Genomic DNA, 285,758 nt, shown 5'->3' with positions numbered 1-285,758 from the left:
TGAGCAAAATTGGATGTAGATGCTGGAAACATTCTGACATGCCATGAATACAGCTGAATATTTGATATTAAATATGTTTTAAATGGAAAAATTGATGGCTGAATCTTAAATATCAGTGTCAATCAATCAATTTAAAGCATCACATCCATTTATGCCACTTTGAACTTGAAAAATCGGCTCACTGTGGGGGAGGGGGAAGGGGTTAAGCCAAATGTCCATTATATCAAATACGTCACTTATTACTAAGGGCCACAGTGGAACAGGGTTGTGACAGAACGAGTATCATTGGGCATCAGAAAAATGACAAACTGAAATACATCACATTCACTGCATGATGCAAATTAGACAATAATTGAGACTTATTACAAACACAATTAAACCAATACAACCAAACCTGTTAATTGAATCCAGGGGTCCACACGTACCTAATTCAGCTCTGTTATTCCATCTGGCTCAGGATATAGTGTTTATCTGAAGGCCAGAGATGTGTCTTAAGGTTTGTAGGAAATCTTGAAGGGGTTTTTTAAAATCATGCCTCGCCCGTCTCCCTCCCTCTATCAGGGGTGTCAGCCTTTTGACAAGCACATAAAATGCATTTCATGTGGGTCACAGGTGACCTCCATCCTCCCTCTCATGCAGTCACTTAGCTGCCTGTTTGCTTCCTGCACTAGGCAATGAGCACTAATGCTAATATTAATTATAAAAAAAGAAAAGATGAGAAACTTACCATTCAAGATGCTCTGCGAAAAGATAAAAGCCAATATCCACATGCCCTGCTCCGTTCAAGCCCCCCAAGCTATGCTTTCTCTTCTTCCTCCGACCACCGGTGCCTCCCTGGGTTTCTCTTCTGTGCGCTTGAGGTGAGGTTAAACATTTGCCACTGTCTTAGAGCAAGCCTTTTCCAAGTCTCTATACTTTTGAATATCTCCCTTCCTACTTTTTCCTCACACTGATTTATGTTCTCCTTCTTTTCTCAGCCCTCTCTGTGCGCTTGGAACGTAAATGCGCCTGTGTGATTGTCTTGGGGGAGAAGCTGTGCTCACACTCTCCTCCTCTTGCTCCGCGTCTTGCTGCGTCTCCCTGCTATTCAGAGAGGATGCTGAGGGGGTGAAGCCCAGGTGTGAATGATGCTGAGTCAGAGCCCGGATCCGGGGATATCAAAAAAAAGAAAAAGAAAAAAGGAATTGTCCCAAACAAAGTGTCTCAACTCGAATATGTAGAAAAATATATGTACATCAGAGGCTCCGATTTCCTAAATAAAAGCCTGACTGACGGATCATCCTTGGGGGAGCAAAATTAAATTCTTTAGAAAACTAAAATAACTACAGAAGCAAACGATAAGGAGGAGGCGACAGAGTAAGAATGGAAAAACAGGTTTTTCTTGTTCAGAAAGAAAGTCAGATCATCTTCATCGCCTCTGTGCGTCCAGCAAGAGGCGAGCAAGCGCATCTTCCCCGCTGCCGCTCTCTAATCGCACCACACTGGCTGTGCGAGCATTGCACAGAATATAACCCTCTCTCCCCCCCACCCCCCCTGCCCCTGCAGACGCTTTAATTCCTCATTGCCTTAAAGGAGCAGCAGAGGCGGCTCCCGGTCGCTCCTGAGGGCTCAACACAGGCTGCTACACTGGAGGTTGCAGAGAGTGGGAGAGCGCGCGGCAATTTGCATTAAGGAAATGAGCTGCACCTGACGCACCGCGGCACCTGAGATGGCATCTTTACGCACGGAGATGCGCCGGCACAAACGGAAAGCGCAGTCTGCCGCTTGCAGCTAGACTTCAGTGTGCAGCATTATGTGCCAGATCCTGCTTGAATTGAGCAAACGGGGTTTATACCTATCATGGGTATGGACAGAGGTGATTTCCCCCTGTGGTTATGCATCCTTCATTTTACGCATATTTTACATCCAATTAAATTGATCGGGGGAAAAGTGGAGCACTTTTAAATTGATTGAATTCGCTTTGTAATTGCATGAAAAGAAGAGAAATAAGGGGACAGGTGCAACATTTTGTCAGGGGCTGCAGAAAACAGAGGGTTAATAAAGTGCCCCCCCCCCCTCCCCGAAAAGCTCACAAACACAAAAACACACACACACACACACACACACACACATACACACACACACACACACACACACTCCATACCACCTCCCTCAACCTCATAATGCACCCACCACCAGCAGCACCAGCACCTCCACCCCTCCATTTTAATGCTTGCCTTGAAGTCAAGGGTGTAGCTGCATCAGGCTGTGGGAGCCTGTGGGCCTGTCCACAGAGCCGGGTTCCACTGAATGTGATATAACCAGCAGGCCAGTCTGCATCTCATTCTCGATCCCACATGACAGAATCTTCTGAAAGTGAAATCCTGTTTATTCACCCCAGGATACTCATTTTCTCTCCTTATATCAGGACCAAGGGGAAGGAGCTTCACCATCCTGACTGCGTGCAAAGGAAAATAAATATGAATTACTGAAATGATAATAAACAGGGGAGTGTGTGTGTGTGTGTGTTAGTGTGTGTGTGTGTGTATGTGTGTGTGGTCTGTCCTTGTTTTTTTCATGGTGATATAAATGCTTGTAGGGCAAATGTTGTCTGCCTGTCTCTTCTACAGTGGTCACTCCAGTGCAGTAGACAAACACTGCACTACATCTGCTGAAGTCTCTACCAGTACACACTGTTCTGGCGTCCTTTAAAATGGCATCACTGTCCTTTTTAATAACACTTTCTGTTTAAGGCATTCAGCAATGACCTTTTTGGAATTACTGATGTCCTCTTTTTGAGCTATTGTTACACCAAAATTATGTTTAATCATGTAATAATGAGTAAGAGGATCATTGGACTTTTCCATCTTAAGCCATAAGATAAACCCGAAACAAGTAGCAGTGAGGAGCAAACATGGCTGAATCAGGGCAGTGGGTCAGACATCCTGCCTGTCATTTAGACTGGATTAGGAGCATTGTGCTGGTGTTTCACTGCTGGATTCTTGGCGAGGACCAGCAAGAACATAGTTCATTAGCAGCGGGCAGACTGTGAGATATGATCATTTAAGAGGAGAAGGACGGAACGCCAGCTCGGCTGCAGATTCATCAGACCTTTGTTTGTTAAGATGCACAAGATACACGTTCTGCTTCTCAGCCCTGTTGCACATGCTGCACATTTACATTACAAAAGCTTCTGCTTCCACACAAGGAAGTGAAATGCTTTGCTCAAGGTCACCTCTGTATTTTAATTCACTTTAAGGACTGGAGTTCAAGGATGCACGTACATACAGTACCCACTAACTCCACAAACGTCAGTCTGTCTGTATGTGGAACGCATATCTCGACAACTGTTCATATGATCTGCTTCGCATTTGCCTTGAGTGTTGTTAATGGCCCCGGGAGGTGCACTGTCAAATTTGGTTTGTCTGTCTTTCGGTCTGTCTGTATGGGACATGCATATCTCGGACTCGAACTTTGCATGTGTAATATAAAAGTGCAATGGAGATTTTCGTGCGATTTGGACTTACGATGTGTTCAATATTCATAAAATGTAGATAGACAGGCAACCAGTGATCTGTAGCAGTCAGTGGGGGTGGGGCAGTGTGCCTTCAGCCTGTGGAACAAGCTGAACATGTCTTCTTCCACAACCTCAGCTACAAACCACAGCAGAGATCGGCGACTGGGTCAAAATCTCCACCAGATAATTTTGATAATTTCATTATTTCTATTTCACCACATCAGACTGACGCAGACATTCACGGCTGATCTCCATCGAGACAAAAACATATAGAGCTGATTCAGTTTAATGTTACTTTGAAATCTTTATTGTAGATAAACCAGGTAGGATGAACACAAACTTAATTCTGCACCTTAGATGAAAAAACATCTTCACACAGCATCCAGCAGGGAAACAATAAAAAGTGACGGTATATTGTAGAACTGTTTGAGGAGAACTCACTGATGATAAGGAACAATTCTGAATAGCTCCACTGCATCAACACAGGACAAGAGAACAGAACATTAAAAACAGGCAGGCTTAAAATGGCCATTGCACTACTGATGCTAAAGACATATTAAGGCCTACTGGGTTATAAAGTAGACCACATCATGTACTGTTCGCCTCTCATGAAGTAATATATATATATATATTGTCAGATGACATTAACAGCCTGCAGAGACAAACAAAACCCAGAGAGGAGAAAAAGAGATCTGAGACTGGAAAAGAGGATCCGAGGAATTAGAGGGTGCCTTTTGATATGTTTAGGGCAAATGAAGCATTGGTGTAGTTCAGCCCATAGGATTTTATGAGAAGCTGAAATTTAAAAACAGAAATGGAATAGATAGAGAAATGCAATATCAAAAGGGTATATTTGTTTGTGCGGGATGAAGAAACTAATACTGACACCGATGAAGCAATCAAGCCTGTTGTCACTTTAGCAGGAAAAGAGGAGAGATGACTCTTTCACCCCAATATGGGCCAGGGTAACGTTTACAGCGGGGGTGGGATACGCACTGTGTGTACACTATATACACACACACACGTACCATACATGGGAGTAGCCCAGTATAAGATCGCAACGTGTGTTTGACAGCAAACAAACACATGAGAAACATCAACACTGACCAAATGACCTTACAACGACTAAAGCGAGAGCAGGTGCACATAAGTTGTTCAAATGATATTAAAGGTGGAGGAAAATCAATATAATAAGTGTAAGAAGTACGCTGCCTTTTGGATGACTTATTCCTGATCCAATATTTGGTTAGGGAGGATTAATCTCCCTTTCACCTTAAAAACTAATTGAATAGTAATCGCCTCATACCCTGCATCCCAAAATACCCAACTCCTCGAGGGAAGCTTCACGTCTAATACATGTACGGGGATTCCAGAGACAACAACAGTTATAACAGCACGGCTCAATATCAGAGGGAGCTCCGCCGTAATTCTGGTGATGTACAAAGATCACATTCAGCAGAGCGTGGTGGCACATACAGATGGAGTATTTCCCCACACGGGCTTTTCCATCCTCATGGAAAACAGGTGCCGGTGCTCATCACTTTCCACCACACAGACAGCTGTGTAACGGAGCAGGCTTACTTGTTATATGAAAAACAATACCTTGATTTCCCCTCAGAAGACAAGAGCCGTGACCTTGTGGCCAAACGGGCTGACATACCCACAGAACAGATTCTATTCAGGCCTGAAGACGAGGCAAAACCATCAATATTAACCTCCCTATTGCGTAAATGTTTAAATTACATACTGAAGTTAGAGCTTAGGGAGGATATGGCAACAAATTATGCCAAGGTAAGCATTTTCACATTAGTCCATATTGATACTGATAAAAAAAATAATTTGCTCCTGGGAGAAGGTTTTGGTTTTAAACTCTTCAAACAGCGACACATTTCACAAATCTGAGGCAGATCGATTGCATTACACCTCCTCTCTGTGCCAACACAATGCATAAACAATATATCAATATATATTAAACCTTGAGCTATTGATTAAAATTATATTGCAATAATTATTGGTACTGTCTTCATCCCCAGCGTGAGGCAAAGCTGAAGCTAAATCAGATATTCATATGTGGATGAAAATAGTTACATTTAAACATACATGAACAAAGTGACAGCATGTCCGTGTTTTGAACACGAGCGGAGAGGATTTTTTGGTGGTGGGTTGGTGTTTGCACCGTGTGGGTAGGGGGAGCAAAAAGGGTGTAGTTCATTTAAGCCCCCCAGCATGATGCCTAAACAGTGGTAAGTAAATGTGACAATGAGGCCCAGGGGCGGCTGCTGCACCACAGTCTTGGCCTTGCTGTGTGGTCATGCATGCATGTCAGTGAGTGTGTGCTTGAGTGTGTTTGCATGTGCCACCATGTGTGTTTGTGTGTGTGTGTGTGTGTGTATGTGTGTAGATATAAGGAGGGAAGTGGAAGCACATATGAGACAACTCATGAACAGTGCTCAGCCAAGGTCGTGACTCCTCAGACTCTGATACTCACACTGGCATGGTATCTGTGTGCGGTGCTACTTGTTTTACTGCCAGCTCCATCATGGATGAGAGATATTAATGAAGGCAGAGTATCAGTTACACTAGAGGAACTTATATTATTTTGGATTTATTAACAAAGAAAGAGCCACAATGTCTTTTGTCTGCATTGTTGAATTATTCTTCGTAAAGGTTGCTGATGTCTGTAGGTGAAGTCCTTCAATATATACCATATTTATTAGGACAGACAGATAGATATATAGATAGATAGACAGATAGACAGATAGACAGATAGATAGATAGATAGATAGATAGATAGATAGATAGATAGATAGATAAATGCTTTTAAACACGTTAACATGTCCCCCTTGAGCCGTTTATATGATTAAAACAAATATTTTGAATGAAATAACCAGCAACACCATGACTGACTCAGTAACTTAATGCCAGTCTGAAAAATATAGACAACCAAGATTTGTGATCTCTCACACATAAGAAACCAAACCTATCAACCTGTGGGTGGAGCTCAGTATCTGGAAAAGGCTCCTCAAAGGCAGGTGAGCTGTGAGGGTGGAGAGATGCGGGACGGAGTCAGGGCCATATTGGTATATCTAAAGATAACAGTCACAAAATAAAGAAGGAAGGTGTTTTACAATCAAAAAATGTTGAGGTCACGAGGGACATATTTTTACGAGGGACATATTTTTATGACAAAGTACAAAGAAGATTTTTGGTGGGTGAAACTAACTGGGGTGGGACGTTAAAGAGAAATTCAAAAAGAATTCCTCAAAATCTAACATTTTTTTGAGTGTTATGTGCGACTTATTCACCAGTTGTGCAGTTTTGTACGACAGGGTACTACTGTCTGTATTTTCTGTCAATCCGACTCGAAGAGTGATCAAGGGGATTTCAGAAAGCTGCAGAAAGCCTCTGCTCCTGAAAAGGCCTCAACGCATGCATCCAAAGTCCCAGCCACAGATGTGGTGATCACATTGTTACCATGACAAAAACTCACAATGGCCAATGAGAAAACGGCCTATGCAAATATAATAATACTTTTCTTGGCATTAACATGGTAGAAATACCTCGCCATCTCCACGATATACACTCTATCATGGGCTGTCCAGGCTAATTAATTGAGATCAGATAGGTTACAATACTCAGTGCACTTCAGTGGTCATATTGATTCCATCCTAAGTTAAATCAAGTGCTCCTTGTGATTTATTAAAACATATTGCAGTACCACTGTGGTCAAGTCTGCATGTGATCCCTCTGATAACCATTGTCAAAAAATCTAAAATATTAATAACGATAGGAGGATGGAGCACGCTCTCCTTCACTTATGTCTCATCTTGCACCTCCTCCTCTGCAGGGCACTCACGCCACACATGTTCATATAAGTCCCCCCCCCCCCCCCACACCCCCCACTGTCCCTGTGGCCGACCCTGTCTCTGGCGTGTGTGCAGACGAGCTGGTTAATCCCTCGGGATGGGGCCGGTTGTTTTGACAACTCCTGTGAAGCCCAGTGTCTCTTACAACAAAACACAGACTGGCCTATCATCAGCAAAATGTCAGGCCTCGGCTCACTCCTTCATCACCCAGAGGAGGATCAGGTTGCCTTTACACTATGCGTCCCATTAACTCAGAATAGAAACATTCTCTGCACCGGTGTAATGATCCCCCTTTGTTTTCTAAGACAATGACACTGATAAGAGACAAGCTGCACTCGTGGCTCCTGATAGAAGTGTGTATAAGGTTACATGCTGCCAGGGCCAGAGTGAGGCAGCCCCTGCTCAAAGTTCAGAGCGGTGCACTTTTACCCTTGTATTAGTCCCCGTGGGATGAAAAGACACCTACAGGTCAATCAGCATGGGGACACATGCGCGCTCTTTAAATTAAAGACTGCTATAACTTGGGAGTGTGCCAACTGTGTCAAAGACTTCAGGGTTTAAGAGGATGTCAAAGGGACTAATGATAAAATAAGAAATGTGTGTCTGTGGAGGTCAATGGAAACGTAAAGGACAAAGGGTTAGTGGTTTGATTACCTTCGTTTGAAGACCACCCACATCAAACAGGCACTCATGGCACTATAAGCATGGCTCAATTATTTTAGAAATACATTTGTTTTATAGTATTTATAGTTATTAACTCATTTATAGAAACACATTCAAACATTTTTTCACAAAAAGTTAGATAATTAGACCAATACACCAATATTTGTAAATATAAAGCTACTGCCAGTAGCTGCTTGGCTTAGCGTAGTTTAGCTTAGCCTGAGTTAGCTTATAGAAAGAAAATTAACAGGCAGTTCTAAATAAACACATTTTTCTTTTTTGTCCATGTAAGTAGTAGTTATTGCACTGTCATATTATTATGAAAAGTTTGGTTTTAATTATTTAATTGATGCTATAAAAACGAGAGGATACCTCATGATTGACATGTAAGACTGACTCATGATTGGTCAAGCATGTGTATTGACGGGAAATTGCTCCTGCGATGCACTATTGCGCAGACTCTGGATGCACAAGATGGCGTCGTACGTAACCGGGATATTTTGGCTTTATTTCTGGATGGGGTGGGATGGAGATGCATCATCCATCTTTATATCCATCTGTGTTTATACGGTCTTGATGCTAAGCAAAGCTACACAGTTGTTTATAGTAGCATTACATGCATTACATAAGAGAGTGGTATCGATGCTCTCATCTTACCATCGGCAGAAAAGTGAACACGTATATTTTTTTCCAAAATATCAAACTGTACCTTTACTTTCTGTCTCTAACTCAGGGGTAACCAACTGGTCGATCACGATTGACTGGTCGATCTCGAAAGCCTTCAATGTCGATCCCCATAACAAAATCGGGACACATTGGGTTGTCCACACCAGAGCTGCTGGTATATCTACTTTATTTCCTCGGATAAAAGTTGGGTTATGTTCTCAACTAAATGGAGTAAAGCTAGAGTGTGAGGCCATTCATCTTCCTGTCTTGCGATAACAATCAAAGCCTTGTAACCATTTCAAAATAAAAGCACGCCAGCATTTCTGTTTACTGAACCCATTAATATGTGTAAAATGTATTTTGAAGTTTTTTTGCAGGAGTGGAAGATTGATGGCTTCATACAGTATATTACTAGTTTATATTTGTGTGCAAAGGACTACTTTTATACAAGGGAATAAAGTATAGTCACATCCATGGCCATTTTCAAGGCAAACCTTATTTTAAAACATGTGCTGGCAGCAGCAGCTCCACTGCAAAACATATTGAAGATACAAATTAAATATGAACCTCCTAAGTGTTTTTGGAAGATATGGGGGTGGTAGACCTCGGCTTACATTTTGAAATAAAAAGGCTCTTACTTGTTTTTGTAGTTTACATCCTAACTCAAATTACTGTCGGAATATATATGACAGGATTCCAGAGGGAGGACAGACCAACACACCCTGTATACTGTATTTTAACCTGTAAGACTTCTGCAGAGTGGACGACAGCACATGCACATGCACTACAGCAATCTTTTTCCCAACTCCCCCTCAATTCATGACACCAACACCCCAGCCAGCTACAGCAACCCCAGCCAGTTTCCCATTGGTTAGCCCCAAGGCACAGAGGAGCATATCTGTAGCCAACCTTGACGTGCTAAACTAGGACGCTGAAGGGGACAGAAATGGGAGGAGAGAGGAGAGGAGGCAGGGGAGCGGGTGAAAGGAGGAGATAGGGTGGAGAGGAAGAGGGGGGGGGGCATAATGAAAGGCTACTGGAGGAGTGGCAGAAATAAGGAGGTGAGGACGGAGAGCTGAGGGGGTGATGCAAAAGAGGGGAGCGAAGGAAGGGAGTGAAGGTGGAGAGAGTGAGAGAAGGCAGAGAAAGAGAAAAGGGTGGTGTTTTGGGTGATTTGTACTCCGGCTGCATATGCGCCTGGTCTCCATCTCCTCCATTCTCCGCTTGAAAACTGGAAAAATCAATACACCCACAGTCTAGTGTATCCCCACATGAACTGGATCATTAAAAATATATAATGAAACAACCCACCATCATTTTTCATCACTATTACCATCATCACGTATATCTGAGCGGGCACGGATATCAGTATATCACCAACATGGCTGTAACAATGTAATAACCCAATCAATAGCCTTCTAATTATTTCAGTGGCTCAGTTAATCGTCCAGTTAAAGCGGTCTCTCAGCCTTGACTCTCGGACTGGCACGCGGAGACAGGCTGCTTGTTATCAGACGCACACAGCAGATACTAAGCAGGGCTGTTGCAATAAGAATATCTGACTTCTCAGCTTCACAACTCAATCCAACTCAGGGTCGCAGTGTTGCCTAGTAACGATGGCACACTACTGACCTTATCTATGTGGTCATAAAAATGTATGAAGAAGCCCCCCCCTTCCTCACCGATCGCCCCCAGTCCTCCACCACCACCCTCACAGCCCTCATCTCCACCTCTCTGAGTAGCATCCACCCAGGGGGGCAGGCACCCTCACTGCTCTCCTACCCCTGCCAGGGAAGCACTGCAGTGGGTTTTATCTGCCCAGGAGCTCCCCTCTCTTGTATTATGGAAGGGGAGGGGGGCTCGGAAAAACGTGTACACACTTGAACCTTTTGCAGAAACACAATGCACATTTGTGCACTGGACGCGCACACACAGAGCAGAACAGATACGGCGCTGGTGGGCGGGTGGTGGGAGGCTGGACGGATGCAGATTGCATGCTATGAAACTGATAGATAGCTGTAAGAACAGAGGGACACAGTCAAGCGCAAAGGAGACTCAATACCACACCGCAAGGTGAGTCGGTGCACCAGCCTTCTTGAGAATATTACTTCTGAGTGGAATTTCTGCTCTACCTAGCTGAGTGTGAGAAAATCACAGAAATACAATAGACTTACCTCTGCAATGACGTTCACTAATATGTTATTTGTGAAAGCAGTTTGCTTGTGAGGAATGAGATGTATCTGATCTCTTCTCACCTCACGACTCCGAACAGCCAGGTTCAGCTTTTCTAATTGGCTATCACCTTGGAGACGCCCATCCCAATGAGGAAACAAACTCCAGGTGTTGCACCTGGTTTAAACTCTTGGAGTCGCCAGGGGACTGTGACACATCCTTTAGGCACACGCACGCACACACACACAAACACACACACACACACACACACACACAGAGACAGACAGACAGACAGACAGACAGACAGACAGACAGACAAACACACACACACACACACACACACACACACACACACACACACACACACACACACACACACACACACACACACACACACACACACACACACACACACACACACACACACACACACACACACACACACACACACACACACACACACACACACACACGTATACGTTGGTTCCTACTGTCTGCTGTACAGATAGCAGCCAGGCTAATATGCCGAGACTCTGAGAGAAAATTCTACGCAGACAGTTTCCCACTTAATTATTTAACTAAAGATTTGAAAAACAGAGTCAGGAAGTTCACTTTTGTTTGTAAACAAATTATTATCAAATTATCCAGCAAGATGTCATCGGTAATTGTTTTTCAAGAAAGTTGAACTGAGGGCAAATAAACATGGCTGTAATAAAAAAAAGAAAAAACAACCTTTCCATACACTGGAGGATATTTGACAAGCATCAGATCCTTAAAGACAGGCATCCAGTATAATAAAAATATAAACTCAGAGAAGCATCCCTTTGTCTCTTCTCATGGGATTAAACAACCATTCGCCCCTGGTCTCATGTGACTCCAAAGAAACTAAACAATGGTTGTTTTTAAACTTAGCCTCAGGAGACTCCAGTGACTCTAACAGCTGTCATTACAACAGCCAGGAGCACTAATGATCCAAAAGACATCCCTGGCTTTAAGAGTGACCACACAGAGGTTACATACATGGGTCTCTCCACCAGTCAGTCAGAACTGGTTTACAGGTAAAACATCCACAAGTATTTTCAACAAAGCCAAGTTACTCTCACTTTGATGCCAAAATATCGATCCCAGAGTTCTGTAGAGCGGTTTTAGCCATGAACTCTGGGAAAATGTCTGGACATTATTTAATAGACATTTTATCGCCTTTTACATATGAAGAACACAGTAGACGATGGTCCGGGTCAGACTCATTCACAAGAGGAAAATGTCTGAAACATCCAGGAATAGAGCACGCAGCAGGCCGGACATAACAATAATCACCCGGATCTCATTGTCATTTCAAGTTTGAAATCTTCGTCATGGCCTTCTTTGTGCATGGCTACTTAATACTGAGGGAGTTGTGGAAGTTGTATTCATTTAGTATTTTTTCAGTTTTGCGTGTTATAAGAGATGCCGACTCGCTCACTCTGAATTTTATGGAAAATGTCAGCAGCAACTGACTCGTACATTTGTGTTCTCACTTACAGTCCGACTGGAAATGGCAGGAAATTGTCCAGAGATCATTGCTTGTCTGAAAGCAGTTTGAGTCCTCATGCAAGTTGAGTCACTTGCATGAGGTAATGAATCCAGACAGATTCAGATTCATTTGACTTAAAAAAACTGCACAATTCTTAGGTGAGCAACTCATTATAAGAACCGCTTCGTTAAACTGATCCTGGTACAGTTGCTCCATCACGAAGTTGACAAACAGCATCTCAATAACGAGGAGATGGCATCCCGCCACCGCTCTCCTGCAACATCTGCTCTGCGGCGCCCAACACGCCAGGTGGGATCTCTGGTGTCTGAACAAACACAGAAGCCATATGTGTGTGTGTGTGTGTGTGTGTGTGTGTGTAAGTGTTACAGTGACTAGACAGACTTTTGAGGGCAGGAGTACTAGGTGCCTTGAGGCGAGAGCGGAGCGGGTGGCAGGGCTCCTGACTCCCACCGAGGCCTGTTCAGATGCTAGCCTCTGTGACTCATCTACGTGTCACTAATGCTTTCCCTGTGAATGAACAAACAGACACAGATACGCTGCAGTGAGCCAACGCTACCACCACGGGGGGAATAGAAAAAGTGTGAATGGCCTGTGAGACTAGCATGAGCCATCCCTTAGTCATACTCGCCGCCGTCGGTAATTGATCTGAAGGAAAAGCAAAATAAACAAGCTGCTTTTGGTGAGGCTGGAAATGCCCACTGTGCTACCGGTGAGCGAGCAGTGATGTACCCATGCACCTGTTGTCTGGCTTGTCCCCCCCCCCCCCCCCCATCCTATCCAGCCTCACCTCAGTTAGGCAGCTCTTCTGCAGCAGCAGCCCTGAACGTGTACACCTTGTTAGGAGGCTGACAGACCGGGCGAAGGGAGAGACAGGGAAGTAGCTTGTTATGGAGAGCAGGCAAACTACATGTCAGTTCCTGCTAAAGCTGAGAGAAAAGGGACAAGGAATCACCAAGATATCTAAAAAATGCAAAATCTCTATTAACTGAATTTATAAAGCAATAATCATTATATTAATTTAAATAAAACGGATCAAAGAGCTATCTGACGCCTCTCTGATAATAAAACAGTTTGGTATATGACTCGGTCGACCTGAGGACTTTGACCACATACCCTGAAATCTCCACTGTGCTGCTCATTCAGCTCCGTCATGTGCTGTAATTACACTGCATTTGATATCAAAGGGAAATGCTAACAGAGTCAGCAGATCTCAGATCAGCATTATAGGCGTCAGTGATCGGACTGTCCGTGAGACTGCCTGTCACAGTCCGGTGTGTGATTCAAGACTGCACAGCACGCTGTTTGTCAATCTACCTGGTGCTTGACTGGGCTATATTTCCTTTTTTAAAGTAATACAGCTTTTATTAAATGTAAGGCTGTATTTAAATATCATTTTATTATTATTATTTTAATTATTTATCTGGGATGTATTGAGAATCGTTCTTTGAAAAATACTTTTCATGTTCTCAGGTTCTTAAATCGTAATTAAAATGTATTCTTGGCCGGCTCAGCACTGCATCCCAAAATTGAACAGAGTAACAGTGTGACTGAGTTGGGTTTGTGAGAAAGTCCTTGATCATCTGAGAGTCACATGACTGACTGAGGCAGAGTGCTGGGAGCTTCCCACAGGCCTTCTATCTTTCAAAAGGAAATGGCCCAGACGGTGTGATGAACTCCATTCGTTACTTTCTTTCAAAAAACAAAAGACACGTATCAATGATTTTGATTTGATGTGTGAATAGTTCATGTCTTTTATATCCTCTCTTGTATACTCCGCTGGCCCTGCGAGCTCAATGCTCCGTGAAACACACGTGGATAGACAAAAACGCAAGCAACTGAAGAAAACATCTTAAAAGACACATCCAGGTTCTCTGCTGCTGTCAGTCCAGGGCTGGTTCCTGTTCCTGCCCGTGTGTGGCTGACTGGCAATAGCTTCCGGATTCCTTCTCTATAATCTCCCTTTTTAACGCCACTATACCCCCTTCTGTACGTAGGCACTGGTTAATTCATCCAGACCTGCCAGATCGTCACATGAAACTTCTGTCAGTGGTTCACTTTGGGGGTCAAGTGCAAAATTTGGTGCAACTTGGCCAGTGGGTGGCGCTTTTCTAAAAAGTGGAAAAACACTGAAAAGACGACATTTTCACATTGTATGGAATACTTCTCCAGTCAGCTTTGACCTTTGACCTAGAGGTCCAGTTGCCCGACTCATGACAGGACGTCGGTCATGAGTTGCTCAGAGGGCTTAGACACCTTTGACCTCTGTGAGCAGATCTAGATTGAAAATTAAGTTTTAGCTTGGAATCATAATGAACCAAAACTGCACTTAATACTAAATTATGAAATTGAAATAACTTGCAGAAATATTCTTCTTTCCACATACTTCTACATGCAGTTCTCATAATTGAAATTCCACAAATTTCTGCCAATATGATGTGACCATTGAAAGGACTGCTGACATAATCGATATTGAGATGCATCAGCAGCAGAGTTTATTGAGCATTAATGATGGATAGATTACTCAGTAATGGAAATCAAAATGAGTTGCAGCCTTATCAGCGAGTTTCTCACCTCGCCATTGGATGATACATTATCCAGAAATTATGAATACATGAAGTGGCATGTGTAAAACTTTCAAAATTATATATTAGCACAAGACAGGGTGTTATTTAATAGCATGCTGTTCATTATAAAAACATATGTTGAATCAGGTAATAGAAACGGATTATAGCAGCTTTATAAAAACGAACACTGTTGGGGTTAAATTCAACCAACCAGTTGAATGCACTGAGTGAAAGGAACAAATCCTAAATATGTGGAGTTTACGCCTGTGATGGGGTGGAGATGTGTGAGTTTTGTTAAGGTGAAGGAGGAGCGGCTGCATATGAGATCATGTGGAGTGCTCTCCTCCTTCCCTCTCATCAGCTGTAATGATCAGAGCCGTGAGGATTAGGCACCAATGTCCCAGTAAAGGAGCTTTGCACTGCCAAATGTGGGACCACTGGTTCTGCTAAGCCGCCTGAATAGCTCACACACAGATGATGCTACAGACTCCTCAGATTGGATTAAAGGCACAGCAGTGGTGCAGAGCGCCTTGCTGTGGCTTATGGAGGAACAGCAGGAAGGACTCTGACTCCGAAAGCCCATTATTAAAAATGTAACCGTCACAAATGCTGCAAAAGTAGAAGAGAGTCATGCAGAGGCGCCAGTCCTAATTCTCTAACAAATTATTTTGGTTCAACTTCAATCCATTGTTTTATTAAAAACTGAATATAACCACTGAATAAAAAAGCTTTGACTGACTTAACTTCTAAGAGTGTGTTTGACTTGCCTGATCATTAACAAAATAATCTTCTTGGGTTGATATATTTGACAATATTTATACCATGTATGCTGTTGTTTGTGTACTAAAGGTTTGGCAGTAATTCACCTTTTTTATGAAAACATCACAGGCCTCTATTTACTGGATTTACAATGATTGTATAGTTGCCAAAAATGAGGTAATGAGCCAGCAACAAAAAGTTGATAAACCCTATAGCCCAGGGGGATATAACACACATGATCTACTGCCGGATCCGCCGCATTTTATGCACAGCAACAGAAAAGTAAACAATGAATCCCTGGTTCTCTCCTGTTTTGATACTCTCAGGCCATGGAATTACCTCAACGTCCCATGCAGGGAAGGAGAAGAAACCGGAATTGTGCTTAAATGGGTCATTCACAAGACCCAGTGCATGACAAGCAATGCACCAGAAAGATTCATTTTTGTGGTCACAGTCTGTCTCCGCATCATTCAGGTTATTGTAGCTATAGTTGATTAACTTCAATTGGCGAGCTGGAGAAAAGGAGATGGGGGCGAACATGTGACACAGTGTAGCCGCGGACTAATGAGGAAGTCGAGGCGAGACAGTGGCCGGCTCTGTGTGCAACAGGCTGCATGGAGAAGGCCTGTGACATCGATCTTGCCCTAGTACTGGGATCGTCTTCCTCTTTCTCTGAACTGTCAAAGGAGCAAATTACACTGTCCCGGCTCAAACATGCAAAAAAAACAACATCTGGGTTTGTATCTTGATCAATTAGATGTACTGTCTGTTTTTTATTCATGTAAACAGATTAAATAAAAGAGATTTTATCCCGGCCGCTGGTGCTTGGGTGCAGAATGGAAAGACAGGCGTTTTCTGAGGTGATGCATGTGATCGCCGTATACGTCGATGCAGAATCGCATTATTTCCGAATGACTTCAACCTTATTCAACTTCCTGACCTTGATGTGGTGATCGAGTTCTTCATGTATGGTGAATGAATGGGGCCTTGAAAAATACTTTCATACTAAATTGTCCATGCTTTAACTTAGTGTGCTTTAAATACAATGGGAGGGAAAGTCTCCTATAGATATTCATTCTTTATATAACTCATAAACTGTTCATGTCCTTATGATATATTATGGAGCAGTGTAAAGCGCTATGAAATATCAATGTGGTTTTAATCTACACAGTAATTGATATAAATACTGTATAATGGATGTCACATTCAAACTTGTAACATAGCAGTCAGTACACTCCTGCCATCATTAAAAGTGAATCTGATTAATCCCAAATAAAGTTCAGCTGTTCTAGTAGGATTTTCCCGACATTTTCTTAGCTGCATCCTAAAGCAAGAGCCATGGTCCGCAGAGAGCTTCCAAAGCTTCAGAGGGATCTCATCTCATTGTTGAAAGGTATCGGTCAGGAGAAGGGTACAAAATCATTTCCAAGGCATTAGATATACCACGGAACACAGTGAAGACAGCCATCATTAAGTGGAGCAAATAGTGACGTTACCACAAGTTCTGGATGTCCTTCCATAACTGATGAAAAGACGAGAAGAAGCACTTCTGAGAGGCCTACAGCAACATTAAAGGAGTTGCAGGAATTTCTGCCAAGTATTGGCTGTGTACTTCATGTGACAACAATCTCCGGTATTCTACATATGTTTGGGCTGTGGGGTAGGGTGGCAAGACGGAAGCCTTTTCTCACGAAGAAAAACATCCAAGTCCGGCTAAATGTTGCAAAACATACATGTACTCCCAAGAGCATGTGGGAAAATGTGTAATGGTCTGATGAAACCAAGGTTGAACTTTTTGGCCATAATTCCAAAAGGTAAGTTTGGTGCAAAAACAACACTGCACATCACACCAGAGAACACCACACCCACAGTGGAGCATGGTGGTGGCAGCATCATACTTTTCATCTAGAACCGGGGCCTTAGTCAAGGTGGAGGGAACTATGAGCAGTTACAAATACAAATCAATTTTAAGACTATTATTCATAAAATATTTATAGTATACTATTGAGATTATAATGTATTTATATAATGCTACTTCAGTTATGATATCAATTGTAACAATATATACATTTATTTTTAGTCAAACACATATTTAGAATCCAATATTGCATGTGACTCATAAATATTGTCGACTCTATGTTTACCCTAACCACTTGACTTTACTGTGAAGGGGCTGACCGGACGTCAGTGGTGTTGCCAGTAGAGGAGGAGGGCATGGAGGCAGTCAGGTGTTTCCAGTGGATGTCAGAGTTCCCCAGTATGGAGCCAGTGTCTGAGTGTTTCATGTTTCTTACAGTTTCTCTTTCACCGTGAGGAGGAGGAGGAGGAGGAGGCGCTTCTCCCGTGGTCACCGCAGCACAGCCGCTTCCACGATGGTGAAGCTGAAAACTTGACGAAGGAAACTTTCTGAACTCGGAGCTGGAAGTCTTCTGTCCCCGAACTCCACACAAGAAGAGACACAGACACACTATGGCTGACCCCACATCAGCGTCGGTGTGGGCTTTAACTTTCAGCTTTTACTTCGGCGTGTGCACGTGTTATCTGTCCATACCGCTGAAGATTTACCCGGGGAGGATCGACGTCTCCCCGGCTGTGGATGTGACCGCTGCCCGGCGGGTGGCATTAATAGCCGCCGATGGGACCGGCCTGTCTCTGGCCTCTGATCCCACCGGAACTGTCAACTTTCTGGACATGGCTCAGAACTTGCAGGGGGACTCTGGAAGAGGTTACTACATCGAGATGTCCATTGGCACGCCCGGTCAGACGGTAATGAGAAGTCGTTGTGTTTTGTTTCTACTGATCAGACATTTTAGTATTTCATTGTTCAGAACTAAAGGCAGCACTATGTCTTCTGTCCTTTCCTCTTTAGTCAATTGACTGTGTGTGTGGGGGGGGGGGGGGGGGAGAGTGTGCGCGTGAGTGAACACCATGTGATCCACTGCTGGAGTGTGAGAGAGGACTGGCTGTGTTTGTTTCACCCCAGGGCCCTATCTACCTATCTGTTTATCATTTGAGATGTTTCTACATACTAACAAAACGTTTTAACATCTCCCCAACAGCAGAAGAACCACTTGGCTCCGTGGGAAGATTAGCCTGGCGTTCTCCTAACCATCAATATTCTTATTGAAATGAAAACCCCACTGTTTTACTCCCAGGCCTTAAGACTCCAGCTGTGGGCTGCAGCAGCCTGCTGGAGTCTACACGGCTTGGTGGTCTGTAGGTAGATTGACCGCCAGCTCACATGCACTCACATGACGCAGCCTGTGAAGACCACTGTTTCCTACCAGGCAGCTGACGGGGATTATGAGGCTCCCAGGGAGCAAAGAACAGACCTGGATTTGTACAAAACAACTCAAGCCCCTGGTGCAGGGGCACATTTCCTGCTCTTTTCCCCTTCGTGGGAGAGAAACATGCCTGTGTACTAATTTACTGGCATTATTTTATACTGTTCGTTACTAAAGGCGCCTCACGAGTTCATATTAATGATTAAGGAGGACTAAATGGTCCCGGATGAGTTGAAAGGGGGAATATCCCATCACCATTAAACATTCATGATGCTGTAGGGTGTTGTAGGTTTAAGCCTGTGCCACTGTGTTGGAAGTAGTGTGTGTTTCAAAATGACGCTTAAACCAAAGGTGAATTGTCCCTTCAGTGTCTCATTGACCTGGTGTTCCCGGGCCTCTCAGCTGAAACACATCAGACTCTCGGGGGGCACTGCTCTGCTTTCTCACGCTCTGGGTTCTCTTATCAGTGCTGCCCGACAGTCGTTCCCCTGTGTCCACCTCCGAGAGGAAGACTCTGCCAGCCAGATCCCAGTTCGACTTTACAGCCAGTCCGGGCAGCATCTGCTGCTCTCAGGGCACACTGCAGCCTGGGAAGTTCCCCAGAATACAATTATTCCAACTGATATTTTATTGCGGCTGGACCTTCCTCAGCACTCGGTCATCAGACTTTGGTTCATACTTAGCCATCAGCTGTGAGCAGGCAGATGAATGGAAAGAGATTACAACATTATCATCTGACTCTTTTCCTCACCCTCAGGAGATGAAGTCGTTACAACTCCCCATCAGTTTATTCTAAGGAACAGTTCTTGAATCAGCAGGCACACCTCCTGAACAATGTTGTGTTTGGCCCAGAGGGTCTGAGATCTCAGGGTTATCATCCTCCATGTTAGAGGACGGGACATCGACCAAACTAAATAGTCAAAGTACATCTCAGATATTATCTCTCAAAGATGGCTTCCGTCTTTTTTTTTTTTTAAGGTAATGCTCAAGTGTAGATATTTCCATTAATATTGGGTTTATTGGGTTATATTAGTTATTTGGCGCTATGCAAACAGGAGGAAGCTAAATGATTTACAGCTGAGTCTAAAGCACAATGCTTCTGTGTGTGTATTGATGGGACCTTGATACGGAGGCTCCATCACCTGATTGCAGCTCCTGGGACTCTGGCTTCATTTCTGGACAGCGGGAGGAGGTGGAGATGCATGGTCCTAACTTTTATATAGAATAATATTTCCATGTGTTAAAGGGATATGAGATGTAAATAGACACAGCATGTCATCAGACTCAACAATCCTTTAATAACTTGGGATAGTTATAATGAGGAGCAAATAATAGTACTTTCTAACATTGCTCTTCTAATATAATAGCTTTAACATTGTGTTAATGTTTGAAATGACACTTAGCTGTGTTCATCATTGGGGTGAAATGTTCCCCTCAGCCTTTCATGCCGAGAGAGCTCAGTCCACTTTGGTTCAGATTGGTTCATGCAGTGCCAAAATGTCGTGTAGCTCGATACTATTAAGTCATACTCCCTGTGTTATTCTATCTAAATGATTATGTGATTACAGGGCCGTGGTGTTAAATGAAGCTCTATTCAAATCAGCCACTAATTGCCACATCTGTTGGCGTGTGGCACAGCCAGGCTGAGGTGTCGGTCGGAGAGCCTCACATCTGCTAATTGGTACAAACAGGTAGCAGATGCACGTTTGCCGCCATGGAGCCGCTGCCAATTAGACAGTGAACGCTCAACTGCCGGCTGCCGCAGCAGCGGGGGGAGGCCGATTTGCCCGAGGCTCGGGGAGCCGAGCTGAAGGAGGATAGTGTGACTAGAACAGAAAGGCGGTGTGGGGATAAGAATTGCCCCCGCTCCCCCCCTCCACCATGAGGTTCCGGTGTTTTCCGATCTGCCGCCTGTTTGGCTGGTCCAGGTCTTGTGAGGCTGGATCGGTGCCATGTGCCAGAGGGGTTTGAGATGGCACAGTCACAGCAGATGGGACCAGGGCCAGTCCAACGAGGAGGAAGGGATAAGCCCATCTCCTCCAGGCAGGCCCACAGTGGCTTCCCGTACCCAACTGAACAGATCGATAACACATGGTTGACGAGCACGGAATTGCTTCATTGTGACTTCATGCACACCTAAAGCCTGAACGAGTTATGATAACTTTGGTTTCTGAGCATATAGTGCTGTGTAATGATGAGTGTACTTGTTCTGCTCGACAAACAAAGCTTGAGGGAGTGCATTTAAAAAAAAAAAAAATTAGAATCAGTTGTTTGCTTCCTTTTACACAGATTACAAAACCTACTTCCTGATGTTCAGGTTTCTCCAAAACAAAGGCGGCCTGAGAGAAATGACAACAGACGGATTGCTAACCCCCAACCCTCTGTTTGGATTCTGTGCAGCGCTTTGTGCATTTTCATAAACTCGTGTCTGGTGGGTTTGTGACTTCATCTTAGTGAGGAACGCCCGCTCGTGCGTGTCAGAGTGGCCACTGCTCAGCTGCGGAGGTGACAGGAATCTAACGGCCAATTAGTTCCTACTCGTCGACTCCATGCCTGGAAGACAAAATTATCTCAACTGTTGTTAGCCGGTCCCCACTGTGCACATGACACATACCAGAATGGCTGGATTGGTGGTACACATATGTCAGTAGCTGGAGGCCAACATGTTTGACTCATAGATCACACATTAGAGAGTTATTATATCAGAGGGGCAGAGTCATTTTTGCTGAACAACCAAACAGTTTGTTCCAGCTTTTAATCAGTTTAAATAAAATGTCTAAAAACAACTAGACCTATATTACTTACATTATCACATTTGTTATCCACTATATTTTCCTCCTCTAATTATTAGCACAGCAAAACCAGTCCATTTCCATTCTATTTTATGTTGTTCTTTTTAAGGCTTAAATTGTTTCATTATATCCCACTGCTAAGTTTTCTTTTCTCCCACACAGAGACTCAGGAGCTCAGTAGGTCAGGGCGGGGTTGTCACAGATAAGTGTAACGACTGATAAGCAAACTTCTCCTTTTGTTTTCCAGCTCAACATCCTGGTGGATACAGGAAGCAGTAACTTCGCCGTGGCTGCGGCTCCACACCCGTTCATTACTCACTACTTCAACACTGCACTGTGAGCGGCCGAGTCTCTTTTGTTTAATCACACACACAAACACTTGGAAATGTGACACCACTGCTGAGTTCCTCGACATTAGATCTTTCCCAGGGAGAAAAACAAATATTCATGAAAAAAATAATCATAAAAGCTTTGGGTTTCTCTAGAGGTGAATCTGCACAATCAGAGTGTTCCCCTGCATGAGATTTATTCATGTATCTTGAAAAGATCCCCTTAAGGCCTTTTGCAGCCATTCACACTTCCTCCTCTGTGTTTAGCTCCAGTACCTATGAGTCAGTCGGTCGGATGGTTGCCGTCAGGTACACCCAGGGTAACTGGGAAGGGGAACTGGGCATTGACCGGGTCTCCATCCCCAAAGGGCCAAACGGGACCATCATCATCAACATTGCCGCCATCCTGTCATCTGAGGGCTTCTTTCTTCCTGGGGTCAACTGGCAGGGCATCCTGGGGCTGGCCTATCCCATGCTGGCACGGGTGAGAGAGATCAATTGTTGAATTAGAAGAAAAAAGGTTTAAGTCCTCTCCTACAAATTTGCTGTTAAAGGCTTCTGCACACTAGAGGATAATTGGGCAGATTTAAGGCCCAATTTTCCACTTATGACAATCTCGGGGGGGGGGGGGCGTTCCCCAAATAACTGCCCAAATAATGGGCGGGCTGAGAGGGGTTTACAAATTATCTTAATGCTACTGATTCGGGCTGGAGCCTGCTTTATCTCTAATAATAAATATCACATAAATAATATATAAAAATATAACTGCAAAACAGAACACACAGCGTCTCTCCTCCTCAAAATTTGACTTTCCTCTGAAGTCACGTTCAATCACGTGAGTTTTCCACATAAAAAAACGGAAGAAGAAGAGTTTCTCAAGTCTTCTCTAGTGTGCACCAGACTTTAGTAAGAAGCACAAAGCAGACTCACACTCAGACCAAAACATGAGCTGCATATTAAATACAGAAGAACAGGCAGAACGGATGTCTATAGCTGACGGACAACATTTCACAAGCCAGTGTTTCTCATTCATTATCTACAGTCTGATCAGCCATGATTGAATTTGTTCCTTCCACAGCTTTCACAAGAACCATTTTTTTATTACACTTCTCATTATAGAATGAGAGACATCCAACATGATGTGTTAATCGTGCTTGGCTACTGAAGGCATGCACTATATTCCATAACATTTTTACCATCCACACAGACTCAGACCTCCTAGTTTAACCTGCAGTTGTGACATTCAAAGCAGTTCTTTCTATCACACTCTCACTGTCTATAGTCTGCGTTCCTCAGTCCCAGCAGATGGGACCAGTTCAATGAGGAGGAAGGGTAAAGCCCATCTCCTCCAGTCAGGCCAACAGTGGCCTCCCATAGCCAACTGAACACATGAACTGATGGAATAATAACAATATTAATATCTGAACATTATAAACAGTGTCTTTGTCTTAGTCCCCATCAGGGAAAGAAGACAAACTACCATGTGTATACATAACACATGATCATGGAATTTCTTAATAATGACTTTATACACACCGTTCTCAATGTCTGTGTTACTGTCCCTGGAATCTGGTCCCCGTTAGTGTGACCCTCGTGCACTTGCACCCTTGTCACCTCCATAGATGAATTCTGTGGGAAACACTGTCATCAATTTTGTCTGTCAACACTTTCTCCCTCCTTTTGCTCTGTGTATGAAATTATATTGAACATTGTGTTTATGGTGAGCAATTTGAAAAACTGTATATTTCTTACCGGCAGCATCCTTGTTTATGAGGCAGTTCTGTAGCCGCTGACATGTCACGTTCCCACGTTGCTTCTATATGCAGTGCTTTTTCTATCCCACCATTCACCTGCTGTCCGCACACCTGTCAGGGGGAAATTGGGCTCGAACCACCGACCTCCTGGTTAGTGGACAACCCTCTCCACGTCCTGAGCCTCAGCAGTGGCCAAGTGTTTAGTTAGTTGCAGCAATTGCACGAAAATTATAATGTACTACTAATAAATCAAAGCAAATAATATAGTCAAGTCTTATCACTTGGGCCTGGTCGCCTTTTTGTTCGTTGATGCACGGAACTGGACGGAGTTTATTTCTATCAAAGATTGAAGTGTAGGAAAAACACTTTTTTTTCATAGTATTAGGTTTTATTTCATTAAGAACTGCTGACTCACATTTCTTTTACTGCTCTGAATAATTGTCCCAACTAATCTAATCAGAGTGTAGTCACCGACATTTCATATGGCAACAGAAAGGTTTTCAGCTGTCGAGAGTTTGACGCCTTTGAGTCACGATTTCTTTTTTACATAACGTTTCCAGTTTAATTTATTTTTCTAGCTCTAATGTCTCGTACTGGTTTATATCCTCGCTTCCGCTACAATAATATTCTCTCAGTTAATCAATTTCCATTTTCAGGAGAAATAAGAGGAACAGTCTTTGTAGGTGTGAAATGCGACAGCGCTACAAAACCCAGACTCTTCTTCCCGGCATCCGCTTTCTTTAACATGATGATTTAGTGCAGTCGGGACAAGGATGACGTCAGTGTAAACTGGTACAATACGCTCTTTCATTCTTCGCTGACTGCGGCAACCTTTGGGATCAAATGCTAGTGATGGAGGGGCAGATACACTCACACTGACAACTTTGTGCGTCTGGTGTCCCCAGTGTTCAGGTTAAATTTGCCTCAGGGCTGTTTGTCATGCAGGACATGATGACACAACACTGACATAAAAAACCTGTGGAAAACCGAAGTGAATATCCTTTAGTCACTCTGACCCTGCCTGCCCTACATAAGTGCAAAAACGCAGTTGTGTAGTAATCAATTCACATTGAGCATTTCCATCCCTCATTTTCAAGATATTTTTATTGTAAAATTGGCCAAATAAACTTGTCTTACCACCACAAAGTGAGGTGATGCGAAAGATCTCACAAAACAGCTTTAAAAAATGAAAATAATCAGAGCCCAAGATCTAATGGTTTTAACACTTTCCTCTCTCGATCAGCCCGACTCATCCGTGGAGCCCTTCTTCAACTCTGTGGTGCAGCAGCTGGGCATCCCTGACATCTTCTCCCTCCAGATGTGCGGTGGTGGCCTGTCAGCCAGCAGCGCGGAGGACCCACCGGGCGGCAGTCTGGTGAGTGGTCAGGAGGGGCTGCCCCGGGTGGAGCTGCACGGAGTGACAGTATCAAATGAGCTCTGGTTGTACAGTGTGCTCAAAGGCAAAGTGGATCTTTGAGCTGAAGCGAGAATCACTTTTCACATTCCACATGGGGTGTGTGGAGTTATGTTACGTGCAGTATCAGTTATGTAAAGCACTTCTCTTCTCAGACTTGTAAACGGATGGATTAGACAGAGCAGATTGATGCATTTAAAAAACATTGAAGCTACTATCCTCCTGTCAGTGTGTTTTGTACATTGGAGTGTGGCTAATTAAGCTAAGATAGCATCCCGCTGGGAGCAGGTCTGTCACTGTGCTACAAACCGCCTCGGTGCCACACTCCCTGCGTCTCCATCACACTGACCTGCTGATACCGACAGATGGACGCAATGGCCAGGGTGTGTGTGTGTGTGTGTGTGTGTTTCTATATATTCAGCCAAGATGTGGATGTTAACCCTTTGCCAGAGTGAGCTCTTGTAGGATTATTCAATCGGTTGGTCACAGTTCACCCACAGAAGAGTGAAAGATTAATTTCCTTTCTTTCCTCAGATCCTGGGAGGAGCCGAGCCAACTCTGTACCGAGGGTCGGTGTGGTACACCCCCATCGTAGAGGAGTGGTACTACCAGGTGGAGGTGTTGAAGCTGGAGGTTGGTGATCAGAATCTGAACCTGGACTGCAGAGAGGTGAATTTCAAACCCTTGTTTCTTATCTCACACTCTTAAAAGGTATCCTCCACCATTCACAAATGGCTCTCCTACACCAAATCAGTGTGTATACACAGGTTTTTATATACACTGGTAAACTGCGATTTACACCTTCCCTGAGTCATTTGGCCTGGGAGTGTATTCCAACTCTATCCATTCCCATTGAAGACAAAGCCAGATGTTTGCAGGTTTTTGGACCAGTTGAAAATGGGCTTAAGTTTGATGCAGAAAAGCGACATATTCATATCTGATGAGCGGATTTTAAAAAGGTTAAAGCAAAGAGATGAAACGGATCGGCAGCACTGCGAGGGAATGTAATCCAGTCTGTCATTTCCTGAAAGAACCTCTCCTCTCTCGCCTCCCTTTTTGTGTGTCCAAGGTCTTCCATAGGAGCCTGTTGAGCTGAGAGAACCCTGACTGCACTTCACTCTCTCTCCCTCTCTTTCAGTATAACATGGATAAAGCTATAGTTGACAGCGGGACGACGCTGCTGCGACTTCCTGTCAACGTCTTCAATGCGGTGGTAGAGGCCGTCATACACAGCTCGCTGGTACGCCGCCGTCTCTCCACAGACAATGATGAAACATGTTGTCAGAGCAAAGAGATGCAGGGGAAGAGAGCGCACGCTCACTGCTTTCAAGGACAAACTCCTTTTGAGAGGAGTGTGTGTGCGCGTGTGTGTGTGTGCGCCTGTGTGTGTGCACGAGTGTGTGTGCGCTTTTGTTTTCAGTTTTTTCTCCTTCACTCATTTTTCACCTTTCGCAGCTGCACACAAACAGTCCTCAAGGTTAATTTGAACTTGGAAGCAACCTTTTCAATTAACGTATCAACATCCTTACAGTAAAAAAAAAAAATCTTCGTAAGAAAATAAAAGTGAAAGATGTTTTGGAGCTGTACTGACCTTCTGTCTCTTGTCCTATTCCATCCTGTCTCCCTCTGTCTCTGTTTGTTCATCGATTCTCTGTGGTGCAGATCCAGGATTTTTCTTCAGGGTTCTGGGAGGGCACCAAGCTTGCATGCTGGTTGAAGGGAGAGACCCCCTGGAGATTCTTCCCCAAGCTGTCCATCTATCTGAGAGCCACAAACACCAGCCAGACGTTCCGTATCACCATTCTGCCTCAGGTACCTGGATGAAACACACCCTTTCTCCAGAGCTTCTCTCTCAATTTTAGAGAAAAAAAACCACTCACCGGTCGTCGTTCCTCCCTGTTCATTTTCCAGCTTTACATTCAACCCGTCACCGATCTGGACGGCACACTGGACTGCTTCCGTTTCGGAGTGTCATCTTCAACTAACGGCCTTGTGATCGGCGCCACTGTCATGGAAGGCTTCTTCGTGGTGTTCGACCGAGCCCAGCGGAGACTGGGCTTTGCTCTCAGCAACTGTGCAGGTACGGGTTCATACATGACCATGACAGAGACTCCAACTATGTAACTTATATATCATATCAATAGTTTAAACAGTGTCATTTTACTTAAACAAATTTATGATATAATAATAATATCTTTGAAAAAATAGCCCCAAGGTGATTCACAAATACAAAACGCATAAAAAAAAAAAATATATATATATATATATATATATAGTAATAAAAATAGTCAACTGTCAAAAAAATAAACATGACAGAAGTTTAAGCCTTTCCATAAAAATGTTAAAAACTAGTTAAAATCAGAGAATGATAAAGTACATTTAAAGGCTTTGATTCAAAGGAAGTTACTGACTAAACTGTGTTTTCTCATAAGTGTTTATATTTCCCCGTATTTCTCAACATAATCAATGAGTTATTCTCTGTGAAATCACCAATTGAAAGAAATAATTGTCTCAATTTTAAGAAAAGTGTAACAAAATCCTGTATCCGCCCCTTGATCTGAATCTGTGTCAAAACGTAACGGGTTCCTCCCTGACCCAGACTGCGTCCTTCCACCGAGTCCAGTTTGAATCCGTCCAGTGGTTTTTATATAACCTTGGTAGAGGTAATAATCGAGTAGCAGGAATTAGACAATTACAAGTGGTTAAGATTCTCCCTCCTGTTTAAGACACAGAAACCCTCCCATTCATTTCGATGAACCGTTGGTCTCTTCAATGTTTTATCTGTCATTTGCTGATTCTACGTGAAAATGTCGCTGATTTTGCTTTTAAGACTTTTTAAGCACAAAGTCCATAAAGCGCTCGACATGAATAAAAAGTAATTGAAAAAGTTAGCAGTGTAAAGTGCTGTTAAATAATAACTAGAGTCCGATGGTTGAATACTGAATCACCATAATTTACACGGCGGTACTTAAGTTCTGTGTAAATACGAGCAGAGGCACGGCTCCTCGCTTTAAGAACAAAGATCCCTTTTGTTGTGTATTAAGCAGAATGGACTTGGAACAGATGTAGGCTGAAGGTTGAGGGTGCGGGCTGTGGTTGCCAGCTGTAATGAGCCGAACTGACTGGTAGGATCAAGACAGAGACAACTCTCAACCAGCTGCCCTTTTAATAAAACGAATAACCTCAAATTACGTAAGCGACGGCGCTCACCAGCTCCCAGTCTGAGACGAGGGTTGTTTCAGGAAGCTGATACCAGGAAACTTATCCTGATAGTCGCACAGATGATGTTATATAACTGGAATAAGCCCGTCTTTCTATTTTCTCTTGAATGCGTTTATAGATATATTTTCTGTCACTTTTGTAATAAAATTCATATATGAACATGTTTAAAGGAATTCATTTCAGCTTTTTATCGGAGCCAAATTATTATTTTTGCTTTTGTAAAGGTCCTTTAAGGTCACGTTTGATTTGTCGTCTTTATTTCCTGCAGTGATAATTATTTGATTTGTGATGCGAGTTTCCAAACACTCTTCACCTCCCGTGTGACTCAGCCTGTGTGACCCGAGGTCACCTGTCTGTCCTCTGTCTCTGCAGTGAGCGGCGGCGTGGCCCTGTCGGAGATCGCTGGGCCCTTCTCTGCAGCCGACGTGGCGGCCAACTGCTCCAGCGGCTCGCTGAAGGAACCCCTCCTCTGGGTCATCTCCTACGCCCTGATGGCGGTGTGCGCCTTGGTCCTCATCATCCTGCTGCTGCTGCTCGTGCTGCCCTGTCGGTGCAGGGACCGCTCCGGGGAGATCACGGACGAGTCGTCGCTGGTCCGCCACCGCATCAAGTGACTGAGAGGAAGCAGACGGGGGAGCAGGATGAACGGGCAGGGAGCCGGTGAGCAGGGCGTGTCCGCGGCGGCGGGGAAGGGGGTGAGGCTCGGCTCTGAACATCTGACCGACTCTGGACTGCACTCATCAGCTTGGCCCATAGAGGTAGACACAGACAGATCGACTGCCTCTTAAAGGGAAATCTCACCCTAAGAACACTTGTTGATGTCTTCATGGTAACAGTTTCCTGTTCTCTCTTATTCTCACTTCATGTCCCGTCCTACGTGGAGACTGTGACATGCAGCAAAGAAGAGGAACAGATTAAACGTTCATTGGGCCATGAAGCTATAATCATGGTGTGATTTGCTCTTTCACAAGACTTTTGCTTTCTCCAACTACAGTCACTGAAACTGGAGTGTAGTTCAAGACACTCAAACCAAATTCAGGCTTGGTCTCAGACGGAAGATAATCTGGGAGATTAAGGACTTGACTAACACAAACAGAGAGGTGAACAAAACGACAAAACACTTTATAGCCGTTTTCAGACATGACCTCTGGAGAGCCCTCGCTCGATTGGGTCCTGCCCCTTCACAAATGAAAACCAAAGCAGGAGCTTCTCCGCTCAGACGTGTTGAGAACATCCTCTCTGCAGCGCTCAGGTGAGGGGGGGGGGGGGGGGGGTGCAGCCTACAGAGGTGGGATATAGCATGTTCATTCTGCTGCCAAGATGGAATGTTGTTCAACACCGGACTCGACCCTTATCACCTAAAGCTCTGAACATCTTCATCGGCCTCTTCAATATCCTGAGATATATTTGTATTCTTTTTTTCTTGTTTTCATCCTTTGCCTGTTAGAAATGTCATCAACACGCCCACTCGCTTGCTGTCCCGCGGAGGATCTGCTGCTGTGTTCTCAAATCAAGTCATTCTGTATCCTCCCTATTTCTTACTCAGGGGCTGACAGGAGAAACTCTGGAGCCTCTCTGTCGGATTTGCGTTATGACATACAGCTCAGTGCACGTGGGAAAGCAGCTGAGGACATACAGCAGCATAAGAATATCTAAGGAGTTTATTCCTCATAGATAATAACAGGACTGTGGGTGGGCAGCACACGGTCAACAATCACTGGTGCCTTGGTGAATAAGTGAAATGTTACTCGTGTCATTTCCAGGCCAAACTGTGAAGCATTACTCATTCTAAAGCACTGACGACCCTTTAAATGAGTCTCTAGACCGACTCCCGTTTCCTTTTAGTTTGTTTAAAGATCTAACTGCTCTGATTAGATTCTTGTACCTTCGTGTATATTGGAGTACACCTGAGTCAAAGTAAAGTCTGTGTCTGCTGACGTTGTGGGGAAAAGCTGCTCAATCAATCACTGTTCATATGAATAAAAGTTTGAGGCCGTCACAGCATCGTGAAGCGTTTGAGACTTCGTTCTGCTGAGTTGCACCTTGTCTCTCTTAAGTTAATCGAAAGTGTAATATAAAGTCAAAGATCAATATTTCCGAATCTGTTATGCAATTTGTTGTATTAATGTAATTGTACTAATTCTGCCGACATGCAAGTTTATATTTAAATTTCTTTGAATGTGATTGTACTGTTATAATTATTATTCTAATAAGTCTTTACTTTGTAGACACTAGATGTTCGAGGATGCATATTTATACTTCACGTTTTTTTATACAAATCAAACAACACGAGAAGCCAAAAGATTTTTGTAACTAGAGACACCTCGTTGATCCTGTGGACGACAGTGAGCTGATGCAAAACAGAAAGTTATTAAATATCATTTTAACGTTGACACTAGAGACACTTTTGTATGTAGACGTGAGTGAAACATGGTGAGACCACACACTGCTGCACAGAGTGTCGACCAAAAGTTCAAACGGCTCAAATTGGAGGTACACTGGAATCTCTGAATGTTGAATTATTTATGAGTGGTGTTTTTTTTTGCTTCTGTGCCAAAATTGTTCTTGTGCTGTAAATAATAATTAAAGAAAACCTGACCAATCAAAATATGTTTGTCTTGTTAGTTTCTCAGGATCAGACCATCTTAGGAGATCATCAGTGTGAAGGAGCTGGACGTGGGTTTGTGAGTGACATCTGGTGTCGAGGCATGGTATCTCCATTCACTGGCTCAAACGGCAACATTCATGTCAATCATTTTTATAAAAGACTGAAAGACAACATATATATTTCACATAAATATACAAACATGGAGAGTATTACAATAATTGATCTAAAACTAAGTCTGCATCAACTCTCTGTGGACGCAGCAGAAAAATAAAGAAGGAAATAAGTTATGTTTGTGATGAATGGGCCGGATATAGAAAATGTGTCTGCACACAAACATCTCCGTTTGGTGCTCTCTGGTGCTGTCATCAGTCGTCTTGATGCTTCTGTAAACAGAAAGACAAACATTGTATTTCTTTACATTTGTGTCTGAACATTATCCTACACACACGTTTTTGTAAATGAAAAATATTTTATTAAAATATTTTTGACAAAGCTTAGTCATCATGCAAACAACTGCCCCATTTCAATTTCTTAAGGATTATTATTTTATATACTTTTGATGTTAAACTTTTTTTTGTTTTCACATTGTTTAATGGGAATTCCCTCTGCCATTAAAGCAAAGGAGGCCAAAAACCCAAATAAACATGTCAAAACATGGATTTGTCCTTTAACATCTGAATAAATAAGATTAACCACACACACAGGACTGTTAAACCTTGTGTCATCACCCTGCTGTGATTCAAACACGCTGTACATATTATTACATCCAGCCTCAGTCAAGCTGGACGTCTCAGCACCAGATGGAGAAACTGTCTCACCGCAGCTGCTCCTCTCGGCAGATTAAATCCATTGCTACCAATTATTTGTACATATACATCCATACAGACATTAGTTTACACAGCACAGGCCTGACCAGCCTAATCTGTGTGTAGCTTTAATGTCTGTGACCTGCTGCATTGTCCCAGTGTTTATCCCTCTTCAGAAATAAAAATGTCTCTTGTGAGTTTCTACCTTCATCTGACGATGGATCCAGTTCAGAAAATAGGTGACGTTGCCGTAAACCCCTGGTTTGTTCATCTCAGTGCAGTGCTCCCCCCAAATATTGTCCCCTAGGAGCCACCATAGCTCGTCTCTCAGGGCCACCAGAGGACCGCCACTGTCAGTCTGAAAACCAGTTCAGCACAATGTTTTCTGTAAGCGACATCATCTTGAAAGTTACACACAACACTCATCAACATTCACACATTCAATAACAAGGATTTTGCAATGACGTCAGTGTTACATGTGGTGGAATTGAAACATTAAAGGGTCAGTGTGTAGAATTTAGTGACATCTAGTGGTGAAGTTGCATGTTGCAGCTGAGTACCCGTCACAAACATGATAGAGAACGTGTGGTAGCCGTCAGTTTTCATAAAAACCCAAAAGGTGTTAAGTTTCTCCAGTTTGAGCTACTGGAAAAAAATATGGCAGACTCCGTAAAGAGAACCCATTCCTGATGTAAATATAACGTATTTAAATATAATGGGCCCATTCTAGGGCAAAGAAAACAACAATTCATACAATTGACATGTTTAAACACAAACAAAACCCTCACAAGGATTATTTTATATTGAATTAAAAAAAATAGATCCCTATTACCTTAATCTTACACACTGAACCTTTAATGTCATTTATTATCTTTTGTATTTTTTTAGTCCAGTTTTTACAACATTCTTAAGATATTGCTTCCATTTCTCTTTCCTCCAAATATACAAACCCCTTTCAGCTTTACTTTCATCCACATCTGTGTTTTAATTCTACATCCTGATCCAAACACAATCTTCACAGCACTTAGTTACCTTATAACCATTCTGGTACTTTTACTGCTCTCTGAGGTGGATGCTGCTCGCCTCAGAGCAAGTTACATAAGGGCCTGAGAATTGCTTTGAATTCTCTGTTATTTATTACACAAAATTTGTTTTTTGTCACTGATCCATATGTGCAGGAAAACCTGAAACAATGTTATCCTACTCTTTGTGAGCGCTGGTTTCTGAGCGTATATTGTTCTCTGGATCACTCGAGTCTGTATTTAAAGACTTTACAGTTCATATAGAAACCGTATCAACCCCGGAGGCAGCAGATCAGAGTCACAGTGCTGCAGCTGTCTGGCACTGCACCATTCAACTAACAAAGACTTCCTAACATGTGATCCTACGTGAGTGCTTATGATGTCTTTATTTATATATGTTGGTTTTGGTTTTAAAACGTAATTTTCTATCCTGCAAAAGAAAACAAAAGGTAATTATTTCTTTAATTACCCATAACCCACCATTCCAATGAAATCAGTTCAATGGTTTTTGCCTAATTCTGTTAATAGACCGTCGCTGAGGAGAGACTAACGGACACAGTTGATGAAGACTGAGAGAAACGATGGACTGAAGGTCGTCCAGCACCCAAAACAGTTGTTTGACCATATAAATGTTAAAATGTTATCTTAATATAATCTAATTCTTTTTAATAATATTTAATTTGGTCTAAGAATATTAACTGTATTGTCTGTGTAGCCTGTCAGATTCACCAAAGTGGATGCTAGTAGTGACCTGACAGGATTTCACTGGTGGTAGGCTAATAGAGGCTAAGATGTCGCTGGTCACTCAAATAAACATAAAAAACATTATGTCTTATATTAATCCAGATGTTAAGATACAGACTCTCCCTCAGCTCATGTTTGAATTCCAGCATCCCTGCAACCAGCGATGAGGACATAGATCATCAAGCGTTTGTCTTACGTGGCACATGTCCGCTCCTCCGTCCGTCTCTCTGGCACAAAACATGTCCGGTGATAGTCTGCCATTAAAGGCGCTGGAGCTGTTGCACTCTGCAGTGTCTATGAGGGAGACCTGAGCCTCCATCAGCTGTGGAGAGTCTGTCAGAGTCGGACAACAGACGTCAAATGTCACATGTTTATGTCAACTAACAAGACACTTTAATCGTTCTTTGTTCTTGGCAACTATCCGAAGGGACATGAAACAAAACGCAGTTGGCTGATCCTTCTAGACTTGTGCCTTCTACAAGCTAACGATCTATTGCACTAACATGGAAAAGTACTCGTAAACCAAGTATTGGGCAATGGCTTAAGGAAATGTCTCAGTGTTTGCCTATGGAAAAGAAAAATCACACACACACACACCCTTTCAATATATTTGGGGCCAAGTTATTAATTATTTTAGAAATAGGGATTTATCTCATGTGTTAGACAAATCTGGGGAAATATAATTATAACTTCTGCAATGGAATTATGTTGAATCTCTGGTGTATGTGAGATTAGTGGTGCGAGTTGTAAAGTCTGTTGTATAGAGCCCCCTGTGAGTGTGTGTGTGTGTGTGTGTGTGTGTGTCTTTTTTGTCCATTCTCTTGAGTGTGTGGTTTTAAGTATTATTTTAAATAGATTTAACTTAAGTTGCTCATTATGTGTGTATATAAGCATGCATAAACTTAAATAAAAAAATGGACTTTGTTAATATGTATTTATTTTATGTTATGTTCTGTGTACCTTTTTATTATGTTGAAGACTCAATAAACATATTGTTAAAAAAAACAACTATAAAAACGCTTAAGGCCAATTAATATCACAACCAAAACGATAGACTCTGCTGTCATCTAGTGGCAGCACTGAAAACACACCAGCAGGGAACACTGATGTTGGAGCTGTCTCACCTCCTGCTGCTGTGCGACTGAACCGTGTTGTCCAGGCGTCCTGAGGAGCAGAGACGTTCACACCAACATTCGGGAGACAGACAGGACGGATGTTACTGGAACCTACCGATGACAGAATAAGATGACTGAGGTTACAAGTCTGCAAAAAGGAGAAATTAATCTTTATTAAAATGTGTGACTGTGTCCTTACATTGTCAGTTGCCACTAATTATTACACATTATTACTGTTCACACCATTTAGATCAGTGAGTGTGAGCAAATAACAGAGACGACAACAGGAACTGCGATGATCATACAGTTAAATCAACTCCTCTAAAACACTTTACACAAAAACTGTGGCATGAATGTGGGATTTATAAATCATAATATACTTCAGTTATATATCACCTTTCAAAACACGTTAAAAATGGGGAAATGAAGATAAACACTTTGAATTAATTTGCAGAACAAACTGCATTATACAACATAAGAGCACAAATTAAATTACAAGAAGTCTCTACCACCTTCAGAAAAAAAGTTATTCAACAATATCTCTTTTGCCTATGTGCTTTTAACCCTAACCCTAACCCCCCTAAGTTAAGTGCCAGTATCATACATACTCTAAATGCTTGTGATAACATTTACATCTTAAACCTCTCTGTCAGAACAGCTGGCTCCACACCGGCCTTGCTTGATGATCCTGTTTTATCAGCATCTTAATTAACCATCCAGATGAGTGTCCGGGCTGATGAACCACGGAGCTTCTCCCTCTTTAAATTGGTCGAGCTGCAGAACAATTTCACCCTTGTGGTCGTTTATCTCTTTGCACAAACAGAAAATCAATGAAACGCTACAGGAAACAGGTTGAACTGGAGTTTGGAGACAGTTACTGCCTCCATTGTCTCAGACGAGAAGATAAATCTCCTCGTGTGGAGCTGAATCCTCTTGTTCGGTCTGAAAAGTCCAATAATCACATCATGTGGTAGTTTGAAGGTGAATGAGTGAAGTGGAAGTTCAAGTTACAACAAAGAGAAGCTAAACCTTATCTAATATAACAGCCCTGCAACACTCCCCAACTTCATACCCGTAATCTTATAACGGTTTCTTATTAAATTACAACTTTATCCTCGTAATATAACTTTTTCCGAATTAAATAGAAATTTTACTTTCTTATTATTATGATTTTTTTTAAGCGTTATTGTAACTTTATTGTCTTATTACAACTTTTTACTCATTAAATTACAATTCTTCAAGGAAAAAGCCCCAAAATAGAAATAATAATAATTAAATTGTTGTTACACTGTCCATTTGAAACTAGATTGCTAATGCAACATCATAGCCCCTACTTGAACAGATCTATTAGACTGTATGTAATACTATTGATGGTGCCACCTACTGGCAACAGGAACTAGCTTTGTTTTACAACTATCATTCAATTTTCATAAAATTCTACAATGTGATCTGCAATTGATAGCGTGGACCGTAAGGAGCAATTGGATTTACTGTAACGCAGCTTTCTTGGATCAGTTTTGGATACAGTGGTGTACCTTATGAAGTGATTTGACATCAATAAATGAATAGAGAAACGATTCAAAATGTCTATTGAGGAACAACACTTGTTATTGTTGTTTGGTCTCCATCAGATTCTTGTGTAAGTTCTGTAAACTTGAAATCTGTTTTGGGTTTGTTCATTTGAATGTGAATCACCTGAGAAGTCCAGAGCTTTGGTGAGCCTCATCAGAGCCACGTCCTTCCTGCGAGGGAGGCGGCTGTAGCCCTCATGAGCGATGACGCGCCTCACAGAGCGAGCAGGGTTGAACAGGTAGTCTAATGGAGCCACTACTCCAGCGTACACAGTCCAGTCTGCAGGACTGGAGCTCCTGAGTGTCAGAGAATCAAGAGAGAGAAGATTATGGCTGGATCCGATCACAACCACTGCTGTGAATGTGGGGATTTACCTGGACACACAGTGTGCTGCTGTCACTATCCAGTAGGGGGAGATGATGGCTCCTCCACAGCGGTGGGAGCCGGAGCCCTGCAGGCTGACCTGCCAGGGCCAGGACCCGATGGTGGCCTGCTGGCCCCCAGAGGCCCCGCTGGAGTTCACCCTGCTCCCACAGTCTGAGGACGAGACAGTTTTTTTAAAACTACTTTTTTAAAACTGGCAAAATCATTGCACAACTTCACATGTATTGACAAATATAATTATACTGAAGCCGACAATAGGAAAAACAGGAAACAACCCCAGGACACATGAAGGCGTTCCTGAAGGACAAGGGAAGTATCACAGAAGAAAAAACTAAATATCAATATTGAGAATAAGCTTCAGCAGTAGAAGTTATTAACACAAATGCAAACAAATTGCATACAAGTATAACCCATGTAATGTACTTATACATAAGAGATGGTCAAATAGAGATTATTGTCAATAATGGTAGAATATGTGAGAAGGCATATTGTAAAAGTGAACAGAAGAGAAATAAACAGGAAAATAAAAACATGGCAACATTTTGAAAAAATTGTATAAATAAATTCAAGGCTAAGAACATACCAGTGCAACGCAAGGTTACTACACTGTTGTTGGGACAGGAGTCGCTGCAGATGGCAAAGAAAAAAGAGAAATTAGTTTGGTCTTGATCTAATATTCGTCCTTTGATATCGATTTATCATCCGGTTGATATACCTGTGCTCAAGCTGTTGGAGTATGAACACCTCTGGGTGGAAATCAGGTTTCACTTTTAAGAATCCAACATTGGAATCAGCCCTCTGTTGTCCTGATTTCAAATATGTGCCCCTGTGAAAACACGTCACAGTTAACCACAACTTTAATGAAACACACCTGTCCCTCACAGAGTAGGTTTAGTGTGGACGACCAGTGAAACACTCCAGAGCGTCTCACCTGCTGTATCCAATGGTCCGACAGCTCGCTCCGCCCTGCAGGTCGCTCCAGCCGTGAGAGCAGACGGACCTCCAGGTTTTAGTCGGAGGCGAGTACATCTGCAGGAGGAAGCCGGAGCCGTGCAGCCTCACTGAGAACACAAACACTTACTTCACATCGTGTGACAGTCGGAGAAGAGGCAGGAGACACAAATGATGACTTCCGATTTATGTCATGTGGAGCTGAGCAATGTCGAGAGCAGCAGTGTGTTAAGGATTTCAAAGAAAAACAGGACAAAATAATGATTTCCTGAAAAAACTTAAAGTAAAAACATGCTCTCGGCTGTAAGAGATGTGTAAACAAGAAGGCGAGTGAACAGGTCCCCGGGTTTTATGATGTGTCTGTATCCTGCATTTTGGCTCAATCATCAATCATTCCTGCTTTATTTGTGTAACACCTTTCAAACAAGTAAGTTCAGTTCAACGTGTTTCAGAAATGACCAGATGAGCCAAATAAAAATCCTTATAATGGAATACTGTTAAATAGATTTGAAAAGCTATGTTGTAATAAAGATGATGAACTTTATTTATACAGCACTTGTCTGAACAATGTTTAAAAGTGCTTGACAGTTAAACCAAGGGACCACGAGCAGAGAAAACACAACAGTATCATAAAGAGGATTAGTCAGTGTAAATAAGAGCAAATGTCAATCACTTTCATAAAACGAGGGGATTTAAAAGAAGCTGGAGCATTTGTTTGTCAATGGGGAGAGAATTCAATACTTTAGTACCAAAGGCTCTGCCGCCCTGTGTTACAAGGGGAGAGCTGGGAGGACCGAAGGGTAAGAGCACTGGAAAAGTGTCTCAACTGGAACATTATAACAATAACAATAACGTAGGTGAGTCTGTTTACCACAGTTGGCTTCATCCTGACCAGCGGGACAGTCCCTCACTCCGTCACACCACTGAGCCTCCCACACACAACTCCCATCACCACAGTGTAACCCGTGCACACACGACGAGGAAACTGGGAGGGACAGAGGGAGAACGTGAGTGTGACTGTACGTGTGTGTGTGTGTGTGTGTGTGTGTGTGTGTGTGTTGCAGTAGATTGAAGAGCAAGGACACATCCTGTACTCACAGTAATAGGCCAGCAGGACTCCAGCGACCAGCAGAAGGAGCAGCAGAGAGATGGCCGCAGCCACAGTGAACTTCACACACCTCTGTTTCGCAGCTGAGAACACACAACACACACTAGGACTGGAAAGACATCTACAACCCTGTTTACCTTATATGTTAAATGTATATTGTTTCACCATAGACACTGTGTATCTGATTAATAATTTGTTAAAATGATCTGTTGTTTATATCGCTCACGTAAAAAAGTATTATAGTTGTGAGTTTTTGTTGAAATGTTCACAAATTACTGAATTATCACAACTTCACTGTAAATGAAATAAGAAAAACTTGAATCTGGTAAAGCTATGCTATGTACATGGTTATAATTAACCAACCGTGCAAAACCTCTCTGTTGTTTTTTTATTAAAACCACATCAACACTGTTTCTACTGTGTAATGAAAAAGAGGCTGCAGTACTTTTGTGGTTGGGAGTGGAGTGGCAGATCTCAGGCGGAGGATTCAGGGTTAGATGATGAACATACTGGGGTTTCACATCTGATCTGCTGGGTGGAGGAAGTTCCCACTCTACATCCTCATGGGTGACACACGGAGCCGAGTCTCGATACTGTCAGTGGAAATGATTATGACAATAAAGCTTTTCAAGCGCTGGCTGCTCCTTATCCCTTTGAATTAAGTCATATCAAGTTACTCTGGATAAAAGCACTGGAAAAAAAAATACTTCAATGATTTCACAAGACAAACGTGGAACAATTTGATCACTCAGATCTAGGGTTGCAAAGGGGCGGAACATTTTCATGGGATTATTCAGCTCGGGAATTTGGGGAATTTATAAAATATTATTAAAGACGATTCCAATTGTTGGGCCAATTCTATATATCTCTGGCATTGCATTAGTGTTTTTTTACAAGCTTTTTTCTCATCTTATTCTACAGAACAATTCCACGTGCACTATCTCATGTGCGGAGACATTTCACCACAGCCAATGTAGAAGGAAAGGCTGTGTGCATTTGCAAACACTGTGCAAAGACCCTTAGTTGAGAATGACACAAAGAGGCAGAAGCATATAGTCAAGTGCCCAAAGTTTCCTCAGGGCGCAAATCAGCCTATGACAAAACAAAATGTTTATATTTATGTCTGTATATGATGAGGTAAGTACAGTTAGTATAAATTACCCACAAAATGTCTAGGTTATTCCCGTTAATTCCTGTTAATTCCCATGGAAAGTTTCCAACTTTGAATATTCCCGGAATTTTGCAACCCTACTCATATCTAAAAATACTAGATTTTACAGCCTGTATTAACCTGTAATGAACAGGAGTGACTCTACTTACATGTTGCTATTTCAAAAAGTCATACATACCGGATTGGTCGTCATTTTCTGTTTAACCAACACTATCCTTTAATTCATTGATGAATGCAGAAGTAAAAACCGTCTTCCTCGGATCATTCAAGCATCAATCTTCCATGAAAATAATCAGATCATTCTCCGAGTGATTGAAACTATAAGATAAACTCCCAGCTTCACTCTCTGGACAGTTTCAACTATAATCTCTATGACCTCCTCCGTCCTGCTCCGTGCTCGCTCTCACACCGCTGTGGTCACGTAAAGAGCGTGCACGTTTGTGTCTCACGCTCACGCCCCTCACTTCATCATCTGCATGGGTCCGTCCGCCCCCCCCCCCGATCACACAACAAGAACAATGAGGCCTGTTACCGAGTCTAAACACCTCACAGGTGCTAGCCTCTCCACTGCCAGCACTTATCATAATGAGTGTGCAGTGGAAAAGCACTACAGCACACGGTGGATACACAGGCAAACCCACTCAGCTTCAGTACTTGAGTTAATGGATGACAGAAGATGAAGAGGGCACAGTGATATCTGTAAATAAATCTGTCATTAATTAGAGTTCAGGCTGTTTCTACGTTGTTATAGAAATGTATAATTTGTGTAAGATTTGTCAATATCTGTTAAATTGTCCCTTGACTTTTATAATAACTGAAATGTTAATTAATGAATTATTTGTTTGACAGGGACAATGCAGAGAACAGAGACACAAATGTGCAATCCCTGTCCCTGGGATACAATATATTGAGTTATCAAATGAGTAAAGTGATAATATAAAGTCTAATGTGTACAGCTGCATGATCAGTGACGGAAGGTTTGTTTTATTTCAGCTTGCGTTTAACCTCTTTATTGGTTTCAGATCACTTTCTTGTTGTATTGCTATGGGCAGGGAACTCCACATTTGTATTCCTTTTACAATTGGCGCTGTTGTCTCACAGCAAGAACAGCACCAGTTCAAATCCTGATTCCAACAGGGTGGAATTTGCAAGTAGGGTTTTCTCCAGCTTCCTCCTCCAATCCAAAGACATGCAGATTGGGGTTAGGTTGATTGATTGGAGACTTTAAATTGACCGTCGGTGTGAAAGTGAGATTGACAGGTTGTTTGTCTCTGTATGTTGGTCCTGTGATAACACTGGTGACCTGGCCAGGGAGGACCCCATCCCCCTTTCGCCCAATGTCAGCTGCGATTGGCTCCATGCAGAGCCCCCGAGACCCTCCATGGTTAAGCAGTATAGATAACGGATGGATGTTCCCATTACTGAAAAAGATTAGTGACAGAAAGTGGTTTTCTTGCACAGTGCAACCCTTCATATATCGCCCCCCCCCCCGCCCCGGTGGTGACTCTGCTGATGTTCAGAGAACAGCTGGATTGTGAGCACATTTAAAATAGAATTTAAAAAAAATCTGAAAACTTGATTGAAGCTGTTAGAACTGAGCAGTTAGTACCTTTGTACTCTAACTATGGCCCACATGGAGAAACATATTCATTTATCGAAAAAGTTAAAGAACCAAACTCTGTGCGAACAAACAGCTGAACCTAAACTGATCCCTGATCGATGAAGAAATTGAATGGTGTTTCAAGTGCAGTTTATTTTAAGGCACATCATACATACACATGGGATGATAAATCATTTCAGACATCGGTGAACAATATGAAAACAAACACATCCAACTGGGTAAAACAGAGAGCGAGAAAGTTTGCGCAAATCAGGACACTGCAGCTTTTTTTTGGTTTTATTGATAAAATCTCAGAATTCGAAACCTTTTCTGTTAAAGTGCGAAAGTTTGCGGAAGGTGAGGATTCGTAAAGAAAGCACAGAGTTAGTGTTTCTCTGGAACTTGTCTCAAGTTTGATAAGAATGAAAGAATCAGAGAAAAGCAGCATTTGTGACACTTTTGAAAACGACTTGATACCAGATTTTGGATCAAGCGACTGACTCAATGTATCGTGCAGCGGAGGAGAAATACCCCCCCCCTCCCCCTTCACTGGTCGAGGCAGGAGTGTGTACCTTCTCTCAGGTCTACACCCAGGCTTGCCATCCGGCGAACAGTCTGCTGAGGTTTTTGGGATCCATGGCCTGTTGGATGAGCAGGTTGACCTGCCCCCCGACAGTGAGCACCGTGCCCTCCTCCACACCCTTCAGCTTCTCCTGCAGCCGCAGCAGCACGCGCTCAGCCACCTTGTTGAAGCTCTGGCTGTCACTGCAAGAGAGAGAGGTGATGAGGTTCGGGGCCGACTGCAACAGCACAACCAGCATATGTGAAGATTAACTCAGATCAGCTTGACTTGACTCCCAGTAAAACGGTTTTCTTGTGTATTTATATTTTTCGATTGTCTGGGAGATCATCGCCAGTTGTGTCTATCTATAACGGCCCCTCCCTTCCAGGCTCTCTTATATATCTAATAACACATTATATAATAATTTCAGAAAATCTGTGTCTGTCTGTGGCTCACACGTCCAAAGAACTGTTCATCTTATGAGCTTCACTTAACACGTGTGTTGTAAAGGGCCCAAGGAAGGACAAACGATATGTTCAATAAAGTGGCGAGTGGTCATGGAGTAAGAGGACTGAGACGTGGCTTTTGTCTCGACAGTCATGGTGGCTACATCACCTTTAAAACTTAAACCTTAAGGGTGAACTCATAAACAGATAAACCAGAAAAACCAAATAAGACGATAAACTACATTGATTTTCCCACCACAATTTGATACGTGGGACATGACTTCAACCCAATTGTCCAGACACACAGACATAACCATCTGCAAGATCACCTGGCTTTACGGTGGTTGTCGATGTCGTCTCCGCCCATGGTGGAGGACAGCGTGGCGTTGAGCTCCTGCTGCTCGTCGTGCTGCAGGTAGAAGGCCTTCAGAGGGTTCATGGTCCAGTCGAACAGCGGGTCGTACAGCAGCACCTGTTTCACACGTCAACCAAAGCATGACCACGTGTGCTGAACGATGCAGAGGCTTAACAGGAAGTTCATGGAAGGAGAACAGGGCATTTAAGAACTGCAGAGAAGAGTTTGGGTGCGTGAGTGTGGGTCGTCCCACGTTCTCACCTGCACAATGGTCAGCAGAGCTTCTTGGGAGCTCCTCATCACATCTATCGTCTTCTCACAACATCTGAGCAGGGAAACAGGTGAAGATCAGCTCAGAAAGACAAAATAAGACCTTCTAAGTACTGCTTTGATGCCTTTAACGGATATTTACATTTACAAATCTTTGTGTCTTCTGATATATAGACATTACCTGCACTAACAAGTCAAAAACAATTAGTTAAAATATGTCGTCGATTTTTTAAATGAACTATTCAAACCAGGGTATCAAGCATCAGAGTTGTTGCAGTTCATTACAAATGTGTGGTGCAAAGAATCGAAAGGCAACGTTTCCCAGGTTCAGTGTTATTTCTACGAACCTGTAGCAGTAACCAAGTCTGTATTATGTGTATTATGTGTTCCACCTGTACATTGAATTAGTGAGCTTTTGGGGCAGCCCCTTCAAAATAAAAAAACTGATGCTGATCTCTTCGAGTAGTCAGCCCATTCTGGATAAAGAGTAAAGTCATACATGTCTCCTGTAATAAATCTTATGGCTGAATGGTAGACAGCATCTAGGGGCGCAGGAGTTGACGCTGGTATTTTTTTATTAAAACTTTCCTGCCACACAATCCCAGCCTCGTCCCTGTTCCCTGCTCACCTCCTGAAAACTCCCTCCACTCCAGTGATGCCCATCCCGTCCACGATGTCTCTGGTGAGTCTGAAGGGGACGGTCTCTGGTGTGGGGAGGATCTTCCCCTGCTCAAAGGCCACACCTGCCCATAACAAGCACGACATGAATGAATATACTCACAGAATGATGATAAGCTGTTTAAATCCAATATGAACTTTGATCTCCTGATGAGGCCTGTATTCATGTTGCTTGATCACAGACACATTCAGCCGCTGTTTACACAGCATCGACTTCGTCAAACCAAAGGGTTTTTTCTGTTTATAGAAATGAGAATAAATTCAACCTAAATCGATGTGAACCAGTTCAGCCGTCTGCTCGTCGATCAGGATGTTGTTGTTGTGTCTGTCGCCCAGACCCACGAAGTAGCCAACTGCAGGAGCAACAGAGAGAAGTCGGTCAAAACTGGAGATATCCACAATGGACCAGTGGAAAAGGGGTCTTAAGTCATAACTTACAGTAAATTTAAAACCATCACAAATTTTCCATTTGTCTGTACTCTGTTTGAGAACATGGCTTAAGAAACAGCCTGGTGCAAAATGAAGTTTACATTTCCGACTTACTGGAGAAAAAAATGCATATTCCAGTCAAATCATATCAGACTTCATTTGTATGGTGCTTTTTGTGCAACGTTTCAAAACAAGGTGCTTAACATATTGTTCTTATTGTCTGAATCAGCAGACCTGCCTCCACATTTCTACTGCTTCAACAAACATCCTTCCTCAGGCTGTGAAACCCAAGATTTAACTTCGACCCAATCATATCAGGATAGGACTGACACGCAGTGATATGCATTTGTGTGCAACATATTGCATTCATAGCACACGCACGGAGGTGAGCACAATTGTACCTATAGAAGAGGTCGCCACGCTGCGGGTGTAAGCCAGGCGTTTCTCCATCCAATCCGCTGGATCCAGGAATCGTTCCATGCAGAAATACCTGAAGACCGGCCTGAAGTTCTTGCACACCTCAGTGTAGGCCTGGAGCTTCTCATCGAAACCGAGTCTCTGAGCAGCCTGCGGTGCCACGACAGAAGATTCAAACGGCAGAGTACTTAGTTTTGCGTTCAACTATAAAAAAAAAAATCACTTCACACTTTGCAGATGTACAGACACCTGTGGTTTCATAGTAACTAATACAGTAAGTAACATTGGATTAAATATCACTGAGTCAGTACCGACATCCTCTCGCGGCAGGTTGAGTTGGTCCAGTCTCGGGGGCGGAAGCGTTTGTGGGCTCCTTTATTAGGATCCACCAGAAACTCGGCGATGGGAACTGTGCCTGAGCACCATTCTAACACACCGCTGCACTGCGAGAACGGCACCACCTGGGAATTCAGTACAAATGCAATTCAATTTAATATTAACATTGCAATATTTATATGCATTGGATTCGGATTTATTCTTCCCTTTGAATGTCAAATAAAGGTTTAAAGTGGAACCTTGTATCGCCGGATGTTCAGCTTCCTCTTGCGAGTGTCTGAGTTGCGCTGCAGCAGCATGGAGCACAGGCTGAAGACCTGCTGCATCACCGCATCCTGCCGCAGGTCGTCCTTGCCCTGGTGACAACGAGAGGGCAAGAGTCACTGGACAAGTTCATTACAGCACCAGGATCATGGAGAGGCTCAATTTGAACCTCAGCTGAATTCAGTATTTTACGAATGCTACAAGAGATTTTATTTGAATTGTTTTTATGCATAAAGGGTTTCTGCAGGTGTCAAAGAGTTAAGAGCATAATAAATGAAATACAATACGAAGGAATATCATACTCCCAGAATTACATTCATTTCCCCATAATTGAAGATAAGGTGATGTTGTCTGGTAGATAATAAAGTGATGCTTTACCACCTTTCTCACAAAGTACAGACAGAGTCAAGCGGAGTCCAACAGCATGTGAACAACTGTATCTGTAAAAAAAAGCATTGCCTTCGATATTCCTGGCCAAAGACATATCTTTGAGGTGTACCTAAAATTACAATGACTTGTATTGTCTCTTTCTTTTATATGTATTTATGTGTCATTTTGTCGCTTTATTTTGTGTTTATTGACAGTTTGTGTTTTTCACATTGTGAATACGTTGTAGAAAGAAAAGAAAAAAAAAGAAATAACTAAACATTTCACCATGACTCTCCAAAGTGCCTGAGATGTGAATAATTAGCCTTCAAGTATTCCCGCAAACATGAGCTCGCACACACACGCACAAACACACACTATCCTCTGAAGAATGTTTGTGAACCTGCAAACTGTGTATTTGTCCTGGTACAAAGACGGGATTAATCATTAGCAGCAGCCAAACTGAGATGAAAAGAACCACGGTTTGAAGTGAGCAGCTTTTCATCATAGCTGGTCAGAGTTTAATCTCACATAACAGCAGCTCAAGCTTCAGAGACCCATTGTGTATTAAGTACAGAACACACACGCACACACATACACACATACACACACACACACACAAATATATATTATATGACAGAAAAGAAAATGACTTTTCACATGCCTGTACAAAAACATGCTTCTAACACAAAAGACAGATGAGATCAAACATAAACCCACACAGAACCACGTGATTATATCTTACTGATAACACTGGAATCTGTTTAACTCTAACGCATAATGAATTCCCTCTTTCCCCAACGTTTACTATCACAACTAAATGTCTGAGCCTAATCTTACCCTAAACCTAATTGTAACACTTAAAACAAAATAATAACAAAACAAGCGCACACACGCACACACGCACACACGCACACACACACACAAACACACACACACCTTGACCAGTTGTCTCCTGCTCTTGCCATCAGAGCCGACACAGTCGATGATCTTGGGCAGGTTGACCCCCCCGGCCAGGTGATAGTGAGCTGTGAAGGACCTGATCGTCACCAGGTTGTCATAGCAGCCAGTTGGATCCACCTGTTCACACATTGAAACAACTCTTGTTATCATACAACACCACTTGTTGTCATCATTAGTGTTGAGCATTTCCGTGATCGTGGCTGCTCTCAAAAATACGGGACAGTTACAGAACGAGTGATCATTTATTGTGACACATATTATTTTTTTGGAAACAGAAAGAAGTGTGTATAGGCTTCATAAAAGCAATATCTAATTAAGAAAACCCAAGGGTGCAATCAAATCAATCCAATCCTCTACTCAAATAACATCGGGTCCTTTTCATTTGTGCCGAGGGAGACTACACCTTGATATCCTCTTCAAGAAAACAAACACTGTTTGGGATAATGAAGGATGATAGATAATAATCTTTCATAGTTGTTACCTTAATCTCCATTGTGGGGATGACAACCTCATCCAGGTCTTTGATTTGCATGATGGGCTGATCAGCAGGGATGGGAATCGCCTCTATAATTAACAATAACACCAAAATGGTTTCACATCTATTTTCACATCAGTGTATCCTTGTCCAAAATGTGATTATTGCTCATGATGGTTCAAACTGTGTGTAGCACGCCATGCTCCGTGTACCTACTCTTCTCATTCTTGTGCCTGCTGGCGTCCATGTAGGCCAGAGTGATGTAGGCGTCACACAGACGCTCGATCCCCCGGATCATCTCGCCTCTCTTTTTCCTGATGGTGTTGATAATCTTCAGGGCCACGTCTGAACGCTCCTGAACCAGAAAGACTTCACTTGTTAAAACAGAACTACTGGTGTTTAAAGAGATCCACAGAGAAGCTCAGTAGACTGGTGGCTGCAGGACGAGGTTGATCTGTCTATTTCAAAACTAATAACATTGGTATATCATGAAACTATTGCAGAATAAGATATATAAAACAGTATCTATCCATCTATCCAGCTATAGTGCTTCTCCTTTGAGGGAAATATCCTGTAATAAGAGACAATGTAAAATATTCTCCCATGAACATGCGTACGATTCAAGCTGTAAATGAAAGCGAGACTCATGGATGAAATCTCGGATAAGTATCTCTAAGTTGAATTTAATGAAAGTCTCACCACATCGAGAGGTGGCGTCTGCCTCGGAGCGCTCCTCGACTGCCAGGGGCTGGTGAAGAGCTCGTCTTTGTTGGCGTTCACGAGAGCGAAGATGATGAAGAGCGTGTGGTGAGGATGCTCAAGAGACGCTCGGCAGATCAGCTGCGAGGAGAGATAGGGAAGCGGGGAAGTATTTTCAAACACTGCACTTAAAGCTAGAAAACAGATTTACTGCTGTAATTATGTACAGCAACATGTTGCATTACATCAGTGAGGACATCATGGAAGCCCGTATCCTCCGTGAGGCTTGTTGGCGCCTTGGTTCTCATGCGTGCAGCCAGCTGATACATGAGAGGCAGAAACTTGTAGGAGGGGATCTGCTTCACCCCTTTCTGAAACACAAAACAATGGGAGCTCTGTGAGAAGACTAAAGTCGATGTCGTCTTAAATACAACCAAGTCACTTTCATTCCAAATTACTCTCAGAACCAGGTGTGTGTTGGTGTGCCTTAAACGATGCACTCAAAAGCCTGGAATGGACAAATATCATTTGTACTAACCTTCATCATGTCATTTACTGCACTAACGTCATCGTTCTCCAACCAGAGGGAAGCCAGGCGGAACACCCAGGTGTCATGCTCCTCCCCCTGCTTCAGACACTGAATGTAATTCTCCACCGCCTTACACAGGAAGCGCTGTCTGTCTACCTTGAGGTTGGACAGGGCCTTCACATCCAGCTCCAGCTCCCTCTGCACCTTTATAGTGTACCTGCAAAGTCAGGAGTGACCGGCAAAGAGGAACAGGATCCATATTTGTCCTCGATACATTTTAGAAAATGCTATTAAAAAGTGAAAACTAGAATTACGAGGTCACTGTGAGTCTCTGTGAGTCTAAGTGAACATTTGTGCCAAATTTGAAAGGATTTTTTCTAGGCTTTCTCAAGATGAAAATGTTCACAAGGGCAAAAAGATAAATTGAGATATCATGAGATATCTTGTTGGCAAGAATGGGACCAACCCACACGTTTTTGTACATATGGACAACCTGCAAAAAGAATACAACAGACATGAATGGCATGCAGACCTGTTGGAGGTCACTTTCCGCTCCTTCATCAGGTCCACTTCCTGTTTGGCCTTCTCCAGCAGCGCCTGCTTGTTCTCAAACTCAGAGGATGTCATGTATTTGTCGATGCTCTGGTACTGAGCGTCAGAGAAGCGGGCCAGAGACAAGAAGGCCTCAGTCCGCTGACTCTGCAGCCTGGAGTCCTGCACCCCCGACTCTCCCTCGATCACCATCACTGCCTGGGTGGGGGGGGACGCATAGTAGACACTTATTTTACTCACAGACAGACAGACTCTCACAACATTCATTTGAAGATACAAAAAAACAGGCAACTGATATATTAAGAATAATTTTGTAAAAAGTACATATTCATTTAACAGTTTTTTAAAATATTAACAAGACCAAAAGCATGGTTGTTTTCTTTTTGTCTATAACTATTCAAAATAAAGTTAATGTTTAAACATCAATGACATTTCCTTGTGGGTTTGAAAACGACATTGAATGAAAAATTGAATAGAATGATATATCTATATAATATATATGTATATATTACATCCAGATATATATTAGACCCAACTGTTGCTATCAACATTGGCCTCCCATCAGTCGGACTATAAAACAAAAAAAAACAGCACAAAAAACTAAAATATAAAATAAACAGATAAATTTAAGAATATAGGATTGTAACTAAAAAATGTATTGCAGCACAAACATGAGCACAGCACAAGAAACAACAGCACAAGGCAGTATGATTTAATTCAGGAAGTTGGGTGGCAACACACAGAAAGTATGATTAATTAAATTTTGTCCATATTATTCTGCACTGGCCTCCGGACATAAAGTGTAATACCTGCAGACTATATAGTTTATATTTTGTCTTTAGGCCTCCACCTAATTCTTCTGGATGTATATGAATATTTATGTGTGTGTGTGTGGGTGGGCAGATTCAGTCCGCCTAATGGATAATGAATCTTTCTTTTCTCAGGAAGCAATGTGCGTTACAGTATTTATATAATAATATATGTGTTTGTTTCAGAGTGTTAGAGAGTTTCATATGTTTAATGTAACATTTATTAGACTTTATGAGACCTTTTTAGATTTCTGAAATGAATCTGAGTTTTAGGCTTAGGGTAAGGGCTAGGGTAGCTGGTGTTTTGGGCTGGCATGAAACATTTTGAAATCTGTGCAGAATTTAAGATAATTTGTTGTATTTTAAACACCTTACAGGAGAATTCTGCACCTGGAGCCAACAATTTGAGCTTTATATTTGCAAAAAAAGCACTTTTGGTTGTTATTTTATTTACTGTTGTCAAATAAGATTATATTGAAGCCCCTGCCGCCATCTACTGCTGATCTGCTGGACGGATTCCAATTTTTTTTTAAGAACCATTCATTCACATGACCACATGTATAAACATCAAGCCACGCTTGACTCCCCTTTAACAATTCATTGAAATGTCATGTTTAATACGTCTGTTAGAGGCCTGTCATGAGCATAAACGTCCTCTTACCCTCTCCAGGTACTTCTCCAGTATGACTCCAGGACTTTCCAAACAGGTCTCAGCGAGCCAGTTACCACACAGCCTGAGACACTGAGTGTAAACTGGGGCCAGAGCAGGATTTAAATCCACCTGATAAACAGATCACAAAATAAAGAGTGGTTCAGTGGGGCATTCTGGGTAATATCTCTGTGAGAAGTGGATAGCATTATAGTGTTTAGGGATGTCCCAAATATTCATGTATTCTTAGACCTGCTTGATCTAACCTTTTCCTCCAGGTTGTGTATCATCTGTCTCAGCCGGCCAAGAGCCAGACCCTGTTCTCCCTTTGCCCAGAACACCTGGGCCTCCTCCAGTTGCCATGACAACACAGGTAATGCCGTCCAGGACCCTAGGCCATCATGTGGTTTCATCTGGAAGACTGCCCGCTCTGCCCTCTGGACAGGAATCATAACACTGTGAGTAGTTTGCGGGGAACCATTTTTACCATATTCACCTGGACAATAAAGGTAAACCTTAAATCTGATCACACACACACACGTACGTTCAAACACTCAAATGCTACCTGTGTATTCCCGGCCTTGCGAGCCAGCTGGCAGAGCTCCATGAGGTGGTCAGTGAGCACAGAGCTGAGGTACTCTGTGCTCTCAGGGTCTCCCGTCCTGGACATCAACGTGTGCTGGGCCACAGAGCGGACGGTCAAAACGGGCTCAACCAACGCAAAGTCGCTGTCAGCGAGGAGCTGGGAGTGCTGCCGCCATTGGCTGCAAACGTTCCTCAGAGCCACATCCGAGAAGGTTCTGATACACAGGAAATAAAAGATAAACTCTGAAAAGTTCTCATAAATCCCATAGTCTCTTCATTGTGTTACTGACTGTGCTGTTGTGGTCACCTCGAGAAGAGCTGCTTAACGCTCTCCAGCTCCCTGATGCTCTGCAGGTTCCTGAGAGCCGGGTACAGAGAAGACACAGCCTCCAGACTACCTCTGCACAACTCATCCACCTCTGCACCCCTGTGGAAACACACAGGCACATAGATGGTTGAGTGCTTTTACCAATGGAGAACTGAATCAGGACATTTTGAATGTCGAAATGTCCATCATACCTGGCCTGTTTCAGCGTTTCATCAAATAACGAGAACTCTTTGTCCCTCAGCGCTTGAAGGGAAGAAAACACAGATTCGTGGAAGCCAGGTGCTGATTCCTCACTCCTGATACAGGGACAGCAATAATTATTAGAAGAAGAAAACAACGTATCAAATGAGATTGCCTCCTACTTTCTGAGAGATATCAGTTGTGATTTTTGCAGCAGACTCTTCCCTCTCAGCTGTGTGGTTGTGCTCTGTCTTCTCACCTCTCAGACAGCTCACAGTCCCACTGCGTGTTCCTCCATGCGGCCTGGAACCGGAGCTCTCTTAGCTCAGCCCCCCACTCAACCCCTTCGCTCTCCAAACCCCTCATGTAAGTGGCGAGGATGCTGCTCAGACCAAAGTTCTGCAGGCCCTGACGGTTCAACATGGAGAGAATTTACACATATGTAATATATTTGTATGCATTTACACCTTATTCCTGCTTCTAGAGGATTTTGATATCTTAGCTGATTTAAAAAATGTGGGAGACCACACGTAATCGATTGTTAATCTGTAAATCTTGACAGCGCACACACTTGACGATCCAGTCCAGACAGAGGAGCACACACTTGGAATTTTAAAAAAAGATTTGGTGATTCCAGAGAGCTTGGAATGCAAAAAAAAAAATATGTCTATTTAAGAATTCCACACAGGCTGGCACTAAGATTATGTCTGTAAACCTGTCACACTACAGGATAATTTGGCCAGACAACCTGTCCTCCTATCTGAAACGCCTCTGCAATTATCAGGAGGGCTGAATTCATCCTGAAATCGAGCCAATTATCCTCTAGTGTGGGGGCAGCTTAATGTAAGATTACACAATTGAGCAAACAGGGCAAATCATCTCATTTCAAACAGGCTTCTGTTTATTCCACTGTCTATAAATGTCCCCATTCAGCTTTAATGATCTTACCTCCAGGATTCCCACTTGTCGTGTGGTCTCAGGCAGACAGGAGTGAAGGTCGTAGGAAGTCAGAGCCTTCCCCCACATAGCCTCATGCTCATAGGTTCGAATCCTAAAAAGAGTTCACATGTAACTGACTTTACTAAAGTTGCAGCTGTGATTATGAGCTTATCGCTTTTTGCTACCTGGTCAGTGGACTGGTATTGGTCTCCCCTCCGCAGCCGTACAGACTGTCAGGTTCTCCGATGCTTCCATACACCTCAATCAGAAGCTCCTACAAACATATTATATACAGGGTGAATGAGTCGAAATAATAATTTGTATTTTACATAAAAGAATACATTTGCGCTGAACTGCATACTATTTTATAGACATTTAAACATTTGCCTGTCTCAAGTTGGAAAATTACAGTTGTTAGAAAACTAAATGATTTATGCAAAACAATCTGACACGAACAAACCAACCTGCAGACTGATGTTGGTGTCCTCCATACTTTTCTCTGTCAGGCTAGATATGGTTAAGTTCTGACTGTGCTCTTCAAAACTGAGCTTATATGTCGCTCTGGACCTGGTTCTGCAGATTTGTTGAAAACACAGATCAACAAACAGATATTTTGTGAAACTCAAACTGCAAAAAAAATTATAAAGGATGAAGACTAAGCTTTTGAGCAGCTTAACAATTTTTTGTAACGGTTACTCAAATAAATCATTAAATTAGACTACTAAAATGTTATATATTCAATTGCTTATGACAAATACAGTAAATGGTGAATATTTAATATTTGATGCAAAATAGACCTTCTTATAGTCTGCTTAAGTTTTTATACTAATATAGAATTAGACAATCAAGATCTCATGAAGATAAATGGTTTAGTCCCTACAGACCTGCGGCTCTCTTCCATGCCGGCTTTGACCTTGTCTACGTAGATCTCCGTGTACAGCAGAGCGGTGAAGTGAGCTGCACACGACTGAGCAGCTTTGGCCACCTCCAGGTAGTTGAGCTCCAGCCAGAAGTTTGAGTTACACACGGTGCCGCAGGACTTACTGGAAGAACGACTCAAGGTTTATTTCATAGACACTATTAAAACTTGCACTATAATCTACAGCAGTAAAGACACAGGATTACATTTGATTTAAAACCCATTTGAGGCAAACCCAAAAGAAGACCATGAGAGAAAATGCCTTAAACATTACATTTTTATCTGAAATAAAACTTATTTAGAATGACGTCACCAACCTCTGAGACTCCAGTGGCCTCTGCTGGTGTCTCAAATAGTCAATGACCGCCAGCATGGTGCGCAGAGAGGTCTTATCATACAAACCCCGGCTGGCCGTGTCAGACTCTGTAGAAATGAATATTGAAATAATTTCATCAAATGAAAACATAAAAGTAAAGATAAAGTTCATCACAAATAGTTCATGATAGACGCTTATTGGATAGATACATAAAGAGATCATAATAAATAACAAAGAATAATAAAAGGAATAATTATTGAGAATTAAGCTAATACAAATGAAAAATAAATCTTAAAAATGCGGATAAACATTCATGTTATTGAGGCAAATTAAGACAATTCGTAATTTATAAGGCCGAGTTACTGTGAGTGGAGATAAAACACAACGGTATAAAATAGGACAGGAATTGTTTGAGGCCAGTGAGCATTCTGGGAAAACAGCCAGATCATTTACATTTTGCAAAGAAATTGTTATGAGTCATAACTGTGTGTAAATGTTTATATTTGCATTCATGAAGTGGCTGTAAAGGACTCAGTGACAAAATGAAAAATATTCTTCCTCTCCAGAATGAGTGCACGTCGGGATAAACTCCACCACAAAGTCAAACAACATGAAAAGGCAGCTGAAGGGGACACATTTATTATTGTTCATGTCAGTGATTGTCCCAATCTTACCAGAGTCAGAATTGAGAGGTGTGGCAGAGCGGCTGGCGGCCTGAGCACTTCTGGAGCAGAAACTAAAAAAGGCCTGGATGTGCAATGAGAGCAGGTTCCTCCATGAACCATCAGAGTCGTCCAGAAGGATGGAGTGGATGATGAGGGGCAGCAGCCTCTGACAGCAGTCCACTTTCACCTGAAGACGGACAGATAGGAAGAAGCTGTGGTTACATCTGGAGATCGGGATTAGAGGATGGATTAAAACCCAAGTGGTTGTGCTACAAGTTGTGATAAAATGTGACTAGGAATAAACAAAATACTCAATACTAAGCAGATATAGAAATGTGAACACAGCCAAAGATGTAGATATTTAAGCAGATAGATCCATATTCAAACTGATGATTCAAGGAATAATGTCCCGTAAATTCTGGGACAAAACCCCAAACAAATCCCATAATTCATTACTGTGGCTGCTGATATGAGATTTCCTTTAATAACTTCCATGTGCTTACCAGACACAGTGGCTTTGACAGGAGCAGAGCTTCACTCTTTACTCCTCCACTGTCCAGCAGGGCGGTGCACAGAGCCTTCAGCCAGGCCTTGTGGCTGCCAGCCTGAGGGATCCAACACTCCTGACTCTCCAGCTTCTCCCTGGACTCCAAACTCTCTGCAGCACTCACGGAAACCACCTGAAAACAATCTGTAGTAAGTGACTTAAGTCTTTCAAACTTCAACCTGTTTTGAGACAGGTACAGACTACAGATTGTTAATAATGATGGATAATGCGTATCCAGTTCCTTGTGCCATCTTGTGCCATCATCATGTCATCCACCTTTATACAGTCTATGATATATACACACACAAAGCTGACCCTAACCCACCTTGTTCTTGGTCTTTCGAAAAGGATTGAGGTAGGCCAACATGGGGTCTCTGTTGTGTTTGTGCTGCTCCCAGAAGTCAACTCCAGACTGAGTTGTGAGGATGTTCTTCACACACTGAGCTGCTGCCCGCTTCACCTCAATACTGACACACAATCACAGCACAGACAATCACAATAAATGTCAACACAAACCCCCCCACTGCAACAAACTTAAATTTTACTGCAGTTCAGTTGTTCACTGTACCGCTGCTGAGTGAGCGCGTCATTCATGCAATTGAGAATGATGTAGAGACGCTGAGACTCTGTGGAGGTGAAGAGGGACATGGCCTTTTCAAAGAGGGGGTCTCTGCCATGGAGCAGGGCGATAGTGGAGAAATCCACTGGACCCAGTTCTCCCAGACAACTGCCTGCTGCCTCTGTGGGAAAAAGGGTTGTGTTGTGTTTGAACTTGCAAACCTTAACAAAAACCGATCAAACTTTACAGACAAGGCCAGGACCACAGCAAATATATGCTGTAGAGTAGGGCTGTTGGTACCCATTTAAAATATTTATAAAATCTATACTGTTCAAATGTGCAATCTATTCTATAAATGTGTTAGCTTGATGTGTGCGCAGCTCGCAGAGAAAGTAGATGAGTCCTTGTATCACGCACTGCTTAATGCACAGTACATAGTAAGAACAAGCTTTGATTTAAAATGTAATCAAAAAATATAAATATAATTTTGAATATTAAAAATAATAAGGGTTTAAATTGAAATGGGATTATATGTGAAGATGGACAGCCCTACCGTAGAAGGTATTTGATCAAATACCTAGTATGTCAGCTCCACCCGATTGGTTGGCTGCAAGTTTACAGAGCTGCAGCAGACTTAGAACCAGCTTCACCAGCACGCTATCACTGGGGTCGGCTGCAGGAGGGATAAACACAGATTTAAGTTCAGTAGACATTTAACGTGACCTAATTTTTTTATGAATAGACCATTTTCCCCTCATCATCATACCGTGGCACTCCTTGAGCAGGTCTTTTATCTGTTCCTTCTTGTCATGCAGCTGTCTGGTCAGCTCCTTCAGTCCCTCCAGCCTGGTCCGGGGTAAGGAGTCACAGGACGTCACTGACAGGAAGTGGGTGATCTCCTGCAGAGAGGGAACATTGAGGAATTAGGTCAGGGATGAGAATCAAGACTGATAACCATGACATTTCCACTCGTCACAACACCCAGAGCAACATATGCATCCAAAAAACCTTACTTGTATAAATGATAATAACAGGTGGATATTTGTCAGGCCCCCTAACTGATGTCCCATAATTATTTGTTTTCCTCCGCATAAACACATTTGCAACATATGACATCAAAAACATGAGTTCCACCATTTTTAGCTAAAGTGTATGAGTGAATATTTTGAGTGGCTTGAGTTTAATTTTCTAAAAGGATTGAGATGTGTGTGTGCTGCTGTCACCTGTCGCAGTGTAAAGGTCCCAGTGCTGTATTTGAGTCTGTGCTGTACAGAGCGCAGTTCTTTGAATTCAGGCAGGTCGGGAAAAGGCTGCAACCTGCCGATGGCTCCTTTTAACTTCTGTTCATTCTGTATCACGAGGAACTGCAACAGACTAAGCACCTGAAGGGATGGATGAATAGACAGAAGTAGAATAAAAATCAAAATGCGTGTCTTTACATTCCTAAATAAGGAAGAAGTAATTTTTTACAGAAACAAAAATGATTATAATATCATTGGGATTTTTTTTAAACAAATGTACATTCAATAAATAAACTTGTAGTGTAGCGTTTCACTTTAGTGACCTTAATAGAAAATTTTGAATAATTTCCATACAGGGTGCATAATATACATGTTAATGCCCCACAATCTGCATTAAGTCTATATGCTTGAATGAAATACAGAAAAATAAACTAACCTGCTGTGAGATGGTGGGCCGGCTGATCACCTGAGCCGTGAGAGTCCCAACAATGACCTGTAAGTGGCAGTCTAGAGCGTCATCGCAGAACTTCAGGGCTGCCTGACACAAAGAAGTCAACAGGTCGCAGCACAGAGAGAGGCTTCGGGCAGAGACCTCATTACACTGAACTGGTCTGTGGATGAAAGGAACACAAATTGAGTCCGCCTCATGTGATATGTGTATATGTGAATATAATTTCACCTGTGTGCATTACCCAACCTGCTGTTGATCTGGTGTATAACTGTGTAGATTATGTCTCTGAGCACAAAGGCCCAGGCTCCTCCCAGACCGTCCTTCACCTCCTTGAGCAGCAGGTTGACGAACAGGTGATACATGAGGAGGATACGATGACGTTCATAGACGTTGGTCGTCTCTGCTGCTCTTTCGCACACGGCCAGCAGGATCCTTTGAATTGAAATCTACAAAACAGCAACAACATAAGATTAAGTAGCACTGATTTATAATAACAAAGTGAAAGAAACTTAAAAAAAGAGACACCTTACCGGGGTTTTTGACAGAATGGTTACCAGTGACTTGTGGCTGTCACTGTGGCACTTGCTCAGGTATTCCAGAGTCGCTTTGATGACATAGGAGCTGAAGTACGGTGGGTTTGGTACAGGGTCTAGTTCGCTGAGGGACCGTGAAACAGTTGTTTCATTTATCTTAAATAATGGTGTTTTCCTTCCAATTACAGAATGAATGAATCCATAAAATGACGTGGGATACAATTGAAATCATGGTAAATCTTAAATGTCATTACCCTATAAAGCATTGCAGCTCTCCTCTGTCTCCTTCAGTTCCACCTCCTTCATACAGAGTCATCAGCAACTCCACCACTATGTCCGCCAGGTTAGTGTGGATAAGGCTGTCGATTTGCTGCAGAACGATTCCCAAACATGACAAAGACGTGTGATATACAGTAAAGCAAAGCTGCCTTTCAGATACTGTATAGTAACTAATGTAGAAGACACAGCACATTAACTATGGGCTCAGAGTCAAGGAATATCTGCCTAATTTAACCCTGATACAGCCGCTGAGGCTCAGAGGATAATTCAGGTCTGGAACATTGGTCGGTAGCAATGTTAAACCTCACGAACTGCCCACAGAACCTTTAGGGGCAACCCGATAACTATGAAACGTGTTTGATAGTTTAAATTTAAATCGGGATGATCAAATCAGAACCAAAACAGCAAATGAGAGAGACAGAGAAACCAGAGCTGCTGACAGTCTAGTTTAACTGAATAATAGATAACCCGTTTTGACCAAGTGGCTCTGACCATTTTCCAATCCAGTCTCCACCTTTTGTTTATTAAGATCGGAGCAAGTTGTCACTCCATCCCATGGGGTCACATGAGACACATGAGGCTGTGCATCACTTCCTCTAGAGCAATAATCTTTATATTATCCTGTAGAAAATAATAGCTGTGAAGATTTTACGGATTTTTATGTGAGTAAGGTTGGTGTGCTGTTTTTTCACATCAAGTTCACAAAAATTTGAAACGCAGTAGGACAGGAATGATCTGATCCCACTTGTTCAGGCGACTTCCGCTGGTGTTGAATAGCTGTGTTTACCTGTTTGCCCAGACAGTTGTCATCTTTGAGCAGGTTGTACACTCTGTGGGCCGTCTCTCTCTGCTGTGCAACCTGCGAGTCCTGGCCAGACGTAACGAAGTACGGCAGGATGTTGACCATGATCTTGGGAAAGCAGTCGGCCAACAGCTCCTTCCAGTCCTTCTCCAGATACCGACCGATGGACCTCACCTGCTCAAAGTCATTGAGAAAGACCAGGTGGGGGACCAATACCTGGTAAGTAGAGCTACAAGAGGATATGAGACAACAGGGTGTTAAAACAAGGCGTTTGTGTTTCATTAACTCTTTGTTGGCAAGTCTTGATAACATAAATTGTATATAATGTAGTGTAGGGGAAAGTATAGACTTTAAAAACTGGGTAAATGTATAACAATGATCATGATATGACAACAAAAAAACACTACAACAGTCAGAAAAGTTGATTTCCTCACCTATAGAAATCTTTGATGGCGTCATGGTCAAGGAGTGCGTAGGGGAAAGAGCCGAGAGTGTATCGATCATCAGACTGTCTCTGAGCGAGCCACTCCGCCACCAAGTAATACAAGTGAGAAGTAACAAAGGTCTTCACACTCCTGTAGCCCAGTGCTCTGGATACACTGCACAACATCTGTCAAGGGAAGAAGAAACAGTTCACATCTCTTTCAGTAGACTATTGATTTAAAGGGGAAGGAGACACCTATTGACTCATTGTTAAACCTTTACCAAAGTTTTACTTGTCAAGTTGCTGGATAAGACACATGACAAAATCCTTGGACAGATGACATTTTCATCCTTTCACACTGACGTCAGAATTCAATATTTAAACTATTTTTAAGGGGAATTCCAATATTTTTCAACCTGCACCCTATGTTTCTAAATGTCAGGGTGTAAATGAAAGGCACTTGAAAAAAACTTTTGTCCATTTTGATCGATGAATCGTTTGCAGGCATATCGCACTCATGAGACTTTGGTTGTCTCAGGAAGACAGAGGTGGAAAGGTGAGAGGGACACTTGGAAAGAGGAGTTTTGATTTGACAGAGAAAACTATTATGGCAGAATATTTTCTGATGTGAATAACGTCAAACACGCATTTGACTTCGATGGTCGGTCCTATTTGTTTGAACCCAAGTATACAGATGAACAAGGAGAGAGTGAAAGAGGGAGGCACCATGCAGGGGAGAGACAACAAACTGCTCCATGGTTGGGAAGCTCTGGAAACGTTTTGGTTTTACAATTGGTGCTGTGACCATAAGTCCAAAAGACGAAGAATGCAAATCCTGTGAAGAGCGAGACCTGATGATGCCCGATATATGATATGTACAAAGATACCTTCTGACACTACACAACGTTGTGAGACCAGGATATCCTCCCTCTAATCAACAGAGCTGTGTCTTTCCATGTGTCCAAAAATTAACTTAAAGAGCCGGTTGAAGCCAGAATAACAATTTGATCCTTTTATTGGCTAAAAAAACTCAAATGTCATGCTTTGTCGCAGTTGCCCCATATAAAGCTGCTGCTACTGTGTCGCGGCTACCGCTCTAAGGCCCAGAAAAATACCAGATATCCCCTTAAAGCATTTGAAACCATATTATGAATGATGCACAATGCTCTGAAATTGTGACCTTTTTGATGAGCTGCTCCTCGATGTTGTTCTCCTTGTAGGACTGGAACAGGGCAAACAGACACTGTTTTTCACACACCGGACTACAGCATAGCACCCCAGACAAACTCTTCAACAGGGTGGCCTTGCGGTTGAACGCCTCATCCTTCTGGTCCTCTGAAGAGCTGCATCTCTGTGTATGATCGCACCATAAGAAAAAGTCAAACAGGGGCTGAAGAAGGAAGAAATTATAAACTTGTCATGATGAGCAAGAACAGTGTATGGACTCACTGGAAGACCCATTCCCTCCTGAGCCTTCAGGTAAATATTTTCAAAAGCATCCTGCTGGTGTTTGAGTGGCAGCATCTTCCTTTTATCAGGTTGCTCTGGTCTCATGTCCAGAAACAACCTGGATACAAAAGAGAATAATGTCATGACTATTTTTTATTTAATCAATTTAATAGTGTCTTATTTCCATCATGTTTTACTATCACACCTATTGAACAATCTGTCAATTCTATGACATGTATTCTGATAGAGTGGTGTTAATTCAGCTCCCAGTTAAAGCATACCTCTCCACTGACATGGCTACCAGCATGCGGACTTGGTGATGGGTATCTGCGAGGTGAGATGGGAGGATGATGGACACTGGACGCGCCTCCTCCTTTCCAATACTCAGGACTGCCCACTCACAAGAGGGGTCAGCCTGTCACAGGGGAGAGACGTCAGGAGGATATGAGTGAACAGAATGCAGATGAAGAAGAGGGGAAAGATTTGCCCATATGAATTTTTATTAAATTATCCCAGGGAAACATTTCCCTCACACATTTCCTCAGTTGACTGAACATATTTTCACCTCCAAAAAATGATGCTACTGCCACTAACCTCTGGACCAACATATCACTAAGCAAATAACAGTTTAATTCCCAGTCATACAAAACATTAATCTGATCTATAAAGGTTTGCCTGGCCTACGGCTTGATTTAGCTGGAGATGTAAAACATTCACATTTCACGGCTAGGCAGAAAAGCCTAAAACAACACTTAACGTAGTCTGTGGAAATGAAACACAACCTGTGAGAGCTTACCTCCAGTAAAGCAACCAGACACTGCACCAAAGCAGCTCGCACAGTTGCTATGCATTTCCCCGTTTGGCTCAGGAAACTAAAAAAACAAAGTGTCAAAAATCCAATCATAAAAAGCCAGGACAGACTTTCGTCATGGTAAATCTTCATGCAGAATCAGAGTCAGATCAAAATCATGTTTGGAAGGTTTGACACAGTTGGCATCGACTCAACATTTTATTTTGCTTCATTTCATGATTTCAGACCAACCCTGTTCAAAATCAAGGTGTTAAAATATACCACTAACCAGAATCCAGACAGCACTTGGAGCAGGGATCCCTGAACATGTATCATTTCCTGTGGCATGTGGTGGGTTCTCCCCAGGCTCCTGATGGATGGTAACAAACCAAGCAGCACAGCAGCACAGATCTCTGGGTCTTGACGGTACAGACCACACAAATCTCTGTAAACAAACAGTGACACTTATTCACAAAAACACAGAATAGTTTATGTTGCCTTGAGTACAATGTGTATTATCTAGAACTGCTCTTCCTCTAATAAAATATTTGCATATTTGTGCAGCAAATATATATTTTATATTTCTTACGCCAGCGGACGCAGCAGCACATCAAATTCGACTGGAGAGAGCGAGTCCTCAGCCGGAAGATTCTTGAGCAGAACAAGATACTGCAAGAGAGCCAGATGTTATTGTTCAGTAGCTCAGGAATCACTTTTGAAACTGTGCCACACAACCCGCTACCCCTGGTTATCCTCACCATGTGGAGGTGCAGAGGTTTGCTGAAGTCAATCTGTTCCAGCAGCTCCAGCAGCTTGCGCCGCACATCCTGGGGTTTGAAAAGCAGGCCGTGCACATGCTGCACAGAGCCGCATTCACACAGGAACTCCATGATGGCGAGGAGAGCCATATCCTGCTGGGCCAGATGCTCCTCTGCTAACAGGCATTTAGCTCCTGAGGGAGGACAGAACCACAATACATCATGTCCCTCTGATCCACTGATGGGAAGATCAGCAGAGAGTTTTGCTCTTAATGGCCCCATAGTCAGCTGAGTAGGCCGTTCCTCAATGTGGCCACATGGATCCCACACCAACTCTGAATGTGGACATACTTCACATGTTTCCTCAGAGTGTTGGGTGCTCCACCAAAGAGGTTAGGAGCTGGATAAACAGATCCAGATTTAGTTTTTAATTTTCTTTTACATATAGTGATTTTTTTTTCTTGTTCCAGAGAGACTCACTAGTAAAGAAAGTCAATTTTCTTTTTTAATACTGGATTCACTCCACTTCTGTCATCACTATGCCTGTACATGCTACTGAAATGATGTGGTGTTGTGTCTCTGCGTGTGGCAAATTACTTTTAACCACACACAAAAAAAACACCTTCAACTTAAGTAGCTGCTTTAACAGAACTGACACTTTTTGATTTGTGCAGTAATTTCTTAATTTAAATACATTTTACAAAAATATACCATAATCCCAAGAAACGCAATAATTTAAACAGAAAGAGATTCTTTCTCACCTGGCCCACAAGAAGCATCAGTGCTGTCTCCCTTCTGCCTGTGGGTCCCATTGATGCTGCTGTGAGACTCCTCACCGTCCTCAAACAAGTCAATATCGTCCCCATGTTGAGTCCTGGTCACCTCCCAGTCATCATCTACGTGGTTGTCTTCCTCCAAAACACTGACTCTCTTAGAAACACTATTTAGCTACGGGGACAGGGAAGTGAGGCTAATTCAGTGAACTGACAGTGACTGAATTTGAGATTCTTATCCTCAGGCCACAAACACCATGAATCTCTACATTTTTACTGTATCTGTTTCCCATACCAACAGTTTGCAGATCCCTGCTAATTCACTGAGTAGACTGGCCGGCAGCGTCAAAATGAACAGGCTGGAGGAGATGGGACTAACTTTATTCTGCAGAAGAAAGGAAAAAGTGTTTTATCTCTAGGAAACCAGAACGGATTTTGTCACAAAATGAATCTTATTTACTTTTAAATACATGGACTTAAAACTGGACTGTTGTTTACCGTGTTTTTTCTGCTGGCTGACTGTGTGCACAGCTTCATGACAGACCTTAGAGTGGTCATGGTCCCCTCCTCTGTCATCTTTACCATCACACTCGAAACAAACCCAGTGAAGTCCTGAGTCACAACCTACAGACCAAAACACCAACCATAATTGATATATTATTCAATATCATTGACAGTCAATAAAGATTGATGACATACGGCTCTCCTTAAGTGCAGCGAAGATTTTTAGTCCAATGGTGGCTAGGTGCAGTGCAGGTCATTGACTCCACCTAAACCAGATTAAATCAATTTGAGTCTGGAAGTTTACCTTTGCCTTCTTGAGGAGTTCTGAGTGGCAGACATCCTGTTCAGTCAGAACCCCAGTGGAGACGTAAGCTTCTAAAACACCGGTCAGCAGAATGACGCAGCGCACCAGACACTCTGGAGGTGTGGACTGAGACTGTGGAGAGCAGATCAAAATACATACCAGTCTGTCTGTGTGAAACGCAGCTACATACACACAAGTATTAACTTCCACTCACATCAGGAGAGTAGCAGTTGAGTAGTGTGTCGGCCACACAAAGCAGGGACTGCTCCAGCTTGTTCCTGAGACTGGGGACAGCAGTGAACTGGCCGTCAGCGGATGACGTCGTCAGGGACTCGTCGGTCACTTGGACCTCTGAGGGAAGCATGTTGAAGCTGAACTGCAGGTAAAGCCTCTCGATCTCTTCCAGGTTGTCTTTGGCAGCGAATGAGGATTGCTCTTGAACAAAGGCACTTAAAAAAGAAAACGCAATTATTTCTGATTTCAGAATTTCATTGTTTTCAGTAACGAGGGGAGTTGCTACACTGCAAAATAAATTGTGAAATACAAACGACATTCTCAGTATCAATAATGATATCTTACCTCTCAGCCCCTTTAGAACCCAGCAGAAAGTTAAGGCCAGCTCTGGTGTCTTTCAAGGTCAGGGAGATCAGGATGTCAGCTATTAGATTGTAGGGAAAGTCTCTGTTCACAAGATCAGAGAAAACATCAATTGTCTTACAGTCACGAAAGTAAATATTTGCAGCATAATTTCCCCTTTCTCTCTGTGGAGCATTAACTGTATTTAAAGATGGAAGATCAGATATACACAAACACTTCAGCGACAAACCTTGGATTTGTGACATTCACTTTCCATTAATGTATAAGTGACCATGCCCTAAAATCCATGAATCCAACCTACTGCATTTTAGTGAATGGGACATCGACCAAACAAAATAATTCACATCAAATCGATTTCTCTCAAAGATGGTTTCTGTCATTTTAGGTAGTTCTGATCCTAATCGTGTACTTTGAAGTGCTCATATGTCAAGTAAGTTTGGTTTCTATTCCACACTATCTAGTCTATTATAAAACGTGGGTGTAATGTCCTGATTGACGGCCAAGACTGAAAAGTGCATCCTCTGAAGACCAGCATTGTGTAATTTCAGCTCATAATTGTGCAGGAGTAGAAGATGTATAATGAATCTGGGTAGAGCCAGGACAAAACTATCTCCAATCATAGTCCTACATATCGGCAGTGTACATGGAAAACCAACTGACTGACAAACCTGCAAATGATGGGGTGAGGTCTGGAGCTTTCTTCCATCTCATCACTCTGGTCACTCATCAGCAGCCATGCAATGAGGTTCTCCTTAAGGTTTGGAGAACCAGATCCTTCGGTGATTCCTACATTGTCCCAGCCTGTCCTCAGTGTAAGAGCCTTAGGGACCGGACACCTCATTAGAGCCTGACACAGACATAAAGCAGCACTCCTGTAGATAAAGAAAAAGAAAATAGTGATGCTAAATTCATACACTAAGAGATAGGCATTTATCATGATGACACATTTAATCTTAAACTTACTGCGATAGTTTGCATGCTGATGCAGAGAAAAGCTTCCAGAACTCTCTGTCCATATTAATTAGTTGTCCGTGGACGATGGAGGCCAGCAGGTCCAGGCTACAGGCCTCCGTCTGAGGCGAGCTGACCCCCCGTAGTGCAAGGGCCCACACCCGACCCCACAGCCTTCCCAACTCTGCCCTGTGGACCTGGGCCCTCTCAGGATAGCGGGTCTGGCACCGGGCCACCTCCCTTAGACAGCGCAACACGTACAGCCCCCTCTCTCCTCTCCGCTGCTCTGCCAGGAGCTGGTACAACGCAGAGAGCAGAGGCACCAGCTCCTGCCGGGGCACCATGGACGGGTACTTGGAGGTGAGCACCGCGGTGATCTGTAGCCTAATGGAGGAAAATGAAAGAAAGATGGAAAATCGTAACGCGTACAGAGAAAAAAGGTTTATAAAAAACCAAGGGACTATCTATGAGCATTACTCAAATAATCAAATGGACTTTATTGCAACCGCCCAACTGAGGGTCACCCGTCAAACATGTCTGTAGTATACATTAAGGTTGAATAGTATAGTTTACCTTAAACATGTTCATATGCTAACTGTGATGTGCTTTTCATACCATGGTATGGCATCAAAGTCACTGTGCTGAGGCTGAAGATGTTCTCGGAGGACCTCCCAGCCAAGCTCAATACGGCGGCGCTTGCTGGCTCCTCCGTGGGTGGGACTGGCCATCTCGGTGGCTCTATGGGAGGCCTGGGTCACCTCCAAGATGTGGGTGTCATTGTTATCACTGAACAACTACAACATGCAGGGGGGAAAAGGAAGGTCAAACACTTCAGAGTTGTGATTCATTCATCCATCAGCTGAGGACTTGATCTGTGTTACCTGATGACAGATGTCAGCTGTGAGCTCGATGACATTGTTTTTCACTGCGATGTGTCTTGACCCTGTGATGTACTTCCCTCTGCTGCCGAGATGACTGATTTCACTGACCAAAGCATCATACAAATTGTAGAGCTGAGTCCGCCACTGAGTCCAGTCCTCAGCATGTGCACCTAATAAATGAAAGGGTGAACAATTGCTGTGTTGGTTGTTTAATTATAGAACACACAAGGCATCTATTGCGATTCTGTCCGTCCTTGGAGAGGGATCCCTCACATGTGGCTCTCTATAAGGTTTCTACGTATTTTTACCCTGTTAAAAGGGTTTTTAGTAGTTTTTCCTTACTCTTGCTGAGGGTTAAGGACAGAGGATGTCACACCCTGTTAAAGCCCTATGAGACGAATTGTAATTTGTGAATATGGGCTATACAAATACAATACAATACATTTTTCCAAAGCAAACCCCAAGTTCCTGGAGTGATTGCCCTACCTTCGTCCACTGGATTGTAATTAATCATGGTATTTTATTGTATTTTATCATTTATCAGTAATTAAAACTTGGTACATGGTAAGTGGACTGTATTTATATAGCACTTTTCCTCTCTTATCAACCATTCAAAGCGCTTTACAGTACAAGTCACATGACCCATTCAAAAACACATATTTGTGATCCAGTATCTTGCTCAAGGACACTTTAAAATGCTCCGAAACGAAATGTTGAAACTCCGTATCTGAAATCGAATGAAAAAGATTTTGCATGATTGAACCTAAGCTCTAAAGTCTTGCATAATAAACACATTGTATTAAAGAAAATAAGAACAATCACTCCACCTGTGTCCTGAGTCTTGGCTCCTTTGGGGTGATGAACACACATCTGCAGATTGAAGAACTCTAAGATCTCCTCTTTGAGAGCCGCACTGGGTCTCTTATCTGCCCAGATGTACAGTATGGATGGCAGAAGCTCCTCTCCCAGGTGACACACCCTCATCCTGCAGTTCATAGCCGAGTACCTCAAGAATATGTTGAGAGCCGAGATGAGGTGCTCCAAAACGGCCAAGTGTTTCTCCTGCCTAACGGGATCAACTGTGCATTAAGTTTCTATCCAATATACTTATAGCAATAACAAATTACGAATTGGGAGTAATAAATAAAATCAGTTTAAAAGGTTTCTAAAAAGGATGGTAAAGTTTTTCACCTGGCGTTAAGCAGTGCTTTGGAGAAGAAGCTGAACAGGGTCTGGTTACACCCATCAGTCTGCGTGCAGCAGCCCTGCACCACCATGTGGATGACTCTGTTCACTAAAACACGGTTTATGGATTTGGAAGAAGAGTTGAACAAACCACAGTACAACTCCAAAAGACCTACGGAGCACAAAAACACGCAGGGGACTGAGTAACAGCATGAACTACATGAGACAGTAATAAGACGTCAGGTGGTAATAACACAATGTAATGAGCTGGTTAGTAAATATCCATTCCTATTAATATGAGACATTTAACATGTATTCTGATCCTTTTCAACATACGACGAATCAGGATGAATAATCTGACCATAAAAAGAAATTAAGAGCATTTAGACAAAATGATCACTGACTGTGCCATTGCTGTGGGGGGATGTCACACCAGTACTTGCGGACAGAGAGGATGTCTTTCACGAGGAGGCTGCTATAATCTTCTCCATACGCAGAGCAGCTGTAAGAGCCCTGCACCACCTTCATCACATGTCTCAGGAGATCACTGCACTTTAGACGAGGCCCGCCTGGAGAGACAGAGACACAGTAACTGTAGCAGATACCTCATGTGGTTTTCTGATGCAGTGAAAAAAGATGGTATGATCCCTCGCTGTGACAAAACACGCTTAAATCTATAGTGTGAATGTGTGCAATTAACTGTAAACCTGAACTGGATCTCAAAAGACAGTGTTCTTACGTTTGTTTGCATAGCGAATGAAGTATTTGATCAGACTGCACATTTCTGCCATCTTCTTCTTCCGTGTGGCGAGTGATGTCGCTGTGACAGATTTGCTTGACTGCATGCTCTCGGTCTCCTTCTGGAAATAGCTCTGCAGAAATCTGACATGGAAAAATGAAGTGGGAGCAAAACCGAAAGGAAAGTGTTCATATTAAAAAAAAACATCTGACTTAATTGACCCAAACAAAATCATAACTATTGATGTAGTGTAATAATATATTGATGAAGAAACAAACCTGAAACTAAATTGGTAACATAGAAACAAACTAGCTCCATTAACTTAACATGTATATTATAAAAAAACATGACCACAGTTGCTAAATTAAGCAAAGATTTCCAAGAGGTTCGGGTTTATTCCAGAAGCCATCAGACTTATGAAAATGAACCTTGATGAATGGAATTGGTCTTTAACCAAATCCATCCTTTGGTGGGCGTTTTCTAATGTGACAAATCTGTATTATTTGTTGTTTGTTTTGTTTTGTATTTTCTAAATTTGTTTGTATCTTTATATTTGTCAGTTGTCTTTCAAGTTTACAAATTCGTTGTCTGTACACTTTTAGCTTTCACCGATCTTTAATTCCCCTTAGGGGAAGAATAAAGCAATTAAAATTGAATTGAACATAAAACCCAGGTGTGACTTGTGTTATACTGGATAATGTTATATGCATTTGTTATATGCAGATGTGCAAAGGGAAGTTACCTGAAAACAGCATCCCATGTGAGCTGCTTGGAGGATTTGGTTGCCGAGGAGCGATCCAACTCCTGCACGATCTCTGGAGATCGGAGGAGCCGCCTGAAGCGTTCGGCTTCTTTCTGGAAGCATGAAGGATATGTTGGGTTTTGTTTATACTGCGCATACTGATTAAACTTGGGCTGCAGCAATATATGACTAATTTGTCTATAAACATGTGTGATTACCTTTCTTTCTGTAACTTTATCATTCTCCAGCCCCTTGCAGCAGACCAGGAGATCATCAAGACCCAGACTCATGGTGCTGCCAAGTGGTTTAGGGCACAGTGTGCATCAGTGTAGGGGTTGACTCTTGTAACCAGTGCTGAGACAGGATGTTGACAAGACAGGATGATGTTGTTATTAGTCCACACACAGTGTTTACGTCGCAGAGTCGTCAGATCTCCTCTGAAAAGCACTTGGGACTAACTGTTTACATTGATCGGTCAGCCGGGCCTGGCACGCGACGCACTTTAGCAGCACAACATGACCACACTTACTTTGAACTTGATCTCGTGTTCAAACACTCGATCTGTTGCTGCGCTGACGTCTTCGCGGAGCTGTCACACACGCATGAGCAGACATTAGCTGTGGTGCTACGGCGCTGGATGGGCCTGCTGCTGCTCCTGCTGCTGAGCCTCCTCTCACAACTTCCCCATCCTGACCTGGCGCTAACCCAGTTTACACACACTCACGTACACGCGCCGACCAGGCAGGAAATTCCCGCCCCAAGAGTCGGGGTGAAGCGGCCACGTCATATCCAGGTCACGGTAGTAGGAAGCGAGTCCTTTCGCTTTAATGCTAACACCAAATCACACTTGCTGCCCTGCTAGCTGCTGTGCTACTACATCGACAGAGTGGCCATTAAAGTCGAATTGAAATTAAATAATGCTAAACAGGCATAAGGCAGCGTGTGGGATGAAGTGTAGTTCGGTGTTTCTGAAGGGACTACAGCCACCAGGAGTCCAAGCGGCACGTTACTCTAACACTTCCGGGGTATAAGTGATTGAGTTCCCCGCCTTTTGACTGAGCAGCAGTTCCTCTGGTCGTCCTCTGACACCGGCGGATTTACCTCAATTTGACGCCGGACAACGCGTCTCCGACATATTGTTTTACGAACATGTAGCTGGTTTATTCGCTTGTTCGCCGTCTTCATCCACCAACGAGCAGACATGTTGCTGCCGTCGGACGTCGCGCGGCTTGTTTTGGGTGAGTCAAATACAAAGCTGTGTGATGCATTTACGTGAAGTCTGCAGAATAGGAAAAGAAACGAAGAACTGACATACTCTCTCGTCTTTTCCCCAAAGTGTAAAGCCCTTTACTGCGAGATGATGTTGTAGATAAACACCTTGAATTCGCTTATTGTTGTTGTTTGACGTTTTTAGTGTTGTTCTGTTCCGATTCAAACTGTCTTTATAGTATAGGTCCTAGGTCACGGACTGAACGGTTTGGTTTTTTTTGTAGCTAACTGCCAGCTGTGTTGCTATTAGAGCCATTCTCCCCATAGTACTGTGTTCATTGTCTCGCAATTTCGGTTTAATCAGTAGGACCTGAACGCACCATCAGCCACCAACGACACTAAACTGGGAACAGGCCTCCCAAAGCTTATACACGTATTTAGGAAAACTTTTTATTCACTGTCTGAACTTTGTTTTATAAATGTCTTTCTCCAGGCTACCTCCAAGAAGAAGGGCTGTGTGCCACGAGCCAGGCTTTCATCCATGAGAGCTGCAATCTGAAGGAGTATGCTGAACACACTACACTAGATGGGACTATTCCTGCCTGTGTATTTGTAAGCATCTCTTTCTCTCTGATAAAGCCTATCACTGATTGTTAACGTAAATATGAAGGCACTGATTACATGTGCATGTGTGATCTGTTGTTTTGTTTTCTCACAGTCAATCTTTGGGAAAGGCCTCTCAACTATCTTAAATGAGTATGTGGCGGCCAAAACAAAGGGTGAGTTTACCAGCCATTATCATCGTTAGAGATGAAACACCGTGAACATTTTATATCACAATTAGAGTGACCTAAATTGTCCCTGTTATTATAAATTGTGTATTTAAAAAATATATTATTGTCAATATTTGCAACATTAACCTTGAAGTTTTAGTTTGCTCAAGTAGTTTTTTGTTTTGGTTTGAATACTTCCTGTAATGCAGGTTGAAATTAAATCATAAATAGCGAATTCAATTGTGCATGTAAATAACAACACAACCACTATGAACGAAGTGATCTGCACTAAAGAACAATCCAACTATTTGTAAACAAATCAGGTGTCGGATGTTGATGACATAACATAGTAACACAAAACAAGCAGAGTCGGAGCTAAAGTGAGAAGGTTGACACCTCGCTATCTTAAGTGCAGACGTCGACCCTAAAAGTCTAAGAGTCAGGTCAAATTGTGCGATTTGGCAACAGGGGATGCTTACAGTTGCTAGCTATATTCAGAGCACTAGCAGCTCATGCTGTTACACTATCAACCAAATCACCACGGAAATCCCAGAAAATGTAGATTGAATTGGTACAATCAACCGTCATAACTTGTACCACTGTATGCAGTGAAACCGGTAACTGTTTCATCACTAAATGCTATTTGTGAAATGTAACATTTATTACTAGATTATTACAAAATGTAACATTTATGGTTTCTTCTTGGGTTTCTTCTTTCAGAGTCTTGTCATGAGGTACCTGTGATGATGACCTCTTTGTGGAAAAAGTTGGATTTTACAGTCAACCAAATCAAGTAATTCCACTCATCAAGATTCAAAATCTCATCACTGCAACTCATTCCTAATGATAGTGGACTTTCAGCAGGATCTTCATCACTCATACTGCTTCATTGTCCTCTCTCTTTCTTTTAGGTCACTGCAGAATTCACCAGCTGTATCAGCAAGTCAGAGAAGTGAGTGTGCAATATTTTTATATATATTTTTTCTCAGGTTTAAGTTTGATTGCCACTGAGAACTCAAAGCCCTCCTTACCTATGTTTCTAGCAATTATGTTGGACAGGTAACGAACGATAGTGTAGAGCGGACTCCGTTAGGATTATGCATTTACACATGAAGCTGCACATTTTGGAATAGCCTGATTATCGTCTTTCTTTTGTCAGCATAGTGTTGTTTATTACAGTGTTGAATGTTGAAGCCACCAACAACAGCATGCAAAACTTACCGACACAAATAAATTCACAAAATGTAAAAAAAACACTGGTCAAAAAATGATCTAAAGGGATAGTTCTCTGAAAAAGGAAAAGCCATTAATTATCTAGTCATACCTATGCCAACGAAGGGGTGGGTGAAGTGTTTGAATCCACAAAACACTTTTGGAGTTTCAGGGTCTCAGGGTTAAACAGTGTTTCAGCCACACACAGTGTTCCAAAACAATTGAAGTAACCTATGATACATTTTTTAAATGTAATAAAACATCAGAAAATCAATATACACAACATTTTAACTATTTTCTTCTATTCATTGCAGCACGTTCACGTGTTGGATTAGCAAACATGGCAAGACAGCGGGTGCTGACCGTATCTTCAGCCGGTGCTGAAACAAGCTCCATCATCAGCCCGGCACACAGCATGTTCAGTCACTCAACCCCTGTGAGCTACTCTGCTCCGCACATCAGACAAGCTCTTGGCAGTGGCACACTCCAACAGAGCCATGATGGCAGCCGATTACTGAGTATATCAAGTCAGTATGATAAAACATGTTTTTTATATATTTCTATTGTACAATATGACTTTAAATTTAGTTTAAAGTGGTCATTTTTCAAGTGTTTTTATTTTTTACATTTGCCTCAGTCGTTCTTTGGGTAGGAATGTGAAAAATGGGCCATCTCTTTGATTTTGAATGATTATTAGCTCTTGTCCAAATGAATATATCTACAAATATTCACTTTTATTTTACATTCTTAGCGGTGGAGAGGATTTTATTGCTTAATCAATTGTCATTGAAGCACATGAAGCATTCAAGCAGCTCCTCATATTTTGTTTTTATAATACCTCAGAAAAAGCTTCCCTTTTAAGGGGGTTATTGAATAGAGTTAGCAAAGCTGTGCTTGTTTTGGCACTCGCCATAAAAAGTCCCCAAAGAATACCTTTGGAGTGATGTGTGACCACATGTGTTCATTACAGGGGATTCACCGGTTCATATCATTGTGTCAGAGAATCGGCTAAATCCAGGCCCAATGTCTCCTGGACGACGGAAATGGTAAGAATAATTATTGTTAACCCCCTCTTATTTAGAATTCAACATATTCTTCCCACTAACTCACTGTGGCTTTCAATACATGATTAAAGTACTTAAATAGACTGCCATGAGTCTGAATGTTTGCTAGGATAATGGATATTTCTTTTGAATGGCATTTTACTTTTACTCTTGTTTTTCCGGTGCCTCATGCAGCTTAAAATCTCTCCTTTGCCTTCAGGGACACACCCAGGAAGAGAGGTGGTGCTCAGAGTGGAACCAGTGGTCCTGGCCGATCTGCCACAGCTGTCAGTAGCGTCAGTGCTGAACCCCAGCCTGAAGAGGTTGTTAATGAAACTTTTCCTGTAGGTAGAACTGCATGCTTCATGTCTGATTTCCTCTCAGGTGCTATGTTTAAGGCCAACCTTAGCCTAAGCAGGTGTTTAGCATTAAATCGAATTCCTTTCTCGCCAAGAGCTGTCATGGCAAGAACCTGTTCATGGCAGAAACCTGTGTTCAGCGATAAAAACTAGAACATGCTCACTTTTTAAAAATTGTTATCAGGGATTTTCACTCACACAATATTCCTCATCTGTCTTGCGCAGCAAATCAAAGCTGAACTACCTCTATACTCTCACAGTTGTTGTAGGACACTCGGTTTCCACTTTTTTCTCAGCTTGGTGAATGACGTGATGCTGCAGACACTTAACTAATAAATATTTCACATGCATGCTCTCTCTTGAAAGTATCAATCAATTTACAGATTGAATAATCTTCATTTGTTTCTCTCCACAGCAACTTGTGATACAAAATGCACGTGACACGATACTCGGTGACAGATCATTACAAGAGAAGCTTGCTGAAAACATCAACAAAATCCTTGCCAAGTAAGTTCTGAGTTGGAACCCAGCATCGCCTCACTGCATCCGTATTAAGTCCATTTAAATTGATGGCTCATGATTTTATCAGTGACAGACTGTCGGCAGGGTAAGGAATAGTTTTCACTATTGTCTTCTCTGTTCTGTCTGTAACATCAGTGAACCAACTCCTCAAACATCCAAGGCCTCTTCAACCACAATGGAGACAGACCCGTCTATAGATGAAATCCTGGGATTACAGGTGCTGCAAAAACTATAAATACCAGTATCATAAAGCATAATCACTTTCTCTGTTCCTATTCCCCTGTGTTCCATCATATTATTTCTTGACACATATCCTCTGACACAGGGGGAAATCCACATGAGTGACGACGCCATCCATGACATTTTGGAGCAAACAGAGTCTGACCCAGCTTTTCAGGCCCTCTTTGATCTCTTCGATTACAGTAACTATGACCTTCTTTTTAGAATGAAATAGTTTGTTGTTCAGATTTCATGTTTCTCAATTATGTAAGAAAGCACAATGAAAAGTTTCAATCTTATATTTGCAGATAAATCCAAATTCCCTGATGGAGAACCAGGGGATGAAGATGTGAGCAGTAGTCCAGAAGAGAGTGATGCTGCTGGATCTTCATTGACGTTCAGACCCCTTCTGAGTGATGGTCCAGGTATTCTTTTGATTCAATAGTGCACTCTTATATGAAGACTACACAGATCTCATCACTTGGTCTTTAATCTCACACAGGTAGAGACAGGTTTTGACTTCAAACTTCATGTTCAGTTCAATTTAGATGTCAGAATTACTAGAACAACTAGAAAGGCACTCGGATAATGCATACCACAACCAAGGGCTAACGGCATATATGTTAATATTAACGTTAATCAAAACATATCCTTGGTAAAGGTAATAAATGCAGCGTAATGGTTCACCAGATCAATTATTCCATGAGGAGTTTCCAACTTAAACGTCTTTCCATTTGATATCAGGATACACTTAATGTAATTAAGAATGCAATGGGTTTCCTAAGTTTATATGAAGGTAGGTATGTCTGCATAACATTTTCTTTACTCATAGAAGAAGTATTTGTGTTAATTGCTGATCATGATTTTAATTTTTGTATTGTTTATTTTTCAGGCACTACACAGATAGATATTAACGTTTCTGATACAAACCCTGTGACCGTGAAGACGAGAGTCGGACAAGATCGTAGGACCAGGAAATCTGCTCCTTCCACCTTGTTAAAGAAAACGCTTCTTGCCCCCAGAGGTAAAGCCTCGAGAATTGAGGGCAGTTCAGCCAGATTGTTAGTGAGTCATGGGGAGCAACAAGGAGTCTCGCCTCCTGCAAGGAAGTCGAACAGAAAAGAAAGGGCCTCGCTCTTTAAAAACAGTGTTGCTGTTACACCGATGGATATTGATGAACCACTGAATACACCCCCTCCTCCTTCAGACAGCATGGCCTCTTCTGAGCCTGCCACAAAAGACAGCACCGTCACAACTGGTCTCTGTGAATCGGATCCCTCATCCAGAGTCTCAAATGCACTCGTTGCATCGTTGCGGATGTCAACCTCTAATGTGGAGGAAAAAGAGGAGCATAAGCAAGCACAGCATTCTACAGAGCAACCTACAGTCCCCTCTTTAGCTCTGGGTGATCCGCCTGATTATTTTTCTCCTGTGCAAGTTGAACTCACTCCTGTGTCGACTGTTGACCTGTCTGCTATCGCAGCTTCTAGCGATGGAGGAGACACTCATCTAGGCTGTACTTACTCTGTAACATTAGAATCTGCCTCTTCCACATCTGCGTCCTCAAATGCCACAGTTACAGCTGTGCCTGCCTTGGCATCAGCTTCGCCTGTTGCACCATTCAGAGCAACACCTGACTCCCCCATGTGTGCCTCAGCCTCTACAACTCTCACAGCTACCCCGACCTCATCCACACCTGCCTCACCCGCATCATTCTCCTTCTGCGCCCCAGTTGCATCAGCACCTGATCCTTCATCCACCAATGTCAACCCCCAAAGCAAGGCTGCCGCACATTCCAGTAATATAGTTTCTCTGAACATCATCATCAGTGATAGTCAGGATGAGGAGCTGGCCAAAGACGCTGCCTTGGATCAGGCAATTTCCAGCATTTCTGAGGATAAGATACCCACCATCTATCTTTCCTCTCCAGTCAAGTCCCTTGGATACGCTGGCGTCCCTGGCACTCCAAAGAATAACTTGGATGAGGTGGCACAAGCAGTTAGTAGTTTACAGGGCTTCGAGGCAACTGCTAGTCCTCTCACCGGTAAGGCTGTGGGATTGCTGGCATCTCCATTATCAAGGACATCGCAGGGCCATCAGAGCTACGTAATTCAGCTGCCCCTGGACACGACTAACCCTCCACTCCCAGGAGCCACTGCCAGCTACATCCTTGTGACTGAACCCCCGACTGCAGAGGCTCAGCCCAGACGGTTGCTACTCCCTGCTGGCGTCTCAAAGGGACAGCCATTGCTTACCAACCAGTTTAGGGCGACTCCTTCAACTCATCCTCAAGGCTACTCCACTGGTAAGAAATAATGGAGTACAAGAGTGTCTCATCTTAAAAGACAAACGTTAATCTTGGTCTCACCTTAATGAGATAAAAAAAGAGCCCCTCTTAGTAAGTAAACATACAAACAAAAGATCTTAACTGACATGTACAATTTAAAAATTAATAAGAATCCTTGTTACTACCTGTTTTTATTACAGAAGCAATGATTTTTTTTTTTTTTTTATAAATATACCCAAAAATTCACTTTGATTAGCAAAAATGCCCAGCTCTTTGCTGAATGCGAAAGAAATTGAGTTGCGTTTTAATAAGAAAATATTTTGCCAGTAGTAATACTAATGTATATTGACTCCAGATTATTTCCTACAGCTCATAAAATGTCCACAGGTTTAACAATGAAGCACAATCCCCCCCAGATCTGCGCCTCATTGTGTTGTGTCTCTGATTCTCTGTCTACAATTAGTGTTGTTAAAATATTCTTTGCTCTTTATGTGCAGGGTCAGCGCTCATCTTACCATCACCTGTTAAGCCCCTGATGCTTCCTATTACTGTTATGGGCCAGAACTCTCTGGGGAATGTCCAGATGGTGTCTAATCAGGTAACACAACTTTATGTTCCGTTTGTATGGTCTGAGTCTATAGGTATTTTGGGGTTTTACCATTTTGAACATAAAAGCTGTTTTTGCGCTGTGGCAGAGATCATATCTGTATCATGAGATCTAATGGGCAGTTTTCCATGAAAACTACTACAGATGCTACTCAAAAAATAACTGTTATTTATTGTTTTGCTTTGCTCTAACAGCATACCTAGATCAAACTTCAATAAACAATGTTTCCAAAAAAATGGCAGAATTTATGAAAAATTTGTTGAATGAAATCTATATTTCAGTAATATTCAGAATTAGTTATTACATTACATTACATGTCATTTAGCTGACGCTTTTATCCAAAGCGACTTACATTTTTAGAACACTCATCATTTTTTTTTATGAGTGGCCATCTAGGGGTTCAGTATCTTGCCAAGGACACTTAGGCATGCAGATGGGATAGAGTGGGATTCGAACCGGCGACCTTCTTGTTGCAGAACACCCGCTCTATCCCCTAGGCCACGCTCTCCCCTAGTTATGAACTTCTTAATAATATTTCTTCTTTAATTGTTATAAAACACTGAATATGTTAATGAGCCAATGATATTTATATGCTGAAAAACCAAATGCTCCATCAACAGTAAGACATATATATATTTGATAATTGTGTAACGTGACTAAAGCAAAGTGTCCTCTCAGGGGGTTTCCATTGGCTTTGGAGCTTATAATGTCATGAACAATAACATTTATCTCTGTTCTATTATCAGCTGGTTTCCATACCAAATCCAGTGTTGGTACAGCAGCCAGAAACCGTCAGCCAGAAACCTTCCACAGTGGCAGTCAAAAAATCCACAGTTGCTGGTAAGTTACACGCTAACTTGGAGCAGTAATCCCTGATTTAGATTCATGTACATTCTTATATCCTCAGTGTTGTTCTGCGTTATGTTTTCATGTCACTGCTTTGCTGCTTTGACCATATTTCTCTGAATTTCAGGCACTGCGGAAACAGTTGTTGGTGAAGTAATTCAACCTGCTTCAGCTGAAAATACAAGCCAGCAGGATGCATCAAAGAGTTCCAGTCATCGTAGAATTTTATTTTTTGACTCTTCTGCAGGAGTTCAACTTCCATCTCCTGAAACCACAAAAACCACTTCAGCTGCAGCCCCAAATACATCTACACCACGATTCGTCAAGCAACCTGGGAAAGTTAAAACACAACAAGCCCCTCAAATACGGCCTGCTATCTTAAGTGGCGACAAGCCCAAGAGGAGAATAGAGATTACCAGATGCTCATCAGATTCCCAGAATGTAGGAGGGTTAGTGAAGGAGGCAGAGAATTCCAGGCCTCAACAACAGCACCTTAAAGGTCCTGTTAAAAAGAACTCTCGCAAACAAGATCATAAGATCAACAACCCAGAGTCTCGCAGTGCAAGTGCCAGCAGGGTGGGTTCCTCACAGCCTGAGGCTTTGAAAAAGTTAGAATCAGGTAGAAGATCCAAATCTATTGAAAAGAAACACACTAATGATGATGGTGAAGCAAAAGCTCATAATTCGCAGAGGTCAAGGATGTCTTCTGACACTGCAACGAAATCAGGAAGTAGAAAGGATAAAGAGGAAAGCAGCAGGAAAGAACTTGCAGAAAAGGCTGCTGCCAAACCGCGAGAAGGTCGCACAGAAAAGAGGAATCCTTCTCAGGAAACGCCAAATGTGACAGCCAACAAGGAGAATGAAATTAAGGGGCGCGTGCAAGAGCAGCAACAGCCGTCGACATCTGCATCTTCAGCAGCAAGCGACCTCAACCCTCCAGCTGTCACTCAACCAGAATCTAATCCCCAGTCCAAGGCTTCTAAAGCCCAGTCAAAGTCCTGCTCTCTGGCTAAACAGGCAGCTGAGATGCTGCAGGACATCCAGGAACTAAACTCTCCTTCCACCCCAGCCAAGAGGCCTGGAACAAGTACCTCAGATATAAGCCTACCCAGTACCCCTGGGACCGGGTATAACCAGGACGAGTCCACCGACACACGCCACAGGACTCCTTCCAGACAGAAAAGGGGTAACGATGGAGAAGGGCCTCAGAAGCGTCTCTTGCCCCCCAACACCCCGGATGTCCCCACCTGCAGCCCCGCCAGTGAGGCTGGCAGTGAGAACAGCATTAACATGGCCGCTCACACACTCATGATTCTTTCTCGGGCTGCCATCGCTAGGACGGGCACTCCCCTGAAGGACAGTTTGCGTCAGGATGGAGTTGGAGAAAAGTCACCCACAAGCACAAAGAGCTCTAAAAAACGCAAACAGTCTTCTCCCACAGCCGGCACACCTGCCAAGAAAGAGTCCAAACGATCGCCGGGCATAAAGAATGACCGGGTAGGTATAGTGCTAGTACATCTTGGTTATATAATGATATATGTATATATATATACAACGTAGGAATTGTGGCTCATGTATTAAATGTCATTCATCTGAATAATTGATTGATTCTCTCAGCTCAATTTAAATGTCATGCTGATGTAGGTGTAATTATAAGCAGCCAGATTGTGCTCGCTCTATTTAATGACAATAGGCCCTGTCTGACTGGACAGGGCATACTGATTGAGGTTACGTTTAGTCTTTCAGCTTTGACCTGTGCCTGTCTAAAGGAGTTTGATCACACAGTACAGAGTAGAAACACTTTTAAAGACTACTTAGACAGGTTAGATGCATAGCAATCTAAATTACCTGAAGGTTTGAATGTGTCTGTTTAACCCCATCGCCCTAAACAGGATTAACAGATAAGGATTAAAGTAACGACATGGCCCTTACCCTGGTGCCACTAGCAGGCCAATCTTTATAATTTTTTCGACATACTCATCAATAACAAAGATGAACTAAATAGACTCCTTATTTTTATTAATTCATCCACATGGAGCTGGTTGCATGTTGTTTGGCTGTTGATAAGACACCTGTTTAATCAACACCCTCTGGGACAGTTGGGGTCCTTGCATATTTTGGGGTCAGGGGCTGAAAAGTTTGGGAACCCCTTTGATAAACAGCTAAACCGCCTCATCAGTGGTATTTAATTGTAGAGTTGCGATACATATTTGTATGAATGTAGTTCTGACTTTTGCTTTAAATCTGCAGGAGAAGAAGAAAGTCATTGATTGCTTTCCCCACGACTTGGATGTGGATAAGTTCCTGTCATCACTTCACTATGATGAGTGAAATCCGACACACCAACGAGGATGGGCTGCCCTTTTCACTACCTGCTTAGGTTACTACCCAGGAATAGAACGAGCCATCTGCTAAAATAGTGCCTCTGGTTCTTATTAGTAAGCTTGCCGGAGACCTTATAAGCTGCAATGCCGCCTGCTGCCAATGAGGAACTCTGATTCTGCTGGCTGGTTTTCAGTGCGGGCAATCGACATAACATCCGGTTAAATGCAGCAAGGCAACCACGGCACGGTGCTTTACTGTTTATCCTCATGGTCGCTTCATGTTTTAATCACCTTTTTTATTTACTACAACGAAACAATTACACAATTGTATCTGGGCAGTTTGCCATAAATGGTGCTGGTTGCTTAAAATAAGTGATTTAAAACGTTTCCTTGGTCAATATTTGACCCTAGCGGTATATATGTGAAACATTTTGGGGAATATGTCGCTTCCTTTTATTTGAATAACACTGAAGAAAAAGTGTTCATGATCAGAAATGTCTGACTAACTGAAGAATAATGTTATGAATGTATATATTTTTTTCTTGCATACACAAGTATTGTATTCCTTTTTTTGTTTGTTGGTAGAATCAGACGCATACTTTGTGAAAATGCTACTGTGCATCTTTGCACTTTCAGGCTTCTTTCAGTGTTGTAATAAAACTAAGATACGGCCTTGTGTGTTTTTCCTCAGTGTAAACTTGCTGGACCTGTTCAAAAGTACATCTTAAAATGAAAGCACTGAACCTCCAGAGTGCTTATGTAACATGTCATGTACTTGGCAAAAGTTTGTGAATGTTGTGAAGCCAATAGGTCACATGAGGAATGGAATAGCACCTGAGAATTGGGGATTAAATGGTCACATGTGGCTTAAATTGTTTGTTGCTCACTGTCTCCATATCACAGTCGTCAGCTTTATACTGTGAGGTAAAGTGTTTTTTTGTGGCTAATGTTTGTGAGATCTCCAAAGCATGCACTCTTGATATGTTGAAGTTGCTGACCCATGTCACATGATGGACATGAACGTGGACACTGGGGCTGAGCAACAATTCTAAAAATATTAGTAGGAGAAGTTCTTAAGTTCTCTAGGAGAACTTAATATAACTATTCTTTCAACACTTTTTTTTAATATTTTTTATGAATATGGGTCACGAGTTAAATCCCCTGAAAGGTAAAACCGAGGTAAAGCAAAGTAGTGTTGCAATTGTTTCTATAGGCAAATCTGGCAACATCTGATTGGCCCACAAACAGCAGATTACGGAAATACGTCTTTATTGAATTTTCAAAATAAAAGTATTGATAAGTTAATAGGCACATAGCGGTAAATATGCACTTTATAAAGTTTGCGTTTGTTTTAAGTTACTGTACATATGTGTATTTCTCCATGTAAAGCTAATAGCAAACCCTCTTTTTTTTACATTCCTTTATGACTGAACCGCTTTACAGTTGTACTTTGACACGTCCCACGTCTATTTCCGGGTGAGGAGGACAGGATAGAGGTACGGCTGTCATTTCATTTTTACAAACAACGCTCTCTCGCCTCTTTATCGTGTGTTTTTTCATATGTCTCTATCGGCATAGCGGTAAGAAACAGTTCCACACTGCTCTTTGGAAGAAAGCCGTCCCGTTACTGATTGTATCTCCCTCAATTTCACATGGGGGCCGCCGACGTGCCTAGCTTAGCAGTTAGCACGCTGGCTAGCCGGTTAGCATGTGGAGGATGATGTGTTCGCGTTTGGGATCATATCTCGTGACAGGCTCACCGTCACGACGGCTGTTGTTTCCGGTAACCGTGGACAATTCTGCCGTGAGATGCTGTGATACCACTCACCCATTCACCGTCCGGCTTTATAAGATATTTCCCCACGGAAACCAACCGTATAAATCAGTTAGCTGGTGTGTTGATAACGCTGTGTTGCTTCGAACAAGCAGTGAAGAGGACGCTGTTAATCCGCCCACAGTAACGCTGTTGTCACCCTGTCTCTGGTGTCCTAGACTGCCCTGACCTGCCACCACCTCGATCGACATGGCAGCCAATGGAGCGAGCTGTGAACAGCCGCAGAAACGTGCAGCACCTAAAAACAAACAGAATGGCAAGTCTGCAGGTCAGTGTCCAGCGAAACCTCAAATTACCATTCACCCCTGTGATGTCCCTGAAACGTTCAGGTTGTGTAATCCCTCTAAATGGCAACACATGGTTTGAGCAAGTCATAAAAACTCTGAGGCTGAGTCATTTTTACTGTTGCTTAATCTCAGTTTCCAAATGTGCGGCCGACTGAGCTCATAGAGACGGAGACAACTTGTTGAAGTTATTTGTATCATGAATTTAGCATTGCCACCTCAACAGAATGCAGTGATCGATGAGGTTGAAAGTACTTCAGTGTGTGGGCCTGATTGTGTTTCTGTTTGTGATCCAGACTCGTCAATAAGGAACAGGAGACAGAGAGATAAAGAGGAGCGTCTGTCTCTGGTGTTATGGAGGAGGCCTGTCACCTCGCTACATTACTTCCTCCTGGAGACCCTGGTGAAGCTAAAGGAGTGGACGCTTCAGTAAGAAGTAGAACCGGTTTCTCTAGAGAACCTCTGTCTGTGCACGAGTACTTACACATGTGACATGGACCTCTTGTCCTGTTAGTACACGATGACTGAAATGATTAGATATCAATATTTATAATGATAATCCTATGTCCCCGAGAAGCTGGAATCATACAGTTTATAGTTAGTCAAACTTTACACTGTAGAAAGATCAACTGCATTTACATTTATTTGGGAACTACGTATTCAAACCTACAAGGTCATTTGTGATTTTAACCCCTTCCATTAAAATTCAAGAGCGATAATAACACATAATATGGTTTCAATGTTGAGGTTTTGTGCTTGTTTCAAGGTTGACATGTTGTTTTCTTCTCTTTTTGTTCAGGCTCTGGCATCGACGAGGCACAGTGTTGTTTTTTCTGGTCTTATGTTCCCTTTTCTCCATTTTGTACTCCACTGAGGGAACTCACCAACAGGTAAGGCTTGAGTGATTTGTGTTTTTTTTCTTTTGTGTTGTTAATAATCAACAGCATTGCTTCATCACTAACCTGTTTAAAGGTTAATGATAAGACGCTATTAACCCACCTAAGACCGTCACCAGAAGAAAGTTAATGTGTGGAGATGATGAGGTCTGCCCTGTTGTCATGTAACCCTTGATCACACAGGCAGTTGGCTGAATGATCTGTTTACAAATTCCTCGGCGCAGTTATCTGTCACTGTTAACTTAAAAGGATGTCAAGTTTAATTTTAGAATGAAGACCTTCCCAGGGTTATCCCATTAATCGTAATAAGCTACACCAAATAATCAAAAGTATGGAAGACGATTGTCAAAGACACTTTACATCGGTTACCAAACAGAGAAGGAAAATAATGGAAAATTACTCGTAATATGACAATTTAGAAAATGTCCCTAAATCTTTCCCCTTGAAACCAGTTGTAAAAATAATCAAAGTTTATTCACCATTCCCTTCATTATATTTGGTTTATTTACCTCCTTTTCTTTCACTTTAGTATGTTCAGTACATGGAGAAGAGGTTTCTATGGTGTGCCTACTGGGTAGGCCTTGGGATCCTGTCCTCCGTTGGCCTTGGGACTGGCCTGCACACCTTCCTTCTCTATCTGGTAAGAAACCACTAACAGTTTGGAAGTGTGTACAAACAAAATGTCCTTAAATGGGATTAAACGTCTACTTGGAAACAGCATACTTCTAAAAAATGTTGGTGAATGGCATATGTGGCACAAAAAGTAGCAGGTATGGTTTAAAAAGCTATTAAAGTAATTCAGTTGCACATCAGCACACATAATAGTGAAGCCATACAAAACAGACAATAATACATTTTTTTCCTCTGTATCTTAAATGTACAGGTTGGTAAATTGGTAATTTATACCACAAACTATTTACTTCTTGCTACAAGTACAACTGAAAACTCTTTCTGCAAAAGTCATGTGTGTGTCTTGTCCTGTAGTTGCCAGATGATGGCGTCATACTCCATATTCATTGTCTTTGACTTCTTCAAACTCGCTACACTTTGCCACATCTGTCCAAGTGTCATTTCCCTTGACAGTCAGTCACAGAATGACTGTATGATCGAGTCATTGAAATACGTGTCATTTGTGCTAGCTGTGGTTAAAAAGGAGAATTTATCAAATTGAAAGCGATGCAGGAATCATGCACTTCAGCCTGATGATGTGGCTTCTCTTCTGTTGCACATAACGCACACAGATGTGGGAAGGCTGAGTCAGCTGTTTCCATTGTAATTGAATAATCGGAAAAGATGTTCCTGGGACCTTTTTTATATTTTTCAGAGCTGGTGTGTAATCTCTCCTTTTTATTCTTTTCTGCTTACCATATGTTTGCTTGCGTGGTTCCAAGTAGTTTTTGTTCTTCTTTGTACAGTGAGTCCAACAATGATGGAATAGAGGAAGTGGTTAATACTAACATTTATTGTGTGTACTTTTGTGCACTCCTGAGTGTCTACAGTATAATGAGTCTTTAGTTGTAAATATTTTTTTAATAAAATTAGCGAAGATGGAATAAAAGATTGCTTAAATATTTATGTTTGCTGTAGGCAGCCCGTGTCATGTTAACCTTTTGCAATGTGGGTTATACTCATGTTTTTGCCTTCGGAGGTGGCATAACACTATTAACTGAAAAAACAATCAACCAATCAGTCGGTAGCAAGTTTAAAGGCTTAAAGTTGTGGGCTGTACAGATTTATGCAAAACTTTGTGGATCATTGGACATGGACTAAAAAAGAGAACACATAAAGGTTTGGCTAGTATCTGGAAAGAGGAGGGCATGCAGGAATTGATCACTTTCTTTAACTAAGCAAGATATGGCATTTTCATCAATACCCCAGGGAAAAATAAATAGATCTTGATGGGGGAAAATCAGGCATGTTCAGGGGACTGATATCTATGAGGGTGTGCAATTTGATGTAGCTTCTTTGATTTTGGGCTAGTACCATTCTCATTTGTGACTCTGCACATCCCCATCCCCATTAGTTGAACCATGCAAAGCATTCCCTAAATTCCTGTGACCCTCTCAAATTTTTCCACAAAAAAGTCAATGCATCACTGACCACATGATGTAAGGCCCCCTGCTCATTAGGAGACTATGCTGTTCCCAGCTCACCAGATCTTAGTTCAGGTTGACCGTGCTGCAGCTCCTATGACTGCTGCCTACTCAATGTTGATGTCAGCCATGGAAAGGAAACTCCCAGATTTAATGTTGAAGGAAAAACCCGACATAGAAACAACAGAGATAGACTGTGAATCTACCTCAAGCCTGGAGAATTAATAGTTAGCCCCCACAGAGAGGGTGAGATCATTCTGCTCATGGGAAAGGGGATTCACGCACCACCAGTATTATCTTATGATTCATCTTGATGCTTTGGAGGTCACTGCTTTGCCTCTATGTGTTGATTTATAGTCTAAATATTGTGGTTAAAGGAAACATGGCAAGATATTGTGGCTTTTACTGATATATTTTTCCTTATGATCATATCATCAACAATTTAGAGCATATTTCAATACTACCACATAAATGACTATTCACTGGTTCAGTCCACCAGTTGTTCAGACTCTACTCGGTCTGTTCATCTGAACAACACCTGACCAGTCTCTCATAGATTTTGTTTGATGCCCAGTAGATGAACCTTAATAATGTCAAACTTTGTGTCCTTTTTAAATCAAAATTTCAACTTTAACCAACAAGAGGTCAGCAAATTTGAGGTGGGTGCCGTGATATTTGCTGAGGGGATGGACTTAAATGATCCTGCGGTCCTTCCTGTTGCGTCACCATCCCAATAATCTGAACACCTTTTTTAGATGAGTTAGCTTTTTGAAGATAACAAGTTATCATCTCTTAATTATAACTAACTATCTCATATTGTCAACTCACTATTTCTTTTAATCTCATGATTAAGATTTTCTTGGATCTCATACTTTTGCATTAATCTTTATTGCTTTCACTTAGCTTAAATGGTAAATTTGAAGGCTACGTTGTGAAATCCACTTGCTAAATGTTTACTGAGCTAAAGAGTTTATTCGGTATCATTCGTCTTCCTGTATGTGAAGATTTCTACTCCGGTTGGGTTGGCAAACAAAGATGTTGAAAGCAGGAGGCCAACGCATCACCTGTCAGATCAGTGTATCAGAATCTAGTTACAAACTGACTCACTACTTCTTAACACGGTCTTGTTGTGTCATGAATGAAAAAGCCTGTTTAGTGAAGTCCTGTTTAGTTAGAAAGAGACTTTGTTGTGTAAATATAGAAGCTGCCTGTGTGCTCACACTCAGAGCAGGGTCTAGAGTTTCAGGGGGGAGGCATTTAGCAGTCAGCGCACACTCATGGTGTGCTGTCCATCTACTGTCAGTGTTGTCTCTATTACCTTGAAGACACATAATGGAATAACTGTGTTGTAGTTACAGGTGGGCCAACTGTTGTTGGGGCCAGGTGGCTCAGCTTAACCAGACGCCTTCTCACTGATAAATGATGAAATGCCTACCTGTCACAGAGACTGTGACTCAGCTCCTGTTCGTGTGTGTCTGTACCTGTAGACAGACACAAAGGAGTTGTGTTCAATCATGCAACAGCAGCAGGGTGATTTTAACTGTTAGTATTTAAACAGTTTTTAAAGGTCCCGCTGTTGCTTAGTAAATTAAAGGTGTATCGACGCAACACTGATCATTACAATGATCCAAAATACTTCTTCCCCCGACTGTTGCAGTTCATCCTGCTGCTTAATTTCTCTTAACTTAAGTGTTTTCCACGTTTACAGCCACATGTCCAAGTGTCTCTTGACAAACAATAGACAAAATGGATGTCTTTACCTATTTGATGTCCCAATTATTCATTCTGTTCATGAAAGCATCCTTTTTTCTCTTTATTAGGGTCCTCACATAGCATCAGTAACCCTGGCTGCATATGAGTGTGGCTCCATAGACTTCCCAGAGCCTCCATACCCAGACCAGATTGTCTGTCCCCAAGGTGGCGTGATGGACAGCAGCATAACTCTCTTCTCAATCATGTCAAAGGTCCGCCTGGAGGCCTGCATGTGGGTAAGTATTAGGTTGAATTCAGAGACAATACAGCGAATCTGACTCAACATGTTAATATGAATCCAGCAAGCGAATGTGCCTGCAGGGCACAATAAATAATTGTTCAGCTTCAAGTCAGTCTATAAAATCCAAAAAGTTGGTGGCATGAATAATTACCTATGTCTGATGTGAAAAATATAATTTAAATGTATAATTTTGTTTGGATTCAGGGTGCAGGTACTGCCATCGGAGAGCTGCCTCCATATTTCATGGCCCGAGCGGCTCGTCAGTCGGGAGCTGATCCAGATGATGAAGACTACGAGGAGTTTGAGGAGATGCTGGAGCAGGCTCCAGGCTCTCAGGTCAGAGTTGAATATGTAAAATATCTGTATTTTAGCAGGTCATTAACTTAGGCACATGATTACTATGAATATTTTACAAAAAGATTTAGGAAGCATTACCTACCTCAGATCTGCCTCATTTGATTTGAAGTCATTTAAGATGCATCATTTTCACACCACGCATTTATTAAGAAAGTTGCCCCAGCTGACCCAACATTCCGTCTTCAATCAAAAACACCCCGTCCCTTTGTTTAGTGCCCAGATATTGCTCATCAACTTAATATGATCTTATCTAATTGGGTCTTATCTTCATAATGCACAACTGACCATTGAGCCACTGCCCACTGGTTGGTCCGAAAGTTCCATGTGACTTCAGTGAAGCCACTCCCACCTTACACTTCCAGTAAATTTGTCTGTTCGTGGGTGAGTCACCCTGAGCACTGTTCCCCCTTTAATCATTCCTCAGGCTACACCCGCTCTCCCTCCCTCCCTCACGTGTCTCTATTCACTGGCCTCTAATTTGAATGACAGACAGTTCTGTCAGTAACTGAGCTCACATGACTGGAGACTGCTGAGATCAGATGCTGAGTCAGCAGAAGAGAAACCAGCTAAGTTGTGAACAATGTCTTCATCACCTATTGTCCCTTCACTGGTTCTCAGCTGCGGAAGCCAACCTCCCAGCACATTTCTGTCATTTATCCCCAGAGGTCAGAGGTCAGAAGCATCAGAAGCACTTTCACTAAGCACTTCTTATAAACTCATGGGAATTACACAAAATATATATATTTTTAATCACTTCATGTCATGTGTTGGTCATTTGATCAACAATAAAAAAACCTTGATAAGCATTAGAAACATTAGAAAGGTGTGAGTGTAGGCAAAAAGAGCATTTACTTAATAATGTCTAGTTTTATTTGGTAACATTCTTACAATAATAATCAATAAAATATAACAATTAAAGTTACATGGGAAACATTCAGACAAACATGAACAAAATCAGGGAAAGAGAATTCTTAATAAAAATAAATATATGCATCAAAGATATTATAATTATATTATTTTTTAGATACAGAAAGAAGTTAATTATTAAAATTGTGGTGGGTTTGAAAATGCACATGTATTTTCATAATTTTGTCATTGCTTACAAAATCTTGGTTGAGATTTTCAAAGCATTTGTTTGTCTGCCTCTTATTCTCCCTCCTGCATCGACGGTGATCTCTCTCTTGTAACCACAGACGTTTCACCCCCACAGTGTTGGAGATCGGATCAAAAGATCCTCTGCACTTTTGTACAACACATGTTTTAGTTTCATCGTCATCAAACCCCCAAAAATCTTACAGTGCTAAAAAATAACAGGTATTTTACCGCAGTGCTCTCAGTAAAGTTCATGTTCTGTGTAATAACACTGCAGACAACACCACTGTTTATTTAAAGACCACGCATCTACGAGAAGCACAAGGTTATTTAAGCAAAAAGAAAATGGTGATTATGTGTTCAGAGATTTCCACGTGTATACAAATGTTGTAATGCAGTGGAGTGTAACAGTATTGAAAGTTGTTGTCAAGATTCAAAACGTAATTGTCCAAAATTGCTGGTATTAATAGAAAAGAATACAATGCATTAAAAGAGAAGATGCAATTCCTCGCCTGGAATAAAATTTCGGAAAAATATAAAATACTGTAGAGTAACAGCTCAACAAGTCCTTAAGTTCCTCCTTTGTTGCTATTGAGCTCCATACTGTGAAGTGTAAGCTACACAGCAGATACCTGGCCGTCTTTAATATAGGAAAGTAATCGCATCCAGTCATGTCCAGCTGCAATATTAATTGTGTTTAAATATGTCTGATTTGATTTTTTTTTTTTGTAATTTCAGGATTTTGTCACGAGAGCAAAACTGGGGGTCCAGCACATGGTGCAGAAAGTGGGATTCTTTGGGATCTTGGCTTGTGCCTCAGTAAGTCACAATAAAAAAACAAATTGACTTGACAATACACAGTTTCTTTTTAGTTACAAGGGATTTTAGATTAACACCTTTTGATAATCTCTGGCTGTGTAAAGATGATGAATCGCTAAGATTGACTGATGTGTGTGTTTCAGATCCCTAATCCTCTGTTCGACCTGGCTGGAATAACCTGCGGCCATTTTCTGGTTCCTTTCTGGACCTTCTTTGGAGCCACTCTAATCGGGAAAGCCATCATCAAGATGCATATACAGGTCAGCGGCTCAACAAGAAACTATAGAAACTCAACAAAATAGACAAAAACATTTTTTCATTTAAACCATGTGGGCACATACCTGCAGCATCTAGGCTTTGAATATTACTAATCCTTTCTTTCATGTCATTGCAATTCTTTGTCAACAATGTAATGGTGCATTTCAAAATGGCCCGGTCTCTCAGAAAAAGGCTATGCCGTGCTGCCTGACTCATTTTAAACAATCACCGCAACCTCAGAACGTGTGGGAGAGATGAAAACTAGTGCTTAGATCGTGACTCGTGGCTGTGAGAAGGTCCTAATTGTGTCCTCTGGTGAAGTCTGTTGCATTTGTTCCTCTGGGGATTCCTTCGTCGTCCTTGAGAAGCATCCAAACCATCTGAAGATGGCTCCAGATGAAACGAGGGACGCTTTTAAAAAGTCTTTAACAAGAGCTGGGATTTTTTTTCCTTTTTAAATGAAGTAGATCAAAAAGACTTTTCAGTCATGGAGGATATTGTTGAGTCTGCTCCACCGGTGACTAATGTAAGCCTTTACTGAATGATGCTGTCGGAGTCTGGGTGAGTCGTCGAGTGTCTTAACAAACTGAACCAATGCAACTCTTAGTGGTACCAGCTCATGATCTCACTCTAAGACCTTTCAGATAAAGCTGTGGCGCAGTGGGGGGTTATGGAGGATGTAGAGTGGACATGAGAACGCAGACTTCAGAAAAGGAAATGGAGCAGACAGCGAGACGCTGCAGGGGGGTGACTTTTTTCCCTTTCTTTGTACCTTGAGCCCCTTGGACATCACGTGTCATATCCTGTCTTATTTTGTCCAGGGGGTCATGTGTCATGCTTTAAAGCAGATCAGATTCAGGACCAGAGGACGAGAATATTGTGGTTTTGCGCCCCCCCCTGCTTCAGTTCTTTGCAAACCACACAAAGCCCCTCGCAGCCCAAAATGTAGCTCTTGTTCTGCCAGGTTTGATTTTTTTAATTAGTGTGTCTGCAGAAACTGGCCCATGTGGCCTCTCACAGCTGCGCCGCTAAAATTAAGAATCAAAATGTCTACATATGCATCTGTCCGTCATGTGTTTCTGAAAGACATGCTGGTGTTCTGTTAACTTTTTTAAACTTTTGTTCAGATATCTTTTTTCGTTATTTCAGGATGCAGATGCACATCAGAGTATTAGGGCAACTTCAAGGGGGAGAAAATGTCTGAGATTTTGAGAATGAAGTTGTAATTTGAAGTATCTGTGCTTAAGAAAGGCGTTGCAAAATTTAGGGAAAAAAATTGGCTTTTGTGATTACATTTGTTATATTAAAAGGCATTTCTTGCTCCTCAAGAAGCAGTCTAATTGGTTTTCAAGATTTTGGATCGAGAAGGAGTGAGGATTCTTTTCCTTGTTAAATTACAAAACTTTTGTCTAAATATTCTGTCTTTATTCTCAAGATCTCTATGATTTTTCCCTTTTTAAGTGGCCCTATTAGACAGTCTTGGTCCAGAAAGTAGTGGGTTATTAAAGCATCTCAATCTCTCTTTTTTTTTTTCTACAGAAACTATTTGTTATCATCACCTTCAGCAGGCACATAGTGGAGCAAATGGTGTCCCTGATTGGGTAAGTGTTTGTCTCATTGTCTCCCCCTGGTTTGTGGTTGACGGAGCATTTGTAAACATTTACAGATGCATTTTGGACGACTGATTGGATATCCTGTATGAAAAGATGCTTCATAGCAGGGGTGTGCGTGCAATGCGTTTTTGCATTGTCTGTCCACAAAAAGGTAGAGTAATGTAAACCATCTCTGCAGCTTTGGTGGTCAGACGTGTGAGGTCCCATCCGAACATGTCGATCTGACTCACTGAGAGAAATCCCCCAGCAAGGCGAAGCATCACAATCATTGGGAATTTATAAAAAAAAACAAAAAAACATTCAGTGGCTGATGAACGGGTGTCAGATGTAACTCACTTGCAGGAATTAGAAGTAACATACCTTCTGCTGAAGATTATATCAGGTAAAATTAGCTTTTCTAAAAAAACACGCACTAACTTATATTTGTTTATTCACACAGCCAACGATGACTTTTTCATGAATGTGATTCCTCTTCTACGTCATAGGAGCTGCTTAGGTTTCTGTTAATCTACAGACTGATGTATGTTAACTTCCATGTATGTGATGTCCAAGTGTTTAGATCTGAATCAGTTTCTCTCCTCGAGTCTTTCCCATGAAAATCAAATGCCTCTCTGTGACTCGCAATGATGAGTGCTGATGCTGCTTCATTGCTGATACAGGATGTTTTCATAGCAATTACTTTGGTTTGTGTGTGTGTGTTGTGTACTTGAAGTGGGAGAGATAACAAGAATGAGTCAGTCAAAAACAGTTCGATTTACTTGAAGTCCGCAATTACCCAGTCCCCTTTTTAGTGCTTGTTTAGTAAATTGTCTCTTTTTCGTTTTGCTATGTCTAGTCAAGTCTAGATAACATGTTTGTGACCTAACTGGGGACAGTTGAATTTTAAACAGTGCAAAAGCCTAGTGAGTGTACGTGTGTACAGTCTGCAATATATTTTTATTTTCATGGTAATAATAAGTTTGGAGTCATGTAGAGATTCTGTTTAAACTGTTTGTCCGGGCCAAATGGAAAAGCTGCAACACCAATGCCTCTCTGACATAAATTGATAAAATGGCAACCATTATGATTGTCCCCCTAACCCCAACCCCCTCCACCTGGTGAGACGATCCACGCTGCCTAATAAGGACATGAGCACCCCCTGATTGGCTGTCTTTCCACCCAGAAGGCAGCAATGGTGGTAAAGGTGATGACATCATGGCGACTCACTTCCCGATTGAAGGGGCTGACACAGGCGCCTATAGAGAGCAGAAGAGTATAAAAGGAGGATTGAGAAGCTGCTGGTTCATTCCTCCCTGCTCCTGCTCAACAGGAACAAGTAGAGGAGGTGGAGGATCAGCACAAGGCCCACATGTGTGTCCTGCAGCAGCTCTTACAGGGATGCTGGTGGCTCAGTGAGGGCTGTTGGTAGAGTTCAGGGAAACAAATGAGGCTCTTCTAGGGAATCATTATTCTGTGTGAGGCCTCAGTTTTGGACACGTAACGGTGCTTTTAAGGGTAAGTGACTTACTGTTCTTCCTCCCTCTTTTCCTGTGTGTGTTTCCTGTGTGGATGTTTGCGGGGATGCAACATCAGGTCTGTGCCTAAAGTAGGACCAGCTCTCCAGAAGCCCTTCAGCCAGTACCTGGAGGCCCAGAGGACCAAGCTGCACCATGATGGAGGAAGTGCACCAGCGGTAAGAGCCAAGTCCAATATATATATATATATATATATTGATGTTTATACATATGATTGTTAGTGTTTGGCTTTCTGTGCTCATAAAGAGTTTAAATTCAAAACTAGGAGTCTTTAAACTTAACAGAAACAATAATGTGACCTTTTTATTGTGATAATTATCAATATTCATTTATAATATTTTTTAGATAAGATTATCCTTTATTTGTTAATTCCTTTTTCCTTTTTCTATGTTAATATAATATAGCCATATCGCCCAGCCCTGATTTTTGCTATTTTCTGCAAGGCCATGCAGATCTTGAATAACAAGAGAGAGGAGCTTTTTGTTACTAGACTGACAGACTTTATTTGTGAGGCTGATACTGATAGACCTTTAAAAGTTTCTAAGTCATTTATTATCACTTATAATGCTTGTTTTCACTAGTTGGCAACTGTAATATTATACATAATTAATATAAATAGTATATAATAGTGCTTTTAACAATTCTCAGTGAAACTTGACAAAAGAGGACAAATAAAAGCATCTAACTGTTAATTCAGTTGTATAGTCCATATTGATGGCAGTTTCACTCATAGGGCTTAACAATCTGTAAAAGGTGTGATGCCCCTTTCCCTAAAAAAACTACCAAAAAAAACATTGTGGTAAATATAAAATAAATGTCATTATCACACATTCAAATGTAAAACTCTAGAATTTCAACAACAACTTCTAGTGTTAAAATTGTCTTTTTAACCAAAGATAAAAAAGCATTTCCAGTGTTAAAAGTCCTGGACGTATTTATTTCAATGACATTTTCTATTATCTACTGTTATAAAAGCCGGATGCCAACAAAATTCATCTTGTTAGAGTTTAGCAGGATTACTATATGCTCACTATCTGTACTACTCCATTGTGCTTTTAATAATGTTAATTTACTCCCTGATTTTCTGCAGGATGAGAACTGGTTGTCGTGGGTGTTTGAGAAAGTGGTGCTGGTCATGGTCTGCTACTTTGTCATCTCCATCGTCAACTCCATGGCCCAGAGCTACGCCAAGAGGCTGCAGACGCGGAGGAACTCGGAGGAGAAGACCAAGTGATGACGGGGACAAAGGCAGTTCAGACATCCCAGTGACTGTGTTTCTGCTGCTGAGAGCCCTGCGCTCAGACCCAGCCACTCACAACTTAACAACAAACCTCACCCTCATCCATTCTCAAAGAGGCTGAATGCTCGAGAGAGGAAAAAAGAAAGAAAGAATGAAATCCAGGCTCTGTTGGTTTTGGTGTGTTTGAGGATGTATGCTACTGTTAACTGTTTGTCCCTCCTTCAGGTTTTGTAGTTCTTCCCTTCATCTCACTGTCTATGTAGCGCGATCGGTCCCGCTGTTGATCTTAACATGTTACTTTAACATTAAATTAACCCTTTCATTGACCTCAGAAGTGAAGCAGCGGTTTGGTGGTGGCTGCTGTGTTCGGGCGGTGCCCATCAGATGCTATGCCTTATGCAAGACGGGGGGGGCTTGGTTTCCCTCGAACATAGTTCTTTACTTATAGACTTGATTGTTATTTAATTTTGTAACATGTATGTATGGATGTATCTTGATTCATTTGTACAGTGCTGCCAAGATAACTGCGATGGAGGGTCTCTTGTTTTTTTGTTTCAGGGTTTAATTTTCCTTATGTTTTTTTGTCCTGTTCGACAGTAAGAACAACTCTTGTCGTCTTTTGTTTCTGGAGGTGTCATTTTAAAATGGAGAAAAAAAAGCAATATCAAGATAAAAAAAAAACGATGGGTTCTGATGGTTTGCACACAGTGTAAATATCTTACTCTCTTTTGGACCGTATGCGCAGATGTCATTCTATTCCAACGGTCTGTGTGGACGTGAATCAACTTGAACCAAAAAGGTGATATCATTTGTAAAGTGACATTGTGCTCTCGGCTAACTAGTCCCATTTCTACTCTGTACATTTAGGTTGGATCAGATCATATATATAAAATCATGGAAGTCATGGCACTTGTTTCCAAGTCTGAGTCTGTCGTTCTTTGAGTCCTCCTGGTGGATGAGACCAACTTTGAATTGTTGAAGCGTTTAACAACTTGCTGTTAGGAAAGAGCTAATGCATAATTCTCTCTTAGACATGGCCATCTTAAAGGTAAGTGAAAAGCTAGGCCCTCATAACTTTCAATTTGAAAATGTTTAAGTAAATTGTGTATGAAGAATTGCATCATGTCCTAAATACTTTGAGTCTTTCTTTCCACCAACCGGCCTCCCACATCCTCCATATGTTGGTCATAAGGCCGGGCTGAAATATACTCTGGAGATTAATGTCCATCTCCATCGTGGGGGGAACATCCCCTTCCATACGCTCAGTAGAGAGATCCATCCCGTCAGCTAGCTTATCAGACTGGTGTTGGCTGTTGTATTACCGTGGCAACACTGGTTTGTAAGCTGGCTGAAGCTGTGGCCCTTCAACATTTCCTGGGGATGTTCTGCTCATGTCGACTGTTCCAGGTCCAGACTTCAGCGGCTCCATGTCGGGACTTAAAGACGTTCTAATGACCTTTTATGCTGATTGTTGCAGTTCTGGAAATAATGTTAAATTAATGAAGAATAAAAAAATAAAATAGAAGTATGTTAACTGTCGACTGTCATTTTTCCATGTGAAGTGCTGCTATCCCTAATAACTGCTGCTTTCAAGTGTTCAAACGACAATTAGCATGAGTTGATCTCCACACAAGGTCCAGTTAGTTGGATCACACCACATGACCTTCATCTGCAGATGTCACATAATATAGATGGTGAAAGATTTTCTTATCCAGTGATGTGAAGTAACTAAATACATATACTCGAGTAAGGGATTCTTATAAGGTACTTGAACTAAGTTTGAGCTTTATGCAACTTTATAGCCTAAATATATTATATTGCACATATCTCCATTTGTAATTTTAATACACCTTTTACAAATGTAATTTGCTCTATTATGGTGTAGTCAGTTGCTCTAGTTACTCTTGATTGAGACAGATTTATAAGATCAACCTTTTATATTATTATAAATGAAAGGCCCACCACCCCCTCACAGGCATTGTGAAGGAGTGTGGCTGAGGTTTGAGGCCCAAATATAGTTGCAGTCTTAATGCAAAGCAAATTAATGTGTGCATTAGGGGCTTGACGATAGAAAAATTATAGTAAAATAATAATGTGCATGACAGTTCATATTGACACTTATCACAATAAATGCCACATAATTATTCCATACGCATTTCATAAGAAGAACAAACATAAATGAGATTGAGTTGTAATAAAAGAGCAGTAATATCTTGGAATATCAAAAAATGTAGGCCCTGGTCATGATCCAGAAAACCATGTATTTTTTACAGGAATTTTGCAATGTGCCATTCATACCTCTATTGTCTATTTTGACTTGATTCATTCTTGAACTTAAAAACAGTAGTAGACAACACTAGAGTGTTATTTCAAACTAGAAATCGTATAAAGATATAACATAATTAAACAATATTTTTCCCTTGAAGAGGCAGTGAGTGAACTGTTGGTGTAAATGTCCTCAGTCCCTGCTGCCACTGCAGGTGTCAGACACAGTGAAGGAAGAAATCTGTTTAAATAAACTATTTGTTTTATTTACATGTTGGTGAAAAAAGCAGGAGTGTTCCTGATAACAGCAGAGTCTGGTCTTCATTCGGTCCAAATAGAAGGTGGAGCTCCTTCTCCCTGCTAACACAGTTGACTGTAGCTGGAGATGACCTGCTCCAGGGATGTAAAACTGTCCAGAAAATCCTCCTCTGAGATCCCAAATTTAACGTACTGATGGATATAGGCTCTGGAACAAGAGGGAAACAACATGGTTACCAGGTCAATCTTCTATCCTAACCAAAAGGTATTAACGTTAAAGAGAAATTGTGACACTGACTCTATATAAACATTTTATTATATTATTTAAAGAGCATTCATTTTAATAAGTCACACTGTTTTTGGAGTTATATTTATTCTTCTGAGCATAGAGGCTGACTCACCTGGAGGCGAACATGTTCCAGGCTTTTCTCACCATGTGATCCAGAGGTCTGAGCAGAGCCCGGCTGTTACTGACCACCGTGGCAGATTTCTCATATTTGTTAAAAGGCACCGGTGATTTCCACAAGTTTAAAGCTTCTCCTGCTGACAGCCAGGGGGTGTACAGACCAGGGTCCTCAAAGCCTCCTGCAGACCAATACACACTCATTCAATTATGAGGAGTATTAAAAGTGTCTGATCCTATCGTAAACCATTTTCTGTGTTATATGCATCACACCAGCCTGAACTAACCATATTTACAATTTTTCAAAAACATCTTTATCTCCTTCATGACTGTCTTGGAATGATCAATTGAGATCAATGAGGAACGTAATTATTATTCCACTTCATCCACTTTCCACGATAAAATAAATTAATTTGAATCGGCTCTCTGACCAGTCTCTGCACTGTAGACGTCTTTCCCCCTCAGGATGAGCAGGTTGGCCAGAGACGTGTTGGCTCCTGTGAGACTCCTGCTCCGCTCAGAGGCTGCGGGCGGACGCGCCTGCCAGTCGATACCTGACGCGGGACAAACGAGAAAGATCCTCAAATGGAGGGATTGACGGATCCAGTCCCATTCTAAGCCATAACTTTAAAAGCATTACTATTATCCCATTGTCAAAGCTTGCCTTCCTCCATCTTGCTGTTGGAGATCAGCATCTGTCGCAGGTGCTTGAGCAGCGCCGGCCAGCTGAACGTGCTGTAAGCGATGGAGGCACTGGGCATCTGGGGGATGGTGCACACACTGAGCAGCTTGTACTCCGGGTGGCAGGCCAGGGCACTCACCAGCTCACCTGAGAGACAGACACAGGGAGGAATAACAGACCGTGAGGATTGAGACCGGCCAATCAGTGGCAGAGGTATTTTAACCCAAGATGGTGAGAACACTGGAGCTCTAGTGTCTCTTGTTTTATTTATTACTATTAAATTAATAGCTTGTCTTGGGTACTTTGAAAGGTGCTCTATAAATTAAAGTTATTAGTATTATTACTAGAGTAATACGGGCTTTAACAAAATGTATTTATTGATTCTTTACATTCAAACAAAGAAAAACAGTGTCAGTGAGTGAAAGGCCTTTTCAGAAGTGAGCACTGTTTTTTTGTTTTTCTAATGATCTCACTCATCACTTTTCCACTTCACTTGAGTCATCTTGTGTTTTACTGTGTGAAGAAACCTAGGACAAGTTCCTCTGTGTAGTCAACAACCCACGCCTAATCCGCTCATATTACAGGAAATCCAGGCCCTGCGGGTAACCTTTTGAGCGCGGGTGTGTGTATATGTGTGTGTGTGTGAGTCAGTGTGTGTGTGAGTGTGTCTATCTCACCCAGAGGATTTCTGCTGTAGCCTCCATGAGAGTCAGCAGTGAGCGCCGGCTGCAGCACGCTGCCCAGCTGGTGAGCGATGAGCTTGTTGATGTCACTGAAGGAGATGTGTTTGATGTTGAGCAGCTGACTGCAGATCCGGTGCACCGTGTCGTTCTCGTGCACCAGGATGGCGTCTGACAGCTGGTAGAGGTGCGCCAGCGTCAGCATCGAGTTGTAGTTCTGGACAATTACCTGAGAGGACGGGTAACAAAACATTTATGAAGCAGATTCATGGCTGTGGAGTGCTGCTTTCACTTGACGCCAGCCTCCATACCTCTCCCGTCTCGTACGGCCAGGTCAGGTGATTGAGGATGAAGGACTTTGGGTAGATGTCCCGGAGACCCTGAGTGACGAAGGTGCCGACCCCGGACCCTGTCCCCCCCGCCACGCTCATCATGGCCATGAGGCCAGCCAGTCTGTCACAGCGCTCCACCTCCCGCCTCACCAGCTCCTCCACCACCTCTTTGTGACGAGGACCGTGGACACAATACCTGAGTGAGACGAGGGGCACCTTCTCAGCTTTTTTGTCTCCCTACGTCAGTTCATTTCCAAACATTGGATCATGTTTCCTGTGTGCTTGTTCATTTGTCATGATTTACAAGTTTAACATTGTCCCTCTAGCTCTACTATAAGTGGAGATATCTTGGAAAATGTGTTTTTCTGGCCATCATTTACCTTTGACCAATAAGCTCCAAAAAGTTATCGTCTGGGGATACCCTCCCTATAATATTCCCCCCAGTTTTCCCACACACAGAAAACAATACACTGCTTATATGCTATATTGACTCCTTTTAACACTTATTAGGTAAAATGAAAAAGTATTCCACAGTAGTGAGTCACACTTAACTCACAAGATACGGACAAAATCATTACAGCTCCATGACACATGTTCAAAAACTCAGGAAAAAGACCAGTGAGTGTCGTTTGAGCTGAGACGGTTTTGACGTGATGATTATGATTGATTTGCATATTTTATTCCACAGATGATTAGTTATTTTTACAAATTTGACAGTGACTTTTTACTAATAAATGTCTTTACCCATTAGCCCAGTTGTTTCCAGAGCCCTGCTTCTGGCTGAAGTGCGACGCGTCACCATAACTCCACCTGCCAGAATGCGCAGCCTCGTTCATACAGTGGTTTATCACTTTGGGCTCCATGTCTATCAGCACCGCCCTGGCCACAAGATCTGGTGAACACAAAGACAGTTGTGACACACTAGAATGTAAAAGATTTAATTGTTCAGTAGATTAAGTGACAGATACTAAGAAATGCACGTTCATAGTTCCGTAGAGCCCATGATGGTAACAGTCCAATGGATTAGTTTTGAGCAACGATAAATGACGTATCAGTTATCAAGAGTGTGTCCATTGATAATGAATTGACATATGTTTCAGCCCTATGTGAAATTAGGCTGTATTTAAAAGCAATGGGACACACAAATGAGTATAGAGCAGATCAGGGATACTTAGGGCTTCGATGCTATAAAAACAGGGTGAAAGGTCATGATAGACTTGGTTGGTCAATCACATGTAGAATAGAATAGAGTAGAATCTTTTTATTGTCATTGCACAGTGTACAACAACATTTAGCAGCAATCCTCAAGGTGCAATATATACATAACAAAAAAAGAATAATATATATAATTAGATTTAAAAAAAAAGGTGTATATATGAGGTAGAAAAAGAAGTGAAATGTAAATATAAAAACAGTACAGCAGATATTTAAGCAGCATAGTAACGTGTACATGTAGTGCAATGTAGTATATGTACAGAAGGTGCTTTGTGAAAGAGTAGTATATTCCCATAGCTAATAGATATCCATAGCACAGTTGCAAACCATAAATGGTATGTTAATATTCAGCTACTGAGTTTCTCTAGCATAGGTATAGATCATAATGACACGTTAATATCTTAAGGCGCCTTGAATCTTAAGTTCAAACCTTAAAGTATTATCTCCAGATGTGTTCAGTGTGTTTCTCTTTGTCTGAACTATCCTTGAACTGCCTATGGAATAATGAGAGGAGAGATGGTTTTCAGCGGGTCCTTAAATCTTAAGGTACGACACATTCCCAAATCGAGGCAGAAGGCCCGGTTGTGTGACGTCATTATATCTCTAGGTTTGTGGTAAACAACTCCCCTATATAACGCCTTACCTTGCAGAGTCAAGGCGGATTTTCACTATTCGGCTTGTGTGTTATCTCCAAGTTTTCTAGAAGCTCGTCCTGACCTATAATACTCTTGTGTAATAAACATTATACTTGTAAGTACTGGGTCCGCGTCTCCTCTCTTCGAACACAGACTTCAACAAGACACTACTGCGGGAAAGATACGATAAAAGTTTCAGGTCCCAAACAGTCAGTGTGTCAGTTATTTAGGAGTGTTCAGTTCTCTTGTAGCTGTGGGGTAGAAGCTGTTTTTCAGTCTGTATTGGTGGGACCTCCCACTATCCCTACTGGGCACACTCTGGCTCCACAGGAGCAAGATGGCAGCGTTCATATCCTGATATCTTTGGCTTCATTTGTGGATAGTGGGAGGATGCGTGATGCAAGCATGAGTTAATGAAGGTAAACACAGTACAACAGCAAAGTGCTGCAAACAAATGATTGCAGAAGTGAGAATAATAAAATCACACATGTTCATATATAATACTTGTATAGTTTTAACTTATACATTTGATATTTGTTTTGTGTGCTTTTATTAAACGTGGATTTATTTCCTCCACAGTGTAAACAGACTCCCACTCTACTCGAAACCAGACAATGTGGATAAAGAAGTGACTTCACCTCCTTGTGAGCTGCGGCGGAAGAAGCGCTCCGTGCTGGCGGTGCAGTACGTCTTCCTCTGTCCGCCCTGAGCGTCACTGCACACGGTGTCAAACAGCTCGTGAGCCACCTGGTTCCCGCACTGACCCAGCTGCACCGTCACCACCGACATCACGCCTCCGGTCGGTGAGCCTCTTCACGTGCAGTCTGTGGATCTGTCTCTACCTTTCCTCCATGACAGCTATCACGCCTGCACTCTGTTTGGAAAGGGGCTCGTGTTGCCGCGCCAGGGCAAGACGCACCGGAATTTCCGGGCCAAACTGTCAAAACTTTCAAAATAAACAACTATTGATCCGTCGTGAAGGGTTGCAACTTTTTTATTTCAAAAAGTATGTTTACATAAATAAAAGTGTTTTCGTCAAAGCGTATTGTTCATAGAAAAAGTTGAAGCCTTTTTGACAAATATTAAGTCCTGGGGGGGAAATATGGTCTTAAACTGTACACCATATAATATGAATTTCAGATAAATACCTTTTATTTATTTTTAATTTAAATATATCCACTTCGTTATTTATTTTGTATTACATCTTCTTTCCTCACTTGTGCTTGTCTGAATGTTTGTCTGATTGAATGGATCTTGAACCATGTTTTTTTATAGTCCAAGGCTTTAACATGTGCAATATTATAAATTTGTATTTATCTTTTTTTAAAGTTTCAACTTTTATACTGAACTTTAATGAGATCATCAATATTCAATTAAGAAAGAAAAGACTGTTATTTAGGTTTAAGCAGATGTAAAGGCATTTTCGTGTTATTATTAATATGCTGCGATTGTCATCCATTATATTTCTATCTCCTAAAACATATTCTACATTACATTTGACCTTTTCTCTATAAATTCACATATTTAATAATACATTTTATAAAAATTTGCACCATACCAAGATAGTGATACTTACATTAAAATACATATTTTAAAGCTATCAATTATTCCTGATATGTAATTATCAAACCCTTATGACAAAGAAATGTAGTTGATGGTATATATTTACAAGTGTGACAATAAACCCTATTATTATATATCATTTTAAATAAAAAGAAAACATAAAATTGAACTTGAATTAAGAGAGTAAAATGTAACCCTATTCTGCTTTGTTTATTCTGTAAAATAAAAGTTTTCGTATCTAGAAACATCAACGCTGATACCATGTCTGTGCAGATTTGATCCGCTGACCTCTGTACGAGGCCTCAGTGTTTGGTGTTAGCTTCTCAGAAGTGGTGTTTGGACCATCAACTGTTTATAAAGAGCTTTAACCTGTTGTCAAAATAAGAGCCTCTCGCAGTTGCCCGCCCCCTGTGCTGAGCGCCGCAGTGCGCATGCTCAGCGTAGTAGCCGGTCATGGCGGCGGTGTGTGTTCGTCCATGAGGTGGAGGGACGCCTGCTATTCCTGCGGTCTGTGACGGAGCCATCCGAGCGACACGCTGCCATGGCTGGAGTGTTTGACATTGACCTGGACCAGCCGGAGGAGAATGTCTCCGACGATGAGATCGAGGAGGTACTTGAGAGGAAGCTGTTGAAACGTAACTGCGGGAGATGTCGGAGTGTGGGTGCACGGCGGCTAGCGGCTAGCTGCTGTTAGCCCGGTAGCCTGGTAGCCTGTCAGCCACCGCAGGCCTGCTCTGCAGCCGGGGCTGCCAGGCCTCTGCTACACGGGTTAGCACGGGGAGCACAGCTCGTCTGACAGCGGCCGTCACGGAGCTGTCACTTGTTGGTTCTTTGTCTGTTCTCTTCTAATCTGTAGCTGGGGATCGAACACACGCCTTGTTGACGCTGTCACGTTTAAATAACCAGCCGCTGTCACGCTGGAGCTGTGCAAGCAAAGCCTTAAAGCAACCCTAAAGCAAAGCCTTACTTGGCCAAAGGTGCTGCGGTGATAAACGTTGCTCAGGGTGCAACAGTGTATTCAGAGTGTGAGCCCCGAGAGCTGCAGCCGGTTCGTCCGTGAGGCTGAAACAGCAGCAGCTCAACCACACACACCCCACTTCACTTTAAATGACTTTTAAATCATGTGTACACACCACGGCGGCGTGCACGTGTCAAACTCCTGGTGTCTTATTACAGCAAATCCCCTGCTGTTGGAGAGGACATGTAAACTGCACACACTCATATGATGTGGTCTCAGATTGTCACCGGCATATATTAGTGACATTTGCTTTATCTTGCAACATTTGTTATTGTTCATGTTGCACGGATTGAGCAACTATTACTATTGCATCAGAGCATTTCTTGGTTGTCACCATCATGATCAACGGACAGGGTGTTTGTGTGTTGTTGTGTGTTTGGAGATGTGAACAAATAAGTGCCGGATCATATGATCAAAAATGATATAAAACTAAAGGTGTTCATGTCGATATTTATTATCGACTGACATGATTGTCATGATAAATGTCACATTATTTCTTTCAAGCGTTAAGACAGATTTTTGAGTGAAGGTTGTGCTTTTTAAAGCTTCTTTATAGGCAGAGAACAAGTCTGAGGAAGATCAATCGTGTGTTAAATCACATTATTAGAATTATTACTTGATATATTGAACAATTGCTATTATTTTTTTTCTATTATTGAAGAATATAAAGTGGCAATTATTGATATTTTTCATCAGTTTCCATGCTCTACGCTTATTTCATGAACGATTACCAATCATAAAGTTTGGGTTCACGAAAATGACATAAAATACTGATCAGTGTCATACATTAAAGTTGGTTTACTTTGGAACTCTAGTTGTTTTCAAAACCCAAATATTTTCAGTTTAAACCTAAATCAAACCAAATTAATGCAACAAATCGTCAAACTGCAAAAGTCGGAACCAGATTGAGTGTATATTTTTTTGCAAAAAGTGATAAAAGATTATTTCAAATAGTTGTTGATAGGGTTGCAAAATTCCGGGAATATTCAAAGCTGGAAACTTTCCATGCGAATATACGGGAATTAACAGGAATTAACTGGAAATTTTGTGGGTAATTTGTACTAACTGTATTTACCTTGTCATATACAGACATAAATATAAACATTTTGTTTTGTCGTAGGCTGATTTGAGCCCTGAGGCAACTTTGGGCACTTGACTATATGCTTCTGTATCTTTGTGTCACTCTTAACATAGGTCTTTGCACAGTATTTGCAAAAAAATGCACACAGCCTTTACTCCTACATTGGCTGGGGTGAAATGTCTCCACACATGAGATAGTGCACGTGGAATTGTTCTGTAGAATAAGATGAGAAAAAGCTTGTAAAAAAACACTGCCAGAGATATAAATAGGTTGGCCAATTGGAATCGTCTTTAAAAATATTTTACAATTGATGGATAAATGAATAGAAATAGGCTAGATGAACAGATGGACAATCCACAATCAGCATGCTTATATATTTGCCCAAGTAATATCATCAAAACTTACCTGACTAGATGCTGGGAATTATCTGCACAAATTTTCTTTTCTAAATTCCTGAGCTGAATATTCCCATGGAAAGTTTCCGGAAAGTTTCCAGAAATTTTGCAACCCTAGTTGCTGATTCATTTTTTGTTTAACTGATTAATTGTTGCAGTTCTCTATACAAACTTATGAGATGTGCCCATGAAGTTGAAAGCACACACACACACTTTATGTGGACTTATGTTGTGTTTTTCCTTCCAGGCTTCAATCAACGATATCATGGATCAGTGCAGCGGCTTCGAGTTGTAAGTATTCAGTCCGTCTGTGCTTCTGTCCAATGCGTGATGTGGAAAAACCAAGTGTGAGCCCTGTGCATTGAACGTCTCCACAGCAACATGGACGACTGTGAGAAGATCGAGATCTCGGAGGACGTGGTCAACCAGGGGACGGAGAACATCCGGCCCGAGTGCTTCGAGCTGCTGCGGGTCCTGGGGAAAGGCGGTTATGGAAAGGTACTTATGGAAAGCTACTTGTGGTCCCCGAGAAGCAGCGAGGCCTGAGGAAGTCCACTGAACAAGCTCACACTCCTCTATGGCCATAAACACACACTTTATTGTGTATTTTGTGGTTCTGAGTTATTTAGACTTTTTTTTTTTTTTTCCCCTGCTTTTCATTTGATTATTCAAACCATGTGAATCTCTCTCCGTTCTTTTGCAGGTTTTCCAAGTCCGAAAAGTTGTTGGCGCTGCATTGGGCAAAATATTTGCCATGAAGGTTTTAAAAAAGGTACTTCATGTTTTATTTTTATTGCAACACAATTGGAGTAATGTTCAGCTGCTGTCACTTTTTTTATTCTGTGAACATAATTGCCTGCTTGTTGGCACAAATAAACATCATGAAGCTCCTTGTCTGCAAATATTGGCCGTCCTTGAAGCCAGTGGGTGGGGTAAGATTTCACTGCTAGTTGGTTGATTGCCATCTGCGCTGCTCTGCTGCAGCCTTGGCACTTGCAGCGCTCTGCTTCAGCCCGTTAGATCCCGCTTGACATTCACACCGCCCCTGCTTGATTTGTCTGAAACGACCCCACTGACATGAAAGAGACCTGCCAGATTTCAGCCAGTTATTTTCGAGCATTAAAACGTGACAGTGACAAGCACAGACGGAAGCCAGGCCCGTATTTATGAAGCATCTCGGATAGAAAGGCTTCTGTCCGGAAGTGCCCAAACTGGAAACATGCATTCAGTCTTGCATTAAGCTCCGGAGAAATCCACATTATCAAGTTTAACAGGAAATGGTTCCTGCGTTCTCCAGAGTTCAGGAGAGCTGCAGAACTTTTCTAACCCAAGTTCTCAGTGAGCAGATAAATAAGTAGAAATGCAGTATGTCCAAAGTTTGATTTAAAAAGAAAAATTATCTATAACCAGACTTGGTTTAACATTATGTCCAAGATAATTGTTTCATCTACAAAAAGTGTGATCACTGCAAACAATGGTTAAATGTTCTTGCCGTTTAAACACAAACAAAAAGATGCAGCTACATCAGAAATTTGACAGCTTTGGTTAACACCGTTTCACCGTATAGTTTGTATATGGAGATAAACTGTCTTAGTCTTATTGTGAGTGCAGTTAGGCAGTTAACTTCTGATACATGTAACGCTGCAATCTGTAATGTCATTTCACCCATTATTTCTACTTCAGCCGGTTTGTGCTGAGAACCGCTGAGTGTCATATATCAGCCGTGTCATGTTACTTCTTGCGCTATGAGGCTCATACACTCGTAATAAGTCCTCCTCTCAGACGCTCAATCGACACCGGCCCGGATAATAAGAAAAAGGGTCAAAGCATCGTAAGGTTAAAAGCTTTGCAGTGTTGGATGGCAATTAGTTTCTTTTATTATGAGACCACCAACTCTGCTCCCAGTAGAACTTTAACTCAAGTTTAACTCTCGTAACTGCAATATTCATTCTGTCTGTGTAATTCAATATTCACAATTACAAAATGTCTTGTAATGCTTTGGTGTTGCAATTCTTTTGCAGTGTTTAATAAGAAGGGACAGCTGCTTTTACAACACGACTAAAGAAATGTAGAATCTGCCTCAAATTCGATTATCTAAACTAGATTAGTTGCTCAGCTCAGCAGCTGCTTCCCAAATGTTGCACCGTAGAATACGTCCATCTCTTAGTGATGCAGGACGAGCAGCCTTTAAGACTGTGACACGCACATTGGAATTTTTCCCATAAGCTGTGTGTAGAACATTCCCACTTTCACTTACTGTATCTTTCTTTGGGCTGGGAACCCCAGGCTATGATTGTGCGCAACGCCAAGGACACAGCCCACACCAAGGCAGAGAGGAACATCCTGGAGGAGGTGAAGCATCCCTTCATTGTCGATCTCATCTACGCCTTCCAGACCGGAGGCAAGCTGTACCTCATCCTGGAGTACCTGAGTGGTCAGTATGAGCGACTACTAACATTCATACTGAATTCCGGAAACTGAGACTTTAATGTAGAATTGAAACTTGAATGTCGTTGACCTGGGCAGGAGGAGAACTCTTCATGCAGCTGGAGAGGGAGGGCATCTTCATGGAAGACACCGCCTGGTGAACTTTGTTTATTTTCCTATTGATAAATAACACATATTTGCTTTGTTACCAACATTTTCACCAGACTCACTGGTGAAAATGAGCCTCACCACGAACCTAATATTTAATAACAGCATTTAAATCTCTCTGTAGTTTTTACCTGGCAGAGATCTCCATGGCTCTGGGCCACCTGCACCAGAAGGGCATCATCTACAGAGACCTGAAGCCTGAGAACATCATGCTCAACAACCATGGTGTGTGCTCTATCTCTAGCGCAGTGCCCGTTCTAAACCTGTCTGTTTGGTAATTGGCGGTTGGCCTGGCCAGTGGTGATGCTGGTTTTAAATTTCTTCCTGAAACTGGAAAAAGTGCTGGACTGCTGCTGCACAAAGGGCTGTTCACACGTTAAGTTTGGTTAAAGCTCAGTCTGGACTCACCTCCCTGAACTTAGGGATTGGTTGTCGTTGCGTTTTGTCGTGATCAACAACGTCTCTATTATTTTTTTTCATATACAAAGAGAGATTTCTGGAATAATCCGATAGATAGAAAGATAGTCTTGATTTGCTGCCTTGTTTATACACCCTAATACAGCAGAAGTTTATGATTTTTAACCCTTCACATTTGAGTTTAATGTGCAGATGTATGTATCCACTGGAACTGTAATCAGCTGTGTCTGCTCGTGCTCCTTCCAGGCCACGTGAAGTTGACAGACTTCGGGCTTTGTAAAGAGTCCATTCACGACGGCACCGTCACGCACACTTTCTGTGGAACCATCGAGTACATGTGAGTCCGGCTCTTTCATCTCTCTCACGCACTTACTGGTACACCGGTTCTCCTCGCCATGTTAACCAGTGATCATGGCCTCTCAATCATTTGTTACAGGGCTCCAGAGATCCTGATGAGAAGCGGACACAACCGAGCAGTGGACTGGTGGAGTCTGGGCGCTCTGATGTACGACATGCTCACAGGCGCGGTCAGTTCAACAGTTCCAATACCATCGTGTTTCTACGTCACTCATTTATTTTTGCGCCGTGCTCTGGAACATGCGAGTAAACCAGTTGTCTTCTCTTCCCTCTGTAGCCACCGTTCACAGGTGAGAACCGGAAAAAGACCATCGACAAGATCCTGAAGTGCAAGCTCAGCCTCCCGCCCTACCTCACACAAGAAGCTCGAGATCTGCTGAAACGGGTACCTGCTGTTTGTTCAGCCGCTCACGATACTCCCGGTGTTTAACAGAATTAAATGTGGCGTTGTTGTGCCGGCGTTATGTTGACATGTTGTACCGCTGGTTGTGCAGTTGCTGAAGAGAAACGCCTCATCGCGGCTGGGAGCTGGAGCAGGAGACGCCACGGAGGTTCAGGTGAGAGCGCGCGGCGCAACAACGGCCTGCTCACAGTGACACGACACACAGGCTCCTGTGGCTGAGCACTAAAACATACCAGGCTGTGAATCATACAAATGAGTCCAAATGACAAATATGAATTAATTAGCCTTTTCCTGGAATTTGATGACACCGTTTTTAGGCTCATCCCTTCTTTCGACACATCAACTGGGAGGATCTGCTGGCTCGGAAAGTGGAGCCTCCTTTCAAACCCTTCCTGGTGAGTATCAGAGGAGCAGACCACAGAGATTTCTGAAAGGGAGGAAAGTCCCAAGACATTATACTAGGTCTTTGCTAAGAGTCTGGCAACACTAAACTGCTCTTACTCAATGTGAAGTTACCCTAGAAGGACTATTTCACATTTCATGGACTGTCACAGTTGCCCTATAAGATTACATTCTAGCCACTGACGCTGTGCAGGTGGAGGCAATCGATTGGACCGAGGTTTTCCACATGATGGCTTTTAACTTTGGTTAACTCTTCAGATTAAACCAACTCGACAACTTTCAATAATCGAACCACGGTCTTCTCTTGTTTCAGACCTTCTCCTTTTTACCTTGATAGCTGGCACATCTGCTCATGTTGCCCCCCCCTCCTCACCTGTCTTTGTCTCATCCTTCTCTTCGCAGCAATCGGCCGAAGATGTGAGTCAGTTCGACTCAAAGTTTACCAGCCAGACGCCTGTGGACAGCCCTGATGACTCCACCCTCAGTGAGAGCGCTAATCAAGCCTTCCTGGTAACTCCTTTGTCTCTTCACCACTAAACGCAATCGAAATCAAGATGAGCTTGTGCTGAAACGTTCCTGTATGAAAATCTCCCCCTAAAATGGGTCTTAGCACCAGCTGCACCTGTTTTTAACCTCCTGTCCCCTGTAGGGTTTCACGTATGTCGCTCCATCAGTCCTGGACAACATTAAAGAAAGGTTCTCATTTGAGCCCAAAACCCGCTCACCTCGACGGATCCTGGGCAGCCCAAGAACTCCGCTCAGGTATGTGGACCCACCGACTGCAGCAGGTGCACCAGAATTGTCTCTCTTGAGAGATTAAATTCTGGACCATGATGGATCTCAGTGGGTCTTGGTTCAGGTCCTGAGATCTGGCTTCACTTGAGCCGAATCCTTTATCGAATCCTGTTGTCTTTCTTATTTGTCGTCTTCTACATGAACAGCACCTCTTTCATTATTAGATATTTTCGTTCTTTTAAGTGGAAAACGTCATCTACACACCCGCTCGCTGTGAATTCTTCGTACGTTTTCCTGCTGTATTCTGAAGCGGGCTCACTCGGATATTTTCCAAACATTTTACTTGAAATGTCAAATTCCAGAAGTTCTCTGTATGTCAAATATGTTTCATAAGAAGTAATATATTCTAAGTTTCTTCCACAACTACAATCGCTGAGTTGTGTTTATCTGATGTACAATGCCTCTTATTTTATTGTACTCGATGGCTGAATCTGACCAAAGAAAAAGTCAAAAGACACCTGAAAACAAATCCTACATGTTTCTGAATTCTGAAACCTTGTAACCCACGTCCTCCTTTTTTACTTTCAGTCCAGTCAAATACGCAGGGGCGGACTGCTGGCTCCGGAGCCCGCTTCTCACTGGCGGAGGACCAAGCGTCCTCCAGTCTCCTCAGGACCAGGCCATGGAACTGTCCACCCCAGAGCAGATGGATGTCACAAACAACTCCGAGGCCTCGGCCCCTCTTCCCATCCGTAAGCCTACGGGGGTCAACCTGGGTCAGATGAAGCAGCAGGCGTACCCTGTCGCGCCCAAGCGGCCCGAACATCTACGTATGAACCTATGACCTACCACACCTCTTTAGGAGAGTTTATTTCCTGACTTCTTTTTTTTTCTTTTTTCTTTATTGATATTTTTTAAGAAACTAAGCAAAAAGAGGTGGATGCTAGAGACAATGAAAATCAAAAAATTGCACATCCGCACACTACATACACTGTCACAAGCTGGAGTTTGTGGGTCTGGGACTCGGGCGTGCTGCAGTCGAGAGCTACCAACAACACCACCATCTCACCACCTCTCCCCCGATGCCTCAGGTGTGACCTGAAACCCCCCCCTCCCCTACCATTACAAAGTAGACTTCCAAGACTTGAAATACATTGAGGAGCTACAGCCTTTGTGTGATCGTGCACTGGAAGGTGACACCGTATCACACAGTATGCAAGCGATTTAAAGCTAAAAGGCAGCCGGTCTACTGTAGGAGATGACGTCCAAAGTGCTCTGTGCTTTTTAAATGAATTCCAGTGAGAAACTGCTTCCATGGGGAGATTGTGACAGTATTTCTTCTTAGACTCAAATGCTTCCTGGCTCTGAATGAATAGAAACGAAGGAGGTTTGTGATTGAAAAAGAGAAATCATCATCGTGAGCAGTGGAGATGCAGAGGTTCTGGTACTGATTAACATAGGTTTGCATCTTGGGATGTTTTATGAAATGGCTGCATTAATCTGTGCTATGGTGAATCAGAGAACCCAAATTAAAGGAGAAAAAAAAAAAAAACACTTTTGACTTTTCACATTCTTTGAGCGCTGATGTTGAGGATGAATTGTGAAACTGCTTATTTGATGTGGGATCCATACGTCAATTATTCTCACCAGACGTGATTGAGCATGATGCAATGTTGGCGTGACTCACTCACCCATCACCACAGCAGACTGTGAAGAACTGATCTCGGTGCTGCTCTGTGACACACATGCACCGAGCCTCCCCCTGCACCCTCTCCATCTGGATGCTGGATAGAGTTCCTAATGGGAGAGTGTGGCACCAGTTGATCTGGTCACTGTCTGCAGTTGTGGGGGTTAATTCTCCCAAAAGTCGGGGGCAACATTTATAAAGCCTCTTGCATTAGCATTTACTTGTTTAGGAGGGACATTTTAGAATTCCTGAAAAGCAAGGAAAATTATAAAATGTAAAAAAAAAAAAAAAAGTGTATTGCCTTTTTGTAAGCAGATAATAATTTATATCAGATTTATTTAAAATCAATATAGCATATGAATGATGAAGACCTTTACATTCATTATAACAGCAGATTTAACTTTTCTTTAATGAGTAGTGGATTTTGATTCATTGTAATGAATGCGTGGTGACGAAGCTGAAACGAAAACACAGAATTTTCAGTGGCTGAAATAACAGAAATTCAAAATCCAATTTAGCATATGGAACTCCAGTCTTTAAATGTATATGGTGAAGAACATACAAACTATATACTGTCAAAAAGAATAAAAACAAACATATTGTCCTGTCAATTGCAGACAGGCTCTGAGGGTGAGCTGTTAACATATTACAGTGATGATCTGGCACAATGAGCATTTAAGGCCGAATGAACCTTTTCTATTTTATTTTAATTCAAAAACTGTTTGACCTTTAACCAGCTGTTCACAAAATAAATGTAGGAAATCAGGAACTATGCAAAATGAGTAAAAAAACAACCTCTTTTCACATCTATGTTGGCTTTAGAGGAAATACTGCAACAATCAGATCTGTGTACAATTTTATGAAAACATCACAGCCGAGCGTTTGCTTATGAGGCTGCTGGTCTGGGATCTGGATCTTTTGTGAGCAAGAAATTCATTGTACTTCACATTTTTTAAACAAATGAGAAAAAAAAAAAATCCTGAATATCATTACCAACTAGAAGTGCAATCTCGTCATGTTAAAGAAATAAATTATAATTAATTAAATGGGCTCTTCCTTGGATCATGACCCAGCCCTCCACAAAACTTCCAAGGAAATCAGTTCAGTAGTCTATGAATAATCGTGCTGGCAAACAAACAGTAAAGAAAACATAACCAGGCCCTGCTGATATGACCTACAGGTTTAAACGGGCAAATGCAGCAGTGTCCAATATTAACGATCTAAATTGGTCCTATAACCGAGCAGATTCAAGGGAAATTTGGAAAAATAAAAGATACAAAAATCATTTAATATTTCAGACATCTCAGGTCATTTAACCATCTGTGACACTGGTTTTATATTATGAATATATCAATGTGCAAATTAAACTCTTCATAATGAATGTGTGATCACACACACACACACACACACAGGAGTACGTAATAAGCGTGTGGAAAGCATTGGAGCTTTTTTGCGTAATTGAAAAACAACAGTATATGAACTCAACCACATAATATTCAAACCATATAGAACTAATGATCCCTGCCTTGATCTTCAACCACAGGCCTTCCAGCTTGTTGCTGCTGGAGGGCCTTTAAAGTCGAGACACTTTGATCAGCTACACAAGGCACAAAGTACTTCAGAGAAAAACAAAAAAACAATTAACATTTAAATACTCATTTTTTTTTAAATCAGATCTACATTAAACAACTGAAGTGATTCTTCTTCACTCAAGGTTAAACTTGCGTGGATTATCAGACGGGCAAATTTGACATTACAATGACAGATCAGATAGTTTGAGACATTAACCCACAGTATCTCAAAACCTTTAACATACATGTATTATTATATATAGCCGTGTATTAAAGTACTCCTGATACTATGGCCTAAATACCAACGTGAGGCTGCAGATTAGAGACTATGAGAGTCACTGCACTTTCACCTTATGCTGAAATAGCTTGACGGTGTGCGTAAAGGTCCCAGCAGAGAATCTCCCAGTGTAAAAGACTGTGTGGAGACTTTATGGGAATGGACAACACAGTGCATCGCTACATATTCCCTTTGTCATCCTTGAATACAGACTATACAACTAGTGTCCAGGAGGAGTGTGTTGAGTTTATTAAAATTAATTTCTAAATAACCAAGGGCTCAAATTGAAATAGCATACTTTTGCTGCTGTTTTTCTTAAGAGGTTTAAAATGTGCAAATCCAACCATCTGGTAATTCAAGCAAGTTAAAACAGAAAAAGGAAGGAAGTCTTTGACCCAGCTCTGGTTTGGTAAAGCTATATTCAAGTAGCAGATTGTGGTTTGACAGAAAAAAAATGTTTTAAACTTTCTAAAAAAGTTCTTGACCAGCCTGAATGTTTCCAGGACACTTTTAGAGTCGCAGTTAGCAGGAGTGACGACCAAAAGGGCTTTTAACCACCACGTCACAATGCTGCTTTCCTTCAGATTCGTGTGCTTCAAGCTGGCAGAGTTGAGACACGGTTTTCTGAACGTAGCAGCTAAAGCAGGACCGAGCTGAATGTGAGTCGGACGGGCGTGGATGGAATGACAGTATTTTCAGTGTTCTGCTGTAGTTGAAGCAGAGGATGCAGAGGTACAGTGCATCCAGAAGAGTCTGTGGTGTTGATGATAGAAGTGAGTAACGTCACTGGTTGATTCTGCACCTCCATGCGGCGGGGCTCTCCTCCTGCAGCCGTCTCATTTTCTTCCCTAACCACACCCACCAGGCCAAACCAATCACGACGCACACCACCGACTCCACGTAGTAGCCGTCCAGTGTCGTCACACAAGCACCGCCTTCCCTCACGCATAGCTGGAGAGGGGAAGAGGGAAAAGGAAGAAGACGAGTCAGTTTAGGGCTTTTTAGATTAGGACATACAGCGAGGTCCTGTTCAGGCCTGGTGTTAACATCCCTCCTGAGAGTTTCATCCTCTCCCCCTGTGCACTCACCCCTGCCTCCTCTGTGGAACCACAGCTCTGCCCGACGGCCCCCTGACACGCCTTCGAGGTCAGTGGGTCCACCATCCACAGAGCCACAGTGGACGGCCAGTTCCCTCCGAGGTTAGTGACTGTGTTCAGCAGGGTCATGTACGTCCCGCCGATGAGGGGGTCGCTCACTTTGGCGTGGAAGGCCATGCAGGCCACGTACATACTGTACAACGCCACCTGGGGTTAAAACAGGGGAAACTTTTGTTTTAGATGAGCATGGGGTTGAATGATTTATTGCTCCTTATAGCCCTGACGGCAACTAGAATTTCTAGCTGAAGTTGTATGACTGATGATAGGAAAAGTACAGGTCTTAACAAAAACATCAACATTGGTGGTGTGTACGATTTGGAAAAACTATACCCACAAACCTTCTCCAGTGACTATACTTCCCCCCCCTTCCACCCTGGCTTGGACTGCCACACACCCTCCTCCAACCACTGAACATTTGCACTACACTGATACTGTTGGAGTATATTCATATTTATATTTTTTTATATATTTATCTTGCTCATAGTTCTTATATCATACAATACCTGTTAATACTGTACTATTCCATTTAAATTTCTTAGTGCTCATAGTTCTTATATCTAACAATACCTGTTAATACTGTACTATTCCATATATATTTCTTACTGCTCATAGTTCTTATATCATACAATACCTGTTAATACTGTGCTATTCCATATATATTTCTTACTGCTCATAGTTCTTATATCATACAATACCTGTTAATACTGTACTACTTACTGCATATATCTATTTATTTACATTCCACTTTAAATACACACAATACTCTGCACTTTACTGCCTTTTTTTTGCACTTCTGGATAGATGCTAAACTGCATTTCGTTGTATTTGTACTTGTACTGTGCAATGACAATAAAGTTGAATCTAATCTAATCTAATATACTTGTTAGTTTTAACACTGCACCTGATGCCCTGCGTAGCTGAACAGCACGATGGTGTAGTAGTAAACAGGGAACCCTCCGTCCTGTTTCACACTGGACGTCCACCACACCAGCAGCGCATACTCAAGGCCTATGAGCAACCTGCAATCACAGCACTCTGTTAGCGTTTGGTTTATTGAATGTGTGTATGTTCTCAATCGCGCGTCAATACCTGAAAGGAAAGGCCTTGTAGAAGATGTCCAGCGGTCGGGGCCCTGCTGTGTATTTACTGATGACGACTGGTAGGAGAATCTGCAGAGGCACCATGGGCACCGCCAGCAGTGCCAGCTGCTCCTTGGGAACTCCTGCCTCCACCAGCTTGAGACCTGTCACCGCATCTGCTGCAGAGAAGCCGATCTGAGAGGAGGTAAACCAAATACTAAATCAAGAAACGGTCACATAGAGCAATCTGCCAAATGCTTACATTTTTAGATCATTTCAAAAATGGTAACGTACTTTAGCGGTGAGAAGCAGGGCACAAAATGTGAAGACTGTTGGCATCTTGATAATGGTGAAGAGCAACTTGTAGGTTTCCAAGACGCCCTTTGTCTCCTCCTGTGGGACTCTCCTCTTTCCTTTGCCGTGCGCAGTCTCCCTTTTAAAGACGGCCACTAGTGTTGTGGAAATCAGGAACACCACTCCCCAAAAAAACAAGAAGTCTGCAGTGGAGCAATAGAAAGCAGCAGAAATTACGTTATTTAACTGATCATGTTGGAAACTGTATCAAACATTATTATTCATCTTTTTAGCAGGTCAGGGATAGAAAATACCTGACAAGGTCACGATGCCTGTGTCCTTTGGCTCCGCTCTGAGGTACTTGTTGCAGAAATTAGCCGACTCCAGAGCCAGAAAGAGCACGTTCCCCAGGAAGTATCCGGCCGTCTGACCTACAGAGTTGCATGTAGATGCATAACCCACATTTTCCCTGGACAACATGGTCAGGGCCCAGCCATCCACAGCAATATCCTTAGAGACAAAAAGGCAGAACAACTGAAGGATGAAAAAAAAAAACTATCTACTAGGACTCGGCGATATGACTTATAATATCACGATTTCACAGTCTACCTCGATTACGATTAATTAATTATTTCACTTTTTTTGTTTAAATACATGTCTCATAAACCCTAGAGCAAATCAAACAAACTCAAAGTAAACTTCAAGTGCTGTATGTTTCCTAATGACTTCTTATAGTGTTTGTGGTTAACATGGCTAGTGAGGAGGGAGGATATGCTGCACGGGAAGAGGTATTCGGGCCCTGCAGCAAACGGATCATGGCAGAAACCCGGCAGTTTGTGAATGCACACATTGGGAAATGTATTAACCGGATTAACCGGCATGAGCAAGATTAAAGGTTCAGTGTGTAAGATTTAGCTGAAGGGAATCTATTGGCAGATATTGAATATAAAATAATCTGTGTGTGTTTCATCAAAATTTTAATAATTGCTGTTTACTTTACCCTAGAATGAGCCTTTTATGTTTAAATACTTACAATTTACAACAAGGGGTCCGTCCTGCTTATGGAAGCCGCCGTTTTTTACAGTAGCCCAGACTGGACAAACTAAACACCTTTGAGTTTTTATGAAACTGGAAGGGTTCTCTCTCAAGTTTGGATGGTGAGGGTGAGGTGAGGAGGTAATCAGCTGCAAATGCAACTTCACCAGTAGATGTCACTAAATACTACACACTTGAACCATTAAGTCAGTCAGAGGTATTCAATGTCGCTTTCTATGTATTTTCAGTTAACTGCCCAGCCCAACTATCTACAGTATTTATCTCCCTGCTTGTGTGTCTGTGTCAGTGTTTAGAATGGTCTACCTGTGTGGCTGCCAGGAAGGCAAGCATGAAGAACACTGCAGTGAGTATCACCACATTTGGTCCTCCCTCGCTCTGCAGCAGTGCTTCGACGGTTACAGACAGGTAGAGCATGAAGAGGCCCAGCAAGTACTGTGTGGGCACCAGCCATGACTTTCTGAAGAGCCAGAGGAAAGAGATAGGTGCAGGTCAATTATCAGGAAAAAGATGCTGTACAAACTAAAACTTTGACACAGCACATCTGTGTAGATTCTCGGTCATTTGGGTCATGGTATCTTCTGGGGTAGTGCATGTATACAAATGCATGCACATTTGTATACAAATGTGCATGCCTGGGGATAAACAGTAAACATGTGTCTTTCTTACCTTCTGCCAAACCTGCTGAAGTAAAGAGCATCCACCAGTGGAGCCCAGAGCAGTTTGAGACTAAACGGCCAGAAGACGAAGCTGAAAAAGGCCTGATCTTTGTAGCTGACATTTTTGCCCTGTAAGATCAGTGGGATGCTGCCGGCCAGTCCCAGGGGAATCCCTTGGAGCACGTAGAGAAACAGAAGAAGCGCCACGTTGCCCAACTCGCCACGGATCCCCGGCCGGGCTGCGTGCCTCCTGCCCTCTGAATCCGACCCCCTGATAAGACCCTCTGCCTCGTCCTCTTCTTCCGCCTCAGAGCCACTCATCTCTCCTCTGTTCAGCTCCCCAATGTTTACATTTGCGGGGGCAGAACCTGCCAGCTTCCTCTGCCGACCGTTCTTGTGTGCGATCACGTCTAAAGGCTCCATGTTGGAGCAGCGGACATCAACCCAGCTGTGTCCTCAGCAAGTCTAAAAAAAGATAGATGAGAGAGAATTAATGAAACACCTAAACAGATTGTTAATACTCCAAGTCTCAATTAGTTGGCAGACATTACAGCCATTATATTTTTAGGAAGCACATTCATAAAGAACACAATACATATTGTTAAAACAGTCTGGTTATACATTACAAACATGTACATAGAATTGCAGGATCATTTTGAACAAATAGGATTGTGCAAAACTATAATATCAATAATCAATAGACGTGTTTCTCCTGTTGACAACAAGATGGAGGTGATAGTATGAATGAATAAATGTACCGGTCATTTATCAACTGTAATCTTCAAACGACGAGCAGGGACCATATTTCACAATAATGGGCAAATATAAACATACCTTAATTACAAATGCACTCCATAGCAAAAGATCAAATGACATTCTATCACATGAGGGGAACTGTAAGTAGCAGACGAACAAAGGGTGAAAGATAAAATCCCACCAGCAGAGAGTGATACCTACCTGGAGGTGATGACAACATGTCGGAGCAACAAACACAACAACAAGGCAGCAGCTCAGCCGGAATCACTACTCACGTATTCTACGATCCTTCAGTCGCAGCATGTAAACACCGATGACAAACAACCGGGGAGATTTCTACCGTGACACTTCAGATCAGCCTGTGGCAGCTACACGGCGGACTGAGGAAGCGCGGCTGGTCCGACGCTCAAATGGGTCCGGCATCTACAGCTGACGTGTCAATACAGGAGGAAGATGTGTTCCGCTTGACATATGGCCAGTGGACCCTTCTTTGTGTGTGTGCGTGTGAGAGTGTGTGTGTGTGTGTGTTGCGCGCGTGTGTGTTTGCTGCTATTTTACAGAGACAAAGAGATTCACTTATGTTGTAGCACGGGGGGTTGACAGACGTCTGGACACATTTTAAGTAGATGTCCTCCTGCTGGACATCATGCAGCTTGGCCTGTGGGACATATGTAGAGGGCTGGGGGGGCTGAGGCTCCCAGACAGCTCTGGAGCTGCTGTCCCGCTCCCTCAGCCGTTTAGAGACATGGACAGAGGGACAGCATTGAGGTCCAGGTCAAACTAGCTCAATTCAAATCATTTTACACTGCTAAAGACACACCAGTGTATTCAGTCTGTTTCCTACTTCATGGATCATTGTACTTGAGGATAAACCGCTCCTATTGCTGACCACACACTATAACCTCTCAAGGAATATTTTTAATCAGCTTCCAAATATAGTAACATTATAAATACATTCGTCCTTTTTTTTACCGATTTTCTCAGTTATTCTGAAGTAAAAATACACACAAATTTATCCCAGCATAGTCAGAGACACCATGAACAGGAATCCACTCGAAGTCACGTATAACCTCTCAAGGATTATTATTAATCAGCTTCCAAATATGGTTACATTAGGAATACAGTGGTCCATTTTTACAGAGTTCCACTTCAATTTGCAGTAAAAATACATAATTTACATGAACATATACGTCATGAAGATAATAAAAAAAATCTAATGAGAGACTATAACTTAAATATAGTTGTCTTTTCGTTATTTTTCGGCGCTCCGACTATCTATACCGCTTTACCGTATGAGGCTGTAGAAGACACGCAACAAAAACCCGAGTGGCGGCTGGCTTCCCACATGACGGTTCACTTTACTGCGAGCGTCAGTAACCCTAACCCTGAGACCAAGACTTCATTATAGATCCGTGTCTGCTGAGTGAGGGGCTGCACACTGATCAGCAGGTGGTTGCTTGACTGACAGTAGAATAAAATCATAATCTAACCCTAACCCCTAACCCTGACCCTAGTTAATATTTAGTACATCTAAGAGGATGAAACACAATATTATAATTGTAATATCATAAACCCATTTACTTATGTTGCAGTTTTCTTATATTTTCTTTATTATGTTTTTTTCAGATTAGAGTAAAGCGTTACTAAGTAATGTGTTACTGGCATCACTGTTTATTACATAGACCTGTTGACTGACAAATCAGAGATGAAAACATAGCCTCCTTAGTAGAGGTATTAAAACCTCCACCCATTTATCAAGGAAATGTCACCAACGTTAATAATAATTAGAAACACAACAGGAAATTAAAAGTAGAATGAAATGTTTCGAGAATATCTAAATAGTTGTCGGGTAATTTTCTGTTGGTCGACTTATCAATTCATTTATTAAAAGCAAATTTACCTTGCTACTTAGTATATAGTGTTTTTATATTGTGTTTTATTTACATTGTATATATTGGTTTATTTTTGTCGTGAACTGATTGCTGGTTGTACATCAAATTGCCCATGAAATATATTAAAGATTTTCTTTTATGGACAACTTTAGTTAATCACAAGGTGCACAAACCAAGCAGGAGCAGCAGAGGTACCCAGCAGCCAGCAGGGGGCAGCCTCAGGACATCACAGCAGACTGTGATTCTTGTAAGGCGTCTGAAGACAAGGTTACTGGGTTATTCTCTAATAATAGGTTTTTAAAGTATGTTAAATCATCCAGTATCTAAAATCCAAAAACATAAAAGTCACTTTTAAGTAAGGCTGTCATATGTAGTAAAGTAGAACATATTTTCTCTGAAGTGTTTATCAAAAGCAGCATAAAATGACACGGATACGCAAACGATAATTTGTCCATCTTCTTAGTTTGCTTAGTTCCTCATGGTAATCATCAGGCGGTGTGGCCTAAAGGGTCAAGTGTTTGTTCTTCACCAAGAAGGACCTGGGTTCAAACCCCACTCTTTCCCATGAACTCTAAAAATTGGCAGGATTTTGCCTATTAGTTGCAATATATATTACACTATGTAAATGTAATTTAATTAAATCTAAAAACAGGGGGAAATTAAATTTAAAATAAAAAAAATGCGCACGCAATTCCTGCGCATTTGGCTTCTCCTCAGGAAGTGCGCAGTAGGCTTCTGCGCAGGATGTGCGCAGTTTGGTTCTGCAGGAAGTGCGCAATGGCCTTCTGTGCAGGATGTGCGCTATGGGCTTCAGCGCATGAAGTGCTAAAAAAAAATGCAATTAAATTAAATTAAATTAAATTAATTTTTTTAATTTAATTTAATTTAATTTAATTTAATTTAATTTAATTTAATTTAATTTAATTTAATTTAATTTAATTTAATTTAATGTCGCCTGTACCAGGAGCCGCCTCTCAGCCTGCAGGGATGTGGACTCCCTGACAGGAGCTGTTGGACTCACAGGGACACTGTCTCTCCTCATGTCCCCAGCAGAGGGAGCTTCATACTAACATCTAATCCTCACATGATGAGGCCTCAGCGATCAGACAAACCTCTGTGTATGGGATGGAAACCTAGGCTGATATCCTCAAACCAATACAAATAAACTGTAATATGTTCATTTATTTCCATGACACTCAAGCAGTTCATCTTCTATGGTGAGTGTTTGTCCATGGTTAAAATCAAACTATAAATCTAAAGACTGCTGGTGCATTAAAGTAACTAATATCTACAGCCGTCAGATAAATTAAGTAACAGTCTACCTCAACATTGACTTACACTTCTTGATGTACTTATTTCAGCACTCTAAACGGCCAGCCTGCACATACAGCATGTTATACCACAAGGAAAAAAAATGTGATCAATAAAGAGCAGTTTAAAGTTCACTTTACTCCATAGTTGATCAATACAGCTCGTATCTTCAGAGGAAATATCACAACAACAATTATATAATTTCCACAAAACCCCCATCTCAGTCAAAGCAGTGTGTGTAAGATACACAAGATCATTTAATCTGTGGGTTATTCACATGACAATTAAAACAGAGAAAGAGCATTTATGAGTCTTTTGTTTTTTATATTTTTATATTTCACATTTCCTTCACCGTTATTTAAAGTCTACCAAAATAACAGCATCTTTTTTTTATATCAAAGAAGTCACAAAAAGTCTAGTTTTGGAGCCTGGTGGTTAAACTGCATGAAGTCAATTGTGATCAATAGGTTGAAATGTTATTGATTTACATTTTTCTCTATTTGTCCCTGTTTGAGATCTGTGTCAAATTGAGGTGCACAAAATAATCCCCAAAAATCTAACTTTGAAATTAAGAGGGAAGGAATGGATCTAAATTTTCTTTAACCACCCCACCAATCTTGTCAAAAAACTGTGCTGCAGCCTCCTTGATCAATACCTCTTTTATTCCGGGTCATGACGCACCCATTACACCATATTTTACTTAGAGGTATAATGAATGACTGCATGCTCTGCCTTGTGGTTGCTGTGAGTGCATGTGAAGCTGCTTATCCTCACAGATGGCATGTGACAACACACGAGCACCGGTCTGATCGGCATGTGACGAGAGGAGCACAATGAAGCAGAGGGTCTTTGTGAGTGTCCCAACACAGAGGACAAATAATTCACCCAACATGTGACCTCATATCAGGATGGTGCTGGTATCTATAGTATATTGCTCTTGTGGGTTAGGGGTGCTAAAAAGCCATATTCACATCATTCCAGGAATATCAATCGGATTTTTAACTCGTTTTTGAGGATGGATTAATAATACGGCCCAGAGAGCAAACTGCTCGGGATAGTTTTGATCTATATATAGTGATTAAGGGGCGGCACGGTGGTGCAGTGGTTGGCACTGTTGACTCACAGCAAGAAGGTTCTGGGCTTGAACTCTACTTCGGCCAGGGCCTTTCTGTGTAGGGTAAACACGCTCTCCCACGACTTCCTCCTCAAGTGCGATGACAGTCAGGTTAGGTAAACTGAAGACTCAAACTTTTCCGTGGGAATGAATGTGAGTGTAAATGGGTATATACCAGACCTGTATCGACTTTTGACTCTTCTTTTCTAACTGATCAATTTTACAGTGTATAGATTATGTGTTTATCATCATTCCTTATTACCCAAGTAAACATCGTCAAACATCTGGTTTCCAAGTCAACTTTATTGTCATTCATCCACATACAAAGTATATCAGTTCGCACATTTGCGAACTGAATTGTAACTTTACAATTATTTTAAAATATGTCAATAAACCTGTTTGACACCAGGGATAATAATGAAACCAATGAGACCCATTATTTAAAATGTCTCTATTGTGGTAATATGATTAATAGAAAAAGAATTTGCATATATCCTTAAAAATCCAATATAAACCCATCTACCTGTCTTAGAGAGGGGCCTTGTGGATAAATGGCACATGTGCCTTGAATAAATTAACAGAAAGTCAAAAGGGGCCCACAGTTTATTTTTTTCCTATTTATAGTCACCAGGTTGATTAATCTAGTCGTGCTCATAAAACTAGCGCTTAAGCAAAGAAGCACTGTTGCAAGGTTATAATAATATTCTTGGTGCAGTGCAGTTAGGTTCCACCAGTTTTGATGGAGTGACATAGTTAGTGTCACCCTAATGAGCCAAAATGTCTGCTGTGTGAAAAGACCTATATCAGTTACACCTGTTTGGGTCTATGGGTCCAAATACCTGCAATGACATGTTCAAAAAGTTGAGACTACACCATTTAAACCCAAATAAAGAGGGTTTAATGACCATTAAAACCCATTTAACCATTGATGCTGAAGGTAACTTACTGTCTGCTGTAGCAAAAGCTGTCTGAACAAGACTTGTGAAGTTATGAGGACCTCAGTGTTTCTCACAGCTGGAACATACAGTACAGCAGACGTGTTACAGTACGGGACGCTCTTCACACATACTTTCTGCCTCTGCCTGAGGGTGTTTGACTCTGCTTGACACTCGTGCATCTGAGCGTGGACACTACGGTTAGGGGATATGTCAACGCATAAGTACTGGGGACTAGGGTGACTAAAAGATAGACCTGTTCCTATAATACTCCTCCTTGAATTGGAGCATATTTAGGTAAAAAGGCAGGACTAATTAAAAAGCTAAGCCAATGACTGACATGTTTAAATACAGGCATATCCTCATTTGAGGTTTTAGAGAATGTTGTATATTATAATCCTGGTCGATTAAGAATAGATTTGACTGATCACCTTGGTCACGCCCTAAACCACATGACAGAAATGTTGACCCCCAATATGAGCACTGCAGCTCACAGCCATAAAGTCTTCAGGTGGGCCCTTTCTTGAGATTAAATGGGACCTTGTGGATGTGTGTGTGTGTATTGTCCAGGTATTACTCATGTTTGGACGTAAATCTGTTTACTCAGTCACATTATCGACACTTGGTTTCTTTATGGGGGCAAAAATCAAGTCCCCATAATGTAAATAATGTAATTCTATGGTGTGGATATGTTGTAAAGTTAGTTAAGATTAGGTTTATTTGAAGGTTAGGTTATGGTTAAAGTTTGGTTAAGGACTCATGATACACGTGTATCGATTTTTGTGAAGATCGGTGAACGTGAACACGTTCCGGGGGACACCGTTGAGCCATTTTGCCACACCCATTGAAAATTCCTCCAGAATACGTAAGTTTTCACCACTTTCTAATTTTCTGAAAATGTTGGTAAGAATTTGAGTATGTTAAAGATCTACAAAGACCAATTAATTTGCTTGAAAAAAATAATAGAATCCTTACAATTGTCTGTCAGTGCTCGGGCCCTAATAATAATAATAACTCGTTTAGCTGTGGTAACCTTTGAGTCAAATGCTTTGACTCTGATGGGTTAGGGATTAGCATGGGTCCATAGGAGCCCCCCCCGGTGTGTCTGTGATAACACTTCACTGTGAAAACCTCTCACATGTAATAAAGCATCCAGGGGCAGGAACCACTCGTGTCTGATCAGTGACATCCTCCAGCCCTGTCTCAGCCCTAGTGAGGCCACTCACTCCCTCCACTTTCATTTTCTACACAGTTCACTCTGCGCTCCTCCCATGAAACACACACACGCACATTTATTTGGTGAGATCCCACAGTGAAGCTGATTCTCCAGCCCGAGGAGGAGGAAGAAGAGGAGCCCAGACTGTGACAGCCCGGCCTCTCAACAACACGCTCCAATCTGCCGCTGCAGCAGTAGTCGGCGAGCTGAGCCAGGAGCGAACCGGTAGCTGTCTCTCTCTCAGTGTGTTTGTCAGTGTGCGAGACCCAGGACACCGAGGCGAGGGGGAGAGCTCATTCCACAACACAGCACTCAGTCCTCCATGGCTCTGTGCAACGGAGACAGCAAGGTCAGTAGCGGCGGGGAGTGTCCGGTACCGGGCAGCCCGGGTTGACTAGGCGGTAGGACACCGGGGGTCCGGTGCACACACTCCCCCGGTTAGTCCCGGCCTGTGTGCACCACCGGGGGGGAAAGTTAAGGGGGGAATGTAACGTTTGCCAGCAGCGCTGAGGAGCACCCAGCACCTTGTCGTGCGCCTGTTGCAGCGGTACATGGACATGTTGCTCGTGGCTATGCTAACGTACCGGACAGGACATAGGTCCGGGCCGTACATATAAGCCGTGACACATGTGTCCTCGGGGAGCGGACACATTTCTCTTGTCCATCTAAGACCTTCTGCCTCCAAGCACCGCGTGGGCTTTAGCATGGCTACGCTAACTTAAGCTAACAGGCTAATGCTATCTCGTCCTGTTTATACTATGTGCGAGCTAGCATGCTACACGGGCGGTTCGTGTGCTAGCCAATACCCGGCTGGCCGCAATTTTGCAATGACAGTGCTTTCAGAAGCCTGTCATGCATTGCGAAAGCTGTTTAGCAGGCACGCTAATTTCGTTTTTGAGCTAACTTTAAGCTAACGTAAACGGAAATGTTTGCCTACGTCGCTTCTAAGCTAGTATTAGTAGGGGGTTACCGGTCTGACACCCCGAGCTGCCGCTGTGTTACCAGCTGACCCGGTAAAGTTTGCTCTGGGTTTTCTCCTGGTTGTTTTTCAAGAGTCACTGTGCTTGATGACGCGTTGTTTTAAGAGCCTTACGCCACTTTAGACTTTGCATCAGAGGTGCGCAATGAAAGTTGTTTTTAGACATGTCAATGGCGGAAGTGTGTCCCAGCTCCACGTGGGTTTCTGTTACTCGTCTTGGCAGTGCTCGTCTATATACGTAAAGTAAAAGCACTTGCTGTTAATGACCTTAGCCCTCGTAGCCTGTGTTAGGAATAGTTTGATTTACGCATAGGTTTATGAAATAACCTCCGTACACGCAGAGAGGGGAGAGAAACAGAAAACCGTGATAAGGCGCTTGACTAATTTGTGGGCTTCATGTGATGCTGCTGATGGGATGAATGACTGCACCCCTCCACACGAGTGACGGTCTGTATTGTAGCTCACATGTCCATAATTGTGTTAAGCCTAATTGAGTCCCATTTGCCATGGGGGGGGGGGGGGGGGTCAGAGGTGCAACAGTTCAGAGTAGATTGAGTGGGCTGTCTTGTGACTCCACCAAATTGTTAAAGAGATATTTGTGTGTCCCTGTCAGGGTCCTGTCACATGGTTAACACAAGTGTGCAAAAGAGACATTGGGCATTCACACATCTCAAGCAATGTAAACTTAACAGTTTGTGTGGTTTCTTTTCCTGATTGTGTGTCAACAGCTGGAGATCAGCAGCACAGAACAAAATGGGTCATGCGAGGGGGCGGTGGCGATCCTGGATGCCGGGGCCCAGTATGGCAAGGTGATCGACAGGCGGGTGCGAGAGCTGTGTGTACGCTCTGAGATCCTCCCTCTAGAGACCCCGGCCTTTGCTCTCAGAGAACAGGGATACAGGTGAGCATGTGAGACACAAGCACCAGAGATGTTTATCATTCCTTTTTAGCGTTGTTATTACTGTCCTGTCAATATTTATGTTTTGCTATACATTTTTTACACTATTCTTAACGATCTCTCCGACCTCCTCAGGGCAATTATTATTTCAGGAGGTCCAGCCTCTGTATATGCAGAAGATGCCCCCTGGTTTGACCCAGCCATATTCACCATTGGGAAGCCTGTCCTTGGGATTTGCTATGGGATGCAGGTATTCATGTATATTAATGCATCTACACATTTAGCAATGAAAAGCTGTTGAAGTGATTAGGGATACCATCAACCCCATTCAGACCTGGTATTAACATCTTTCATGAGTTATCCGATCACAAATGGTCACATGTAAGTGTTTAGATATATAGATCACATATTGAGCATGAAAATGAGATTCAGTCACAAGTGGTCTTTGCTTTGGTATTTGCTTTCACTCTGAGTAGCTGTACTGTATTATCACTCATCTCCAGGCTACTGTCCAGCTCTATTGAGTCAAAGAGGACTTCACCCCCTTCTACAAGGGCAGCTTGACATTCACTGTGGAAGAAGAGAGCGTTGCTTGCTCGGTTTTCCAAACTAGCCTGAAAATGATAACCAGTAGCTTTTCAAGCACATTTCTCTAAACTGCAGGCCATTGTGCAATGTTTGGAATCACACTAAAATGTGATCTGTGTCCTGTTCGTGTGTGTGTGTGTGTGTTACAGATGATGAATAAAGTGTTTGGTGGAACAGTACACAAAAAGAGTGTACGGGAAGATGGCGTGTTCAGTATTGGATTGGACAACACTTGTTCTCTCTTCAGGTAATTAAGTTTCTATTTCTATACTAATATTACAAATATGTCACAATGAGCAATAAGCTCATTGTTCACATGAAGCTAACCATTCGCACAGATCCTTTTCATTTTACAATTGGATACAGGGTTTTGGCTATGTTAATTTTTGCAGCAATGGCCAAATGTATATCTGTATTTGCTGATATAGTTCAGGCAGAGAACATGACTGGTACTTTGTAAGAGTTTATTAAATCGGTTAAGACATAATCGATGCAAGAATAGCAATAATCCTGTGCACAGAAAACAGCCTCCCAATACAAATGAGGTTGTGTGATGAAGCAAGTTTTTTTTTCTGGTTTTTCTCAGGACCACATTTACTACATAAGCTGCCGAAGCATTCCTGCAGTCACATATGGTTGTTAGACAAATACTGCGGAGTCTAAAATAGAAAGCTTTTTTCACTGTCTGCCTCTAACCCTTGACATGCACACCCTGAAAACAGTCACAGCACACATAACTATCATACAGCACATTCCTTTGTCTTATGTCTGTGTCTGTTTGTCTTTACAGAGGCCTTCAGAAGGAGGAACTGGTCCTGCTTACCCATGGAGACAGTGTGGATAAAGTGGCTGATGGCTTTAAAGTGGTGTCCCAATCTGGGAACATCATTGCTGGTGAGGAGCACACTTCATATTTATTTAGAATCAGATTGTGGTGCATAAAAACAGTCTGGTCTTTTTGTTTTGTTCTGTATAAATCCTGACACTGTGTGCGTGTATTTACATCTGACACAACCTTTGAGAATAATGTGCAATCTCTATTTTGAGTTTGTTGTGTCTTGTGCATAGTTGTTATTTTAAAAGACCCCAAATTTGACCGTGGCAGTGTTTACATTCCCGTCATCACGTCTCTGTTTTCCCCTATAGGGATCGCTAACGAACAGAAGAAGCTGTACGGGACCCAGTTTCACCCCGAGGTCGACTTGACAGAGCGAGGCACTGAGATGCTGCGCAACTTCCTCTTTGAGATTGCGGGATGCACAAGTACCTTCACTGTACAGAACCGCCAGCAGACGTGCATCAATGAAATCCAAGAAAAAGTTGGGAAATCTAAAGTGCTGGTGAGTTAAACTTCACCAGATTTAATGAGTGTGTGTGTGTCAAAAGTATTTTTAGGGCAGATTTACTTAAAAAGCAAGAAGCATGTTTTTACCTAAAATGGGAGATAAAGCCGAGTTGCTGAGGGTAAATTGTGCTGGCTGCTCAGAAAGTGGTGACAGCAGCAGTCATGTGAAGTTAAGTCGAACCAATTAAACTCTGAAATTAAACCCTGTTCTGTCTGAAAAGAGGTAGTCGACTCCCTGAGAGGCTTCAAACTGGGCTTCATCTCAGGGGAGTATGAGGGCGATAAATGAGTGTAGGAAACAGGCACAGGATTTATAATTCTAGAAATACATGCAGCCTCTTCAGTGGCATTTCAGGTACGAGGTTCCCAAAAGTTGTTAGCCAGCTAAGTAGAAGCATAGCCGTCTTGAGTCATCTTTTCCAACTGCCTATTATTTTACACCCTGGCAATAGATACTACTAACCATAAAATGAAGACAACATGACCGGGAAAAGCAGTCGTTAATGTGATCGTAAAATAGAATTGCTAGTTGTGCTGGGACAAGCTGGTGATGCAAATAGGAAAACCGCTGATAGACCAGACCAATCTAATTTCAGTTCAGCCTGTGCTGACTATGAAGACCACACTTTTGACAGCTGAATTATGACACTGCATTTTATATTTGACTGTTGGCAAGAGGTCCAGTGTTTACCTGGCGAATTTGTTCCCGGTCTAGCAAGATCACACATCCTCATTTAAAGATGTTGTTTCGGAACATATCCTCAGGTGCTTCTGAGTGGCGGAGTGGACTCCACAGTGTGCACAGCCCTCCTCAACAAAGCTCTGAACCCGGACCAGGTGATCGCGGTTCACATTGACAATGGCTTCATGAGGAAGAGGGAGAGTCAGAGTGTGGAGGAGGCCCTCACCAAGCTGGGTATCAAACTTAAAGGTAGGTGACTAAGTAGAGATGGTACAGTTAGAGCTGACGGGGCTAAATAAAGACTTCAAGATGGGACCTTGTTGACATAATGAAATGTGCTCTTGTGATTTTAACTGTTATCTAATTGGAATTTATCAAGAAGTGAAATCAGAAACCTATTGGAGTCAAATTATAGCTTCTTTTAGGCTATGTATTGCCATTGTTGGTAATTGATATTATTTTGCCATTTGATAGACTGAATAAATTATCAGCACATATGATTTGTATCAGCCTTAGATGTAACTGGATAATGAGCTGAGATGTGGGTTTTTGTGTCTCTCGTAACCCACGTGTTTCTTCTGCCTCTCCTTCTCTCCCTCTCTTCCCTGCACTCCTCAGTGGTGAACGCAGCTCACACCTTCTACAATGGAACGACAACCCTTCCCATCTCTGACGAGGACAGGACGCCACGGAAACGCATCAGCAAGACCCTGAACATGACCACCAACCCTGAGGAGAAGAGGAAAATTATTGGAGACACATTTGTCAAAGTGGGTTCAAGGTTTTGATCGATTATTTCTATGAAATGTACTAAATGTTTTTATTATTGCTTTATTTTAATCTTAACCTTTCTTCTTACTGTACATATCATCTTTAATCACATCATCTCTTCAGCTGCACATTTATATGATATGGTTTCTTTGTTTGTGATTCAATAGTTTACTGTTGTACCTGACCTAATGACTTGTCACAGGTGGCGAATGAAGTGATAGGAGAGATGAATCTGAAGCCAGAGGAGGTTTTCCTGGCCCAGGGTACCTTGAGGCCCGATCTTATCGAGAGCGCCTCTCCTCTCGCCAGTGGCAAGGCGGAGGTCATCAAAACGCACCACAACGACACCGAGCTCATCCGCAAACTCAGAGATGAGGTATTGCTCATAAGCTGTTTGCTTGTTCTGCTGCTATGTATGAGTATGAAAATAATGTGCCTTTCAGAGATGTTTACACTTATTCTTAAGGTCATAAATCTCATCACTTCCTCCCTCATAAACATTATCTAGAACAATTTTATCAAGATACCTCCAAATTACCTATCTGGAAGCTAATGAAATGACTGTGCAGCTCATATGGGAATTGAAAGCTTAAGATGTTGATGAAGATTTTTTGAATTATGCTGACTATTAACAGTAAATCCCTTTTTTTTTTTTACACTTGTATGGCAGAATGATGACAAATTTGTAAACATCACTTTCTTTTATTAAAAGTTAGTCTATAATCCTTTATTCTTCAAAGAGAACGCATTCTTAATTCATGGTTAAAGATTTAAATTCACTCAAGGCAGCTACAAAGTGACTGTTCTTTTTTGCTCAGTTCTTCTGCATAAACGCTATGCCACACAAACATATCCCTGACTCCCCCACGGTTGCAGTGCTGATTCCACTTGTTTTATGATCCTCCAGGGAAAAGTTATCGAACCGTTGAAAGATTTCCACAAAGATGAGGTCAGAGCGCTGGGGAGGGAGCTGGGCTTACCAGAAGAGATTGTCTCCAGACACCCTTTCCCTGGCAAGTACACAAACACACACTTCTATGATATTACAGCTTTGACAGAATTGTACAAAAGTGATTTTATCAACACAATACTGAGCAATGTTGCCTATCCATTGTCTCCTTTCTGTCTCTTTCTCAGATTCTTAGTTAATCTGACTCAAATCTGTCAATAACTCCTGCATTTTCAACAAACTGCTTCTCTCGGCTCCTGTCAGGTCCTGGTTTGTCCATCAGAGTGATTTGTGCAGAGGAACCATACGTCTGTAAGGATTTTGCTGAAACAAACAACATCCTCAAGATCATCACAGACTTCTCTGCCAGTATCAAAAAGGTACAGAACAACACTAACTCTTCAGGAAGTGTAATGAAGGGGTGGTGTACAGCTCACCTGGCAGAGCTGCTGCCCCATGAGGCCCCTCTGCAGCAACCCGAATTTGATTCCACCCTGTGGTCCTTTGCTGTGTGTCTTCCCCCATTCTCTCTGCCCCCCTTTCACCACTAGACTCCCTCTGTCCTATCTAATGAATATGTACTGACTATTTGGATGACCTATGTTTGTGGAGACTATTCTAACAGAATCCCACTTCATGCGATTGCAACTAATGGGAAGAGACAACTGATTTATCAATTTATTTTCCAGTGTTTGCAGTGACGCATGCACATTTTTATTTATTAACTGAATCACTGTTTACTGAAAACACCTCTGTGAGATGCTGACACTTTAAATATCCTGACATCAGACATTTGAGGTTGTTTGCAGATCCTGACAAATCAAAGACAGATACAGGACTGAGGAAAAGTCCAGCTCTGATAAATCACTGGTTCCTTGCAGTGATCCTGCAAATATGACTTTATTTCTGAGGTAGAAACTCAGGCAAGTTGTAATCTTTAGAAATCAAATACCAGGTGGCTGTTTGTATAAAATAAGTCATTACAGTGGAAGCTCTGCCCACACACCAAACAAGAAGACATTAGTTGCCTTCATATAATCAAAGACTTATAATGTGCAGCCTCTGCTGGTTGGTTTAACAGATTGCTTCATAAGCCTTAAATCATGGTAACGGTAGAAAAGACTTATAATAGTTGAGATGATTTGAGATTTTTCTCATTGGGTTTGGATTCTTTGTTTATCCCTAAGTCGAACTAAGGCCAAATGTGAAGAACAGAAATTAAACATTAGCTTTGGTAAGATCTTGAGTTTGCTACAGGTGGTCTGACACTATAACTGAGGTACAGGAAAGCTTTTCAGTTGAAGAATAATTTAATGTTTATGTTTATATTTTTACATTTTAATCAAGTATTTCTACTTTGACACTTGAAATCAAGGTTTTTGTGGATAATCTGACATAGTTGATGAACATCTGAAAGTCCTGTGTGCAGCAGTTTCAATGCTTCATGAGACATTTCATTTGAGAAATTGTATTTATCTGTGTTAATTAAAAGTATTGATGACTTGAAAGGACTGTGACCTGTTTGAGGTAGCTGCAGTCACCATCAGTGTCTTTGTTTCTCCTCTTCAGCCCCACACTCTGCTGCAGAGAGTCAAGTCGTGCATATCAGACGAGGAAGAGGAGAAGCTCATGCAGATCACCAGCCTTCATTCACTCAATGCCTTCCTGCTGCCCATCAAGACTGTCGGCGTCCAGGTAACCAGCATCATCACATCTCACCAGTCGCACTAAATGTATAGGTTGTCTGTTCTCTATCCCACTGAATCATGAATCTAAGTAAGTAACTGATGTGTAATATTTATCTTCATATAAAAGCCTTGTAATATGGCTTTTACCAACAAGTTTTACGATTCAAAGACTCTTTTTACTTCGTATTTAATCTAAAATTCCATCATACATTACACAAGTGACATTATTGCAAAGCTGGCTTTAAGGGCTTCACATTGTCTTCTCTACCAGGATGTGGACAATAGTTAGAGGAATACATTTATAGATTTGTTATTTTAAGGTAGAGCTAATACAGCATCAGCTTCAAAGCTCAAGTAAAAATACAATTTTAGAGGATTATGTATTTTATTTTTTTGAGATTTCTTGAGTAATTTTACACATGTGGAGAATTCAAACATCTTCAGAGTTACTAATGTTTAATTTAAGGCTGTGAAGACCTAACAGTGTCTCATGTGTTAAAACTAGAACTTCTTTGTTACCCATCAGACACACACAGAGGTGTCTCTTTGTCCATCCAAAGGGATCTGTTTGTTACTGTTGTGGCATAGATCAATTTTTTTCTCACTTTCTGGAAGTTTATATTGAGCTTCTGTGTTGTTTGGAGAGAACAGTGGTTACAACCACTTGCCTCCCCCAGTCATCACAGTCAGGGACTGTGTGTGTCTGTGTGGGTGTGTCCTGTCACTTCCTGTTTGAAGTTGCAGTTTTAAATTTAGCATAAACCTCAAATTGTGGGGCAGACATGAGACTGTCTGCAAACACAGGGAGGTTTCCCTGCCTAGGTGATTAGTGGAAATGAAAACAGACACATTTATTTATAGAAACTTAACTGCTATGCCTGCATTTGTACAGGGCTTGGGTTTTCTTATTTGTTGATTATTTGTAGTTCAATGAAAACTTAGGCTAAAAAAATATATTTTCTGTTTCAGGGGGATTGCCGATCCTACAGTTACGTGTGCGGTATCACAAGTAAAGAATCTCCACACTGGGAATCTCTTATGTTCCTTTCCAGACTCATCCCTCGCATGTGCCATAGCATCAATAGGTAATACACAAATCTTGCAGTGATACATTACGTTCAACAGTCAGCTCTGCCTTGGGTCAGCAGAACAGACAGACCCATTCATGCATGTATTCATGCTTTTCTCTTTCCAGAGTTGTGTATGTATTTGGGGCCCACGTGAAGGAGCCTCCAACAGACATTACTCCAACCTTCCTGACCACAGGCGTTCTGAGCACGCTCCGACAGGCTGACTTTGTAGCTCACTCTATTCTTAGAGAGTCTGGTAAGTGTGTTTATCCAAGAAACTTCTGAAATTTTAAGTCAGCCCTATGTATTGAATCAAAACAGACTATTTGGGATGATTTTTGTTGGATGAATATATGTAAGCTATACACACATGCATAACCCCACTAGTGCACTTATGTGCATAGTAACACCCATAAAGGGAATTTCACGTCTCCCGAGGCAAGGCAAATAGGAATTTTAAATGTTCCAGTGAAACGACCTCTGGTTTTACTTCTCTATTTTATTGTGCTGATGTGATTAAAATGGCTTCAAAGATAATTTTTTCCACTCTTCATATTACTAGTAATTTATTAATATATTTCCGACAGCCCTGTTTTTTTCCATTGCTGACACCCAGTCCAGGCATCATTAGTAAAATAGACAGAATCTATTTATGAAGATATGAACTCATCTTAAGGCATGAAGATATAAAGAACCAGCACCTGAGTCTGCATCCTTTCATGTTCTAGATAATTTAGACTCAAGTTATTGGCATTGTCAAATGGAAAAATGCTATGTGACAATTTATTTTTCCGAACACAGACGGTGAAGCTTCATTGGTCTTTTCAACTATTACAATTTGTCAAAGCAGCATTACGATCTTTCATTTCGGCTTTTTTTCTTTCAGGCTTCTCCGGTAAAATCAGCCAGATGCCAGTCATCCTAACCCCCCTGCACTTTGACCGTGACCCACTGCAAAAGCAGCCGTCCTGCCGGCGCTCTGTGGTGGTCCGCACTTTCATCACCAGCGACTTCATGACTGGCATCCCCGCTATGCCGGGCAACCAAATCCCAGAGGAGGTATACAATGATTTACTCTTAGTGTTTGCCCGATAGTTGGTGGCATCATCTTACCGCCATGGGTCCCAACTTGAGGGCCAAGAGCTTAACTCAACTCAAGAATTAAACAAAGGGGCGCTTGTAAGTGCTATCTGTTTTTATTTCCCCAGGTGGTGCTGAAGATGGTCAATGAGATCAAGAAGATCCCAGGCATCTCCAGAGTCATGTATGATCTGACTTCCAAACCACCGGGCACCACAGAGTGGGAGTAAAACACCAAGCGACGTCACACCGACAGGACACGCACTCACACACGATGCACAAAACACACTCAACAGATATCAGAGAGGGCTGGTGAACTCCCCCTTTTCTTCTGTCCTTCCTCCCTTCCAACCTTTTTCCCACCTCCCCACCCCTCACCCCTCTCCCCTTCCCCCTCCTCTCTTTAACATTCCCACGGAAGGCAGACTGTACTGTGACGGGTGCACGCGCAAAGGTGCTCCCGCTCTGCTCTCCCCACCACTCCTCCCTGGTCTTAATATTTTTTGGCGATAGGGATTGATTTATGTCGGTTATTGATAATGTATTTTTTTGGTACATGTTTTTCCTCTCTATGACAAAAAGATAAAATTGCTGCTTCCTTTTTGGAGGTAAAGCCATCAAAGGCGAGCGGCGAGAAGCTGTGAAAGTCCAGGACGTGGACTTTATGTTGTGCCTCAGGTTACGGGATGAGCTTGACATGAAATAAGCAAAACCATAGTGTGACGAAAAGAGAAAGTAAAACAGTGGAGGGAGGACTTGCAACTCTTCAGTAATTGTTTTCTGCCTTTTCTTTTTTGGTGGTATGTTTTCTGTTGTATTACCGTAGGTCAGAATGTTCTCCGCCTAAAGACTATCCTGTCTATTTGTTCGTTATCACTCTCTGCCTGTATACTGTGCTCTGAAGAAGGTCGTCTGAGCGGACATTAACCTGCACAGACGACCCCGAATGACCAATCAACAGTTTTTAAGCTTTTTGTTTTGCCAAAAGTAGAATATGCCGTGGTGATGTATAACATTGTGGGCTACTCGGGCGACGACGCTGTACCTGCTAGGGTCAGCCGTCAATAAGAAGAGCTTCAGTATGATGACTGGTGTGCAGCTGTGCAGGAGGCCAATATGATGGGTAATGTTTATTGTGCCTGTTCTATTGTTTTTGTTTTTTGCTTTGTTGGTTGTTTTCTTTGGTGTAACCCGACATGGACTATTGCCGTTTCCAGAAAGAGGATATAACACTGTTCCTCCTCATGCTGCAATATGTATGCTTTTTCTGAAGACTAAAAACGACAAATAACAAAATTATAATTACATTAGAGTTTATAAGCACATGTGTAAATTGCTTTTCATCATTATTTGGTTGCCCTTTGTTGTGCAGGGGCATATTTTTCACATCCCTTCCTTTTCTTTATTCACCCATAATTCCTCTGTGCTTGATCAGCACAACAGCATAAAACATCCGGTGGGAACTTAACCGAAGGTGTGTGTCACTGTGTCGTGTCAAAGGTCAGGTTAAGAGCTCAGTCTGTGGCCATCTCTAGCATTAGGGTTCACTGTGTCTCAGAATGGCATTATCATGTCATGTAATTTCTGTTCTGTACAGCATCTTAATCTCTATTATTGTCATTTAGACCTCAGTGAATTCAGTGCTCAGGTTTAACTGAGTTTTAAAAAGTGTACCCACCCCCCTGTTAGAGGCATTTCACTCACTGGTCCTCTCGCCTCCAGCTGTTTGTTCGTGCCTCTCCCTCTCTGTTATATCCTCATCCCTCCCATTTTAGTGGCAAAATACTCCTAATTCAAAAATAAATGGTTTTCCTCTAACTTGTCTTAACTGCTATTAGTATTTTCCCTCATTTCTGCCTTTTTTATGTGTTTCAGTTGCATACGTCTCCATAGAAAACAGCTTGATAATAACGGACATAGTATTTTGTAGTTGGATTTAACTGCAGTATTGATAAAATTAAGTTATGCAACTATATGTCTGTTTTTTTTGTTTTTATTTTCGTTCAACAATGCTCGTTCTCCTTAGTAATGTGCCTCAAACCAAGCCACTGCATGCAGTTTCAACTATGACGACATTTGTACAATGGAAAACTGAGCTTTAATAAAGATCTCCATGTTGAAACTTCTCACATCTGTCATGAACAGCGCATCTGTTGTAGACTTCTCTATAAATTTATTTCGCTTATCCACTTCATCACTGAAATATGTATCACTTACTAAATATTTAACTTGTGTCTGCGGAGAGTCACCTTTGGAAGCACTTATATTAGAGTGAGGATGAGCTGAGTATTTTACCAATACAATATAAAGTATACATCATTCTCGCGCAAATGTCCATAACCAAACAAAGACTACTCAACATCTTAACTAAATAATTGTTTAAATTAAGAAATGGGTAGTATATTATAATTAATTTAGTTTATAAACAGTTATAAGCTGTTATAATATACTGAAAACCAAAATTGGAGTATCACATTATTATGCTGTTCCTGTGTTTAAACGGCCATGAATAATTACTCTTGATCCATCCATGTCTGTCTATGGCATGTATCTGTCTTATAATGCAGCCTTTTGTAGTTTGTAATATAGTGTGATTACAGCCAGATCACTGATATTTACGGTTTTTTTAAACACCAGAGGCATCTGAAGGTTCATTTTCTCACCACACTGAAAACTCATCACTTCAGAAGTTATGTAAAACTTTTTTAAACCACCTCAGTAAAATAAAACGGTAGCACACACATACTTCCTCTTTTCCCCTTTAACAGCGTGCCTCATGTGTCTGCTTGAGCTGCCCTTTGAAATTAGCATAGTTTTAAATGACTGCATAATTGTATTCTCGCAGAACTCTTCAGCATCAGTCAGGGGACTCGATCACAAGGGCTCAATTACACCCACACACACACACACACACACACATATCCTCAGCAGCTATACATTATTTGCAACTCAATATCTCCATTATGCTGTTTAGAAATTTACTTTGAGTTTAATGTCATAAATACTTTCTATAGCACTTATCTAAACAAGGTATACTTTACAAAAACATTGAAACAGAACTAAAACAAAACAAGACCAAATAAAAATAAGAAGGATGAAATAGAACAATATTAAAAACATTTAATTAAAACGAGTATAAAGTTTTATAAAAAATAAGTTTTAAGCAATAACTGAAATGGATAAAGTCTTAGAATATCTACTTCTCTCAGGTAAGGAATGTCAGACCCTCCAGGTTCTGAAGCCAAAAACCTGTAATCTAAAACTTGGCTTTAGATTACATTTTGGAGCATATAGGGATCAAACTGTCCTGAGGAGCTTTAAAAGTTATTTTAAAAATATCCTTAATAATAGTGTTATACAGTTCATATAAATCGCTTTGTAAATTGATTTCATTAAGAGCTTATTTGTGTTTATTCACCCCTCGTTACCCAGCAGAGGTCCCTCTGGGGGCCCAGCTGTATGTGTGTGTGTGTGTGCGTGTGTGTATGTTTGTGTGTTCTTGTACAATCCACTTTGTGAGGACCACCTGCAGAGTGAGGACATTTTGGGAAAGTGAGGACTGAATGAACTGTTTTGTGATTAGGATCTGGTTAAAGGTTTAGCATTAGGTTAGGGTTAGAGTAAGGGGCTGGGTAATGCAGTATGCCAATGAGTGTCCTCACTAAGATAGAAGTACAGACCTGTGGGTCTCCCCTCTGACTGAGAGACAAGAGCAGACAAGTTCAATCATCCATCGACACGACGCAGACCCACACTCAGGGGACCAGACATGGTTTTGGAACAGTAGCCAGGCGTGATGTTGTGCAGAGACTCTACAAGTTACAACATGCAGCCGCCAATTAACTCCTGGCCTGTGGCGGTTTGTAGCCCTGTAGCCGACCTGAGTGGAGGCTAATGAACTGATTGGTATTTACAGGAGGACAGAGAGAAAGAATAGATAAGATAGGAAACTATGGGATGTATAATTTGAATGTATTTGATATTTTTGTTTTTTTTCACTGGTTCAGCGTCCAATTTGTGCTGAAGGAGTGGGACAAAACTGGTGGAACAATTTTTGAACTTTATCTTTAACACCATTAATAATATCTTTGCCCTTCGTTAAAATGAGCCAAATCCAACTGTTCTGTTTCAAATTAAGAAAAGTTGAAGTCCTCTCAGCTTCTCACTGTAATCCAGGGCCTTTCTCTTCGCTGTTGAATCGGATCTGATGTAACCTTTGAGGCACGTCTCCCCCGGGAGCAGAGGAGACACCTGTCACACTTTGCCCTGTGCCACAGTGAGAGAGCTCACTCCTTGCACTGCGTCGGACGGAGCATGGAAATCGCACGCTACCTGCTGGGATTTTGTGCCTTTTTCTGCATTCCCAGCTCTGACTCTGCAGAATCCTCATGCAAGCTGAAGGCCAAGTTCAACCTGAGCGGCTACAAGAACGTGGAGAAGAAGCAGGTGGTCGTCGGGGGGATGTTTCCTGTTCACAAGAGCATCGCCTCCACCGACGGCAACACTTCCAGGTTGCCCGTCTCCTCGGGGTGCGAGGGGTGAGTCGAGCTTTCTCCTTTACCTCCTTATTGTCCTATTAAAGCTTATTTTTGAAATATTTCTGCTCTTGATTATGTGTTCCATCCACACAACGTACTCCTGAGATCTCTGAGCATCATGATTTAACCACCGAAATCAAGACAGCACCTCTGGGACCAATTAGCTACAGTAGCCTTTATTATAAATATTATGTACAGAGTGTACGTATGCAACAACAAGCAGCATCAGAGTCTGGGAACTGTCCTTTTGTGGGTAGTTTAGGTAGAAACATCAGGACTAAAAAGATGTATGTGGATCCTCGATCAAGTGTTTTGTTTTTGCACCTACTGAATATGAGTATGGGTTTCTCTTGCTTACTAAACACATCGTTGGAGGTGTGAAAAGACATGATCTCTTTTGTTTTTTTTCATCCTCCAGGTTTAACTTTCGCACCTTCCGCTGGACCCAGACCATGTTGTTCGCCATCAATGAAATAAACAAGAGGGACGACCTGCTGCCCAGCACTGACTTGGGTTACGTCATCTACGACTCCTGCTTCACCATCTCCAAGGCCGTGGAGGGCACCCTCACCTACCTGACGGGCCAGGACGAGGCTGTGCCCAACTACCGCTGTGGGAACGGGCCGCCCCTGGCCGCTCTGGTGGGCGCCGGCGGCTCCGATCTGTCCATCGCCACAGCCAGGATACTGGGACTTTATCACTTCCCACAGGTAAGGCAGCTGTGAGAGACACAGAGGTCAAGACAAGGAGAAGTTAACAGGACGAGACAGGCTCATCCTCTCATCCCTATCTGTAGGTCAGCTATTGTTCTTCGTGCTCTGCCCTGGAGAGCAAGTTCCAGTTCCCCACCTTCCTGAGGACCATCCCCAATGACAAGCACCAGTCCACAGCTATGGCCCAGCTGGTGCTTCACTTCGGTTGGACCTGGGTGGGCACCATCGCTGCAGATGATGACTACGGCAAGTACGGTATCAAAGACTTCACGGAGCAGGTGGAGGAAGCTGGTGTCTGCATCTCCTTCTCTGAGGCGCTGCCTAAGGTAATCAATTTGTAACTCTTGGTCATTTTGATCAAATGAATCAATGTTGTTTCTGCAGTTTTCTCTTCTTGTCACTTCAGGTGAGCTCCCCGCAGGACATCCAGCGAATTGTTGACACCGTCGTTGAGTCCACGGCCAAAATCATCGTGGTCTTCTCATCAGACGTGGACCTGAGTCCTCTGATCCTGGAGCTGCTTCGCCACAATGTCACCAACCGCACCTGGATCGCCAGCGAGGCCTGGGTCACCTCCGCTCTCATCAACCAGCCTGGGGTCAGTGATCAGTCGTGTGATGACCAAGAGGGAATGATTCTGAGTAGAGGTTGGTTTGAACCGAGGCCGATAATGTGCATGTTGTTCTGCAGGTGAGCTCAGTTCTGGGTGGTACTCTGGGCTTTGGTTTGAAGAGGGCTGACATCCCTGATCTTCAGCGCCATCTACTGGACCTAGACCCCTACACTGACGCCCTCACAGAGGAATTCTGGGAGACGGTTAGTTTTTTTTCAAGCTTTTTAATTCAATTGAGGAGCTGGAATTGAAACTGCAAAAAAGAATGTGTTGTAACGTTACAAGTCACTCGGATCAGATCAGATCGTTGTTGTCTTGCAGCTGTTTAACTGCACACTGGACTATGGCAGAGCTATGACACAGGCCAAACAGAGGGCGCGAGAGGTTAACAGCACTCTGTCCAGGGCAGCGAGGGGGCCTCCTGTCGGGCTGTGCTCAGGGAGAGAGTCTCTGGCTCAGTTCAACAACACCTACTCTGATGTTTCCCAGTTACGAATCACCTACAGGTCAGTTCTCACCAGCAACACTTACTAACCGATGTCAGCAATGTCACCGGTTCATATTAATGCTACTGCAAATGTCTCAAATGTCACCTGTACGACTGATCTACCACCAGTCAATGGGCTGTGATTTAAGTTAATGTGAGGAGAGTTATATGAGACATATCATCTTTAACCACATTGTCCCAGATATTAATAACTGTTTTCATTGGAACTATTTTTTGATACAAAGTAGTTCCACAGTAATTAATCTGAAAAAAGTGGCTTGAATGACAGATACGTGAAACAGAACAAGTGTGTGAGAGTGTGTTGTTCTCTCTGCGACGTGGGAGAACAAAACCTGTAATTATCATCCGGGATCATTTTGCAAAATAAGTTGGTGATGATGATGATGATGATGATGATGATGAAGATGATGGTGATGATGAAGATGATGGCACCTCCCCTCAGTGTATACAAAGCTGTGTATGCTGTGGCCCACGCTCTGCACAACCTGGAGCACTGTGAAGATGGACTGGGACCGTTCAAAGGGAACACCTGTGCTAACATCACCAACTTTGAGCCATGGCAGGTACACGCGTGTGTGTGTTAAGTTATAGTTAGACACCTTGTGCAAACAACCTGTAATAAAATGAAATATTTAGCTAATATAGAACTAAACCTACTGTGAAATTATTTAATATATTGTTAAATTATTATTTGATTGTTGTTTAAAACATTGACAGCTCATATGTGGTCGACTGTTTTATTAGGGTTCTAACCCCAGTGAGAACCTTAGTGTTATTACTGCCACAGCTCAAATCATTGTTCGTTGGAATGAGCTACGGACATTCAAATTGTCACCTCTCCTGGGAAGGACAAATGTTTCCCGACATATATTATCGACCAGGAGCTGGTGCTACAAACAACATTCAAAAAAGTGAAAGACCTTTTGACTGAATTGTACTTGTGTTAGGAAGAGGCCATGCTCCTTTTCTGATTTGAAATGTGTAACACCAACAAGTTGTTCTGTCTCTGACGTCCTTAGCTGATGTACTACCTGAAGAACGTGCGTTTCAAGGTCCCGAACTCAGAAGAGGTGGTCTACTTTGAGGAGGGGGATGTGGAGGGCTTCTATGACATCATCAACTGGCAGGTCAATGGTCAAGGGGAGATATCGTACATCACTGTGGGACGTTACAATGGCTCAGCAGCTCCCGGGGACAGGATGACCATAACCAATGACTCCATTGTGTGGAATAATGAAGTGCTGGAGGTCAGGAGCATATTAAGACAGCAAATAATGACTAAGTCAACTCTCTGTTTAAATTTGAGTTGTTGTATATATGTATTTAGGCATAGTTGTGTCTATAAATGTGTGTGTGTGTTGCAGCCTCCTCGGTCAGTGTGCAGTGAGAACTGTCAGCCCGGCAGCAGGAAAGGGATCCGACAGGGAGAGCCAGTCTGCTGCTTTGACTGTATCCCCTGTGCCGACGGAGAGATCAGCAACACAACCGGTCTGTACACAACTTTCAAACGCAACCCTCCTCAAACGTCCAAACTTCCACTGAAAACGACATTTGAATGATTTTCTTTGAATTTGAATTATTATCAAATGTTAGTGGATCTGTCAGAGAAAAATACTGTTCTACTTCTGTTTGACTTCTGTTAAACCCAGATATTGCAAACTGGTATCTATCCAAAAGCTGTAATATAATAATAATAATTAATTTATTACAATGGACACCTTGCAATAAATTATATATACAAACGAATATATTAGATTATATAATTATTATATTATTATTATATTTACAAATCTGTTAAATACTCATTCTATCCAAAAATACAATAATGAATTAATTAATTACCACAGGTATAAAAGTCCAAACAATATGCCCAGAACATGCTGCAAAACCTTTTTTTGCAAAACCCATGAGGATTCTCTCGAGCAAAATCAGATGTTATTTTACTCTTATGCTGAAACGGTGCTAGATCAGCAGTGTCTTATTTATGCTGATGAATCCTCATGAGTCATGTTCCAGAGACACAAACATCTACCGGGACAGTTTCCTGGATAGTTTCAAGTCAACCATGATGCTGCCTGTAACTTCTGCTGACCCCACCGCCCTCTCATCTCCCTTTTCACTCTGACAGATGCTCGTGAGTGTATCCTGTGCAGCAGGGACGACTGGTCCAATGACGCTCACGATGCCTGCATTCCAAAGATCATCGAGTTCCTGGGCTTCTGGGAGCCGCTGGGCATCACTCTCATCGTCATCTCTGCCTTCGGGGCATTGGTTACCATCGCTGTTGGGGTGAGAATCATAGATGGAAAAACAAATAATGTCTCTATTGTCGAGAGTGAGGAGCTAAAATGTCCTCATGTTGTGTTTTGATGTGTTTATGTTCCTGCAGGTATTGTTTGCCGTGCACATCGGGACACCTCTGGTGCAGGCAAACGATGCACCGTTGAGTTTCTCGCTGCTTTTCTCGCTGGTGGTGACCTTCCTCTCCTCCATCGTCTTCCTCGGTGAGCCTCAGCACTGGAGCTGCATGACCAGCCAGGTGGCCCTGGCTCTGGGCTTTGCTCTCTGCCTTTCCTCCATCATGGGTGGGTGTACTTTACCTCATATATGTGCTTTGGTAAGTTTTTTACCATATGCCAGGCCTTACCTTATTGCACTGCTTCTCCTTACCATATTGCAGTACTTTTTTTTTAGATGTATATGCTTTTTAAATTTATATATATATTTTTAATGTAATTGGTGTGCACATGAGAATAAACTCTTGAATCTAGAATCAGGCAAACATATCTCCTCCCATCAAAATCTGTATCTGCAGGAAATAAAAAATGTTTGTGTCTAAACCTTGATCTTGGTTCTTCTGAGGTTTAACATTTTTCAAGGTATTACCTCAAATTCTACAATAACATTTGCAACATGCGTTGACTTCAGGTAAATCCGTGCTGTTGATGCTGAGGGCCCAGGCTCTGAAAGCAGCTCGCACCAGAGCCAGGGCCGCATCCAAAGCTGCAAAAGCAGCAGCTGAGGCCGCGGCCAACAGCGGCAGTCCTGACGTCATCGTGACCAATACGTATAACCACAACGATGCCAACTTCTGTGCCAACCCTGAAGACGACACTATCAGCTGTGCCCACCAGAGGGCGATAGCAGCCGGGGCAACATTAATCCAGGTACACAAACTCACAGGGAGACTTGGATCTTACTTGACATTTTACTCTGACCTTTTTAACGTTAGTGGTGTCGGATGAAATCATGTGATAATGTGACAGAGGTTTCCGTGCTCGTCCCCAGGCGATCGCCTGCGCGGTGTGGCTCAGCACGCTCCCTCCTCAACCGGTGAAAAACACCTCGGCCCAGAATATAAAGATCATCCTGGAGTGTGATGAAGGCTCTGTGGTCTTCATCTGCTGCGTCTTTGCCTATGACATCCTGCTGGCTCTGCTGGCCTTCATCTTCGCCTTCATAGCCCGAAAGCTGGAGGACAACTGCAGGTAGGAGACTCGGGGGGGGGGGGGTTCAGAGGCAGAGGCCAGGGGGGGCAATGGCCCCACCTGAACTCTGATCAGGCCCTTTTTACAATAAAAAAAAATCTTTTGAAACTCATTTTAAGCAGGAAAAAAAGTGCGTTAACAAGGAACCACTTACAACTATATTGAATGATGCGTCACTCACACTGTTTCCACTGACTCATGTTTTGGCTGATTGCAGATATAGAATGTAAACAGATGCTACAAACACACAAAAAGCACTGATATCACATGAGGGGACAAGTTGTCCCTTGACATTTGAAGTTTTAATCCCTCTCTTTTTGTTAAAAGTTCATTTTAAAACTTCAGAGGTACAATGCATGTTTTCTTTATCCGTCTCCCAGCGAGGCAAAGTGCGTGACCTTCGGCATGCTCGTCTTCTTCATCGTGTGGATCTCCTTCGTCCCGGCCTACCTCAGCACACGTGGCAAGTTCATGGTGGCTGTCCAGATTTTTGCCATCTTGGCCTCCAGCTTCGGCCTGCTCACCTGCATCTTCCTGCCCAAGTGCTACGTGCTCTTGGTCAAACCCGAACACAACACGGAGGAGATGATGAGGCCTCGCGTCAAACTACGCGACGGAACCTCGACCGGGACCTCGGCCTCGCTCGCCACAGTCGGCACTGAGATCCACTCTACCACTGCATCCACGTCCATCGATGATTAGTGGAGGAATCATTTTTTTTAAAAGGGTTGTGAAATTTAAGATTTAAGATAATGTAGATGGCAGCTGTGTTGCTGTGCCACTTAAATGATCAGTTCCTACTTTTAATATTCACATTTTATTTTGAAACTATTGTTTGTTTTTAATGAACAAACAATGCATAATATTTACAAAATACCTTTATTTATACTGACTGAATGTGTGTGTAGCCCAAGTCAAGTGTATCTTCACATGTGCTAGGTCGGGTTGATTTCAATGAGCAACATCCATGAGGGAAAAAAAACTGCTACCTCATCGATTACTGAACATCTCAAACGCACATCTCCAAAAACATATAATCGATTGTGTATGTGTAAAACCCAAAATATTTGTATTTAGTTTTGACTTGATTTAAAAGTTCAGAATCTGTCAAAGCTGTTGTTTAATTTGTGGTAGTGGAATTAAAATGAAATCAGCAATTACCTCGCATTTCTTTCTGCTCTACTTGTTGCAGATCAGTTTCAAACACATCTGACATGTTTTGCAACTACTTGTGTTTAGCTTCTATCATAATATTTGTATAAAGACTAGATGTCATCATGTCAGGGAGACACAAAGGAGCATAACTCGTGTTCTAATAATATAATAAATGTTATTTTCAGTCTCAACAATTTGTGTTGAAATGTCAAAAAACTGTAAATCAAGTCAATATATTGCAACAGTGAGTGTAACTGTTAATGTGGTAATTGTCTCCTCACACTTGAGCGGGTCGGCAGAGATGTGTCTCCTGTATAGATCCTACTGGGTCACTACATCAATGAAAATGACAGAATGAACGAACAATAAACATGTCGCTCTCTGTCTCAGTGCTCATGTAGGTGGAATCGGTCACTTGAAACTTTCACCTTTTATCTCGTGTGACAAAAGGAAAACAGAAAATGATTCATAAAAACTGCACTAATAAATACAAATATATTAAAGCCACCTGTCAAACCAGCTGCTTTTGGTCCAATCTTATCAGTTTTCCCCAGTAGGCATCTGTTTTTATTGAAAAAGATGAAATAAAAGACACAATAATGCTTCCTGTCCAGGTCCAGACGACAGTTACAATAGAACGAACCCTTCATATCTGAACACCAGCACAGATCCTCTTGCACGGGCTCCACCTTGTTGCACTGCCACGTTTCTACTAGAGCCCAGAATGGACAAACTAAACACTGGCTCTACAGTGGACCTTTTGCATTTCTATATCCAAAAATAATATAACATATATAAAAATATACCATAAATACCTGGTATAAATATTTATGAGCAACAGCATTGTATATTCGCAACAACAATGTTTTGATAGAAAAAAGAGTCATTAATCGCACTGAGCTTTGTTAACCTCTGTATTCAAAAAGAATTAAACTATATTTCATGCTTTTAGTTTCCTCTTGTTATTATTTCACTCACTTTACCACAGACCTATTTGTTCCAACCGAGTCCAAACTAGACATATAATACAAGAGCCCCGGCCTGATGACATCTACACAGAAATCATGACTTAAGATCACAGCAGAGCAGTTTTGATAGAAAAACCGAAACTTAATTTGACCGAACATCATGTATTGGTCCATAATGTCTAGGAGTCAAACTGCTGTCACTACACAAACACTGATCTGAGGCCCCTGTGGGTGGAAAGAATTTATCTGATGTGTGAGGGTGGGGGAAATCACAAACGCCACAGGCTGGGTTGATCCAGCAGAGGGAGCTAGAGGAAGCGGCTGTGACTATTACGCGTCACAGACATTAAAGAGCACTGATGCCTGAATAATGGAGATATCGGTACAGAGAAAATGTAACATTGTCAAAGAACGTTGACTAGAATGTTTTAAACATCTGCTGTTAAGGTCCCAGAATTACTCTGATAAATCCTTCTATTTTCACAGATATCAGTTTAGGATCTGGAAAATGATTTTTCATTCAGCTTTGAATTTTGGTAAAGTTGTGATAAGATAAATTAAGCTATGATCTGTGTGGTGAATCCCTCAGAGGGGAAAAGATGACAAGATGAGAGGAAGCTTATTAAACAGTAAACAGCTACTTTACTGAGCTCTAACTGAGAATGATGATATTCATGTGTGTGGGTGTGTTGTCTCATTAATCGCACTGAGCTTTGTTAACCTCTGTATTCAAAAAGAATTAAACTATATTTCATGCTTTTAGTTTCCTCTTGTTATTATTTCACTCACTTTACCACAGACCTATTTGTTCCAACCGAGTCCAAACTAGACATATAATACAAGAGCCCCGGCCTGATGACATCTACACAGAAATCATGACTTAAGATCACAGCGGTGGCAACAGGTAATGTCTCGTTTTTTAAATGTCCACCACCTGGATACCCTAACCCCAACCAAATCATTTGGTTGGGGTTAGGGTTAGGGTTGATGGCACACAGGCGTAGGAGATATTCTTGAATAACTTTTTTTCTGAAGATGTAGATAGTTATTTTTATACATTTTGGTAATATTTCATTATGTCTTTGCTTAATTGCTAACGTGTTCTTATGATCTACATTATTTGATGTCTATGATTTTATTGTAAAGCAGTTTGAGCTGCATTTTTTGTATAAATAAAATGTATTATTATTGTGTCTCTATGCTGAGACATATTTTCTGTTTTTGTTGAATGTGATATCTCAAGATCAGCTTGAGGGAATTCTTCAAATTTGGTAAAATTCACTTGTACTCAAAGATGACCTGATTACAATTTTTTGGTCAAAGGCTAAGATCACTGTGACCTCCTTCCCCATCCAGGCTTTCTCCAAGTCACTGACTGGTTTGATAAAGTTAGCAATGAAATTGTGCAATAGTTTTTCTTTTCATAATTCTGCCCAGATCTTTAAGACCATCGACTTGTATTTGAAGTCTCTCAGGAGACTTTTACGAGTTCTGATGTCTATGGAACTTTTCATGTACTGCTTGATTTGTTTGTGGCTCTTTTAAAGAACTTTAAGTTGTGTTTATGGTTTGAACCTTGTTGATGCCTCTAAGTTAGTTTTTTTTTAGTTTGGTCGCTGCCCCAGCGTTTCTTTGTGATTCATTTACCTGACTGAGCCTTTTAACGTTTAAGATTTGGACATGACTGTCTTCCTAACTGCCCATCTATTCACCCGTCTGGTAAGTCAAGTTTAAGACCCTTTATTGGATCTAAAGTGGGTCCTCAAATGAATATATAATTTTAAGCCATCCTGTGAAAGTCTGTCAAATAGCCGCAGTATCAAGGTCCCATCGCTACACATGCCAGACCAATCGCAAGTTGATCCCAGCTGTCATCATGAAGTATCACCCCATCTTTATACCATCAAATAACTATTGAAAACCAAACCTACTGGGACACTTTTTCAACATGTGGTTTGATTTTTAGTTTGATCCTTGTCCAATCCATTATCATTGAGGCTGGATTTATGACCTATACTGCAGCCAGCCTCAAGGGAGGGATCGGGACGCTTTAGTTTCACGCTGAGAGAGCAGTCTATGGTTATCAGAAATCATGGTAGAGAAGAAAGTTTTAGACAGAATGGGTGGATCTCTAAAGGTCCACTTCCAGTTACGAACAATCTCCTACAAAAGTTCACTCATGTTCTCCCCCCCACTGTGCTGCAGCAGTACATCAAGCCCCTGACTAACGTATGTTCTTTAGATTTACTGCAGCCACAAGGTCAAACTTTATCTCTGGAAAAGAATGCTTAACATTCTATATCAGGGTTTGGGGATCTCCAGCCTCCAGGCTGTAAATGGTCCACGAGACAATTCATCAATACTGAAAAAAAAGCACCTCAAACAATTTAAATCGATATGTTTTCTGTGAATTACGAAAATAAAGTGGACTCACATGTCCGTTAGGGTTGTCTCTTCATGGCTGTTAATTTCTCAGGTCATTGTTGTAAATTTGTGACAATGTCCATGCAATTATAAAAAAGACCAAGCTCTGCATCAGTACAGCTGAAAACAAGCAAATAAACTGAATGAGTTGCAAAGACACATTCACTGGGGGATAACGGATAAAGTAAACACCCTGTGGCCGAACTTGTGTGTCCAACAATAGAGCATAAATAAAGATGGTTACAACATGACTGCTCCCTTAAAGTTTAGCCAAAACATCTGGATTGCAACCTGGTGGCTGGCTGCAGTATAGTTCATTAACCCTGCCTCCTCCATGGGAGTGGATAAGAGATGGCACAAACTAAAAAGTTCAGTTTTTAGCAGCTATTTGATGCTATAATAATGGGCTAAGACAGCTAAAACGGACTCGTGATTGGTTGAGCTTGTGTATCGGCCGGACCTCGCTACTCCATCCTCCAATTGCTACGGTCTCCAAATTAATAAGATGGCGGTGCTCCTATGGATAATTGGGCTTCATCTCTGGATAGTGGGAGGAAGTGGTGACTTGTCGTACATCTTTATATACAGACTAAGACAAGCAGCTTTCACGAGACAATATTCTGACAGAGACAGTATTATACATAAGACCACAGATTCGGTTAAATATCTAAGTCCCTGAACAGGTGTTTGGACGCAGAGTTCCGTGAGAGACTTCAAAGCAGTGAACAACACACCTGTCTTTGTATATTTTGTTATAAAAAGCTTCAGACCTTTGCAAAGGGGTCAATACAGAGACAGAGTCCCCCGCAGTCTGTCAGAGACTGACAACGTCTGTCTCTCTGTGAAAAGTGTTTTATGGTCTGGTTCTCTGGTGGTAGGAAGATAAAAACCAGGTGTCCCAAGCATTGATAAGGTCTGCTGCTTTACCAATGATTTAACGATTGTTTGGCACTAACAAGGTGTTAATCAACTTTATGGCAGCAGCGTGCAGTCTCTCACACTTAAGTAAGCAGAAAGACAACAAGACACCATAGATTCCATTATAGCAGGACTGGTTCAATGGATTTTTGTGTAGCTGACCATTGAAAGCATAGTTTACCTGTTGCCTGACAGTGAAACAACCAATCACAGCTGCGTAGAGTTTTGTAAAATAAATGTATGTTTTTTGAAATAGTTTGATTTATTTAATATTGCACTGTTTGTTCCAGGCCACCATAACAAGTTTGTCTGTTTCAACAGTAGCAGACGTGCATGTGTCCCACTGTCCTTGAACGTAGCAGAGGCTGGAGCTTCATGCAGGCGGCACACAAACCTGCATCCTCTCAGTTGATGCCTGAGCTGCTCAGGACTTCACACAGCTCTGAGAGAACATCTGGAACTTCATTTCAGAGAAGTGGATCTATCATGACTGCCAGGATCCAGGGAACAGGGAGCCGGGACAAACCTGTGCCAAAGAGCCGAGCTGCAGGTAAAGATCATTTATTTACTGAGCTCAGAGGCTGATGTGTTCACTGATGTGTCAGGTGCATGAGGCAGATGTGTGTAGTTAGCTCAACTATTTTATCCTTACTCATGATCGAGTGAGACTTTACCAGCGGACTGCATGTCCCTGAGTGTGTTTTTAATGAACTGATAACCAGAGACAGAGCTTCAGCTGTATATGACACTAAAACAGAAGTCCATAAAACAGTTTTTATACCATTTGTAATATACACCAACAATAACGTTAAGGTCGTTCTCGTCATTTCAGCAGTGATGGGGGTCATCTTACGAACAGAAGATAACTTTATTATTCCCTAAAGACACTATTCAGAAAATAAAATCTACTCTGAAGTTTGTTTTTTACTTTTTACAAGTTAATGAGATGGATGATTTCACCTTTGTTTCCTTGCAAATGGACATTTGATAATATGAGGGACACGCTGTTAGCAGAAAGCTCAGTGATGCCGTCCACAGTAGAGTCTGACTCATTTCACAATAAAAACATTTGTCTCTGAGAGGTTCATGTCTGACCTGTTATAGACTCACTGACGGCTCAAAGTTTGGTTATTATAATGGTATTGAAATGATAAATCAGATGACTACATGTTTGTCTTTTAATACAAGCAATGTATCTGTGTAGTATGTTCAGTACTGGGTAAATAGGGATGTTGACCATATTTTATTTGATAAAGGGGTACAACAATATTTGAACAGTTTTCCTTCACTTAGAGTAGTATGTGTGATGTTTATATATATGCTATTTAGATCTATAAGAATAATTACCTCACCTGTTTTACAATTGAGGTCACATCTTTAGAATAATGCCCATTAAGGTAAGTAATGATGTAATATAATTTGTCTTTGTAAGCAGCTGCTTTTCTGACAGTAAAAGCTTTATGGTAAATATTTTCCACTGCTGGTAAGCATGTGGTCTTGTTCATTATGTTTTATTTAATCCTGCGGCGTGTCATATAATACAACTGAGGTTTTCTCTCCCAGAGATGAGGGTGAGGGTCAGGAGGGCTCTGCTGCTGGTGGGGGGCATGCTCAGTCTGTCCCTGCTGCTGGTAGTGCTGGGAGTCTACACGACCACCCGAACAGAGAGCCTGAACGTGACCGGCTACATCTCTGGGGTCATTGTAAGTTCTTCTGTACTGGATTTAATCAGTGAGGCGACACATTTGCATGGATAGAAAACTTTTAGTCTGCAGCTACTAGGAAATTAGCTGAATGTTTTGAAATATTTGATATCCATTGTGAAATGAAAGCTGCAGGCCTAACGTTCCGCGGTGCCAGCCAACGGGTTTGACTCCCTCACTTAAAAACAGTTGTAGGCAGACTGTTAAACTGATGATTGACAGTTTTGTGATTCACTCAGACTTCAGCATGAGCAGCGATTAGACAGGATCTCAGCTGTTTCAAACCAAAACAACATGTCTGGCCTTCTTAAATTGGTGGGTTGTAACAAAGTACATTTGACGTTGTTATTAAAATTAACTTGATTTTTTACATTTGACTTGAACATTTACTCAGATTCAGTGACCTCATGAGGCTAGGAAAGAAAGGCATGTAGACTGAAACTAGAAAAGAATCTGTTATTAGAAATCCACTGATCCAATCAGAGTGGGCAGGTAACGTTGGACGAATGAAATTGAAAAGTGACCAAAACCATATGAAGACGTTTCAGTTTCCAATCAAAAGGAACCATTCTGTATTTCTTGATTTTAAATAAAAATCACAGCGCTTATTATGTTTTATCTGCAGCTGACACTCGGCTCCTTCTTGGGACTTCTGGGGCTCTACCTTGAAGAAAACCGCAAGCAGCTGGTAAAACCTTTTTCTCTTCCTCTTTTTTACTCATCTGACACAAACACACTTACCCACACACACACACACACACACACACACGTTCCCCTCATGTTTTCTTTGTGCACACTCCCTGACCTGCTGAGAGAGTGCAATTTGGATGGTTGCAATGAGGAGGCGGTTATTCCCCTGTTTATTCCGTCGTCAAATCTCATTTCATTCTTCACCTTTTAAAACGTTCACATTATTTTCTCTGGGAGACAACAGTATTATCCTGAGTGTGAGATATACTGTAAAGTATTAAGGGTGATGCTGGACCCAGATGGAGAAGTCCCATTCATTTCCCCCATAGATAATCTTATGTGAGTCAGTTTTGGGACATGTCTATGGCTTGGAAGAAGCATGAATGCTAAGCAGTAAAAAATGCTTCGGAACCCTGTTCAAAAATATCCAGTTGTTTGTATGAAAGGTCAAAGGTCATTTTGTGTTTTGGCTCAGTATCTTTCCTGCTCCTCCGCCCAAAATCGAGTGCGATTGTCAAGTGCTACTTCCACATCTGGAACATTGCCGACGAAAACACACAGTAAATCATCCTGGTTGTCAGACAATAAAGGACACCAGCTGCAATTTGTCCAGATGCGGAATAATACATGTCTGGGTCAGACATTACTATCATCCAACTCATCCTGCTTTACTCTTCCACCTGTTTCTTCAGCGATTAATGGAAAAACCTTGATTTCAATCTGCAGTCCAGTCCTTCAACATTCTTTCCTTTCACTGAAACATCAACAACAACTCTGGTCAGACCCACGTTTCCCACTGTTATTTCATCTTTTGTAAAATTAGTTTAAAATTTTTTGCTGATCATTCTTATCCTGCTGATGGAACACAGATGTATATTTATTCTTTATGAAGCTGTCACTTTAAAGAGTGAAAACTACTAAAAGAGCTATGTTACTGTAGTAAGGCACAGGGCTGAACAGAAAATTGAATAATGTGGTTAGGACTGTTCCTGAAGAATCTGCAGTATCTGTCTTCCTGTAATTGTGTTATTTGAAAATGTCTCCCCACTCAATTGTCCCAAAGGTTGTTAGCTCTCTCCCAGTGTATCAGATGTCATGTCTGGGTCAAGTAATAATGGTTCTGATATTAACTGCTATACTGAATTAACTGAACATTTTTATGTATAGGGGCAATACAATATAATCCATAAGACATAAACTCAACAAAATCAAATGCTGAACAACCACCTACAGAAGCCTGTTGTTAACAGTAAACAACAAGATCTAGATCTAAAACAGAATCTTTTCTGGGTATGAATTATATTCTTGAAGGGACACTCAAGACAGTCTCACTCAACAGTTATGAATCTTTACTTAAACAGTCTGGGTATATGTCCAAACATTTTTATGGAGCTGGTTGGGGTTAGATTTTATGCTTTCATCGCTTTTTTTCATTATTCACATAATTTTGTGATAAGATCTGAAAGTGTGAGAGGAAACGAGAAACATATTCAAGGAAGAATAATGATTGATAGTGGAACTTCAGTCTCGCTATGAGCTGTTGGTGTGTTTCTGAAAGGTGGCAAATTGAGATTGTGAAGAATACAGAGCAGGGATGTAGAGTTACCGCCTGTTAAGGTGGTTGTCTCAGTTTGCTGCAGGAATAATTAGACCTTTCTGAGATATTTACTCTTTTAAATCTTACACATGTTGAAATAATGGATGGGGGAGTGGGAATAATACATGTTTATTTTCAACAGCTATACTTTTATTAAAATTGAATAATGTCTTGTTTTCATTTGTGCATGTTTGTTAGTGGGCAGGATTACTCCTTTGTTTAACATTTGGAGACTTTTCATTGATTTCTCTGAGAATTACATGTGAACCTGATGGAAACATTCAGACATTAATGGGGTTGGCTTTGTTGAGTGTGTGAAAAAATCCGGAACTATAGTGGATTTAAATGTAGTTTCAGAGGCGTGTCGACTTTTTTCATTTGCTGGTAACAAATAGAGATGGAAACTTGTAACTACCACCAATGTGTAGCTGAGATAATATAAAGTGGCTATAAAGTGTGTTTAAATCTAAAGGTACTGTTGGAGGCATACGCTCTACTGAGGGCCATTCTAGTTATTGTATTTGTTTGCCTGTTAAAAATACATGTACACAATAGTATTCACCTACATAAACGAAAGTACTTTCAATTTCACATGATCACAAAGACATTAATTCAAACTGAAAAAAGCCTGTGTCGGAGAGCTAAGGAGCTAAATGCTTTTACAAGGAGCTCAACATAAATAGGAAACCATTCATCGAAAACATCACTCGATGTTTAACATCTGCTACAGAGGGGAACTCAGCAGTGGGTCTTACTTACTTACAAACTGATTTGTTACTGCTTTTTTTCTGTGCTCTTCCTCCAGCTGACGGCTGCCATCATATTCCTCAGCTTTGGGATCATCGCTGCTTTTCTGTGCCTGGTGATTGACGGCGTTTGTACTGTCTTAAGCATGGTGAGCTACCTGCACTGGCAACTGGATCCTCGAGGGAGATGACTGTGCTGGGTGATGAAAGAAAACAGTAACAGGAGACCATGGAGGAATGTTAAACCACTAACATGGCTCTGTTGGCAGTATTGACCTTTTGTGCGAAGAAATCAAGTTTTTTTTTTGTTTTACCCTCTTTTCTTTTTAATAATAATACCTCTTGACATCTGCTGAGCTGGAGGACGGAGAATCCTCAGAGTGTAAATGTGATGCTGCCTCCTTAAAATAACATTCAACAGGCAATTGTTTCAAGATGGAAGTTGGTTGAAGTCTGAGGACATAAACAACCCCTTTCCCTCAGACGCCCTACAAAACCCATGAGCGTGCATCACACAATATCTGACTACAGCCTGATTACAGCCCTACTACAGACAGACTACTGACAGACACTGTTCACACTATAGTAAAAGTACATTTCTCTTGTCTTCAACTTATTCCAAACCAGATGGAGGATGACATAACCTTATTTCCATGCTAAATATTAATGAATAGTATATATTTTATGCGCATCTAATCATATGGTGATCTACTTACAAAACGAATACAGACGCCAAGATTGATTAGACAATAGCACAACATTTTTATAATGTTATAATTTCTCATCTGTTTTATATCCCTGTATAATAAATAGTTATGGATTTCACTAAACCGTGTAGGTCATGAATGTTAATCCATGAAAGGAATGAAAGTGAGTCCATCTCCTTGTTCTCCTCCTGCTTGAGTCTGATGTGTTAAGATATTAAGTGATAGTTTGAGTAAATGAAACCCAAACCAAGAAAAACCACCTGACGTTACTGTGAACTCAACCACAGAAACAGTTTCCTCTGCAGTGAACCTTATTTTAACAAATTCAAAGATCCATAGAGAACATTTTCTTCACAATGAACTGAGTACATTTGGGAAAACCTCCTTTAATTTATCAGAAACAGACTCTAAACTCAACGGTTGTTTACTTCAAATGCATTTTTATCTTTCTGTGCTCACTGTGGATTGTCTTGGCTGTTGATTTTTTATTTTTATTTCTTGTATCTTTTATTTCCTCCGATTGACTGAGGTTGTGTGGATGATATTTGTTTGCCAGGACATGCGTCCACTGAGCGCGGGGAGATGTCAGTACTACAGCAGCGGCAGCAGCTACCTCTATGAGAATTTCTACACCTCAGTGAGTAAAGATGTGCAGATATATCAGAAATTATACCCCATGTGAATCACAGACAGCAAACGGTCAGTCTGGGGGCAGTGTTCTGTGATTTATGTGCAGGAAACTACACTTTGAACTTGTGTTTTTTCTTCTTTGTCAGGTTTCATGTTGGAATCTGAAGGTGTCTTGCACCATGACAGTCAGAAGTGGGACCTGCTACTGCTGCGACCTGTACGACTGCGCCAAGTGAGACACTGCACCACTATCCTTTGACATTAGCGTAGCATAATGTAGCTAATGATAATCATCACAATCTAAACAAACTCAGGATTGTCAACTCGCAAGGTTTGTTCTCTACAGAAATTTATTAAATTCTCCAACTAGCTAAAAACCTTCCGTAATAAACAGAGCTGTTTTCCTGCTCTGCAGCGGAGGCTACCTCAGCAACTACTACGAGTTTGTTGGAGTCGATAGCTGCGAGGAAGTTTTCACTCTCTACATTTTGATCTGGATCCTCACTGGCCTGAACCTCGTGGCGCTCTTCACAGGGATCCTGGTCACAGCGGTGCTCGGCAGCATCAAGGATCTGGTGAGACACACACACACACACACACAATCACACACACACGCACACACACACAAACACACACACACACACACACACACACACACACACACACACACACACACAATCACACACAGAGATGTCTCCGGACGACATTAGGTGTGTGTGTAAACAGATTTAGGTCCCTACAACATGAGTAATATCTGGACCTTAAGCACTGACACCATGTCCAGATTAAATGGACATAATAAACTTGGTCTATCTTGACCCAGGTAAAAACAAAGTTAGTTAATCTTTATTTGACAGTACTTTATTTTAAAGATACATTTATGTTCTAATCCCTTACCCTGCCAGTTTTTCATTCATCTCCTATTACATTCAGTCGTAAATTATTTTCCTAAATTCCTTTATTTACGTTTCATGCAAAACATGACAAGATAAATGTGTTTATAGTGCGAGTTGCCAGCTGACAACTTTGACTCATTGAATGTTGACTTTGGATATAAATCTGTCGTTGGCCGGACAGCGCTTTACTCCCCTTCTACCTCTGGTCTGTTATCACTTTCCAAACTGGCCGGCATGCCATCCAGCGTTCTCCACCAACATCAATACAACACCATGGGAGGGAATAGATATGAAACACTGAAACATGTTCAGGAAACTAAAATACTCCACAGGATCGATCCTGTGATTATGTAGGAGATGTGTCACGGCCACCATCTGTACCATGTAGTGATTACTTTGGTAGAATGATTATGTAGATTTAATATGTTCTAACCCTGGATCAAAGCCACAATCAAGGATCTGCTTGATTTAACTGTTCTTTAAATAATAATGATTGGATTTAAAATAAACAGCAACAGTGTTTTTTTCCCTAATAGCAGAATAGTAATGTGTGCAGTCAGACTGATCTCATATCAGTTTTGTGGAGATATATCTGGCTATGTGGGACCAACAAAGGACAATATAAGAGAAGAGTTGTTCACATCAAATCAAATATACTTTATTGTTCCTTGGGAAATTTGTCTTGGTCCTTCACCTCCCTGTCTTGCAGTGCCCTGTGTTTGCTAAACTACAACCAGTTTCCAATCAAACTTCAAGGATATGATTTTAATCAGTCTCATATTCAAACCTCGTCCACATTGAGACAACATTGAACCATTTGATCTCCAGACCACAGGCTGCATTATGGGGGAGAGATGTGACGTGTGAGAGTTGAGTGGTGCATGCTGTGGAGAGACAGTAAAACAGAAACATCCAAAGCACAAACACTAAACTGGTAAACACTGATAGATTCCGATTTCTTTTTTTCAAGTCCACATCTGTCCAGATGCTGCTGCGTTGCAACTATGCTCTTGAGTCTCAGGGTAGACGTGTGCATGGATTATGTTCCCTGTCCCGTCTCGCTCCTTTATGTGTCTCTGAGACAATTTTGTAGATCGGTCATCTTCAGCCAGGTCTTTTTTTTTTATATCCCAATTGATAATAGATAAATATAGATTTTGATGGATCCAGCCGACCTTAGGCTCATTTGAGAGCTGGGACCATGGGTGAGACATTTGAAATGTATAGTATATTTCACTAAGACATCTTTTGAACATGGTTATGAAGAATAATGACATTTACTTTTATTCAGCCAATGGATATCATAGCACAGTTACAAACCATAAATGATGTGTTAATATCCAGCTAATGAATTTCTCTAGCATAGGTATAGATCATAATGACATATTAATATTTTAATGCTTTGAATCTTATGTTCAGACCTTTAAGTATTATCTCCAGATGTTTTCTGTATGTTTCTCCTTGTCTGAACTGTCCTTGAACCCCCAAGGAATAATAAGAGGAGAGATGGTTTTCAGCAGGTCCCTAAATCTTAAGGAACCTTCCCAAATTTAGGCAGAAGGCCCTTTTGGGTGACGTCATTTTATCTCTAGGTTTGTAGTAAACAACTCCCCTATAAAACGCCTTGCCTTTCAGAGTCAAGTCAGATTTTCACTTTTGTGATTTCTTCGGGCAAACCATGGTGCTCGTCTGACCTGTGAAACTTCTGTGTAATAAATTCTGTTATGCTGCAAGTTCTGGGTCCGCGTCTCCTCTCTTCAAACACCGACTTCGACAAGACACTGCTGCTTGAACGATACGATAGAGGTAACATGATCAACTGTCAGAGCTGATGTCAGGGACACAGGAGAAAAGAATCATTCAGAGAGTGGAGAGGGAGTTGGTGTAGCTCAACAATTTATTGGAACAAGGAGACAAAATGATTAAGGTCAAAAATAAAGTCAACAAATCCAGGAAAACACAGAAAGGAATGCAAAAAAAACCAAATAAAAGTTTATATTTATATTTATATATAATGTCAGAAAGTTAAGTTATTGGTTTTATCATTATTCAATGGTTTATTGTAAATGAGAAACGGCTGGAAAGGAACAAAGGCAGGAAAAAAAAAACACAACAGACACAAAAGAGTAAATTCAAGTAATTTCAAAACAAAACAGGAAATGATCTTATATAATCTGAGCAATAAATCACACACAAAGGCAAAGCATTACAATAAACTGAACTTTACATGATTGGGTTTAAAACAGTCTTTTAAAAAGTTTCTGGCTTTAAACTTATAATCAGATCATCTTACCCATCTGGATAATTATGTTTTAAATGGCTCACCGTTTTGGTTTTCATATTTGCACATTTATTTATTTATGAAATAAAACAATTAATATATAGTTGATGGTACTTAAAGGCCTGCTAAGTTATTTGTGTTTATGGCCCGTGTGTGTGTGTGTGTTTTTGTCTTTGCATCAGAGGAATAACACCACTCTGATCGAGTCTCCTGAAGGCACCGCGACTTCCCCAACAGCTCCTCGACTGATGAACACCAACACACTCACAGTTCCGCAGCTCTACCCAGTCAGTGAACACACACACACACACACACACAGACACACACACACACACACACAAACATCCACCAGATGCTGACAATCTTCTAAAGGGCTTCTTACGTAATGAACATCAATAAAAGTGAGTCGACAGTAGAATGCGAAGGTTCGTTCATGAGCAGTTTGTCGTAAACGGTGAGATGAGGGTGAAACCTTGTAAACAGAGCCCGACTCATTTTTATTTGTTTAGTCATCGGCAAAACAAAGTTTTCAGTAGAGACAACACATGTTGATCTGATAAAGATGAAGTTAACAGGTTTTACCAGCCAACGTGATGTAAGTCTGTTTTTCATTTAAGTGCCGGGTAATAATGAACACAAGGCTTATTCTAGGTTAACAGCATGTATCTGCAAAAATATCAGAATCATGTGATCAAAGAAATATGCAAGAAAACTTCAGTTGTCATGTCAGTGTTTAGTTGTGTTGCAAGTATTTGTTTGTGTTTAAGTTTTTGTTTGTGTTGCAAGTCCTTGGTTTTGTTGGGAGTATTTGGTCTTGTTGTGAGTGCCTGTGTTGAAAGTGTTTGGTTGTGTTGCAAGTATTTGTTTGTGTTGTGAGTGCCTGTGTTGAAAGTATTTATTTGTGTTGCGAGTACTTGGTTGTGTTGTGAGTATTTGTCTGTGGTGCAAGTATTTTCGGTTGTGTCGTAGGTTTTTTGGTTGTATTGCGAGCACAAGGATGTGTTGTGAAATTGATGATGGTATCTGTTTTGTCTATTTGCATGTGTTTATTTATGTTGTTGTCTACTGGCTCTCAGAACAATGTCACCAATTTACCAATCTTCTTTACTTTCTTCCGTCTTTCCTCATCCAGGAAGTCTCGATGTATTTCCCTCCTGCAGAAAAAGCTCCTGCGTCACAGAGTTTTCCTTCTTCATCATCGACATCTCACTCGGAGTCGAGTCCTCCTCCCTTCGCCCCTCTGACCAACCTGCTGCCGTTCAGAGCCCAAGGCGTCTCGGCCTGAACTCCACCAGCAGAAAACCACCGAAAAACATCTAGAAAGGGATAAACAGATGCTTCATTATTATCTTCACTAATTACTATATATATTTTTTTTATTTTAACAAAAAGAAAAATACCCTTTTGTGAATATTATGTATGAATACAATATGAAGATTTTTTTGTTGTAAGGATCCAAAAGCAGACATGAGAAATGTATGTAAAGTGCCACTGCCACTTTCAAATGTATGCACCGTTTATATCATATTTTACTGTATTTTACTTATGTTGTACAATGTTTATAAATGAATATTGTGCGGTAAAAATGTGATTTATAAATAGACAGCATGTGCACATCGGCAATTGGCTGTAACTCAAACTAAAAGAAGAATTATAATCTTACAGGGGCATATGTATGTACATATGTACTCGTTTATTATACTTCCTTTTGTTCTGAATGAATTTTTCACTTCACAAACGAATTGATCCTAATGTGTCAAGTTAAAGTGCATCTGCATCAACAGTAACTCACTGTTATGTCATGTTTATAGCAGCGTTTTTGAAAATCTGCAGCCACTAAACTGAAATGAGGAGAGGGTTAATTGAATCTGATCTAAGTGCCACATATGAACACTATTTTATACATTATAATGGGTTAATATTTCAATATTTTGATGAAATAAATGATTTGGCACAAGAAATTGATCTCAGTTTTTATGTCATCATTTATGTGGTGGATTAAAACCAGCGTAGGTGTAAGGTGGTAGGTGTCATCTACAAAAGAATTGGACAGAGCTCAGGAGGCAGAGTGGGTCGTCCACTAACCAGTGGTTCGATCCCAGTCTCCCCTGTATGTAAAAGTGCTGCAATACGACATCAACAAATCAGCACTCACATCCGTCACTACATTTTGCTACATTGCTGGATTAACACCTTTATAAATGAATGACACCTAATCTACACCAGAACAGCATCGCCTCATCACACCTCACATCATTACAGGATATTTTTAGTTTTGGATGGAACAAACAGATTCATAACTTTTTATTTGGTGTGTTTTCTCTTGAACAGTTAACATGGAAGCTTATTGGGCATTAAACACATGGCCTGAGGAGTGTGAGGTGGGTCTGGCATCAAGATGTTGGGAAGAGCTTGCTTTCTCTCTTCAACACACACTGCACACTTCCACTCAGAGATGGATCTTAGGGAAATAGTCAGGACATTTAGCCAGATCCATATAGATCTATACATCCAAACAACAAATAACTACAGTATGTCTATGAGGGACCAGAAAACATATGACAGTGATCAGAGCGCTTTGGAAAAATGATTGTAAGACAAAGAAACGTCAAAACAGCTGCTGGGATCTTGAGAAATCCAAACCTGCTGTAATGTTTTATGTTTTAAGTGATTTCATATGTCTGTGTGACTACGAAGAGGTCAAGGTAAAGCTAGAATGAAACTAATATAGACTGTACAAAGTTGGCCGACACTACAGCTCCACAAAAGTGAAGCCAAATCATCTTAGTCTCCCCCTGGTGGCTGGCTGCAGTATGGGTCATAAACCTTGCCTCCTTCATGTTAGTAGATGGGATATATGGACCAAACAAGTCAAGTAAGTAAATACATTTTTCTCAATGATTGTTTCCCGTCATTATGGTTAGTTCTTCAGCAGTTCTTTTTTCTAGTAAGTTTGGATTTAATTTGATGCTATGTTACAACCTTGAGGTTGTGTGGACCTCTCTCTCTCTCTCTCTCTCTGCTGTGATGATTGTGTGATGTGTTTCAGGTGTGTCTGTTCGAGTGGATGAGTGGGTGGATGCGTTTCACGTGTGTCTCTTTGATTGGATGAGTGGGTGGATGTATTTACAGGGAGCGGATTGGTTCCAGCCCAAGAATGGAGGTGGATCGTATTTCTAGGATAAGAGGACGGTTCCCAAAGCTCCTGCGGTTCTCTCTCCTCTTGCCACTGCCAGCAGGACCTCCCGCCGGACTCAACTTATGCAGCCTTCTGTAACTTGTTCTTTTGGTAACAGCCCGTTCTTGGTAGGGGTGGGTAACATTTCCGTTTGAACCATGTTTTCTCCTGTTTTGTTGGTGAGGAGTTAGGTCAGTATGATGTCTTTTGTTTCCTTTAATTTTGAGTAGGGAAGATTAGGTTGTTTCGCCTTAGGGTTGTTTTCTGTTTGTTATTTTGCTGTAAGCCCACCCTGAAGCAAATTTGTCAATAAATACGAACGGGCTAGTAATTGTTGTGGCTGGTTCTTTGGAGCGTGGCAAGGAGGGGGGGAACTATTGTACCATGTTGCGATTATATTTTCCCCTAGACAGGGTCGTAACATGCTATAAGAACTGTGGTGAGATGCCATGACTGCAGACAGCAAGAGTCTGACCCTTGATTGGTCCAGGGTGCGTCTCTGCGACAACTCGACACCATGTCTCCACAACACGATCAATACTGCATAAACTCTGGCTCCAAAATGTTTGTCTTTATACACAGTCTAACATGGTAACATGATTGTTTTCAGTATAGGTGTAATGTTTACCGTCTTGGATCGGGACGCAACTAGCTCCAAAGACAAAGTATATCTGAGGTTAAAGAGAGTGTCACTAATTCTGCAGTTGAAAACGTGACCAGGTGGTTGTTCTATGAAAGCTCAGGAGATCAGCATCGCTTTTTTGATACATTCCCTCTGGACCATAATTGTCAGCACCAAACTGCACCATCTGTGCAATAATTCAAATTCAAAGAAATAGTTCTGGACCACAAAACAGCACGTCTTGCAGCCGCTTCTAAGTTATGGTGAAAATAAATGTCACTCAAAGTTGATCTCTTTTACACACTCAGGCCGACTACTTGGTTCACTCAGAAACATGTTGAAATCATGCACATCGGTAATTAAGCCACCAGATGTGGGGTGCTGAAAGTGCAATATTTCAAAATGTGTGCATATAGCTAATGACAACTTGACATTTTAAACATCAACATCACCTCAGAGATGACATTTTGAATCAAAGCTGTGTTTTGTTATTCAATCGCACGGAAAGAAAGATAAGGAACCTGCTGTGCAGTTGGATCAAAACCCTAAAAAGGTTTGATTCCAGCACATACCACATATGAGTCACCAAATAAATTCATATTAGTAAAATTGACCTTGTTATTGGCTGTAATCTCTACATGTTAAGTACATGATGACCCCATAAAGGAAAGAAACAGAGCAGAGAACAACAACTGGGCCACGAGACGTCTTCATCTGGTAATAAAACCCAGTTTGGGGTTTGGGGGTGAAACCTGACAACAGACCACAGTGTTGAATACAGGCAGCACCAGTTGGCTGCACTCACCTCATCTCCACTGACGTCCAGTAAAAACATGAAAAAGACTAAGCTTGGGTCAGATTTTCCCATAGGTCTAAGATTAAGTGCAACCATGCTGTCAGTCATATGTTCAGGAAACACCGCTGTGTGGGATGAGCAGACTGCTGGGACTCTGCGGACAAAGGTTTGTGGTTTTTCTGCGAATGTGGGACGACATGAGAAGGCCCGGAAATTATTAAGTTACAGAGTAAAGCAAAGCCTCGGAGAAATTTGTAATTTCCAGGATGTATACATGTGCTTGAGCAGACTTGAAAGAGTATAACATCTGCATTCTGCTGGTTCAAGGACTGGACACACCTATTCAGTGGAAAAGACACCCCAGGTCCGTCCTTATCAACGTCTGTGAGATATCGTGTAACATTTGCATCATGTTGGGAGACAGAATGTTCCCTGAAGCAGGCCGGCTATGGGATACTAAAGGTTTTTCAATATGAAGGAGACGCCCTTAAGTTTACATAAAAATTGTTTTTTTTCTAAGCTAGAGAATCGTAGAAATTATGAATCATGGATTTGATTTGGTTCAAACGTTTTATCCAGTAAGATTCATCCAGTTAATAAGTGATAGAATTCGTAGTCAATATTGAAATCTAAAGAATCACTTAACATACCCTGAAAATCTTGTGTAATAGCCTGTTTACAAAAACAAAGAACATGACAACTCCACACATGGAGGCTGGCTGCAGGAGAGGTCATAAACCCTTCCTCCTCCATGTTGGCATATGGAACATGAACCAGACTAAACATTCAAATGGATTTTTCTCAAAGATGTTTTTTGTCATTTTTCTGGTAAATTTGGAATTAATTAGTTATTTGAAGTGAGGTGAAACATAATTGTTGACCGCTGACCCACTTTCATTTGCTCCATCCACCTATCAATACAACACAGACTCTGGCTTCAAGTGTGCAAGATGGTGGCCATTTTCTGGCATAGTTTCTAGATAGTGGGTTGGAAGTGAAGATGCCAAGAGCATTTCTGACCACAACTAACCAAAGCCATTAGTCATATTGTTTTCTCTGAGCACATTCTGTCAATAGTGTGTATGAAGAGTTTGTGAATTTAATAAAAGCCTGATCCCGGCCTATATGGGTACCAAACATACACTGCACTGTTGCTCCAGTATATCTGAATAAACTAAGATGAGCTGTGCTCATTCATTTATAAAAGCAAAAGGCCAGGGTAGATTACAGCTTTATTGTGGAGATTTTTTTAATATCTATTGACTAAGGTCCTAGGTAAAGGAGCGAGGCCACGAAGGGCTTTGAAGGGACGATATGTACGATTTAGCCATTCACGTAACAGCCAATAGTAGCATTAATCACAGATAACTTACAAATGCTTTATGTTTATTTCTATCCAGCTAGCCCTGCTGGACCATCTTGTCCCTTTCTGATGATGAGTCACCGTCCAGTCCAAAGAAGTAACGCTGCTATGAGCACATCTTTTCACCTCTTGTCTTGCAAACAGTGGCTAACGCTCTCTAAAGTGACCATTCCCACCAACTGCTCCGAACAAGAAACCACTATCAGCAGCAGAGTAATCGGACCTATCGCACCTTTAAAGTCTGTGCACGACTCCCCCCGGACCAGTAAGCAGCTGGCTGCAGTGTGATGGGTGCTCTGTATTAACCTTTAAATTACCATTTTTGAGTGGGAGTGTATTTTCCAGACAAAGCTTTGTATTCTCATAACATGTAGACATCTCGTCTTCTGTGGTATAAGTTGATCCTTGAAACACAAAAATCCTCCTGGCACTGAAAGCTTTAAGCTGGATTCCCTCCCTGATAGAAAGTGAAGGCAGCCTTTGGAACGGAGTGTTTCCACATGTCGACGCTGACAATGACAGATGGGAACAAAGCAGAGGTTGACAACACAAACCCGACCCTCTTATTAGTGGCATTTCACCGCTTTCGTCTTTGTTGCACACATTATTTTTAGATTAAATCCTATAGATGTTTACTAAGCATTCAGGAATAAAAGGGGTAAATTGACGTTCGGTAAAAATATGCTTGTTCGCTCTCATGAAGCACGATTAATGAAAATATTGATACCATATATTAAATATGAAGCCTCAGGCAGCAGCTAGTTAGCCTAACAAATTGACTTGAAATGATATAGACTGTATATAAGTATATTTAGCTTCAAAGAAATATATATAGTAATAGTCAAAAAGACAATATAGGAAGGCTCATGGCAATGAACTATAAAGATGGATGACGTGTCTCCACTTCCTCACACTATCCATAAATGAAAGAAAAAGGTCCTGGATCTGAACGGTAACATCTTGTGCATTTAGAGCCTGTTGTCTGTTGTCTGTTGTAGCGAACACGGGATGAAGCCCCTGTAACGAGATCCCACTGATGCATGTGCTCGACCAATCGCGAGTGAGTCTCAGCTGTCAATCGAGACATTTCATCTTGTTGTTGACAAAAATAACCAAATTTACCAGAAAAAACACTTTTTATAAACATTAGTGTGAGAAGAACTACCTTAATAGACATTTGCCCTCTTTGAGAAAAATGTGTTTTATTTTAGTTTGGTCCATGTCTCACCCACTAACATGTAGGAGGTGGGTTAATGAACTATACTGCAGCCAGCCACTAGGTGGCAATCAAGACACAAATCACCATTAGTCTTTAATGTATGTTCTTAGCTAGCATGGAAAGTAAGCTCGACGGGAGACGGCCAACCCAAGAAAAGTGGCCCCAGCTTTTGTTTCTTGTGCTACTGCCAGAGAAGAGCAGAACAGACTGGAATGGCATTCAGTGCAAACCTCCTCTTATGAAACCACGTTTCAATTCACAACATTCAGAGTGTTATATGGATCTGCATCAATCAGTAGACATGCACATCAGGCCCCTAAACATGTCGGATTTCTTTCATCAAGATCCAAGAATTATTCTCAGAAAAATCAATCGAAATGTTAAAAACCCACAATGAAAAAATAAATTAAAAAAACTCTAATCGGATCCACATTCTCACATTTTGAAAACCTGCTAAAAACCAAAGATCATTTCCTTGGTGAGCGTGATATAGAGGATAAATATAATTTTTGGGATTCAAATCAACCGATGCGATGATGCAACCAGCTTCACACATTTTCATAAAGCCTCTTACATATAAACACACAATCCAGGTCTCACCACAATGCTCATCAGTGGGGTTTTTTTTATTGCTAAGAGCACAAAAACTTGACAAACAGGAGAATTATGGGCAAAGTGTTTATTGTAACTTGTTTCAAACGGACACAGACAAGACCATGTATGAAAAATAAACATTTCATGTGTATAAAAAGAATAGACACTGTGCTGAAGCTGCACGGAAACATTCAGAAGAAATTATTTGGAGATGTGAAGCTAGTGTCTGCCTCCTGAAAGTACTGACTGGACACTGGACAAAGAGAAGCTCTGACATTAGAAAGAAAGATCCTAAGAAACCTCCACGCTGACTTTTAAACCTACACCCTGCTTCCACTGCCTCTCTAAGTTGATTATTAGATTGTTTTTCCACTTCATGTAAGTATTCGAAAAAAACAACCAAACGGAAACCTGAACCTCAAATCAGTTTTGTCTTGTATAAAACAGTTTTTTTCAATTTATATTAACAGGAGGAGATCAGAAACATCAGATATGTGGTTTGATTTGTTTTGCATCGGATCATTCAAAGCTTATTCAGTTTGACAACGTTTAAACCAAACCCTTGTGGCCACAATCCAACGAGTCAAGAAGAGCTGTGCTACTTTCAATTCAACAACAGCCAGACCACTGTGCGTGTTTCCACATGCATCTCACAATATTCACTGAATGTGGACCAACTTATTTAATGTTTACTCGATGTTAACACTCTGTCAACTTCACTGTAATGGTGTCAAAGAAGTCTTTTGTCTGGCTGTATGTTGTTAAATTGGATGATCAATAAAGTGACTTGTCTGCATTAAGATGCTCTGTCAATTGTAGTTATGCTGCAAATACCAGCTTTTAATGTTTACTTATAATTCAATTGGCTAATAAGGTCACCAGATAATATCAGATATTAATAAGAGCGAGTTTTTCTTTCACCTGCGACCAAACTAGTGGTTGAAGAGACGGCACGATGTCGTTTGACAGAGAGACAATGCAATGATGTGGGAAAACAAATGGAATAACTCGTGATTCAATGACAAAAAGAGAGGAATTAAGAACCAAAAACGTGTGTCACCTTAATTTGAAACTGAACACACAAGCATATCATCTGCAAGTGCTCTCATTACAAACTGCAGTGGACATGCAAGTTTATACAGTATATAACAATATCATTATGTCCTGACGAGTTCAAATCCAGATCCAACAGTTGTTGAAATTTGACCCAGGACATTTTTTTCTGCTCAACTAAAAAAGGTTCCAAATCACAGAAAGATCATCAAATGAAATGACTTAAAATCACTAATTTAACATTTGTATTGTGGCTCCGATTAAACAGACTCACATAATATTATTCACTACAGTGAGTGTGCTAACAATGACGAGTGCAGCAGCTACAACCACATCCAGTCAGTGACTGGACAAAAACAAAGAGCCTGAAAGAAGTGCTGCAGATAAAGAGCCAGGTAACGTACCAGTATAGCAACAATTAAATCAGTGTAATAAAAAGATTTAAAAAAGGTTTTCCTAAAAAAATATATTGTTAAATATACAAGACATGCATGTTCGAAATATATGACGGACCAAAGGCAAAACAACTTTTTTCCAAAAGCCTGAAAAAAAAAAATCATAGTTAACCATCAGCATGAAACTTCTGTTGTTAAAATGAATGCGAGGTTCTTTCTTTTTCAAAACTTCATTGTTCAAATGGGCAATTGATGGGGAAAATTAAAGGAGACAAACAAAATCCAAAACAGGAGTGAATCAAATTTAGATTTTTCTTCAGTTTTTGATAGCAACATAAATAAAATGTTGATTAATAAAAAAAAAATTCGACTGATAGAAAGAGTAAAAAGCTGCAACCTAAAACTTTCAGTGTTGGTTTAAGTACCATATAAATATCAATTTTAGAAGACAGATAAACCAAAGAGCTCAAAAATCCACATTCTCTTTCTGTCAGTGTCAAGAATAGTTTCTATTACTGTACTGTGCAGCGCTACTTTTGCAAAATATGATTGTTAGGATAAGAATTTATCTCGGATATAGTCATTTAAATGGAGTAGTAATGTGCATCTTATCATTATTTATGTTGAATGCATATCATTTTTCTGTTTTACAACACAGGACTTTTCTTGACTCTTTGGGTTTGGGCAGCAGTTATGGCAGTGGAGTGCTGTGACAGGTCAGGAAAACATTAAAAACAGGTTTTAAGCAACAGAGTGTTGCGTCTCATACTGATTTCCTAAAACCATAAAGTGCAACAGCTGGAGCTGCACTGAACTGATCGTCTGAGAGATAAGAAAAGGACATGGTGTGATCGGTGGGGCTGATTTAGGGATAACAGGGCTCATTTGTTCCTCCAGCATTTCGTTTCTTAGCCAGTACAGACATGTTGCAATGCTCTCGACGTCACAGCACGGATCTAAGGTACGACGTACCGATTAGACTCACAATCACAGCAAACACAACTCGAAACCACAGTCATGTGCTATCAGGAATCAAAACAGAACTCATGCAATCCGTTTGCCTAAAGTCACCAAAATAAAAGGATATGTTAGCAAAAAAAAACAACAACATACACATAAACCATATACATATATATATATATATATATATATATATCTTCATTTTTAAAACATTTGTATTCAAAATACATGTTTAATTTTTTCAAGTCAAACCTATGAAATTGTCTTTGGTCAAGAAAAATATTTTAAAAACTAAAAGCTATCAATGTTATTGTACAAGAATGAAACTAAAATGATCATGTAACTGATCAATTGGGGGAAAAGCTGATACCAAGTATCTAATGGTTTTTCATTTGGAGGACTCCAAATATTTAAAGTGCTTCTGCATTATTCCATCAGCATTTAATCTGAAAGAATCATCCATCAAAGTAAGGCAGATCGGTTTCATCTACTCAGAAAATGTACATATGTTAATATATATATAAACATACATATATGTATGTATATATATATACATACACATAAACATTTGTTAAGAGGAGGAAGGACAATAAGAATGGAGGAAGGTGTTTAAATGTGCTTGGGCACAAGTGGAGGACACTCCTCAAGAAACATGATGATTATCAATCAACTCCGAAAAGCAAACTGTTAAAAGATCGGGAAAGTATCATCTCAGCTGTCGATATAAAAGTGGGTGAATAAAAAAAGTATAGCAGCCTATTCACACACTTATTCTAACTATGCCTTTTTCATACAGCTGGAGACGTAGAAGTGAACATAAAACAAGAGAGGGAGTGTCTTTACGTGAAGGAGGAGGAGGAGGGGGGAGGAGGTGGCACAAGAACACAAGGAGAGACGCTGGAAAAAAAGCTTGCAATCCTGACTCCGGTGGTGGAGTCAGGATGTCTGGAGGTTAGGGTGTATCAGTTGTTCTTCTCCTGGACACACAGCAGCTTGATGGGACAACTCCTGGCGCCAGTGTATCACTGCAGCGCTGCTTGTGAAGTACTGTCACCTGCTGGTACGACCCTCTCAGGCCACACCTGCCGGCCTGGTTAGGAGGTTTTCCCCACTATCGGGTTGTCCCTGAAACAGACAGGATGGCAGGAAGGTGTTCATTTTCAGTGTGGAGGTGCACAGGCACTTCAGAGTGATCGCAGCAGTGATAACATAGAGGAAGTTATGTTTTCACCCCAGTGCCTTTCCATGTTCGTCAGCAGGATTACGCATAAAGCTCTAGAAAGATTACGACAAAACTATGTGGAAGGGTGGGACTTTTTACACTAATTCATGGATCTTGATGAAGAAAAAAGAATCTGGCATATTTAGGGTTAATTTCATTTGTTATTTTGAAGATCAAAGAAGAGCTTGAGGAGCTGCAATAAAGAGAGTGGGACTTTGAGGGACTTTTTTTTACATCATCAAAAGAACAAAAGGACAGAAAACCGCAATCTAATAATTTGCCTATCAAGTCATAGACATGTATTGCAGATCAAACACAACATGCCGAAACAGCGGTGCAGACTCACAGGCTGCCGTACTGCGCCGTGGTGTCGTTCCTGATGTTGTGCTGCCTCTGAAGTTCCTCCATGACGTTGCGGAGCTGCTTGAGCGTCTGAAACGTCTCTTTGGGTTCCTGAATGGTGAACTTGGAGCATTCCTCCTGCTCCCGCTGAGGGCCCTGGTACACCGCCATACTGGCACATGCATCTGTGGAGAGGGCAAATGTTATATTATTTAGTGGAGCCAAAGCCATGTCAATTATGTTTGATCAGAGCAATCGTGTGTGTGTGTGCGTGCAAATATTGAACTGCAAGGTTTTGAAAAGTTAGTGTTAACATCTAATGTAGGGACTGAAGCCATTTTTATTAACTGTGCTCAGGTGAAATAAAGTTGACGGACAAGTAAACACAAGTTCGTCTGTTTTGCTAAAACTTCATGAACCTCAGGAAGCAGAGGTGCTGTGATGTAGCAGCTATCCAAACACACACCAGTAGGATACACAACGTTTCAGCTCAACTGAGATCAGGTGACATGTTAAAAGAACAGGAGTGAAAGTAACACCAGTCTCACTCCATTCAGTCAACATGGATGTGAACATGGTACTTTTATCTCTTTTGATTCTACTCACAGATCGATCATTGACAAACAGATCATGTCATCTAAATTTAACAATGTGCAGTTAAACACAGATACATTCTCACACATGTGTATGAATCCGATAGACTTTCATGATTCCTGCAGGGAAATTACTTTTTCAAAACTGCTCAACACTCATTAGAGTGGCTTCTCTTTTACCTTATGTGTAGACTCAGCACTTCTGACTTTGTATTTGGTATATTCACCTGTTTTATAAATTGATTTTTTCTGACAGTTGAGCTGATATAGTAATTGTAGTTTGAGACTGTGGGAGAGCCCATGTGTGTTTGTCCTGTTTATGTTATTGTGTTGATTGTTCTGTGTCGCCAGATGGTTTCATTCATTCTCATTGTTAATTATTCATTTTGTTCTGTTTATGTTTGTTTGTTTGTCAGCTAAGTTTTGTTTTTGAGGAACCCCTTCAAAAAACCAGGTAGGGCATCTTCAGGGGTTAAACCTCTAATGAAATGTTTTAAATAAAAATATGACTAGTGTATGAATAGAAAAATTAACACATGGAAATATGTAATATTAAAGGGAGAATTACAATGTGGACAAATGTGACCTTAAAGAGTTTATTTATGGATTTTTCCCTGCCCCTGCATTAATATTTATCTTAACGTATTCTTAAAATGTTCTAATGTGCTCATCTACATGTCCTGATTTCTAACAGTGATGTAATCCTCTAGGAACCCAATAATGCTGTGAAGAACTTGTTTTGACCACAATCGTGAGAATCGTGAGAACCTGCTGATGAACAGTGCTGTATGAGCGGGCACTAACCCTCCATGTCCTGCAGCTTGGTGTCGTTTGAAGAGAGAAGGGAGAAAATTCGCTCCGTTTCCCGATCGCAGTCTATGTCAAGCTGCAGGTTGACCAACACAGTGCTGAAAGAGAAGGAAAACATTAGAGAAATGTAGTTTAAAAAAAAAAAATGAGTCAATACCAACTGAGTCAGACCTGAGTTTATTTTCTGTGAATACTGATATAGTATATAGCATTAGAAATGTGACGCTTAAGAATTACCTTTTATTTGTATTTATTTATTTTTTTATCGCCATGTACTCTGTGAGGTACTTTGTAACCATGTTAAGATTAGTGCTATACAGAAATAAGGTGATCATTATCATCTGCTTCTGGTGGAGGCGAGGACGGACTCACATTGTGCAGGGCTTGCAGCCTGGTGCGTTGTTGTTCTGGTTTTTGCAGCACTGCCAGGCTCCGGCGCTGTAATTGGATGTGTGGAAGTTGGCCAGGCGTCCCTCATTGCAGCGGATGACCTGACCCAGGACATCCAGCCACTCGCTGGCCTCCACACAGTTTCCTGCCTGTACGTACAGAGGCTTCTCAGAGTGGACCACCTGAAACATCTGACACAAGAAACAGAGCAGCTTAAAGAAAAGAAAGAAGACGTGCACTTTACAGCCCGTTTTAAAATAGTAACAGGTTAGTCTATGGAACAATGAGAGCAGCGCTGAGATGATTGATGACTTTAACATTTCACCTGCATCAACCTGAGGGAATTTGTTTCTCATTAGCGACAACTCACTTCTTGGCTGCGGCTGGGGATTATTTACACAATGTTTCATTATTCGTTTATTTCAACTGCCCCGGGAATACAACTTCCATTACAAGTGGGACTGTGGCCTCAAAGTGCTGATTGAGCGTCAGAGGAGAACTGACTCACATTTTTGCGGTTAAAGGCACTTTCATCCAGTTTCTCGACCGCCTGGATATGTTTGACGTTGATGATGCAGAGGGCCTCTTTGCCTGAAAAGCAGAAGTTTTTAATTTATATCTGGAATAACACACAGTAATAACAACCTGTACCTTAGGTTTGTTAGTGTTAAACAATGTACTCCTTGTATAAATCATTAAATAGAAGAAAGTGAAGGTCCACAGCTTGGAATTTCCATTAAATAGGGCAAAAGCTCAAGGCAAGTTTTATATATAAAGCACATCTATATATATAGAGGTTGATTAAAGCTGCTGTACAGGGACTTTCAAAACAACAGTAATAAATCAATTAAAATCAAGAATTTTTTTCGAACAAAATTAAAGAGATTAAAAAGAGCAGAATAAAAGAGGTAAGAGAAATAAAAAGGATACATCTATCAAATATAATACTATGATGGTATGGCCTTAGATTTTGTCACAAAATCGAGTTAAAGTTACGTTTAAGTTTTCAAATTTTCAATACAGATAATAATAATGATTCGAAAATTCCTCCCGAGAAATTAAGAGAGATATATAAAACCTAAATGTTTATATTTCAACGTGATCCAGGTTGGTTCGAGGGAGAGAGTGAGAGAAGGGCAGAAAGACATAGAGATTAGAGAGAGGGAGACAGAGGGAAGGACAGAGAGAGAGAGAGAGAGCGTGAAAGAGAGCGAAAGAGAGCGAAAGAGAGAGCGCGAGATTACAGACAGGGAGAGACAGAGTGACACAGCAGGCATAATAACTCTTACACACAAGTGCAGAATCAGTTGTCGCTTCCGTTAATGTGCGATTTGTTTGAACATGCCCATTCTAAACCGACCGTTTAGAATGGGCACTGCACTAGCGATACAAGTTTGACATGTGAAAGGTTTGGTTTGAACTGAAATGATAGAAACTATCCTCACCTTTGTGTTTGTGGTAGGAGAGCTCCCTGTTGGTCACTCTGAGCCATCGCTTTTTGAAGTTTTTCTTCCCCAGGCGTTTCCTCCCCTGGGCACGTTTCTGTACTTCCCTATAAGGACACAAACAAGATTGAGATTCAGAAAGTCTGTCATTTTTTTGCAAGAGTGGGCTCCTATTTTTTGCAAGAGCTAAGTTTATACAGTGCATTTGTGAAATTTTATTAATTTAAGCTTTTTCTTCTCGTTTTGTCAAAATGTCCAACTCAGCTCCAGTTGCATTTGATCTGATTTAAAGCTATTTGTTTATGACAGTTTCTTGGTTGTTTTGCTTTGGCAAATGCACCGATTTCTCCTCTTGGCTGCATGAAGCTATCGTGAAATCTTGGTTAAAAACATCTGTTATTGCAAATATAACACTTCAGTTACCAATTCATGATTAAAGCAGACGTTTTGTGTAGGTAATAATGGTTAAGTCTCTTTATCTTACATTTCCTTTCTACTGATCCTCTTTAGGCTCCTATTAAATCACTCACCCCTCCTTGAGAACCACTGCGTCCTCCAGCCCACTCGACCCTTTGCTGACGTTTGAGGAGATCTCATCTAGAAACTGCAAAACAGAATCCACAATGACGTCACTGAAATTAAAATAACAACATAAAAGCTGATAATTTGATTGGTTTTGAAAATACCTTTTTAACTCTTTCGATACACTTGTCCTCTTGGAATGATTTGAAGAAGTCGTACATGTAGGTTTCTTTGAAACTAGACTGAAAATTGAAAATAAATAAAGACATAAATAAGCATTGAAGTCCTAGTCTTAACCATTAACTGCATAAGATAATATTTAACTGCATAAACAGTATTTAACATTATTTGGTGCTGTTTTAAACAAAAAGATATATATTTTACTCTGACCAAACTGAAGTCTTCATTTATAAAAATCGTAATCCCTTATCCCTCCCACTGTTAAAATAAAGTTACTGCGGTTCATCTTACCATTTTTTTGGACAAACTACCCCAGCTGCCCAGAGTCTGGATGGTTTTTGAGATGAGAGTGAGCGTGCGGGAAATCTCAGGATCCTAAAATTGAAGACAATTGAAAAGAATCAGTAACGCATAAGCCAGAGTGTGTACTGTGTTTGTTAAATGGTTAGCTGTCGAGCGTCCATGCACTTACAGGATGATGTGAGCGTAGCTGGAAGGAGTGTGGAGAAAGAACGGCCACAGCAAAGAACCGCAAGAAAACAAAGCTGCTAACAGCTGAGTACTGAACGTGAGGGTCGGCTGTCGAGGGAGAATGAAAGAAAGAACGTGTTTGAGACAGTTACAGCTTCCATGGTCAACTCCGAAACAAACATAAGAAGGTGAGGGTGACTTTATTCTCCATCATTTTACTATGAGATGTTTCCAATGCTACAAGATGGAACTCAACTTAAACTAGATTTGGTTCCACCTAGTGGTAAAAGATATTCACAAATTAAAACCCCAGTGATCTTATCTGTTGTGTATAACGATGTTACTAAAAACTACAGCATGAAATGTTATTAAAATAGAAAATATAGTGTACATTTACAAATTAGTCAAACTGTAAACAAGTTTGGCCTGGTACTGGAGACAGATTTGGTGAAAAAAAAGGAACGGACAAAATATTTTTTTTACCTTGGAACCTCTTAGAGGCCAAGTGTCTCAGTGACCTAAAGACATCACACATGAGCGGGGGACAGGTCGAGCTGGACTGGGTGATGGAGGAAAAGACCTTCTGGACGTAACCCTGTAGGTTCTCCTGCAGAGTTGACAACAACATCTGTACCACTCTACATACCATATCCAACATACCATACCATGCACAATCCTGACAGGGAAAGCATTATTGATTTAAGGCAACATCAATAAAGAATGATCTGGGTGATATATTTCACAACCATTGGTCTGTCAGACAGAAATATAGTTTCACAAGACAGAGCGTTTTGATTCAGCTCGGTATCACAAATGCTGCATAGATTGATGTTGTACAGATTTATGAGCGTGATAAAAGTCGGAAGAAATGCAAATATTCTGCTCGTCTGTGGAGAGGAGTATAAGAGACATCTCATTTACCTTGTTGACCTCTACGTTGTCACCTTCCTTTAGTTTGACAGGGTCTATCTCACAGGTTTTGTTGGATTCACAAATCTATATGAGATTGAAAGGAGAAATCAAATAACAATCAGGTTTAGACCAAATTAATCATTTAGAAAATAAACAAAGCATCTTGTGTTTGTGTGGAATTTCAGATGTATTCTGCTTTTCTTGAAACTAGAACTAAAGACAAGTCACAGGTTCAGTAAGACCAGCATAAAAGGAAGACAAAAAAAAAGAAGATTTTATTCCCATTGACCTGGGTCATTTGAAGGGAATTATTGAAAAACTTTTTTCAAAAAATAGTTGATGGAACTTGTAAAAACTAATTACAATTAGTTTTTACATCTACTTGCCTGCAATGGAAGTGCAGCTGTTTCACTGGAGTTTTCCTTATTGACCTCAGTGATTCATGCCCATTCTGGCATCTGAGTGTGCCCGTGTGTGTTTGTGTGCATGTGTGTGTGTGCCCTTATTTCTCATACCTCATCTATTACAGGCTTCAGGGTAACTGCCAGGTAATTTTTTCCCACAATCTTCATCATGTCATCAATGCAGCGCGTTGCCAGTGAGTTGCCACGGAATATAGTGTTAGCCTCCCTGTACGGACACAGAAATGTTCCACCATCATCATCCAGACTTAAGAACCACTTTGACCACATTTCATGAAAAAGGAACGATTTCAGATGTTTTTTTAAAGAAAAAAAAAGAATATGTGTTTTTAACCACAAAAGGTCTTATTTTGTAATTATGGCCAAATTTGACATCTAATCCAACCTCCTATACATTACAAGTCTAAGGGGGTAACATGAAAATCCACCCTTTATCGTCTCCAGACCTACTTCCTGTTTGCAATGTCAATTTGATTATATCATCACAGCCACAAAGAAAGAGTGTAAAAACTAAAATAAATCCAAACCAGGTTGTCAAACTTTAACAAAACCTAGAAGTAACAGTTCGTTAATGACATTTATCTGTACACCTGTACCTCTACGTTGTGTTATAAATGTGTAAGTACTCACTGAGTGTTGTCCAGCTCTAGCGCCGCCACAGCAGAAACAAAAGGCACAAAGCGATTGTGGTGGAGCAGCAGTCGGACCACGGGCAGAACAGCCTCGTACCGCTCTCTGTAGATGTCCCCCAGGATGTGCGCTGCGGATGCGGAGATGGGCTGAGGGAGGCAAAGAAAGACGAGAGGACATTGAGAAGGTGGAAAGGGGAAAGACACCACTTGCAGAGAGAAGGAAGTTATGGAGAAAGAACATAACTTTGCAATTATCTTCATCAATTCCATGATTATGTTTAAATACACTTCAGAAAGAGATGCGGTGAGGTGAATGAGGTATAAAAGGAAAACTACACCACCTGGAATTATCTGATATCTACCTGAAACTGGCAATGTATGTTTGTGTAATATTTTATCAGCTTTTCCACCATCTCAGGATTTCCTGTAACTTAGGCCGTTTCCTCACCTTCACATCTGGGGATTTGAGCAGCAGGTTGCAGAGTGGTGTGTAGCAGGCAGATGGCAGCACAGTGTCTTCTATGTAGGTCAGCTTCAGACGTAACGATCCTAAATCATCCGACTTGGACTTGCTGCCGTTCCCTTTAGGCTGGAGGAGATACCTGACCACAGGGAGACAAATACTGTCCATCAACATGGTTCATATCAGACATATAGTTTAACCCTTGTGAAATTTCTTTGTCATAAGGGTTTGATAATGACATCTTAAGAATCATTGCCATTTCTTTATCTGTATAAACATAAATCTATATCAGGCGGGCTCTACAAAATATTGGACAGGTTGTGCAGAAAAACCAAAATGGGGCATTCATAAATAGTCATTTATGTGCTCAAATGCATTAATGTATAATGAAATATGCACATCTCTCTAGAAGCCAACAGGTGGAGCAAAACGACTAAATGGAGAGTAGAACTGTTTCAAAAGCTGCATATTGCAAAATGGGATCTTCCCTAAACTGCTTGATCTGTTACCATGGTTACCAGGAGAACAGGGACGTTGCAGAGCAGTCTTCACATCGGCGATTTCCAGCATCAATACGAGATACAGCCAACATGCAGAAAACGCACCACCCACACACAACTCACAGCCCTCATGTACCAACAGATTGCTATCTGGCATAACCCCCAATCACATACACTGACGCAAAGCAAGGGAACACCCACGCAATGAACACAAAAAAGGGGGAAAATGTAGGAAGACTGTCAATTCACCTTCTAATGGCACCAACTAGTTACCAGTACAAGTTGTCATGATGCACACACAGGACGTAACTCCCAAAGAGGAAGACTCTAATGCATGAAGACCCACCTGACCTGATCTATTGAAGAGGAATGTGACGAACCATGATGTCAGTTTCTAACTGGTTTTGTTTCAAGATACCAATCTTATACATTTTTTAAGAATTAAACATTTGAAGGACTATTTTTTCTTCACTGTCCCTTCTTCATGTTTCCACGGTCAAGTTATTTTACCAAGATGGAAACAAATGACCCTTTCTCTGAATTAAAACAAGGACACAGAAACGAGAAACAAAAAAAGAGAGTCTGATAGTCCTGAACCTGAGCCAGGACTGGTGTATGCTTTTAGCAGAGATCTTACAGTTTCATATTATCTTCTGTGGAAATCTAAAATGGGCCTTTTCAGAGCCAAACAGAACAACAGGCCGGTTTTGCCCAAATGCAGCCAAAGTACTAGGATGAAGTGACTGTGACAGACTGGCAGGTTGATTATGCTGCTTGCATTAAGGAGGTGCTGACAAAGGTGTATGATGTAAACAAAACATGCTATACTTCTGCTGAATACATTTTTTGAATAAGATATTTAAATGCATTTAAATATAATACATGGAAGACTTTCGGAGCGCAATGCTACTATTGACATCTGTTTACTTGTGTCCGGCCAGCTTTATTTTCGTAAACAAATTGTCAATTGTATTCCTCTATTTATATAAATAAATTGAATTGCTCCTAGCAACTTACATTAAAAACAAATTTGACTTTTTGCCTAAAATAATCACAATGAAAACAGGACTGCATTTGAACCCTACTTCAAAAACTTAAATTAATCTAAATTATTCCGAAGACTTCCTTGTATCATATGAATATGACCTGAGATTGGGACCTTTTTCATTATAGTAAAAATTGATAAATGGATGTTAATATTCATCGTTTCTATTTTGCAACAGGAGAAAGAAACACAAGAATGCAGAAATGTGGATGCTCTTCATATCTGGCTGATTTATGCGTTTGTACCTAAACAATGCATTTTATATTTTACATTCATCGTGGATGCTTAACATTAGGAATTTAAAAGACATTTTCTTCTCTCCAGTCCTTACCAGGCTTTGTGGATGTGGTCCGTCCGCAGGATCTTGACAGGGACCCGCGTCTCACCAAGGAACACGTCCTGAGCCAGACTCTCATTGTTCCACAAATCAACTCTGGAAATGTAGAGGATGAGAAATGAAACTATGCATTTCATCAGTGAATAAAAGCAATTATACTAAACCAAGAATAACCTTTGTAGCATTGTGTGTGTGTGAGTGTGTGTGTGTGTGTGTGAGAGCTTTCAACCCAAACGGAATACCACTATGGACAAAATAAAGGTCCCTATTGAGTGGTGCTTACCTGGTTGGTGCATAAACGTCAATACAATGCCCGTGCAATGACACCACCTCAAATCCAAACCTCAAAATCATGCATGAGTGTTTACCTTTGACTCTGTCTAGTCTTACCCAGTGAGCTATGAGTCCACTGTGATGGAAGCCCCACATATCCTTAACCAGAAACCAAGGCTCTCTATCAGTAGTCAGAACACACCAGATCCAAATTGACTTTTTTGTCTTGTTGTTGTTGTTGTAAGAGAAATAATTTTTTCTTCTGTCAACACTATAAAGGGAGATATAGAGAAAGAGAAAGAGCAACACATGGAACAAAGAAAAATAAGAAAACACTCACTTGAGCTCAAGTTTCTCAATGTCCTCCTCCTCCACTTGGAAATGAGACTTTTTGGAATAGCTGCTGGATCGTGTGACCTGAGGGTGAACATGTCAAGGCTTACTGACAGGTTCTCAAGTACTCTAAGAATTATGTAACCATGAGATCATTTCAAACCCATGATTTATTCCACAGCAAATTACCTCGAAGAAGAAGGTCTCTTCAAAATGAGGGTTGCTGGTTTTCTTTTTCACCTTTGTTTTCTTTTGGTCAGACCTGAGGAGAAACATTACAGAAATCTTTTAGTAAAGCTTTGATTTTCCTGATTGTTTTATCATTTTTTTTAAGTCTGCTTTTATTCATATGCCTTAAGATTAGAGCCATTAGATCTAGTGATCTAAACAATGTCATCATTTGCTTTGTCAAGATCAAACTGCTTCAGGCTGAGTTTCCATCTGCAGTTACAGTTTGAAGACATGCATCTTCCAGTCTTACGATAACAATCAAAGCCCTGTGACAAATTAATGGATACAGAAAGTGAAACGCTGGAGCTCTTTACTTGGAAGAGGGTTCAGGAAGTGTTGGAAATACATTTGTGACATAGAAAGATAAACATTGTGGTTCACAGCAGAATAATCAGAGAACATTTTCTTTCTCTGAATTCAAAACTAAAGTTTCTGTTGACCAAATCCATTCGTTTGTTTAAAAAGGGGGTTTTATTCGGAAATATTTACTGAAGTGGAAGACGTACTGCTTCATACTGTATCGTACTGGTATTTATTAGAGTTCACAGGACTACTTTTATTCAAGGAAATACTCAAATTTATGGTCATATTCATTGTGCTGCAGTAGCAGCTCCTCTGCAAAACATATTGGTGAACAGAGAAGCTAAATATTGTGATGAACAGATGCTGTAAATATGAATTGATATAAATGTGAATATTATTCATTGAATAGATAAAGTTGCACAACTTTCGGGGTTCGCTATATCATCTGATAACCACTGTCTGAAGTATTTTGATACCTACTTAATATTTTCTTTGAAAAAATGATGAGCCTTCCGTTGGTGTACATCTGCAGACTTACCTGGCAGGTCCAACGAGTGACACGGTGGCATAGGGGTCACAGTTCTGCCCGCTGATTAAAGGCAGCTCCTGACACTCTATTATCCTGCAGGATGTTGCAAAGAAAAACAAAACAATTACTAAATACTTAATGGACAATGTGTTAAATACAATTTGTACAGTCTTATTATAATGAGTTTAAGACCCAAATACAAAAATATATATACATGGTTTCATGTTAAGTGCAGTGTAGATCAATCCACTCAGCTTAGTGCTGTTTTGGAGCTGATCATCTTAAAAAAAAACTTCAATATTTCAAGAAAGTATGATTTGACTTTACAGTGACTCAGACCTTGTGAGAGATTAAATTAGCTATAAATGGTAAACAATTTCTTGTGGGTCCAACAGAAATATTAACCCTTGTAAGTCTGCTTCATCGTGGCACTGATTAAAAGAGATGTTTACATCAAGTAGAACACTTACGAATATACAATAAAATACACTACGTATTTTGAGTGAAATAGTTTTAAAGTTTACCACTATATCAAACTATTTCCTGTTTCATTTTTCAACAGTTCTCAGACATGTTTAACCTGCCATCAAGTATCAAGACCACCACTTATATAAGACAGCACTATGCATTGATGCCATGAGGTTATAGTGTTCATGTTCGGCTCCTGTCACACAGGGGCCACTGCTTTTTTTCGCAGGTGGTGCAGGTGACAACAAACAGACACTGTCGGCACTCTAAACAGGATGTGGCTGCAGAGCAGGAGTCACCAGAGAATACCAATGAATGCAGCCCAACACTAAGTGAGGCCAGAGGGAGACGCCACACAGTGCGAATGTCAGGATGTTTGTACATAACCTTCCAGGGTGCCATGGCGATATTCCCAATGGACTCTCCAGTGCATCTCACAGTCTTTAACTCGAACCCATCGCGCTCTGCTCGTACCATCTCTGGTGACTAATCACACTGCAGAGGAGTGTAAGTGTGTACATATGGCAAGCGCTTACAGGGAGCAGTTACAGTTTTAGCAAACAACCTGCATAACCCAGTGAATGACGGCAGAGAAAACCACAGTGGTTGCCGTGTGAGAGTCGCAGGCTTCCTGCTCAGATGCCATAACTTCCTCCTCATTAACCTGCTATACAAGTATGAATGAGGGGTGCGAAACATCACATGTAAACAGCACGAGGTCTGACATTCACACACATGTACATGCGCGCACATGTGCTCTACCTGAGTGCTTTCTTTCGATCCGCCCTTGTCATAGCAGCTTCTGTTATGTAGAAACTTTTTGATGGACAATTTTCCAGCTGGGAGGTAAAGGTGATCAATAGACTAATATTGTGGCACACAAATAATCTGTAACAGTCCACTACGACATTGCCACTTTATAGAATCAATCAATGATGACGATGTTTTCCCCTCATTATGGGTGCATTAGCTGTACTTTTGCGTGGAAAATTTTATTTGTCATCACTGTGACGGCAATCACTGTTTTTTATTTGCTCTGGCTCATGACGCCCTGGTTAATGTGTACATTTTTTTAAGACAGCAAGGTGAAAGAGTGCCTCAGTTTTTGGTGCATTTGTGACATTGAACATTACGCTCAAAGAAAAGAAAAGGAGACGGGAATGGGAAAGGTGCCAATTGCCTTTTTTAGCTGGTTTACCCACGTTAAAAAAGCCTGCATATTCTAGCTTATTTTGGCGTACTCACCTGACTAGTAAGTGCTGACCTCCTGAGCCGTTCTCTGTGATCACTTCATTCAATCTCATCTCAAGGTGGACTTTACCCTGTTGAACATGGGGAGAGGAGAGTGACTCAGTGGTGGGTGAGGTTTCATGAGATCTTTGTCTTATGTCGGGGCACAAGGCAAAAGTTTCAAGCTGAATCCCAAATCAAAACGTGGGTGCAAAAACCAGATGTGGGTTGTAGTATGTGGTTGCAAGAAAATGACTGGATGCCAAATCTCTCGGCCAACCTTATCACTGATCAGGTTTTATTTTACTAATACATGCAAAAATACGTTCCTTGCATTTCATTTGAATACAATGAATGTATTGTTACTCTCTAGACTTGTGGCCCAGCTCCACCTCACGTTTGATGCTGCTTTGAGTTCATGGCGGTAGCGAGTGTGACAACAGCTGTCAGCAGTTTTGACATCACTCAGAAGGATTTTTACAGCGTCGGATGTGGTGAAGGCTGCTGGTCTTGCCTTCGGAAGTGTCGGAGTTAGAGAGATAGAGAGATACAGAGCGACAGAGTGAGCAACAGAGCGAGGCTAAACAAAAACGCCCACACACTTGCACTCACTGCAATTCAGCACTTTGCTGAGATGGCCAGCAGTTCTTTCTGATGCAAGATAGACCTTTAAGCCAATACAATACTGACTACTTTGCAAGGGTCTGAATGAGCCAATATCATCAGCAAAATAACCCTTGCATCACAATTCCCTCTCTTCAATTTTGGGCGACAAATATAGTCAAAATAAATGTGTATTATTTGTCCTATTTCTGCAGATTTCATTTACTAAGTAATTTCACAAAATATGAGTTAACGCTGCTCACAGCTTAGAGAAACCGCTAAAACCATGGCAGAAAGGAACTGCAGCAACACCTCCATCACTCTCTAATGTAACTTCCCAGCTCAAAGTGTCTACTTAAGTGTGAATCAGCATAGCAGCACATACCCAGAATAGTCTGGCGTGGGATAATGGCAGCTAGAGTCAATATGTTAGCTACAGCGGTTTCACCCCAAAGCAGCCAGACCACAAAAATCTGATCAAGCGGAACAGCCCAACATGCTCGACATGTGATAAGAATAACAACAGCAGCCCTGAAGGAATTATCAATAAAAGGCTGAAGGAAAAAAAGGTTTACACCTGTTACACTATCATGAAGATTAGTGGCAACTTAAAAATCACAAGCAACCAAACTGTTTTGGTGATATAAGCCACATTTTCTAACTCATGATTTAAAACAGTGAAGTTCTTCCTAGACATTACCTGGACTTCTGAGTTGGGATCTACTGGCTGAAGGCTTAACCAGTGCTCCTTCCCACTGTATTTACACAGGTCATCCTTCCGGATTGATACCTTGCCTGAAGAGTCAAAATTAAGTTACAACCCGGCCATCCAAATATTATATACTTGTGTAAATGTCTTACTTAATGCGACTTACCAACAGCTAGGTCCCTTTGAAAAACGCTCTTGGCATAAACATAGAAGGATAAACACTGGAATGGACGCGGGATCTCAAAGTAGAAGTCCTCGCCATAGAAAGGGCTGCAAATAAAAGCAGAAGTTAAAATTAGAAAAAACAAGAGGAGCGTGTGAGAATATGTGTGGTCCAATTTAATATTCATTAGATCGACTATTTGATTAATCAGATAATCATGGCATTTCTTAACACACGTGTGATCAGACTGAAAAATAAAATCATCACATGTATTTAATGCACGAGTTTTACTCACTTCACCTGATGGTCAATGCAATTGCATTATCTAAGCTGAGGAAGTTGTTTTGTGTTTGTTAGCAGGATTAGGATAAAGCTGCTCTATTTAACCTAATTCTATGACATTTTGTGGAGGGGTTGAGCATGTGTCAAGGAGGAACCCATACACATTTTGGTACAGATGTGGATCAGGGCAAAGATCCATGATGTTATTAAAAATGTTTTGGTAATTTCTGTTGCGGCTTGGCTGAGGTATTCTTTCTATTAAGGGCCAGGCTAGTTTCATCTGGTTCCAAGCCAAGTTATCATTTTTCAAGAAATCGGGATTGGGACTTTTATTAATCAACATTTATTCCCTGTGTGTAGTAAAAATACTCAATGTACAATTTGAACACACACTTCCTCTTCTACATATTGTCTGATAGCACATTTGTGTTACATTCAGATGGGTGTTAAAGACTGTACCCCCATCTTGTCATGTACCTGTGTGAATAAAGTGCCCTTTTCTTCCACCCCCTTTTTATCTTTAGTTCATCACCCCTTACAATGGCCCTCACCTCCAAGTCTGAAAGCCCCCTGATCACAGCTTCATTACATACAGACTCTCCCTTCTGTAAAAATCTCCCTTCACTCTGGGTCAGTCAACTGTCTCTGACCCCTTCTGTAAAGCAGGCTTGCTGAGTTATGGAATACATGTATAAAACACACAACTACACCAAAAGGCAAGAGTAGCTCCTGGCATGATAGCAACTATCACAAGATTTGTCGTCAGCAGTGACTTTGGTTCGCCATTGCGATGTCCTCAAAAGGGAACTTAAGATTGAAAACATAAAGAGTATGAAACTGAGACTGCACTCTGGTTTCTCAACACAAAACAACTACAGTGGGCACTGTGAAATTACCTGCAGCTTCTGGGATTTAGACCTGGTTCCTCTACCCCAGTATCTGCTGCAAGTATCTACCAAGGCAACAGTATTTTATCTCTGTAAGCAGTGGATGTGCACGTGAATTTCTTGGACAAATAGCATTCACCTGATAATATACTGTGTATCATGTGCTCGCTAAATGAAAGTCCTCGTGCAACGCATTGCTGCTGATTTGTAACGATGACGTAACGAGCGTGATACAAGGTGGTGTTTATGACCCTGGATTTATGTGGAATGCATGTCGTTCTACAGCTGCAGCATAACTATATTATTGAACCAGAGCAAAATGATCATAAAGACAATATGTGTTAATGGGATTGAAGTGCCTGAGCATAAGGTGGACAACACAGGGTGCCCTCATGACTCATCACGGGCGAGGGGAATGTTCTCACCATGTCCTCGGTTTAAATCTGTCACTTTTGCCATCCATTCTCTCTATAAACAATTTCTTGTTCTCCTTAATCAGCAGTAGTGTACCTCAAACTAAAAAGTTAAAATACAAGCAAAGAGCCAAGACAGCAAAAACATCTATAAAGTGACAAAAATATTTGGACAGTAAAATAAAAGAGGTAGGACTAAGGTTCTGGAAAAGAGAAAGAAAACTGCATTTACTGGGCAAATCCTTTGTTTTACTGGCATGGTCAAATTTGATTCTATCCTGATATTCTGAACAAAGGAAGACAAATAGAAGCAAGTGACCAATAATAAATACATAACCAACCATGTCAACTATACCTGTTAAGACTGTACAACACCGTGTAGGGTTAATGTTTTTCTCCCCATAATATTATATATGAGTTTCTTCTGATTGAAATCTGAAATTTCTAATGACGGAAACATCATGATTTAATTTTCTTAAACATAGCCCTTATATAATGTCAGATTTAACAAATACAGATTTATTGACATTTCTTTTATATTTTATTCATTGTTTCCCCACTGTAATAGTAGTTCATAGTGTGTGTTAGAAAGTGGATTAAGGAATTGAAACATTCATTTTTAATAATATAATTGCAGAGACTGACAAGTGCCTATTTGTCTATTGGATTCGTCCACATAACCTGGCTTTGTGTTCAGCAGAGGACTGACTACCCCTGTCAGAGCTGGCAGGAACACAGAGGGCCCTAGCATCTGTGCCACTCAGTCCTGCCAACACAACCACGTCACGAACAAGACTACGAGCAAGACAGCTTGACCCGACACAGCAGATTTTAGGTTAAGCACTACCTCGATGCAGGTGCTGCCTGCAGACGGACAACCTGTCCCAAACAGACCAAACAGTCCTCCACACAGATGCACTGGAGTAACACTTTATATGTTCAAGTAAAACCTCAACCCCCCTTTTAAACTTTACCTACAAGTCCTCTAAGGGCAAGGCAAGTTTGGAGTCTGTTATGTTCATTTGGGGGGAAGGGAAACAAGCATACCGGTATAAACAACCAGACAATTGCTTGGTGTATAAATATGCTTGTTTTCAGAAAATATAACCTAAACAAGTGCTACTCAGACATGTGGTTGCCTGTCAAACATTGTTGGAGTTTATGGTTCATGTGCCTTAATGAATTATACTTTACAGTTACATTTCATCCATTTTCAAACACTGACTCGAACTAGCCTGGTAATTACGCAGATTGGAACAAATATTCACAACAACTGCAACATTGTGCTTTGGCTTTTTAAACCCTTCCTGCACTGATGCTCCTCTCTACTATTTATGCATCTTGGATGGTGAAATATCTTCCCTGACACTTCCGCACAGGGTTTGGCCAACACATCCTCGTAAACGCCCACACATACTACTCAACATCACATGGAATTAAACACCTCACCATTTTGCACAATCTCAAACATACACCTACTGACGTACCTTCCCTTCTGCTTCTGAATAATAATGAGAGCTCGAGCTTGACCGAAGATTTTTTTAAACACCTGTGTCCACACAGCCTTTAAACCATTAGAAACACAACAAGGCAATTTCCTGTATGTGCAAATATACATTTGCAATAAAAAAAATTCTAATTCTGATTCTGAAACAGGAGCTCATACAAGCACCATCCAAGAAAAATCGTAATCATTATTAGGACGTGCTAAACGGAGGCTACGGTGGTTGAGAGTGACACAGAGAAAGAAGGGAGAGAGCGTGGGAGGACACACTTCCTCAGAGAGACTGTAAAATATTTTCGAACAGCACTGAAATCAGGAGAGAGAGAAAAAAAAGAGCTGTTGTGAAATACCTAGAGAAGACTGGCCCATGTTAACAGTGAGACACGCGACAATGATGATAGACCTCTAAAAAAGGTTTCCTTTATGCCCATCTCACACACCTTTTACTGAATCACTGGTAAAATATTTAAATTGATCCACATCTGTACCAAAATATCAAATTTCAAATGGTATCAGTGCCACACACAAATATTGATAGTGTTAAAGATGATCATTTCCCCCCATGACGCTTTTATCCAAAGCGACTTACATTTTTTAGAACACTCATCATTTTATGAGGGGCCATCTAGGGGTTCAGTATCTTGCCAAGGACACTTAGGCATGCAGATGGGATAGAGTGGGATTCGAACCGGCAACCTTCTTGTTGCAGAGCCCCCGCTCTATCCCCTAGGCCACGCTCTCCCCAAACAGCAAATGGTTAATAACCAGTCACTAAACTTAATGTGCATTTTGAATTTCTGATTAGCTATTTAGGTGCTTTCCCTGCTTTTACCTCCGCAGAGATTTTCAGGTTTTCATCCTTGTCTGTTTGCTTATGGTTTGTTTGTTTGTTAGCAAAATCACACAAAAACTACTGGACGGACTACCAGGCAAACTGGTTAGTTAAAACTAGTTAAAACTGCATTATTTATCTATATTTTGTCAACATGTGAACCCCATAAACGATTCTGTGCTCAATGTCAGAGCAAAAAGTAACTACGCTGGATTTGCTATATTAAACAAAAAAATATATCCAGAATTTTCTAAGAAACCATGGTCTTTTGTGAATTCTTCGCGTAGTCCAGTAACAAATCATCTGACCAAAGTATGCCTAGTGTACCATGGTATTATTATAATGTAATGAAATATTCATGTTTGGGGGCTCATTATAAACCTATTGTGCCACAGTTCTAAAACTACAACCTAAACTAGAAATAAGACAATAAGAAAATGGGGTACAAGAATCCACTTTGTAAATGACTCCACGAAAGATGGAGGGTTTGTTCTCCAGCTTACCTGACGCTTTTGTCAAACACCTTGGTGCGAAACACCTCCTCCTGGTCCAGACTTATGGTGCAAACGGTGCAGAGATCCCTTTGACGATTTGGACCCGAGACTGGGCCCAGGTTCTTAGCTTCACCTGCAGCACCAAGAAAGGAACATCATCACTTACTTGACCAGCATCAAGTTAACTGGATTAATGGTGAACCAAATTATTATCAACTAATTGCAAAACCACATGTGCCGGTTTCGCAGCATATCTGGCAAATCAGGGATTAGCCTATCCCAGCCCACTCAATAGCATTTCTCCATTTGTATACAGTCCAGAATAGGTATGAATATTAATTTGACATTTCAAAAACGTGTGTATGCCAAATAGAGAAGTTAACTAAATGACATTTGAGCAGAAATACAGGACAGTCTTTGAGGACGTTCTGAGAACATATGCATGTACGCCAATTCAGTTTACTATACCATGGCAGTTCCAAGCTAAAAAAAAGGTTTATATAGTTGGATTAGTGAACTCCTACTGTTAATCTTAACTTCCCTGAATCTACCTCAGTGCAAGCTAATCTTAGTCAATACAAGCACAATTGATTGCAATCATACACAGTTCATTTTTAAAATGTGCTTTTGTTTTCAACATCCTAGTGTTCACATGGGAGCTCCGGCTCTTGCCAGTTGCACGGGCAAGCTGCAGAGCGGATGTAGCTGAAGTAGACGAGGCTCATATGTGGTTAAAAACATGAAACAGTGACTTCCTCATCATAACCAATGGCGACAGTACAGCGCTGATTCACAAATGACAAACACCTTTGTGACACACATCACTTGCACACACACTTCCATAACATCGCAGAAGACCCAGATTACATTGCACAAGGTTTTGTGCGACACATACACAAAAAAATGCACCGAATCGAAGCCCCATATAGCTTGAAACTGAAACAGGGAGTCACTCAAAAGGAGCTCTATCAATAACTTCACAATGAGTCTGATTTAGACTGGTCGATTAGAGGGGCAAGACAGTAGTCTAAATTGATCCTTGTGCTTTGGATAGTTACTCTAAGCCATGTGTGGGACCTAATTAGGAAAGCCAGCAGTGAGATCAGCTTTTTAACGGGCTAATCTTAGGAAAGGTCAGTAAAAACAGGCAAGTTGTCACTAAGCTTGGATCAGGATGACCTGGTGGGAGTAGGGCACACAAGAGCACAGACGTAAACACATATAGTTTACTTTGACAGGGCAACCATACTGCCATATTTCCTCTGCAATACCATTAACACTAAAACAGAAGCTTGTCACCCTGTGAATACCACGACTCTAAGTTCAGAGTATGTTGTCTTAGCTGCTGACTGCTTTGTCATTCTATCAACTGGTCTTACATTTGATTTTATTTCAATGTTGAAGAAAACAGGTGCATTTATCAAAGTGCTCTGTCCATTTAAAGCAGCAACACATCTTGCATAGAGTGCCACCTCCACTGATGTAGGCTAAAGGAAAAAGGACAAAGTGTGAACGAGGAAGAATGGAGTTTCATAAGACTGCAAAGCGAGTTACAAGCCATGACAGTTCCTCTATTTTGTTCTGCTAACCGTTTTCCTATTAATTCATAGTAGTGAAACCGATATCTGTCCTCCTGTTGTGTGCCTATCTATGGACCTGCCTTACATGCTTGTTAACCTATTTTCACCTTATAGTAACAAGTTAAATCCCATTTATATCCAACCATGACATGGTCTAGCCCCGCTTTAAAACTCAAATGTCTCCTAAGCACATTTAAAAACACTTGACACAATTAAAACAATATTAAAAAAAACAATTTTCTAAATAAGTCAGCGTTAATGCACGCTTGTTTCAAAGTTAATTCTCTTGAAGATTAACCGCACTTCAGTTTAGTTTCGCCATTAGGATGAAGCAATGCCACTTGGGGAAAATGAATACTAACCAAGATCAATTAGGTCAGAGCGGGTGGTGCGGGGTAGAATATACACTGATGGATGTGTGTTAAAAATGAGAATAATCAAAATCAGCTGCAACACATAAAACACCTTGTTATGTACTAGTCAACGTGTGTTATATGAATCAGTGTGGCTTGTGTATCAATAGTAATGGCTGAAACATGATACTAATTTGACAAAAAAACACAATAACACATTCAAACCGGCCTCGCAAACATGCAGGTACTGAACTGGACCATCCAGGCTGGTGTTAGATCACTGATCTACCTCAGATTTGTCAAATGCTTTAAAGTGGTTGTTATTGTCTGTCCATAAAGAAGAGCTTCAAATCAAAACCTCCAGTCAGGAGCCAAAACAATATTATATTATTATTACGATGATAATATTAGCATCGACTCATATGAATGCATTTTCAACTTTGATATTATTTTGGGACATATCGTCCAACCCTCACTCAGAATCCAACGCTTCCCATTTGTACTGTAATTGGATGCATGACTATTGTAATATCATTATAACCACGTTTGGGACTATAGTGTCTGGTGCGGCAGGAAGGACAGCTACCTCACAACTATGTGTGGTTTCACATCGAATAATGTCGAATGTAAATGATGACGGAGGGTCATTTGCATGCGTCTTCATTATATTGTCTCGATCCAGTTCAGACTCAGACACTTGATGGAGCAAACTTTGGAGAAACTGCAGTCAGTGAAGGACTGTCCTCCAGTGACTGGCCCTAGAAAGTTAAAGGGCTATTTAACGTCCACATCGTAACGTCCAGTATCTACGGTTCGTGGCTGTACGTCTTTGTTGGGCCATAACATTCCCGGAGGTGAGTTACCTGTCTGCCAGATGCCTGCAGTGAGTAGGTTAGTGACGATGGACTGGCGGTAGCTAGCCTGCCTGCTTTGCCACCAGAGGTAACTTAGCTTAACCGGGAAGCTCTGGGCAACACCAACCTCTCATATTTAAAAAAGAAAAGAAGGAATAATGTCATTTTAATGTTCTTCAAACACCCGAGCTGCTCAAACTACTGAACTGGCGACCGTGTGTCGCGGCCCGATGAATGAAACCATTCACAACAAGCCCTCCGCTGCTGTTAGCATGCTAGGCTAACCTGACGTTAACCAGGGGACCGACCAGATGAACTGGCTGCCTCTGCCTCCACACTGCCGCCCGCCCGCCCGCCCGCCCGCACTGCCGCCGCGCCCCTCCGGCTTCCCCCCTGCCACCGCCGCGGCCGCTCTATCCCTGGTTCTACCGCCGACCTCTCCCACACAACACCTCCGCGCCGCCGGGAGATGGGTGGGGAACGGGGGGTCTACTTACATATCTTCCCCCGCAGGCTCTGTAAGATCCGAATCCTCACGTCGTCCTCTTCCGCCATGGTCAGAGCCGCCTGATGTCGCTGCTCCGGTGCTCTCAGCGCTGGGTTATCATATCCGTTTATGAATGCAGGCAGCGCGGAGGAGAGACAGCCCCACTGCCGCGTCACGTCAGCTCCCCGCACACGCCGATGTGTTGAAAACGGGCCGGACGTCTGTGGAAGCTTCCTCTGAAGTCGAGCGCCTCGCCTCGGCCGCCGCTGCACCGTGGAGACGGTGGTAGGAGCTTTTCGGGGGATTTCATTTGTCTTCGCAGGGTTGTTAATTACGCAACGCGTGTTTAGAGAGCACACATTGACTCGTGGAGCCAAGGCTCAGTGGATAATCTGAGATGTCACTGCTTAATCCTGTGTTACTGTGAGACACATTTGTAAATTAACTATTATCTCAAAAGTATTTAATTACTGATTCATACACCAGTGATTTTATTGATTAATCGTCTAAATATTGTCGATTAAAAGGTGAGAAAATAGTAAGAAGAAAAATATATTCAATATATTGGCATGTGTTTGGAAGAGAATTAGTTCCAGGCTTGATATATATAAGTATGGCCTGGAACTAATATTTGCATAGCTAATATTTGTATTTCATGAATAAAGTCAGAAGATTGATATGTGAAGCCAAACTAAATCAGTTGAGTAGTGTTGAGAGTTAGGTTTTCCGATTAAATCAGTATTTTAATTGTAACATCAAGAATAAACTCACAATGTTGAGAATCAAGTCAAACTAAATGAGTGGCGAAAGAGCATTTATTTTGTATTTTACATATCTCGAATAAAGTGTGGAGAAATAAAGTTGTAATGTTGTATATGGAGAATGGAGTCGAAATGTCAAAGTGTTGAGTGTTGAGTTTAATTCAGTATCAGTTTAATTCATTAATCAGTACGCAGTTGTAAACTTTTTGCAGTAAATCAGAATCCAACATCTTTCAATGTCACATGCTTACGGACTATTATTGAAAGATGAACTGGACTAGAATTAAGAACTTAACGACTTGTTGTAATCAGTGTTTTAATAGGCAATCACCTTTTGTCAAACGACAGATAATGGGGACATGGTGAATTGTTCACAATCAGTGGGATGATCAGTACCTTGTGATCCATCTGTTGCATCATGGCCGGTCTTAGAGAGCAGCAAAGAATTTTGGAAACATCTGGGAATTGTGTTTTTGAGGCCCAGCTCTAAATACGGATGCAGTTTGTGTGGAAGACGAAGGGAATGGACTTCACAGATGGGCTCAGGTCCCCAGAGGAGCGGGAGGAGCAGTTAACTAACACATGGCTTTATATTTAGGAAAATGTTCACTTTGGAACAGCCTTTTCTATTGGCACAACTGTTTCACTCTCACTATACATAAAACGTCCTATTTCCTATCTCCACACTTAAACTGCATAACATGACGTGTTGATCAGTGGTCGCTGAATACTGTGAAATGGAAGATGGAGGAAAGGAGGAAAGGATTTAACAGTTTAGATCAATATCAACAACATTTATTTAAACGCTTTTACATGTTCTATACATATTTTAACACACAAAAGTAGTAACTCAGTGGTGCCGTGTGTTAATTAGAAATAAGAAGAATAACGATGGTGCTCAGAGTTGAAATATAATTATAATAATAATAATAATATAATCAACAAACATATTAGCATAGTCAAACTTTAAAGTGCAACTCGCCATAAACCTGTTAACTCAATGGAGAAATTTGAAATGTGCCCCCCCCCCCCAAAAAAAAGATCATATTGTTTTCCCCAGACAGACAAACGTGAAGAGGTCACCACACTAGAAAGCTTTCCAGTTGTCCGCACATCCCACCCTTCTTCTGAAATTGCACATCATTTCTTTTCTCGAGGTTACAGTCATGTCACTGATTCGACCTAATATGCATAGACAATGGACCATGGACTCGGATGTTGAGTTTAGGAGGAAAGGGCCCACACTGATATTACATCCTGCTCAGCTGCAAAATACAACATTGCACATTTGACATCTCTTACAGACTGTATATAAACATGGATGACATGACAGCTCCCAAAAAGTTTAACCAAAACGTCTTAATGGCCCCTGGTGGTTGGCCGTACTACAGGTAATAAAATCCCGCCTCCTCCATGTTAGTGGATGGGACATGAGCCAAACTAAAAAGTCAAAGTACAGCTCGAATAAAATGTTCTCAAAGATTAGGTAGCTCTTAGCACACTGATATATGTGAGTGCGCATTTTTTTGAAAGTTTTGGGTTTAACAGTTTATTTTAATGCTATGAAAATGGGGTATGACATCATGAAAAGGCAGCTGCGACTGACTCGTGATTGGGTGAACATGTGTGTCTGTGAGATGTCGTTACAGCAGCTCCATCCCCCATCTCTGGTTGCAAACATGCAAAATGTTCATATCTGGGATATTTGGGCTTCATTTCTGGCTTGAGGGGAGACACGTCGTCCATCTTTATATATCGTCTATGCTCTTAACTGAAGCAGCAACATTCCATTCGCTTTCTCTTTTGCCTAAAGACGATAGATGTATCTTTAAAAAAATGGCTCCTCCTTGCAGACCCATTTCTCTGGCTTGTGTATAGAAATGTGGCTACATTTACTCTCCGAGTCATTTTTCTTAAACAGTTTATAGGACTTCTCTCGATCGCTGTGACTGTTCGTTCTCGGCCCCGTCAAAATGTCCTTGCTGCCGTCGCTGTCTATGACACTGGCTTGCTTTTTTGACATGAGATGCATAGAGCGCTGTTTTACAATTTTGTGTTTCACCTTAGAGGATGCCAGGGGAAACAGTGGGTCAATGCTTGGTGATAATGGACCTTTAATGCTGGAATGTGACATGTCCTGGTATGTAGCCAAAGGCATGAAGTCAGTTGTATCCTCGATTTTAGGTTTAATTTTAGTATTTGAAAAAATACCTCCTTTCTCCCTTTCATTCATTATGTCAGTGTCACTGCCCTCTGTTTTGATGGTGTCTTTATTTTCTTCACTTAAGTATTCAGAAGATGGCTTGAAGTTGTCATAGTTATATCCTTCTTCATTTGTGTCCTGGTGTTTCTTCTCATGGCTTCTCTTGGTGGCCAGGTAGAGGAAGCGCTGGGGACAGAAGGAACAGCGATACTTCTTCTCTGGGTTGGGGCTCCGGGGTGAATTGTCAAAGCAGGAGCCGCTTTCCATGCAGCTGTTGCAGATGTAATCCCTGCCAGCGGGTGCCTCACCAGGGGGACCTTGTTTACCGCACGTCAGGCAAAAACATGGGTGGGAACCAATCACGTGAGCTCTCAGGCCGGTCTCTGTGATGAAGGAGCTGTCACAGATGTCACAGCTGTAGGTGGCCCTCGGGCTGCAGTTCCTGCTCAGACTGCGTTTCACCTCTGAACCGCCACCTGAGCTGTTCTCCTCTGTCAGCGAGCTGCTTCGATCGAACGGGGCCTCGGCTGCACCAGATCTATCCGCAGATGTTTCAGCGTACCGGTGAAAGAATCTCATGTTCTTCCTCTTCTTCTTAGCTTTGTAAGAGTAGTAGGGACGCCACAGCTTATCAGCGTTGTCGCAGTCATTTGGATCGTCGTATGTCTCTGGCTCCACGATGGTGCCTTCTGATCTGAGGCGGAGCCTGGGGCTTGCTGAGCCCTCTCTCGTCGGAGGAGACTGACTAAGACTCTCCTCCTCACTGGATTCTCGGACTCTCCGTTTCTTTCTGGGGAAGAGCTTAGATCCTTTGATTCTGCGGCGGATGATGGCCTCATTGCCTATTTTCACTGTTATCTGACAGAGTGGCATCGAATCACCGTCCAGTGATGGCCCCGGACACGCGGGTTTGGCGATATACGTTTCTGTCTTTGACCCCAGTGTTCTATCACGCACGAGACTCTCTGTGCCCGACTGAAGTATCTCCTTGGTCATGTCCTCAACTCTTTTTGCAGAAGCTGACAGCTCACCCAATTTTTTAACAGTGTTCAGAGAGTTTAGGAATGGCACGTTACGACTGATGTACTCTGAGTTCCTAAGCAGCGAAGGGTCGTCTTTGTATGCTTCTGTGTCGTGTTGTAAAGAGAAGCTGCTGTTGTAGTTAATGAAGGGTGAATTGTTACTTTCAGCCTCTTTTCTTGCATCATTCTGAATTTCGGATTCACCGTTCAAATCATGATCAGCATCTTGGTCACAGAGCTTGTCAAAGCTGATGCGAGGAATAACAGGGGCTACTGACTTTGTCGTGGCCATGAACGTGAGAGGGAACGACACAGCATCAGGGTGGCCGATCAGACCGTTTTCTTCTAATGGAGGAATGAGAGAGTTACTCTCCTGTGCATCTTGGTCACTTTTCTCAGAACTCTCTGAATACGTCTGACTGTACGTCTTGTATTGTCTCTTTCTGAACTTCATTGGCAGGAGCCTGTAGAGCTTTATTGGGTAGACACTGGCTTTCAGCCCGCCATTGGCAGATTTCCTCTTGATAGCTAAACTGGGATCAATGCCGTGAAAAGACTTCTGATGGTTTTTCAAGATATAGTATGTCATGAATGTTTCCAGGCAGAAAATGCATTGATACCGTCGTTCACCTGTGTGCCATATTTCATGCTTTGTGCGGTATTCTGCCAAGGCAAACACTTTATTACAGTAATGACAGGGATAGGCCCTCTGCCAAGAATGAACATTCTCATGCCGCTTCAGACTGGATAGGGTGACATAGACCCGTTTGCACATGCTGCAGTTGTATCTCCTCTGTTTGCCACCGGGCCTCGCTGCCTTCTCATGCTGCGGAGGCTCTGATTGGTCCATTTCAAGGGGATCTGGTGTGGGAGGGGTGGAGAGGTCAGCAGAAGAAGGAAGTTGTGTTCTGATGCCCTCCATTTCATCTGAATGGTGGTTTGTCTCATTGACTGTTATGTCAGGAGCTTCTAATTTAGGCGGGTCTGTTGCAGCCTTAGGACAGGCCTGCTCGTGGTTGCGCAGCCGTTTCAGGTGTATGAACTTTCTGCGGCAAAACTTGCAAAACAAATGACTGACAAAACGCTTTTTATGTACTTCTGAGTGAACTGTGAGGAGAGCTTTGTTCGTGAATATCTCTGGACATTGCTCGCAGCCGTAGATTGAGATGCTGTCTTCAGTGTGAGGGGAAAGGGTTGGTGGGCCTAACTCCATTTGAGCATTGTCAGTAGCTGACGTTGGTCCCGGGTCCACACTCTTTCCTCTCTCTACCTCTGAAAACAGTGGTGGCGGTGTCACGGCTGCAACAGGTGCTGCCGTGACACCAACAACTAACGTGGGGGTTACTGTATTTGGTTTGTCTTTGTGTGGTTCAGCAGGTGCTGGAAGTAGCGTTCTACCCACAATGCCTCTGTGACGCTTTTTGAGCGGGCCTATGTTCTTGTATAGGAGTTGCTTTGGCTGTGACATTGCCGGCTTACAGACCTTCTGGTTTTCCAACGGACTGCTGTCTTCGGTAGATTTGCAAACTGCATATGAGTGCTCTGAAAGGGCGTGGGCGGTCTCATTGTTCCCGCTGAGGCAGGACGTTGTCGGGCAACTTAACGGGAGCCGTCCCACGTCCGGTGACTGCTTTTCCACGCTGGTTTGAGCCAGAGGGGTGAAAGGATTGTTCCCAGGGCACACTTCAGTGATGGAGAAAGCGTTGGTGATGCGCGGCCCTCTAGCACTGTCTATCTCCACAGGCCTGGGAGTCTCTTTCTTTGTTTTCTGAGACACGGATGCTGTACCGGAGTCGTCCTGTCGCCTTTGTTCTGCCAGCTTCTCTAAAAAAGGAATTCCCAGTCTTTTTCCAGCTGCCACCAGTCCACCTGTGTCCTCTGCACAGGGTGAGGTCACCTTTGAGCAGTAGATGAAGTTGAGGATACTAGCGAACACCTCTGACTTCAGGTCCATCAGCTCCAGCACTTGTCCGGAGCTCCATGTTTCCGGAGCTGTCAGGGCATTCCTGAAGTAGCCACTGCAGGCTGCCAGGATGTTCTTGTGGGCCCGGAACTTAACATCCTCCACCACGATGGTGACATCACAGAAGAGGCCATGTGAGCGCTGCTCATTGAGCTTGCTAAGCACGGTGTGAGGGTGGGCGGTATCCATCAGGTTCTGAGTACATGGAGACACCACTGTCATCTGGAAAAAAAAAAAATAATCACATTATTTTGATTACAAAATCAAGGAACTGACTGTCTGCTGACAAGGAACGCTCCAGGAGACTGGTGTGTTTTAGTGTTTACACACTAGATGGCAGTAATGTCCTTACAGATGAGGTGATGCTCAGTCTGATCCACAGTGGTGACTCAAGCGTCACATCAAGTCATCAACACATCCACTACAATTAAAGACATTACCCTGCTTGACGTTTAAAGCTTAAAGTTAGAATAAAGGGCCCTTACACATGGATCTATTGTATATTGGATGCTTTCATTGAACTAATTCAGGATTGTGCGACTACATCACTATATAGGTATCTTGCATTAGTTCGACATAATTTAGTTTCGCTCTCATTTTAGAAGAGATTCGTAATCTTAGTGGGCTATAAATTATTTCTCATTAGAACACAACATTTTAAAAAAACTGTGTCAACAGGGGCAGGCATCCCTTACGTAACACTGTAATGACATAACACTTGTTTTGAACTAATACATTTATGACTGGAGTTTCAGATCCAAGCTGCCAGAAAATATGCAGGAGGGAGCAGTTTAATTACTGTCAACATGCCTCTGAGCTACTCACAAGATCTGCAGTTTAGTGGTTAACAGTTAGCAGCCAAGTGAGAGTCTAGATACTTAGAAATAATGTGAGACTGCATATTTATTCAAAAGATGTAACTAAATATGTGCCAAAAGAATTGGGATTAAATAACAGTCCTTGATTTGGCCCATGGCACAATGCTTTTATTATTTTCTAACTGCAGCTATCTCTGGTCTGCCCACTAGTTTCCTTTTTGCTCCATTGTAGATTGTCTATGTGAATTAAGTTTTCTTATCATAAATGGAACAAGAGGGTCATGTGCATCTGTAGTTGGTGAAGCACTAATACCAAAACTAAGTCACAAGAACACCTCAGACTCGTCTTTCTAGAAACTACAATATGCAAGGAATGTCAGGTGACTCACTCAGTCATTGACTTATCGTCATTGTTTCTAAAAAAAACTGCGTTTGCATGGTGATCTTAGTCAGTGTGCAGTCACAGCTTTCTATCAGGTTTAATCTGGATTATTCAATCCTATTGTTATTAGTATAAAGATGGCATGCAGATTGTTGTGCATGTACGAGGCATGTGCTCCCTTTGTCAGTCGATATCCGAGGCATCACTTCACTTCAGAAATCATAATCTTATAACACAAAGCCACAGACTGCTACACTGTTTACACAGGTAAAACTGATTTGTGGTCTGGTCAAGATCAACATAGTTATAAATATTGTCAAAGCAGTATTTGGTGATTGGTTAGTTTTGGATTGTAATCTAAAATAATTTCCGGCTCTACATGACAGCGGATGAATCACCCAGCGTGATGCTCTCTCTGTGGCCGACTCATGTCAGAGTCAGCGTGGTTTGAGTCTATACTGAGTCATCTAGCATGTCTTACGTAGCACTCTGACTGTACCTGCCAACACACACTCTTGCCTGCTCTTGCAAATGATGAGTCATCACAACCGCTTCTTAAAAGTCTTAAAAAACTTAACCTCAGAGAGAAGTTTGACATTTTTCTCAATGTGATCATTTTTTATTCTTCATTTACCGCCACAGTGAAAGTCTTATAGTGATTGTGAAGCTTCGCCATGAATTCTCTTTGGAGATGTTTTGGCTAAATGCTACTCCACTATTTTTTTGTCACTGAAACTCTAAGGTAAACTGGTTCTTATCCTAACCCTAATTTAAAACTAAATCAGTTTATTTAATTTGTGCAAATGATACAGCTGATGATGATCTCAAGTTATATAAAATTAACAAAGAGTTAAACTTTATATGATTTTTTTTTTTTACATTTTTCTATATTTATTCTTGGCCATTGCCTGCCATTTATAAATTGCTTGATTTATTTTCTTATTTTAAATATCGTATATTTCCAAACCTGGGGTTTACGTAATTTATCAATTATGTAATTTTATTGTTTCAAATTTCACGTTTGTGTAATAAATACAATATGGCCGCCCTTGTCCAAAGCCTCTCAGACGGCTGAAAACATCACCAGCCTCCTGCCCTCCTTCTCAGACAGGCCTCCGTTGTCATGGCAACATGCTATGGCGCAGCAGTTATTGGGATTCAGCAGGACGGCAAGTGAGCTGGTTATTCATCCCCTCTCCCACAAATATCCTGCCATGTCTGAGAAACTGCAGCACACAGCAGTAAAGGTTTGCCTTTGACTCTGCTTGAACATGATGCGTGTGTGTGTGTGTGTGTGTGTGTTGGTCCGTGTGTCTTTTGTCTGCAGAAGAAATGCTACTCAAAGGACTTTCTCATCTGATAACATTATGTGCCATAGCTTTTATACTAATTGATCAGTATATGCCTTTATCAATGACAGTTTCATCTTTTCTCCTAGATTGCTATTTAACTTTTTTTGTTTCATTTTGGACGATTTCTACCTAATGTTGTGGTTCATTGTAACCAGCTCCTGAGCGGAAATTTTGAATTTGTCATCACTGCTCCAGATTTTGCCACACCCAGCCTAACTTTATCTTCAAAAGCTCATGTGAAATTATTTTTTACGTCTCTATCTGTACAAAAAAAACCCTCACATACAAAACCACAAACCAAGAAATGACAGCATGGCATACAGACAGTCAAACAAAGAGCGAAATATCAAAGCAAAAGCCCCTTCATGCACCTCTGCAAAGCGTACTTCCGCAAAACACAGGTTACAAATTGAGGGAAACCATGCAAAACGTACCTTAGTAAATCAGAGAAAATGATGCAGGGCGAACAGGAAGCAGTGTCATGCAGTATCCCTCTCGTACAGACCTGAGTATTACCAACTACACGTGAAAAACTGTTTTGCAAGAGCAAGGCGAAAGTAGTTTTCTTTCAGTGATGGTCGCTGAACGGTGGTGTTGTCAGTAGCAGAGCTTTTTTTCTGACGTCGTTCTTCCTCTCCCTCCCTCTCGGTGCGCAGATGACTGTAGCTCCAACGTCCTTCGCCTCTTTCCATGCAGCCCAGGTCCTCGGCTGGATCTACCCTGCCCTCCTCTGGCTGTCCCACTTCTGTCCTGCCACAGCCATATAGGAACAACTCACAGTTAATGCAGCATGTAGCTAATCCGGAGTACGGCTCTGCCTTTGTGTTAGCTGGGCAAACTGAAGCGTTCACACTGTAGCCACTGAGCAGGAAGCGGCAACTTTTATTAAGCATGGCAGAGGGGGAGAGCGGAGAGATGCTGGGGACTACATCACACATCAGCTCTGCGCTCGATGCTACAGCCAGAGAACGCTCAGCTGCATCGCCGGTAGCAGCGGAGAACGACAGGTCCCTTGCTGTACAGCAAATGCCACATTAAATCCCCTCAGCACCACACCAGCTAAATCCTGATGCATGTCAGTGATGAAAAAGGGAAAGATGTCTTTTGCACAAAAGTAAAATCATTTGAAACACTAATAATCTGCAGCCGTCGTAGAAACACTGACCCTGAATGTATAACGCTGCACCATCTGTTTCATGCTTGTGCACTCACTCTGGGTCTGTGCTGCAGTTTATTACACCAAAGCCCTCCGTCCGTGCTTACGCAGCCACTGTGGTTAGGTAATGCAGAACCCGAGAGATGACGGCAGTGACGACCGTCGTACCGTGCATCGCAGCAGATACGGGACAGATGTTCAGCAATGCTTTTTTCCTCACAGTTCCAGTGACTGTGAGAAGCTGAATGTGATGATGAAGGGAATAAACAGAGAGTCCTCGGATCAGCAGGGACTCTGGGTCTATACCTTTTATAGAGGCTGCTGCTGGATGCAAAAGCAGCAGATGCGTCAGCACTGCAGACGAGGGGGAGGGGAGGAAGCTGAACTCGACATGGCACTGTGAGCCTCTCACTAGCGTCTGAGGACGGAAGCAGCTCTTATATTTACATTACTGAGAGTGAAGTCCTGTGGCTTGAGGGTCTTCTCATCATACAAGCTGAAACCAGCTTCGCACAAGTTTCAAAGACAAATCATTTGATGTACTTTCAAAGACAAAGTAGCAGGTGTTACTCTAAAAGAAGGAAACCTGCTATTCATGTTGTAATATTGTGTGCCCTTGTCTCTACAATATGCTTGGGGGTCTCTTTTAATCATAGGTGCTTTGTTGTCCTCTTCTCATTTCCTGTGTTTGGTTCAGCATAACTGTAGTTTCAACAATACACAATTAACCACAGGCTCAGACTTCAATTTTTTTTATTCTGACAGCAAAACTTTCTTCCTTGAAGACCAGGACAGTAGACCAAGGGAGCATCCGTTGTGCCCGCCTGATTAATTTTGTCACTTGCTTCTATAATCTGTCACACTGGACCACATTAGTGTGAAAACCAAAAGAAATATGATATTAGCATCGAAATGGTTAAGTTTTCTGATTTCAGCTAAATCCTTTCTGTGGCATGATGTGCTGCATTCTACACACCAGTATTATCTCAAACTGCTCATCCTCTGCAGAAGTTTTTCCATCTCTACAAACCCACACCTTAATCTTAACTATCATAAATAGTGTTTACTCACATTCATTACTTTAAGAACCTTTTTTTATTTGACTGTTTTTCTGTTGTGAATATCAATAAATGAAAAAGTTTGTAGCTCTACCGGAAAACTTTTATAACTTAGGTTGTGTAATCAGTAACTGAGTTTGAGTTTTGACTTTGTTTAAATTTGGATCAATTGATCTTGTTAAGGTTTATAAAAAGTGTACACTAGCTATTTATGTCTAACAACTCAATTGTACTTCACACGCTTCAGTAATACATGATATTTTACCAGAAGAATAATGCTTTAAAAGATCATATCATAACTTTAAATGTTCCATGAGGTTAAATAAAGCTCATTATAAATTAAATTGTTTCACAAGTTGCATTTGAAAGGAGCAAGGTTTATAGAATATTGCTTCTGTCTAGCGCTGCAGTACTTGCAGTTTGATTTTGAATATTTTGAAAGAAAATGGGTTAAAACTTTTAACCCATTTTCTTAACTTAACCAGTGAACTTCAGCCTTCATTAAGGTTTATAGATGTAAGTGCTGCATGTAGAGAAACAATGAAAGCATCCAATGTGTGCAAGCAATTGGTTTGGTTATAAAGTTGCTATGCAGGCACCGATATTTCACGTAAATTGATGTGATAATACAATATATGAGTAAGAAATGTATTCATGTTTAAGAGGAGCAACACCAACCATGGGCAATACCTACATTGTTACGTAGCCACTTTCTGGTTTGGTTGGTCACTCGAGTGATATCATGTGAAAAAGTTGCTTCACTGCCGCTTCTATTACTGGACCCAGATAATCTAAATCTGGGTGTTGGGGGTCTGGGGATATGGTGGGGTTGGGGCTCGGCTGAAGCTGCAGTTGGATGAGTATGCAGCAACTTCTGCAGCTGCTGCTAGTGTACCCTCAGTCAATTAATCTCCTGAAAAGAGTTCTAGTTATTGACTTCACAATTTAAAACACATCTGAAAAAGTACAATAAATAGACCTTTAGTTCAATTCTATTGCCATTATAATTTTTTTCTCTGAGCCTCCATCTTAGATCAAGGCCAACAGGATCATTGGATGATTTAAAGAGAATATACCGAATTTCTTTTATTTACACAAACTTTTCAATAAAGCTCTCCCTCAGTTGCGTCAATGAATGGAAACGAGTACATGTTTTGATGGCAATGGTTTAGATTAATAGTTTGAAGTCCATCTCCAAAGCCTTGTTATAGTCCTTTTTAACGTAAAAGAATCACATGTTCAGTATATCCAATATACCTGAGTAAAGCATGTCATTAGAAACACATCTTAAATATCCATCTAGAATATTTAACCATATTATATATTATATATTATTATATAGATCTTAAGCTAAATCAGTATCAAATCTGAGAACAGAATAAAAAATCCAGTGCTCTTACTTAAGGCGCTTGGATATGACTCTGTGTAGCAGATCCTGTGAAGCACTGTGTAAGCATCCCCTTTTCATCCACACTTGATATCACAGCTCGAAAGGGTTCAAAACCACAGGAGAAAGTATGCAGGCCTCTGTGCCTCTGATGCTCAGTGAGCTCAGCTGCGGCCTGTAGGGACGCTGAGCAGCAGGGAAGCAGAGACTGCAGTACAAGGCTGAGTAGGCCTCAAGGCCTCATTCTCAAAGCATTCACACTCATAGCATACAGCGACACTCATCCCTGGTAGCACTTATGTTGCTGCCCTAACAAACACTCATTCTAGTGAGTAGCCTACCAAAAGTGTCTCTGTGGAGAAGGTCTCACTGGGCCTGAAGTCGCCGCTGTGGAAGTCTCTGGTGTTTGCTTTGGAGGAGGAAGGCAGAGTGACATCACCGCTCCTCTTCACCCTTTGGTTCAGACCGGGCCATTGCCATCTTCCTTCGTCTTCTCCAACAGGTTCCCTGTTCCTGCTGTGTAAATTTGCCTTCTGGAGGCGGCTGCAACTGCTGCGTCACTCCCGATGCATCAGTGACCCACAAAGAGGAGCTAGGAAGGAGGAGTGGCGTGGTGAATGTGTGGAGGTAAAGGGTAAGCAGAAAACAAGCAGAACAGCTCTGCACTGCTCCAGCAAACAAATGGATGAGGCTTCCGCTTTGTCTGAGTTCGGGGGCTAGTTGCTGCCGTGGTATTCAGGAAGTGGGTCTGGGAGACAGATTCTTTATTGTTACGTAATGAATATTTTTTCTCCCAGACCAGACTGAGCTAGGAAGGCGGTATCTAGTGTTCAGAAGCTAATAATAGGCCATAGTACCGACCAGTCAGGGGTATGTGCAGTGCTGTCAGATCAACCAAGTGCCAAGATGACATCTGGACATTGAATGTTGCCATTTATAGAAAATGAACTGCATTACATTCTGTCCGATGGAACACCTCTTGTTTGGATTATGTTTCTTTTTTGTAAATATTTTGTGGAAATATACCATTAATCCAGTATATAGCTGTTGTGTTGACATCTATTGTCCCATAATGTTGTACAGCCTATGGTTGTCTCTGGTCCACTAGGGTACCTGTCAGCAACAGAAAGAAAACAGTGCATACCTTGGTCTTACATTACCGTATCTTGCTTGTACAGGTTTCAGGTGAGGAAGGACCTTTGTGGCAGATGCCCTTAATGACGCATTTGTATAAGGTTTCAATCCAGATGTATACTCCATAGGCCTGGATGTGGTAACCAGACTTACAGCACTTGCTTTGCACACGTTACCCAGGGTTTTTGTTTACTTGATCCTCCTCCTCGCATCATCTGACTCTCGTTTTCGTTGCCATGTTGCTCCCTCTACTGGCTGCACGGGTGAACTCAACACAGTGACCAGACACAGACCTTTTATCTGTGGGCAGACATGGCAGCTAGGGCCCAGGGCCTCCAGCAGAGGGCGCGAGGACGGTTCAATAGCAAATGTAAACAGGAAGTAGATGATGAAATTGACCATTGACCTTGATGTGATGTCAGCAGTGCTCTTACTGCCTCAGTATTTACTTGTTTGCCTGTGTATCATTCAGAAAACACAGTGGGACACTAACAATTGTATTATATAGTAAGCTTTTTTATTTACCAGTATCATTACGCATTGTAACTTATTAGCAACATACATTACTGCATCCACTGAACATTTGGCACTTTAAAACCAATGGAATATATCTTCTGAAGATTACACACCTCAAATATGAAACTTCACATTAATACCTACCAGAAAACCCTATACCTCTTGTTTGCACTCTTCAATGCAAATTCATCAACTGTGATAGATTTGTGAAATAGTTATTTCAGAACAGTAATGTACATATTCACTGATTCCTCACTGATGCGCAAAAGGCTAAAAGAAAAGGTCCTCTTCCAGCCACAGGCAGCGGCAACACCCCTATGTCACTGGTACACCCAGCACATCCATTCTTCAGAGTACTCCCAAACCTTCAGAGTATTACAAATCATAATCCAAATTTACAGATAAGATTATAATAGCACATAAATACAAGCTGGAGAGAGAGAACACAGACACTAACACACCATAGTTGTGTCATCATTTAAAAACACATCTAGGCTGTTGTGGAGTTAACATCTAAGAAGGCTCTCACGTTTTTGAATCTATGTAAAGCCTTGGCCAGAGAGTCCTGCCTCTTTCAGAAAGAGGTAAGACAGCATTTGGAGCATAATGCCATCAGGCAGGTTCACCAGGAAATCAGACTTTCCTTGACCAGGTGATAATTTTTATTCCACAATCTCTGCCCTAAAACTGCACCAAGATGATAAACAGATAAGATGATGATGGTGACGGATTTACGTAAAACCAAAAACACAGAGCTTAAACGAAGCATGTACCACTACGGCAAAGAAGATTAATTGCAGATTAAGATCGGGTGAATAAAGGTTTCTGCTATAATGTAACTGTAGCCACTGGGCACTGACTATGAAACTTTGTGCTTTAGCAGCTTGTGATGAAGGAGGTTCTGAGGCAATTGATCTTTTCTTGGACTTCACTGGGCCTTTCTTGGTATCTGAGGTATTGTTTCTGGGTTGTGGGAGGGGAAGTCCTCATCTCTGTGGGTTGACCACATCAACAAGTTTTTGGACATTTCGGCCAGCTCTACTCCATATTACCTGAAGTTATGAAAAGGCAAATTTATGACATTATGATTCATAGTGCGGTGAGGATCATGTGAATCCAAATAACTACATTTATGTAACTGCAATAACATAATCTGTAAATTATTTGTGGCTACTGATTTGTCCAGGTCGTGGAATGTACATATTTTGCCACAATATCATTTAATTTTACTTAAAAAAAACCTTGGATGGAATGAAACAATGTGTTAAAAAGTATACACACTACGAAAATAATACACCAGCAAGGTATTACGCAGGCCAAGTAGTTCACTTCGTAGGGTGAGAACTGAGCTGGTGTCTGTGTTGCACACGCACAGTAGTTTAATAAACACTTCCAATAGTATAGTATTTGATGAATACTAAATACTGCAATTACCTGACCTCGTTTTCCGCAATAACAAGTAGGAAAAAAAGATATCAAATTCACACAGTCGCTCCTCTACCAAATCCGCCATTTTGGACGCAGACTTGTAACCATGACAACTGAAAAGGGCCTGAAATGAGAGGACTAACAGCAGAGGGAACTGTTTGATACGTGTTGTTTTACATGAACGCGCAGTGTTTATGAAAGGTGGGGAATCAAACGAATTATTGAAGATTAATATTTTGTGTACACTGAAGAAAGAGGGGGAGGGGGGGTCACGACCTAGCGGATTGATACTTAATATTTGTGACAAGCTAATGTTCTCGAATGAATTCAATGTTGCAGGGATTAACCTTGAATGACGTAAAAATGAATCTTCATCTTTGTGTCTGAGGAGTTTGTGGATTTATGGGATGATACCACACACACAGTGTTTTGTCGCTGCCTGAAAACGTGCGGATGCCGAAAAGCTTGAAATCCGAGACAAGTAGTCCTCGAGCGGATGAATCACGCGGATGTATACTGCGGTTGTGGGCCCCTCAGCTGATGTGAAAGTAACAGGGACAGAGAGAGAAAAGAGGAGCTGGTGCACTGTCTGTTACAACTACAACACTGGAACAAATAGGTAACAACAGCATACAAAAGGTAGAATTGTTCCGTGACATGTCAGCTAACGGTCTGTCGGACCTTCGAGGAGATTCAGTGTCGAAATACATCGGAGGATTTACGGCTCAGTGTTGCGAAAATATCTCGATTCCCGTTCCTGCTTTCCTGTTTTTTTGTGTGTGTGTCTAAAAGGTATCAGAGGCCATTTCTTTTCGCTAGCTAGCGCTAGCGTGCTAGCTGCTAGCTAGACAACTTGGAAATGCGAGCAGAATTGGACAATAATTGTTCTCACAAGACTGAATTCGTGAGTTTGAACCAGTTTGTAGTGTGATAAATAAAACCCACCACCGTCCCGTGGAGGTGGCAGAGCGGCACACAGCGGGTATAAGGCTTGCTAATATTAATTACTTTGCATGCCAAGGTTAGCTGGCAGTAGCTGTTAGGCTCTTGTTTGATTTGACAACGCTAAACGTCAGCTACGTGACTGTCCCGCAGTAGCTAATTCGCTATTGATAATGTCAGGGATTTTTTTCAACCGGATGGATACATAGCGTTATATTAACCGGTAACTGAACGTGTTCACCGAACAGGCGAGTGTTTATTTTTGTCCTCTTACTGTTGGCGAGTGACTGGTCATTGAAGAGACGTTCGCTCTTATTCAGCTAAGCTAGCGTTAGCTCGCTAATAATTAGCTTCGCTATTTGTCATTCCGGGAGCTAAGAATAATACCCGACGTAACTTTGTCTCTTCATCCAAGCTTCTAATTGGAAGTATGTGCTTTGTTGACACGCCACTTGTTAGAAGTTAACTTGTCTCCTGCATGTTTTGCGTTATCCTAATTGCTAGCAAGCGCTAGAGTGAGGCAGACATTGGCCTTAGTTCAGCTTAGAAAACATTTCTGACCCGAACAGCCAGCTAACCTCAGTTAGCTCTACTTGTGTACTCGCGTTGACAGTTCACAAGAGAGAGATATTTGATCTGCCTCGTTACTTATCGACTTTAGAACTGTCTCATTTCTGATTCGACCCTCCAGTGGAGCAGTGATGGTGAGCTAGCTTACGAGCAAGTCTTGCACATTTTTTTCCTTTAAACTTGATAGACTGCCAGACAGCAGTGTGTCATGGCAGTGCGAATACAAAGTTAGCGTACGATGGTTTATTGGTAGCTTGCTAGCTCTGTAACATTACACGGCTGTCGGTAGACGGACCCGCCGATGCTGCCATTGTCGGATGTGTAGCTTATCTCACGTAGTCAACATTTAAGGGCCTGGTCGTGACCAGTCTGTAAAAAAAAATCGCTGTTTCATACAACAGACAATGTAGCTGTTGGTTTTTGGTGCTGCGTTTAGTTCGGGAGCTAAATAGGCTGACACACCGGTACGCCAACTACGCATTTCCATGGAGCCGCTGCTACGCTAACAAAACGTAACTTTAACGTGTCTCTTGTATGTTATTACCACCACTACAGCGTTTCCTTTCCTTATATTCGGTATAAAGTGTTATCATTGGTAGGTTATATTGTGTGTGTTTTGAAGATGGGGTTGTGACTGAGCTGCTGTCAAAGTGTATGGGACTAGCTAGGATACGAGTGGCTACACATGCTAACGTTAGACGGCGGTGGTAGACAACTACGTCAGTAACACAGGCCTCTATAAATCATGAGTATTAAAACTGGACACTGATTAATGATTTGGACGAAACTTTGTAGCGGCGATTGTTTCAGGCTGCCGAACATTTGAGAAGCTAAACTCCATCATGTTATGTGCCAGTGTGGTGCACCAGTTGTCAGAATGGACGAATAAACAAAGACTAGGACGCACTGTCAGCGCAGGCCTTAAAAGGCCCTGTGAGCTTACCTAGTGTTGCGTATTTTTAAGATCAATGATATCATGATTTAAACCTCAACTAAATGGATTCATTAATAACCTTCCTATTCAAGATGGCTGAAAGCATTTCGGTGTGGATTCAGTAGTCTCTGTGTATCAATTGATAAAATCAGGCTGCTCTGTGTGTATATTCATTCATATCAATCACTCCTGTTATCAGTACCCTCGTGTCAATGGCTCATGATAATTACATATAAAATATACTTCTTCATGTGTTAAACATGTTTTCTTTCAAATCTGAAATTATAACTGTAAGCTACACAACAACAGAGTCTTGGCATGGTATCTAAATGTTACGGAATATTCTGACCATTTTAAAGATTATCATCAGCTGTTATTTCAATCACAGTCTGATGCTTTGAAAGCTTTGTTTGACTTGCAGCCTTTTCTATGGCATGTCTATTTACATCTGCCTGTGACCTAGTTCATTATTAACAATTATAATTTATTTATCTGAGGACTCAGATTTTTGAATTAATTAATTAAGTGACACTTTGATGAAGATCATTGTGATTAATCACAGTGATGATCCTAATCATGGATGATTATCATGATCACAATTATTGTGATTGATGGTTACTGACAGTTGTTTGAAAAGCTGTCTTGTAAACAATTATATTATATTCTGATATAGTTGGTTGGCAAAAGTTAGGTAAAGGTTTATATTTAATTTAGTTTGAGTTTTTCATTCTGTTTTACAGACTGGGGAAATTGTGAGGGTGCTTTGGACATAAATTGAGTTGGGTTCCTATTATCTTTCCTCGGAAGAAAGCAGATTGCTGCCTCTTTGAAATCTTGTTCATCATATAAATCTCTTTAACACACAGTTTATAGAACAATTTTACCATTTGTAGATTTCTTTCTACCCCAACACAAATGATAATGTCATCAATAGGATGGCTGTTGATTTCAGGTTTGTATCTTGAGTAGTACAATCACAGGGACGTTGATGAAAGATTTTGTGCCTGATCATCTCAAATTCGTTTTTTGTTTAACTTAAGATCGGTGGTGCATAGCTCTATCAGCTCTCATCTACTGCACAGCTACCTGTTCAAAAACGGAACCAGTTGGGTACAGATACACCATAATTTGTTTTCAAGTATTCTCAAGTGGTTTCTTTCTGTCTTTGATTGCAGTGAATGGTAGTATCTAGAAAGGGTATGTCCCTTCAGGAGAGAGGTGCCAATGTCCAACCGGCCTAATTCCAATCCAGGGGGGTCACTGCGCCGTTCAAAGAGGAACACTGCTGCGGCCCAGCCACAAGACCACACAGTTGCGGGAAGGTGAGTCAACTGATGAGAAAATGCAGTTTTCATCGTTGGGGTTTTCCTGAATATAGCATTTAAAGAGGGCTATTTAATAGAGAGGTGTTTGTGATTAGGTCGTGGGTGGTATGAACAATATTTGTATGTAGTAATCTGAAATTTAATCGTAACCCACAATTGTAGTTTTGGCCTCCGATGAAAGTGGAAGCTTGTGTAATTTTATCATGGTCAAACTCCTTTGTAACAGCCTTTAATGCTACTCCAAAGGTGTTAAAGATCAGTATCAGTGAATATGCAAGCACAGTTAATCAAATTTATTTGGGGATTGATCAATATCTTGTATGTGGCTTCTCAACAGAAACCTGCAATGTCAATTGTTCTTTAATTTCCAACCTTACAGGTTGCAGTCAGAGCAAGTAAAACATAAAGCAAATTCCCCACCTGAAAGTAGAAGACTTAATTCTAAGGCTTCCAAAGCCACAGCCAGCACAGCCACTGGCCAGTCCAGAGGGCAGAACTCAAGAAGGTACCCCTCCTCTCTACTTGGTGCTTAATGTGTATGGGTGTGTATTTAGGGTTTGTCCTTTATCCAATAAAGAAAAGTTCTTACTTTACATGTTTGGGTTTTGTTCTAAATCTGAATGAGTTCGATAGTTGTGGCATTGTAATTCATCTCTTTGCATGGTTTCAGAAATTTTCTAAGATGGTGTTTTGTTATCCCTCTTGCTCCCTGGCAGAAGCGGTCTTACTCTGTCCGTGGCTTCATTTGTGTTGCAAGACGACCCAGAGGCTGCAGGGACCTCTGAACAAGACAGACCAGGCCACCAGTCAAAGAGTGAAGGCACCAGAGGTCTCAAGAGAAGTGAAGCTCCTGACCAAATTATTACATTTGGACCGACCCCTGCCAAGAAATCCAAATCGCTCCCACCACCCAGAGACAATACCTCAGAGACCAAGAAAGGCCCAGCAAAGTCTAAGAAAAGATCAATTGCCTCAGAACCACCTGCATCGTCAGGTCGAGGTCAGAGCAAGAAGAACGGGCCCACTGGGGCCTCACCAATCCCGAAACGGAAGAAAGTGGACTCTCTCCCCGGTCTAAGTAGCACCGCTGGGTCCCTCCCCAATCGTACGGAGGGCAGAACTGCAAAACCCACCAAGCTGGCGTCTAAATCAGCCGCCTCAGCCAAAGCTGGGTGTAGCAACGTGACAGACTCCTCCTCCTCTGCCTCCACTTCTTCCTCTTCATCAACCACAGGCACCAACAGCGCCACCACTCAGGGCGCCAGAGTCAAACAGGGAAAAGATCAGACCAAGGCACGTCGCTCTCGCTCGGCCTCAAGCCCCTCCCCACGCCGCAGTACCCGTGACAAGGAGCAGGCCAAATCTGCCAGCTCTTCTAAATTTGAGTGGGCAGCACGTTTCAACCCCAAAGTAAACCTGCCAAAACCCAAACTGTCCTTGCCCGGATCTTCCAAAACTGAGACATCCAAACCTGGGCCATCAGGATTACAAGCTAAACTAGCAAGTGAGTCACATTAAGTGTATATGTATTCCCTCTGTTCATGGTAAAAAAAACACTAGTTTGGTTTGCATCTTAGCATTATACAGTTTTATGTTAGAATTATCTCATGGTGTTTACATTTCACAATACAAAGCAGTATTTGCTATAATAGGTTTTTTCTTATTTCATGAAAGGATAGAGGGGTTCAGACTGGGCAAAGATTTGCCTGTTGAGGGTCAGCACATTATTCTCATGTGCTCAGTTTAAGGTTACACCTTTGGGATTAGATGTCACAGGACCTGTGATCTGAGCAGTGTCGCAGCATCAGTTGCTGCCCAGTTGAGAAACATTACAACACACACACAACACACACACAACACACACACACCGCCAAGCAATAGCTACATATAGATGCTTAACCTTTGACAGAAATTTGTACAAATACTTAATTTACACCCAGGGGTAAGATTTCACAAAGCCTTATGCCGATATCTGCGTAACTCATGATTTCCATGTATTAGGTATTAATACAGTTGGTGTGTTTTTACTAGTATATCTAGTTCACATGTGGTGAGTGTGGAATTCTCTCTGCTGGTACCCGGGCTCAGATTTCAGACTGAAGTAAATGTAGCCTGATACTTGAGAGTAGCTAAATACATAAATACTGCTGGCTGCCCAATTGTCAGTGTGAAACAAATGTACCAACAAATGTACCACTGGTACTAGTAGACATGTAGGGCTCTATTTTAAACTTTTGACTGGCAGTGCATACAGTGTTGTGTCAGACCCTTAATTCAAGAGTTGTTTTTGTTTTGTTTTGTGGTATTGAGGTAGCATGTTGGTATTATGTATTCAGATGTTTAAAGATTGTGCTGAAAGGTCGTCAAGTTAGTATTGCCTTCGGTTGTTATTGTCAGCATTAATGGGGGCAGTTATATTTTTCTATAATTGGCAGTAGAGAAAACTGATACTAATTTAGCCAGACAATACAGTTTTTTGAGTCTGCTAGTATGAATAATGTCACCTTGTCTGATTTTTTATTTCAACATTTTCATGTGCAGAACTTACAGCTTTGTCACTGTTCTCTGGCTGACCCATACAATGCTTATAAATATAGCATATTAACGTACTATTGGCAATTGTTGGCTACAATATTTAGTTATTATAGTCAACACATTTTTGTGTGTGTACATACATACATACATACACACCAAAAGCACCAATACCAAAAACATTTGGCTGCATACTACATTTTATTCAGTGAAACAATATTTTCTGCAGAAAAACATTTCACAATACAAAGCAAACTTATCAACTGTATATTAATATTGAATATTATATATTAAAAATTCCAAATAAGCCAACAGAAGACAAACAATGAGACCATTTTTGACCAAAAGACTCTCCGTTACCTGATAATTGCCAATAAGAAATGCTGCAGCCAGTGCTGCAGAAGTATTGAGCTTTGTTCTATATTCCGTGTTGTAGAGGAGAAAATGTGCAGGAACCAAAAGGTCAGATGTATATTTCAGATGAATTTTGGTGTGCATGGGGAAGTAGGTCTAAGCTGTCAGGTCAGCGAGAGGTCAGGCTGTTCTTGGTAGGTGGATAGAGACTGAGGTGGGCTCTTTGCCATGGGACTTGGGCCCAACAGCAGTGACCCCTCCTAAGTTGGCTTTGGTGTGTTGGCCCACCAGCTGACTTTGGGTATGTTTGAGGGCAGGGAAGGGCTCAGAAGCTGTTTCTGTCAAGAGAAAAGTACTTCATCTACCTTGGAATATCTTAATTTGTTGGACTTTGTTAAATTTGAATGCACATATTCTGTTACTTTCAGCTGTAATGGTGAGTACTTACCCAATGGTAAAAATACAGCAACATTGTATATGTTGCTGTATTTGTACCAAATAGAGGGCTCTCTATTTGACCATTTGTAGTTCAATACTAAGTGAGACACAAAGGGCTGGACAAATGAACCACATAGAAATCTTTAATTAATTTGGTCTTAATCTTTTTAAATGTTTATTCATAGATCCAGCTTGAGGGTTGTTCTGTCATACGGCCTCGGTTTAGTAGCTATAAATACCTTTCTAGTCAGTCGAACAGGGCTCTAAACGGGCAACTTTGGAGTCTCTAGTGTATTTAACAGTAACAATCAGAGTCCACCTGTTTTTAATAGCTTTATTGATCACAGACCTGTGAACAATAGTCATGATATTGAGTTTTGTTACTAGAAGTATTTTAGTTTAAAACATTCAAATTAAACTCTACTTTGATCATCAACACTGTCAAAGATATCCATTGTGACAGAGATATCTGTTGAAGTTAGCATGCTAACTAGCTAGCCATAGTCTATCCCGTCTCGTAGTACCAGGTTGTACCTCAAGAGGCAACAGTGAGTCAATGTAATAGTTTGTGACTAGAGTAATGACTGTAAACATGTGTTTCAGTTATCTACCAACTCACTCATTAGTCTCCCCGCGAGCTTAAATATTTATGAATCTGCTTTCACGCATGTTCCTCCACCTCTCATGACACAACCTCTTCTCCTGTCACCATTCCATCTTTTCCGTCTCTCTGACTGGACAGACTTGGTGTGAAATCATCATTTTCATTCTTATAGAATACAACCTACTTGTCACATAAACAGATACTGATTTTAAACCTGTATTGAAAAACATTCTCCTCCAATCTATGGAGGGTTGGCTCAGTCCCACGCTGACATCAGATATGCAATAAGTTCATATTCTTGTTTCTTATGATGTGATTTTAAAGTATGCTACCCCCTGGCTAGGAGTATGGATTTTACTGTTTGCCATTTCTTACACATTGTTTGTTTTATAAGAATGTTGGTGTCTGATAATTCAACCTAAAAACAAGACGAACATTTTTGTGGATACCAAGTATTTACAACAGTTGTTACAATAAACAGTTTGTAGCATAATGGAAGGTAAATTAATTGAGGAATTATTGTCCAAGACAGACCTGGACCAGCTCTCACTATAAGCTTTATCATAAAGTAAGGATTTAAGCCTACTCTTAAATGTAGAGAAGAGGACTGCCTCCCGAACTGAAACTGTGAGATGATTCCACGGGAGAGGAGCTTGATAGCTGAAAGCTCTGGTTCATACTCTACTTTTAGAGACTATAGGGACAACAAGCAAGTCGGAATTCTGGGAGGGCAGATCTCTAGGGGGATGATATGGTACTATGAGCTCTTTAAGTTATGATGGTGCCATAGTTTTGAGGGCCTTTTAGGTGAGGAGGAGAATTTCAGATTTAACCGGAAGCCTTTAAAGACCTACTGCTGTAACCTGATAATAAGGAATACAATAATCCAGTCTGCATGTAGGCGTGGACAAGTGTTTCTGCATCTTTTTGAGACAAGACATTTTATGATTTTAGAGGTGTTACGTTAGTGAAAGAAGACAGTCCTAGACATTTGTTTTAAGTTAGAATCAAAGGACAAATCGTGTTCGAAGATGACTCCCAAATTCTGACTGTTTCATTGAAAGCAAGGGCAGGGTCATCTACTGTAGTTAGATAATATAGCGCTAAGGTGTTTAGGGCCAAGTATTATAACCTCTGTTTTAGCTGAGTTTAATAAGAGAAAATTTAGGGTAATCCAGGTTTTTATGTCCTTGAAACATGCTTGAAGTTTAGTTAATTGATTACACTGTTGGGCCAAGTACAGAACCCGGTGGAACACTGTGGTTAACTTTGGTGTGCACAGATGACTCATTGTTTTGCACAAATGGGAATTGATCTGAAAAATAGGATTTAAACCGGTTTAGGGTCGATCCTGGAATGCCAATTAGCTGTTCTAGTCTCTGTAATATAATTTGATGATCAAAAGTGTCAAATGCTGCACTAAGATCTAACCGGACAAGGACAGACACAAACCCTCGCTCTGAAGCTATTAGTTATGATTGCCAGATGACTGTTTTTTCCGACTGGTTCAGATTAGTAATGTTTTGACAATGCATTTCAGTCAATAAATACCAGTGTTGGTACTTTTTCATTGCAGGTTTGAGGAAATCCACTAAGAAGCGCAGCGAGTCTCCTCCAGCAGAGCTCCCCAGCTTTCGGCGGAGCACACGCCAGAAGACCACGGGCTCCTGTGCCAGCACCAGGTAAAAATCCCGGTGCTAACCAGACAGGCTGGACTGTTGTGTAAATACGGATGCCTTAAATCTTCATGCATCCTTTGATTCCTGAACACAAATTAACAAATCTACAAGGGCATCAACCAGGGGAATCACTGTTGTTGACAGAATGCAGTTTGGTGATTATTCCATTACTGATTGTAACTCTTACCTCAGTCGGCGGGGCTCAGGCCTAGGCAAGCGCGGGGCAGCCGACGCTCGCCGGCAGGAGAAAATGGCCGACTCTGACAACAACCAAGATGGGGCCAACTCCTCAGCCGCTCGCACTGATGAGGCATCACAAGGGGCTTCAGGTACCCATCATAACACTTTTTCAACTCTTTTTGCTATGAGAGGTTTAACTGTTGGATGATCAAGAATTTTTCATTAAATTTTTTCAGGATTAAACCTTCAAACCCACAAAAAACCTTCAATGTGATTTTAAGCTTTTTCTTAGTAAAATCTACAGCAATTATTCTGATCTCTTTATTTACTATTTAACAGAATTTTATTTATATATTGTTTCTAGCTTCAAGCTCAGTTGCTGGAGCAGTGGGCATGACCACCTCTGGAGAGAGTGAGTCTGATGATTCTGAAATGGGAAGACTTCAAGGTATGTTCAATGCCCCCTCAGATGTACAGTTCAATCCTTGGCAAAATAAATACAAAAATACACATTGACCCATACACCTGATTTTTAAAGTTATAGCATCAGGAAATCAAGCTTTTAAAAACAGTCTTCGAATTTACTCTACTTGTAATTGCTCTCTAATCCTTGCTGTCTTCGTCCTTACAGCCCTACTGGAAGCCAGGGGACTCCCCCCACATCTTTTTGGGCCCTTGGGACCCCGCATGTCACAGCTGTTTCACAGGACCATAGGCAGTGGAGCCAGTGAGTGTAAACTCCTATCCCTTTCATCAGGGTTCTTTATGTTTGGTAAACCCCAAATAGGTGTTGATAAATTCTGCCCTCTCTTTACAGGCTCCAAGGCTCAGCAGTTACTGCAGGGCCTGCAGGCCACAGGTGATGAGTCTCAGCAGCTCCAAGCCGCTATTGAGATGTGCCAGCTGCTGGTGATGGGTAATGAAGAGACACTTGGTGGATTCCCTGTTAAGAGTGTGGTGCCCGCCTTGGTAAGTTTTATTCATTTTGGCTGTTGCCATTTTTCCTCCTTTCCTGTGTGCTTTGAAGCCATGCCCCAGCTAGACTTTAATGAACCCGTAAAGTAGCTTTCATGTTGCTTGTATTTGATTTACCACCAATCTGATTCCATGTTTCTACTTTCTTTTGCAGATTACACTGTTACAAATGGAGCATAACTTTGATATTGTGAGTATGATGAACTTCTGTTGCTGTACATTTGATCTTTTGGTTGATTCAGTGTTGTAAGGCAAATCGGATTGAGCCTAACTTTGAACTATGTACACAGATGAATCATGCCTCTCGTGCACTCACATATATGATGGAGGCATTGCCTCGATCATCTGCTGTGGTGGTCGATGCTATTCCTGTCTTCCTGGAGAAGGTAAGACCATGCACTCCCTCTCTGTCCCTACTCGCGTGTTATTTCACATTGGTGGCCTCTTGATATGTTAATGCCTTATTCCGTCTTATTGTACCCAGCTTCAGGTGATCCAATTCATTGACGTAGCAGAGCAGGCACTGACTGCCTTGGAAATGTTGTCAAGGCGACACAGCAAAGCCATTTTGCAGGCTGTAAGTGCTTTCTAACTGTCACAACCTTTAGTCGCCCTCTCTCTTTTAGCCAAAATTGCAGACCACAATAATGCTCTTATTTCATCCCTCACAGGGTGGGCTCGCTGACTGCCTCCTTTACCTAGAGTTCTTTAGCATCAATGCTCAGAGGAATGCCCTGGCCATTGCAGCCAACTGCTGCCAGAGCATTACTCCAGACGAGTTCCACTTTGTAGCTGATTCTCTGCCACTGTTGACACAGAGACTCACACACCAGGTACGTTTTCCAATGTAGTAGGACAATGAAATTCAAAATGCAATGCAAATGATACCTAGTGGCTTACATTTCATCAGTTAGGAGAAAGACCTGGTTTAATTCAAGTTGATGACGTGTATACTAGTCATATTAGCTGGCTCAGTGCTCAGTTTTATACTTATTCATACCTTTTCCCTCCATGTTACTATTAATTGGCTGAGTTTGTAGAACCCATTGCCATATTTTCATAGCAACAGGTTACAGATGTAGAAATAGACGTCTAGATTTTTTTAATTTTTATTTATAATTATTTTGTAGTAAAACAAGTTCATTGAGTTTACTTGCATATTTCACTTTTTTAACATCGTCCCTATATTCGGAATTTCTTCAGTGTAACATGCAAAGATTCACTAATGTTTTTATTCTTATAACTATCTTTCAGGATAAGAAATCCGTCGAAAGCACTTGTCTCTGTTTCGCCAGACTGGTGGACAACTTTCAACATGAAGAGGTTTGTAATTCAATTCTTTATTTTTTTAAGACTTAACACAATGTTTTGTGTTTTATCTTTGCCTTTTGATATCCAAACTTCCGGCTAATGTGAATGGATGTGTTCAAATCAACAGAACCTGCTGCAGGAGGTGGCGTCACGGGACCTGTTGACCAACATTCAGCAGCTGCTGGTTGTGACCCCTCCTGTGCTCAGCTCGGGGATGTTCATCATGGTTGTGCGCATGTTCTCTCTTATGTGCTCTAACTGCCCCTGCCTTGCAGTCCAGCTTATGAAACAGAGTGAGTAACCCTTACACTTATACACACTTACTTCTCCCCCTGTCCATCACTGTTATACTCAATGTAATCTATACAGCATGTTGTTGTTCTGTGATAGTTGGTCGTAGTAGTAGAAGTGTAGGCATGTTCTGTGTTAAACATCCAACAGGCAACTAATAGCAGAACTATCATTGTTTACTTTTCTGAACAGACATAGCAGAGACTCTACGTTTCCTCTTGTGTGGTGCGTCAAATGGCAGCTGCCAGGAACAGATTGAGCTGGTACCTCGGAGCCCACAGGAGCTCTACGAACTGACCTCACTCATATGGTAACATCTGTCTGCCTGCCTCCTGTTCGGTATCTTGTGGCGTAATTTTCGCACCATTTTATTTCAAACATTGTTCTTTGCCCAATTTAGAGGAATTCTATCAAATGTGCTCTGCTAAATGTTTTTAAAAGCTTGACTACTGAGTTTTAAACAATTTATATGCTTTTCAAGAAATACGCTCAAAATATAAGCAGGCATACTTGGGTTTGTCATTTAAGGTATACTGTATGCCTTGGAATTGTCATTGTTAGTTTGTCCCTTTCCGCGTATACACCGAGATTTCACAAAATGTTCGGTCATGGAAATTTGGTTTAAAGTTATTGAAAAGTCATGGAAATCCATTGGACAAAATGTGTATGAACCCTGTAGTATCTTTAGCATTGTTGTGAAAAGGTTGGTTCTCAAATTTTCATAAATTTATTAATCAACAAACTGTAGCTACCCCTTCTTATTCATTCCACAAAAAGTCTGTAAAGAAAACAGCACATCATTTAATTTCAGAAAAGGTATTTAAAGAAAAAGTGCTTCACCTAATTCAAGTTAATCAGAATTTCGCCACTTTCTGAAACCTCTTCTTTTTTACAGTGAGCTGATGCCCTGCCTGCCGAGAGAAGGCATCTTTGCCGTTGACTTAATGCTGAAGAAGGGTAGTGCCCAGACTACAGAAGGCGCGATCTGGCAGTGGAGGGATGACCGAGGACTGTGGCACCCTTACAACCGCATTGATAGCCGCATCATTGAGGTATAAATGCTTCACATGCAAACTCTCCCAAAAAAATTGCGATGATATCACATTACAGAAAAGATTTGTTCAACTATGTTGTGCCTTCTGCATGACTGATTTAGGGCCTTATTAATAGATTTAATCATTAAAATACTGCATTAAATTACACTGTCACAGTTTTACACACACTTTTGTGGAGTTGATCTATATGTTACTGATGTCGGGTGTATTCGGTTATTATCTGCTCCTATAGACAGCGCACCAGAACGGGGAGGATGAGATTAGTTTGTCAACTCTTGGCCGTGTGTACACAATTGACTTCAACTCTATGCAGCAGATAAATGAAGACACAGGAACAGCACGTGGAATACAGAGGAAACCAAATCCTCTCGCCAACCCCAACACAGGTAATTCAGGTCACTGCAAATGACCGATATTTGTTATAAGGTGGCTTCTGCAGTTTATCACATTTCTAGAGAAAATAATCTTGGTGATTTTGAATGGGTATTTAGGTAGCTTTTGCATGCATGCAATGAGTGCAAGTGAATGGAGTTTGAGCAGGCAGCAGCAAGCTCTAGTCTTGCTTTTGCTGTGTCTTATCCAGTTGTGTTGTGTGGATTCTGCACCTGATATGTGAAAGAAAAGCAAACTGACTTGTTCACCATTCTATCTTCAGGGGGCCACCAGGAGGTTCGTCGAGAAGACGCACGAGCCCAGTTGATGAAGGAGGACCCTGAACTGGCAAAGTGCTTTATCAAAACTCTGTTTGGGGTCTTGTATGAGGTGTACAGCTCGTCGGCTGGCCCTGCTGTCAGACACAAGTGCCTTAGAGCCATCCTCAGGATCATCTTCTTTGCTGATGCAGAGCTGTTGAAGGATGTGCTGAGGAACCATGCTGTGTCCAGGTAACAGTGCCGTACTGTGAGCTACTTTTAAAGACGTACCAGTCCTACTCCTTGAGTGAAAGTAAATTGACCTGTATGTTTTTCTCTTTTATTTTCTACAGTCACATTGCCTCCATGCTGTCCAGCCAGGACCTGAAGATTGTAGTGGGTTCTCTGCAAATGGCTGAGATCCTCATGCAGAAGCTACCTGATGTCTTCAGTGTCTTTTTCAGAAGGGAAGGTAAATAAACGATCCCCCTATCTTTTTTTATTTTTTTACTGAAGAACCCCATAACCCAAAGCCAATCATTACAACACCATCTGAAGCTCAACAGTACATGAGCCAAATTATTTAATGCAGTTTAGAAACATTTGACCTGATAAATAAAACGCATTACTGCCAGTGTTTCCCTTTCTTTACCTTTCCAGTGCCTTCTTCATCGTCTGCATTTCACATTGACCCACCATTGACTCACATTGACCCACCTTCCTCAAACAAAGCTTGACTCTTGCAAAACTAGCATAAGATCTCTGCTATTTCTTTAAGGATTTAGGTTGTTTCTAAGTCCTCTTTCTCCTTTCTCTTCCAGGTGTAATGCACCAGGTTAAGAACCTGGCAGAGTCTGAGACCTTTTTAGTAACAAGTCCCCCTAAGGCTTGCCCAAGTGGTACCGCCAGTCTGTGCACCACCACCATCAGCACGGCATCTACCACATCTGCTAATAATGCAACTCCAGACCTAGGCTCGCCCAGCTTCCAGCACAGCATGGACGACTCACTGGACCTCAGCCCACAGGGGTGAGTCTGTGGCCATGTGTGGCTTTGGTTTGGCTGTTTACAAAAGGGTTTTAAATATTCTTTACTAGCACAGGCCCAAAGACTGTCACATTGGAAGCTAAGCCCATAAAACACAAATTGCATTTGTGTTCAATGCTGAACCACCTAAAGAGAGTTTTGTCTAATTTTGTCTACAAATTGAATTGGAAACTTCATATCTAAGCTTTTCAGACAGTATTGGATTGTTTATTCAGTGATGGCTGTGTGCTACTTTTCCTCAATGTATTTTAACATGTGTATATTATCCAGTTGTTGTTTAAATGAATATGCACACAGATATGTTCATTGTTCTCCGTTAGCATAATATTAATAATTTTCTCCTCTACAAAGGCGGTTAAGTGATGTCCTAAAGAGGAAACGACTCCCTAAAAGAGGGCCGAGGAGACCCAAATACTCTCCTCCAAGAGATGATGACAAAGTAGACAATCAGGGTAAGTTAAAGTGTTAAAGTCACAGTTTGTGCGATGTTTATCACTTTCGAAAAAATTGCATCGAATACTTTGTTTAAAGAATCTGTAAATATGATGTTGTGAAACTCTTCGCTGAAATTGTCTGGTTTTAATGGGTCCCAGACACCGAGACACAATATCTCCTCATTCCCAGATTTTACACATGTATATGAATGCGAGTGCTGGTTGACGAAGTGTGCACAGAATATTTAGAAAGTATTTAGTCCAGCCGCAAACTCTTCTCTGAACCAGTTTTCAGAAGAGTTAAACAATCTCAGGTGGTCCATCTTAGTCTTGACTGGGATAACAAATGATTACATTCTTTTGGTAGGTAGGAGAATTCAAAAAACAAAGCTTATCTTTTGCTCTAACTGTGTCAGGAAACTTGGATACACAGTCTCAGTGTTAAAAGTCTCACATTTAAATATGAGACTTCTCCTCACAAGGCCAAAATTAGGACAACATTTATTCGAATGCCAACTCAAAGCATGAACAACTGAAAATCAATGTTTTATATATTTTATAATACTGAGCTATTGTGCTGAATCATATCATCTCAATTGTATTAGTAACCTTACAGCGAAGACCTCATTTAATACAAGGTTGACAGTAGAATCTGTTCAGTTTCATGTGGCAAGTTCATGATTCTTTGAAGCACATTTGAGTGGTCGTGACCTGAACTGACATTTTGTGATCTTGGTTATATTCTCAACCCGTAGATAACCCTCCCAATCTGCCTGGGTTCTTTACAGCTAAGAGCCCAACCAGTACTCAGTCACCAAAATCATCCTTCTTGGCCAGTCTGAATCCCAAGACCTGGGGCAAACTGGGCGCCCAGACCAATAATGCCAACTCTGAGCCCTCACGCACAGCGGGGGTGAGTGGCTTGGCAAGGGCCCCTCCAAAGGACTCAATATCAAATAACAGGTACTATGATAACGAGTATGGGAGAAAGTTTAGCTTTTCCCCCCACTTATATTATAATATTCTCAAAGTCACACGTTACCTTTTAATTTGATGTGAAATGTGTTTTTATTTTCAATTCTTTTGCAGAGACAAAATAAAGGCCTGGATCAAAGAACAGGCGAGTAAGTTTGTTGAGCGCTACTTCAACTCTGAAAATGTGGACGGCAGTAACCCAGCACTGAATGTACTCCAGAGACTTTGCACAGCCACTGAGCAGCTCAACCTGCAGGTAAAACATACACTCACTATTTGTAGTGAACTGTTAAGATATATATATATATATATGGAAGAAAAAATTGTTAACTTGATAAAACTGGGTACCTCACAAACATTTTAAACCAGTTGGAAATTGAGAGAAATATAGATTCTGAAAGTGTATTGATTTTAAATAAAATTCACTGTATAAATACTAACATGCCAGCACTGACAAATTTTTCTCCCTTGTTTTTTCCCATTTCCCAGGTGGACGGTGGTATGGAGTGCCTGTCGGAGATCTCCAGTATTGTATCGGAATCTGATGTGTCATCATTTGAGATCCAGCACAGTGGGCTGGTGAAGCAGCTCTTGGTCTACCTTACCTCCAACACGGACAGGGACTTGCTGACTCGTGACGTGCGGCTCAAGAGGTTCCTCCATGTGTTCGCTGGCTGTCCGGTGAGAAACTTAAATATTTACACTGCCAGGCTTAAAAAATTCTGTATATGGTACAAGGTGACCTGTCTCTTCTAATACTCAGTGTTCTTCGAGAGTGGAAACTCAGACATCTCTGGAAACTATCAACACAGTTTGTGACTCTTTGTTTGCTGTCTCCTGTTGTACCTGTTGAATTTAACCTTAATTCTTCACCTTGTGGTTTGTAGGTTCCAGGAATGGACCCTGTCGGTCGTCTAGACCCATCAGGGAACGAGGCTTACCTGGGCCTGGTGCACAAGATAAACAGCTGTCTGAGCCAAATGGAGCAGTTCCCTGTTAAAGTGCATGACTTCCCCAGTGGCAACGGCAATGGCAGCAGGTCTGTGGCTTTACATGACTGTATATCTAAACAGTTAATCTTACACTGTTTGGTTAACATTGTTTCATTATGATTAATTTTCTCTCTCCAGGGGATCTCAGGCACTGAAGTTCTTCAATACACATCAGCTGAAGTGTCAGCTGCAGAGACACCCAGACTGCACTAATGTTAAACAGTGGAAAGGAGGCCCAGTGAAGATTGACCCACTGGCTCTGGTGCAAGCCATCGAGAGATATTTAGTTGTCAGAGGTGAGGGCTGCTCACAGCTTTTAATGTTGATGCTGATTCCTTGCCAGTGTCCCCCCTGACAACACTGGACACAATTTAAATTTCTAGAGGCACCTGTGTATTCCAAATTGTCCAGATGCCCAAAGATTGTTCTTTTAAGCTTTTGTGAATTAACTTTGCAATTATTTAAAATCTCATCTGCACAGGGTATGGCCGAATCAGAGAAGAAGACGAAGACAGTGATGATGATGGTTCAGATGATGAAATCGATGAATCACTGGTATGTGAGGCATTTCATGCCAAATATGTATGTTATCTTTTTATTCGTAAACAGATACTGTTTGAATACGTTTGTTAAAGTTAATCCAAATCTCACTTTAATACTGTTAATACAAATATGTAATCTCTTGTGTATCCAGGCAGCACAGTTCCTGAATTCTGGCAGTGTGCGTCACAGACTACAGTTCTACATCGGTGACCACCTGTTACCATACAACATGACTGTATACCAAGCTGTACGGCAGTACAGTCTTCAGGCAGAAGAAGAAAGGGAGTCGACGGATGATGAAGCCAACCCCCTTGGACGAGCTGGCATCTGGACCAAGACGCACACAATATGGTAAAAATGCAGACAAGGTCTTAACAACTGTCTTAACCCGTCATTGTCACTTTTGAAACGGAAGGGCAACATGTTTTGGGATTGGTTATTAACCAGTAGTGTCCATGCAAATGCATTTGTCAAATTGTATCCCACAGGGTGTGATATGCACCCTGTGGTGTTCTTGTATTCTCAGAATTGCAACATTTTACTTATCACAATGCAGTTACTCCTTAAAATGTGTATATACCCAAAGTCCAGTCATTAAGGTAAATGATTTTCAAATTATCTGTGTCCAAAAGGCATGTAAACCTCATGTCCCATCCAAGAATCCAAAATATTTTCTTTAAAATCTTTTTTATTACATTCTAAAACATAAATACCGTGAGTCAACACTGAACTGTACCTGATAGGAGAAGCATCCAGAAACAAAATGATGTGTCTCGTTTCCAGGTATAAGCCTGTGAGAGAGGATGAGGATGGCAGCAAAGATGCTGTGGGTGGAAAGAGGGGCCGAGCCCAGACTGCTCCCACCAAAACCTCACCTCGCAACGCCAAGAAGCAGGATGAGCTGTGGCATGGTGAGAAGAAGAATTGCACTGTAACCCTTGCGATACTGTTACACTTTATTGGTCACACACATGCACACATGCACACATGCACACAGTCACACTTTCTGCCACTAGTCCACCGCCTCTCTGAATCTGAAGTGAAGAGTTTCTTAAATTAATACAAGTACTGCCATCTATCAGAGAAACATTCTGCATCTGCTTCTTTTTAAATTGACTTTGTTGTATATTAATAGTTCAGCTCAGCATAGTCGTTTTGTAGTTGGGAGTTCCTAGTCCAAAAATAAAACAGAAGTTGAGTGACCAGATAATAGCATTTGAATCATCCAGCTTTTCAATAGTCTGAATACTGTTCCTAATTACAACCATTCATTCCCATTTCTTCCAGATGGTGTGTGTCCCAGCGTCATCAATCCCTTAGAGACATACCTCACTCCGGAGCCACCAGAGACCATAACCTTTGATGACCCCTCTTTAGAGGTCAACCTGCTGCTGAGGGTCCTGCACTCCATCAGTAGATACTGGTTCTACTTGTTTGATGTAAGTCTCCAAAGATGCTTTTTAATATTGTTGCAATGATTAAATGAATAACACTGCAGTCAGCATCAGTTATAGCTTCACAACATAAAATATAGAGAATATCATCATAATTTTCGTTTGTTTTGCAGAATGCTGTGTGTAAGGAAATCATCCTGACCAGTGAGTTCATTAACAGTAAGCTGACAGCCAAAGCAAACCGTCAGCTACAAGACCCACTGGTCATCATGACAGGGAATATCCCTACATGGCTCATTGAGCTTGGAAAGACCTGGTAAGTTTCATCCTGATGACTGAAAGAGGAATAAGAAAACAAGCTACTACCAATTGTGTTTCACAGAAGTTGGTATTTACACACTTTTCTCTCACTCTCTTCCTCTACAGTCCTTTCTTCTTCCCCTTTGACACCCGGCAGATGTTGTTCTATGTAACTGCCTTTGACCGCGACAGAGCAATGCAGCGCCTACTGGATACAAACCCTGAAATCAACCAATCAGATTCTCAGGACAGCAGAGTTGCACCACGTCTGGACAGGAAAAAGGTGCTGTGTTTCCAAACTTAAGTGTTTCACTTGAATCCACTTGTTAGACTCAGTCTTCAGTGTTTCATGAGTTTCCATTCTGTATGAATGGAATAAAAAATTCGTTCTTTGATCATTTTGTATTTCACATTGTGAAATGTTGGGACCTATTTGTATTTAGGGATTTCTGAAACTTAACATCTTTCCTTTCTCGACTCATGTTTTCAGAGGACGATAAACCGCGACGAGCTGCTCAAACAGGCTGAGTCTGTGATGCAGGACCTCGGCAGCTCCAGGGCAATGCTGGAGATTCAGTATGAGAACGAGGTACTATTACTTTCTGATATCTGACTAATACTAAGACAAGAGTTTGGTGCAAGTTTTCTTTTATGTAATTGTTTTATTTGATCTTCTTTCAGGTTGGCACAGGTCTTGGCCCAACTCTGGAGTTCTACGCTCTGGTGTCTCAAGAGCTGCAGCGGGCTGACCTCGGCCTGTGGAGGGGTGAAGAGGTCACTCTGGCCAATCCTAAAGGTACCAGGATATTTTTTTTTTTTTCCGATGTTTTTTTTTGTTGTTTTATTTTTCAGACATTGGTTAATTTACCTGACAACCCATGATCTTTATACAGTTGCACTTAATCAAATTTTGTACTGCGTCTTGTAGTTAACCTGACTAAGTATGTCCGTACTTTTTGTCTCTGCCCAACAGGAAGCCAAGAGGGAACTAAGTATATGTTCAGCTCCAGAGGACTGTTCGCAGTTCCCTTTGGCAGGACAACCAAACCAGCACACATAGCCAAAATCAAAATGAAGTTCCGTTTCTTAGGAAAGCTAATGGCCAAAGCCATTATGGACTTCAGACTGGTAAATACTTCTATCTTGGTTAATGTACTAGTATTTCCGCGGATAAGCATTAAGTGATTTTCTGCCATTGAAAACTTAATGTCATGTATAAATGTCGAAGTGAGTACAGGCATATGGTGCCTGCTTAATGATGGTTGAACACATGTTTTATATTTCAAGCGCTGGTCACTGATCAAGTGGGTGATGGGGCTTGAGTCAATGTCTGATACATATTTGGGCATTTAAACATTACATACTGATTGATATACATGTGTTGTTAAATGTGTTTTAACTGACTTCATTAACCAATTTCCTCCTGCTCCTCTCTCCAGCTGGACCTGCCCCTGGGTCTGCCGTTTTACAAGTGGATGCTGCGAAATGAGTTGTCGGTAAGCTCCCATGATCTGGTGAACATTGACCCCAGTGTGGCCAAGTCCATTCAGCACCTGGAAGATATTATCCGCCAGAAGAAGAGGCTGGAGCAGGACAGATCACAGGTAGATAACACCATCCTCTTATTGTTACATTTAGGGCTCTTAAAGGTTGTGTACCAATTCAGAGGCCGTATGCCTTGCAGGACTACTCAGTCTACGAAGGCGTGGCCTCCATAAACCAAGTCACCGGTGAAGGTTGAGCCTTAGATAGGTTGTTGATGATTGGTCCTTCGTTGCTCGAGAAAGGAGCCTTAAAATGGTCTACAGCCAAATGTTGTCCCTGGTCTTCAAATGCAATGTCTGAAGGATGAGGCCCCTGAATTAGGACATAGATCATGAGTTGGTTTTAAATCCTGGTTGACATTGATTTTGTATTTTTTACTCTTCTAAAGAACCAAAGTGAAGACCTCTGTTCCAAAACAGTTGTATCAGAGTATTTTCATCAGGGTTCCATAAAAGGGGCTGCCTCCTGTTTCTCCAGAGGTTCTGTTGTTAACATGTGTTTGTGTGTTTGTGTCAGACGAGGGAGACCTTGCAGCAGGGGCTAGAAAGCCTTAACATGAACGGCTGCTCAGTAGAGGACCTGGGTTTGGACCTCACCCTCCCAGGATACCCAAACATTGAGCTGAAAAAGGGCGGCAAAGACGTCCCAGTCACAATCTACAACCTGGAGGAATACCTCAGGGTATGAGAAACACGCACAAACTCTGTCTCAGAAATGTGTCACTGTTATTATTGTTCTACCTTACGATCATTTATTTTTAAATTTCTCTCTGTCTAGTTGGTGGTGTACTGGACTCTAAATGAAGGAGTGTCCAGACAATTTGAGTCGTTTAGGGAAGGGTTTGAATCAGTCTTCCCTTTACATCACCTGCAGTATTTCTATCCAGAGGAGGTAAAACGTTTTCCGTTTTTTTGTTCTTTTTTCTTGCCGGTAAAATAAAAGCTTGCAATCGTATTCTCTTTTCTCATTTTCAATTTCTAATTTGTTCTCCTCTCTTGCCGTAGCTTGACCAGTTGCTGTGTGGCAGTAAATCAGAGACGTGGGACGTCAAGACACTGATGGAGTGCTGTCGACCAGACCATGGCTACACACATGACAGGTGAGGCTGTCACCCAATGACATGAAACTGCAAACAGGGCACTGCAGCCTGTGAATACTGACTCGGTTACAGAACCTGCTGCCTTTCACTTTTTTCCAAGAGAGTTTAACGATGGGACTCAATCAGGGAATCTTGATTATACAGAAATTAAAGTTCTCCGTCGCAACAAAGGATTTCTGTCAGTTGGATTCCTCTGACATCAATCTAGATAACAACATGATTTTAACTGGAGGTTTTGTTGCTCAGACCTAGTCACATATCATGATACGTCCCTGATTAGTCAGTGGGTGGTGATAATTAGCTGTGAATTCACAAAGGACCAGAGTTGGTAATTACATTGCTGTTCTGACTCATAAAGCAAATAGAGGAAGGACTCCTTACATTTATTCAATGCTCTTTAATGCTATGTTCAGGTTATTAACTACATATAATTCCCACAGTTGCAGTTTGTTAAATTGTGTCCAAAAGGAAAAATAACAGCAAGTCAGCGGTTTAGTAGGCCCGTCATATCATTTGTTTTTTGCCTAGCATTTGTTACTTTGCCATTTGGCTACTGACACAGTGATGCCATTTTAGATGTTCCAGTAGCTGCTTCTACAAGTTTGTCCTCAGCGAAAAACCTGTAACTGACGAATAATTTATTGAAGAACACCATAGAATTTGGCTTTAGGATTCTTTCATACTCCATACACGACACATTATAGGTAAAGGTTAAAATCTCCAGACCCATATCTGATGTATCGTTGATCTCTGTCTTCTGCAGCCGTGCAGTTCGGTTTCTGTTTGAGGTGTTGAGCAGTTTCGATGCCGAGCAGCAGAGACTCTTCCTGCAGTTCGTTACAGGAAGCCCCAGACTGCCTGTCGGAGGTGAGTCTCCTCACACGTGCTGGTTTTAAGGATGATGTTTAAATTGTGGATGCATGTCGTGCAGTAACCAAGCTGCTCACTCACTTTGGTATCGCTCTGGTCTCTTAGGTTTCCGGAGCCTGAATCCCCCTCTGACGATCGTGAGGAAGACCTTCGAGTCGACAGAGAACCCAGACGACTTCCTCCCCTCAGTCATGACCTGCGTCAACTACCTGAAGCTGCCTGACTACTCCAGCATAGAGATCATGCGAGAGAAACTGTTGATTGCGGCACGCGAGGGCCAGCAGTCTTTCCACCTTTCCTGATCTCTCCACATGTCACATTCAAATGCCTTCTACAGCGACTGATGAAATCATTACTTCCTTCTTAGTTTTTTTTGTAATCACATACATCGAGGCTACGTGTACAGCCTTCTTGTTAGAGAAAGCAGCTTGCAGAAAACTTAAGACTTTAAATATATATTTGCTGCCCCTGTCTCTCAAAAAAATATAAAAAATACAAAAATGGAAATGTGTTCCATGACTCACAGAACTTAAAATATTAAAAAAGAGAGCGAAACTTATATCAGTAGTTGAGTAATGTTAAAAAAGATGAAAACATCTGGGTGACATTTTAAATTGCATTGCTATGTGATATTTAAAAAAAAAAAAAAAGGGATGTCTCCTCTTCAGAATGGTGGACAAAGTCAGTGGGTGTCGGGGGCGAAGGGGAGGGAGGGCTGTGGGTGGGTGGGTTCCATCGAGCAAGCTAGGTTTACTTTAGCTCCAAAGATCATTTGTACAGACAAATTTGCAGACTTTGCTCATTCTACACATTTGATAGAATAGCTCTTTGTTCTCATGTCCCCCCCCCCCCCCCCCTCAGTTCGTTCGTTGGCATTTTGTTCTGTATTATATTTGCCCCAGTTTGTGTGTTGCGTTTTCGGTTCGGCTTTTCTCCCCCCTCCCTTCCGTGTGTCTTTGCTTCAAGTTGTGAAAACGAGAGTTGCAGTTGTTTGAATGCGGGGTAGTGATGAGCGCATATTATCTTTTTTTTATTTTATTTTTTCTTTCCCCCCCCTTTACGCTAGTTGAGATTGTTTTCTGGCCCTCCTTTATATTATAGAGAGCTTCAGCTCGGATAAAGAGTTGTAACCAATGTGTTGATCAGGTAAAATTTGTTTTTGCTCTTCTTTTGATAGGGTTTAGTGTCTTTCTTTTGGGCCCTACCAGATGTGTAGGGTTTTCTTGGTAGACCAAGCTCTGAGCAACCCTCAACACATAATGTAGCCGGGCACAAACATTTTTTGGCTGGTCTCATTTTATCGTTTAATGGCCAGATAGCATTTCAAGCTCATTTATGGAATAAAGTTTATATGCAGTTTCACACCCTGTTTGAGGTGCGAATGTCTGCTTTACTTTTTTTTAATTTTCTATATTGTCTTTATTTCTTGCTGTAGTTGACTTTTTTTTTTTTTTTTTTTTTTTTTCTTTTTTCTTTGCACTGCTGGCTTGGAACAAACCGTGGTGTGCACCTGCAGTCTGGCCAGGGGAGGGCGCCACTGTATGCTCTCTTGGCCCAATCGTTCATGTGCTGGTTTCTAAGATCTGCAATAATTTACTGCATCAGGTTCATGTTTTTACCTGAACATAAATAAAGTAATTGTTTGACTCATCTTTGTTCATCATTCCTTTTTTTAAACATATCTTTCTATGGGTCATTTTACATGACAGATCTTGACTTGTCCCCCCACGGGACTTTATGGTGGACATGTTAAACGGAGGTGCCATGGAGATGGTGACAAAGGGGGATTATTTGACTCACCTGCGAGGTTGCTCTTATGATCACAGCGAGATTTAACAACGCTATCGCCTCTCGAGCAGAATCTTTACCCACCACTGTGTTCAAAAACTCTTAGAAACCAGAGTAAAGCGTAGCAGTGGATTTAAGATGCGTGGGTGATGAAATAACAACCAAACCCTGGTTCAACACGTTCCCCGTTGAATGCTTTTTATCGACAACACTGACCTCAGTCAACAACACATTCTAGTCTTTCTTTACCCACAACAACAGAAAACCTTTGCAGAGTGAAGGAGAGACACTTTACCCTTTTTCACGACAGAGCAACAGGCGCCTTGACTTTGCTGTTTACCGCCGTGCCCTGTGTTCAGCGAGCCGAGCGACGCATGGAGACAGATTTACTGCACCGTGGGAAGATTCATTATGGAAATGGAACGGTTGAGGACAGAGAGCAAGGCCAACATGTTATTATCAACCGCAGGGTTTCATCTTCCTCATACCAAGCCTGCAACTACAACAACAGCACCTCTCCCACAGGCATACGACTGCTTGCAGCAAAATAAATTGAGGTTGTGAATCAGCCCTTGACTGTCAGGGAGGGAAACAAAGAGGACAAGGACACTTCTGCTCCTTATTGAAACATTGACAAACCACTGATCTGTAATTGGTTATTAAGTCAAATTTAATAAACTCTGACGACCCACTGCAGGATTTTGAACAGATTACATACTCAAGGCAACAAATCCTCCCAGACAGATGTTTCTAAAAATAAAAAGCTTAAAACTGGGGCTTGTCTGCCTCTATTCTGATTAACAACCCAAAACATTTTATTTTCCTTTGATAATCCTTTAATTCATGCTAATAAAAAGAATGCAGGTCATGAAAACAAAAAGTGGATTTAGTGCCATCTAACGTTGAGCTTGCTAATTGCACCCAACTAAACGCTAATCATCCACCCACGTCTTGCCGGAATGTAGAAGAACCTTCAGTGGCCTTCAGGGAACGCAACAATGCAAAAGACCCTCTCTAGTCTGGTGCCAGTGTTTGTCCCTTCTGAGCTACTGTAGAAACATGGAGATAAAACATGCTCCCTGTGTAGATATTACAGACTCATTGTGAAGCCACCACTCGGCAAAAGGCTGGACAACGTAAAGAAGACCACACATTAGTTTGATTAAGAATAATTTTATTTAAAGAAATTGAAAAGGGAATTTAAATAGACACAAACCAAATACTGTGGAAGCCACCAGCTCATGAAGTGCAGCCAGGTGAGCTGAATCCACCTGACAGCCAGACTCCACCCATCATGCTCCTGCAGGAAGAGGCCTGATCACAGATTTTCTCCACCATCACAAGCACCATGCCTCCTCCTACTCCTCCTCCTCCTCCTCCTCCTCCTCCTCCTCCTCCTCACCACCCATCCTCCCTCTCTGCCTTGTTTGAAGCCAAGGAGAGGCTATGGACGATGAGACTCTAAATGAGAAGTTTGCAGAGCTCCTCCACGACTCTGCACGAGGGAGAGGGAGGGAGGGAGGGAGAGAGAGAGAGAGAGAGAGAGAGAGAGAGAGAGAGACAGGGGTGTGCGTGTGGAGGTGGTGTTGGGGGCGGAGAGGTCAGTGTCGTCAGCTCTTGTCGTCACTGTGACTCAGAGACAAAAAAGAGCAGAGAGCCCTCCCCTTCTCCTCCAGCATCCCTACCTTCTCTCCCTCAGCCTCCTCAGCATCACTCCGTCCTCCCTGCGCACAGCTGAGGCTCAGCATCCCTACAGCCTCCTCTCTCTCTCTCTCTCTCTCTCTCTCTCGCTCTCTGACTCTCTCTCTCTCTCACACACACACACACACACACACACACACACACAGTCTCACACACCTCTCAGTTGCTGGTGAGCTTATTCAGCAACGACCTGAGGAAGGAGAGAAACACCCAACACAAAGAAAAGGAGGAAAAGAGAAGAACCAGGAGGATCAGGATGAAGGCGCGTGTGCTGTGCAGTGTGCTGCCACCCCCCCGCTGCCTTCCCACACACTCTGTCCGCCGGTTCGCCTCCCCGCTGCTTGTCCCCCTCCTCCTGCTCCTGAGCAGCAGCATCAGCAGCGGCAGCAGCATCGGGGCCGTCCCTTCCCCGTTCCACCTGGCCCCGGACACCCCGGCTCCTGCCGAGCCCACCCCGACCCAGTCCACCCCGCGCCCGGACCCCTGCGAAGGCCGCCCCTGCCTCAACGGGGGCTTGTGCCTGGCCCTGCCCTCTGCCGGCAGGCCGGAGGACACCTGGGAGTACACCTGCACCTGCAGCCAGGGCTTCACGGGACACAACTGCGAGGTAGGACCACATTCAGTGTGTGTGTGTGTGTGTGTGTGTGTTTGCGTGTTCTTAAGGATTCTTTAGGCAGACACATCATGCTTCATTTTTTTATTATTCTACTTTGGATATGAATTTTATCACTTTACTGCACCTTTTTATTTTGTGTTCTTTCACACCAGAGTCTCTAGAATCTGTTATCCTCCCTGCCCTGTCTTAAATCCCACCACTACCTCTGCCATCGTCTCTCTGCTGCTGCATCCAGAGTGTCCACCTGATGTGTGTGAGAATCCTGCAGCGCCGGGGTGTTTTCATTTGTATGCGTGTGGTACAGTATGTGACGGTATGTGAGAGGCGTTCAAGCTCCTCTGCTGCTCAAAGATGTTTTTTCTTCTTGGGCGCATGTGCTGCGTTGCTGTGGCAACAGGAGGGATGGAAGGTGCAAGTGTGTGTGTAAGAGAGAGAAGTGTGTGTGTGTGTGTGTGTGTGTGACTGATATGTAACGAATACATTCTCATAGACAGAGGTGACACAATGACACTAGACATTATGGACAGGACAACATCACACACAGTAGCACAATAGCGCAGTCATTAAACTGCATGTACATCATGAGTCTTTTTGAAAAAAAAATCTTTAAACTGAATGTGGTGCAAAGTTACAGGAGGTCATCACTCAAACAAACTTATTTTGTGCGCTTTGCATACTTGCTCACATTTGGTCTATTTCCCTCATAAGATCCATGAATATGGAGCAGCACTTGAAAATCCCTTAGAAGATCCCTTAGATATTGCTTGCATACGAATAGACAGTTTCACGCATTATTTATATGTTCCCTGAAGTTGATCTACACAACTGTGTTCCTCCTACTGCTGCGTTTTTTTACATCTCTGCTAATTCAATGACATTTAAGTCCTGAAACAGCCTCGATTTGTCCTAATTTTGCAAAAATCCAGCACCTCCGCTGCACTGCTTGAAATTCATCTGAGCTCTACAACAAACAGACTGTGGCCGAGCTTTAGCAGCTATGGGCTCAATAAGCAGTCGGGCCTGTGAGTCATGCTGGGGTGAAAGCGAGCGTGTGTGCTTGCAGCAGCAGAGAGGATAAATGAGTCGCCTGCATCATCGCTGAGGGGAAAAGACAAGAGGACTGGGTAAACTAGAACTACCAACAGGTGGCAGCCATGCCCCCTTCTTTTGAGTTATATTTGCCTTTTTTGTGTGTGCATGTGGAGGGAATGTACAGATGCACTTGCTGCTGGTGTGCAGGCAGGATTGGAGCTGTTTTGTGTAGCATTTAGCCCAGGACCTGATCTCCTGGTCTGTCCTGGTTTCATGTCTCAGAATAGAAAGCAGCTGCAGTCAGTTACCTCATTGCGCTCTGCTCCACACAAACCTCACAGGACGACGTCACACAGGCTGAGCTGAGGCCGTACTCAGAACTCAAATGTTTCAAATTGTCACCCATCTAGTAAAAAGCCTTCAGTCCTCTTCTGGTGTTAAATTCAGAAATGACAACATCCACCTCAGCTCCATCCCTCTCATGAGGCAAAGCTCAGGTTCGACACGGGCTCCCGGACGGATTTTTGTCTCTTGCTCCCCTGTCACTTCCCTCCCGCTGGTTGTTTCTTCTCCATGGAAACTGGAGCACTGGTGAATGGAGATTCTACAAGTGACCTGATTGGCTGAGCGTGGTGCTCGTTTGCATCCTCTGACCTCTGCATGTGGCACAACGACACTGATGAGAGAGGAGATGAGATGGAAGAAAGAGATAGAGGGAAAAGAAAAGGAGGGTGAGGAATGAGTTAGGGGGAAACAAGAAGGATGGATTAAAGTCATGTGGGTGTCATATCGATAAGTTTGCTTCTGCTTGTCACTGTCTACATCCATACTACTATATTTTCATTTCAAAACGGCGTTTTCAAACTAAAATGATCTCAGTCCACATGAGTGTGGTGGCTCCGAATCCCTTTTAATCCCAGTCCATACTAACGCACCTGAAAACACATAATACTCACACACACTGGGCATGCACGTCCCGCTGGACACTGAAATTTCACAGATAATAGCTTGCACATATTAATAACTGTGCAACCGCTGTTAGTTAAGACAACAGAGCTAGTCGTCCTTCTTGGTCATCGATGACGTAAACATGAGTAAAGATTTTTGGAAGTAGAATCCCATGGTAGTCTATCCTGTTCTCATTCATGATCAGGCTGTTGAGTTGGTGTAGTATAGATATCATGTCACTGTCATTGATGACAACCTGAGCTATTTTAAGCTTAGTGGTTTTAAGGTCCGTAGTACTTTCTGAATATGTTTTATTCTTGTTTTGTTCTCTTGTATCTGAGGGTGCTGGTCACTCACTCAAAGGAAGGACTCAGCCGCAGGGTTGTGTTAACCTGTGCAGTCACCTTGACCTTCACTTGTACAAGGTCAAGATGTTGAAGAAGGTCTGAACAATCTTAGACGATTGTAGCCACCCGTTCCTGAGGGAGATTCTGTTTCCTCTGGCCAACAGATTTAAAAAGTCACTTATTCCTGCAGCCAAATATCTCACTGTGACGCACTTGTCTTTATTGTTACAATGTGGGTTGACCTTATGTGCTGGCTGCACAATCAATTGCCCCTCCAGGGTTGATAAGATACCTTGAAGGGAAAGAGAAAGAGCATGAGAAAAGGGGAAGAGGACAGCGGGTGAAAGGAAACCATGAGTCGTTTCATAAAGAGAGTTTTGGAGCTTAGCGAAGTCCTCTCTGCACTTTTATCTCAAATTCTTTGTCAAACCCGGGTGGATTAGAGTATGTTTTTTTTCCTTCTCTTTATTCAAGAGCATCATCTTTCAGTTGGAGAGGGTGAGCTGTCAATTTTAGAGGAGGAGAAGGTGTAATGCTTTCAATCTATTTTTTCGCTGTCAATCAGATATTTTGACGCTTGCACTCAGATTTCCTTTACTCCTGCTTCAGCTCTTTTCCTCGTCTGTGCACACATGAAACATTGTGATCTGGAATTTTTGCTTCTATGTTTGAATTCTTTTGTGCAACAATTTCCCCGATGTGTGGATAAATAAAGATCTATCTAATCTATCTAATCTAAGTCAAAGTTACCGACAGGATGCCAGGTGTAGGGATGGCAATTGACGCTTTCGTTGTGGTTGCGTTCCCTTTATTTCTCCGAGTGCCTCGTACGAGCAGTTACTTTAACCTGGTTCAGGCACTCCTGCTGTCCACTGCAAGTTTTCAAGATTATTGTATTATTCTCATTTTTGAGATAATGTTTTGTGGCTTTATTCCCACAGCTGTGTTTAACTTTTTTTCGTTGTATACTGCAGGCATCAAATACGCCCTAATGCAAACCACAGCAGCAGACGCCAGTGGAAAAAAAATCCCACACTACTTGTTAAACTAACTGAGTTTTCATATCATCCCGCACCTCTTGTTGGAGGCCGCTGGCGAGATGTCCTGCTGGAATTCACTGCTACTGGTCTTTCTGTAAGTTATTTGCTTCTCAGCTTCGAGCTTATTCATTATTGAGAGGCCTGTTGTGCACCCTGATGGATTTGGTAACTTGTTTCACACACACACAAACACAAACACAGGCACAAACACACACACACACACACACACACACACACAAACACACACACAAACACTAACATGGACAATAGGGCTGTGGCAGTGCAAAACATCCATTTGACAAGAAGCAGGTCCAGGTCCAGGGAGCTCTTTTCGGGTTTCTCAGCCATTCAGTGATATGGAAGCAGTGGATCATATGAATTTGCAGAGTGAAATTCGGTTTACAGGCTCAGCATCATGACGCAGAGTGCACTTTTTCTATTTGGAGAGAGGACGTGGGACTGAAGATGATGAAAGAGGTGATATATCCGAGGAAGCACAGAAGAGATTCAGCTTTAACTGCAGCAGACTGTTCTGAACTGTTCTGGTTTAATAAGCCCTCAAAGATCAAATCAGAGCTGGGATGGGCGGACCATTTTTTGATCCTTGTTATGATGTGTTTTTTGTTATATAAATCTCAGCTAAGTGTTTAGCTCATCACTCTTGGTCCTCTCCACAGCCGAGACTGCAAACTCACTCCTCTCAGTTTCACTCTTTAATGAGCATAATTTGAAGTCCTCAGTCTTTTAACTGATGTTTTCCCTGTTTCACTGTAAGAACATATGAAAGGAATAGTTTGACGTCTTGGGAAAAACACTCCTTCATGTCAAGAGTTAGATGAGAAGATTCTTCCCTCTCCCATCTCTGTAGAGTAAGAATGAAGCTATAGCGGCTCCTTAATGGACGACATTACAGCTCCCCCAAAGCCAGAACATCACAAACACTGGCTCCAATATAGACCATAAACCCCAACATGTTATTGGATGGGACATGTACCGAGATAAAAAAGTCAAACTGTTAGAAATTGGTGTTAAATTGGGTCCAAAGTTGAACCTAGAGGTAACTGGATAAAGCAGTAGCATAGTCACATACTGTACCAAGCACCACCATCACTTTATTCTTGAAATAGATGATTTGGTAACAAACATGCTAAAGGATCTCCAGCTCGGCAGATTTCTTGTTTAATCAGATGCTGAGATCTGAATAATCAGATGCTGAGATGTGAAGGAGGCGATAAACTTGTTACATATGTCGGAGATGCTATCACTTGAATTCCTGCTGGTTCAAAACCGTGCCGACCAGAAAGTGACATTCATTTGGAAATCATGGCTCAACGTGACAACCTCTCAACATACAGTAAAATGTACTTCTGTGAGTGTGTGTGTGTGTATGTGTGTGTGTGTGTGTGTGTGTGCGTGCATGTGTGTGTGATGGTCATACCCTGGGCCAATCATTCTGCTGGTACAGATTCAGTCTGAGCTACATCCAATTAAAAGCAGCTCAAAGCTCATCACCAGCCTTTGTTGTCTTTGATTTCCTGGCTTGTTGGTCCAAGGGAATATAGAGGCCACAAGGAATATGCTTTTACATAAACATATATATCCATGTGTGTGTGTGTGTGTGTGTGTGTGTGTGTGTGTGTGTGTGTGTGTTGGGTAAGAGGGGTTATTTCTAATGCTCTATTTACTGAAGCAGCTCTGCTGAATGCAGTTGTCAGTTTCTTGTTCTCAGAGGATGCTTTATATGTTCCACTGTGTTTTTCTAAGTAGTTATAAAACAAAATAGGACAGCAAACAATTATTAATGTCATTAGTGAGTTACTTAATTCATCCATCCATCCAGCCCTCCATTTTCTATAAGGCATAGAGCCAATTCCAGCTGACATTGAGTTAGACCGAGATGGGAGATGCAGGTTAAACTCTATACAATCATACCAGGGCTGACATATAGAGACAAGAATACATTCATGTTTATCTGCACTTAGCCTAACTTGCGTGGCTTTGGACCGTTAATCCAGAGGAAAGCATCGCAGCCACAGAGACGACATGCAATCTGCACACTGAAAGGCCGAACTGGTTTTGAAGCCCAGAATCTTCCTGGCTGCAGTACAAACCACTGCAGCAAAATTGTTTTCTTCAATATAATATAAAACAAACTAATCCCTACAGTTGGTACTGGAACCCGAGTACGTTTGATATTTTTTGTCCTCTATATCATTCTATAATTATTTGTTCCTAAATTTGAAGAAGACCCCTCGTAATACCATCTTTGCAAACACTTCAGCTCCACACCAGATTGTTTAGTGTAACACGGCAGCGTCGGTCTCTGTCCTGTCATCAGCAGCTCTACACACGTTGATACTGTCCTGTGATTATCTGCTCTTCCGCTAACCATGTAACATGATAGGGAATGTGGGATTACTAAAATCCAAATGGTCCATGGGCTCTGAAGCGTGATGCACACGTGTCTATTTGATGGTGAGATAGTTTGTGGACATTTTGTCCTGACGGAGACACAAACTAGATTATTAGAAAGTATCCAAAGTAGAAAGTTTGTCCTCTTAAAAACTTCCAACTTGGAAACGTAATAGAGATTAGTGAGTAAAGTACTGCAGTGTTCACACTCAACTTGGGAAACAGATGGTAAACTGTTGCATTGTGGGAAACATGCGTCCTCGTGTAATTAGTTACAGATGGTCTGATGAAAGCGAGCGGCGTTACTTTGGTAACAGGCTGCTTTTTAACCCTGCTGATATTTTGTATACAGCAGAATAAACCCTCCTTTGAGTCATCACCAGTGAGCCGTCACTGCTCTTCATGTGGCCGTCCTCAGATGTGCTGCCTTTAATACAGGACGGCTTGCGGCCGATGGCTTTGGTTCATTTCCATATCACACACCAGCCGGCCTTTTGATCTGTGTTGAGTGCATGCGGAGGTGAGGTGGGATACATATGGATGATACTGGAGATGATACAAGATCTGCAGCGGACACGAGAGCTTCAGCTGCAAACCCTCAGGCGGTATCGATCGCCACAGTCACAGTGTGGCTGTGTTATGACAGCTCAAACCCGATCATTTGATTTATGACTCGTCAGCTCCCTCACTAAACTCAGATAAGCTAAAGTCAGAGTAAAGGCCTGGGCACACTAGATGTTTTTTTTGTTACGATTAATTTGTACATTATTTCTCAAACCTTCATCTAGTCGATAAGCTTCCTCCTCCCTCCAGTCTGATGATGTGTTTGTCGATTTGTTTTGAATGTTTATCTTTACTCATTGCGCACAGTTATTTGTCTTTTAAAGGATATGATTTTCATTACATCGTGCTGTTATCAACTAAGCTGTTCACACACAAACAGAAAAAACAATATACCAAAATAAAACCAAATACCAAAGAAGAATCTTGGATCCAGCTGCTGCAGCATTCTTCAAACTGTCTGGTGTTGGCCTCAGCTTTGTGTTTAGAGCTGATAAGCTAATGTTAACATGGTAACACACAGGGCAAACATGGCGAACATTGATTATTGATCGACTGCCAGGGACATTCACTTGTTATAGCATCCCATTGTAAAAGATTTGTAAAAAAACATATAACCTTAAATACAACCCAGTCAGTATCTGCATGTTCAAACAGCGGACTGCTCACACATCAGCAGCCTGTATTTCTTTTTTCCTCTGCCAGTCATTATGTCTTAGCTCTCATCTCTGTGTCGGCAGCTGAAGCTTCCCTCCCTGTCCCGGATAAAGAAATTACATTTCTCCCAGTGGTTTAGCGTAGGTGTTGTTTTTAATTGCTTTTTGTCTGCCCTTGTTGCTATTTTTAACTTAAATGGAGCAGTGACTTGTGTCACCGTGTGCTGTAGAATGTAAGAGAGAGCAGATCCACTCTTACTCAGCAGTTTTTCAGCCCTGCAATAAGCCTGCGCTCCGACAACATCACTGTCACTTCAGATGTTTAACTGTTGTTGTTGCTGCTGTCAAGTTAGTGAGTGGATATGGCAAGAGGGAGGTTCCCCTGTGTGTGTGTGTGTGTGTGTGTGTGTGTGTGTCTTATTTTGTTAATATTACATTATTCTCAGGCAGAGAGGTAAGACAAAATAATTCTGACACCTGTGCCTACAGCGCAGTATCAACACAAACTGACCTGATCACAATATAAGTCGCAAAGGTTAGTGCAGGACTGTTGTGTTGGACTGACTTCATTTGAAAGCTTCCATCTGTGTGTAGGAGTGATGTGTTTTCTCATTAGCTTCAGATGATTCACTCACTCCTGTCATCCTTCAAACCCCAACAAGCACCGGGCTTCAAAGTGATTTTAACACAAGATATTCCTTTATCAGACCCACTAGGGGGATTTTGCCATGTTGCAGCAACAAAGAGGTTAGTGAAAATACACACTCAGTAAAAGCATCTTTACTTATTTAAGTAAGTGCGTAAAGATGCAATGTAAACAAAACAATAGGGTCCTCGCACTATCAGTGCTCCGGCCTTAAATATAAACAAAGGGGAATATCAAATTTTGAATTTCAATATGTCCAATCTTAACACAATATATACAGTGTGTCAGTATTGCACGTATAGGAAATTATCACAGTGAAAATTGCGGGTAACATGTTGTCCACAGACCATGAGTATAAAAACTTAATAAACAATAAAAAAGCCAATTTCGTGTCATTTCTTTGAAGTATATGTCCCCCTCTGAAAAGTTTTTGGCCTCTATGACTGCATTAGGTCCTCGGCCTGTTAGATATCGCTGAGCTACTCGGTTCAGGTGGGGGGGTCAAGGAGAGAGGAAACAGATTGATGGGAAACGTGTGTGAGAATGTGTTTTAGACCTCTGCTTGGATCTGGTATTAACATCTGGCCTCGGTGATCCGATCACAAGTTCAAGTGTGAATGCGTTCATGTGTTTCCTGAGACCAAATCACTCAGATCACATTCAGAGGTGGTCTGGGCCACCAAGTCCACTTCAACTCTAACCTGCTACAGTTTAAACACATCTTTACGCTTCTCAGTGCCTGTATGTGGATATGGAACTGCTCCATGATGATGATTTTCTGTAAAATCTTTCATCCTAGCTGAGTCTCCTCTCACACGCAGCACAAACATTCTCATCTGTCACGTCTGTAAACTCAAACTGGGTGAAAACAGCATCCTTTGATCTTCACCAGCACACAAATAAGTGATTATTTGCATATTCAGCAGGGAAGTGAGATCCAATCAGAAGTGGTCACAGGACTAACATTCAGGACACATTTTAATATTAGGTCTGAACAGAGGAACATAATGTTTTCCACTTGTGGTTGGACCTCTGAGGACGGATGTTGATACCAGGTCTGAACAGGGCCTTAATGTGTGTTAGAGTGAGTATCACCCTCTGCTCTGGTGCCCTTCTTTTCTGAGAAAGAGACAATGAGTGTGTAACAGTTGCAGAATCGACTTTTGCTATCTCCTTGTCACACGCACGCAACTTGCCGGATAAGTTGAACTGACAATATGTTATTTAATGAAGCCAGCTGGGAGGCAGGCCAGCCCGCAGTGGTGTGTGTGTGTGTGTACTGGTGTGCGTCATGAACATTGTCTCTTAGCTGCAGACAATAAATGCCAGCTTAAACTAAAAAAATCCCTTCAGGACCAGCAGAGCACCTCCGACAGGGAGAGGAGCGAGACGCAGTCACCAGCCCCGGGCGGCAGACACAGAGATTAGCACGTATTAAGAGCTGGGCCTGTCTGCCAGTTGATAGCAGAGGCGCTGTGCAAAATTTCAGGCTCTCTGTTTGGGGATTGCGTTGGAAATGTATTCATCACAAAATAAGCCCGACATAATGGAGGAGATAAAACTAAAATGGCTGGTTTCTGTTAAAAGAGCTTTTAAATGTAGTGGGAGGAGGGGGTCGCTAACAAGAACATCAAACCCGAAATGTTGAAACGAAATGAATTCATTGAATATACTGGTTTACTGGTATGGCATTCTTCATGCAAATCTACTTGCAATAGCTTCAAAAGTTAAGAAAATAGGTTTTCTATTTGTGCATTGTGAGAACAGAACAGGTCTGGTTATAAACAAAAGTTTCAAAAGTCCTGTTTCTGTAGACCTAGTCCACGTAGCTTGACGTACAGTGGGGCAAAAACGTATTTAGTCAGCCACCAATTGTGCAAGTTCTCCCACTTAAAATGATGAGAGGCCTGTAATTTTCATCATAGGTAAACCTCAAAAGACAAAATGAGCAAAAAAATCCAGAAAATCACAATTTAGTTGCAAATTATGGTGGAAAATAAGTATTCGGTCAATACTTTGTTATATACCCTTTGTTGGCAATGACAGAGGTCAAACGTTTTCTGTAAGTCTTCACAGGCTCCTCACACACTGTTGCTGGTATTTTGGCCCATTCCTCCATGCAGATCTCCTCTAGAGCAGGGATGTTTTGGGGCTGTCGCTGGGCAACACGGACATTCTATGGGGCCACTCCAGGACCATGAAATGCTTCTAACGAAGCCACTCCTTCATTCCCCGGGCGGTGTGTTTGGGATCAATGTCATGCTGAAAAGGTGCAACTACATTTCATCTTCAATGCCCTTGCTGATCTCACTCAAATCTCACTATACATGGCCCCATTCATTCTTTCCTTTACACGGATCAGTCGTCCTGGTCCCCTTGCAGAAAAACAGCCCCGAAGCATGATGTTTCCACCCCCATGCTTCACAGTAGGTATGGTGTTCTTTGGATGCAACTCAGCATTCTTTCTCCTCCAAAATTGACCAGTTGAGTTTTTACCAAAATATTATATTTTGGTTTCATCTGACATTCTCCCAATCCTCTTCTGGATCATCCAAATTCTCTCTAGCAAACTTCAGACGGGCCTGGACATGTACTGGCTTAAGCAGGGGTACACGTCTGGCACTGCAGGATTTGAGTCCCTGGCGGCGTAGTGTGTCACTGATGGTAGCCTTTGTTACTTTGGTCCCAGCTCTCTGCAGGTCATTCACTAGATCCCTCCCGTGTGCTTCTGGGATTTTTGTTCACCGTTCTTGTGATCACTTTGACCCCACGGGGTGAGATCTTGCATGGAGCCCCAGATCGAGGGAGATTATCAGTGCTCTTGTATGTCTTCCATTTTCTAATAATTGCTCCCAAGCACACCAAGCTGCTTACCTATTGCAGATTCAGTCTTCCCAGCCTGGTGCAGGTCTACAATTTTGTTTCTGGTGTCCTTTGACAGCTCCTTGGTCTTGGCCATAGCGGAGTTTGGAGTGTGACTGTTTGAGGTTGTGGACAGGTGTCTTTTATACTGATAACGAGTTCAAACAGGTGCCTTTAATACAGGTAACAAGTGGAGGACAGAGGAGCTTCATAAAGAAGAAGTTACAGGTCTGTGAGAGCCAGAAATCTTGCTTGTTTGACGGTATGAGATTGCCCTTCTTATGTTCACAACATTTCATAAATGTAGTGAAACATAGAGCGTAGAGCAAGAAGTTAATTTAGCATCATATCTGTGATAGTGTGGACAGGGCATGAGATGTGATACCACTGAGTTGATCTTAGTTGTTTCATGGAATTTGTTGACAATAACCAAGAAAATACAAAATCACCAGACAGTCTTCTGAAAATGCTGCATCCTCTCTGTCGTGGCTTCTAAAAACAGATTCCTCTTCCTCTTCCTCTTCTTCTTCTTCTTCTTCGTCGTCGTCTTTGGGGACAAAGCCAGTGGGAGGAGAGCGATGATGCATGTCCAGTGTCGGCTCCCATCGTGAAGCCCAGTTTACCTGCTCTGCCCGCATTCCTCTGGCGGGGTCACCATGGCAACAGAGCAATGACGAGGGGGAGCGAAGAGATCAGCAGGTGGAGAGCGCCATCGAGAAGAGGAAGTCAAGAGCGACTTCCTGTGCTCTTTGTTGAGGACTTAAAAAAAACAATTTAACGGAACAAAAATCCCGAGGCCTACAACCAGAACATTGAGTCCGGAGGAGGAAGGACATGCTTTCAGTGCTGCTCCTCGTGGGGCCCAGGATCTTTATGTGTCAGGACTATCACCATTGCCTGCTCGGTGTTGCCACGACTTCCTGAGAGGAGTTCAATTGAGCTGTGTTAATATGCATCCCAGTTTTTTCGGTGATAAATGGAGCAGGATGTTACACTTCCAGCATTCCAGTGACTAATTCCCTGTGGCAGCACGGCCAAGCTCAAGACCCATTTTTAGCCCCGATGTTAAAGAGACGAAAAAAAAGCGGATCATTTCATCATTTTAACATCCGCTCTTTACCGATTTAGAACAATAAAACATGGCCTGAAAATCAGTTCACTCAAAGTGACGAAAAGCCTCAAGGGGCCTCACGTCTTTGATTTGGTTCCGGAAACTGTTTTGCTTTCATGCCAGCGCCCGTCTTATCAAGTCAGCGGTAGGTATCACCTTTTTTTTTCCATACAGTGGTTATCTTGTTTGGCAAGGAACCGTCTGTGTATGTAGGTCAGAGCGAACGGCAAGCTCGGAGATCAGAGAAGGTAATGTCAACCATATCTATCGGCTGCGACCCGAGAGAGAGGCCGTCTTATGGTGCGCTACAGTCTTTTCTTCCTGCAGAAAATACCTTACTGTAACAACTCACGTCCCCGCTCCTCGACAAGTCGGCTCACAGTTGGTAGAAACTTTTGTCGAAAGTAATGATGAAACAGCGTGTCACACTGAGAAGCAGCTTAAAAGCCAGAAGGAGGGCTTCCATCCAAATCATTAAGGCCTCTGTGTTGCACAGCAGCGTCTGCATCTGATTTAACGCTTTGGAGGAGGCGGCAGAGGGAAAAATACAGAAAAGCAGCTGTGGACCCTGTGCCGCTGCAGCTACACCGCCCTTGAAATATGAGTGATATACAGTAGAGGCACAGTACGTACACTGACAGACCACAACTGTCTGTAGCTGTGAGAGATCTAATCCTGGATGTAATCCTTTCCAGACACGATGGGTAATAAACCAGCGCCACGACCATGACTCTGTGTCGAATATGCAGCACATGTAGACATTATGGTAATTTATGGTTTACCAATCCTTCCTTATACTCTTATGCTAAAGCCTTAAGCTGTTGTTCCTCAATAAATCCTTCTCCAGTCTACTTCACCTCCTTGTACGAATTTGAAGGATTTTCCCACTCCTCATTAAATAATATATCATGTCACAGTTTACAGGGCCCACAAATTGCATGTCATGAGTGCGCGAGATCCTTTTGAGGACAGTTGGGGCAGCAGTTGAAGTTGGTGTTTGGACGGTTTCTGTCAAATATGGAGTTTCAAACATATGTCAGTGTATTAACTGACTGGATGTGTGTTCTATGCTGCCTAGGCCTGATGGAGGAGTTTGAACAAGGAGAGTCTGTAGGCAAGTCAGACATATGTGACCTTAACAACATTTGCTATGTCTTAAAAATCCTGTTGGCCAACTGTTGTGTTCTGTTGTTGCAGTAAAGATAGAATGCATTGATTTCATTGGCTGCACTGAAGTGTAGGACACTTTGCAATATGTGCAGTGACTTTTGAATGTGACAGAGAAAAAAGAAAGAGATTTAATGCTCTTTAGGAAGATTGTAATACCACACCCAGTATATCTGAATGTTTTGCTGGTGTGGGTTAGCACCACGCCTCACAGTGCTATACTGATTTGAATCATCTTTGAAAGACAAGCACTAGTTTGCATGGAACAGAATGTATCGCTATAATTAATCAGACAACATTCAGACTTATATAACAATGATAACAGATGACTATGGTCCCAGATAAATACTTATTGTTTGGGTATGGTACAATTCCCTTTAACTTCTTTTCAAAGTTTAACAGGACAATATAACCAGGACAGTTTAAAATTATAATTAGCGCAATTTGTAATACTAGGGTTAGGGTTAGGGTTAGGGTCAGGAAATAAACAGATATCATATTAAATTTAAAACAAAATGTCCATTATTATCAAAAAATACTAAACTCAAGTGATGAAAACTAAACCTAAAGCCAAACCCATTGGAGAAATTATCTATCAAGCAGACGTTACGTCGTAAATCAAGGTGACTCCATTTTGCATATCATCTCTTTGGACTCTCTAATGAAGTGAGAGTACCTGGAGAAAACATGCAAACAGAAAACAAGCAGACGGTGCAAACCACTGCACCAACCGTCCGTCCGCTGTGCAGCAAAGCTAAATATTACAGGAGGAATCGTCTAAATTATTTATGACACTAGTGTTCTGACAGCTGTAACAGCGTAGCACCAACTCTGACAGAGCTGAGTCGGGACTAATCAAGTCCCGATGTGGCGTTATGAAGTGTCCACACTCGAGAAATTATCTGTCGAGCAGACGGACTGGCTGTCATCGTAATGTGACAGCTGAAAGCTACGTTTGGGAGATGTTATATACCCGAAGAATATACCAGACTGGAGACGTAATTGTCTTTTGATTGATGTCAGGCGATCACGGCAGGTTATTTAATATCATTTGTTTGATGAAAGTGAGGGAACAGTGAGCGTCCTCCTGCTGCATTTCTGCTTTTGAGTGACAGTTTTTGCTGAAAAAATATGAAGCTCAATTAAAATGTTGACAACAAAAAGTCGGGATACGTAGAAACAGAAAAGCAGGAAGGACGTTTGATTGAACAAATGTATGTAGCAAAGTGAAATAAAATAATTGGATGTGAAATGATCAGCACGAGGCTCTGTCACCTCATTGGCATTCTTTCCATTCGCTGTCCTTTTTTTCACCGCTCCTCCATTTACATCTCTTTAAGCATCGAAGCACGATTGAAATTGATCAAGGTGCTTGTATGTGTAGAGGCCTCGTGGATCACAGGTTTGAAAGAGGAGTTGCTCTTTGAAGCCACACGGGCAAGGAAGTGGTGGGGAAGTTTTAGAGAGAGGCAGCGATGGGAGACGCTTTGATGTGCAGAAATAGACCCCGTTAAAGACTTGCTGGCAAAGAGGCACTTTCTGGCCCCAACACAACTCTCGTCCTGTGTTACTGGACGGTTAAACAGATTGGATGGATGTGGAGCAGATGGCAGCAGATTGTCTTTATCCTGAGTTGATCCTGGGGTATGATTTGGGAAAATGTCGGCCTACTGTGAATGATAGAACAATACAATACTACGAGCCAGAGCTTATGAGTACAACAGTTAATTGTTGTTTTTTTGGAAGGAATGAGAATTTCTTTTCATAATTTTACAATAATAATTAATATAAACTGTTTTCTGTTGTCGTCATCTTTTCTCAGCTGGATAAATGAAGATGTCTCACATGGTAGAGTAATAGCACCACTTAATGGGGAATTATATGACATTTTGAGAAACAAGTTACAAAATTCAAAAGTCATAAATTTACAAGATTAAAGTCGTAATATTTAAAGAATAAAGTCGTACATTTGCTAGAATGAACTCATGATATTATGTAATCACACATATCAGGATTTTTGAACAGATTTTGCAAGAACCCGAGATAACACTGGAAATCTCAGAATGTTTCTTTCACACATGAAAAAAATTAGCAAGGGATTTTCATGGTGAGACAGATCCATACCTCGAAATGTCTTTCAGGCGTTGGTTGGCACCTGAGTAGAGAATGCAGGAGGCCGGACATGACGATGGCCAAAACCTCTTGAATCTCCTCGTCTTCCCAAGTTGACATCTTTGTCAACGTCCTCTACTTGTATTACGGCTCTTTTTCATCCTGATGTATTTGCATTTTTCCAGTTCTGCATCTGTTGCATGTTAGAAAGGTCATCAACTTTCTCCTGTATTCTCACATGGGTTGGAGCCTGGATATTTAACGGACATTTCTCGGGGTCTGGCAGGAAAAGCTTCGGGAAAAAGAGCAATTAATTGGGATATTTGTTTCCTCACATAAAGCACCTCTGGAAATGTCCCTGTCGTAAGTGCATGTCTGAAAGCTGCTTGTGAAAGTCTCAGTAGAAGATCTTTTCTGTGGACATAAATTCCTCCTGGATGATGTTAATGTTTTTCTCTAAATACCCTTGACGGAGGCTGTTTAGTGGCATCACCTGACAGGTCATAGGCCCACGTGAATGAGTGTAATCCATCTTCCTCCTGCTGGCTTTGCTGCAAACCATAATGAGTTTGTTTTCTGTGCAAAGCATTTGAAAAGACCCATTGCATTATCTGCCCAGCACCAGGTGGCACAGAGAAAACGTTAACCCCCCTAAAGCTGTTGGAAATATAGAGGAGCATTTAGCAGTACCAAAGTCAGACTTTTCCCTCAGGAGCGAGCGGAGACAGAGCAGATGTGAATGTTGCTCTTAAGTGTAAATAGGAGGCTGTTTACAAACAGGTCCGTCACATCAACTCACGTTTGAAAAGTTAATGCAGCTTAAAAGTTGCGTTAGTTGTTTTTTGGACACATGGGAGCAGAGGAAGCACATTATTAAGTTGGCACCTTTTACTAAACAGTTGTCTACACACACAACTTGAATAAAAAGAGGGATTAATTGAGGACACATGGGCAGCTGTAGCTAAGGAGGTAGAGAAGGTTGATGGTGCAATCTCTAGATCCGGTCTTCATTCCGTTCCCTTGGGCAAATCACTCAGCCCCAAATTACTCAGTACTGTATGAATGTGTGGAGCGCTTTAATTGGTCGGTAAGGATGGAAAAACTCTGTACAAACACATATCATTTACATTTGAGATATGAGTCGCAAGTCTTCTGTTAAGATGAAGACTCGTTTTATGTCCTGAGCCCCCCCCCCCCCCCTGATCGTGGGGCAGAAGACCCCAACAGTGAGCTATAGCAGCTGAAGGGAACTGCATAATAATAACTCTTGGTGGGTTTGTGACTATATATGAGCCTTTTCATATACAAGTATAGTCACAAAATTCATAATATGGCAGAAAGACTTTAACACAAGACATAAGAGATATGGAAACATTTGATAAGATGCTGTTTTTCCACCATTGCTCCCTTCATGGGGTCAGTGGGTCTCCCACCTCGTCCTTCTTTGAGACGTGTCGCTCATCCCACATTTGAAGCAGTGCCTTCCTTTAACTGCCTGTATATCTCTTATTCACAAGGTCAGGTACAAGCCACCATGGTCCACTCTTTGTCTCGAGATGAGGATGTGACGCAGCTGCTCTGCTCCCCTCAGCAGTAACCATAGCAACCAGGGCTAGAGCAGGGCCCCTGTTGTTGATGCTAAGAGGACGGCGACGTCCAGGGACAGTTTGAAGCATCTGAACGAGTCGGGGACAGACAGATGGAGGCCGCTCCTTCTTTGTGAGGCAGCAGTCAAGAGAGGGAGTTAGATAAGATGTGAGGGTGTGTTCAAATGTCGTTCTTTAGTGGAGTCGTCACAGATTAGGAAGCCGGTGAACATGGGGATATAACCTGCAGCTTCTGAGCTTCAGACGTGTGAGGATCAGAGGGTTGATTTGAAGGGTTTCTGCCAGTTCAAATAAGTTATAGTTAAGACCTTTTAAGACCAGAGTGAATGGAGTTTAGGATCTGTGTCAAGTACAACAGATATGAAGGAGCACCAGAATATCTTCCACTTCCACATAAATGAAGATAAAGTGTAGTACCGGAATAGAAAGTAACCTTTGGACTATTAGTTATCACTTCCTTGTCTCTATAGTTTTATTACAGTGTGCTAATATCTGTTTTGTTGAAGACGAATTACCACACGGAGACAGTTCAAACTATGTAGGTGTAAGTTTAATATAATCATGACCCACCTAAACGTACATAAGACCTAGGACATAGTATTTAAGCTATGAAATGTGTTTTTAATATAATGGAGAAATAGGGCTACCTAAGGTAATCAATATACGAATTCAAGAATAAAGTGATGTGGAAAACAAATTGTAATTTTACAATATACCGTGAAATGTTTTTTCGCAATTTTATGACTTTTTGGTCTTTAAATTTGGATTTAACTGTTAATATTACAATATTACATATTCCAACCGTTTTTAAACTTTAATAGGACCCTAATACTCCAATGTATTTAAAGTTCTAAAATCCAGATAATTCAATTTCAGTTTTCCAAGTGAATCTTGATTATCTGTTAAGGAGGACAGCCTCAGATTTAGGGAGGTATTACACCTGTTATCGCCCATCACTTTACTTCTTGATGCTTCAAGCCTGTAATAGAAACACTTCCATTGAAGCCTCTGTGTCTCCTGAGGGCTCGGAAGATTCCCATCACACCACAGTTAACGTGACTGACAGCTGATACTCCTGACTTTCAACCCAAAACGTCCTACAAGTTGAAACGTGGGTCAGTAAATGCAGAAACACACAGGTTAGGTAAAAGTGCAGCCTCTTGAAATTACAATACACATAACTGATATGAATGATGAACTGTCTCTCTTTCATTTCTACTGGGGAGAGGAATACAGCACAGTAATTGTAATGAAGGTTCCGGGTGCTGGATTATCACTGGAGCTGCTTCTGCCTGTGAACTGAAGAAACTGGGCCTATCATATTTTAGTAGCCTTCTTTTTCATCTGACTGTCCCTGAACGCCTAGAAGAAACAAAATAAGACATCTGGACATTTTAATCATTTCTCCTTTACCGCTCTTCATCAACTCTATCCCTCACTGATCAGATTTGACCTTGTCCTTTTAGTCACTCTTGTGTTGAAATATATCAAATACACTGTTAACCTGACTTGGTTTTACCTCGAACTGTTCTTGTGTCACGTATTGTCGGGTTGAACTTTAATTATAACTGTTTACTTCTGATGTATTGTAAGGTGTGCTTGGCTGTTATTAAGAAAGAAAGTGTGAATCAAAAAGTATTATTTATTATTACCGTTTTTTTTTCTTATGATATTATGAATCATGCTGTCAAACAACAAACAAATAAATACTGAGGCTTCTGAATTTCTATTTTCCGTTCCCACTTTCCCACAGGGAATCATCTGAAGTGATCTCATTTGTTACACACTCCATGTAAAAAGGGTCACGAGAAAAATTAATTTCTTTTGTGTCTTTGATTTTAATTATTTATTGTCTTGTTTGCACCTCAGCTCTTATGTCACTCGACAGCAGTCACTCTTTTATTTCATAGATGTTGATTTGTTTCATATCTGTAGACAAAGGCCCAGGGACAGTTGCTTTTTTTCTCGTGTCTTTTTGTTGTTGTTCTGAACCCTGAAGTGGGTCACTGATCAGTTTTAATAGCATGAACATACTGTATATTAATGAGTCAGACTGCAATAGACAAAACAACATAGATTCAGTTTAAGTTATAGACTCAGAAGATTCGGTTTTCATGATCAAGGGTTCGTCCAAAGATAAACAGTTGACTTTGACAGAAAAGGAAAGTGAGGAGTAAAAGTTTTCTAACAATCTCCTCCATTCACGATCGTGATAGAAATAGGACAGAGTCTGTGGAAGTGTTTTTTTTAAATGGTGTCTTTAAGCTGCTGACAACAGAAGCAATGAAAGTTGATCATTAGGGGTTTCATGCTGAGTGGTTCTCTGAGTGACAGCGATAATAAATCATACCAGCAGTAACGTCTGCCTGGAATACTGACAGGATATCGCTTTAAAGTGCTAAAATGGAAGCTCAAAACAACACGTTAACCCGTCTTTGAATATCACTGAGTCGATGTTGTTGGCAGCTGGAAGGACAAAGGTTATTCAGGTGGTTATTTTCTCCTTGATCTGTTCAAAAAGTCACTTTTCCAAACCATCCCAGGCTTCACTAAGGCAAAACAAACTTATTAAACAGTCACATTTCCGCATCTACGTGAAAATGATAGTATCCACAAATGCATGTCTGTGGATCGTTTGAGGAAACCAGTATATTTGGAAGAAAAGACAAATTCCACCAGAGGTTTTTGTCCTGAGGTGGCAGTGCAAATAATTAAAGTGTTATCAAGACAAACAGAAGAATATCATTTGACAAATGGTCAATCTAGCTTCATTTAGGCAACATACTATTGTGGTTTTCCTTGAAAACCCATCGACTCTCCTACAGATAAGCCTGGTGTCCACACTGCTCCTCAGTTCTAAAGCCTCTATAACAAAGCTTGGAAACACTGCTGGCCCTGTTGAAAACTCCTGGGGTTGAGTTTTGGACTGGACGGGAAGAAACTGAGATGTTCAGACAGAGATTGTTATGGCTGTTTTCAAACAAAAACATAATAGTATGGATGTAGACTTAAGCTTGTGAAAAACAACATGAACTCATATTTCATGGGCTGTTAGCTTGGCCTTTGGTAATGCTGGTTGCCTTTGACCCACTCACAGTTGCTACCAAGCGCTGGTCACCTTTTTATTAAAAGTTTATTAAGATTGAATTGCAGATGCCAGGTTTCACCAGAAAAATGATCTCCCACATTGCAGTGAGTCACTTGAAGTCACATCAGAGCGTGAGTCGTTCTAAAATGCATCCCTCTGTCCATGTCCCTCGTTGGGCACAGGATGTTTGGTGCTGTGTTCACATTTGGTTTTCTATCTCCAGAGCTCCTGATCACTTACTGTCTGAACCACTTCTCTGCTTCGTTCATTTCTGACTCTTTGGTTCATTTTGTCTTTTAACTCCACTCTCGGGCAGAGATGCAACCCCTTCTTCTTTGGCTGGACACAAAAAAACAAAGTCAAACGAGTTGTGTACCAGATGAAAGCCAGTACTTCCACCATAGCACACTTTTCACCTTCTTGTTACAGTTAATTAGCCGTGGTAATTTTCATGACTTTCCGAATGCACTTGGATCTTTTCTTGGTTTTCCCCCCGTATAATCAGCTCACATCCCACAGCTCAAACCTCATGAGAGGAGAGTGGAGAGAAGGCCGCGGGGGGAAACGACTCTGTTGAGGGATGATTTTCGAGTATTATTTTGTCACTATCATGAATTAAATATTTTGCTTTAGCTGGGTTGCAAGTGCTCATTACACACTGCATATTTGAGATAGAAATTACTGCTGGCTATATGAAAGTTTAATTTGGTTCATCCAGCTAATTGCTGCATGATTGATCATATAATAAGAGTATTTATTCCCTGGATGTTTTAGCCCTGGTTGTAATTCCTTTACCGCGATTATAGAGTGTTTCACAGCCGTCAATCTGTGGAAACGAATAGATCTTTGTTGGTTTGTGCATAGCCCGTGTCTTACTGGATACCATTTCCTCTCCAGCCTTTCATTTCCCTACATTTATTCTGCTCCTTTGAGATTATGCAATGTTCCTCTCCGCCTGACAGATACGCGCTCAGTCTTAGAAACAAGACGGATCTAGATCAGACGCATCAATTTTTAACTACTCCTCTCATTAGTAAAACATGAACATCACATCGGGATTGTGCTGATATCGGAGTCAGGACGGCAGCGAGGACAGTGTCATCACCCGAAACAATGGTAGGAATGATGCTCCAATTGTTTTATTCCCTAATAGATTTCCCAGAATAAGCAATTTGATGACTGGACCTTTTGAAGCATTGGTAATTTACCTTAATTAATGAATGTAAAATCGAAGTGTTTCAATGCACAATGTCAGTCAGTTGGTTAAATACCTTTTTATCTCTTCAGAAATACCGTCTTCATTGTTGTGTGTAAATATTCATTCTTCCATACTCATAATGGATAAAGAGATTGGAGGTGACTGACTGATTTGCAGCCTTGAACAGAGCCAACTGACAAATCCTTCGACACTCATCTTAAAAAGAGCAAAACAAGTATATGACGTCATTTGGAGCCAGAGTCGGCAGAGCAGCGATGATGGGATGGAGCCGCAGTAGACTGGTCCCAATGACTCTTGTTGGACCAGTTATTTCTGCATGTTAAGTCTGTATTGGGGTCCTCACCTGTCATCAGTGTCACATAGACAAACATCAGTGTGATGAGAATGACCTGGTGTGACAGAAACCATCTTTGAGTAACATGTGTTTGCCATTTAGTACGAGCATTTTAGTTTGGTCCATGTCCCATAATGTAGCCTGTGCTGATTTGTCAGGCTCTTATCACATGACTCTTCCGGAAGAAAACACCTGGCGAAACATGGATATTTTATTTTACGATGATACAATAATACATACGATTGTGACAAGCTGCTATTCAAGCAATTCCTGTTCAGGTCATATTATGTGTTTTCAGTTGTGTTTGGACGTGGAGTAAAACGGATCTGGGAAAAAGATCATTTTAGTTTGAAAACACCAACATGAGTGTCTGGAAACCCTTTCCCACCTTGAATTAGTATGGTAGTTATTTTTGTTGTGTACAAAAGAACGACAGGCGATCTGCTCTGATCACCTCAGAAAAGCACGAGACTGAAGACGTTGTGTGCTCGAGGCTCAATCTTGCACACTGTTGTTGCACAGTAACAACACTGCGTCAGTGTTGCAGCATCATCATGATCGGTGACTGACTGCAGCGGTCCAGATACAAACACTCTGTGTACCGCTACACGTCGTTTAGCAGGAACCTTTATTGGACACATTAATCCCCTCTGACGTCCTGCAGATGTATTTTCTCACCAAGTGTTTTGACGAGAGAGAGCGATGAGGAGGAAGCTGTGTGTGTCTTTTCTCCGTCCACAGCAGGAGGCGTCCTCCCTCCGACTGACGGAGGCAGAAATGCTGAGCAACTGCCCAGATTGTGGAATTAAGTGGATTATAAAACAGATCCTATGGCTGCAGCATGATGGGAAAAGAGTGAGACTGCGTGTGTAAAGGCGGGAGAGGCAGCACAACAACACACACACACACACACACACACACACATGCTCAACACGCAAACAGTTCTGTAAAAGACTGAGTGCTAATTGCTGTCACGTTCCCTAGCTACTGTAGCTATGGCAACTCATCTTGATCGTTATAAAGCAGCTTTACAAAGTAACCATTTTATAGGGAAACTGCGGAGCTACACACACACACACACACACACACACTCGCTCACTGTAATTGGACTTGTCTTTTGTTTGCCTCTTCAGGACCTTATGTCCTAATGAGGCCAAACGTCATTCCTCAGCTCCCAGTCAAGGTTTTTGTTAGTCAAAGCAAGGTGCTAATTAATAAGCATGGCTTCTCAGATGTCGAGGGAACGTGTGTCTTCTCTTATGCTTCTCTATGCATTACATTAAGAATACTGAAAGACCTTTTGCCTTTAGAAAAGAGTCGGATTTGTGTTTGTGTGTTGATTGACGAGTTTCAGCTACACTTTTTTCCTTTTTTCAATTTTTTTTCAACATTGTGCGACCTAACTGTGGATTTTATGAAAATTAAGAGGTTGTGCTATAACCAGTAGGTCAACGGTTCGATCCCAAGCTCCCCCATTATGAGTGGCAAAGTTTCCTTGGGCAAGATACTGCACCCGAAATTCCCCCCGGACAGATCTGTCGACAGTGAGTGGGAGAGACAGTGCTGCACATGGACACACTGTATGAGTGTGTGTGTGTGAATGGGTGCATAGCAAAATCCCTGTAAAGCGCTTTGAGTTGTCATCAAGACTGGAAAAGTGATAAATCAATACAGGGCTTTTACCATTTCTTCATGTGGAAGATTCTATGGAGTTTAATGTGCAGTCTGAGTGAGTGCAGTGTATTTAGCAGTGAGCCCCTGCTGTGGGATCACCTAGCGCTCAAATGAGTCACCTATAAACAGTAAATGGCTGATAAACCGGTCGGTTAACTGCTGCGATGAAAGTGCTGACGGCACGAGCTCAATCAGGGCTGGAGGTTTACAGCAGCTTGTTGAACTTAGCCTGTAAAGGGCAAACCCACTTTATTAAATTAATAGCTTCCTTAATTGAGGAAACAACTAATTTGAAAGCCTCTACTGAACCACAACATTTAATATGGAGGTTAAGGAGATCAGCAAAGGACAAAGAGAGACGATCCAGGCGCTGGATTATTCACTTTGACTTTCACGGTCGCCTCCTGCACTCGTACCAACCGGGGTTAAAGGAGCCCTCAAGGACCTGCTGCCCAGTCAGCCACGAGGGCATCGGTGAGAAAATGTTCTGACTCACAGTCAGAGCGAGAGAAAGATGAAAACCTGCAGTTGTGGATTTCTTTCTCTCCCGGTGTGCGTCGTCCAGTAACCAAAACGCTGTGTGTACTTGAACAGAGACAAACAGTGGGTTATGATGGTGAGTTAATGGAAGGAGGTTGCTGTGAATGTTTTACTGGAATGATTTCATCCTGCTCCATCATGATCAGGCTGAAAACAAGCGCTTGTAAAGCTTCTAGTGCGTCTTCATTCAAGGTTTTTCCTCAGTGCCTCATCGCTTCATTAATACACGCCGTTCATCATCACATCCACATAATTAAATCTATGAATTCCTTGCCATTAACACACACTTCAGCAGAACAGTGGTAAAACCGATGCAAGTGATTATAAACATGTGCAATTAAAGAAATATTCTTTTGTTGATGTAAACTTTGCTCTCCATACTTGGAATAGTTCCAATTTTAATTATTAAAGCTGTGCATTGACTAAAAGCTCTGAATTAAATCATATTTTAACAGGAAACAAATGGAAGTGGATCAGCTCAATCTTTCCAAATCCAAATTTAATATTTACATTTTCTGAACAATTTTCTTGGTGTTTCCAAAATGAGAATTCTTGAAATTTTTACATGCCATTTAAAGACACTAACAAAAGTCCAAGTTTTTAGTTGAACTTAAGTATAAATACATGTCTGTTATGTTGAAAATCAACTTTAAAAGTGTTTTCTTGTTTTCCTCATTAATTAACTCTGCAGTCTGTTGACGCTGCAGCACATCCGGCCGGTTGGCTGCTTCATCAGTTTCTTTTTCCTGTCAAGGTGTTGGTGAAATCCTTAACAGCGATGTGACACTGCAACACTATCACACCTCAGTCGGTTGTCGGAGGATGTCAGGTTGTCATGTGAGCTGATCGACATCCTCCTCAAGGCACTTTAGAGGCAGCAGGACTCAACAAAACACTTTTTAAATGTGAAGAAGGAGCATTTCAAGCTCCTCACACATATTCACTGTAGGTACATTCTCACCAGACCATTTTACATTATGGATGTGTGGCCCGTGTGGAGAATGAGATGTAGCATTCGGTTGCGTGTTAGGTTTACGCTGCTAAATTTCAATTATCCATTTGCTGAGTTTCATATTTTAGTGATGATGTTCCAAATGGATAAACTGAACGTTCTGCTCACTTTCCACTCTCTCTTCTTTTTTTTTCCAAGCCGTTACTGATTTTATGCTTTTATGCTGATGCTTGTCTGTTTCGCTCACTGAGCACAAATTCAGCCTAATTAGTTATAACTGTGTTTTTGTGTGTGTGTGTGTGTGTGTGTGTGTGTGTGTGTGCGTGTGTGTGGCATGTCTGCTGAAAAAGACACATCCATCTCCTCCACCAGGTTAAACTGATGATGCCAATACTTTAAGCAGCGCTGCTGTTTGCCTGCGCCTGCCTGTATCGATCCCAACTCCTCGGTGCAGCCGCCCTTAAATTAGCAAATAGGACACAGGCACTTGTGAAGCAATACATTTCAGCCTCAGAGCATCTCATTGTTGTGTTTGTTGGCCAGTGTGCGAACACAGAGAAAGACACTGATGTAGGTTATTATCAGCTATTTAGAGGAAATTGATGGTCCGAGTTCAGGGCCTAAGAACTGTTCAGTGCTGAACGATGACGAGCACAGTGACGCAGGTACAATACATGAGTCCTCACCAGCACCATAACAATCATCAAATAGTAATACCAGTGAGATAGCTTCAACAACCTGTATCAACATGAGTCATAAAAGTGTAGGTTATTAACAGGCTGAGCTACTGAGGGAGATGTCAGCCAATCAGGCCCCACTTTCTATCGGGGCCAATAAGTAAAAATAAGAGACAATTTACAGTTTTAATAAATAAATCATCCTCTGCTCGTGTAATTGAGTTAAGAATACCCACAAGAGTTTCACTAATCATAGATATGATGATATTTTACCTGAATGATATGTTCATCATGCAGTTTACACACATTTCAAAAAAAGTAAGTCAAATATCATGAAAATCCTAAAGTTACCCAAATGTATCCAACCTACATAAAAAGCAGAAGCAGAAACCTTTGTAACTCAAGTGCTGGTGACATGCATTTCTGGCGTTTTACTTCTACAGTATACTTAAATACTATTTAAAAAATATAGTTCAACAATTTTAAACAATTGTTTCTCTACAACCTGTGTCCACTTATATGGCCATTTGGCCATAGACTGTAGGCCTCTATGTGAAGTTTGGCGAGCTGTCTCATCTTCCTCTCATTATACAAAAATGAAGCTAAAATATCCTGGAAACAGGTGCCGCCATCTTGTCCTCTTGACGTTGTTCAAAGCCAAAGTCTGTGCAGCAGTGATCGTGGAGTGGAGCCGTGGTATCAAGGTCACACTGGCACAAGCTTCACTAATTATGACTCAGCTTGCAATCTAAACGTTTTATGGCATCAAAAAATAATTAAAACCAAACTTACTGGAAAAATTAAGTATGTCCAGGCAGGTTTATAGGATTTACTGCAGCCAGACATCAGGGGGCAAGCAAGAGTATTTTGTTATTTTTGCTTCACTTTTGTGAGCCGTCATGTCTTCCATCCTGATTTGCAGTCTATGATACACCTATAAAATCTAATACAACTTAATATAAGTATAAATTCTACAAAGACAACATTTTGATCTAATCTATAACCTGCCCATGTGTTTAATGTAGAGATTGTAATTTACAGTGTTGTTGAACTTGACCACAACATATTGTGTTTTGTCTTTACAAATATCAAGGGGAAAGAAAAGAAACACATTCTAATACAACGTAGTCCAGTCCAGCAACACTAACAATAACTTATTAATAATAAATATAAAATATAATATAATAACATTCATCTTGTTATATTAAAATCCTCTGGTAAAGTTTTAACACACAGGACCATTGAACGGTTCCTAATTCTAGAACTTGTGGCAGAGCTGTTGTAGTGGATTGCATTACATCACATAATTAAATGATTGTATTGATTGTTATCATGATCAAGTTACTGTGACCCAGATTTCAGTTCCTACACTGAGCCTTGTTAAAAGTCCTGTGGTGTTCCTCGTTGATCGAGCACATTGTGTGCAGCCTGCACGGAGCCTGTTTGGACGGAAGAGAAATCAGCAGTGACAGATGAAAAAGGTCACGAGCCGTACTCTGATGCTTCCCCTCACCCGGACGAGCCAATGTTGCTGTTCTGAAAAGGTTGATAGCCTCAAACCTCGGTGCAGTTTGACTGGAGAGAAGCTCGGCGGACTGTTTAAGAACCGAGGAGTGGGCCTGCCGGGACCGCTCTGATCGCTGTGCTTCAGAGCAGCGCAGGGAAAGAGTTTGATAGAGCGCGTAGCGAGTAAAAACCTGAGAGAGATTAACACTAATGAGCTGTGACTCTGTCGTGGAGCGATCGGACTGTTAATGATGCTCTGTTGTTCTGCTCCTCACCCTTTCTCTCTCACACGCACACATCTGTATGCACTGAGGGATTTATACGAGCATCACCTCCATCCCTCTGTTCAGCCTCTCTCCAGCCTGGGTTTTTGTTTTTCCTCCTGCTTCTATTTAAGCTGGGATCTGAGCACATTTGAATTGGACAGCTGGAGCCGCAGATACCTGAGGTTGTTTCAGGGAATTTTCACGTGAATAAGACGCAGCAGGATTATATCAATTGTAAAGCCTAAAACACCTCCGAGAGCCACAGAAAAAAACAGCCCCGTGTCAGGCTGCTTTAACCTTGGCAGGCTCTGCTTTGTCCTCTGTTACTTTCAACATCCACACTGAAACGTTTTCCTCTAAACTTGATCAATTATTGATGGGTGAAACCAGCATGAAGGAGAAAGTCAGGGTACATCTTCCTCACGGCTGCATGACAGCAAAAACCATGTCAGCGGATGAAATGCAACTGTGCTCATGTGCACCCATTATTATATATATATATATATATATATATATATACTCACACTATATGTGTGGGTGAGAGGGAGAATTGCAGTGCATCAACAACAGATTTGGAAAACAGAGTGAAGATGTAACAAAAGGACGGAGCAGAGCGCAGGGTGGGAAGTCACAGAACAATAATGAAAGTGAGAGAAAATAATCAGTTTGGACACCTCGCACACAAACCCACACAAAACCAACCTAAGACAATCTGAGACTTAGTTGTTTCCGCCAATGAATTCGTTACACAGGTCTTCCTACTTTGGATCACTTCTGAAAATATTTTTGGGTGCAATGCTTTTATGAACTTTTGACTACTGGTTTTATTCTGTAATCTCCATTGTTTCTCTCTGTAAAGCACTTGTAAGTATGTCAAGAAAAAGCGCCAAATAAATAAAGCTTATCAGAGGTTTATTATTATGAGAAAAACGTATTCGTTCTCTATGTCTACATGAACTAAATCATCCACAGTAGAGTTCATTCTATCATAGTTAATTGTAAATAAACACTTTTTTAAACCATTATCAGACAAAACATATTGAAATATGGTCTGATACGTTAACTATAGATTGTATAGAGAAGATTCATGACATGACGTTTCCCAAAAGTTGAGCTGAAGTGCTTCAATTGCCCCCTGGCTGCTAGATGGACTATTGGTCATAAATCCTGTCTCCTCCATGTTAGAGGATGGGACACCAGCCAAAATAAAAAGTCAAAGTACAGAGTAATTTCCCCCCAAAAATGTTATCTGTTATTTTTAGGTAGTTTATTGTTCAAGGGTTAATTGTGACGATATTTCTGGAAACATGATTGACAGCTGGGACTGACTCACAACTTGTTGAGCAAAAGGTGGTACCGTGGATATCTGGGCTTCATTTCTGGATAGTGGGAGGAAGTGCAGAGGTGTTGTCTATTACAGTCTAAGGTTCCTTTAGTTGCTTTAGTTGTTAACTGTTTTTAGATTTTTCTTTCAGCAGTCTCTGTCGTTACTTTGGGAACACATTGATCTGCAGCAGTGATCCCACCTCTGTACTCTGGGTTTTTATTTCTGGAAGAATGGAGATACTTTGACAAGAATGGGTCTTGGTGTAAATGACTGCAGTGCAGACGGGAAATCAGCGAAAAAACGCTGTTAGATAATAATCGCTCAGGCTCCCTCTCTCACGCTTCCTGGTTTTGTTTATTTTCTTTTTTTATTTCAGTTTTTCACAGATCCTTGTACCAGCAGCCCCTGTCTCCATGGAAACTGCAGCCGGAGCAGCAGCGGGGGGGAAGAGGGGGGGCCGGCCTTCACTTGTGAGTGCAGCGAGGGCTACGAGGGGGAGAGGTGTGATCAGATCCTATTGGACCTGCCGGCCGCTGACTGGGACCCTGCCACCCCCTCAGATCCTGGCCTGGCTACCCCTGTGGCCTCCACCACCGCAGCTGCCACTCAGCCGTCAGAGCCCACCGACTCTCCCACCACCACCACGCCAGCTGCTCCCACCCTGCCGCCATGGCAACCCAAACCTGGGCAGAGGCTGCTGGTGGTGCCGTGGGAGGCAGACAGGGTGAGATAACTTCCCCGATAAATTTTAAGCTTCTGTGGGTTTTGTCTTTAGCATGTTTCCAAAGAAGTGATGGGTTGTGCGTGTTTGTGTGTCTGTTTCAGGTGACAGAGAGTCTGCACTGTGTGAGTCCTGAGCTGTGTGAGCTGACATCAGGAACTTTGACTGTATCTCTGGAGGTGCCTGAAGAGACAGCTGTAAAGTAAGAGCACCCTTCAGGACCTTTATTAAATGACTGATATCCCCTCAAAGCAGGACTGGGTTAATCAGGTTTGGGTCACTGGGCTTCATTTACCTTTGGGCCCCCATTTATCAGTAGTTTCTCCTACTATCTTTACCTTGTACAGGATCCTGTAGCCTACAGTGGAACTTCCCATTAGGTGCAGTGTACACGTCAGACTACACGTGACATTTTCATTACATTTTGCCCAGGGATCCAGAATTAAAGTTAAACTATGAAACTTTTTTCCCCAAAATAGAAGCAAAAATATAGTTTGATGGTTCACTGATTTGGAATATGGAGAATAGTGCCACTTCCATTCCCACTCCTCACTCTCCTAAATTCTCCTATAAGACATATTTTATTGATGGTGATGATGTTTGCAGCTTAAACGTCTAATACTTAACTTCAGCTACTTGGGGTGTCTGAATCAAAACAATAACAAAACCCAAGTTTGATGACTTTGTGAAGCAGCGTGGGATCATGGGAGATGTTGTCTTCACCACCATCACTTTATATATATAAAGAATAACTTAGATTATGTTAAAATATGATGCCTTCCCTCTAGAGCTGATTTGGTTTGTCCTTTTTGGGCTACTGTAGAGACATGGTGGCGCAAACCCAATAATAATTTTTGGAGCACTTAATTAAAAGTTGAGTTAATAAACCTGTTTCACATCTTAGCTGATTGCAGCTTGAACAATTAAACTTGAAAAGCAAGCACACGATTGAACTGCCTAACTCAAAAAAACTGCTCCTTTTCAGATTCAGATCAACAGGAACAACAGCAACGCATGTTTGTGCAGAAAACTTTCTGCATAGTCATCACAAAGAAAAAAATACTTAAAATAGAATCTTCTTTGTGCAGCATTTTATCCACATCCTTACAATGCTGCAACTCATGTTGACAACACCACAGCTTGTATTTTTTGTAACTAATGACCTTCCATGAGAATCTCCTAACCCCCTGGCACAAAAGACGCTGTTCTACACCACTCCAGGTGTATTGCATTTTTCCAGACCATGTTGGCTCATAAACAATACTACAATGGTTCGATGAATCAGGGTCAATGAATAATGCAGAAGCTTTGGTCAGTGTCAATTCTTAGATGCCCTGGATGGCACGTTTAGAGACTGGAGGCTACGAGCTGAAAGTGAATCAACTGCTGCTGCTTTGTTTTCATACTGTGTAATTATACAGGACACCTGAGCACGCACAAGGATGCAGGCGGTGAAGGACGCTCGTATGCAAACACACTCATGCCACTTGGAAATGAGGCAGGGATCAAAAAGTGACATGGATTTAGAGACGCTGAAAATAAAAAAATACAGCTCCTGTGTCCTAAGGAGACTCAGAGTGGTTGTCATGCTGCTGCTGCTGCTGTGTGTGCAAAGAATAACACATACAAGCAGAATTGTAGGGAGGAATATTAACAACACTGATGACTATAAGTAATATGAACAAAATGTCCACTGCAAGGACCATGATCTAAATTAAGTTCAAGGAAAATGGTTTCATCCCAAAAAAACTCCCGTTTCAGGGGGACAGCACTTTACGAAAGTTTATTTGAATTGAGATAGAAAATACTCCCAAAAAATTATAAAATTAATCTTTGCAGTAATCTAGGTCATCGTCTTACAGAACCATCCAAATCCAAACCAAATGCTTCATTTTAAATTGAACCAGTTCCCCAGATATCTGAGCTGCTCATGTCGTCCCTCTGGCTGAGTCCAGACACCCTGCAAACCCAAATCTCATTTCAGCTGTGAGCAGACATTTCTGTCCCTGCTCGTAGATTCACCTTCAGGCTCAGCTTCCTCCTCACCTCAACATTTAAGGACAGCCGTCGTGTCGATCCGTTAACAACTCGCCCTCACTCAGTGAACATGACCTTAGATATATCCTCCTGTAGCCTGAACTAAACTATGCCTCTGAGGTCTTTTCTGTCCTCAAGTAGGACGCAATGTCCAGTTACTTTTATTTTCTGGTTCCAAACTTTAGGAGGCATCATCTTCTAAAAATAAATCAAACAGCTCGTCATTAACACTTGAGTGTGTTGCTACTTGCGAGATGTCTGATATAGTAATTAACACGTTTAAGAGTTTATCACATCATCCAGCTGCTATTTTAAACCTTCACTTTCTCTGCAAAGTACTTTCAGCCGCATCTCTGTTGGGATTGATAATTATTGTTATTTATTCAAGCACAAATTAGAACAAAAAATACACAGAAAGAGCGAAGGGCTGAGATGATAATTTCTGGTTTTCTATTTGTTTTTATTAAAACGAAAATGGTTGTATCAGGTGTGGGAATGAGGTTAGAGGGGTGCTTCAAAACATTTCACTGGTGAGGAGCCTCATTGAGTTTCTTGAGCATCCTTCTTACCGCTCTAGCTCTTCCGCAACCTCTTGACCATATGGTCGCTCTCTTACCACGACCCGGTGTGGTACCTCAGCTTGACGCCAGTGTTTGTTTGACTGGCAGCTGCTGGAGCTCAGCATCTCTGGAAGGAAACATCGTCTGTGTTGTTCTTCTCGCTTTGCCCAAGAAAACAATCTCATTAGGGGATTGTGGGAATGTTGACCTTCAAACGGTGTGTCCTCCTAATGGCTGTTATCCGTGTATAGCTGTTTTGATGTCACTCATGTATTCTTAGATTTCAATCCTTGCTGTGGTCAGAAGACTCTACATTTCAGTTGATTAACTATAATGAAACCTCATCAGTTTGACTTGTTTTCTGCACTAACATGTGTCCAGAATTAGAAAAATGTAAGGTATTTTATCAAATAACCCTCAACCATCCTTTTGATAACCAGAGAGCTGCAGCTCAAAAAGAAATGGATGACTTGAGACAATTTTGTCATTTGGATTGTTCCATCTGGATAATTGGCATAAAGTTAAGTCTATGTTATATCTCTATGAACCTCAATAATTCAAAAATGTTATCTACAAAATGATGAACATTTGTTTCTTCTTCAGTTTGTTCTGGTCCATTTTGGTCTTTCTCTCTGATTTGACCAAATGTCTGTGGTCCTGATGAATGGGTGCCCCCCATCCCAAACTATACTGCCGGTATTTGTAGATGAGGCACACAGTGAACCCACAGGAGGCAACATCCTCCCCACTGAGACACTCCACCAGTTGCCATCACTCAGCATATGACTCCTTGGTGTAACAACAAACAGCATCTGGCCTTTAACCAACAGCTCTGGGGTCAAACATGGGTGAAACACTGCCCATCAATACAAAACCTTCAAAATTAAGAAAAATGAAAACCAAGAGAATCAGGTCATCTATCTTGCTAATATAGATTTTGTTTACTTTTTAATACTGTTTAAAATGCCCATATAAGTGCTCACTGGCTGTGCTACGTTAAGTGGATTGTATTTCTTATATTCAACATATTTGTTGCCCGTTGATTGTTTATACTTTGAATATTCCAAACTTCCAGTATAACTGCTGGAAGAGAAGCTGAGAATTGTGACCAGTTAAAACCATTCGATGGCAGCCGGCACTAAACTCAAGAAACATAAACCAGAGCTACCATCATCAGATCCTCTTTCTGAATCTCCTTCCCATGTATCTCCTCATCCTCCACCCTCCCATCCCTTTCATTTATCTCACCAGGGTGGTGGTGAATGCCAGCGGAGCTCCAGAGCTTTGGCGATTGAATGAAGAGGGTTACCTCCGTTCGTCCATTTCCAACGGCACTGTGGTGTGGTTCCTGCAGGCCCCTGATGGACTGGTGGTGCCAGACCAATCGCTGCCCCTGGGACAGAACTACTTCCTCAGTAAGACTCCTCCAATCTCCTGAATTATACCGTCATTGACTCCTTTTGGATATAGAGAGGAGCCTCATTGTTCACCAAGAGGCGTGAAGAGCCTGACGGGGGAAACTTTTATAGGCCCTTTATTTCATACTGTCACTGTGCAGGGTTTTATTTGACAGTTTGATATTCCAAAAAAAGATACATTTGTGGTTTTAACCACCTCAATATAGTTTTACATCTTCATTCCACAGGCTTGTTTCCGGAGCTTGGTCACTAAATCAAACGAGAGCCTCGCTTCGGATTGGTCTACTGTTTCCTCAGTGACGCACATCAAGGCCAAGCGTAGCTGATGGATTGTGGCTTTATTGTAGCTTGATAGAACTCAGTGGTAAAAGCTGCAGCCCAGGTGAAGCCTGCCAAAATAAAACTGTCAACCACATTATTTTCAAAGCTCTGACATCCATTTACTGTGAGTTTGCAGCCATACACACAAACAATCAGGTCAGTCGAATAATAACGATATGAAGATAAAAGGATAAAACAATAATAAGTCATTCATATTCATTTTTTTTTCAATCGTTTTCCTATTCTACACTGTTTTTGTCTTGATCTCAGCCTGTATATGTGTTTTCATGAAGGACTTTGTTCACCTTTTGTTGTTTTAAATGTATTAAATAAATAAATTGACTTCAATTGATTTCAATAATAGAGACCAAATGAAAATATAACAGATTTGAGATAAACAATAAGAGAAGCCAAATTCGTCGAGGCTGGATGATGGATCAGTGAAAGAAGGCAGAGCTGAGGTGACATCACAAAGCTACAGTATTCTCAGATTTTCTAAATATGTGTATTTCTTTGTTTGCTTTGATACTTTCCAGTATTTATATAGAACATAAACCTTTAATTTAATTTTAATTTAATTTAATTCATAAATTATTTCTAAGACGTATCATTTTCTTCAATATGGGGACATTTATTGGATAAATGTGTTTTTTCTCATCATGAATGAAATGCCATGAAATAACTGAAAGTAGTTTAAACACTAAGGAGTTAATGAGAAATGTGTTTTATCAAATTAATCATTATCCCTATTTAAACCAGATTAAATTCAGAGAGATGGAAAATGTTTCGTATAAATGTTCTCCTTTTATTATCTCTGGTTTTATTCTTTAATTTGTGCCATAGTTATCCTACAAGAGTAGAGAGGCTGAATAGAAAACGTCCGGAAACCTCTCCAAATAGCTCATTTACAACTGAGCCAAAAACATCAGAGGATGAATGAATTTGAATAAATTTTATTTATAGCGTTTATTCCTTGCAAATCATTGGGGACAATCACATAATATTTGCATATATGAGTCAGAATATTATATCTGCAGATTGAAAAAAATATATTTATGCAATGAGCCATCTGTATTTTAATACAGAGCTTCACACAGCTGGGGTAAAGACCGGGATGTGAGCTGCAGTGAGTGCTGGAGGGGGGTGAGTGTAGTCTCACTCTTTGACTGAAGGGCTGGCTGACCCCTGTGTGGGCTCCACATACCTGATGCTGTTCCACTGCCTGTCTCCTGACCTTGACATGTCTGTGGCAACGCCGCCGCCGCTTCACCAGGGAGAGACAGTGGAGATGACATTGGGTAGTTAAATCAGAAGGAAGGGAGGATAATGGAGGTTGGGGGAGAGGAAGAGTCAGATAAGGAGAGAGAGAGAGAGAGACGGGAAAGAAGAGGAGGCAAGACGAACAGGGATTAGAGAAAAGGACAGAGGAATAGAGAATTTAGAAGGAGGGAAGAACGAAGGTCAAACTGCAGGAGAGGGGAGAAATGACACGTTCTCTCTGCTTCTGCAGTCAGGCTGGATTCTAACTGAGAAATGGTTCAAACCACAAACTCACATGTTCACTTAATTTCAATTATGTGGCTTGCAGACCTGAGGGCGTGTGACCTTACGTACGTAAGCTCGAGTCGGGAAAACCGGTGCATAGCGTCATCAAAGAGGGAGGAGCCACGCGGTGACATTGCATTTCCTTCTCCACACGTGTCTGAGAGTCGTCGACGCGCTTTCACGGTTCGAAGGTGCAGTGACTCTGCAGGTGCTAATGTGATGTCATTGGTCTGACGATCATTGGGTCACAGGTGACAGAGGAGCACACGCTGTTGGATCAGCTCTCTGATTGGCTGAGGAGCTGACATCATCAAGGCCTCGTCACTGACTCACAGCTCATTGGCTTCAAGTGCTCGAAAAATGTCAGTTAATATTCATGATGAGGGTATTTTTATCCCAGTGCCTGTGTGGCTGTCAGCTTTGATTGAAGATGTAAGATGTTTAAGACTTATAGACCCAGAGAGAGTCGAGTCGGTGAGACACACGCTCTATTTTGGTCACAACAGCTTCAGAACTCTTTTAGTTTCTTTCTTTTGAAGCAAAGTGTTTTTTTCAGGAGAGGAGTCAGGTAAAATCTGCTCTAAAACACCTGCTCAGGCTGAGTTTCTAGATTCATGACAGCTTTCAAGGCTGCAGGCTAAATGCTCCATGTTTTGTTTTTTTTTAAATACCCCCCGCCCCCCTTAAAAGTCAGTGTTCAAGGTCAATACAAGCGGCTACATTAATTCATTGAGTATTTGGTGTAAGAGATGTACAAATATAGTCTAAATATGGCTGCCAAATTTTCAAAAAGGTATTAAATCGTTTTCTGAGACAATAAGTGATTTTTTCCAGGGGGATGCAACTATTCATCTCAACAGACCACCTGTCAGTAAGAAGAGGGGAGTCAGATTTCCATGACACTGCAATGCACTTCTTAGCCACACATAGAGCAACTTCAATGAATTTGAGTTGTGCATTGGTTAGAGAACAAAGTTCAGGGTCCACTGGAACATTTTCTCCCGTGATCCCTGTTAAAGTGGAGCAGATATCATGCCAGAAAGACCTAACTTTCATACACAGCCAGGTACAATGCAAAAAGGAACCAACTTCAGTATCACATCTAAAGCACATTTCTGACAGGTTAGATTTGAATGAGTGTAATTTTTCTGGGGTAAGATATAATTGATGTAGAATATTATAGTAAATCAATCTGTAGCGGGCATTGATAATAGTTGAAAAGCTGTTTTGACATGGTTCTGTCCAAAATTGTTTGTCAATTGTAACATTGAGATCTGACTCCCACTTCATTCTAGACTTATGCAAACCTGGTTTTTGGCCTTCATTCAACAACAGGCGATTCATTTTAGAAATAAATTTATGTGTGTTCCCATCACAAAGAAATTTTTCAATATCATTCATAACAGGCAGAGTCATTTCAGGACCCAAATTAGCGAACAGAAAGGATCTTAATTGGAGATATGTTTATAAACATGGACGACATTATGGATTTCCACCTGGTTGGCTGCAATTTAGGTCAATCAATCCCGCCTCATCCATATTAGTGGATGGGGTATGGACCAGACAAAAGTCACACATGTTAAATACCTTTTTCTCTAAGATGGTTTCTTTAATATCAGGTAGTTCTAATCAAGCTGATGTTGACATTGTTCCTACGAGTTTGGTTTGAATTAGTTATTTGATGTGATGCTCATGATTGACAGCTGTACAGACTCTGGCCAAGATGGCGGCGTTCATATCTGGGATATTTTGGCTTCATTTCTAGATAATGGGAGAAAGTGGGGACATGTGAGTTAACATGCTGATCTTTAGCAGGTATAATGTTTGTAATTTCTCCTTCTTGGTGTAACATTATAGCTAACATGGGCTAATTAGAACTGAACAAAAGTATATCATGGCGTTTCTTGGAATAGTTGAAACCACAAATGTTAGCTTCCTAGTGACACTAGTGCGAAAGGTCGGGGATCACGACAACCTGATTTGTTTAAATATTTCTCACTGATCAGGATATTCATCCTCAGAGCAACAACATTTGAACGACTGACATATGTGCATTCAAAAGTTGTGTCAGGTAAATACCGTAATCATGAAGTTTTTTCCTGTATATTTGTCCTCTGTATGTAAATATCTACCGATTACAAAAGAGACTCAGTGAATGAGACCCTCCTTTCATCTGTGTTAGGTGTGATGCATGTGGGCGCCCCCACAGCCCCGGAAGTCACCCTGCGCCTCAACCTGACGGTGAAGGCCAGCAGCTGTGTGGAGCCCGGCAGCAGCTTCAGTGACCCTCAGTGCTCGGGGAAAGGCCAATGTATCACACAGCCCTCTGAGGTGAGAGCTCCTCAAAAGTTTCCTCTTATCAAGAAAGCATTTGAATGTAAATGTGATTGAAGCTGAGAGAGACACTGGAGGAAAACAGTGTGGTGTGTTTTTATACTTGAATAGAAAATCGAACAGTAGGATCATTTAATACAAGTTTGTTTGTTGAGGTCATCTATAAAGAAACCGATGCATTTGTACATATTTGGTGATTAAATGATATTCACCTTTCTTCTTGCTCTTTGTATACACCTGGTCTAAGCTACCACACACCTTGTAACCATAGTGCAAATGCAAAATAAGCAAAACAAAGTTTCCTTATAATTATTACATTATACTTCAACATCAAAACTGCAGCTGCATCATTACGTTCAGTGATGCATCATTATTCACAAAGAGCAGAAAAAAAACTTTCCTCGGGTTTCACTTAACAGCAGAGACCAGGTGCCAGGAAGAACAAAAATAGAACAACAACCATAACACAACAGCAGAGCAACAAAATGAAATGCCACAACTAACAGCAGTGTAGTTGATTGGATATTTTTACTTACATCGGGGGAGTTTTAATCGGAATTTGTTGCTGTTGGTCAATAATGAGCATGAGTTTGCTCATGAATAATTAGATTTATTGTTGTGACATGTGAAATGTGTGTGTTTGTGTTTTGCAGAGCACTTTCTTCTGTGAGTGTGAGGACGGCTACACTGGAATCTTCTGTGAGGAGTTTGACGCCTGCCTCCACCGGCCGTGTCACAACAACGGCACCTGCACTGACGTGAGACAGGGAGGGCAAGGCCGCAACTTCACATGCAGCTGCACTTCAGGTGTGTGTGTGTGTGTCTGTCCATGTGTACTTTATGCCAGTTCTAAGTGTTGAGATCTACAGTTACACATGTTTTAAAGCCCAACGGAGATTCATAGCCTGACTGTTTGTTCTCTGATGGTTTGATTAAAGCTGTGCAGAAACCCCTAATTTCTATATAAGTTTAAAAGTGTGTTTAAATCTTTGCTCTTGTCAGATTTATTTTAGCAAGCCTCTAGATTCTAGTCTCTGATATGAAGGTAAATGTCAGAGGTGGCATCTGAAGGCCCGCCATGTCCTTACGGGGAACTGTGCTAACAAGCCCTGTGAGAGTGGAAAATGAGAAAAACAAAAAAAAATATTTTTCTGATTTAGTATCACAAGGTGGCTCAAATCAGTGCATTTTTGTATTTAATTATTAATTGTATTTGATCAATAATACAGAAACAAAAAAATAACTCAAGAAAACACGATTCCAGTTGTAGATGTTTGTACACTGTGAACCAAATGATGGTAAAGAAAAAACTATTCCATAATGTCATTGTTCAATAGATTAGTGTTTTATGATAAGATAAGATAAGATAAGATAAGAATAAAGAAATATAAGAAGAAATATAAAATGGTAACATCAATAAACGTAATAAATACAATGTATTCACATATAAAAATTGAAATAATATACATGTGAACAAGATATATGTACATTTGTTTTGCATATGCTCTGTGTTGCACGGTTAAAATCTGTCATTTACTCACCTGCCATGTGTAAGATAACATCTGTATTGTGTATTTAGGAGCAGGAGTTATTAGCCTGTAAACCAACATGAAGATTTAGCATAAACAAATGAAGTATGTTGAGATGTGAGTATGTTGCTCAGGTTATGAAGGGGAGCGCTGCCAGTTGCTGGTCGACCACTGCCTCTCTCATCCCTGCAAAAATGGAGCCACTTGTTTCAGCAGCCTGGCGGGGCCCAGGTGCTACTGTCCCGAAGGTAGGAGCCGCACTACAGCATGTTTGTGTGTGTGTGTGTGTGAGTGTTTGATTGTGTTTGAGATGCAAATTAGTTTAGCTGGCAGAAATACTGACAGAGGTACTGACTGCACATGATTTCAGTTTTTTCAATATTTTTTTTTTACATTCTGATGCAAATTCATATTCACCATTTAATAAGGCTGTGTGTGTGTGTGTGTGTGTATATGTGTGTGTGTTAAACAGTATCTGTGCCACCGCGATGCTTAATTTAAACCTTCCTCTTCTATTCTAATTAGTCTCCATAGCCTCACTGACCTGCATCAGCCTCTCTGGGGAAATTTGTGACTGCAACACTTCTGCAGAAAAGCATTTCTCTCGTTTGCGATGAACACACACAATGTGCCGATGTAAACAGTTGCGTACAGACTGCTTGTGCAAACACACATGCAGAATACAGGGGGGGAAAGGAGAAGTTAACAATGGACCTCGTCACACAATCACCCGATGGTACAGCTCGCACAGGTCTGTTCATTCTCATTGTGCAGGAGGTCTCAGTCATACTGGAACTCCTGGCTGTATTGTGAATGTATGGCTGCCACCCCCCCCCCCCCCCCATAAAAAACCATGGTCACTAAAGCTGAAAATATTTCACAAACTACCTTCTGTTTGTTTACTTTCATAAAATGAGGGAATCAGCTCTGTCAGCGGGGGAGAGAGCCGTGCCAGCGACCCTTAATTAGTGTGAGGAGATTTTGTTGAAAGGGCGCCTTCAGAAATCTCATGGGTTTATGAGATAATGCTCCGTCTGAGCTGAACTTGGACTTTTGGAGAAATTACCAATCTGTGTGTTTATTTACAGGAGGCAGCAGGTTAAATCAGCCTGTGACACTAAACTGGATTAGATCTTTCAATTTACTTAATTGCCGGAGCACTTGAACAGAATACACCCATAGTTAATAATGCTCTGAACAAATTGGGCCATAATATACATGTTTATATCAAGCCATGTTTTATGGAATGATTCAATATGACAGAATATAAGGAAACACGAACTGTATATAATGGACGACATGTTGGCTCCTCAAAAGTGAAGGCAGGGATATTTACATAGATGCAAGTTGTTTTTCAAATTTTTTAAATGATCAATAACTAGAGTTGAGTTCACTGATCCAATCAGGGCAGGCAGGTAATATTAGGACCTGAAATTGTGAAGTACCTATCCTCTACTTCCCCCTGGATCTATCCCCTGATCCGGATCCACGCCAAAATTTATAGGATTCTTCCATGACCCGTATCGCAACCTTCCCCCAAATCCAGTGGTAACCACTTCTGTAGTTTTTGCGTATTCCTTCTAAATATCTAACAAACTAATTAAAACATAATCTCCTTGGAGGAGACAACAACTAATTTGATGATGAAGCGATTCAAAGTTCGATCATTGACCTTGAGTGTCCATCAGGTATCTGTTTATATTTTTCGTCACATACAGTAAATGATGTCAGCGAACACCTTCAGACATGTGTACAAAACACATGTGGCCTAAAGTTAGGTTATAGCACAGCGGTAGTTGTGTTGCACTGTTGCCTCAGCAGAGGAAGGTTCTGATTTTGAACCTGACGACCGACCAGGAACTGTCTGTGTGGAGTTTGCATGTTCCCCACATGTCTCTGTGGGTTTCCTCCTGTCACCTCCAGCTTCCTCCCACAGTCCAAAGACGTGCAAGTTTGGTTAATTTGAGACTCTCAATTGCCTGTAGGTGTGAATGGTGTCTTGTCTCTATGTGTCAGCCCTGCAATACACTGGCAACCTGTGCAGGGTGCACCCCCCCCTCTTGTTAAATATCAGCTGGAATTGGCTGTCCTTTGACTCTGGAGGGATAAGTGGTTTTTATATAATGAATGAATGGATATTCAAAAGTTAATCATTATAATTTAGGGTTGTCATCTGTTCAAGAGTCTTAATGTCACACTCTCAGCACATACACACACATTAACACACACTAACCGAGGAGACAGTGTGAGTGTCAGTACTGTGACTGCCTCCAGTCAGAAGTGGCAGGGCGGGGGAGTGAGAAGGCTGGCAAAATTTAAACTGTTAACTCTTTTTTTTTTAAGAATGAACAGAAGCCTGTATGTCAGCAATGGACAGGTCTCATGTCACAGTGTGTGTCTACCTGTGTGTGTGTGTGTGTGTGTGTGTGTGTGTGTGTGTGTGTGTGTGTGTGTATCTTTAGGTAGAGAGATAGATGTACAAGCAAATAAGCTGAAAACAGAGAAAGAGACGTGGATGTGCCCACAGATCTGCTTACACACAGAAAACATTTTAAATTCAGAGGAAAACAGGGGATTAAACCATGATAGAACAAATACAAACCATCAAATTGCAAATTGCATGCAAGGGGTGGTGGTGTGTGTGTGTGTGTGTGTGTGTGTGTGTGTGTGTGGGGGGGGGGGGTCGTCATCTTTGTGTGTTTGAAAGCGTATAAGAGAGAACGGGAAGACGAGTTGAGGGAGTATGGAGGGAGGCAGAGGAGCGGAGAAAAGAGAGGCTGAAGCAGAACAAAGGAGAGGATGGGAGAGAGGAAGAAGAAGAAGAAGAGAAGAGAAAGCTTTGGAGACTGCTGCAGATCGCTCCTGTCTCTCTGCTGCTGATGATAAACGTTCTCACGCCGTGAAATAAACTCCTGCAGATCAATGGCTGCTTGAGAGGGATCTCTTCAGTAGCTCAATGGAGGGTGCAGTCAGCTCAGGGATTTACTACGACTGTTACTGCATATCAGAGGAGACAGACACACACACACACACACACTATCTCACAGCGAAGCATGTGCACGAAACGCAGCCGCAGTCTCTCTCCTCGAGCTGCAACACAATGGCAGTCCTCATGGGAGGTGAAGACAGAGGAACAGAAGAGGTGAAGAAAAGAGTTTATTTTTAGAAGTGGAAGGAATAGGTGAATGTAGCGGAGGCTAACATAGATAGTGAAGACGAAATCAGTGGTTTCACCACACAGCGTCACTCACACAGGGACATGGAGTGCAAATGCATTGTTCCAGAGAAAAAACAGACACTGGTGCAACACAATAACATTTCTCGCAACAGCAAAAATGATATCTCTGCAGAGATGCTTTCGCTCTGTTTTTCTTTCGCTCTCGCAATGAAGAGGAAAGACAAAAGAAAGAACATTAACTCTGAGGCGGTATGAGACGACAGAATCAAACCACTTCCTGACTCTTTATTTATGAGTAAAAATGTATTTCGGTAAAATAACAGCCACAATGAGAAAAACAGAGAGGAACTTAAGAAAGACAGCAAAAAAAGGAATAAATATACACACAACACACACACATCATATAAAAAAACATTCGAATAAAACAGTGGGGAAAAAAAAGTCCACCCATCCATCCTATACAGCTTCTCCTCTTGAGGGTTGCGAGGTGAGCTGGAACTAATCCCAGCTGACATTGGGTGAGAGGCGTGGCACACCATTAACAGGTCACCAGTGTATCACAGGACATCTGATGTATTACTTTAGACATGCAGGTACATCACATACAAGCAGGCTGTTCCTGATTGTGAGGTTTCAAGGGCTTTTAATGTGACCCTCCACCACCACTGTCTTTCACATCTTTAATCATTTCTACAACTGCTTTGACAATTTGGGGAAGGAGTGTGTTTGCTTTCAAATCTCAGCATAAATTGTGGAGACGTCTCTTGTGTGCAGCTAAACCAACCAGAGATTCTCTATGATTCTCTGTGAGCTTATTTGCATTAAGACGTGAACTTAGTGGGCTGAGGGGTGGGTGCAATTCCCTGCAACAATGGATGTCACATAGGAATCACACACCACATTATCTGAATTAACCATAAACCACTGACCGTCCTCAATGTGAACCAACATGTTGCCTGTAGGTTCATTTGTTGACAAAACTGAAGAAGAGTTTCATCTGACGTTAGTTTGCAATATTGATTTTGAAGTAAGCGACAACAGATGTTGACAATGAGACGAGCAGAGTTACTTATCGCGGTAAAGTGAGTCATCGTTTGTGAAAGTCAGTCGCTTCTAAAATTACGATGCTTGTTTATTTGAGTTTTACGGTAGAGGTGCTTGGAGCATCCAAAAGGAGAAAACAGTAAAGCACCAGTACTGTTACATAACAAAGGCTCTGTCACACTTTACTACAAAATGAGACCTGTAATTTAGTGGTTTAGAGGGGAAGGACCCGGTCATAAATCTGATTGGTATTTGGGTGCAGGGCCAGTTAAGGCTTTTAAAATTAGCAATGGAATCTGTCCATTTATCTGATGGTCTATCTTACTCCTCTTGCAGGTTACCAGGGCGCTACATGTGAGCAGAAGGTTGATCCATGCGCCTCCGGCCCCTGTCACAATAACGGGACGTGCTACGCCCAGGGCCCCAGCCCCCTCGGGTTCGGCTGCAGCTGCACAGCAGGCTTCACCGGCCCAACATGCGCCCAGCTGGTGGACTTCTGCGCCCTGAACCCCTGCGCCCACGGTGTCTGCCGCAGCACAGGCAACAGCTACAGGTGTCTGTGTGTCCCAGGTGAGCTGCACTTTCATGTCATCAGTGATTTTGACTGTGGGTGTTGTCGACTTCTTGCTGCACTGTGCGCGTCAGTTCAATTGAGCCAAAGTCAGATAGAGGTCAGATAAAAAATTATCTCAAGCTTCTCGTGACTAATGCTGAAAGTTTTAGGAAGGGCTTGTAAGTTAAGTTTGAGTTGCAGTTGAGTTGCAGTAAATGTTCACATAGCCAAGAATGAATTGAACAAACATAATCAGAACGACTGAGCTCTTAGGCCTGCGATATACTTGCCGTCATCTGTGTGCATGCACGATGCCTGCTCCACGTATCCTTTTTCTGTTTGTTGCTTATGTTGTGCACATCCTCAGAAATTCCACATTTTGTATGCAAGAGGCAATACCCACATAAAGGTCGGGGCAGTAGCGAGTCCTTGACGGGTTTGGTGGTCAGGTTATCAGCGTCAGAAATAGCAAACCACATTGGTAGAACAAGATAAATAAAGCCGTTTCCATAATGCAATTGTACCACCTACAAATTACTTTTTTGTCTGGATGTTAACACTAGCCAAATGTAGACGCTCTCGAGTGTTGCGATCTTTGTTTATGTTATGTTATCTTTGTTTAGTTGCAGAAAGATCTTTTTTTGTCAAATGCACAACAATTACATTAAGCAGTCGCTGGCAATGCAATGCTTTGGTCACATGCGCTCGTATAGCAATGCTCAGAATATTACAAGCAAAACAAATATTAAATAAAATAATATAAAATAGAATGTCAAAAATTTTAAATAGAAAATCAAGTATTTATATCTAAATATATATATACACCTGAAGAAAGGAAATCAATAGTGAAATTATATGCAATAGTGCAAATATGCTACGGTGCTAGTTTAGTGGAGTTATTCCACCAACACTGGTGATACCAGCGCAAGTATGTGAATGATAATGTGCCAGATGCATCCAGTTACCTCCGCTTACATTTGATTAAGAAAATCCTGGGCCTTAGACTTCTAACAAGAAACACTCATTACAAGCTGTGGCTTTAAGATCAGTACTCCTGGACCCTCTGGGCTGTGCGCGCTCATTCTGAAATCCTTCTGTTGCAATTATAAACCTGCTGAATGTTCACATTGTCTCTATCCCCACAGTAAATCAGATTTTACAATGTGCACCTAGGTTAGGGATAAAAAGGAAAGTAACTTGTAGCTCTGACCCAGGCTCTGAGTACCAGTAGATGGATTCTGTCAGACTGATGAGTTATTTTTAGAGCGTGATCATTGGAGCGCTGGTGCTGATGCTCCTATGATGGAATCAATTGAGTGGAATGATGACTTATCATTATCCATCGTCTCGCAATTATCTTGCTGGGACGCTGATAGATGACTTTCCCTGTGGCCCAAATAAATGATTCGACCTCCCGCCTGTCCCACTCCCTCACTTTATACCATCTGTCAGTCAAATGTATAGCAAGTACCAGTCTCGATCAATGCATCTGTTTCCTTCATGGCTACTGCTTCACGACATGGTAATGCAGATGGTGGAGACACAACTCCCATGGTCCCAAACTAGGTCTTTTGTTTTGATAGAGAGACTCCTTGTGGCCAAAGTTACATATTGTGCATTTAACATTGAAATTATAGATTTTTCTGATATTTTTATTGTACCTTCATTGTTAAATCTCTACAGTGACATTTTCTTTATATCCACACGTCGAAAAAATGTGGACTTACAAGAGTTTTTGCTTAACTGAATAATCCATCCTTCACGTTCTTTGTGTTTATTCAGATGCTTTCACTAAGAACAGCTGTTCACTGTTTTCTAATTATTCAGATATATGAAATATTATTCACACCACATCCTCGCTCTTATTTTGTTTTTCTATTTTGCATTTCTTTCATTTTTTTCCTGCCTGTCCTTTTGTCCTTCCTTGTCTTTATCTTCCTGCCGTTTGCCTCACCTCATTTCCCTCTCTCTCTCTCGTCTTCTGATGTCGGGTTCCCGTTGTGAGGCCTTGTGTGTGTCTGTGTGTGTGTGTGTGTGTGTTAGTGTGTACATGTGTGAGTATGTGTGGCTCTGTGTTTATGACGATGTTCATAGGGCAGATGCTGCCATCCAATCTAATGTCTCTACTCAGACAGCCCTGTCTAATGGGGTCGGTGAAATTGGTTAATCGTAATTAGCATCGCAGACATTACTGCGAACACACACATTCACACAGTGTTGTGGAGCAACGGTGACCTTTTCTCCACCTCATCAGAATGCCAGCCGGTGTCTGAGGTGCGAGTGATTGTGTTTGTGTGTGGGCATCCTGGGTGTGAACATTTGCATCTGGTGTGTGTTTGTGAGCACAGGACCACAATAGTTTGTGCGCCTGTCTGCCTCGTGTAGGTGTGAGGACGATGGTGTGGACGGGTTGTGTATATGCCCGCTGGTTGTCTGACAGGAAAAGCCGCCGGGGAGCTGATATGTAGAAGGATCCGTCCTCCACTTTGCTGTAATCCAGCTCACATGAGAGGCTGCCAGGACGCAGAATGCAGTCTTGGAAAGGCACTTGACATTTCTCTGGCATTACACAGAGTGGACCCCAGAGGCTCCAACCAGGCTTCTAATAAATTCCCCCACTCCCTCTCCTTCCTCAAACACACATTAGCTGTGGCCCGGGGAGGCTTTGTTGAAACTTCGTCAGTGCTGGGACCCAGCTGAGACAGTCAGTCAGGTAAAGAGGGAGCACGGAGCTAATGAAAACATATTGTCTTACTAGCCATGGACGGACTGGAGAGACATCGGCCCCCTGCTGGTCTTGGGTCTCTCAGTTGTAGATGGTGGAACATTACTGAGCTGGAATGTGAGATGAATGCATTGACAAACTTTACAGCTATTTGTCAGAATGATTACTGCTGATTGAAATACACAGCGAAAGTCATTTTATTGTCAGAGACTGACTTGCTCACTTTAACTTGCGGTCCCACCTGGGTCCCTGAAGCTGTAGCCGTCCAAGTAGCTACCAACTGTAGGAGTGCAAATAAAATACATGCACTCAGCTTTGCCATATCTTCTTTTCAACACACTTTTTTCTTTGAGGATAAACAGAAGAGGCACGATCGTCTGATCCTCCTGCACTGACCATGTTTTCAGACGATGCAGGCGTATTCTGCTTCAGTACACAGCTGCCATCCCATGGAAAACACAGAGCACTGCATGTCATTTGACCTCATGTCCAATGACATCGAAACTCAGGACAGGTCGTCTTTAACTTATGGCTGTTAAAGGAGTTTTATCAGAATATCCAAAGATGGAGATGTGTGTCTGACTTTCAGTCTCTGTGTTGTTTTGTGCATTTAAGTTATTTCAGATCACATACAAGGGAAATTATAGATCAGGAACATGTAACTCATTCAGGTTAATGCTGCAGATAAAAATCTCCTGACACCATCATAGACAAATGTTATGGTTGCACTGCAATGTCACTGCAGTGCGAACTGTGAAATAGAGGAAAAGAGCTGATTAAAGTGATGTAATTTGTAATAAATTCTGATTTCCTGAGTAGGTGGTGGCTGTGTAGTACAGGGATCTTTTATTCAGTTATAACCACATTCACCAAGTCTATTGCTGCTGCTGCGGCATGGTAATAGTGGATTTGAACAATGTGATACAGTACACATGTGTTTACTGTATAACACATGCATAACTAAAAGGATTTTCTCAGAATCAGATCTCTGTCTCTAACTGAATTGAACTACATTGTATTAGGAGGTTTACCGTGCACTGTTCCTCCTCAGATGAATTTCTTAAATCCATCAGAATCAATGAAACCAACTGCTAATCACAGCTAATAAGACACACACATTCAGCACAAACTTTCCATGATCAATAGTTGTTGATTCTCTGATGGTTTGCACCGACAATGCAGTAGAATCACATGCTGCGTGATGAGAGATCATTATTAATATTGATTCTGTTCTGTGTCTGCTTTAGGCTACCATGGCTTGTACTGTGAGGAGGAGTACAATGAGTGTCTGTCGGCCCCCTGCCAGAACTACGCCACCTGCAAGGACCTTATCAACGCCTACGAGTGTGTCTGCACACCACAGTTTGAAGGTATGTGTGGGTGTGATTGAATGTGTGGGATTATTCTTAGTTTTTTTTTTTATTCTTAGACACTTCCAGCTTCACAGTATTTGTGTGTGTGTATGTGTGTTTGTGTGTGTGTGTGTGTGTGTGTGTGTGTGCACTTGGGTACCAATCCAACAGTGGTTCTGGTATTCATTACACATTCACTAACAAGGGACATTTTGAAGGTCATACTTTAAATTATACTAAAGTCACGGCTAAGACCCTGATTTATAACAAACTTCTACAACATCTTCCCAAATTTCTATAAGAATTACTTCAACAATCAGATGGACTGTATCATCACGACGGGATTTCTTGAGTTTCACATAAGAGTTATAGCTGCAAGTGTGCTTGTGTGTGTTAATGTCTGTACTCAGCACTGCCCCTGCAGGCTAGAGCAGGGATTTTAGTGACTCACTTGGATTCTCACGCCTTTTAACACTCCATAATCAGCCGTACTATGGAGGGACTAATGCAAGATGGACATTGTGAAGAAACCAGCCTGTTGAAACATAATTCATGGATTTTATGACAAAATATGTGTGTACAGGTAGACACTGTGAAATCTACCAGGATCCATGTCTGAAGGTGCGTTGCCAGAACGGAGGCCGATGTGAGAGCACGGGACTCAACGCCTCCTGTGCCTGCCCTCCTGGATACCTGGGTAAGCTCAGCCACCATCAGCCTGACAACCAATAGATTAGCTGCCTGTTGTTGATTTTCCAAAAAGGATTCAATAAATAGAAAATACTAGAAAGATCAGAGTTGAGCATCTGATTCCACAAATATTTCTTAAGCGCAATAATAGCGCCACATTACAATTCTGCAATTTGGCACAATTCTTGCACAAGATGTAACTGAACGCCACCCTTCCTGTCCCCTCAGGGGAGGAATGCGAGGTCGACGTCAACGACTGCGAGAGCAACCCTTGTCACCATGGAGGCACCTGCACTGACCAATCAAATGGCTTCACCTGTCACTGTCCACCTGGGTGGGTGGGGCCCAACTGCGAGATCCGTGAGTAATCCTGTCAGAAAGGATCCGCCCAGCTATTAATCTAAACTGAGACCTGTGGAAAGCTGGATGTTTGTGTGTGTGTGTGTTATCAGACCTGCAGTGGAAGCCAGCACACACTGAGGACACTCTGACCAACATGCCACGACACTCCCTCTACATCATCATCGGAGCGCTGTGCGTGGCCTTCGTCCTCATGCTAATCATCCTCATCGTGGGCATCTGCCGCATCAGCCGCATCGAGTACCAGGGCTCGTCTCGCCACGCCTACCAGGAGTTCTACAACTGCCGCAGCATCGACAGCGAGTTCAGCAACGCCATCGCCTCCATCCGCCACGCCAGGTCAGTCACAGGACTTGTATACAAACCTTAAGTGTTGTTTCGGAACAGTGGTGGCACACTTTGGGTATAAGCATCTGGTGTTGTTTGATGTTATATATGTATTCTCATTGTGTAAAAATTGGTACGTTTTAATAATGTGATTTCATGATTACTTGTCTTTCACTCTGATGGTACTCTCAAAGGTCAGTTTGTTAGTCGACAGAACAGTCTGAACCATTGGACTGTTTATAAAGATGATGCATCTCCACTGCCTCCCACTGAAATGAAGCCACAATGTCCCAGATAGGAACGCTGTCATCTTGCACATTTGGAGCCGGTGTTTTTGGAGCTGTCCTGCCGATACACATGCTTGACCATCACGTTTGACTGATTCAAACCAAACCTATCCAAAAGAGTCACACTTGGAAATACATCAGTGGGATTTTTAACTACTTAAAATGACAGAAACCATCTTTGAGAAAAATGTATTTGATGTGTAACTCCATCCACTAACATGGAGGAGGCAGTATTTATGACAAATACTGCAGCCAGCCTATATGTGGCTATTGAGACGATTAGGCTTCACTTTAACTTTGAGGTCTGTGTAACAAGGTGGTGTGTCTACCGATAGCACATAGAATGTAGTATCCAGTGGTATTTAAGCAGACATTCAGGATATCTTGTTCTCTGCTGCATACATTTTTACTCTATTTTATAATAATCTGACTTTACCGATGCACTAATGTTGCAAAATTGAATCTGATGCACTGTTGGTGTCGATGCTTCCTCATTAGATTCGGTAAGAAGGCCCGGCCTGCCATGTACGATGCCACCCCCATCGCCTATGAAGACTACAGTCCTGATGACAAGCCGTTGGTTACCCTCATCAAGACGAAGGATTTGTAAAACACAACCACATACGACTGCATACACACACACAAAAACAAGCACACACAAACATACACACACACATGCATAATGGAAGTCAGTATATAGTATTTAACTATTTCTTATGGAAAGTAACAACTAAATTAAATTGAATGTAAAAAAACAAAAAAATCATACTCTGTAGTTTAAAAAAAAAATAAATCTGGAATTTGATACGTCTATTTTCCTGTCAAAGTCCACGATAAGGCTTTATTGTAGCATAACAGCATTCTTTACATTATAAGTTATTGATGACAGGCGCCATGACATCTAACCTCTGTGTGTGGGTGGAGCCAGAAAACACAGGGGCCCACATCTCTTAGCGTTAAACTGCGACAGCTCTGACAACAGTTCTTACAGGTGTTGTAGAAATAGGTGCACTGCTCACGGGTGCATAAACTGTATCTTTTTTCTATATCTACAATAAACTTCTGCTGTAGGTTGCCTTACTTCGTGCATGGTTAGATTTGATGTTATCTGCATTATTTCAAAAATCTTTTGTACTTGATTGTTTGTTGTTATGTTTTTTTTTTTGTTTTTCATTGCATTGTATTTTTCTCTGTCGAGATTGTGCCAAATATTTCATTTGTTGTCAGTAGATCAAATACATCTATAAAATGCTATAGGCACTGAATTTTCCTTATTTTTAATACATACAGTATTGTCCTGTTATTTACATGCAAGTGTTAACGAATAGCAAAGAAAGTGGGTTTACTGGAGTATTATGACCCTGCCATTGCCACTGTATGTACTTCAGTGATATTTAGGATAATAGGTAGTGTAGGTATATTTCTCAGTGCACAGACACATAGTGGGTTTTACTCAGTCCACCTGTTAATCCCAAATGTACAAATTCACCGATAGTATTGGCAGTGTAGAATAGTTTCTGGATGACAGTTTCTCTGTTGGAGTGGACGAAGGGGAGGAGGAAGAGGAGGAAGAAGGATGATATCTACTCCAGAATATTTGTGCTTCTGTGTTCTGCCAATGGAAAACTCTGTGCAGCTGTGTTGTTTCCCACCCAAGGTCAAGAGAAGTTTTACCGATACGTTCAGCTGATCCTCTAATATTTTCTTTCTCTCATTTTAAGCACAGCAGCCACATGATTACCTATTATCTATGTTGAATGATATAAACAATAAAGAATCAAGTGAACTTAGACTACAGTAACTCTCCCGGTGTCTTGTGTGGATTCTGGGGAAACCTCTATTGTCTCTTGTCACCGACGACGACATAAAGTTGTGGTATCTGCTTTTTCTAAATGAGTACGAATGTAGAAGTATCAATCAATAAATCAACCAAAGCTGCAGGCAAGATTTTTTATTATTATTATATTTATTGGGAAAATGAGGGTTTAAATACAGTGCATTCAATATTTCCAACCTACTACTACATCAACATTTGATTAGGAAATCAAAATTAGACCCTGTTCTGGTTGCTCATCCAAGTTTTCAATGGAGGTTTGTATTT

At 41.7% G+C, this 285,758-nt stretch overlaps 15 protein-coding genes across 29 annotated transcripts; 9 read left to right on the top strand and 6 right to left on the bottom strand.

The window, feature by feature from the left end:
* The first annotated feature begins 17,931 nt into the window (after positions 1–17,931).
* Positions 17,932–29,781, top strand: bace2 (beta-secretase 2). Its single transcript, XM_062386261.1, has 9 exons — positions 17,932–18,486; positions 22,044–22,132; positions 22,393–22,609; positions 25,123–25,254; positions 25,828–25,962; positions 26,432–26,533; positions 26,956–27,105; positions 27,205–27,373; positions 28,888–29,781. Exons 1-9 carry the CDS (start codon positions 18,190–18,192, stop codon positions 29,127–29,129), a joined length of 1,533 nt encoding a protein of 510 aa, XP_062242245.1. The 5' UTR covers positions 17,932–18,189; the 3' UTR covers positions 29,130–29,781.
* Positions 29,782–31,103: 1,322 nt separating this feature from the next.
* Positions 31,104–40,189, bottom strand: LOC133952011 (transmembrane protease serine 2-like). The gene is made up of 13 exons (XM_062386283.1): positions 40,175–40,189; positions 39,271–39,418; positions 38,816–38,908; positions 38,589–38,702; positions 37,698–37,827; positions 37,482–37,592; positions 37,350–37,393; positions 36,757–36,919; positions 36,506–36,678; positions 34,820–34,921; positions 33,892–34,028; positions 32,135–32,287; positions 31,104–31,506 (listed from the first exon to the last, which is right to left on the bottom strand). The coding sequence occupies exons 1-13, from the start codon at positions 40,187–40,189 to the stop codon at positions 31,489–31,491; spliced, it is 1,401 nt and encodes a 466-aa protein (XP_062242267.1). The 3' UTR covers positions 31,104–31,488.
* Positions 40,190–41,729: 1,540 nt separating this feature from the next.
* On the bottom strand, positions 41,730–69,530 carry atm (ATM serine/threonine kinase). The gene is made up of 63 exons (XM_062385980.1): positions 69,366–69,530; positions 69,055–69,190; positions 68,837–68,949; positions 68,095–68,237; positions 67,760–67,924; positions 67,362–67,527; positions 66,998–67,236; positions 66,171–66,340; positions 65,905–66,083; positions 65,302–65,673; positions 65,007–65,210; positions 64,321–64,422; positions 63,956–64,190; positions 63,742–63,873; positions 63,432–63,557; positions 63,229–63,318; positions 62,922–63,108; positions 62,161–62,354; positions 61,992–62,071; positions 61,692–61,847; positions 61,409–61,484; positions 60,894–61,027; positions 60,613–60,730; positions 60,344–60,514; positions 59,174–59,349; positions 58,725–58,968; positions 57,913–58,028; positions 57,656–57,782; positions 57,372–57,571; positions 57,111–57,285; positions 56,657–56,815; positions 56,200–56,332; positions 56,011–56,106; positions 55,443–55,614; positions 55,200–55,341; positions 54,831–55,007; positions 54,337–54,514; positions 53,664–53,769; positions 53,312–53,470; positions 52,892–53,000; positions 52,613–52,701; positions 52,437–52,539; positions 51,748–51,896; positions 51,500–51,604; positions 51,288–51,407; positions 50,961–51,195; positions 50,662–50,832; positions 50,408–50,527; positions 48,918–49,135; positions 48,395–48,602; positions 48,102–48,227; positions 47,857–47,997; positions 47,374–47,512; positions 47,164–47,246; positions 46,659–46,799; positions 45,329–45,445; positions 45,065–45,214; positions 44,738–44,903; positions 44,174–44,260; positions 43,858–43,972; positions 43,221–43,284; positions 42,934–43,076; positions 41,730–42,361 (listed from the first exon to the last, which is right to left on the bottom strand). Exons 2-63 carry the CDS (start codon positions 69,124–69,126, stop codon positions 42,181–42,183), a joined length of 9,264 nt encoding a protein of 3,087 aa, XP_062241964.1. The 5' UTR covers positions 69,127–69,190; positions 69,366–69,530; the 3' UTR covers positions 41,730–42,180.
* A 357-nt stretch (positions 69,531–69,887) lies between these two features.
* npat (nuclear protein, ataxia-telangiectasia locus) lies at positions 69,888–80,907 on the top strand. Of its 2 annotated transcripts, none has more exons than XM_062386529.1 (17): positions 69,888–70,074; positions 70,539–70,657; positions 70,764–70,824; positions 71,539–71,611; positions 71,730–71,770; positions 72,345–72,557; positions 73,001–73,076; positions 73,294–73,396; positions 73,848–73,939; positions 74,090–74,171; positions 74,280–74,376; positions 74,482–74,598; positions 75,066–76,478; positions 76,958–77,058; positions 77,814–77,907; positions 78,041–79,410; positions 80,164–80,907. In XM_062386529.1, the coding sequence occupies exons 1-17, from the start codon at positions 70,038–70,040 to the stop codon at positions 80,242–80,244; spliced, it is 4,170 nt and encodes a 1,389-aa protein (XP_062242513.1). In that variant the 5' UTR covers positions 69,888–70,037; the 3' UTR covers positions 80,245–80,907. The 2 variants fall into 2 exon arrangements, with proteins under 2 accessions (XP_062242513.1, XP_062242512.1); XM_062386528.1 differs by having other exon boundaries at positions 73,294–73,417.
* Positions 80,908–81,673: 766 nt separating this feature from the next.
* Positions 81,674–95,150, top strand: vmp1 (vacuole membrane protein 1). Of its 3 annotated transcripts, none has more exons than XM_062386021.1 (12): positions 81,674–81,733; positions 82,230–82,339; positions 82,652–82,784; positions 83,155–83,245; positions 83,781–83,891; positions 87,165–87,332; positions 87,542–87,673; positions 89,525–89,605; positions 89,749–89,865; positions 91,403–91,464; positions 93,049–93,148; positions 94,081–95,150. In XM_062386021.1, the coding sequence occupies exons 2-12, from the start codon at positions 82,261–82,263 to the stop codon at positions 94,222–94,224; spliced, it is 1,218 nt and encodes a 405-aa protein (XP_062242005.1). In that variant the 5' UTR covers positions 81,674–81,733; positions 82,230–82,260; the 3' UTR covers positions 94,225–95,150. The 3 variants fall into 3 exon arrangements, with proteins under 3 accessions (XP_062242005.1, XP_062242006.1, XP_062242007.1); XM_062386022.1 differs by having other exon boundaries at positions 81,723–81,817; XM_062386023.1 differs by lacking the exon at positions 81,674–81,733 and adding an exon at positions 81,905–82,130.
* Positions 95,151–96,691: 1,541 nt separating this feature from the next.
* Positions 96,692–101,618, bottom strand: tubd1 (tubulin, delta 1). The gene is made up of 8 exons (XM_062385164.1): positions 101,339–101,618; positions 99,595–99,742; positions 98,830–99,046; positions 98,516–98,747; positions 97,821–97,985; positions 97,588–97,710; positions 97,155–97,338; positions 96,692–96,961 (listed from the first exon to the last, which is right to left on the bottom strand). Exons 1-8 carry the CDS (start codon positions 101,487–101,489, stop codon positions 96,856–96,858), a joined length of 1,326 nt encoding a protein of 441 aa, XP_062241148.1. The 5' UTR covers positions 101,490–101,618; the 3' UTR covers positions 96,692–96,855.
* A 1,071-nt stretch (positions 101,619–102,689) lies between these two features.
* On the top strand, positions 102,690–111,220 carry rps6kb1b (ribosomal protein S6 kinase b, polypeptide 1b). Its single transcript, XM_062385429.1, has 15 exons — positions 102,690–102,873; positions 105,005–105,048; positions 105,135–105,255; positions 105,461–105,529; positions 107,044–107,191; positions 107,284–107,341; positions 107,477–107,577; positions 108,016–108,106; positions 108,206–108,296; positions 108,404–108,511; positions 108,621–108,683; positions 108,847–108,924; positions 109,334–109,441; positions 109,581–109,693; positions 110,255–111,220. Exons 1-15 carry the CDS (start codon positions 102,805–102,807, stop codon positions 110,508–110,510), a joined length of 1,518 nt encoding a protein of 505 aa, XP_062241413.1. The 5' UTR covers positions 102,690–102,804; the 3' UTR covers positions 110,511–111,220.
* Positions 111,221–112,023: 803 nt separating this feature from the next.
* On the bottom strand, positions 112,024–118,614 carry slc33a1 (solute carrier family 33 member 1). Its single transcript, XM_062385428.1, has 9 exons — positions 118,475–118,614; positions 117,454–117,908; positions 117,091–117,244; positions 116,046–116,241; positions 115,732–115,934; positions 115,448–115,632; positions 115,260–115,377; positions 114,290–114,505; positions 112,024–114,152 (listed from the first exon to the last, which is right to left on the bottom strand). Exons 2-9 carry the CDS (start codon positions 117,864–117,866, stop codon positions 113,985–113,987), a joined length of 1,653 nt encoding a protein of 550 aa, XP_062241412.1. The 5' UTR covers positions 117,867–117,908; positions 118,475–118,614; the 3' UTR covers positions 112,024–113,984.
* Positions 118,615–124,679: 6,065 nt separating this feature from the next.
* Positions 124,680–136,846, top strand: gmps (guanine monophosphate synthase). Its single transcript, XM_062386009.1, has 16 exons — positions 124,680–125,016; positions 126,375–126,547; positions 126,680–126,794; positions 127,282–127,379; positions 127,923–128,026; positions 128,279–128,472; positions 129,243–129,408; positions 129,778–129,929; positions 130,133–130,306; positions 130,838–130,943; positions 131,144–131,259; positions 132,449–132,574; positions 133,537–133,652; positions 133,763–133,893; positions 134,524–134,696; positions 134,846–136,846. The coding sequence occupies exons 1-16, from the start codon at positions 124,990–124,992 to the stop codon at positions 134,945–134,947; spliced, it is 2,073 nt and encodes a 690-aa protein (XP_062241993.1). The 5' UTR covers positions 124,680–124,989; the 3' UTR covers positions 134,948–136,846.
* Positions 136,847–139,031: 2,185 nt separating this feature from the next.
* LOC133952010 (vomeronasal type-2 receptor 1) lies at positions 139,032–145,292 on the top strand. The gene is made up of 14 exons (XM_062386282.1): positions 139,032–139,255; positions 139,674–139,965; positions 140,052–140,294; positions 140,375–140,566; positions 140,659–140,784; positions 140,903–141,087; positions 141,532–141,652; positions 142,109–142,336; positions 142,454–142,577; positions 143,218–143,378; positions 143,479–143,674; positions 144,018–144,256; positions 144,378–144,577; positions 144,958–145,292. Exons 1-14 carry the CDS (start codon positions 139,032–139,034, stop codon positions 145,277–145,279), a joined length of 2,853 nt encoding a protein of 950 aa, XP_062242266.1. The 3' UTR covers positions 145,280–145,292.
* A 5,171-nt stretch (positions 145,293–150,463) lies between these two features.
* On the top strand, positions 150,464–161,239 carry LOC133951980 (transmembrane protein 255B). Its single transcript, XM_062386249.1, has 9 exons — positions 150,464–150,592; positions 151,606–151,745; positions 152,371–152,433; positions 154,838–154,927; positions 156,042–156,122; positions 156,262–156,347; positions 156,531–156,690; positions 159,475–159,579; positions 160,425–161,239. Exons 1-9 carry the CDS (start codon positions 150,529–150,531, stop codon positions 160,575–160,577), a joined length of 942 nt encoding a protein of 313 aa, XP_062242233.1. The 5' UTR covers positions 150,464–150,528; the 3' UTR covers positions 160,578–161,239.
* Positions 161,240–167,134: 5,895 nt separating this feature from the next.
* On the bottom strand, positions 167,135–192,843 carry rasa2 (RAS p21 protein activator 2). The gene is made up of 24 exons (XM_062386375.1): positions 192,297–192,843; positions 189,022–189,145; positions 184,604–184,707; positions 184,429–184,523; positions 183,141–183,217; positions 181,437–181,520; positions 180,554–180,626; positions 180,372–180,448; positions 179,753–179,854; positions 177,862–178,015; positions 177,412–177,560; positions 176,875–176,989; positions 176,369–176,443; positions 175,931–176,054; positions 175,449–175,555; positions 175,268–175,351; positions 174,961–175,038; positions 174,805–174,878; positions 174,275–174,381; positions 173,338–173,420; positions 172,812–173,020; positions 172,434–172,537; positions 171,041–171,221; positions 167,135–170,597 (listed from the first exon to the last, which is right to left on the bottom strand). The coding sequence occupies exons 1-24, from the start codon at positions 192,352–192,354 to the stop codon at positions 170,567–170,569; spliced, it is 2,469 nt and encodes an 822-aa protein (XP_062242359.1). The 5' UTR covers positions 192,355–192,843; the 3' UTR covers positions 167,135–170,566.
* Positions 192,844–193,826: 983 nt separating this feature from the next.
* On the bottom strand, positions 193,827–205,681 carry zbtb38 (zinc finger and BTB domain containing 38). 4 transcript variants are annotated; one of them, XM_062386380.1, is made up of 4 exons: positions 205,533–205,681; positions 204,730–204,980; positions 201,222–201,537; positions 193,827–198,457 (listed from the first exon to the last, which is right to left on the bottom strand). In XM_062386380.1, exon 4 carries the CDS (start codon positions 198,455–198,457, stop codon positions 194,876–194,878), a length of 3,582 nt encoding a protein of 1,193 aa, XP_062242364.1. In that variant the 5' UTR covers positions 201,222–201,537; positions 204,730–204,980; positions 205,533–205,681; the 3' UTR covers positions 193,827–194,875. The 4 variants fall into 4 exon arrangements, with proteins under 4 accessions (XP_062242364.1, XP_062242366.1, XP_062242365.1 ...); XM_062386382.1 differs by having other exon boundaries at positions 201,222–201,532; XM_062386381.1 differs by lacking the exon at positions 205,533–205,681 and having other exon boundaries at positions 204,730–205,331.
* Positions 205,682–207,976: 2,295 nt separating this feature from the next.
* On the top strand, positions 207,977–232,137 carry trip12 (thyroid hormone receptor interactor 12). 8 transcript variants are annotated; one of them, XM_062385245.1, is made up of 42 exons: positions 207,977–208,085; positions 211,088–211,234; positions 211,617–211,742; positions 211,954–212,741; positions 216,742–216,847; positions 217,037–217,173; positions 217,389–217,472; positions 217,656–217,751; positions 217,842–217,993; positions 218,154–218,189; positions 218,290–218,385; positions 218,484–218,576; positions 218,671–218,832; positions 219,254–219,322; positions 219,438–219,603; positions 219,794–219,911; positions 220,497–220,653; positions 220,970–221,042; positions 221,312–221,540; positions 221,642–221,760; positions 222,110–222,317; positions 222,687–222,787; positions 223,558–223,732; positions 223,859–224,000; positions 224,234–224,425; positions 224,632–224,783; positions 224,875–225,032; positions 225,218–225,291; positions 225,431–225,630; positions 226,063–226,190; positions 226,567–226,718; positions 226,847–226,989; positions 227,100–227,256; positions 227,464–227,562; positions 227,655–227,769; positions 227,947–228,101; positions 228,413–228,577; positions 229,035–229,199; positions 229,296–229,409; positions 229,523–229,617; positions 230,381–230,484; positions 230,593–232,137. In XM_062385245.1, the coding sequence occupies exons 2-42, from the start codon at positions 211,137–211,139 to the stop codon at positions 230,787–230,789; spliced, it is 6,096 nt and encodes a 2,031-aa protein (XP_062241229.1). In that variant the 5' UTR covers positions 207,977–208,085; positions 211,088–211,136; the 3' UTR covers positions 230,790–232,137. The 8 variants fall into 8 exon arrangements, with proteins under 8 accessions (XP_062241229.1, XP_062241228.1, XP_062241227.1 ...); XM_062385244.1 differs by having other exon boundaries at positions 223,525–223,732; XM_062385243.1 differs by having other exon boundaries at positions 220,889–221,042.
* A 1,891-nt stretch (positions 232,138–234,028) lies between these two features.
* dner (delta/notch-like EGF repeat containing) lies at positions 234,029–285,454 on the top strand. 2 transcript variants are annotated; one of them, XM_062385239.1, is made up of 13 exons: positions 234,029–234,583; positions 263,053–263,400; positions 263,502–263,599; positions 267,246–267,409; positions 271,461–271,609; positions 272,266–272,419; positions 273,276–273,389; positions 277,700–277,933; positions 281,889–282,011; positions 282,577–282,690; positions 282,912–283,043; positions 283,136–283,382; positions 284,156–285,454. In XM_062385239.1, exons 1-13 carry the CDS (start codon positions 234,233–234,235, stop codon positions 284,265–284,267), a joined length of 2,340 nt encoding a protein of 779 aa, XP_062241223.1. In that variant the 5' UTR covers positions 234,029–234,232; the 3' UTR covers positions 284,268–285,454. The 2 variants fall into 2 exon arrangements, with proteins under 2 accessions (XP_062241223.1, XP_062241224.1); XM_062385240.1 differs by lacking the exon at positions 234,029–234,583 and adding an exon at positions 255,170–255,297.
* Positions 285,455–285,758: the final 304 nt, after the last annotated feature.

Source organism: Platichthys flesus, chromosome 4 (genome assembly GCF_949316205.1).
Source record: "Platichthys flesus chromosome 4, fPlaFle2.1, whole genome shotgun sequence".
Taxonomy (NCBI): domain Eukaryota; kingdom Metazoa; phylum Chordata; class Actinopteri; order Pleuronectiformes; family Pleuronectidae; genus Platichthys; species Platichthys flesus.
Note: the sequence above shows the minus strand (reverse complement) of the source record. Positions and strands in the feature narration are given on the sequence as shown.

What these genes read in the sequence shown, in the direction of transcription:
- LOC133952011 (XM_062386283.1), bottom strand. An exon ending in CAAAGCTCTGGACTTCTCAG is followed by an intron (nt 34,922 to 36,505) that starts GTGATTCACATT and finishes TGTCATCGGTAG; the next exon opens with GTTCCAGTAACATCCGTCCT. An exon ending in GAGGAGCGGACATGTGCCAC is followed by an intron (nt 32,288 to 33,891) that starts GTAAGACAAACG and finishes ACTGGTTTTCAG; the next exon opens with ACTGACAGTGGCGGTCCTCT.
- rps6kb1b (XM_062385429.1), top strand. Translation starts at nt 102,805, where the DNA reads ATGGCTGGAGTGTTTGACATTGACCTGGACCAGCCGGAGGAGAATGTC. An exon ending in CATCATGCTCAACAACCATG is followed by an intron (nt 107,578 to 108,015) that starts GTGTGTGCTCTA and finishes TGCTCCTTCCAG; the next exon opens with GCCACGTGAAGTTGACAGAC. An exon ending in GCGCTAATCAAGCCTTCCTG is followed by an intron (nt 109,442 to 109,580) that starts GTAACTCCTTTG and finishes TGTCCCCTGTAG; the next exon opens with GGTTTCACGTATGTCGCTCC.
- zbtb38 (XM_062386380.1), bottom strand. Translation starts at nt 198,457, where the DNA reads ATGACAGTGGTGTCTCCATGTACTCAGAACCTGATGGATACCGCCCAC.
- gmps (XM_062386009.1), top strand. Translation starts at nt 124,990, where the DNA reads ATGGCTCTGTGCAACGGAGACAGCAAG. An exon ending in CTCCAGACACCCTTTCCCTG is followed by an intron (nt 130,944 to 131,143) that starts GCAAGTACACAA and finishes GGCTCCTGTCAG; the next exon opens with GTCCTGGTTTGTCCATCAGA. An exon ending in TCAAGACTGTCGGCGTCCAG is followed by an intron (nt 132,575 to 133,536) that starts GTAACCAGCATC and finishes TTTCTGTTTCAG; the next exon opens with GGGGATTGCCGATCCTACAG.
- slc33a1 (XM_062385428.1), bottom strand. Translation starts at nt 117,866, where the DNA reads ATGGAGCCTTTAGACGTGATCGCACACAAGAACGGTCGGCAGAGGAAG. An exon ending in CCTTCCTGGCAGCCACACAG is followed by an intron (nt 116,242 to 117,090) that starts GTAGACCATTCT and finishes TTTGTCTCTAAG; the next exon opens with GATATTGCTGTGGATGGCTG. An exon ending in TACAAGGCCTTTCCTTTCAG is followed by an intron (nt 115,378 to 115,447) that starts GTATTGACGCGC and finishes CTGTGATTGCAG; the next exon opens with GTTGCTCATAGGCCTTGAGT.
- rasa2 (XM_062386375.1), bottom strand. Translation starts at nt 192,354, where the DNA reads ATGGCGGAAGAGGACGACGTGAGGATTCGGATCTTACAGAGCCTGCGG. An exon ending in TCAAAGGGACCTAGCTGTTG is followed by an intron (nt 184,524 to 184,603) that starts GTAAGTCGCATT and finishes TTGACTCTTCAG; the next exon opens with GCAAGGTATCAATCCGGAAG. An exon ending in AGCTACGCTCACATCATCCT is followed by an intron (nt 175,352 to 175,448) that starts GTAAGTGCATGG and finishes CTTCAATTTTAG; the next exon opens with GATCCTGAGATTTCCCGCAC.
- LOC133951980 (XM_062386249.1), top strand. Translation starts at nt 150,529, where the DNA reads ATGACTGCCAGGATCCAGGGAACAGGGAGCCGGGACAAACCTGTGCCA. An exon ending in TTTGTACTGTCTTAAGCATG is followed by an intron (nt 154,928 to 156,041) that starts GTGAGCTACCTG and finishes TTTGTTTGCCAG; the next exon opens with GACATGCGTCCACTGAGCGC. An exon ending in ATGAGAATTTCTACACCTCA is followed by an intron (nt 156,123 to 156,261) that starts GTGAGTAAAGAT and finishes CTTCTTTGTCAG; the next exon opens with GTTTCATGTTGGAATCTGAA.
- tubd1 (XM_062385164.1), bottom strand. Translation starts at nt 101,489, where the DNA reads ATGTCGGTGGTGACGGTGCAGCTGGGTCAGTGCGGGAACCAGGTGGCT. An exon ending in CTACAGCAGAAATCCTCTGG is followed by an intron (nt 97,986 to 98,515) that starts GTGAGATAGACA and finishes TCTGTCTCTCAG; the next exon opens with GTGAGCTGGTGAGTGCCCTG. An exon ending in CGTCTACAGTGCAGAGACTG is followed by an intron (nt 97,339 to 97,587) that starts GTCAGAGAGCCG and finishes ATTGGTCTGCAG; the next exon opens with GAGGCTTTGAGGACCCTGGT.
- dner (XM_062385239.1), top strand. Translation starts at nt 234,233, where the DNA reads ATGAAGGCGCGTGTGCTGTGCAGTGTGCTGCCACCCCCCCGCTGCCTT. An exon ending in GTATCACACAGCCCTCTGAG is followed by an intron (nt 271,610 to 272,265) that starts GTGAGAGCTCCT and finishes TGTGTTTTGCAG; the next exon opens with AGCACTTTCTTCTGTGAGTG. An exon ending in CTGCCCTCCTGGATACCTGG is followed by an intron (nt 282,691 to 282,911) that starts GTAAGCTCAGCC and finishes CTGTCCCCTCAG; the next exon opens with GGGAGGAATGCGAGGTCGAC.
- atm (XM_062385980.1), bottom strand. Translation starts at nt 69,126, where the DNA reads ATGAGTCTGGGTCTTGATGATCTCCTGGTCTGCTGCAAGGGGCTGGAG. An exon ending in CCATTCTGTCAAAAACCCCG is followed by an intron (nt 57,572 to 57,655) that starts GTAAGGTGTCTC and finishes GCTGTTTTGTAG; the next exon opens with ATTTCAATTCAAAGGATCCT. An exon ending in ACTGGTTCACATCGATTTAG is followed by an intron (nt 43,973 to 44,173) that starts GTTGAATTTATT and finishes TGTTATGGGCAG; the next exon opens with GTGTGGCCTTTGAGCAGGGG.
- trip12 (XM_062385241.1), top strand. Translation starts at nt 211,137, where the DNA reads ATGTCCAACCGGCCTAATTCCAATCCAGGGGGGTCACTGCGCCGTTCA. An exon ending in AGTCCAGCTTATGAAACAGA is followed by an intron (nt 219,604 to 219,793) that starts GTGAGTAACCCT and finishes TTTTCTGAACAG; the next exon opens with ACATAGCAGAGACTCTACGT. An exon ending in CCATTATGGACTTCAGACTG is followed by an intron (nt 228,102 to 228,412) that starts GTAAATACTTCT and finishes TCCTCTCTCCAG; the next exon opens with CTGGACCTGCCCCTGGGTCT.
- npat (XM_062386528.1), top strand. Translation starts at nt 70,038, where the DNA reads ATGTTGCTGCCGTCGGACGTCGCGCGGCTTGTTTTGG. An exon ending in CTATTCCTGCCTGTGTATTT is followed by an intron (nt 70,658 to 70,763) that starts GTAAGCATCTCT and finishes GTTTTCTCACAG; the next exon opens with TCAATCTTTGGGAAAGGCCT. An exon ending in CCGATTACTGAGTATATCAA is followed by an intron (nt 72,558 to 73,000) that starts GTCAGTATGATA and finishes TGTTCATTACAG; the next exon opens with GGGATTCACCGGTTCATATC.
- LOC133952010 (XM_062386282.1), top strand. Translation starts at nt 139,032, where the DNA reads ATGGAAATCGCACGCTACCTGCTGGGATTTTGTGCCTTTTTCTGCATT. An exon ending in GTCTCCTCGGGGTGCGAGGG is followed by an intron (nt 139,256 to 139,673) that starts GTGAGTCGAGCT and finishes TTCATCCTCCAG; the next exon opens with GTTTAACTTTCGCACCTTCC. An exon ending in CAGTTACGAATCACCTACAG is followed by an intron (nt 141,088 to 141,531) that starts GTCAGTTCTCAC and finishes ACCTCCCCTCAG; the next exon opens with TGTATACAAAGCTGTGTATG.
- bace2 (XM_062386261.1), top strand. Translation starts at nt 18,190, where the DNA reads ATGGCTGACCCCACATCAGCGTCGGTGTGGGCTTTAACTTTCAGCTTT. An exon ending in CACTACTTCAACACTGCACT is followed by an intron (nt 22,133 to 22,392) that starts GTGAGCGGCCGA and finishes CTCTGTGTTTAG; the next exon opens with CTCCAGTACCTATGAGTCAG. An exon ending in TGAACCTGGACTGCAGAGAG is followed by an intron (nt 25,963 to 26,431) that starts GTGAATTTCAAA and finishes CCTCTCTTTCAG; the next exon opens with TATAACATGGATAAAGCTAT.
- vmp1 (XM_062386021.1), top strand. Translation starts at nt 82,261, where the DNA reads ATGGCAGCCAATGGAGCGAGCTGTGAACAGCCGCAGAAACGTGCAGCA. An exon ending in ACACCTTCCTTCTCTATCTG is followed by an intron (nt 83,892 to 87,164) that starts GTAAGAAACCAC and finishes TCTCTTTATTAG; the next exon opens with GGTCCTCACATAGCATCAGT. An exon ending in AGCAGGCTCCAGGCTCTCAG is followed by an intron (nt 87,674 to 89,524) that starts GTCAGAGTTGAA and finishes TTGTAATTTCAG; the next exon opens with GATTTTGTCACGAGAGCAAA.